The 288,358-nt window shown below is 36.5% G+C and overlaps 1 long non-coding RNA gene and 1 pseudogene across 1 annotated transcript; one reads left to right on the top strand and one right to left on the bottom strand.

Annotated features, from left to right (window-relative positions):
* Nucleotides 1–50,260: 50,260 nt before the first annotated feature.
* Nucleotides 50,261–240,766, bottom strand: LOC119247318 (60S ribosomal protein L7-like; annotated as a pseudogene).
* On the top strand, nt 83,984–129,384 carry LOC129145321 (uncharacterized). Its single transcript, XR_008550740.1, has 3 exons — nt 83,984–84,270; nt 92,341–92,404; nt 129,311–129,384. It is a non-coding gene; the product is annotated as an uncharacterized LOC129145321 (long non-coding RNA).
* Nucleotides 240,767–288,358: the final 47,592 nt, after the last annotated feature.

Here is a 288,358-nt window from a genome sequence, read left to right as displayed (position 1 = left end):
TCATAGTCTGGTAGGTGGACCCAGAGATTGCTGACTATAATTCAGTATGTGAAAATTTTTATTATAAATACCTAATAAGTATTTGAGTACAGTTATGAGAGCAGTTAATCTAGCTTGGATATAGGTATGAAGACATCTTTGTAGATGGAATGATGTATGATCCAAGCTTATAAATTTAGTGGACAATTTCAGGTAGAGCATAGGACTGGCAGGTGAGAGGAAGGACAAAGATAGAATCTAGGATTATCAGTTATGCACCCAAACCCCTCACTCCCAGTGATACAACAGAAGCTCTGGAGGCATGCTCATTCTGGTAAATGAGATAAAACTAGACCTGGGTTCTTCAACGTTAGAGTTACTAGGGTTTTGTTTTAAAGTAAAAATTCCTGAGTTTCAGATTTAGTGGACCTGGGGTAGCTTTTTTTTTTTAAGATTTATTTATTTATACATACAAGAACTGGGGTACAGGCCAGAGGTGTAGGGGGTGAGAGGATTCACCAGAGACAGAGTGGGGAACAGAACAGGTGGATCAACTGAAATACACTGCTGAGGGGAGCAGCAGGTGAGTCAGGAGAGGTTTGCTGTGCCACGTGGGTCTCCTCCCTGGCTGGGGATCAAACTCTTGCTGCAGTGGTTACAGTGAGCTTCATAGGTTGCATGTTAACCCCTTGCGCCACCAGGAAGACCCCTCCCATGTGATTCTGATACATGTGACCCACACTCACTTCACTTACCTGAGATGGAACTTATGAAGAACTATCTTGGGGGCTGAGACTAGACTTTGAAATTCTTTTGGGGCAAGATAAGGAATTCAGGGGGCAGGTAAACTTGGGGATCCACTTCTCTGCCTACCATGATATGAGCTGAAATTCACAGAATTGTAAATTAAAAAAAAATTCAATTTTACTGTATGCTAATTTAATTCATAAAATAAAAAGGCTCGGATGACTTAACATAAAGCAAGTTTTAGAAACTAAGCTTTTGGCTAAGGTGAGTCATCAGACTTTTTTTTTTTAAAGATTTATTTTTTTATTTATTTGTACAAGCACTGGGTACAGTCAGAAGCGTGGGAGGGTGAGAGAATTCACCAGAGCCAGAGCCGGGAGTAGAGCAGGCAGAAGGACCGAAGTACACTGCTGAGGGGAGCAGCGGGCGGCAGGAGAGGTCTGCGCTCCATGTGGGACCCTCCTCCGGTGGCCGGGGAGCAGCAGGGGATCGAAAAGGCGCTGCAGAGGCTGTGGGCAGCTTCGCAACCCAGCGCTCAACCGCTGCGCCACCGGGGAGGCCCAGTCATCAGACTATTAAACAGAGGTGTGAAGAGTGATATTTTTATTTAAAAAATGTTCATTTGTAGATTTGTGTAGGATAGTTTGGGGGCTATCAAGAGCCAAGACAAGCTGATCAATTAGGATGCAATTAGTGGAGTCAAGAGATGGATGAGGGCTCTAATTAGACCCCAGAGGCTCATTTTCTAAAACCTGTGAGTTTCTTTGGGAAGAGCCTAAGAGAAGGGCCCTTGGTTTTGCCCTTCCCTGCCCTCCACCCAGTATTACTATCTACTTTCTATGTTAACAGCACAGGAAATTGTACAGAATACAGTTATCTTCACATCTGTTCTCAAGGTTATTAAAATCTGACATTCTCAGTGCCTCCCTGGTGGTGGAAGGGGTTAAGTACTGCACTATGAAGCAGTCCTCAGCCAGCCAGGGAGCAACCCACATGGCGCAGCAGACCTCTCCTGACTCACCTGCTGCTCCCCTTAGCAGTGTATTTCAGTCTGCCTGTTCTGTACCCTGCTCTGTCTCTGGTGAATCCTCTCACTCCCTGCATCTCTGGCCTGTACCCCAGCTCTTGTATGCATAAATAAATAAAATCTTAAAAAAAAATTCAAAAATTTTTTTTAAAAATCTGACATTCTCAAATGACAAAAATAAAGAAACAAAGGGGCAAAAAAAAAGCTATGTGGGAAGGCTCTGAGAGCAGGCATCATCTTGGCAAGGACAGTGGGACAGTGTGCAGACAGTGCTCTGTCAGTGACACTGGGGCAGCCAGTCTACCCAGATATGAAAAAAATTGCATGGAGTGACTTAACTTTTACATGAAGAGGAGCTCAACAGCAACATCCTGATTCATTTAAAAATACAGAAGAGGGCCTCCTCGGTGGCGCAGCGATTGAGCGCTGGGTTGCGAAGCTACCTGCAACCTCTGCAGCGCCAGTTCGATGCCCGGCTGCTGGGTGAGGGTCCCACATGGCGCACAGACCTCTCCTGCCACCTGCTGCTCCCCTCAGCAGTGTACTTGGTCAATCTGCATGCTCTGCTCCCCTCTCTGGCTCTGGTGAATTCTCTCACCCTCCAGTGCTTCTGACTGTAACCAGTGCTTGTATAAATAAATAAATAAATCTTTTAGAAAAAAAATAAAAATACAGAAGATGGATATTCAAATAGCTAGTCAGTGCTGTGATTCATTGCATGGGCTTGAAGATGGGGGTTGGGGGGCACACCTTAATTCTTTGCCCATCATAATCTATCAAATACCTCTAATAAAAAAACCCACATTTGAGGATTTGTGGCTCCCAATTTTAAGAAAAGATGACCTCTTAATGCACCATGGAGCAAAGTGATTCTGAATGTTTGAAGATGGCCGCTTATACATTATTTTAAAGACTGTCTTTGAAAATATATAACATAAATATATTTTGAAATATACCTAAGTATCTAAATATATTTATATAAATATATTTATAGCTCTATCTATGCTAATGAATCCACCTGTTATCTATTACCACTGCTGTGGGATCCTCTGACCCTCTTTGTTCTCGGGCTATTGTCTCAGTGCCCAGAGTTCCTGCTGGTCAAGTTAGATGTATAGTCAGTCAGGGGGCCTCTCACCAAGACAAAAGTCCTGGTACATATTGGGAAACATATTGGAACATATTGGGAAATCAGTAATACTGGAAACAGCAGGCCAAATATTATGGCCAGATTAGCATAAAGAACAAAAGATTGAAAACAGTAAATCAAAGAAGAAAAAGAGTCCTATATCTTAGACCTCCATCACTTGGAGTCTGTTAGAATAACTAGCATTAAGAGATAGGCTATCTGAAAATTTCAATGCCAACAGAAACAGCTATGTGGCAGATTGTCATCTGGCGAAATTGCAGCATTAAAAGGATTGAATGGGGGCTGGACAAGGAGTGGAGTAGTCAAAGTAAAAGGAGGAGATGGCTAAGAGCGAGTAGAAACAGTAGAACAGGAAAGATCATAACAGGACCTGAAGTTTGAGTGAAGGCAGCATCAACACACCAAGGTGACTGGAAGGAACCTTCTTGACATGTACCAGATACTTCAGAATGGAAGGGGCATTTCTCCTCTGCACTGAGAGGGCATGTTATGATAAGAATATTTCTAGCATTACAGAAATTTGTGTTCTAGGGTGGCTTGTATAGGACCGAGAGACAAAACATTTTTTGTAAGACTTGGCTACTTTGAGTGAGAGGATTCCAGCTATTGCTTTAGCCTGTCTTTTTGATCACTCCCATCAGTGCCTGGGTAAATTATTCTTGCTTTAGTTGCAATCCATGACCTTTTTCTAATTTCACTTTATTCTCCCTGGATGGTCTCTTTGAAGTATATGGTCCCAACCAACCACTTATTCTGATGTATGCAGAAGGTTTGAATCTTTTTTTTTTTTTAAGGTTTATTTATTTATGCATACAAGAGCCAGGGTGTAGGCCTGAAGTGCTAGAGGGTGAGAGGATTCACCAGAGACAGAGTGGGGAGCAGAACAGGCAGAAGGACCGAAGTACACTGCTGAGGGGAGCAGTAGGCAAGGCAGGAGAGGTCTGCTGTGCCATGTGGGTTATCTCCCTGGCCAGGGATAGAACTCAAGTTGCAGATAGCTTCATAATGCTGAGACTTAACCCCTCGCACCACTAGGGAGGTCCTGAAAACTTAAATCTTAACTCTAGATCCTAGTTTCAAACTTACTGTTCAACATTTCAAATTGAATAGTCCAAATAAAATTCAACAACTGTCCTCTCACACACTCCTGGTTTCCCTGCACTGGTTCCCCACCTCATAATACAAATATTTAAATCTGGAAAATCTTCTACAACTTGACCTCTAGTTGTATCTCTTTGCCTATTCAATCTATATTCTGTATTTGTGTCTTGTAACTAACTGAAATAATAAGTTGTTTAAATTTAGTCATCTACAGGATGTATTTTAACAAAGTATTAAGAAAGCATTAAATAATCATGTTCCACTGCTAGGTTGATAAACACAGCAAGAGAATAATGGTGCACTGGAATTCCAAATATGTGTATATACAAGTTGAGGATCAGGGGTATAAATGAGCTGGCAAAATCATCTTACATTGTATTGATTGGTTATTCCAGATCTGACTTGCTCTTCTCCAGAGTCCATAATTTTTCTACTCTTTCTGCTTCAAGAAAATTCCATCATTTTGTTCTGGCATAAAATATGTCTCAACTTTGGCTTCAGGCTAGAGGAAATGAAAGGAAAAAGTGTGTTATATTTTTTTGTCTCACTATTATACTTTGGGTAGATAGCAAGAATACTCAAAAGAGCTCACAGGTAGTAATGGGCTAGAGGAAAGGCATCTAAACTGCACACAGTATTGAGAGTCTGAGGCCCACTGAGCTTGCCTAAGGTCCTGGTTTGAATCATTGGCTTAATTTACCCAGAAGCTGAATATGGGGTATCTCTGAATCTCATAATCAAACGGTCATGAGGGAGTTGTTGTTGTATAATTGATTGGTATTAATACATATACCACACTGTACCAAGACTGATTTTGGTCCATAAAACAGAAGTCTTCTGGATTTCACATATTTTGTCTGTGGTTTCCTTCAAGACCATTCCTAATTTTGCTTTTGTTTTTTCTCCTTATTGTCCCCAGAGTAAGATATCTAATCCCAATTTTTTTCCATTAATCTACTTCTAGTGATTCTGGAAGACCCAATTTATAACTTAATGACCTGAGAACCTTTATGTAATCTTAGTTAATATTGTGTATTATTATTTTTGAAAGTTATGAAAATAATTATATAGATGCTCTATAGTTTATTTTACTAGTTTTCCAGTTTGGACCTTTTTTTGCATTATTATAAATCAGAGGTAGTTTTTATCTTTTTATCTTTCAGGGTTTATTTTTATAAAATTCTTAAGTGTGAAAGTATAGGGTCAGAGGATATGCTGCTATGCCATTATTTTTACTTTATTTTGCTAAAGTTTACTTAACCAATAGGAAAATCATGTTAAGGTCAATTTAGAGAAAGTAACAAAGTCACAGGCCATACTGCTGAGTAAAAAGTAACTATGCAAAAACAAATCAATGAAATTTTTTCAGTTAAAGAAGTGACTATGGAAGTTCAGGGCAATTTATTAAATATTAGAGTAATTGACTTATTTTCAGCGACAGGGTAATATAAATATAGTCTGGGCTTTGGAGGAACATTGATGGAGACCTGGAATATTGTCTTTTTTCTACTTTTGCAGACAAAAAAAAATTTTTAGAGGAAAATTTTCTCATATCCTTAGAATATAGAATCTCAAAGTACATGCAGACCTAGGCATTACAGTTGGCACCAGAAGAGGATAAACACAGTGGTGAAGCTATATCTAGCATTAGAGAGGCAGGGACATCTATGATATATTTAAATCTCATAAAGGCAATGCAAGGATGACATAAGAGAAAAAAGTAGGCACGGGCACTAAGACAAAAGGGACAGGGAAGACAGCTAGTTTAGTGTGGTACACAGAGGTGCAGAGATTATAGGTTCAAAATGAGTATGAAAGAAAAGAGCAACCTAGATATCCAACATGGGGAAACTGGTTACATACCTTATAGAACATGCATGCATTGAGGTATCATTTAGATTCCCACTAGCTGCCCCAATACAGCAGCATTCTCCTCCCCATCAGTACAGGCCACAAACACAAACAAGCATCCGGCTGCTCTTTAGAGAGAGGCAGTCTCCTCCCTTTACCTGAACCAGCGAGGCAGACTTAGCTCCCCAGCCTCAGCACCAATCTCATGAGCACCAGATGGAGACACATGGCAAAGAGTTGGTGAATGGGTGCAAATTCTCTGGAGTTTGAGGCTCCCAGGAATTATTATCTGTCTCCAGAAGAAATCATTATCATTCTAGCTGTTCTCTTCTTGCTTGTATGACTGAAACCTCTTCTTGTGTTCTGCCCAAAATATATGTACTCTCTCTTAAAAGAGTTTTCCTCCCTTGAAATTTAATTCAGCTGGTTGCCTTTCAGTCTTAGTTCTCTGACGTGCTTACAAATGTTGCGGTTCCTTGGCTGTTTCTTTTTTTCTTTTTGATATGTTGGGAACATAGTTCTGGTGCAGGTTTTTCCATCATCAATGGAAGCAGAGTTATGGTTGATTCTGGAAAATATGTTACCTTGCTGGAGACCAGCTCCAGCTAGATGTCGTGTCAGGGATCTCAGAAAGGAGAGGACGGCATTGGTGAAGTTTTTCAGAGGGCTGAGAGGAAGTGGAGCGAGGTAGGAGTGAGGTAGACACAGACACCTTATTTCGTGGGCCATGTCAAGAGACAGCATGGGAGGCACAGCCTGCCACATTACCTAACTATAACTACTTAAAAATTAAAATCTGTAGGGACTCCCCTTGTGGCTCAGTGGTTGAGCGCTGGGCTGCAAAGCTGCCCTCAGCCTCTGCAGTGCCAGTTCAATCCCTGGCCACCGGCAAGGGTCCCACATGGCGCATAGACCTCTTCTGCTGCCTGCTGCTCCCCTCAGCAGTGTACTTCATCAGTCTGCCTGCTCTGCTCTCCCCTCTGGCTCTGGTGAATTCTCTCACCCTCCTGCGCTTCTGACTGTACCCAGTGTTTGTATAAATAAATAAATAAATCTTTAAAAAAATAAAATCTGTAAATATAATTTTAAAATGAAATAAAAGAGCTCGATGAACACATTAATAGTGTAACCAGAGGAAATGTGTCTCTAAAAATACAGTAATTCAACTGTACATCTCTATTGTGATATATCCTATAGTCAAAAGGCAATTTTAAAAATAGATTGAAATAAGTGTATTGATGATGACAGTGTTGCCTTTGTTACTTTGATAATATTAAGTGTGTAATGTCTGACATAGAAAATGTATAATTATGTGCATTTCATTGTCTCCAATATCCTTGAGGCTAAGGGTCTTAAAATATAAGATAGAAACATAATGAAGACAGAAGAGGCTAAGTCCAACCCCATAGTCTTCACCATGTGTATGTACTTAACCTTAAAAAAAAAAATCTAAACTTGGTTCATTAAAAATGCCTAAGGGCTAATCCCTAGTAACCATGAAGTGATTGTGGTCATTTCCATTGAAAAGACCTGGAGCTATTTGGAGATGTGTAGGAAATGTAAAATATGAACCTGGAACATCTTGTCATACAGATCTCAGGAATGTTTATTTAAAAAGTACACCAAGGGACTCAAGAACCAAGTTGAGATTCCGACTGCCAAGGTCGAGACAATTTGAGCATCAGAAATGATAACTGCAATGAATTGAATGCACATTAAATATATTTTAGTTCATGGTAGGTTCACTTAACTAGACAACTATATTTTTCACATAATGTAACACAATTCATTCACTTAAAGTATATAATTCAGTTACTTGAAGTATGTAATACAATGATATTTAATATAAAAAATATTATAATTGTTTCACCATCTTCAAAAGAAACCATGAACCCCTTCACATCTCTTCCCTCATATCCCCCTTCTACCTCTAGCCTTAAACAATCAGTAAGCTACTTTTGATCTCACTAGATTTCCCTGTTCTGGATGTTTCCTAAGAAAAGAGATGTACTCAGTGATCCTTTGTGACTACTTTTTTTCCCACTTTGAATAACATGTTCGTCGTTCATCCTTGTGGTTTGTATTGCACTAAATATAGCAAAATATCATTCCATTGTGCAGATATGTCACATCTTCCTTATTCATTCATCAGTTGATATGTGTAGTGCCAGGCAAGTCTTCGCTCTGGGCTTCTCTGGCCTTCTTTCTCCCCTTCTCTCTCCTGTCTCTTCTTGTGCTTCTGCTTCTCTTAGTGACTATCTCAATACTCCTCCCATGGCCCACAGAAGTACCCAAGACAGTTTGCAGCAATGTACAACTGCAGGTGCCCTATCAGGCAGGACAATCCTAATAGTGGGAGGACAGAAAAGCCTGAAAACCATTTACCCTCAATAGGAATTTAGGTTGTTATCATTTGACTGTTATAAATAATATTGCTATAAACATTTGTGTACAAGTTTTTGTGTGGCCATGTGTTTTCACTTTTCAGGGGTGTATATACTTAGGAGTAGACTTGATAGGTTTTACGGTAACTCGATGTTTAATCATTTGAGGAACTCAGACTAGTTTTTAAAATGAGAATCATTTTACAGTCCTACCAAAAATGTGTGAGGATTCTAATTTCTTCAGATTCTTGTTAACACTCTTATTATCTGACCTTTAAGTTCCAGTCAGTCTAGTGTTTGTAAAGTAGTATTATTGTGTAGATTTGCATTTTTCTGATGACTGATGCTGTTGAACATTTCTTCATATGAAACATTTTTGAAAACAAATTCCTCCCCTGTTGCATGGGATTTTAGTGAAATTGCTACAGGATTAGATACTTGACCATTTTCCTATCTTCAGTTTTTGATTCAGGGATAAGCATAAGGCCAAAGCTAGATCAATAGGAGTACTACCCAAATATTATTAACAAGTGCCACTAGCGATAACTGTCTCTTACCGTTGTAATTTGAAAGCTAGAATAATATAAAGTTAAGAGTCAGTTGGGTCCACAAAAAAGAAAGCAGGAACAGCTATACTTATATCAGATAAAACAGATTTCAAACTCAAAAAGATAAAAAGAGACCCAATGGTCACTACATTATGATCAAGGGGACAATACTTCAAGAAGAAATAACACTCATTAACATATACTCACCAAACGAAGGAGCACCAAAATATATCAGACAACTGTTGTCCTCTCTGAAAACAGACATCAGAGAAAACACATACGTAGTGGGAGACTTCAACACACCACTATCAACAATGGATAGATCAACAAGACAAAAAATAAGTAAAGAAACCAAAGCTCTAAATAAGGACCTAGAGCAATTGGGCTTAACAGACATCTATAGAACACTAAACCCCAAAAAAACGGAGTACACATTTTTCTCAAGCGCACAAGGATCATTCTCCAGGATCGATCACATACTGGGGCACAAGACAAACATCAACAGATACACCAAGATTGAAATCATATTAACCATCTTTTCTGACCATGAAGGCATCAAACTAGAAATAAACCATAAAAAGAAGGCAAGGAACTTTCCTACCTCATGGAGATTAAAAGCCACACTACTGGAAGACCACTGGACTAATGAGGAGATCAAAGAAGAAATTAAAAAAATTTTTGAATTGAACGACAAGGAGGACACCAATATCCTAAATGTATGGGATGCAGCAAAAGCAGTAATAAGAGGAAAATATATAGCAATAGAAGCTCACATCAAGAAACAAGAAAGAACTCAAAGAAACAACCTAATCTCGAAGCTCAAAGATCTAGAAAAAGAACAACAAAAAAACCCCAAAACCAGTAGAAGGAAAGAAATAATAAAAACCAAAGCAGAAATAAATGAAATTGAAACTAAAAAAAACAATCCAAAAGATCAATGAAACCAAACGCTGGTTCTTTGAAAAAAATCAATAAAATAGACAAACCCCTAGCCAGGCTCACAAAGGAAAAAGGGAGAAAGCACAAATAAACAGGATCATCAATGAAAGAGGAGAAATCACAACGGACACAGCAGAAATCAAAAGAATAATCAGTAACTACTATGAACAGTTATATGGAAACAAGTTTAACAATCTAGAGGAGATGGACAAATTCCTACAACTCTACAATCACCCAAAGCTAGATAAAGAATAAATAGAACACCTAAACAGACCAATTACAAGCAGCGAAATTGAAATGGTAATCAAAAACCTCCCCAAAAACAAAAGCCCAGGACCTGATGGATTTACAAATGAATTCTACCAAACATTCAGAGACGAATTAGTGCCTATCCTTCACAAACTCTTCCAAAAAATTGAGAAGGAAGGGACAATACCAAACACGTTCTATGAAGCCAACATTACACTAATACCAAAACCGAACAAGGACAACACAAAAAAGGAAAACTACAGGCCAATCTCCCTAATGAACACTGATGCAAAAATCCTCAATAAAATTTTAGCCATCAGAATCCAACAATGTATCCATAAGATAATTCACCACGACCAAGTAGGATTCATTCCAGGGGCACAAGGATGGTTTAACATCTGAAAATCAATCAACGTTATCCAACACATCAACAAAAAGAAATATAAAAACCATATGATAATATCAATAGATGCTGAGAAAGCTTTCGACAAAGTGCAACACCCATTCATGATAAAAGCCCTTGAAATTCTTGGGATACAAGGAACATACCTCAACATCATAAAGGCCATCTATGACAAGCCAACAGCCAGTATCATTCTCAATGGTGAAAAGCTGAAAGCAATTCCATTAAGATCTGGAACAAGACAAGGATGTCCACTCTCACCACTGCTTTTCAGTATAATACTGGAAGTCCTAGCCAGGGCAATAAGACAAGAGAAAGACATCCAAGGAATCCAAATAGGAAAAGAAGAAGTCAAACTATCACTATTTGCAGACGATATGATATTATACATAGAGAACCCCAAAAACTCCACAGAAAAGCTAATTCAACTCATCAATCAGTTCAGTAAAGTGGCAGGATACAAAATCAACACGCAAAAGTCAGTAGCCTTCCTATACACAAACAATAAATCTGAAGAAGAAGAAATCAAAAAACCATCCCTTTTGTTATTGAAACAAAAAAAATCAAATATTTGGGAATAAATCTAACAAAAGAGGTAAAGGACCTATACAAAGAGAACTATAAAACACTGTTAAAAGAAATAGAAGAAGACACAAAGAAATGGAGAGACATCCCCTGCTCGTGGATTGGAAGAATAAACATTATTAAAATGGCCATTCTTCCAAAAGCAATATACAGATTCAATGCTATTCCAATCAAAATTTCAATGTCATTCTTCAAAGAAATAGAACAATTATTGATGAAATTCATATGGAATCACAAAAAACCCCGAATAGCCAAAGCTCTCCTGAAAAAAAAAGAAGGGAATGGAGGCATTACACGCCCAGACTTCAAACTATACTACAAAGCCATAATCATCAAACTGCATGGTATTGGAACAAGAACAGACATACAGACCAATGGAATCGAATAGAAAATCCAGAAATAAACCCACAGATTTATGGTCAACTAATCTTTGACAAAGGAGCAAAGACTATGCATTGGAGCAAAGAAAGTTTGTTCAATAAATGGTGCTGGGAAAACTGGGTCGCTACATGCAAAAGAATGAAGCTTGACCACTACCTCACACCATACACAAAAATCAACTCAAAATGGATTAAAGAACTAGACATAAGACCTGAAACCATAAAATATATAGAAGGAAATATAGGCGAAACACTACGTGATTTGCACATCAAAGACATCTTTACAGGGCCTCCCCGGTGGTGCAGCGGTTGAGCACTGGGTTGCGAAGCTGCCCGCGGCCTCTGCGGCGCCGGTTCGATCCCCGGCTGCTCCCCGGCCACTGGAGGAGGGTCCCACATGGCGCGCAGACCTCTCCTGCGGCCAGCTGCTCCCCTCAGCAGTGTACTTCGGTCCTTCTGCCTGCTCTGCTCCCCGCTCTGGCTCTGGTGAATTCTCTCACCCTCCCGCGCTTCTGACTGTACCCAGTGCATGTATAAACAAACCATCAAATAAATAAATAAATAAAAAACATGCTTCTATTAAAAAAAAAAAAAAAAGACATCTTTACAGACACATCACCCAAAGCAGTGATAGTGAAGGCAAAGATAAACAGCTGGGACTACATCAAATTAAAGAGCTTCTGCACAGCAAAAGAGACAATAACAAAAACAAAGAGAAACCCCACCAACTGAGAGAACATTTTTGCACCCAACACTAATGATAAAGGACTGATCACAAAAATCTGCAAAGAGCTGATGAGACTCAACAACAACAAAGAAAATAATCCAGTCAAAAAATGGGCAGAAGAGCTAAAAAGAAACTTCTCTGAAGAGGAAATGCAAATGGCCAACAGGCATATGAAAAAATGTTCAACATCACTTGCCATCAGGGAAATGCAAATCAAAACTACCATGAGATACCATCTTACACCAGTGAGAATGGCACATATTAAAAAAACTAGCAACAACAAATGCTGGCGAGGGTGTGGAGAAAAAGGAACTCTTCTGCACTGTTGGTGGGAGTGCAAACTGGTCCAACCACTGTGGAGAGCTGTGTGGAGATTTCTGGACCTACTAAACATAGAGCTTCCATATGATCCAGCAATTCCACTCCTAGGTATTTACCCAAAGGACACAGAAACATCAATTCCAAAGAACACCTGCACCCTATGTTTATAGCAGCACTGTTTACAATAGCTAAGCTTTGGAAACAACCAAATGCCCAAAAATAGATGACTGGATCAAGAAGATGTGGTACATATATACCATGGAATATTACTCAGCATTCAAAAAGATAAACACATGCAATTTGCAGCAACATGGATGGCGCTGGAAGGGATCATGCTCAGCGAAATAAGCCAAAAAGAAAAAGAAAAATACCGGATGGTCTCACTCATAGCAGGAATCTAGAAAACTTAAATAAGGGACCAGGAAAATGAATAACTATAAGAAAGTGAAAATCAAAATCAACAAAAAACTATGAACCAGAGACACTTTTTTGGGGGGCGGGGGCGGGAGGGAGGGATTGGGTCAGAATGGGGGGGCTGCAATTGTATGGGGAATATAACAATAAAATTTATTATTAAAAAAAAAAAAAAAAAAAGAGTCAGTTGGGTCCAGAATACTAGGTTTCAAAAACATAGTTTGTTGTTTTCGAGTCTTTTTTTTTTTTTTTTTTGGTAACAGAAGATAATGAAAATAAACATGTGAAATTAAACAGAACTAAGTTAGGGAAAAAAGTCCATAAACTCTTTTTAACTCTGACTCCAAAGATGCCTGAAACCTGAAGATCCATTTTTAAATACATTATATATTTATGCATATATTGCATGTTAAAATATACATGTAACAACAAATATATATATATTAAAGCTGAAACATTTTTTCATATTGTCAGTGTCCATTTAGGTTTGCCTATAGTTTCCCAGATACATTACTCTTCCAAATATATTTCCTATATCTCTATGCTTTCCTCTTGTATCAATTTCATATGCTTGAAGAACTCCCTTTAGAATGTATTTAGTAAAACATATGGACAATGAGGGTGTCTGATCAGAGATGACTACAAGCCCTTTCCTGGAGATGCAGATCAGGGATAATTTATAGTTATGCCTAATTTATTCCAGTTGAAAAGTTGGCAGTGGTATCTAGGCGGCTGTTAGAACAACATTCTCATAGACCTCTCCTGGCTTTTGACTCTACAGTACTCTGCTGTCTTCTAATTTTGGTCTCAGTTCCCAACACTACCTGTCAAACTTCCAGATCTCTATTTTGGAAGCATGGACTGAGAACCACGTGGCTTTCTGTCTGACAATCTACTTGACTTCTCTATGGCCAAAACAGCCTCACACAGACAAGAATAAGCAGAGATTGAACTGGTTAAACTCAGTTTCATGAAGTTGAAAATTTCATTAAATCATACATATAAGTTGATCTAAGTAGACCAAAAATTACTCCTTAAATAATGTGTACTTCCAACACCTCTATGAAACAGCTCTACTTCTGTATTGTGTTCAATCAATACATATAATTTTCCATAAAGACACAGAGTAATGTTTTTAATTTGATAAAAATCAAGACCATTCAACATTTTTGACATTGATTTGAAACCTGTTAATATAGTTACATTTCAGCTATGTATGAAAAGTCACTGACAATAGTTTAATGGGTTTTGTCCATACCATTCAACTATAAAATTCCTTTGAGTGAAAAAACACTTCATGTTCTCAGCATAAAGTTCATTGTTACTGAGAGTATGCTTTGCCCCCATCTGAACAGTCTGAATTGAGTTTTATTTTGAGATTTTTACCTGCTTCAAAGATTGTTGGCACACAGTTAAAGCTTTTTGAAAATACACAGAGGTTATGAATGCTGCAAACATGACTTTTTCTATTCTTACAATATATATCTGTAATGAACAGAGGATTAGTGATTTGTTGGTAGAAAAATGCACAAAAGAACCAAGACCTTACTGACATCCGACTCATATATGCCATGTATTCAGAGGAAAAGTTACAAATATTATAACTTTTGAACTAGAGCTTTTAACAATGAATTTGCTAGAGTCACTGTCACATGCGTCTCTTCCTTTAGAGTCTTGAACTTGTTTTATAATAGGTCCCTCCCAACTCTGACTTCCTACCACATGCTTTGAACTGAAAACAGGGAAAATTATTACACTCTGGGGAAAAAAATTTCCTTTAAACAAGTACATCTCCTGAAGGAAACCAAATGCAACTTTAAGCAGAATACATCTTTATCTCTCTCAATCCATCAGAGAGATGAAAACCAGTTACCCTTTATACCTTTTACCTGATCAAGAGCTTAATCTGTTTATAGGCTTACAGCCCAGAGTTGTACTATTGCATATTGATTGTGCTGGAGGGCACCTCCTTGTGGAGAACAATTGATTTTTCTTTGTTAGTAAAGCGATTTTAATAGTCTTTCTACAGGCGGTCATGTTTCAAGGCCCCAGAAGCAAGAGGCACCTGTTACTAGAACTTAGTGATCAATCGCTCAACTCGCAGAAAATGTGCCTGTCTGCTGTGTTAAAACACCTCCATGGCAATTACTCAGAAGGTGACTTTAAGTTGTTTTGATAAATATGCTGCCTGTGAGTCTCAGCTGGGTTATCTTAAACACTTTTATCTGTAAGCCTGAAATTAGGTGTTTTATTAAATTGCCATTAGGAGAGAAGTTACAAGAACAGATTTTTGCTACTTGATGTTACTTTAGAAGCTTCATGCTAAACTTCCTTGCCAAGGAAACTAGCCCAAAGTAAAGGTCACTGCTTTGAAGAGTGAGTGATGATAATAATTCTATTTGTATTGCCCTTGATATTTGAAAACGGCTCTTCTGGCTAATTGTGTGGCATGATTAAAAGTCAAAGGTAGGATCTGTAGTTTATTTCGGTACAATTGCTGTCTGTTCTCCTTGACCATTAGTGACCACTGTTTCCTTAGTATCATACAAAATGTCCCTTAATTTTTTTTTCTTTTCATGGATCTGGCTCATTTTTTTGGTGTGTGTTAATGGGGTTCTCTCTGAGATACAGTTGTGCTAAATTCTTTAAGAACTTCTTGTGTCTAAAAATTGTGTCAGCATTTTAAGTTTATAGCCACCCTACAAAAGGATGTTATTGGCTACCTTCTTTTATGAGAGTGCAAGTATTATCTTCATCAACTCTCAGCAAACCCCTTCATGGTATGGATTGCAGGTCATGCTCTATAGGGTGAGAAAAATTTTCTGCAGGTTAACATGAGGAGGTTACATATGTGCATGGGTATGTATACACCTTTAACATAAAGATTTGTTTCCTAACTATATTTGAGTTCTAGTGTACCATCTGAGCCACCCTCTGATGCTGTCTGCAGTACTATGGGGTACATATTCGCTGCTGGAAGGCGTAGACTCTTGCTTGTATCTCACCCATGTGAAAATCCCTGTTTCCACTAGGGACTAGAAGCCTTTAAATTCAGCAAACATTTGGGCAGTCTACTACATGACAAACAGCATGACAGAATTTGGAAAGAAATTACTAGCTTAAGAAAAACCAATCCCTGGTTTCAAGAAATTTTTCATAAAGTGGACAGAAGGACTTGTCACTATGAGGCTCAGCAGAAAAACACACACACACACACACACACACACACACACACACCATGTCTCCCACCCCCACCTGGAAAATGATTAATGGAAGATCTTGCTTTTATGTAAGCACTAGACACATTACTGGGGATGGGTTTAATTGTACCCCCCCATTCAGATGCTGACATTCTCAACCCCCAGTACCTCAGAATGTGACCTCATTTGGAAATAGCCAAGTTGCAGACCCTAATTAATGTAGGCCCCAAACCAATAAGATTGATGTTCTAATAAAAAGAGGAAATTTGAACAAAGGGATGGGGGAGAACATCATGGGAGGGCTGGCCCTGGCTCTGTGCTGCCACAGCCAAGAGTGCTGAAGATTTTGAGCAAACCACCAGGAGCCGGTGGACATGGTGGGCTAAGTCTCTTTACAGCCCTCACAGACTTTTGGGAAATTCACTAATCTTCATTTCAACTTTTTAGCCTTCAGAACAGAGAGGCAACACATTTCTATTATTTAAGTCACCCAATCTGTGGTACTTTGTTATGGCAACCTTGGCAAACTAATAGAAACATTTTAATAAGAATAATGGTAGAGAAAGATAAAGAGGTTTATTATTTGGTTTTGATTTTAAGGAAGAAGAGAAAAAAGAAAAAATTGAAGATGAGCAAATGCTCATATGAGGAACAGTGAGGAAGCACTGAGTGATTTTGAGTTGGCTACAGAATGGTGTTTTCAGAGTTTTGCCCTCACAGAATGAATCTCCCAGCAGAGGTGGAAGGCTGACAAAGGTCACGTGGAGCTTACCCTGAAACTGTTTTGTTTTTTTTTTTAAATTTATTTATTCATGCATACAAAAACCGGGGTACAGGCCAGATGCGCGGGAGGGTGAGAGGACTCATCAGAGACGGAGTGGGGAACGGAACAGGCAGACTGACTGAAATACACTGCTGAGGGGAGCAGCGGGTGAGACAGGAGAGGTCTGCTGCACCATATGGGTGATTTGATGCTGGCCGGCATTGAACCTGCGCTACAGAGGCTGCGGACAGCTTCACAGCGCTGCGCTCAACTGCCTGCGCCACCAGGGGAGGCCCTACCCTGAAACCTTTTGCAGGTGAAATTAGAAAGAAAGAAAAGACTGCTTCAATTTCAGAAACTGAAATTTCTCTAAAGATCTAACTCTTACCCTTTTATATGTAGACAGGGAAGATGCCCCAGTCATTTTGCCTGAGGGATTTAAATCAGGAAGAAGAATGCAAGATGTTAGGTGAATAGAAGGAAAACATTTTAGAAATAGTCTCTTTCCACGTGTCCAGTTCTTACATGGCTAGAAAGAACTCTAGATGTGAATCAGCTGATGTAAAGGCAGGACCGGACACAGTGCAGGTTTTCTGATCCCATGCAGACCGGGTAAAGGAGGAGTCAGAGTCCTTAGTGGGTTTTTGCAGGTCTTTTATTGGGGTTCACCAGGCATATGGCAGGCAGGGGAGCTAGCTGGCCAGGGGTGCTGGAGGCCTGCCAGCCTCCCAGCCCCCAGCAAGTCTTCACTCTATCTGGACTCTCTGGCGTTCGTTCTGCTGCTTCTCGGCTTCTGCTTTGGCTTCTCCTGGCGTCCCCGTGACGCCGCCCTTAAAAGCACAGTCTTAGCTCAGCTGAATCCCATCTACCTATGCCCACACCCTATTCCAGGTGCCCGCCATCAGGCATGCATTCAGGACAAGGATCCATCATCTCTCCTGATGGCGGAAGGGCAGAAAAGCCTGATATTTTCTTTACCCTACAGCTGACTTGGATTTAAGAGTCAGCTTTATATCCAGTTTGGTAAATGTTTCAAAGATACCAGATTTTTTCTAAAGAAAGTGATGAATATCTTAGTAGTTACATTCCTTTCCATTCTAAAAAACGGATTCTTTAAGGAATGTGGGGAATTTACTTTGACTTTAGATGATATTCATTTTGTCTTTCTCAGTGTCTTCATGCTGTATTAACACAAAAATTTTTGAATAACAACTCTTGAGAGTTTACCCACCCATTGCTAATCCCTTATCGTGTGAAATGCTCATAGAATTTAGGTGGTATCCACAGAAACACAGATGCTATATTCTATATAAATGTACAAATAATATAAATAAATGTTATAATCATAACTGTCTAAGGGACATGGGGACAGGTCTGCAAGTGGAATAAAAATCACTGATCTAGAGAAAAAAAACTAAAGGTTCAGAAATCAAATAAAAGTTCCTAAAACAAGTAAAAGGGAGATAAGAAGTTAAAGGGAAAGACAGGGGCTAATACAGGTGTAGCAGAGATGAGGGTAAATGTCAGAAAACAGTGCACAGGTGAAGAACAGGTGTAGAGGTGAAATGATTTGTTATGGAAAATTCACATTAAGGATCTGTTTCTAGCTCTGTTAACAAAGGGGGGTCAGTCTAACCAAGAGACATGAGTCAGTGTTGATTAATACCATTTAGCAGTTAAACAGGGGTTAAGAGTAAAGGAAGAGGAAGAGGGAATTTGGACCTACATGTTGTTTTTGTGTGATCTGTTTTCATGATAACAAATAATTTGCTGCAGCAGCTTAAACAGGCAGAGATCAGCAAACTACACCGTGTGGACCAAATCTGGCTGACTACTGTTTTGGGAAATATGCTTTGATTGGAATACAGCCGTACCCATTAGTAAACATATTGACTAGAGCTGCTTTTGTACTACAGTAGCAAAGTTAAGTAGTTAACGACAAAGACTCTAAAGCTCCGAACATTGATAGTATTTACTATCTAGCCTTTAGAACAAAATATCCCTAACTTATGCTCTAGAGAGTTTTTTGTGGGCATTTTAGAAATTCCTAGTTCTGGATATCTGACTGCTTTCATTAAAATAGTCTTTCTCCTGCCTACTAACTCTGTGGTATTGTACCATTCTTGACCACTGCCCAACCTTCTGTTGTCTTTATTAATAAAAAATAGGAATAATAAAAATGCTAATCCTTTTCTACCAGGATTGTTGCTAAGGCCAATCAAATCCAAAAAACACTCTACACACCACTCTTCCCAACCTGCACTTCCATTTATGCTGCTGTGTTGGTCCCTGCTGCTGTCTTCCAGGGAAATCCTTATATTTCAGCAAATACTTTTGTGACCGCCTGGCATTGCAAGGATCCTCAAAGTTCCAAAGCTTCACAAGTATCTGTAAGCATCTTAGAATACTATGTTTTGCATCACCATTTGTTTTATTTTTTTAAAGATTTATTTATTTATGCTTACAAGAGCTACTGTGCAGGCCAGAGGTGTGGGGGGTGAGCTGATTGACCAGAGACAGAGTGGGGAACAGAACCAGCAGACTTACTGAAATTCACTGCTGAGAGGAGCAGCAGGATAGCCAGGAGAGGTCTGCTGCGCCATGTGGGTTGCTCCTTGGCAGGTCGGGGATAGAACTCGCATCACAGAGACTGTGACAGCTTGATAGGTTGCATCTTAACCCCTTGTGACACCAGGGAAGCCCACCACCATTTATTTTAAAAGTTGTTAGCGGCATTCCAAAGTAATACAGGTTGTGTTCCAAGGTTTGAAAGTTTTCGGTGAATGTATCCTTTGGGGAGTCTTTCATTATGGACTCAGATAGACTCCATGATGCTGGAGCAGTGACAGTCTTACTCACTTTTCCCTTCTGAAAATAAACACGTCCTATGGAATCTAGTTGGTCACTATTAGTTCTATCCTGTGGAATGAGTTTCTCCCCCTGCAGCTTTTCAGTTCTCCATACAGTCTTCCTAGTTCCTCTTTATCCTTTTTATACATTACCAGAACATTTGAACTCCAATAGACGATACAGCCTAAGCTAAACTTGTTGACACCTTTGCTGCCTCCTTACTGTTTCAACCTTCACAGAATTCAATATAAGGATTCCTGAATATATTTAGAAGTAGTTAATTGCTAAAATTTACTACATGCCATTTGCTATATGCCAAGTACTGAGCTATTCACCTTAATTATTTAAAATAAAGTTTGAGGTATTGTTATTATTCTTCTTTTATAAATGAAAAAACTGAGCTTATTAGAAAAATTTAAGTGTCTCGGCTGCTGCTTCCCTCAGCAGTGTATTTCAGTAGATCTGCCTGTACTGCTCCCCACTCTGCCTCTGATGAATCCTCTCACTCCCAGCACCTATGGCCTACATCCCAGTTCTTCTATGCATAAATAAATAAATAAATTAATAAATAAATATTTAAAAAGAGAGAGACTCAAACATGAAACTACTTTGTAAATAGAAAGAGATAAAAGTTGACTAAGTTTGTAAATTGTAATCTGATAACATGATTTTAATGAATTTTTGTGAAAAATCAAAGCAGGGATATAAAGCAAACAAGATAAATACAGATAACTCATCATTAACAAGGTTAAAACTTGATAGATTGTTGGTGGTGACTTGGGAAGAGGCACTCAGAGATAAATAAAGAACAAAACTAAGTAAATACAGATTGGATTTAATGTAATTTATGGAAGGTTAAAATGACATGCAAAGAAGAAAATAAAGCCAGAGCAATATTTTAGATCTATAGCCATAAATTGCCTGATTTAAAAAAAAAAGCACTAAAATTGATCTCTATTGCCTAACTCTCTCAGATGAACGCTTTTCAGTACTGGAATGCAGCAATAAGGGTGTTTCTATTCTGCAATAGACTCAAGCCATTAACTATTGATTTCCATATGCTTCCAAATAATAGCCATATTCTAATATCAGATACTTTGGAAGATCCATTGAAATGCTAATCAATTCAAAAACATGTTAAAACCCTCTTTAATATACAAATGGTCAGTCTACCTGTAGAAATCATATGTTGTGTAAGCCTAAAGCTTGCATATCTTATATCTAAAGCCATGGTCTTTTGTTTCTCTTTACCTTGTAGCTTCTTGGATTTCTCTTTGTCCAACTTTGTTTACCTGATTGATCCTATTCTTCCTTAAGATACAGTTTAAGAATCATATCCACTGTCAAGCCTTACCAGACTACCTATCTCACCCTTGTACTAACAGTACACTTAAAAATATTATTTGTTACAGACATATTTGTGAATTTACCTGTGGAATATGAGCTCCTAGAAGGTAGGACCATGCCGTTATTATATTGACATGCCTAACATCTAGTACAGTGTGTGACATAGAGTATTCATTCTAAAGAACCAATGAATGAACAAAATGTAATTTGAAAAAATATTAAGGAAAGTACAAAGGAATTCAACAGTCATTCAGATCTGGACATCAAAAAGGGGCTTAGGACTCAAAGAAAGATGGTATCAGTGAAAAAGTAGAAATGTTTAATGCCTGTTCTGCTTCTACCTCATGCTTAAAGGAGAATCCTTTTAAAAATTGAAGCCAAGATCATGGTTAAAAGGATTGGAAATAAAAAATCAATAAGGTGGTTATAAAAGGCACTAGCCTGCTTCCAGGAATACAAATCTCTAAAGATTAGCTGATGGACATTCTAAGGTTTAGAAAGAAAATCTTTCCAAATCACTGTTACGCTAATTCTTCCCTCACAATGTCAACCAAGAATATCATTTGGCTCTCTTGTTGCATTCCTGCAGTCATTGATTTTCATGCTCTTTAAATAATATGACATTCTGATTTTTACCTCATTTTCCTTTCTCAAATCTGTTTTCTCTTCCATCTATTTTGCTCACTGCCTTCTTCATGCCATTGCTGTGTTCAGAAAACTTAAATTGTTTCCTATATGCTTACAGATTGAAGTTTATTTTCTTTAACCTAGTTTGCAGTAGACGCTAAACTCCCCCAAACCATAGTTCTAACAGCATTTCCCATCCTTCCAGATAGTTGTTCTTTCATTTCACTTTACTCTTAGGATTAGAGTTAATTCATAAAAGTAGAATTAAATATAAACTGTTTTTGATAGTGAAGGCAAAGATAAACAGCTGGGACTACATCAAATTAAAGAGCTTCTGCACAGCAAAAGAGACAATAACCAAAACAAAGAGAAACCCCACTAACTGGAAGAACATTTTTGCACACAACACCAGTGATAAAGGGCTGATCACAAAAATCTACAAAGAGCTGATGAGACTCAACAAAAACAAAGAAAATAATCTGGTCAAAAAATGGGCAGAAGGGCTAAAAAGAAACTTCTCCGAAGAGGAAATGCAAATGGCCAACAGGCATATGAAAAAATGTGCAGCATCACTTGTAATCAGGGAAATGCAAATCAAAACTACAATGAGATACCATCTTACACCAGTGAGAATGGCACATATTAAAAAAAAAAACTAGCAACAACAAATGTTGGGGAAGTTGTGGAAAAAAAGAAACTCTCCTGCATTGCTGGTGGAGTGCAAATTAGTCCAACCACTGTGGATAGCCTGTGAAGATTTCTTGACCTGCTAAAGATAGAGCTTCCATATGATCCAGCAATTCCACTCCTAGGTATTTACCCAAACGACACAGAAACATTAATTCCAAAGGGCACCTACACGCCTATGTTTATAGCAGCACTATTTACAATAGCTAAGCTATGGAAACAAACCAAATGCCCAAAAATAGATGACTGGATCAAGAAGATGTGGTCCATATCCACAATAGAATATTACTCAGCAATCAAAAAAGATAAACACATGCAGTTTGTAGCAACATGGATGGAGCTAGAAGGGATCATGCTCAGCAAAATAAGTCAGAAAGAAAAAGAAAAATACCAGATGGTCTCACTCATAGCAGGAATTTAGAAAACCTAAATAAGGTACCAGGAAAAAGACTAATTAATACAACATAAAAATCAAAATCAACCAGACACACAATATGGGGGGAGGGAAGAGGCAGGGAGAGGAAGGACTAGGGTCAAAATAAGGGGGGGGGGTGCAATTATATGGGGAATATAACCAAAATGAAAATGCATACATTGTGCAAAAATGAAAAATGTTGTAAGAATTCTATAAAATATTTTAAAAAACCATGTACATTAAAAAAAACAAAAAAATATATAAACTCTTTTATTTTTGAAAGAACATTTTGATGATGCCCACAACTACCTGCCAAGGAAGGATCCAAATATCCTGCCAATTTCCATTTTCTTTCCTGACCCTTTGATATTTCTGGGTATCTTCTGGAAGATTCTCCCATCTCTGCAGTTCTATCAAAGTCTCTAGCTTTGCCAAGAATCTCTCTTTCTGGTGAAAGGGGTCTAATGTATAGTGTCAGTCACAATTTGAACTGGTCATATGCTTTAAGAGGTCACAGCTTAGCACATCTCTTGGTCAGGTTGGAAGTCCTTATCACCATGTATCTCCTTATCACCATGGGCCTCCTATCACTTAGCTCTTAAGATAGATGTGGCATCTATTATAATATGCTTGTTGGTTCAGTAATACATTTTGGTTGGATTATCGGTAATTTACTTGGCATCATAATCACTCCCTTTGTCACAGAGAACAGCTGAAACTGTATTTCTTCGAATTTCTTTCATTGCATGGCCTGGGTTAAAGTTTCTGCACATGAAAGCTTAGCATGAGATTTAGAATGTAAGCAGGAATAGCTGTTATTTTTCTCAAGGAGAAGCAGCCAGGCAATGGATGGACATGAATCACTGTGCAGATCTAGGTTGATTTCTTGCTCTTCTGGGAATGCCAGAATAAAGTATAGTCACATAGGTAGCTTAAACAATAGAAGTTAATTTCTTTTTATTTCCAAAATAAATGCTCTAGTGACAATTTAGTTGTTGAAAACAAAGGAAACCATGAAGATCTAAGCCCCCCCAAAACTTTTTTTTGGTCACCAAATCATACCCAATTGCAAATATATTCTAGCTGTGTCACCAGGAAAAAAAAATGTAATAGATGTTATGTAATGACTCTTTGTTTAGTTTCTTTATATTCTGCATATGAGTGAAATCATCCAATATATTTTTTTTCCTTCTAACTTATTTCACTTAACATAATCCCTTCCAGCTCCATCTGGAAATGGCATGAGTTAATCTTTTTGATGACTGACTAGTATTCCATTGTTTATATATACCACATCTTCTTGAACCACTCATCTATTTGAGGGCACTTACATTGTTCCCATAATTTAGCTATAGTAACTAGTGCTACAATAAACATGGGAATGCCAATTTCCTTTTGAATTAGTATTTTTGAATCTTTTGGGTAGATGCCTAGGAGTGAAATTACTGGACTTAGAGGACACCCATTTTTAATTTTTTGAGATACCTCCATACTGCTTTCCATAAAGGCTGGACCAGTCTGCTTTGCTACCAGCAGTGTAGGAGGGTTCCCATTTCTCTAAATCCTTGCCAGCACTTTTTTCTGATCTTTTCAATACCATAGAGCAGTGTTAACTATAGTCATCATGTTGTGTATTACATCCCTACTACTTACTTGTTTTATAACTGTAAATTTATACTTTTTGCCCACCTTCATCCTATTTCCTTGCCCTCCAATCCTGTGACTCTAGCAATCACAAAGCTCATCTCTTTTCTACAAGTTCTTTTTTTTTTTTTTAATTCTACATGCAAGTGAGAGCATATATTATTGGTTTTTGCTCACATATTTCTTTTAGTATAATTCCCTTAAGGTCCATCCATGTGTCTTAAATGGCAAGATTTCTTTCTTTTTATGGGTGAAAATACATTGTATATATAGATACCAAACTTCTTTATCCATTGATCCATCATGGAAACAGGTTGTTTCCATGTGTTGGTTATTTTAAATAATGCTGCAGTGAACATGAGGTACAGTTATCTGTTCAACATAATGTTTTAGTTTCTTTTTTATGTATTCCCAGAAGTGGAATTTCTAGATCATATGTTGTTTCTATTTTTAATTTTTTGAGGAATCTCCATACTATTTTCCAGAGTGGCTATACCAATTTACATTCCCACCAACAACAGTTCACCAGGTTTCCCTTTTCTCCACATCTTTGCTAGCATTTATCTCTTGTCTTTTTAATAATGGTTATGCTAACAGGTGTGAGATGATATCTCATTGTGGTTTCGATTTGAATTTCCTTGATTATTAGTGATGATGAGCATTTTTTCATGCATCTGTTGGTCATTTGGATGCTTTCTTTGGAAAAATGTCTGTTCAGTGTTCAGTTCCTCTATGCCAATGTATCTTTCTTTTTTTAAAGATTTATTTACTTATTTATACAAGCACTGGGTACAGTCAGAAGCGTGGGAGGGTGAGAGAAACCAGAGCCAGAGCGGGGAGCAGAACAGGCAGACTGACAAAGTACACTGCTGAGGGGAGCAGCGGGCGCGGCAGGAGAGGTCTGCGCGCCATGTGGGACCCTCGCCTTACGACCGGGGATCGAACCAGCACTGCAGAGGCTGCGGGCAGCTTCGCAGTCCAGTGCTCAGCCGCGGAGGCCCACCAATGTATCTTTTAATGGTATTATTATTTAATAAATTTATTAAATATTATAATTTTTATTTTGCTATTTTTTGGATGAATTCTTTCTATATTTCAGATATTAACCACTTACCAGCTAAATGGTTTGCAAATGTTTTCTCCCATTCATGGGTTGCCTTCTCTCATTGTTGTTTCTTTTACTATGCAGAAGATTTTTGTTTGATGTAGTCTCACTTGTTTATTTTGTTGCTAATGCTTTAGGGGTCATATCCAAAAAACATTGCTAAAACACATGTCAAGAAGTTTTTTTCCCTTTGATTTCTTCTAGGAATTTTATGTTTTTCAGGACTTGCTTTCAATTCTCTAATCCAGTTCAAGTTTTTTTTGGTTTTGGGGTTTTTTTTGGTTTTAAGTAGTTTAAGATAGGAATCCGTTTTTATTCTTTTAAATTTGAATGTCTGATTTTCCCTGCACCATCTATTAAGGAGACTATCTTTTTTTCATTGAATATTTTTAGCTCCCTTGTCCAATATTAGTTGATCATTTATATATGTGTTTTTCTGGTATTTTGCAAATAATTCAATTTTAAATGAAAAACAAGCAATCTATGTTCTTGGGATTGCTTTTCTCATATTAGGTATTTTACTTCAACAATGCTCAAGATTATTGCAATTTTCTTAAACATTCATTATCTGATGAAATCTGTGAGGAATAAAATTCATCTTACAAAATGTATGATTTTGTAATCATAAGATGATTAAGATGAATTCAAGGAACTATTGTTTTTCTTGCCTTCTTAAAGTAAATGTGTCATCACTATTAGCTAATATTTGCTGAGAACCTTGTATCTGGAATGACATAGATAAGCGTTTCTTCTCTATCCTCTGCGTTATCATCTCAAATGGAGGATTATTACCTTTATCTTTACAGTTAATTGCTTCTCATACCAACTGTGAAGGCTGTGAGTTTTCAGATTACTGACTTCCCCCGCGCCCAGATATCTAGAGACCTCCCATATTCAAACCCAAAAATTCAGCAATTAAATATCATTGGGAACTTCTGGTGTCCTCTCAAGACACTGCAACCTCATATATGGTTCCTAATTTGAGCTGTGGTTCCATAACTCTGCATTACAGAGTCTGGCACTTGGCCATGAAGTGAACAAGTGGGTAAGAATGAAGTGAAACGGGGCCTCCCTGGTGGTGCAAGGGGTTAAGCACAGCTTTGTGAAGCAATCCCCAGCCTCTGCAGCACTAGTTCAATCCCTGCATGGCCTGCGAGCTACCCACATGGCACAGCAGACCTCTCCTGTTTCGCCCGCTGCTCCCCTCAGCAGTATATTTCAGTCAGTCTGCCTGTTCTGCTCCCCACTCTGTCTCTGGTGAATCCTCTCACCACCACCACCCCTTACCTCTGGCCTGTACCCCAGTTCTTGTATGCATAAATAAATAAATCTTTAAAAAAAAAAGAATTAAGTGAAATGGGCCAAGGTGGTGGAGCTTAACAGCCTCTGAAGAGAGCTTAGCGCTTTGATTTTGGAATGGTAAAGTATATTTTGGTTTTAATTTTCTAATTTGTGGTCCAAAATGCCTCAAGATTTAGTCAAGGATTAAGCCTGTGGTTTAATTTCCTCTTTCCTGGGGGTATGAACTATTTGAGTCAAGCCACCAAACCATATCCCTGCAAATGAAAAGTATTTGCATTTCTCATGTGTGTAAGCCCAGTAAATGTTGATTACTTCCAGCTCACTGACACCACTGCATCAGTGTGCTTTCCATTTTGTTACCAATAATAAAACCTCAATAGAGGCACAGTCTCTGGCTTAACAGGAAGCATGACTCACACCTCTAACAGAGAGAAGGGAAACAGCAGTGATGCACTTAACTGGTTTAAAAAGCTTATTAGCTTCAACTTTGTAACATATATTAGAAACAGAGGTCTTCCCATCACAGTCATTCCCCTTGAGCACAGTTAAGGACTGAAGGGCAATCTTATTTCAATAAGGGAATGTGTGAAATAATACACACCATGTTCTACTGGCTCCAGCTGAACAATTCCAGCACAAGGTTTTATTAATTATACATTTACTTCTCAGCATCTCTGCTTATGTATCAGGATTCTTGGTTCTTGTTGAAATGGGGGGGGTAGTCAATTTACATTGACTCAAACAATAAAGGCAATATTTTGGTTCCCATCTATGTTAGTGGATTTCAGGCAATGTTTGATGATCAGGCTTAGACTTTATTTCTTTAGTTTTCTCAATTTGATTTTTGGTTTTTTTATTCATGGTAGTGAAGTACAGTAATGTCAGGATACATATGTCTAACCAAAAGATCAGAGACAATCGATTTTATCTTTATCAAGATATTGACTACAAATACTACCCTTTATTGGCTAGACAAAATTAGGTCACAGTCCTGCCTCATACTCAGTCATCAATCACTATAGACAACATTGGAGTTCAGGCCTGTGTCCCTGACTCTCCTGAACCTGTGCAAGTGTGACAGCACTTTACTGACTGGACCTGGCATTCTTTCCTCATGCAACATGGCCTTGCGCTGGTGCTCACAGAGGGGAAATCTACAAAGTCAACATAACCAAGTCATTTCCTGAGATTGAGAAGATTTATGTTAGATGCTCAGCTTTAACCAAATTATCTTTGTGTTTTTGCCAAATCTTCTGTTTTGATCTGTCAGTTATATGTTAATTCCTCTTATAGGGGATGTTTTAGACAAAACTACTCCTGGGTTTGTTGTTGTTTTTAAAACAATTCAAATCTAGTTCATGCAAACTCATTCCAACATCAAAAATAATTCAGTCACTTTAAATGCCATATGGAATAAGTAAATGTTTCAAAACAAATCAAACTTAATTCCCTGTAAAAATCATCAGCATTGGTTACTCTGATTAAATATGTAAGGCCAGCAAAGGCCAAGACTTTTGGCAGGCCTATAAAGGAGAAATGAAAGGAATTAGAAAGCAAGAGACTAAAGTCACTTTGTGAATTAGAAAGTGATGGCAGAATTGTTATTTTTGTAACTTCCCAGAATAAGAAAAAATATGGGCTTGTAGCTGAAAATTGGCTGGTGATCACAGCCTGGCAGGCTGAGCAAGGGCACATGTTCTGTGTATTTGAGGGAGTGGATCATTCAGACTCTAACTTACATTAGCACACATCAAAAATAACCACAACTGGAGGGAAATCTTACCACCCAGTTCAGTTCAATTCAAGGAACAAATATTGATTCAGCAAGCACTCTGTCTCAGGCTTGGCATTGAAAAGATAATAAAGAGGAGGAAGAGATCGAGTCTGTCATCAAGGAGCTTACTATTTAAAGAAATGAGGTAATCATCTAACATTAAATATTTTTTAAAAGGCAAGCCTCATTTTAGAAGAAGGGTGTGATTGTACCTCATGGATGTCAATGATATCTGCCATATAAAAGGAAACTAATCTATGCCAGATAGTGTGTCTAAGACTTTATGTTTTCAAATTAAATAAAAATAAAAGCAAGTCATGAATTAAAATTTATAATTTTTAACTGACTGATGAAATAATAGAAGGATAGAAAGGGCGACACATTGGCTGACGATCATGCTGCTTTCAAGTGGCAGAACCAATGCACAAACTGAGGCATTCCATGACTCTAACATGTATCTTTATTCTACCCCCACCCCAACTTTCCTAAGAACTTTCTCTGGGTTAGCATTTCGAGCAGCTTGGTCAAACATCAAAGTCAGGCAGAATTGAAGGAAAACTAAAATCTTCACTTCTGGGGATGGATTACGGAATCTATATCTGATGAGATTTTTTTTTTTAAGATTTATTTATTTATTTACTTATTTATACAAGCACTGGGTACAGTCAGAAGTGCGGGAGGGTGAGAGAATTCACCAGAGCCAGAGCGGGAAACAGAACAGGTAGACTGACGAAATACACTGCTGAGGGGAGCAGCGGGCGCGGCAGGAGTGATCTGCGCACCATGTGGGACCCTCACCGGTGGCTGGGGATCAAACCAGCGCTGCAGAAGCTGCAGGCACTGCGGGCAGCTTTGCAGCCCAGCGCTCAACCGCTGCGCCACCAGGGGAGGCCCTATATCTGATAAGATTTTAATAACCCAACAAAAAGACATCTGAATTATCTTTGTGTGCATCTCACACAACAACAAAAAACCTAAAGTACCTAAATATAATATGCATCTATTATATACAAATAGAATGGAAATACATAGAAACTTAAATATTTACTCCTTTCAGTTATTTTCTGTGTTTTGTTTCTCCTGTACCACTCAGAGGGAGAGGAATGGAGCCATAGATACATGAAGATAGAGGGGTGTGACTCAATGTTTATTTCAGAAACAGTTGTTGATTGCGAGTTTTGTGTTACCAGAGTTGAATTCCTTAGATACAGTTTCTGTCCTCAAGGGATGGGTGCATAATCAAATAGAAAATAACAAATTCATAATTGATTTTAATATAAGCTAAGAGCTATAGAGCAGATATAGAAGCAGTATGAAAAGATGAGTGGGAAGAAAAGGAGAAAGAGTATGCCGTCTTGGCTAAATTCAGGCACATTTTGGGTTAAGATGAGTTTGGTATTTATTATGGATGTCAGTGTTCTTCAAAACTTTGATTGTGGATTCATCAGTAAATATTTTTGAATATGAATGTCCAAGTCATGTGTATTTCTATTATCACTGCCATCCTATTCTGTAAGTATAGGTAAAGTTTCTTATATCTTATTAAAAAATCAATACCAACACCAACAATAATAGTTATAACAATAAGAGCTACCATTTATTGATTAAGAATCTTTCTTCCAAACTATTCTAAGTACTTTTTGTGAATTAACATATGTACTTTGCAGCAATCCTATGTAACCAGTGCTATTATTATTCCTTTCTTATTACCAGTGTGAAAATAGAGGTATAAATAAACATTTTATTTTTTCTACCAATACTCCATGGATCATCTTGCACGTAGAAACTCTAGATGATACTAAAGACCAAGTATGGTATGATACTCAGAGCCTTGGTTGAATATCCTGAGGAATAGTAGAGATGTTTAAAAATGCGTGTGTGGGGGTGTGTGTGTGTGTGTTTAGGACTAGCTAGGGTCAGTGCTAAATGTCATCAAATTTTCCTTCATTTCTTTGGTTTTTCACAAAATAATTTTTTAAAAGATTTATTTATGTATACAAGAACTGGGGTATAGGCCAGAGGTGTGGAGGGTGAGATAATTCACCAGAGACAGAGTGGGGAACAGAATAGGCAGATTGACTGAAATATGCTGATGAGGAGAGTAGCGGATGAGTCAGGAGAGGTCTGCTGCGCCACGTGGGACTCCTCCCTGGCCAGGGATCGAACTCATGCTGCAGTGGCTGCTGATAGCTTCATAGGTTGTATCTTAACCCCTTGCGCCACCAGAGATGCCCCCCTCCACAATATAATTTTTGTTTGAGGACCTGTACTTGGAGAAGTAAACTTTTCAGACCATTATTATTTCTTTATTAATCTTCATCTTGATTTACTATAATTGTGCAATTCTATGTTGTTTTCCCAAGGTATTGTAATTTTCAAAAGAACATTTTTTTCAATTTTAACTTTGTGACTTTGCACTGTAGAAAATTTGGAAAAGTAGAAAAATGTGATTAAAACAATCACACATGCATGTTCTACTAAGGTAAGCAAACAGTTAACATCTTGGCATATATTCCTTACCAGGTTCAGGATATCCATCACGGGTTCTAGAATGGTTTAATCCTTCAACTAAGGTCTCCCAGCACCTCCTCACTCCCTCTATATCAGCAATTTTTTTCTTTATGCATGGAAATTTAACTTACTTATTGCCAGATTTAGATATTTTAATTAAGCCATATTTTATTTAAGACTACTTACTAGTCTCTAGATAAGAGGAAATTTCCAGCCCCTTACAAGAAAATTTCTTATAACTTCCTTTGAAAGCCAAAATATTTATGAATGTCCTTTGCTATAAATCCATTTCTTTCATATCTACTAAGTTAAACCTTAATTTTGAAGTCTTCCAAATTAATTTTGAAGTCTTCCAAAGTTATAAGAATAATGATTATTTTATCCATTCTACAATACAAAGATGCTTGCCCACAAGAAAAGGAAATCAGTTATGTAAATATTTAAGAGGAATAAAATATACTATGTTCTTATGAAAGTATATACTACTTGAATAGGTTGGAGAGACCCCCCCCAATCTCTAATGGGGAGAACCCCATGTTCATAGGTCAAATACATTTTCTGATATATTTGTAAATGTCAAGTGACCAGGTTAGTAGGGGTCCCCTGAAGTTTGGCTATCCTGAGTAGACTAACACCTGGGGAGGGTAGAGAGGAAGAAAAGAGAAAAGAACCTGATTATGGGGAGTCCCAATGCTACATAGAAGATGAAGATTTCAAATGTAGGCACAAGTGAATAACCCTGGATTTGAATATTTATTAGCTTAATCATTTATGCTTTCTTTCTCTGGAATAATAAATACAGGTAACATGTAGCGTTACATAACTAATAGGCACCACAATCAGATTCACATCTTGGGATTCTGATTTCAGAGACCACATCCCTCTGTAGTAACTCCAAGTGGGGAGGATAGTGAGTGTGAAGTGAGGGGCATTAGCTCTGGAGTGCTTATTTTTTTTTTTAAAGATTCATTTTATTTGTATATGCATTCAAGAACTCAGGTGAAGGCCAGAGGTGTAGGGGGTGAGAGGATTTGCCAGAGACAGAGTGGGGAGCAGAGTGGGGAGCAGAAAAGGCGAATCTACTGAAATACACTGCTGAGGGGAGCAGTGGCAAGACAGGAGAGGTCTGCTGTGCTGTGTGGGTTAACTCCCTGGCAGGGGAATCGAACTAGCAGCAGTGGCTGCTGATAGCTTCATAGTGCTGAGACTTAACCTTTTGAGCCACCAGGGAGGCCCCGGAGTCCTTACTCTACAAAGCATAGGCAATGAAGTCTTTAGGGTGATGGGGAGGTGGCCTCTGAGATTCTTCCAGTAGTTTTAAAAATAGAAAATCTTTTAATAATCACAGTAGGAAGTTACTTGTTTTCATGGTTTTGACACTTGCATTCATGATGGATAAAATTTCTGGTACCTAACGCTATGAAAAGCCTCAGTAGCAAGGAGTCTAGCAGTCATTGCCTCTTTACCATCATTCAACATAAAGTGGGCAAAGACCTAAAAACGCTAATTTTACTAGGTCTCAATATTGTGTTCATGTGTATTTAGTATATTTAAACATGTGATTTAGAACATTTGTACATCTTTAAAATTTTTTTAAAGATTTATTTATTTATACAAGCACTGGGTACAGTCAGAAGTGCGGGAGGGTGAGAGAATTCACCAGGGCCAGAGTGGAAAACAGAACAGGCAGACTGATGAAGTACACTGCTGAGAGGAGCAATGGGCAGCAGGAGGGGTCTGCACGCCATGTGGGACCCTCACCCTGTGGCCAGGGATCGAACCGGTGCTGCAGAGGCTGTGGGCAGCTTAGCAACCCAGCGCTCAACTGCTACACCACCGGAGATGCCCCATCTTTAAATTTTAGTAAGGACTAAATAGTTTTGGTGTCTGTGTGTTATATTTAAAATATAACACACGATTTAATATTTTGCTATGATTAGTGAAAAATTTAATATTATTTAAAGTAAATGACTGATGAGATGAATGGTGATGTTGATTAATTGATTTTTTAAATGTTGTATAAAAAATTGGGTCAGTATGTAGACTATATGCATAATTCAATACATTATTTCCAAATGATCAATGCATGATGTTAAATGACAAAGATATATTTGTTATGACAAGGCAGTGGATTTTAATATGTTAATGTAACATATTACAGATATTTATTGATATTATTTCAAATAACACATTGCAACTAATTTTTTTTTCTTTTTTTTTTTATAGAGGCATGTTTTATTTATTTATTTGTTTGTTCGTTTGTTTCGTTTATACATGCACTGGGTACAGTCAGAAGCGCGGGAGGGTGAGAGAATTCACCAGAGCCAGAGCAGGGAGCAGAGCAGGCAGAAGGACCGAAGTACACTGCTGAGGGGAGCAGCGGGCGGCAGGAGAGGTCTGCGCACCATGTGGGACCCTCCTCTGGTGGCCGGGAAGCAGCCGGGAATCGAACCGGCCGGGAATCGAACCGGCCGGGAATCGAACCGGCCGGGAATCGAACCGGCGCTGCAGAGGCTGCGGGCAGCTTTGCAACCCAGCGCTCAACCGCTGCGCCACCGGGGAGGCCCATGCAACTAATTTTTAAGAAACTACTACTTACTGAGCTTTGCTATAATATGAAAGAAGAATATTTACAATTATTACAAAGGTTATTAAGTATCCCTCTAGCTTTCAGTTAGAGAATAGTATGAGGCAGGGTTTTTTTTCTTTTTAACCAACACCGTATTTTATATCAGGTTGAACTGAGAAACAAATATGAGAATCCAGTTGACTTTTACTAAGCGAAATATTAAAGAGATTCACAAATGATGCTAAAATGTACACGGCAGTTGCACTTTCCTTCCTAAATTGTGTTTGTGTAGGAAAATATAGTTGTATTTCATAAAACAAATTGCTTATGTATTTATTTTTAATTATAAAAATTCAATAAAAGTGATTTTAAGATTTTTAGGTTTTAAATCTAATATGGTAAATATTCATTGGTATAAAACACAGAAACCAAAACTTATTTAGAGTCCTAACTAAATTTTAAAGATGTGTAAGTGTCCTAAATCACATGTTTAAGAACTATTTACTTAAATTTAAAATGTAGTTATAGTGAAGATATATTTAACATATTTTTATCTCACAGATTTAGAGTTTTGAATCAGCTAATCTAATAAATGAAAACTATATACTTGTCCACTTTTTAGCTGAAAATCCACATAAGAAGAGATGCTTTTCTGAATTTGAATAAGTTTTTAGTACATGAGCATGTATTTCCTGCTAACTTCTAATAGAACTTAGATAGAAATACTTAAGTGTATTTTTCTATTGATCCAACCATTCATTTGTTCAACATGTATTTAGTTACTAAATGTCTTCTGAATTCAAGTGTGTTTAAAAAACAGACAGTTCTTCCCATACAGTTATTTCTCTACCACCATCCTCCTATGGTAGAAGCAAAAGTTATTTTTATGGTAAAGCATTAGCTTAATATTTTGTATCAAATGTTATTTAAGCTCTGTGGTTATTAGAAAATTTCTACTGGAGGGCCTCCCCTGGTGGTGCAGCTGTTGAGTGCTGGGTTGCCAGGCTGCCTGCAGCCTCTGCAGGGTCAGTTCAATCCCTGGACACTGGCGAGGGTCCCACCAAAAAAAAAAAAAAGAAAAAAAAAGAAAGAAAGAAAGAAAATTTCTACTGGAGATAAACATCAGTGAATTTTCTCCTATCCCCCTCACACTCCTTTACTCCCTCCTTCCATTTTTCTTTTCCCTTCTTATCTTTTTTGAAGACCACAATAGACATACAATAATGGGTTTAATTTGTGCGTATGCATGTGCGAGTATATGTGTATGTATGCACACGTGCTTCTTCTCTTTTTATAGACCTGCCAAGTATAGCAAATACTAAAATTACACTATAAACATGTTCCTGAATCAAACATTGGAGGAAAGTAAAGATAGATACTTTTCAAACAGGTAAAAAGAATTGATATTCAAATGTTGGTAACTGAAAATAATACTTATAAAAATTGTTTGCACAAGAAAATATATTGAACAAAAGTACAGTTTGAATTCACCGAACTCAAAACAACCAAAGGAACTAATTTGTTAAGCTGATTTTAATTTCTTTCATCAATTCTTACTTGAAGGATTAAAACATACTGGAAAATCAAACATTTTGGTAACTGGGTTTGATTTTATTGGGCAAAACTAGACCGTTCCCATGCTCAACATCTCTCAAAAAAAAATAGGCAGTTACCTATGCAAAGTGATTCTTCAATAAATGGATTTACAAGAAGTCACAATAAGGCTTGATAATACTGGTCATTTTTTAGATAATGTGTAATTTAGGATAAATGATGCCAAAATGTAGGTAGTCTCTGCTCCTATAATAAAATGATCATAGCAGTGCTTCCTTACCATCAATGCAGATGGCTCTAATGATTTTTCAAGGCATAGTTAATTCATTTGCAAACAGTAGAGATCATTTGGCAAATGTGTACTGAGAATGAGATGTTACTATTCATAAATGCTCCTAAAGTTTGTTTTTTCCTATCATTACTGGAAAATGGTGTTTACCTAAGTTAAGATATTTGTATGATCCATCCCTGTGACAGTGCTGCAGTTATAATAAATTACCTGTAAAGTGAAATGAACATGAACAGGTTAATGTGCCTGTGGTCGTGATTTTGACCTTGTGGAATAAGTGAGCACATTTGTGTTCTTTAAAATTTTATGAAGGAAACATTGTCTTTTCCTATTTTGAGAGAATATGGTTAGTTGAATATATTTAATGCTTCTTCCACAAGCTATAAAACTATATATATATATATAATTTTGATAAATTTTGAATTCTACATTTTATAATGTCATTGATCAAAATTATTTGGGATGTTTGAATACCAAATAAAGTTGTTAAAAACTTTGCATATGCCATTCAGGATAAAGTCAGTAAACCAATTCATCAGCTTTTGAAATACAGCAAAGTATTTGCATATCTTTACTGTACATTTTTTAAGTTCTTTGTGAACTCTGGTTTTAACAAGATAATAAATGATAAATAATATCTATTTTTACTTGTTTGGGAATATAAGTGATCTTCTGAACCCAAAGTTGCAATCCTGAAACTTTTATCTTCACAAAGCTTTGGATTGTTTTTTATCGATATCTTTATGGCCTCAAGTTAGAAGGTGATTGGAGATTTCAATATTGTCCATATTATGCACTACAGACAGATCTGAGGAAAAAAATTCTTTCTCAGAACAAGCATTTATCACTTATTGATGTGAGTAATGTTTCCAATTAGGCCACACAAGTCTTGTTTTCTTTTTTAACTGTTCTTACTTGAGTTAAAATATGTTTCATGATATGTGATTGATGGTTTGCCAGATAAACCATTTAAAAGGTAGCAAGGATAGACAAAGGTGTTGGGATGCCTATGACTATAATAAATAACATGATATACGTGTTAAGAAAACTGTGAAATTAGATATTGAAGAGCATCGATGCTCGGGGTAGTTGATGCTTAGATTCAAGCTGGAATTATAAGTAAAAGAAAGTTGTATTCTAAATTGCTTAAACCAAGGAAAGTTACAGGTGGGATTGGTGATGGCTTGTCATCTATATTTTTGCATGTTGCTTTAGTCTAATTATTGTTGAAATAACTTTCACCACCCTGAAAAAAGATTAACTACACTTTAATGATCACTTTCATTGAAACATGTCTCTAGTTCAAATGTAATAACTAAAAATATTCATCTTCAGTTTTAATTTTCTCTATTTACTTGAGTACACTTAAAATACATAAAATAATTTGTACTTCCCCAGCATATATACCATAGCTAAAGAAGTCAGAAGACCTTAACTACACAAATTAAGCCTTTTGACATTTCAGTATTGAAATCCATTTCTATAAATGTTTTATTTTCATCACAAGTATCTTTTCCCTTAAGAAGAAATTCTATAAGTAAAATATTACTTTACTGGTTAAATTTACATACTACTTTTCCTAACAACGTGGACTCCTTGAACAAAAATACCTGAATTTATTATAAGAGAAATCATGGAAATTTTGAGAAGCAGTATTGGTCATTAAATAGTAATTTGGAAGTAATGGTAGTCAAACAGAGAAATTAGTTGTTATTTCATCTATATCTATGTCTGATATCTATATTTTCTCCTTGGGTAAGATTCCCCATAAGTAATTCTAGGTAAATTTACAGGAGAATATAATTTCTCTGAGCTTGTTTTTCAACTTGCATGGTTAATTGATTCATTCAAAAATATTCTTCAAACCCCTTATACATGCCAGACATTGTTCTAGGTACTTGGAATAAAGCCCCTCAACAAGACAATGACAGTGTCCTGAAGCAATGTAGTTCAATCCTTTTTGGTACACAAAACTTTTATACCATCACTTAACTTGTAAAGTTATATAGGATCTTACAATTCATCATTTCCCTTTACGTGGCATAGGAAGTGAGGCATGACCTGCCATATTCAAATGCTACAAGTATTCCATACTGATTGTTTTAATGCCAAGACTGCCAGACAGAGTATGATGTATGGAAATTCTGTGATTTAGAAATGTGTTATCATACTTCATCTAAAGAGAAAACATTACCCTACAGAGAGAGAAAACTAGAAAAATGTTTAAAAGAGCGAGAAATTCAATATCAATTTAATACCATGTTGTGATACTGAACCAATATTTTAAAATCTTGACTTTAACACCCATAGTGAAAATTGTAGATAGTACCTAGGAGGGAACAGCTAGGTAATGTGGGCACTCAGAATTAAGGTTTCCCTCTGAGAATGAAATTAGACATCAACATCATGAAACAACTGAGATCAGTCAGCTGTAGAAATATCTGAACTAAAGTAATAATCTGTGACTGAATTGTCTAGAAATACCTAACAATACATTTCCATGACTAGGATATTGGGTGACTGCCTTAGCAAGGCTGAAGCTATCACACACTCAATTCTGTTTGACCTCTCTGTAGGCTATTATATCATATACATATGTTACAAGAGAAATTGAAAGAAATCAGTGACAGCAATATCTGTGGTAACTTTGAATTTCCTCATTTTTGACCTGAATACACACTCCTATTTCTTTTTCTTGCTTTTACCAAGGAGTGGCTGGATTATTACTTTAGCTTTTAAACCTTTGTTCAGACAGGATGACCATATCTTGGTCATAACTCTCCGAGGAACACTCTGATATCTGTAGAGTAGGATTAATAGTAGATTGTGAGTTGGACCTGTTCAAATAGGAAGTTACAGCCTTTGGTCAATCTGGAGGGAGGATCACCCATCCAGATAGGCATAAACAGGATCTATCTGTAGGCCACATTCAGTTCACAAGTTTTGATGAATACTCTTACAATGAAACAACCATTAATTTAGAGTTAGGATAGTTAAAAGAGACCTTAGGATTTCTCTCACATTTATTTATAAATGAAGGCAAAATTAATCTGATGATTAAAGTGTACCCATGTATACCTGCATATATCCATATATACATATCCATATATACTCACACTTACATATGTACTCACAATTAGATGTATCATATATACATGTATACATACATGTGGATATAAATATATGGAAATATATGTTTGTAATTGTGAGTTCATATATATTATCTATATTACATTTTACTTTACATAGTACCTAGAGATCAATATTTCTAAAAACCTAGGATCATAGTTTACTTTTATCCTAAAGATGATACTTTTATTTTATGCCTGAATTCTCATCAAATTAGTTGCTTAAGATATTTTCTCAAACAGGAAAATTTTTGAGTTTGTAACTTGTTCGAGAGATCTTGTACTTCAATGGCAATAAAGTATTTTCAGTTTTGATTCCCTTTCAAAATTACCCTGAAAGTGAAAGAGAAGCTTTTCATTTCCTTAGTTCTGGGAGGATTCACTGATAAAGCAGATCCCCCCAAAGCAGTCCTAGGCAAAGTTTCTAGGGAACAAGATATCCCTTTAATGATTGCTAGGAGTGTGGATCTGGTGATTGTCTCCTATCCCTGTCCTGTTGCTCCCCCTTGTATAGGATCAAAGAATTTGGTGGAGGGCAAATCCTGCCTCAGATGCTGCCCCATCTACAACGTGCCCTGAAGTTTGCAAATACAGTAATCGCAGCCCTCTTGTCTTGACTGTTCCTGAGTATCCAGCCTTAAGCTTAGCTTCTCAGGATATTCCTATGTTCTTGAAAGTGATCTGGGAATGGGCAATCTGGGCCACAGAAACACGGGTGAATGTTGTTGAGTCACTGGGGAAGGAGGGTTGTTCACCTGTCTAGGAGAGATTGCTACCCCCACAGTTTCTGTCCTCCTGAATGGTATGTGGATATGGATCTTGGTAATGAAGCATAAACTTAGTCTTAGAATGAAACTGACAAGAAGTGAAAGCAAAAATGGGAGGAAAGGAAGTGTTTTACTGATATTCTTATGCTGCTGAGTCAACCCAAAATCTGAAGTCTTCACCCCTGTGTCATTATGTATCTATTAGCCAGTGGATTATCTTTTTTTATTAAATTAGCTCCATTTTGACTTTCTCTTCCCTTTTTTAAAAAGATTTATTGATTTATGCATACAAGAACTGGGGTATAGGCCAGACATGCAGAGGATGAGAGGATTCACCAGAGACAGAGTGGGGAACAGGACAAACAGATTGAAACACACTGCTGAGGGGAGCAGTGGGTGAGACAGGAGAGGTTTGCCGTGCCATGTGGGTAGCTCCCTGGCTGGCAGGGATGGAACTCGTGCTGTGCTGCAGAGGCTGTGGATAGCTTCACTATGCTGTGCTTAACCCTTGAGCCATCAGGGGCGCCTGATTTTCTCTTTCTTAAAAGTGTGGAACACTTAGTGAGATGGGCTGGAATCCAGACATATTACGGTCCTTTTCTCCCCTTTTTGTACTCAGATGAACATAGATGACTTTGCAATCATTGACCCTATGCCCAAATACTCTCTCCTGTAGTCAACTTTGGCTAAGGATAGTACTCTTTGTCCTTTGTCATTACCTCAACATCACAGGGTGGTGAAGGGGATTATGTCTTAAAGGCTGGATGCAAAAGTAAATATTATTATATACATCCATTTGTGGTAAAAGGGTTATGAAATACACTCAAAATAATGCAGTTTACCTCATATACCAATAATTTACAGTGGTTGTAAATCACTCATAGAGCTATACAATTGTAGAGACAGATTCCCTACAACACAACGACTTTGGTCTCACCTTGAATAGAAACTATTAATTCCCTTTTCTTTGTGATTCTTTGAACTATATCATTCTCATTATGGTGAATGTCATGAAGAAAAAGCAGCAAGTCTCTGCATGAAGAGCTGTGAAATTCATTCGTGAGTAACAGCAATCAACTCGTTTATTTAACACAGTGCCCACAAGAAGGATGCAAATGTACAAATCCAGGGAAAACAAGGAAAAAATCTAAAACAGGCCAGGAGGAGATGTTCCTTCCAACTTGGTCTGGCGGAAGAGAGGTCAGAGTCTTGTGTCTGGCATAATGACACCAGCAATGGCTTCAGTGGGGGATAATTTAGCCTGAGTCTTCATGTCTGGTGCCAGAAAAGCAGCTGGCATCATGAAAGAAATCTACTCTAATGAAGTAGGAGAGGAGATATGGTGTCATTTAGCACAGAAAGGTCTTGGTTTGCACTTTCACTATGGAATGAATGCTATGTGGCACCAGCCTGCTGTCTGGCATCCAAATGTTGGCTTCCTATTTAAAACAGCTCTTTTGTCCCTATAAATAGGGGATTTCAGTGAGAAGAGCCAGACCGACTAGAGTGGGTTAGAACCTTCAGGAGGAAGCAAGTTGGTACAGCTGATGTTTCATTGACTAATATATGAAAAAACAATCGTGAAAACATATTACAAATATCATTCAGTTTTGGGGAAAGCCAGGAAGTGTCTCCTAGCTGACTGCAGTGTGGTGACTCTTTGGGGTCAGATGATTGTTCTAGCATTTCTATTTTGCATTCTCCCCACTGCATTCGCAGAAGCAATGGTTTCAGATACTGGAGAGGGCTGCAATACCTCACACACTGTATATGCCAAAAATGGAGTTTTAAAAGCTCATTTTAGAATGTTTACAAGTCCAGGACAGATACCAAAATAGTGAAGAAAAACAAAGGCCAGGGAAAGAAATGACAGGGTTTAGAAATGCAAGATAATCGCTTCAGGAATGCAGTCTACCTTTAAATAGAAAGAAGTACAAAGTAAGAATTCAACTTCTTTGCATATTATACTTTTACCTCTTTTTGTTCTTATTTTTTTTTTATTTTCTCTGGTAAAATTGTTGTTTTAGATCCCTTTTTGAAACAACTCACCAAGTAGAAAGGCAACATATGGAATGAAAGTTCTTATTTGCAGACCATCTTTCTGGAAAGGGATAAATATCTGAAATATATATATAAAGAACTCACACCAAAATTCAATACCATACTACCAATAATGATAATAACAATAATAATAATAATACAACTAAAAATGCTGGTAGAAAATGAATAGATATTTTCCCAAAGAGGACAGCCAAATGACAAAACAGACACATGAAAAGATACTCAGCATCACTAATCATGATGAAAATACAAATCAAAACCACATTGGGACATCACCTCACACCTTTAATCAGGCATCTGGGTCGTTTCCATATATTGGCAATTGTGAATAATTTTGCAATAAACATAGAAGTGCATATATCTTTTCAAATTATTGTTTTCATATTCTTTAGGTTAATACCCAGGAGTGGGGTTACTAGATCATAAGATATATGGTAGTTTTCTTTTTAATATTTTTGGCATCTCCATATTGTTTTCCATAATGACTGTACAAATTTACAGTCGTACCATCAATGCACAAGGGTTCTTTTTCCCCATGTACTCACCAACACTTATTATTTCTTGACATTTTATCATAGTCATTCTAACACATACTGTTTCTTTTGCTGTATAAATACTTCTTAACTTGATGTAGTTCCACTTATTTATTTTTAATTTTGTTGCTTGAGCTTTAGGTATCATATCCAAAAAATCATTGCCATGATGATATCAGGGAACTTTTTCTATGCTTTCTTCTAGGAGTTTTAAGACTCCAGGTCTTGTGTTTAAATATTTAATCCACTTTTAGCTAATTTCTACAAGCAGTACAAGATAGGGGTTCAATTTCATTCTTTTACATGTGAATATTCAGTTTCCCAATATCATTTATTGTAGAAAGTATCCTTCCTCCATAAATATTCTTGACTCCCTTGTCAAATATCTGTGGACTATGTATGTGTGGATTTGTGTCTGGGATGTCAATTCTTTATCTTTTCTCTATGTCTGTTTTATACTATGAAAATCCTGATTTGGATATCATATACATACATATCATACTGCTGTTGATGAATATAGCTTTGTAATATAGTTTGAATTCAGAAGTGTAATGTCTCCAGCTTTGTTGTTTCTCAGGATATCTTTGACTATCTTCTGTATTTTCATTTGAATTTTAGGATTTTTTTTCCTATTTCTGTGAAAAATGCCATTGGAATTTTGATAAAGACTGCATTGATTATATAGATGGTTTGGTTAGTATGGCCATTTTAGCACTATTGACTCTTCTAATCCACGATTGTAGGATTCTTTTATTTGTGTTTTCTCATTTCTTTTATCAATACTTTTTTAGTTTTCACTATGTATATCATTCGCTTCCTTGGTAAAATTTATTCCTAAGTATTTTATTGATTTTGATGCTATTGTAGTGGGATTGTTTTCCAGATAGTTCATTGAGAATATACGTAACTGAGTTTGTGTGTTGATATTGCATCCCGCAACTTGATTCAATTTGTTGAATCTAAGTTTCAGTAGAGTCTTTAAGATTTTCTATATCTAAGATAATGTTATAAGTAGAGACAATTTTACTTCTTCATTTCTGATTTGGATGTCTTCTAGTTCCTTTTCCTGGCCTAATTATCCTACTGGGACTCCCAGTACTATGTGAAACACGAGCGCTGAGAGTAGGCATTCTTGTCTTACTCCTCATTTTAGAAGAAAAACCTTTAAAATTTTAGATTAAGTATGATGTTATTTATGACTGGATTTATATGGCCTGTATTATGTTACAGTGGATTCCTTCCATACCAAACTTGTTGAGAGCTTTAGTTATTAAGGAATGTTAAATTTTGTCAATAGATTTTTCTTTACTTTTTGAGATTAGTAGTATATGATTTTTGTCTTTCATTCCATCAATGTGGTATAACGGATGTATTGATTTGCGTATATTAAACCATCCTTGCAGCCCAGGGATAAACTTCGCTTGCTCATAGCACATGATTGTTCTATTGAATTTGGCTAGTATTTCACTGAGAATTTTTCACTTGTCTTCATTAGGGGTGTTAACCTGTAGTTTCTTTTCTTGTAGTGTCCTTATTTCACTTTGGTGTCAGGGTAATGCTGGCCTCATCAAAGGAACTTAGGAGTGTTTCCTCCTCTTCATTATTTTAGAAGAGTTTGAAGGGAATTGGTGTTAATTTGTCTTCAAAATTTTGGTAGAAGTCCTTTGATTCTATATTTTGTTAGGAGATTTTTTGATTACTGAGTCAATGTCCTTATTCATTATTGATCTTTTTGGATTTTCTGTCTGTAGTGCATATGGTTTTAGGTATTTTCCATTCCTTCTAGGTTATCCATTTTGTTGCGTGGTTGAAGGGTTTATCCTGAGCTGCACATGGTATGCCTGTGTCTAGTTTGCTGTCTTAAACTTATGCAGCTGCAGTGGCCAAAGGAAACTGCTTTTGGGGATTCTGGGTCCTGGGAGGAGTTAGGAACTAGGAAGTAAGGAGGAGCCTGACATCGTGAATTCAAAAATCTGTAGGGTGAATTCTTAGGCAACTGTGCTAGCACTGAATTTTTTAGTTACAAAAGGAGCTCTGACCCACTGCAGAGTAAATTCCTTAACACCACAGTCACTGGTCTAGCTGGTACAGTAGCCCTTAGCCTTCTTCCTTTTGGCTAGTTATTTCTAAGTGTCTCACCTTTGCCAGTCCCTGGTAGATTAAAACCAAAGTGGGCCCTTCCTCTGGTGTCCTGAAAGCCTGGTCATTTCCCTTTCACACTGAAGGGAATTCTTTCTGTCTGGGGAGTTTCTTCTTGGTGTTGAGTATTGCAATTTGGGGGTGGGATGAAGTAGGCAAAATAACGCTGTTCTCTTTGCGTGACACTATTCTCAGGGGATTTTATTCTACTGTGTTGTTGAAGTTTCTTAAGTGAATTCCTGAGTTTTTTCAGGGCTGTTATTGTTCATAAATAATTGTCTAATTGTTGACCTTTTGGGGGGAATCAAGCTGGGGTTTCCTACACCTCCATTTGACCTTCAGTTTCTCATCCAAGAGTGGTATTTCATAAGCTAAATCATCACATGGCTACATGTAATTTTAAAGGAGAAAGGAATTATAGTTTTACCATGTGTTTGAAACAAGTCAGAATATATTTGAAAAAAGCCTAATTATCACCACAATCATTATTTTGAGACTACCAATGGTCAGAGGGGTTAGATGAGTCACAAAGATATTCTTACGGATTTCCTGACTATTCTCCACTGTTCTTATTACTACATGGTGTCTCATCCTCTAATTATATATATCAGAAGTATGGCTTGATTCATTTTGGGGTTTTAAAAAACAGTGCAACTAATTACCACATAGGATTTTTTGTTTATTTGTTTAATAACTGACTTATAATCAACAGCTTGAAAAAAACCATGAAAACAACACATAGGCATTTTAATCATATTATCCCTTTTGAGCTTTATCCAGAATGCGATTACTCTTAGATTTCCCCGTTTTTTTTCTATAAATTCTTACATTTACAGATTTAAAACATGAAAAATTTAACTCTAAAAATTTTTATGTCTCTGTCACCCTTAGTTGCAAAGATTAATACAAGCAAGTTAAAAAGTCACTGATAAGCTTACATATATAATACCTACAAGGAATTTTAAAAAAATCAGTTAAAGATTTAAGAAGTTAAATGAATTATATTACAATAGAAATCCTAAATTGGACAAGCACATCATGTTGTTTCTCTCTATTTCTTTTTAAAGATTTATTTATTTATTTATACAAGCACTGGGTACAGTCAGAAGCGTGGGAGGGTGAGAGAATTCACCAGAGCCAGAGCGGGGAACAAAACAGGCAGACTGATGAAATACACTGCTGAGGGAAGCAGCAGGCGGCAGGAGAGGTCTGCGCGCCATGTGGGACCCTCACCAGGAGGCCGGGGATCGAACCAGCGCTTCAGAGGCTGCGGGCAGCTTTGCAGCCCAGCGCTCAACCGCTGCGCCACCGGGGAGGCCCTGTTTCTCTATATTTAAAGCTAAGCTCGGGATATGTCACAACGGGATCAGGCTGGCTGCAGGGTTCAGACCCTCAAAAAGAAAATCTTCCAGTGTATAGCTCAAGAAGAATAAAGGTCAAGGGAGATTTTTACCATAGAAGATAATTTTGAAAACCTGGTTAACTGACTTCATGAAGCTTCGTGAGGGTAGAGTCATTGCTCGCCCCATTCCTGTTACATACAGCCTATGCTTTGGACTTGTCAGTATGATTTCCCTGTATTTCTTTCCCACATGAGTGTTATCAAGGATCTCTGTTTATACTCTCCCATTGTATATTGATTATGTTTAGGGTGGCTAAATTAATCATTTTCATGCTTTGTTTACTGGACAGCAGGATGCAACATTGAACAATTTTGAGTTGTTTCTGGATGGGATGGAGTGAGACTTTTTTAGTTGTGTATGGGATGGTTGTCTCCTATGAGGCCAGGAAGTTTTGCGTGCTTATTTTGGGAGAGTAGCATACATAAATGCTCACAAGCAAAGAGTAGAACATAATAAAAATATATTTGTATTTTGGTGTGCTTTCCAGAATCTCTGTGGGTAAACCCCTTCCCTCTTCTTAGCCCAGGTGCTTTTCCATAAACTAGCAAATCCTACTCCTATATTCCAATCCCAAGCATGAGCAAAAGACCTCATCTTGACTAGGAGAGTGGGTCATCCTCTGAAAGAGCAATTGATTCAAGGATTGTTATTGAAACAAAACAAAATTGATTGGAGTCATATTTGGGAAGTCAAAAGGAATTCCTGGGAAAACATGTTCATTTCTTTGAAATTGTGAGCAGTAAGGCATAAATTTTGGTGGCCATTGCCACTTTCACCCTAAATATTAAACTTCCTTGGTGGGGGGAGTTGTAATTTCTACTCTCTAAGAAGTATAGAAGTTGTAATTTCTACTCTATAATGAAGACTAAGTGAAGTGATATTTATGTAAATGTTAATGCATGGCTTCGTCAAGTGTAGAATTTTTCTATATTTAATATTAGGTAAAACTGAAGCAAAAACAATGCAAGTAATACAGGGATTTCAGATACCCAAAGAATTATATCTCTGCAAATACATTGCCCATTTTGTAGTCTTTTGGTCTGCTATTTCCATTTATAGCAATATTTGGATTACTCAGCATTTAAGTAACAAGAGAAGCACTAAAAAATTCCTCTTCATGACAAATAAAGGATATGACAAATACAATAAACTTTGTATGTCAGTAAGCTGGTATTTTATGTGCTCAGAATGACTCTGGACTTGCACAGTTTAGTAGTTCAACATAGCTTTAATGTTAAATGTATTTCATTTCATCCAGATACTTTGAAGTCACTTCATCATTAATAGAATATATGCCCTTGTGAATCTGGTATCCATATAACAAGTAAACACTTGTATAGTGGCAGTATTTTTATACATTTCAAAATTTTACTAATGAGGTTTCTTAGAAGAGTAACATGTTATATGAAAATGTCCATTTTGAAGTAATAATTCATCTCTATGTCTCCTATCTTAATCATTTTGGGCTCCCATTATAAAATACCATAAACTGAGTGGATTAAAAAATTGATTTTTTCACAACCTCGCCAACATTTGTTGTTGCTAGTTTTTTTAATATGTGCCATTCTCACTGGTGTAAGATGGTATCTCATTGTAGTTTTGATTTGCATTTCCCTGATTACAAGTGATGCTGAACATTTTTTCATATGCCTGTTGGCCATTTGCATTTCCTCTTTGGAGAAGTGACTTTTTAGCTCTTTTGCCCATTTTTTGACCAGATTATTTACTTTGTTTTTGTTGAATCTCATCAGCTCTTTGTAGATTTTTGTGATCAGTCCTTTATCATTAGTGGTGTGTGAAAAAATTTTCTCCCACTTGGTGAGGTTTCTCTTTGTTTTGGTTATTGTCTCTTTTTCTGTGCAGAAGCTCTTTAATTTGATGTAGTCCCAGCTGTTTATCTTTGCCTTCACTATCACTGCTTTGGGTGATGTGTCTATAAAGATGTCTTTGAGGTACATGTCATGTAGTGTTTCACAGAGAAAGGAACTCTCCTGCACTGTTGGTGGGAGTGCAAACTCGTCCAACCACTATGGCGAGCTGTGTGGAGATTTCTTGACCTACTAAAGATAGAGCTTCCATATGATCCAGCAATTCCACTCCTAGGTATTTACCCAAATGACACAGAAACATTAATTTCAAAGGGCACCTGCACGTCTATGTTTATAGCAGCACTGTTAACAATAGCTAAGCTATGGAAACAAACCAAATGCCCAAAAATAGATGACTGGATCAAGAAGATGTGGTACATATACACAATGGAATATTACTCAACAATCAAAAAAGATAAACACATGCAATTTGCAGCAACATGGGTGGAGCTAGAAGGGATCAGGCTCAGCAAAATAAGCCAGAAAGAAAAAGAAAAATAATGTATGTTCTCACTCATAGCAGGAATTTAGCAAACCTAAATAAAGGACCAGGAAAAAGACTAATCAATACAAAGTAAAAATCAAAATCAACAACCAGAGACACACTACAGGGGCAGAGGGGAGGGAGAGGCAGGGAGAGGAAGGACTAGAGTCAAAATATGGGGGGTGCAATTGTATGGGTAATATAACCATAATGAAAATGCATACATTGTGCAAAGATGAAAAATGATGTAAGAATTATATAAAATAAAATATTAAAAAAAAGTCGGTAGTTTTAAAAATCTAAAAAAAAAGAAAATGGATTTCTTTCCTCATAGTTCTAGAAGCTGGGAAGTTCACAGTCAGAGTTCCAGCATGGTTAGGTTCTAATGAGAGTCTTCTTCCTGCCATCTGCAAGATGTCTTCTTGTTTTGTTCACCCAAGACTGAGAGCTCTGAACTTTTCCTTTTCTTATCAGGCCAATAACCCCTCAGGTGGGTTCTATTTTCATGACCTCATCTTAAATCTGATTGTCTCCCAGTGATTTCACCTCCAGATACTATCAGATTTGGGCTTAGGACTTTAATTTATAAATATATGGGGGAACACAGACACTGCCTCTATTCAATTCTAGCAGTTTCTTGGAGCATCGTTACTATCCATTCACTAAAATAGATGGGCTGCAGATTATAGTTGTTGGTTATGGTTATCAAATCCAAAATACTGTTAAACCTAACTAATACCTCAACTACATGGAAAATATTTCTGATACATAGCTGCATTTCTTTGTCATTCTTCAGAAATTAAGAGAGCACATTTCCACTCAATTCCAAAAGTGACAGTTTCCCATGAGTCATGATTAAACTGTGATCTCAAGACAGAAGGGCTATCAGCATTAGAGGCACAATATTAGATAACTTCAATATTAGATATGTGATGAGGACATACTCATTGGTATTCTGTCATTTACACACAATGTCTGGAATCCAAAGAGCGAACATACTACTTAGGAGAATTCTCTTTTTTTCTTCTGTATACCCCATGAATTCCATACAAACATTCAAAGCCAGAAAACTTCACAGCACATAAACCATACACAACTTAAATTAGTTCTAGTGCTACTAAAGATAAGGACTCAGTTTCCTTTGGTCTCTGTGTTTTACAAAGTTAGGGAAAAAAAGTGCAAATATCTATTTATAGTGGGCAAGACTTGGAGACAACCCACATGCCCCAAAATAGATGACTGGATCAAGAAGATGTGGTATGTATACACAAGGGAATACTATTCAGCAGTCAAAAAAAGAAAAACTAATGCCATTCACAGTAAAATGCATGGAGCTAGAAGGGATTGTGTTCAGTGAAATAAGTCAGAAGGAAAAAGAAAAACATCAGATGGTTTCACTTATAGGCGGAATATAGGGGAACCAAATAAGGCATTAGGGAAAAAATAATAACAGTAGAAAACGTAACAAAACAAAACAAAAATAATCAGACAAATATAATTCAGAGACATTCTGCAGGGGAGGGGGAAGGAGAGAGATCAAAACAAAGGAGGAAGGAACACAAGGGACTGTGGCAATGGTTCACAGGTGAACTGGTGGTGGACATTCTGTGAGGACTGCACCTGAGAAAAGAAAGCAAACATAAAAAAAAATGAAAAATTATGTAAAATATATAAATAAATTTTAAAAAGAAAAAAAGTGCAAATAGACATCCTAAATACCAGATATCAGATCCTTAAATGTCTCAAATAGAAAGTCATATTATCTTCCAAATGTGAAAAAAGTTTCTATAAAAAATTTTGGATGACATCAATGTTTTCATGAGAGCTGATTTTGTGTTAGACTGTGTAAAACTGGATTACACAGCCCAGAAGAGAGGATGGTGAGAAGAGACGGGGGAAGAAAGTGGAAGACAGAGATTTTTACAGATAATTATTTTCTTTCCTTTCAGTTCTGTCATTGAGATTGATATTTAAATAATGACAGTAGAATTCCCTTGAGAATAGTTTACTTTGGTTAAAGCCACTGGGTTTTTAAACCTTAACTAGAAAAATCTCAAAGTTTAAATCAAGTAAGCATTACCTAAAACATTTTTTAAAAAATTTTCCAGTAGACTGTATAATTCCACATATAGAGCTTAATTTTGAGGATATAATACATATATCTTTGAATTAATTTGAATAATAATCATACAAAACCAAAAAATTTTATGCAATCTTAAGAAGAAAAATAATACATATAAGTATAAATTTCAATCTCTTAAAATGAAAGTTTTAAATTTAATCTTGATGGTGATAATCTGTTGAAATATAAATGTATTAATATATTAGTGCATCATATTTGATTTTACAAATATCTATTAAAATGTTTTAATTGTAATATGCATTCATGTATTTATTCAATTTGAAAGCAGCCACTTTTTTTAATTGAAGTAATATTGGTTTAGAGCATTGCTTGTTTATTAGAAGTAGAGGATCTCCACCCCTCACCCCTCGGATGTTGTCAGCACACCACACCTACCACCAAGACATCCATAGTCCACGACCATAATGCATTTTATTAACTGACCTGATTACAAAAACAATCATGTAAACACCTTAGTCCATCCTTCTAATAAACGTGTTGACCTGCTCTTCTCTGTTGCCAGCATTTCTACCTTCTACAATATGGGTGGTCTTTTTTTCATTTCACCTCCTGGAGAAGATAACATGAAGGGTCAAAAGAAGTTGTTTGCTTCTTTGAAACATTTAACAACAGTATAGATTTCATGTGTCAGATCCACTGTGCAAATGATCTCATATTTACCAAGAGAATGAACATCATTCATATTTACCAAGAGAATAAACATCATGTGTTATCTGTGAGGGCAAATTCACTTCTTATTGATTTCACCATAACCATGTTTGTAGATCAATTCATTTATTGACTTCAGATTTGGGTGCTCCCATGCAATATATGGTTGCACAATCCTCAGCATGTTAACTGAGCCTTGCTGATCTTAGCAAAGGAGCCATTGAAGATCTGGTGAAGGTGAAGAAACTTCAACACCTTTTGAACCTTTGTGCTCACAACATCAATACCTCTGATCCTGATGACAAATGACTTATGACCTGGGTTCTGCAAGTATGTAGAAGTTGCTAGCTTTTCTTGCTATCCTAGCCATTCAGTTCTCAATTTTTCACCTCTGCCTATATTCCTTGTGATAGTGCTGATCTGTTGTCTTAGATAGGTTTCCTTCTTGACTTTTGAAGTATCTCTTGGGCAAATTTCTTTCACAGCACTTGATCCTCAGCACCATGAAATTCCTTTCCTTTTTCTTAGGGGTTTCTGGCAACAGAAGAAATCTCCATTTTCTTCTTTTTTCTTCATTTTCACCTCCTGTTATCAGCTGTAAAGAGAGGAAGTTGGGTCATGAGCACTAGCCTCTTAAAGAAGCAAGCAACAATGTATTTGTAAAATGTGTTATGAGAAAAAAATATCAGATGACTGCAATCTGTGACCTTTATTTTATAAACAAACTGGCTGATTTATTTTTTTTCATTTTCACATTTTGTTTCTAATTGGGTAAGAGAGGAGGTTCAAATTATTTGCAAATCTGCAAATAGCATATTGCATGCAGTGTCATTTTTAAAATTTCCCATAAATCAGTCATATTTAATAATCACTACATTAGTTTATGCTTTACAAATTGATTTTTAAAGTACTAAACATACACAAGAATTCTGATCTGATGAAGAGAAAATTGAACAAAATTTGCAGAATTATATCATTATGCTCCTAGTTTCCTTATTGCATTTCAACATCAGTGTTCCTTGTGCTTCCTGCCCTTAACGAACAGTCAATTATGGATATAAATTAAACAATCTTTGAGAATTTGAAAAAGCAATGTGCTTGTAAAACCAACATACTAGTTAGGATTATGAGTGAGTCAGAAATTAAGTGACTGACCAACTCAACTAAACAACAAATGTATTTACTAAGGACACATGAAGGCCTCAAACTAGTCCTTTTTAAAGGAAACATTTCCTAAATTGTTCTTTATTTTTATTTCAAGTAACAGAAATTGTAACAGGGATGAATATTAAGAACTTTAGACCCATGAAATCATGAAAATGAAAACTGTTCTAATACAGACATTTCAGTTTCCCCATGAGGGGACTAAGACCCAAAATATTGATTTGTTTGCCATATTTAAAAGCAGTTAGATGTTCAGAACAAAAACTGAATCATACATATTTGTTTTATACTATCATTATTATAGGCATTAATAATTTTTAGTTATTATTGATATTAGTATTAAATTTTGTTTCCTATAATCTCTATATTGTTATTAAATTGGGATAATGAAATTCAGTTTCTTCCATTAGGATAATGAAATTATTATTAGTTGTAAAAAGTTATAGAAAGTTTTGAAATTAAAAGGGAATTACTAGCATTTTTTTTTCAAAAGATTTGTTAAAAATTCACATAGAAGCTGATATTAAAGAGTAAAAGAGAGTATAAAAGAAATGAGATAACTGTTAGTTAGTTTACTCTCTCTTTCTTTTTTTTTTTTTTTTTTGTGGGACCCTCGCTGGCGTCCGGGGAACTAACAGGCGCTGCAAAGGTTGCGGGAGCCCAGCGCTCAACAGCTGTGCCACCAGGGGAGGCCCAGTTTACCTTCTTATTACTCAATTCTTTGCACTTGGAAAGATCCTAGATTTGAGCAGAGAGGTTCACATTTTCCATTCTTAGTTTGGTTTGCATTATGTGTATTAGTCAAAGACCAACAGGAAAGTAGAAATCACAAAATATTTAAAACAGGGAGAATTAAATACACAATGGATTACAGAGTTGATGGATGAGCTAAGAAGCCAAACAGAGTAAGGCTATGAAACCAGAGTAAGGCAATTCAGAGATTAGTACCAATGTAGGCTGCTGCTACCACCAGGTATGGAGGGACAGGGGATCTGGAGTTTGTATAAATGGTAGGGCTGCTTGGTCCATGCAAAGCTTTGGAAGAAATATAGCTACTAAAGAAGACACTATCAAAATCAGTGAGAGAATGACAGGGATATGGTGGCTTCCTTATTCCTTCTTCCCTCCAATATCCCATGAGTACCTCACCTTGACTAGCTCAGACAGAATCACCAGTTAATTCCCACATCTTTTTCTCTCATCCACGCTTGTCAGTGTTGCTTGTGATACCATACAAAAATGATGAAAGTTCATGGATAACTGATTTATATTTTCTGCACAAGTGAGATGATACTGGTTTTTCCTTGTTGAGAGTTTGCATGCAAAACTGTGCAAAATGTTTTGACACATTCTGTCATAATTACTTATTTGAAGATATGTCTCTTCTCAAGGCTGAGATCTTCTTGAGGAAAGAAGTCATCATTTCCAAAGCTTGCAATATCCTCTTGTATATACCACACACCATGAATATGCAGAGGTATGGGAAATGAATCAACCAGCCCCAGTAATTAAATGACCCCTAATGACAAAAGCTAGAAATAGAAGAGTAAATGTTCATGGTAGCAATGTCTGTGCCCCACAGTGACAGATCCTCATATTCCCCACCTCCCTGGAGAGATTTTATTGCTAATACTATTGCCTTTGCATGTATGGAAACCCAGAGTATTCCTTAGTAAACTCAAACTTCCAGACTTGAATATTAGAACTAAATGGAAAAATTTTCATGATCCATGGTCAGGGTATGAAGTATAGTTCTTCACATGCACACATGTGACCATGCACACACAAATAAAAAATTTTCCATTCACTGCTAATTTCAATAGATTGGTTTGATTTTATTACATGGGCCAAGAGTCAGTAACTGCTGCTTAAATAGTGAGACTTAAGAAATGGATAATATTTTCCCACATCTCCAAATGATTTGTTAGAATCATGGCCTTTACTAAGCATCACAAAATAGAAGCCAAAGTATATTGAGTTTTCTTACTTGCCTCAGTCTCAGGAAATATTTGTAAAGCATTAGTAACAAAGGGAGCTTCTAAGGTGCTCTGTCCTTTCTGGCTTGCTGGGATTTGACAGGTAGAATTCTGACATTGAGGTCATTATTGAAATTTGTGTTCTGTTGACTCTGGCTCCTGATTTAGAAGAACTACATCACTTTCAAGTCACATATCTAACAAAGGTTTCCCAATAAGCTCTGTAAATGAACATTGGGCCATATAGTTCTCCTCCTATGCATTTGTTTATTCTGCAAATGTTTATTCAATGTCTGCCCCTGCCTTGTATTGTGTGCTGAGAAAACAAGACATAGGGCCAGGGGGGCGGGAGGGGGTGGTGGCCGAAGCCTTGTTTCTGGTCATTAAGAAGCAGAAAAGAGAGTCTCATGGAAAGCATTTAAATAGACAAGTTCTAAGGTAGGAGGACATAAAAGATGTACTAGAGAAACTGATGAAGACTTTAACACAGTAGTTTGTATTTGAGTTAATGGAGTGAGCAACTTATCCTAGGCAAAGAGATTTACAAAGACATGCAGGTATAGGGTAATGAGACTTTCAAAGAGTTATAATTATTGAATTGGTTGAATAAGGGGTAGGAGAGGAAGTTGAGGAGACAGGGCCGAAAGGATAAGGTGAAACAACCATGAAGTTCCTTGTGAGCCAGAAAAGGGATTTAGATTCATGTGTTGCAACTCATAAGAAGCCCTTAAAATTTTTTGAGCATGGTAAAATATTTCAAAGATCTTTCTGTTGTCAGTAATGTGAATAGTTTGAAGTGGAGGTTAAGTTTTAAAACAGGAAAAATCTCATTTGAAATAAATTTTAATAAATAAATTTTAATAAATAAATTTTAAGGAGTCTCTTAAAATTTATTAAATAGGTATTCAGAGCTAACCAACACAAGACTAATCATTGGGCATACATAGAGAAAAAAATGGTTATATTTCCTGTGACTGTGGAATCACAGTTGAATGACGATGCAATATGACTCTACAAGGGCAATAGCAGCGGATCTGGATAGAATAGCTTCAAAACAAGAAATATTTGAAGGTGGGTGACACTGGACTTTGAAATAGTAGTATGTGGGAAGATGGAACAACCTAGAATGTTGTTACCGGTTGAATATTGTTTCCTCCAAAATTAATATGTATATTGGAATGCGATTTTTATTTAGAAATAAGGTCATTGGATGTATTTAGCTTAGATGAGGTCATGCTGGAGTAGGTGGGCATCAAATCCAATATGACCGCTGTCTTCATTAAAACAATATGTAGAGAGAAACTCTTGGAACACTAGGACAGCTATTATGATATTATGTCTACAAGCCAAAGACTGCCCAACCCTTCAGAATCTAAGAGAGAGCCATGAAATAGATCCTCTGTCCTAGTTTTCAATAGGAGCCAACCCTGCTATAAGTCTTAGACTTCAGCTTCTAGAGCTGTGAGATAATAAATTTCTGTGTGGTTCTGACAATCCAGTTGTAGAACTTTGTTACAGCTACTTAGAAAACCAATGCTGATGCTTCTCAGGTTTACAGCTTGGGCAAATTATCTCACAGTAAGAAAGATAACATGAACTTATTTGATTTCTTCCCATTATCTATTATTATAGGGGAAACACTTTTTTTTGTTTGTTTCACAGGACTTCTGTGACTATAACTTTCATTAGTGAACTTGTAATATTCTTGTCAATTTGAAATTGAAAAACAACAGGATCATGAGTTGTGGTGCCAATATTGATTCTTGGTTCAGACATTGATATTGTCTGTTTATGTCAGTCCAGCACTAAATTACTTGATTTTAGGGCTTCACAACAAATATAGAAAAAAAATTAAGAAAATATCTTCAGGTTATGCTTTTGGCCACAGAGTTCTGGAGTTGGTGGAAATGAAGTATGTTCCCTGCTAATGAAGTTATATGAACTTTCTACTTGTCTGACCTGTCAGGCAACTTGGTAGTTTATGGATTTATAATATTTTAAATTCCACCTTTTAAAAAACCCATCAAATTCTGTAAGCACTTTTGCTTGATGTTAGCAGAATACTAGGAAAATAATAATAAAACTCTAGGTAGAATAAACAATCTGCCTCTGACAATTGCCCAAGTGCCTTTTGGCAAGTCTAGTCCTTTCTATTCTCTTTTAAGTTGCAAAGTGCAAATTGCTTTGCTCCAGTAATATATTCTGATCAGAGTGAGGGGAAGAATAAAAGTTTTGCTAAAAGTTGAGGTTGGTAATTGAATCATCTGAACTTTATCTGTGGCTTTGTGAAATTGCCTTTTTTTTAAGGAAGCAGTTTTTGTCTATGAATCAGATTTTGAACTATTATGGTCTACTACTCTCCAACAAAAAAATAGGGTGACTCATAATTTATGGTCACATTTTAGAGAATACATTTGCTCAGAATATAAGGTAGCTTGATAACTACTAGCCTTTCATTTAAATGTCACATGACCTGAAAGTAAGCAGTGTGCTGTCTTTTATATAAACATGAAGTACTTCTTACTACACTGAAGGACAGACAGAAATTGGACATTTGTGAGGTTGTTGTCTTGGAGACTAACCTTCAAAAAACTCAAAAGTTATAATGTGACCATTAATCACCCTGCCTATATATTTCACGTCTACCTTTTCATTGTCATTATTATTTGGGTCTTTTTCAATTAAATAGAATTTTTAAATTAATTTTTAACTGAGTAATATTGGGGTTCCCCCATCAGGTATTACCACGATAGACCTTTTTGCCTCTTTCCCTCCCTGTTTTCCTTCCACTCCACACCTCTCCCCTTGGTATCTCAGTTCAGTAGTCAACTTTGAAGGGTGAGTTTTTCATCTTGCCTTTATCTGCCCATTAATTTAGTTACTTTTCCACAGATTAGTGACACCATCTGGTATTTATCTTTCTCCTCACTTCACTTAGCATTTCAAGCTCTTTCTTTTTTTTTTTTTTATTTTTTTTAAACTGATTTTTTTTTTTTTTTTAAATAGAGGCATGTTTATTTATTTATTTATTTGTTTGTTTGTTTTGTTTACACATGCACTGGGTACAGCCAGAAGCACGGGAGGGTGAGAGAATTCACCAGAGCCAGAGTGGGAGCAGAGCAGGCAGAAGGACCGGAGTACACTGCTGAGGGGAGCAGCGGGCGGCAGGAGAGGTCTGCGCGCCATGTGGGACCCTCCTCTGGTGGCCAGGGAGCAGCCGGGGATCGAACCAGCACCGTAGAGGCCGCGGGCAGGTTCGCAACCCAGCGCTCAACCCCTGTGCCACCTGGGAGGCCCTCAAGCTCTTTCCATATCGCTATAAATTGGCATGAATTTATCATTTTAATCACAGAGTAGTATTCCAGTGTGTGTGTGTGTGTGTGTGTGTGTGTGTGTGTGTGTGTATACCACATTTCATAGGCCTCTAATGTTGGTATTTTTCCACCTTTCAAAATCCAGTTTCTTATCAAATATGTATTATGCACAAAGTTATAGGTCTGGAAAAATTGAACATAGTACCTGGCCTCTGATAAGATAACTAGAAATGATGTTGGGCTTTATTTTCTCCTTCCTGATATTTGAGAATCTGCCAAATTGTTTTGTCTGACCATAATATTTCATGTTACTTCTCATTTAGTCCTTGATCCACTATAACATAGTTTCTAGTTCTTCCTATCTGTCAACTGAGACCTTTCCATATTTTTTGGTCCTCTCTGCTATGTTTGCCATTATTGATCCTACTATTATCTATTCTCTTGGCTTTTGTGATCGGATATTCTTATTGGTATTCTACTCTTCTTTTTTTTCTTTGTTGTCTTAATCATCTTCTCTTCCACCTCTGTTCCTCATGCTCATTAGAATATCTCATCTACTCATATAGTTTGATCCTCCAAATGATCCTTAAATGGATAGGCATATGTATCTTAAAGCCTTATGGGTACCACCAAATAATAGCCATAGGAAATTTACCTATAATATATCAAAACCAAATTTATCTTCCCCTATCAAATTTCTCTCCTCATTCCATAATTTTTGTTTTGATCATGGTATCATGGCTAGGAAACTTGTATAGAAATTTGTAAGTAGTTTACTCTTCTCCCTTGCCACCATGCATTTATAACTAATTACAGAATACTGCTTCTTTTTAAATCCCCATTTATTCTCTCTAATCCACTCATATGGTCATCACCTCAGTTCATGTCCTCATTATCTTTGATTTGACTGCTTGTTCTTTATTTGTTTTTAATTGACCTCCTTTCTTCATTCTTATCCCAGACAAATCTAGCTTCACCCCAGGTGCTAGAATGAGCCTTTAGAAATGCAGATTTATACATTAACACTCTCAGTTAAAAATCTTTAGATTTCTTCTTGTGGAGCTACATCCCAACCTTCTTAACTTAGAGCAAAATCTCTCTTATCTGGCCTTTGCTACTTCTCAGTCATACCTCTGACTATCCAATGCCTTGTACTTTTTGCTTCAATAAGACAAATTGTACTTTTGTCAGATACTACTTAGTTCCTCTGACTGTGTCTTTGTTCTTACTATTCAGAAGACACCTCTTTCCCACCCAAGAACTAACTGATTCCTAAGAACTCAACTAAGTTGTCTCTTTCAGATGTCTTTCATAGCAAATAATCTCCTGTTCCCCATTGAATGTAGCAGAGTATTAAGAGTAAATGTTTGAGGGCCTCCCTGGTGGCACAAGGTGTTAAGAACCACGCTGTGAAGCAATCTGCAGCCTATGCAGCATGAGTTCAATCCCAGGCCAGTCAGAGAGAAACCCACATGGTGAAGTAAACCTCTCTCGTCTGCTGGCTGCTCCCCTCAGCAGTGTATTTCAGTCACTTTGCCTGTTCTGTTCCCCATTCTCTCTCTGGTATATCCTCTCACCCCCCACACCTCTGGCCTGTACCCCTGATCTTGTATGCATAAATAAATAAATCTTAAAGAAAAGTAAATGTTTGTTGAATGAATTAATTCCTTTATTTATTGAGCTAAGTTGTGGACAATCTGAAAACATACCAACATAAGATGAGAAATACTAATACTGATTTTCATGAGTATCCTGCCTTGTTTTATTCGATGTGGGGCTATGAAAGTGAAACTAAGTGATTTTTCCCTCGTGGATTAATTTTCCTCCCAACTTTTGTATAATTAGTCCCTCTTTATTATATTAGAAGTTATCTTTGCATGCTGTTATTGGGTAAATAGAAAATATTTGTGCAAAATTCTATAAAAGGCACAAATTAAACGTATGTGTGTTTAAATTTGAGGAATCAAAGATTAAATTCTATATGAAAGCCATAATCTATATTGTTTGTTCTTTACTTTTGCTAGGTAAATTAATAGCAGTTTAGTAGGCTCAAATTTGAGATTAAATTGTAATGTAATTGAGATTGTCATCTAAATTCATGGAGATTAATTAGTATAGTTCTTTTCATTTATCTCCAATGACATTAATAAGTTCAATAGTTATTTTCTTATAAAGGACAATATTGATGGACAAGTTGAATTGTAATTTATCTTATTTAGAAGTTTGCTATTGGATTATATCCTTGAAGGTCTTGGAAGACCTACCTGATAAGTACACAGACTGTGATTCTTCTGAGAAAGAAAGTAAAAATCTTTGAATATGCAATGCCCACTTCAGCAAGGATAGTGGAGCTGAAGCTATCTTACAGATTTGTTTCTGCATTGTAATTAGGTCAATGAATAAAAGAGTGCAATTATTAACTTTCAAAGGATATTTTAAAAATTTTACCTTTTCTTATATTTTTTCTTTTCCTTATTTTTAGTATGTAATATTTGACACAAAAAATTGACGGTAAAATATAAGTCATGGAGCATATTATTAAAGTGACCATTCATGACAGTGTGATTCTTATTGGCAACAAAACTCCCTTAATACCAGTCCTAATTCCATAGAAGCAGTACAGGAGTCACTTCGATTTTTATTAGATATGCTGAAAAGGTTTAAAAAAGTAATAAGGAAGTTAACCAGTTTTTTCAATGATATTTGATACTCTTATTACCTAACATGAGTGAATGCGGAACTCACAGAGGAAAATACATATACTACCCGTGATCCAATTAATTTTTTTTCACTTTTTCTTTGTTCTAATGTATAAAGGTTTTCTGTAGGATGAAACTGTCCTTAGAATTTCCAAGGACAGAAATCACCTATCTGTCTATCAAGATCTTGTTTTTCTGGGAGAACTGTCTTTTGGGTTGAGGGAAAGATTGGTTGTCAGCACAGAGGGAAGTATTCTCATTATCAATGCAATAATAGAGAAGGGCTGTAAGAAAAGGTATCCCTCTGTCTCGCGGATGTCCTTCTAGATGATGCTGATTTAAAACATAAAATAGGTAAAGCCCTGACCTGCTTCAGAATGATGCATGAAGTGGCAGATGGTGGAATTGTATTGGAACCAGATTGTTCATGCCCAATCTCATGCCCTTGTGCATTTCAGCTGCTATTTTTCATTTGTTATAAAAATGCCATTATCTTGACCAGTAATGCAGTTTCTCAGATATTTTGAAATCCTTAAAGGCTTATTTTTTGGAAAGTCTGTGCTGGAACACCACCGACTGTGCCTCGTGTGCATCGTATTAGGCTAATGTAGGGTGGAAATAGCAAATTGACTTTGATAACGGATTTTCAAGTGTGCTCTTTGTGGATGAAATGCTGTTTCACTTATTATGAATTTTTCAGGCAGTAATTTATTTGTAAATGTCTTGACTGCACTTTAATGCCACTCTGTCTCTGGGGGTGAGTCTGTGTTACAACCAGTTATAGAGATAACAAGGTTAGGAATACATCCTCACGTGGTTTTTGTCTAGGGCCTGAAACATTTTTTTTTTGTTGAGACAACCTGACAGAAACAAATGATTCAACTAGATTTAGCAGCATAAGGGTAGAAAGGCTACAAATTAGCATATAGTTGCCCAAAGATATTATATATATGTTGGTGTACATAAAGGAATTTGAAGTTGACATTCAGGCATGAAGAAGCCATAGTAATGTCTTTTCTGCTAATGTTCATTTGAACTTCCGATGGTGTGTGCTGGATGCAGAAGCCAGAGCAATAGTGTCATCTCCAGTGGACAAGGGACTTATACCCATGGGAACTGGTTTCTTTCTAGACAAGGAAAAGTGAATCAAATATGTAGGATGCTCTTATTATATGGGTCTTCACTGACTTCTTGGGTTGGGTGAAAGTTCATGTTGATATATAGATTATAAGCGCGAAATATGTTTTGTACCATAGATCAGCAAGCTTTCTCTGTATAGAGTCAACTGACAAATATTTCAGACCTTGTGGTCCACATGCACTCTATTATAACAATGCATTTCTGATAATGTCTTTTGAAAGTGGTCATAGATAGTAAACAAATGCATATGGCTGTGTTCCAATGAAATGTTATTTAAGAAACCGGCAAGAGGCCATATTTGATCTACAGATGACAGTTTTTCAATTCCTTTTCTGGGTTAAGTGGAGGATGGCTTTGAAGATTCTATTGCCCCTGCATTTGTTATCATTTTCAGACAACTATGAGAACACCTTATTCCATGTAATACAAGTTATTCTGTAGTAGGTCCCTTCTCCAAAGTTTTGGTAAAGTTAAATTTAATATACTTGTCACTATCATTCTCCACTATTGTGCCTTAAAGGTGATTTTAATTAAAGACATTTTTGAAGGATATGTGAGCAATCTTTTAGGGTTGACAATGAATGGATAACTAAAGTCCTTTGGACAGAAAGTCACTATTGTCTTGACTTCAACATTTAGGATGGAGTTTGATTATATTTTCAAATACACATTTTTAATGGCTGAAAGTTCTCTTTTCCAAGTAAACTGACTTCTCTCTCTCTCTCTCTCTCTCTCTCTCTCTCTTTCTCTCTCTCTCTCTCTGTTTTCTTTTTTGTTTCCTCTGAATTTCTTACTCTTGTCCCCTCTCCCTTTGCCTCTTGACTGTATCATACTGGGTTACTGGTTGCTGAGGTGCTGCGTCACCTTCTGTAATATTGCTTGATCTTTGATTTCCTGTGAAGCACAATGAATCTTACATTAGACTATTCTGAGTCAGGTGGTGCACCATCTGTTCCCAGGCCTGGAAAACAGGAGTAACAGCGAGCAACAGCTACCCTAGTTTTCAGCAGAATATTCATATTCACACTGTGAGGGAGAGGCAAACAATTCTGATTTTAGGCTGGGTAAAGTTTTATTTTCTTCACAATCACCTAATAAATTTGACATGAAACCTTTATTAAAACCATTTTACACATTAGTACATCATGGAATGGAAAAGTTTGAACCTATTTGCCTTTGTTATTCTAGGTAATGTTAGATTTTAGTGACCGGGAATGGTTATATAATTGTACATAATAGCTGCGTTGCATGAGCCTACCCAGAATACATGCAAGCAGCTGGCAAGCCTGGATATTGAAGCTGGTAGCAGGTAGCATCTAACAAATTGAAAGAATAGAGGAGGCCAACCAGAGATCTGCTGGCTGCCAACCTGTGATAGCATTTAAAAGTCTGAACTAACCTTCTGTTAAGAAAATGAGAAACTCATTTACCACATAGCTTTAAATCTCCAACCTAAATAATGTACTATAGGTAAAACTCTTTTAACTATACATTGCTCTAGTAGGAATGTATTCAAATTAAAAGCAAATCACTTTTAAAACATACCCATTAATTTATAGGTATGGTATATACTAACATTACTAAGGCATTTGTCTGTCATGCATTAAAGGTCCACCCCCACTGATACCCTCACAGTGTTATAATTACTTTGCTAAATATTATGTAGATCACAGAAAAAGTGACCACATTTTCAGAAGCTTTTTAAAAGAGTGCATTGATCTTCTTGAACTTTTTTTACTTTTTTGCCAGAAACTGGCATTCACTATGAATCTAAAACACTGTCAAAAAAATAATAAATGCTCGTAAAAATAATGACCCTCTAAAAATAAATGAGACAGGAAGCTACATTGGTGATTCTATCAACTGTAGGCTACTTGCTCAAACGATAAGGGAAACACTGTGGAGTAGAAAGTTCTGTTGTATTCAGTTGCTGGAGGTTCGTCCTTTCCATATCGATCCTGGCAACCTGACGTCATAGTTTAATACAAAACTCAACAGCTCAACAATCTCAGTTCCTGCTTGAATGGATACTGGGGAATGGTGGCGCATCCAGTTGCAGGAGATTATGATAAAGTGAACCCTGTTTTGGATTTAGATAAATAGAGGTATTGTCAGCAGAGTTTTGCCGCTTTTCTTGGCTACAAGAAGAGATATTTAAGGCAAAAATTTGGAAAGATTTGATGTTCTGTTTGGGAAAAGGGACATAAAGTGGTTAATGTAGCACTGCTACCTTTACAAAGAATATATAATAGTAGAACAGATCATAGTCTTACCATATTTTCCTACATTATATGTTCATAGCTAGAATTAATGCAGAGATAGTCCCAGACCAGAAAAAAAAATAGAAAATGCAGATAATGAGATAAGATCTGCTTCTGGAACCCCAAATATAATCTTGACATACTTGTAACCACCTTTAAGAACTGCAGAACAACAACTTAGTATTGCTTTAAACAGCATGTTGTTTCTTTTCCAAAGTAAAGATTTGGTATAGGAACTTTTAAAATCCATTCCACTTGCATTGAATGTATTTTTAGACTTACTAAATTAATATTGCAATTTTATATGATTTTTGAAAAAATCTGAGCGCATTCATTTCCACTGATTCACTAATAAGCAGTCCTTCAGAGGAACTTCTGAACTGAGGGCCTTTCACTTTTCTATGTCAAAATATATGTGGTTCTTGGATCAGGAAATTTTCACAACATTAAAACAAAAATAGGCATTCCCACCTTTGATCTACTCCATGGTCTACCCAGCTGCGTTTTTCCTGGATCCAAGATCCACAATGCCAGTTGGGGCCATCAATCAAGCAGTTCCAAGCCATTTCAGAGAACTCACTGCCATTTCTCTTCTTAGTATCACTCTTATATCCATTTACTTGACAGTGGTAGAATTCAAGAACTCCAAAATGTACACAAAACATACAAAGGTATGTGTGCACATTAAAAAATGAATAATTGCAGCAATTATCCAAGTGGCTCAAACACTTGGAGATCACCGTGACTCCAGAATTCATACCCTGGCACAACCCAACATTCCCTCTTGTGTGTCGCTACTGGTTTTCCAGTTTTTTCTTTGTTTTAGTGTTGAGATGTAGAATTCACTCCATAGTTCAAACAAGTGCTATAATGAACATGTTAAGTAAGACCTAACTATTGATAGTATACATGGCTTTTCTGTCCATTTCCTCACTGATGTGTTTGCTTTGAGTATTCACAATGCATTGTGGAATCACATCTCCCCTGGTGGTGGATAACCAGAAATTTTTTCTCCTTTGAAGAGTTAGCTTCATAAGTTTCTTCCAGAAACTTACTGCTATTAAATTTATTTAATTAGGGGCCTCCCCGGTGGTGCAGCGGTTGAGTGCTGGGTTGCGAAGCTGCCTGCAGCCTCTGCAGCGCCAGTTCGATCCACGGCTGCTCCCCGGCCACCGGAGGAGGGTCCCGCATGGCGCGCAGACCTCTCCTGCCGCCCGCTGCTCCCCTCAGCAGTGTGCTTCGGTCCTTCTGCCTGCTCTGCTCCCCGCTCTGGCTCTGGTGAATTCTCTCACCCTCCCGTGCTTCTGACTGTACCCAGTGCTTGTATAAATAAACAAATAAATAAATCTTTAAAAAAATTATTTAATTAGGATAGCTTCACAACTAATACAATGAAACTAATACTATATTGTAAGTAGGACAAGTCTCTATGCTCCCTGGCCAGCATTTCCATTCCATTGCTATCTCTAATCCTATCTCTTTTTCATGATATTTTGGTCCAATTTGGATTCTATGGCCTGCTGTTTCATTAACTCTCTCACCAGTGACTTCAACTTCCTTGCACTTTTACCTCTTTATTGCATCTGGCCCAATCATTAACTCTGATTGAGCCTAAATGTTCTCCTTATCCTTGCCAGTATCTGGGTAGTGCAGCATAACTAAAGAAAATAATACAAGATAGCTGACACATATGGTATTTTATACCTCAATATATACTTTATGGCATCCATCCATAAACATGTCCTGTCAGTTTAACCTGTTATTATCTCTTGATTCTAGTTATATTTATTCATGTGCACTAACACAGTTCCAGTTCAAACCACCACTCCATTCTAGATTCTTATAATTATCACTTGACTGATACTCCCAACTCCTTTTAACAATCTCTGATTGTTTTTCTCCAGTGATCTTTTAAATATGCATAATTGATTAAGTGCTTCCCCTGCCTTTAGGATGCTTGAAAAATGCCCTTTGCTCTTAGGATAAAAAGCAACACTTACAACGAGGCCTGCATGATTCTACACAATCTGTAAACTGTCTTTCTCTACTCTTCTGGCACTGTCTTCTCATGATACCTGGTGATCACTGAACTCTTTCACTTCCTTGAATATCTGGTTTCTTTGCTTTTTCAAGGTAAATACTATACAACTTTCTAGACTCAACTTGGCTATCATTCAAAAAAAAAAAAAATGCCCTTTCTGTCACCCACTGGTGCAGGTGGCCCTCACCTACTTACTCACCAAGATTACAATAAGTGTGCCTCCTCAACTCACTGTAGGGCCAACTCAGTGATGTAATTCATGGTCCACAGACCTCATAGGGCCAGGTTCAAGTCAGTCTCCAACTAAAGTCCCATTCTTGTTAGCCTTTTTTCTCTGCTTATCCTGATTCCCTTCCTCCAGTTTTCCTGAGAGCACTTCCTTAGTAAGTCACTTGAGTAAGAGTCCTGATCTCAGGTATTGTTTCTAAGTGACACAACATAACACAGAGCTCTATAGTTTCCCCTTACTAGACTATCAAAACCTTGAGAAAGGGGGATCACATGCATTTTGTCCTCCACTGTATACACAGTGCCCCCTCAGAGTAGCAAGCACATTGTCAATGGATAATAAGAAATTGTGGAATGAATATTAAATGAATCTAAGTGTTACTCTGCTATCTCTAGTCTTCTAACCAATTCCTGGCCTTGATGAATACAGTAGGCACAGGGAGGACTACTAGAATCAGAGGTCACTTCTTTATTATTTTGGTTGATGACTTCTCACTAAACTATAGCATTACATATGCCCAGTTCCTCTGTCTTAGCTAAACTTAACACATTTGCCCATTCTCTTTGTCAATCCACAAGTCAAACATCTCCAGATCTGGGAATTTATGGAAAATTTTATAAACCCCACGATGAAGAAAATGGAGGTTATATAGAAAAATGTTTATTTCTGTGTAAAATTAACTTTCTGGAGTTTCTCCCATCATTTTTCTGCTTCTGTTTATGCTTCTCTTTCAAATAAAATAATACAAGTGACCATATCTTTCTATTAAACTTTCATTCATAAAAATACTAAATAATTTTAGTATTAAATTTAGTATTTTGTAGTATTGTAAATTTAGTATTTAGTAGTAAATTTAGTATTTGGTGACTTAAGTTTACTCTATAATACTGATCATAAGGTTCTCAGATTTCACACTCAATGTTTGAATACAAATATTTGTTTGCCATAAACTGCATTCATTTACTATAATTATATTTACTTTTCTGTGTTTTTCTATATATAAAGGTGAGAAAACTAAAGTTAGTCCTTTGTTTATATCAAACAAATAAATTCCTTTTAGTATGAACTTTCATACTAAAGGCAGATCTCCTGAAATACACTGCTGAGGGGAACAGTGCACGAGTCAGGAGAGGTCTGCTGCATCATGTGGGTATCTCCCTGGCTGGGGATCGAAATTATGCTGCAGTGGCTGAAGATAGCTTCATAGATTGTGTCTTAACCCCTGCGCCACCTATATTTTATTTTTGGATTAGAGTTCCCATGCCCCCATTTAGAGTTCCAGTAAAGTTTCTTTTTAAGAGTATAATTACTCACTAGATTAATTATTAGCCTTTTCAGGGGAGAGGGAGGAAGAGGAATTAAAACAGGGGAACAGTACTGTGTACTGTGGTGACAGTTCATAGGTGCCACAGTGGTGGGAGATTTATGGGAATAGACCTGGGGGGAGAAATAAAATACTGTACAAAAGTGAACAATGATGTAAGAAAATTTAAAATTTAATTAAAAAATTATATATACCAAAAAAATAAGTTAACATCATTGTACTCTATTGTAGGATGCTATCCCTATTTTGTATGTCCTTATTATTAGAATTAAATAAAATAGTTTGTATAAAGGAAAAAATACTAATAAAAATAATAAAAATAAATCATTGGCCTTCGAGAGCAGGCATTAGAGGTCCAACTATGGTAGGTAATGAGAAAAATTTGGGAGAATATTTATAAAAATTGGGAAATATCTTTTTTTCACTGTGTCTCTGAAATTGCTTATGTGTTTGATTATACTATTGTGTTGGAAGATAACTAAAGTTTTCAAAGAACCAGGGAATTTAGTAAATGAAATGAAGCAAGTTTTAAATTCTGAAGACTATTAAACTCAACTAATGCCTCACCTCACTTAGGTCACTTTTTAAGTCTAATTATACATGGTCTGGGAAGGAAGATTTCATCCTCTGTCAGAAGGAAACTGACTGAATCTGCTTTTTAGAGGTTCTTAATTGCAGTCACCTGTATGTTATGGGTACCACTGTGTGATAATTGATCTTTACTCTGCCCTCGCTCATGTTGCAATCAATTAGCAGCTAAAGGTGGAAGTTGTTGCTTAGTTTCAGAAAAAAAAAAAAACAACTTTCGTGAATTCCTGGATTTAAAATACAGTATTAAAAGATAGTTAGGGCCAGCATAAATGTCTTCCAGTGTCATCTTGAAAAGTCTATGCAAAATGCACACCTTCTAAGGAAATGAATGATATTTATCTTAATTCTAAGAGCTCCATTTGATTCAACTTGATTAACAATTTATAGCTAAACTGTGATGGAGTGGTCATTAAGTGAATGAAAATCTTTAAAATATATTCAATAAGTGGTTGAAGGCAGACACTAAACAGTAGGACAGGCAGTCACTCTGTGTACTTAACTATAGGTGGAGTTGAACAACCTTCAGGTGGAAAAACATCATGGAAATTTAATATGTTGGAGAAAATTATGTTTTCTAGAATTTTTAAAAAGATTTATTTATTTATAAAAATATGGGGGTACATGCCAGAGGTGTGGGAGGGTGAGAGGATTCACCAGAGGATTCACCAGAGACAGAGCAGGGAGCAGAACAGGCAGATGGACCGAAGACACTGCCGAGGGGAGCAGTGGGTGAGACAGGAGAGGTCTGCCTCGCCAATGTGGGTATCTACCTGGCCGGCCGGGAATCAAACCTGGATTACAGAGGCTGCGGACAGCTTCAAAGCACTGCGCTCAACCCGCTGTGCCACCGGGGAGGCCCTGTTTTCTAGAATTTCTTTCAGAGAATGAGTATGTTCTTGCAGAATATATCACAAGGAGTAGAGTTACTCTTTAAAGTTAGTACTGTAGAGTGTAGACTAGGTAAAATCATAACTTTTTTGTAGGGGAAGGAGATTAATAAATCTGAGACAGAGCTAAATTGCTTGGAACAATAGAGTCTTCATCCTATCTTCTCTCAAATTGTGCTTGGTTTCTGCTTAAGTAAAAGTCAAAATCCATTATTTTAAGAGTATTGAACTACTAGCATAGTTGTAGCAACTGGAATATCTCTGCCTTTGCTATGCTCTCGATACTCTTCTGGATAGATTATTAACATCCAAGGTGGTTAAGAGCACACCCTAGGAAACTAATGACACTATTGTGTGTTTTTGTTTTTAACACTTTGATTTTTGCTCACCTGAACTTTCACAAATGAATATCCAAATATATTTATTCCCTCCCTTTATTTTTTCATGGAATCATTTGTTAAAATTTGTAGGACAAAGAAAAAATGCCAGGCTTTTCTGCCCTCCCACCACCAGGATAGATGATGGATCCTTGTGGTCCTGAATGCATGCCTGATGGCGGGCACCTGGAGTAGGGTGTGGGCATAGGTAGGTGGGATTCACCTGGGTTAAGACTGTGCTTTTAAGGGCGGTGTCATGGGGATGCCAGTAGAAGCCGAGCAGAAGCCGAGCGAGAAGCAAGAGAAGCAGAAGCCGAGAGAAGTCCGGAGAACCCCCAGAGTGAAGACTTGCTGGAGGCTGGGAGGCCTGCCAGCCTCCTGGCACCCCAACACCCCTGCCTGCCATATGCCTGGTGAACCCCAATAAAAGACCTGCAAAACCCCTGAGGGCTCCAAAACTCCTCCTTTACCCTGTCTGCATGGGATCCTAGAAAACCTGCACTGTGTCCCTTCCTGACACTACAAAATTCTTTTCACTTAATCAAACCCAATATATATTTACTTATTGATACCTGTAAATCTAGTAATTCTTTTAAATAACAAAGAAAAAACAACATATATCACACTAAAATAAGCCACCTTGGCATACTGATTATTTTGAATTAAAGGCACTTAAACTGCAGGTGCAAGAACACTCCAACCCTCCTTTCTGAAAGCAGATTAAACTCTCATGTGAAAGGTATCTTCCCTGTACCAACAGGAAGGAAGATGTTCTTATGACCGCAGATGGGGAACTTGGGGTAGAGAAATTGGTGCAAACAAACCTCGTTAAATTAGTCCTTACCTTCTTAGTTACTTCTTCACCATTTACTACCCATCATCCTAATTTCTGCCTTGTCAATTGTTCACAATTATGTTTTTTTCCCTAAAAGTTATAGAAGTTTCTTGCACTGGACTCTTCTTTGGGTCTTTATTTTCACGTGGAGACTGCCCTGGATATGTAAAACTTAAATGTAGAAGCTTTTCTTCTATTTTTTGTCAGTTTTTTTATATTTATTTTATTTATTTATGCATACAAGAACTGGGTTATACGTCAGGGGTATAGGGGAGGTGATGAGAGGATTCACCAAAGACAGAGTGGGGAACAGAATAGGCCAATTAACTGAAATACACTGCTGAAGAGAGCAGCAGGCAAGACAGAAGAGGTCTGCTATGCCATGTGGGTTAGCTCTCTGGCCGGAATCAAACTCATGCCGTAGTGGCTGGTGATGGCTTGAAAACACTGAGACTTTAACCCCTGCACCACCAGGTAAGCCCCTTTTTTGTCAGTTTTTTTAATTTTATATATATATTTACATCATTCTTGTACAATGTATGCTTTCTCCTCTCAGGTGTAGTCCCCGTGGAATTCCCACCACCAATTCACCCTTGTCCCGTCCCATAGTCCCTTGTGCTCCTCCCACCCCTGTTTTGATCATTCACCCTCCTCCTCCCCTGCAGAATGTCTCTGATTTATAGTTGCCTGTTGATTTTGACTTTTAATTTATGATTATTTTATCCTCCTGATCCCTTATGTTTCCTCTATATTCCTCCTATAAGTGAAAAACATCTGATATTTTTCTTTTTCTTTCTGTTTTATTTCACTGAACATAATCCCTTCCACCTCCATCCATGTTGCTGTCAATGGCATGAGTTTGTCTTTTTTGATTGCTGAGTTATATTCCATTGTGTCACATCTTGATCCAGTCATCTATTTTTGGGCATTTGGATTATTCCCATAGCTTACCTATTGTAAATAGTGCTGCAATAAACACAGGGGTGCAGGTGTCCTTTTGAATTAATGTTTTTGTGTCCTTTGGGTAGATTCCTAGGAGTGGAATTGCTGGACTATGTGGAAGCTCCATTTTTAGTGGTTTATGGAATCTCCATACAACTTTCCATAGTGGTTGGACCGGTTTGCATTCCCACCAGCAGTGTAGTACAGTTTCTTTTTCTCCACATCCTCGCCAACATTTGTTTTTACTAGTTTGTTTTTTTTTTAATATGTGCCATTCTCACTGGCATAAGGTGGTATCTCATTGTGATTTTGATTTGCATTTCCCTGATTACAAGAGATGTTGAGCATTTTTTCATATGCCTGTTGAACATTTGCATTTCCTCTTTGGAAAAGTGTCTTTTTAGCTCTTCTGCCCATTTTTTAACTGGATTGTTTACTTTGTTTTTGTTGAGTCTCATCAGCTTTTTGTAGATCTTTTTTGTCAGTTTTAATTCTTAGAGATTTTAAGAAATAGAGTTCCTAAGAGGACATCCTCTCCTACAATAGTTTTCTGATATTCTATGCAATAATTGTACCAGGATGTGACCATTTGATGTCTGTCTTGTTTACATTCCTACTTTTTTTTTAAACTGGTAAGGAAAATGGAATAAATAAAAATATAGCCTAAACATATGTATTAGTAGAAATACAATTAAAACTCATTTAAAACTAGTATAATTTTATCTGTGTGATAAATCCTTAAAAGGAGATTTGCTTGTTTAAATTGTGTCTTTTTAACTTAATAGACTATGGAAAAGTTATGGCAAATTATAATCTTACCCACAGAATGTCAGTGCCTATTTCCACACACAGCCTATTCAGTGTCTCCTTTTGTCTCTGCAAGTTTCATGTGTGCAAAATGGTATCTCACTGGATTTCCCTGACGACTAGCAACTCTGAGCATCCTCTCATGCTTATTGGCCACTTGCCATTCCTCTTTTGTGAAATGCCTGCTCATATCCTGTGTTTATTTTTCTGTGGGGTGATTTGTCTTTTCCTCATCATATTATGAATATTAATTGTTTTGTTTCCATTTGTGTTGCAACAGTTTTCTTTCAGGCGCCCCTTTGTCTTTGACTTTGTTGTCTATTTAGATATAATTTCAAAAAAATATTCAAATATATAATTCTTCTCTTTCAGTTTGGAGTTTCCAGTTTGGTAAAAGTTTGTTATTGTCTGAAGTTTATAGGATTATTTTCCTATATCTTCTTTATTTTTAAAATAACTTTTTTATTTTTAGAACTTAGAACTTTATTTTAACTAGAATATGTAAGTGCATTATGAGGAAATGATCTATATGTTTTCTTTTGTGGTGGATAGCTACTGTGTAAGAACTATACAGCAAATTAAAGATCTTTTTGTTACTCCATTAAAACGTCACATATATGATATATTAACCTACTAAATACACTTAAATCTATTTCTATACTCTCATTTTGTTTACTAATTTAGCCCTTTATCCTTAGGTCAATTTTACAGTTGTGAATAAAGATTTACAGTAAATTTTACCATCATTTGGAGTAATAGGCCCTGAAAATTTTTTTCAAAACTTTAAAAGTAATTTTTACAAATATATGTATTCACAAGAAACTTAAAATCAATTTTTAGAATCCTGTCTCCCGACCAAATACTCTAAGAATTTTGATTGGAATTACATTAAATTTTTATAATAATTTGAAAAAAACACATTTTAATTAAGTGCTCTTACCCAAGTCTCTCTCAGATCTTATTTTTTAAGGTTTTATATATATTGTCCCTATCTTGTTTATTTCAGTCTTAAGGATTTTATAATTTTGGTCATGACATACACAACCATTAAAAACCACAGAGTGTTAGAATTAGGAATAACACTCTGCTTCAAGGTGACTTTACTTTTTGATTTTTCACATTAACGAAAACATTATTCTAGGAAATTTTTCCAGGAGAATATCATTGGACAAATGGCATTGTTTCAGGAATTTTCAGAAGTTTCATTTATTCAAAGAAAAGACTTCTCTACTTGTTCTCATCAGGATAAACACCCTTCTTCCTAGAAAAATTAGTGTGTTCATTTGGGATTTATTCTTTCAGACTTGCTTTGAAATTCTTATTTTGCTATGTCCATCAACCTTAAACAATCCTGTAGTCAATTTTGTCCCACCCCACAATCCCAACCACCACCCTATAAGGAAAAATCTGTTAAATCAAAACTTCCAAATTTTATAAATCTCTCCTTGACTTTTTTTCTGCCACAATTTTACCTATAGTCAGTGGACATGGTGGTTTTCCTTAACACAGAACGATGCATTAGATTTTGCTTGATAAACAGTTTCATTTGATGGTCTCTTTAGCAGGTTGGTAGCCAGCATTATAATTGTGATTTTTCCTCTATATTTCTGTTTTTAGTTGCCAGTGAAATAATAAACTCTCTTGAATTTTGTGAATTTACTCAACTACAGTACAAATTACATTATTAAATTTAAAATTTTCAGAATAATTTAGATTTTCTTTTCTAAATGCAATCATATAATCAGAAAATAAAAGTGTTACTTTTTCTATTTTATGTATTTATGCTGCTCTTTATTTTTTTAAAGATTTATTTATTTATGCATCCAAGAACTGGGGTACAGGCCAGAGGTGTGGGGTGGTGAGAGGATTCACCAGAAACAGAGTGGGGAACAGAACAGGCAGATTGACTGAAATGCACTGCTGAGGGGAGCAGCGGGCAAATCAGGAGAGGTCCGCTGCGCCATGTGAGTAGCTCCCTTGCCAGGGATCCAACTTGTCTGTAGTGGCCACATATAGCTTCGTAAGTTGTGTCTTAACGCCTTGTGCCACCAGGGAGGCCCTGTGCTGCTCTTTAAAATATTTCCTCCACAATTTTATTAAAAGCAGGTTGAATAAATATGGTGACAGTTGTCATTCTCAGATATTTCTGATTTTCTTTGCATTGGCTTTATCATGTCTTAGTTTACCTTTACATCCATTTTTTAAATATTACTTTTTTCACTAATACTAGTTTCTTAGATGTTTTCTAGAAATGGTTGCTAGATTTCAGAAATTTTTTAACATTAATTAATATATGTTGTTAGTTTTTTTTCTGATGTTAGACATTTCCCAATGTTAAGTAATTTTTGCTGTGATAGAATTATAATGGGATAAAGCATCTGTTTTAGTTTTTGAAAAACTTTTAATATTTGTATGTATTGACACCCTTGAAATTGCCAGTATTTGACTTCTTGTGACATAAAAATGATACTTTAATGTGATTTGATATAAATAGCACATGTATAGGAGCCTTTATATATGTTTTGTTTTCCCCTGCCTGTGAGACTGAATTACCTTCTGTCTGATTTTAATATTGCCCCTCTACTATATTTCTGTTTGTAATTCTATGATTTGCTCATTCCTTTCTTTTCAACTTGTCTTTGGTATTGTGTTTAACATGTATCATTTGTAAATGGCAATTCACTGGAGGGCCTTATTTTATTCAATCAGATTGCATTTGCCTTTGAATAAATGAGTTCAATTCTTCATATTTATTGTGATGAATATTTGGAAATGTTTTCATCCTATTTTAAGTTAATTATTGAGTAACTTTCGCTTCCTTTTCCCCATGTCCAACTTGTTTTTCCTATGATGACTTGATTAAGTTTTCTTCTGTTACTCTTTTGTTCTCTACTTTAATTGGAAATACTATTGTATTTCTCATTCTATTACTGAAATGGTTGATAAATTTTAACAAATGTTACAGGCTATTATAAAAATCCTATTACATTCCTATTATAATAATCTATGTAAACATCTGCCATCAGAGTAACATTAAGTATTTACTCAACCTGCACAAAACATTTCACATGACCAATTTCCTAAAATCTCTGCTGAACAAAATGTTTGGAATGCGTTAATTTTCCAAACCCCCTGCTTTAAGTAGTTTGGACTTTTTATTTATCAACTACAGTAATGTCTAGATTTTGAGAATCGTTACCTAATTTTTATTACAATTCATAGCCACATAACTTTAAGTCACATAAATGTGTATATGGATAGATAGATAGACAGACAGATAGGCAGATATACATACAAAGTAAATCATTGAGTTCACCTCAAACTGGCATTAACGTAGTAAAGTCACAACAGGAAACTAAACAGAAGACACAGGGCAGAGAGAGGGCATTCATAGCAGTCCCATGTGCACTTCTAGATTCAGGTTTTACTGACCTGTACGACCTCCAAATGCATCCCTCCACCCCCCTGTTCCTCTGAAGAAGGAAATGGGGGGGGGGGGCAATGCTTGGTATTATAGATTCTGCTGTTTGCTGTTCTGTCCATGTGTGAATCTCTCTAGCCTCCTGATTTCATTTCAATTCAGTTCTGAATATGAATATTGACAATTGCACTGTCACTGAATTGTGTTTTCTCTGATTTTGTGAATTATAGTTTAGTTAAATTTTCATTTTCTAGGGCATGGCTAGTAGTTTCCTCAAGAAAATATGTAGATGATTACAGAAGGTCTTATGAAAAGATGACATCATTGGAGCCACTCTAAATAAGAACAAAGAGGGCGGGAGGGGAAGGATTGGGGTCAGAATGGGGCGTTTGCAATTGTATGGGGGAATATAAAAATAAAATTTAAGATTAAAAAAAAAAATTTGAAAAAAAAAATAAATAAATAAAAAAAATTAAAAAAAAAAAAATAAATAAGAACAAAGAAAGCCACGACATATACAGCCTCTTCACTGGGTCAAATACTTGGACTGATTCAACCTCCTTTTCTTCCAAGATCCAGCACATCCTTTTTAAAAGGCCTTTACTTGCTCTGACTTTGTGATGTCTCTACTTAATTTAGCCTTGTGAACTCTCCGTCTGACCACTATCTTATCCTTCTTTTTCTCTCTAAAAGACCCCCCCCACACACACACACCTGGTCCTTTCTGTTTTGAGTTTCTAACAGAACCTGTGCTCCAGAATTCCATCTCTTTGATGTTAAATGCATATACTTAGCCTTGTTAATAGCCCCCTGAATTTTTAGGTTAACAGTATATACATATTTATTGTTATCAGAAAATGTTTTCCTGTTGCTTTCATGATAACTGCACATGATGTACTGGAAAGGGAATTACCATAAATCCTCTAATTGCAACTGCTGGTAGAGGTGTGGGGGGAGGGGCAGCTGCATCCTACTCTAAATTGCCACTCACATTAGCCAGTCTGTTGCCTTTCAACTTAGACTTCACCAATGCTTCTTAGTTTTTTCCTCCCTCATTAGGTGGCACAAAAATGTAATTTTTGCTGAAAGTAGGAAATCACTATTTTCATTCTCCCATCTGTAAAGCTAAAGTATATAGGATAGTCCCTTCCCCTAACCAGTTAGGCTCTGCTTAATTGGTTTCCCCTGGGGGAAGGCCTTGTAGTGAAGAAGGAAGCATGCTGGCCTATTTCAAAATGGTTCTTTTTCCTCTCCGTCCTTGGATGCATGATGGGAAATTTCTACTTATTGTGGAAAGCTGTGGAGCGGATAGAGGTAAATCTCGCAGTGTTGTGGAGTCCTCCACATGCACACACACAAGTGGGGTCCCTTTGAGTTTTGGTCTCACATTTGTGGGTGCTGAGCCTCCAGAAATTCCTCAATTACAGTTCTAGTTCCCCTCTGGCTCAGGTTCCAGGGTTGATATTAATCTCTGCTCTGGTAAGCAGCAACTTTCTCTATTTGCCTGTCTGTCTCTCCAATCTTGGGGGGTAGCCATTTGCATTGTGACCTACCTTTTGTGGACCCAAGAACTGTTGACTTTTTAGTCTGTTCAGCTTTTTATTTGTTAAAGTAGAGTCTTGTGAGCTCCTTATCTGTGGAACAAGACACTGGAAGTCATTTTGCTTTCCTATGAGAATTAACATTTTTGCTAAAAGTAGGATTTAAAATCACAGTTCTTTCCTCACAACAGATTAAAAATATATGTTTTACTGTCTAGATTTGAGATTAGAAATCTGTTCCTAGTCTGTTTTAGTCTATTCTTTCTGTCTGAAAGCTTGTAAAATTTTGTCTTTATTCTTAGAGTTCAGTTATTTCATCAGTTGTGTCTAGATGTATCTTTTTTATTTATCTTAAGTGGGATTTGGTGATTTTCTTCCAAATTGGAAACCAGTTCTTTGGATGATATGAGATCTTTTATATCCTCCATGTGTTAAATAACATTTTAAGTATCAAAGTATAGAAATATTATTAGTATAATAAACATCTGTGGTTACATTACTGAGCTCATAATTTTATCCTATTTCCTCTCCCCCTTTTGGGGTGAATGCTTTAGAAATAAAACATTAGAGATTAAATAATGAATTTCTGAAGTCACTAACTTCTCTGGTCATAATTTCTTCTCTCCCTTTTCAGAAGTTAATCATAATTCTCAATTGTGGTTTGTTACTCTGTAGATTTAGAAATGTGTATATTCATTAATAGAGTATTTTATCATTTCTGAAGTATATATACTATCATAGTTATATATAATTCATGTACTTTTTACCACATTAAATTGTTAAGATTTATACATATTGACATGTTTCTATTTAATGCAATTTAAACAGTTTTCAGCCACATGAATAAGTATCCTAAAACATGGATTGTTCCCATTTTCTCTGCCATTCTTTTTCAATGCATATTTTTTAACCTGTTGCCTTGTATATATGTGCTGGAGTTTTTCTTAGGTGAGTGCTTCTATGTTGCTTTTTCATATTCTTTGGCCATGTTTTCATTTGGGTAATTTAATTTTGTTACTGATTCATAAATGCTCTATTTTTTCCCAATATTAGCCTTTTGTTACCTTTTGCAGTGTAAATATATTGTGGACAGTGTAATTATGGTATCTATGGTTTGTAATTTTTCTTTCCCTGTTCATAGATATCAGTAACCTAAACATAGGACAGACAGATTATGGGATCTCTCCAGCTGGAAAATCTCTCCAATCCTGAAGAATCTTCTGCTAGTGGATCAGGCAGGAAAAAATGTGAGTATTCTACTGAGAAATGGGAAGAATCTCTTTTTAGCTAGGCCTGTTTCGGACCAAACATAAGAGAAATGGCTGCTCTTTACCAGTAGATCACAAATGATTCAGTTGGTATATATACCTCCTTCCACAAACCACCCCCCAACACCCAGAAGAAAGCAAAAAGCAGAAACTCTTCCTTACCCCCAAAATAGTCCACCAGTGCCTGCTACCAAATCTCTTAGACTTAACCTGAAGCTCTCCAGGGCCAGTGATGCTCTCTCAGGTGTTACCAATAATGAAATGCCTAATTGTGCTTTTTCTCTGGAGTTTTTACCATCAAGGTAATTTATTTGCTAAGCCTCTTTAACAAGGAGCTGAGGGGATGACAAGGGCCAGTTCAGTAAGCTTAGGTGACCATTTTCCCAGAATCTTCTTTTCATTCCAGATACTGATTTTAACTTCTTAAGAAATGAATATGTATTAAAGATGCTTAGAAATATATTCTCTCATTATCTTCAAGCTCATTATCTGCCTTCCTCTGACTTCTTAGCTTTTCCAATTTGCAATGAGATGGAAATTAATCCCAAACTAGTCATCTTTGTTTTTTCTTCTTTTTCGCCATTAAAAGGTTTGAATTTTAATAAGATCACTACACTTGACCCAATAGTGTTTCTGATTTACCTGTGGATTATTGTTATTTACAAAGATGCTTTATCCCACTGCCCTAGAGATTGAAAATGATGCACTCTCAGGAGATGTTTCTTTTTTTTTTGGTATTTATTTATTATTTAATTTTATTTTTATATTCCCCATACAATTGCAACCCCCTTATTTTGACACCAATCCTTCCTCCCCCCGCCCCAGGTTGTCTCTCGTTCATAGCTGTGTGTTGATTTTGATTTTTTTCTTTCTTATAGTTCTTTTTCCTGGTCTCTTATTTAGGTTTTCTAGATTCCTGCTATGAGTGAGACCACCCAGTATTTTTCTTTTTCTTTCTGACTTATTTTGCTGAGCATGATCCCTTCCAGCTCCATCCATGTTGCTGCAAATTGCATGTTTATCTTTTTTGATTGCTGAGTAGTATTCCATTGTGTATATGTACCACATCTTCTTGATCCAGTCATAAACATTAATTCCAAAGAGCACCTGCACCCCTATGTTTATAGCAGCACTATTTACAATAGCTAAACTTTGGAAACAACCCAAATGCCCCAAATCAGGAGATGTTTCTTAAAGTTAGGGAATAAAAGGAGTTGTGATTGGGCTCAGTTCAACACCCACCAACTTTGTTGTGCATACAAATCACTTTAAAATGTGCACCTTGGGGCCTCCCTGGTGGCGCAAGGGGTTAAGCACCACACTATGAAGCAATCCACAGCCTCTGCAGCACAAGTTTGATCCCTGGCCAGGGAGGTAACCCACATGGCACAGCACACCTGTCTTGCCCACTGCTCCCCTCAGCAGTGTGTTTCAGTCAGTCTGCCTGTTCTATTCGCCACTCTGTCTCTGGTGAATCCTCTCACCACCCGCCCCCATCTCTGGCCTGTACTCCAGCTATTGTACGAATAAATAAACCTTTAAATAAATAAATAAAATGTGCACCTTGTTCAGTGTCCCTATCAGACTGTGAGTTTTTTAGTGAATGTTAATCAATTTATAATTTTTATTTAACATTCCAAAAGTTTTAGATAGGTGATCTGTAAGTGAACATTTGAGAAACACTGTTTTAGAGGCTATTATTGAGCTTTAGAGGAAATGCTCGAAAGGATTTTCGAAAAGGAAAAAAACATCTGAGTGATGAAAAACTAGACTATATATATGCAAAATTTCTGCATTCAGTTTGTCGATAAGCTCTTAAATTTGAGAGTCCATGTACATATGTATAGAATACGTGCTGAAACTACCCATTTTAGTATAAAAAATGCATTTCTATTTCTCCTGTAAAAACTATATATATTTATATATAGTTCCCTCAGTTGTGTGGTTTGCTTTATTCTTTGACACACCTACTCATAAGTTGCTTTGAAATTGTATTTGAATTACTGTGATGATGGATGGTAAAATAGGAAATAGTGTAATGCTCAAGAACATATTTCTCATGTCTACTGCTTTCTACCCAGATTGAAAATGTTGGGTTTTTTTCCTATAAAATCTTGCTTCTTTTAATGATCTCAAGGGGAAAAGGGGGATCCCTGGTCATGTAAGTTTGGCAAACATTGTGTAATCTAGTCTCCTTACAGAATTACAGTGCATGTTAGCTTATTCAAGTTTCAGATTAGTCCTGTATATAGTAAATTATCTGGTCCTTGGTGTTAATGTTGATACCAAACATCATTTTTTGGTTTTAACTTATTGATAAAACTTTAAAAAAATGAAATTAATGAGTCTTTCAATTAATTAAAATGAGTTTCAAGGATGCTAAGGAAAATGTAAACTCTGTAGGTTCAGATTTTGCCTTATTCATCCCCTCAGTAGTCAACTAAACATTTAGTACAAAGTTATCAAGTAAAAAATATTTTCCCAATAATCACTTGTTGAATGAATGTGTAAATTACATTTGTGTGGTGAATGTACCACGTATTTAAAATACCATGATTCCATAGGTGATAGAAAGTAGGAACACTTACCTCTGAAATAGAATCATCTAGAATTTTCTTGAACACTTCTGTGGATGGAAGTTCTATTTTACAAATGTCTTTTTCTACTAAGAAAAATAATGCTTCATTTTACAACATAGTGAAAAATTCACACAAAACATAACTTTCATGACTATTGACAACAGGGATTATAAACCCAATTGACAATTTGGTGTCAGTGTGAAATTTTGCAAATTATCAAAAAGTAGGATAATCATGAGCTATAGAATTGATGTGTGAGTATGACCTCACCCCCAAATTCTCAAATGGATTAGTAAATAGTCAGTTTGTGAATCCTAAGAAAAGAATGCAGTAATCATAGAATAAATTCTTGGAGGAATTAATGACAATCCAGAGACATTACCTTTTTAGGCAATGTTTACTCAAGTAGAAAATCTGGGAAATGCTCTACTATAGACATAGCTTGATTTTGGAAAGGAAAGGCATTTTGAGAGTTTCTCATCTTTAAATTCAAAGACCAGATGAATATAGAATTATGGAAGAGGGGCTTGATAGCATTTTTGCAGTGAATATATGAATCAGAAAGGGCATTAGAATATAATTTTTTTTAAATCTTTTCCATATCTGAGAGCTAGTAGCTAGTGGTTATTTACTATTTTCACAGTTAAGCAAACTATTTCTCCCTCCTTCTCCACCTCCCCTTTCATTTTCCTTGTACTGCTCTTTCTAATTTTTCAAGTCACACTTCCATATAAAGCTTTTTGGAATAGCTTTTCTTCAGATCTTCTCAATTAGCTCACATTTGTTAAATATGGAATGGGAAGAATAAGATTCACTCTGATACATTGGAAATTAGAGCCTTTCAAAGGCATTAAAAGACAAGTTCTGTAATTTTGAAAAAAAAAAAAACTTGAACAGTTCATTAAATTGCTATTCAATTAGCCCCCCAAAAGGGGAACATTGTAATATTTTGGGGATTATTCATGTTAGTTAACTATTAAATTATTTGAGCTAGAATAAACATATAAAAATGTATAAACATATCAATTTTCACAAATGTTTGCAAATAGAGTTCTTTTTCCTTGCCCTTTATGAGCAGAGTTAATTACACATATGTGAATTCTAGTTGAAAAAAGCCTAATTTACCAGAAAGTTGGAGATTGCTGTTCAGGGGATTCTATTCTTACACCACTAGTGTGTTTGAACTTTCATTTTTAATTGTTCATAATTTTTGCGTGCAAAATTTACAAGCATTTAAATTTTAAGAAATATTTTTATCATTCTATAAAGATCTGAGACTTACTGTAATTGAAATAAAAATGTATTCTGAATTCCTACTTGCTTTACTCCGTTACTTCTCGGGGAGCATTTGACCTTGGCCTCACCCTGTGGTCTGAATTAGGCAGCTTCCCTTGTAGTTGCATTGACATATTTCTTCCTACCACGTTTCAGCTAACCTTTGCTTTGGTTCTTAACAGTTCTTGCATATTTTGGCACAGCATAACACACCAGTTAGTACTCAATGTGGAGTCCAGCAAGTCTGGACAGCATCTATCCATCATAGATTCCATCTATGTCACTTTCTGTTTGATTTGAGGCAAGTAATTTACTCTCCATTCAGTTTTTGAATCAGTAAATAGCTAACACCATCCAGCATCCACCTGGTACTGTCTATACCCCAGGACTAGAGTGCTTATTTCCCAGCTGCTGGAGGTATTTCGACTGATGACCCTTCTGGAGCTTGTTCTGTGTCCTCACCTAGGATCATAACAAATCTTAGGGGTGACCATGTGTGCTGACTGGTCACTGAGGGATTATACCTGGTGTCTTTGCCCTATTCTCACACCCCTTTGCACAGCCCTCCAAGTTCCAGGCCCCCCTGGGGAATGGCTGAGACCTTATATCTGCCCACAATTCAAGTCCCCTCCTCTGCCCAATCTCACTTCTTTCTCTTCCCTACCAGATGGCAATTCTGAGATTGTCAGTCCACACTTCTCAATAAACTCCCTACATTCTCATTCCTATCTTGGCAATACCTACCTCTTTGGGATAATTGTGAGGTTTAAATGTAGTTTTTCTTAATGTTAGCTATTAATTTTTTTTTTTTTTTTTTTTAATTTTTTTTTATTTTTTTATTTTTTTTTTTATTTTTTATTTTTTTTATTATTTCTTTTTTTAGAGGCATGTTTATTTATTTATTTGTTTGTTTATACATGCACTGGGTACAGTCAGAAGCGCGGGAGGGTGAGAGAATTCACCAGAGCCAGAGCAGGGAGCAGAGCAGGCAGAAGGACCGAAGTACACTGCTGAGGGGAGCAGCGGGCGGCAGGAGAGGTCTGCGCGCCATGTGGGACCCTCCTCCGGTGGCCGGGGAGCAGCCGGGGATCGAACCGGCGTCGCAGAGGCCGCGGGCAGCTTCACAACCCAGCGCTCAACCGCTGCACCACCGGGGAGGCCTGTTAGCTATTAATTTCAATATTTTTAATAAGGCTGTACTGAAATCACTCTTTCTGCCCAAATGTTTTTATGGTCTTAGATGGATACCAAATTACCAAGACTTAGAATCAAACTAGTGAGGTTTGAGATCTACCTCCATTACTCATTTGCCATGTTACAAATTAACATAACCTGGATCTCAGTTTTGCAAATGGGTAAAGATGATTCCACATAAGTTTATTTTGTGGATTAAAGGAAGTAAATAGACATAAAGGGAAGACACCAGTATCCAGTTCATTGTAAACTCCATGAATGTTTATTATTATAAATCATCATCATTCTCCACCTAACCCCAGTCATGGCACCTCTTTATCATAGCACTTCCTTCAGGACACCTTGAGTTGGAGGCCAATATGGACACCAGAAATTATCCTAGGTTGATCATTTCCGATTCAAAGTGAAATTCCATGTGGACAGATTTAACTAAGCAGGAAAGAAGTGAGGGTTTGAGAAAAAGAAACTTATAGAAATATTCCTTAATACATAAACTTCTAAAATTTTTAAAAACAATTCACTGGCTAGTTCAAGAAATTGATATTGTTCAGAAGTTTGACTTTAACTGAAGTAATGGTATGAATAGGTCAGGAAAGTTCAGTCTGAGTGGATTATGAGATGGAGAACACAATATATTGTGGAAGAAACATAAAAAATAGAACTAGATGACATGGCTTCTAAAGTTAGCTGTTAGCATTTAGTTATAATAGTTATATATGATCACATATTATCTATTATATATTATGTACTATATATTAAAATTTGTCTTATGTAATTATATGTAATATAATTAATATATAATGCATATAATATGTGATTACTATTATTAGTAGTAATTAATGTGACATATGGTATATAGTATTATAAATGTAACATTCATTTTTATTTTATTTTTTCCAGAATCTCAGTCTTTAAAGGTTGCAGGTTTATCCTCATACCTGGCATGGGCATTCAGCTCTTACTGAAGGTAGCAGATCCATGCTCTGTACCTGCTCCTCAGTAGGTCAGGGCCCAGTTTGTCATCTACCATAGCCACCACTACAGGCTTAGAGACCCCCGCCCCCACCCTAGGTCAACCTGTCCAGCTACACTGAGCGTACACAAGTCTTCAGATGGGCCATGTTGGTCTCATCACCCCAGAGCTTGAAGTTCAAGAGGATGGAGGATTTTACCAGCAGTGCAGGCTCCGTGGCCTGCTCGGAGTACTGCAGCAGCCCCTCCTCCCATAGCTGAGCAGCCTCCTTGTCCTCATTGCTGTCAAACAGATCATCATCCTCTGTGACTTTGGCACCTTCTCAGTGGAGGCTCCAACTTGGCGCATGGGACACTCTGCCTGGTCTGCAGGGCTGAGGCCTTGTGGACAGGCAAGCTCTTCTCCAGCACATTCCGCTGGGCCTCCATATCAGAGACCGCCTGCTGCAGCACCTGCACCTGACTCGTCGGCCCTGACTCTCCACTTCCAGGCTGGCTGGTTGTCTGCATGACTAGCTCATTGTGGTCTCCACCTGAACCACTGGAGGCCCCAGGGCCTGTGCATTGGGCCAAGGATTTCTGCATGTTTCCTGTTGCTCTCACAGTATCCCTAAGGGGATCCGCTGGTGCCATTCTCCTGGTGTGAGGAGCCTTCACAGGCCCAATGATTTGCTGCTAGAATTTTCTTTCTGCATCATCATATTAGAACTTGGCAAACTAGGTCTTGTGCAGGAGGAAGTGTGTGGCTATTTTCCTGACACTGGTCAAGGACACAGTGACCAAAGAGGGCTTGGTGGTGCTGGAAAACTGAGGAAAGGTATGTAACATTTAATAAACTTCATTTTGGAATAATTTTTGGTTTCCAGAAATATTACAAGGTACAGTATTGCTGTCTTCCTTTCAACCTGCTTTTCCTAAAAATCTAATCATGGTACATTTGTCCACACTGAAAAATGTCTCCACAACGTTATCAACTAAATGAGATACTTTATTCATATTTCATTGTTTTTTGACTGATCTTTTTTTCTACCCCAAGATCTATACAACAACATATAATCGTCTTACTCTCCTCACTCTCCTCAGGTGTGTGGAAGCTGTTAGTCTCTCCTTGTTTTTCATGACCTAGAAAATGTCAAAGAGTATGCTAAGTATTTTCTAGTATTTCATTTGGGCTTATCTGCTGTTTTTTCATAATTAGATGGGGGTGTTGTTTTTTGGGAAGAATGCCATAGTGAAGAGGTGTCCTCATAACGTGTCAGGTGTGCATGGCATCAATATGAAATCATTGGTGGTGTGAAAACTGATGCTTGGTTATAGTGGTGTATTTCCTATTTCTTTTGTAATCAGCAAAAACAGAGTCTTAATACTAAATCATTATCTAATAGTTTTATAGGTTAGAAACCACTGGACTGAAATCAAGGTGCTGGCAGGGCTGAGTTCTTTCTGGAAACTTTAGAAAAGGCAAGGAACAGATTCTCTTCTAGTTGCTAGAAGTTGTTGCTCTGCTGGACTTATGTTCTTCCATCTCAGAAGCCAGCCTCTCAGCATCTTCCAATCTCTCTGATAGCATTTTCTGACTTATTCCCCCTTTTTAAAAAAAACATTTATTCATTTATGCATAAAAGAACTGGGTTATAGGCCAGAGGTGCCTATAACCTATTGGAAGATTCTTGCTGCCAACGACATTTATAATATAATATATAATGTGCATTGTAACATTATCTAAGTTTCAAGTGTGCATCAACAGGTGCATAATACTACATTACGTTCACCTTTAGAAATTACCTGGTATGTCTATACGGTGTGATTCATCGACTTTGTCACATTTCTCCACCCTTTTTTCTTCTGGTAACCACTAAAATGGTCTTATAATCTAAAACTTTATTTTTATTTTATTTAATTCACTTGTTTGTTTCATCTATATCGACATGAGTTTCTCCAAGACATGAATGTGTAAATTTATAAAAATTTACATCAATGTTATTAAGTATGAAATCTGTGATACTCCCAAGGGTACCAAGGAAGAACATACTTAGCAAAATGTATCTAAAATACAGCAAGTTCTATATCAGTAATTGTGATTTAGCCAAGGGGCTTAAATGTGTTCCTGAAAGTTTGCTCCAGGCAAGCTTTTTTAAAATGCTCTTTTGAATTAGTAAATTTGATAACTTGTTTGTAAATAGTTTTCATTCATATGCCTACTCAATGGGCATGCAAGATGGTTAGATTTAATAAAGATTTCTTGGTAAAGATGAAACTTGGGTAAACCAGTTGTGGAGTTTAACATGAGAAAGGGGTGTCCTTATCCAAGTACCAGGGGTTTTGATTTTTATATGATTTTACGACATTCTAAACAGTTATTTCCCTAAACATATTCCATATGAAAATTCATTGCTTGCTGCCGATGATGAAAGAGAAAAAATACAGTGTGCTTGTTAGCCCTGACCTTACAAACAAACACTATTGACTTGTTCTTGGTTTGCAAAAGGAATGGAACTCATTTACAATACTCAAAGTGCACTTTAGTGTGTGGACAATCCAATATAATGATGGCTTAATATTGGGGCTAAAGTTCCTATTGGATTACACGAAAAACAAACAGTATTAAAGGCTATGTATAGAGAATATTAGACTTGAGGACTGAATTAAGAATAAAAGGATGGCAGGGAATGGATTTTTGCTTATCTTACTAAACACATAGTCATTAGTAAGACTTCGAGCTTTATAAAATGCTCTCTCAGTCTTACTGTTATAACTTAGGTCGGTTTCCTCCTTACAGGGGAGAAGAAAGGCTAAGCAACTCATGGGCAGTCTTTCCCTGGAGCCCTGGCAGCAGTTAATGGATGCCATATTCTTTCAATACCCCTTTGATATTCTTCTCTGTCTTGTTGCTTATCTCCTCATCCCACTGTCCTAGACAGTCTGCCTTAATACCTTGGGTACTGCAGGAAAGAAACAGGAGTTCTCCAATAGTGTCCTGATATTGGGAAGCTGGGCTCTCATTCACTGTCTTGGTTTCCCCCTCTTTCCCCCAACCCCCAAACCCCCAAGAGGTCCTGGCTGGTTAAACACTGTGTGTTAGGCTCTCTTGGAGCAAGGGCTGGCACTGGCAAAATTTCTCTTATGGTCTCCAGTGCATCCAAAAATTTTTAAAAATTTTACCTCTTTATGCATACAAGAGCTGTGGCCAGAGGGTGTGTGTGTGTGTGTGTGTGTGTGTGTGTGTGACAGAGAGAGAGAGAGAGAGAGAGAGAGAGAGAGGAGACCCACCCGAGACAGAGTGGGGAAGCAGAACAGTTGGATGGACTGAAATACACTGCTGAGGGGAGCAGTGGGCAAGACAGGAGAGGTCTGCTGCGCCATGTGGGTCAGCTCCTTGGCGGGGATCCAGCTCGCACTGCAGTGAGCCTCGCAGTGCTGAGACTCAACTCTTGTGCCACCAGGGAGGCCCAAAACTTTTTTTTTTAATGGAATATTAGACTATATCCCTGGGAAGGTTACATTTTACACAGTCTCTGCTGTCTCTGGGTATCTGCCTAAGTCAGCTCTTCCTTGGTTTTCCCTTGTGAAGGCTGAGAGAAGCTGAGCCTGGCTAGCAAGCTCCTGCTGGTTCTATATTACTGAATGCACAGATGAGCAAAATACCTCCCAATTCTCTTGGTGTATGGTATTGGATTCCGCAACTCCCACAGAGGTACTTTTGTTCATGGATGGATGCCTAATTAGTTGTTAAAAAGAGGGGACGAAGTAGACATTTTATGCCACCACAGTGATGACCTCATACCCTGAATATGTTAATCATATCAAGTAGGTGTTATGTCTGATGTGTGTGTTAAGTGTAAATGGAACTGATTTTTATTTTACAACATATTGTTAAATTCTTAGTATCCAAAAATAATTCTTATATCCCTTTTGGAGAAAATCTTAGACATATAAACTTATGTACACATGCATATATACATGCACGCACAGAATACATATGAAATCATGTGTATGTATTATTAGTATAGGTATTAAATAATATATAATACAGTGATTATATAACTTACTAAATATGTCTATATATACATACCTTTCTAAGATTTTTCCTGAAAGTTGGTTCCATTTGTAAATGGAGAAACTTGCTCCATGGTCCACCTATTCCTGGAAAAAAACTACAATTAAAGCTGTATACATAACTAAATTAATAAAGTATATTTGTAAGGTTTCTTTCATATTCTTGATTTTTCATGCAATCACGCTTTGGATTTCCCTTCCCTTGCTGCAGGCTTGAGAACTCTTTATGTGACTTTCTTCACTCCCTTTGGGTTCCCAAATAGGAAAAAAAAAAAAAATGAAAGTATAATGTTGCTGTTTTGTTACAATTAAAACTGGATACAGAAAATTACCATATCTTATGATTTATCCAATTATCAATTCTACTTTTGGAAAGTCTGAATAAGGTGTTCCAAAAAAGATTCTTTACTTACGGAAAGAAATTCAAATGCTGAGGTCAAAAATCTTATTAATGGACCAAAATGCACAGGCTTGTTTGATAGCTTTAATTAGTGATCTTGTAATTGGGTATCATGTCAGTTGTCATGTAGCTGGCAGTGTTCACTGAGAACACATCTAAATCCCTTTTCTTTTACTCCCTCTCAAACATTGTCATTCATTTGGGTGACAATTCATGCATAATATAATAGCCCTGGGGTGCAATTAATTTTATCAGTTGCACAACTTAGTAAGAAAAAATAAAGCATCTCTGGTATCATGTGTGCCTTGAAGGTCAGATGATACCACAATTTGCACCTTTGTTGCGAGACATGAAAATTAGCAATTAACATAAATATATTGATTAACATATGGATAGTTTAGCCTGATGTACTAATGAAGCTAATCATATTTTACCAGCTGTAAGCATTCTTTCTTCTACAATGACACATTATAATTATTTAAAAAAATGAGAGTTGAGGTAAATTTTAGGTTAATAATAATAGTGTGAAGTATATACTAGAGAAAAATAAGATGTTCCCAGCTTTAGAACGTTTAAAAAAATGGTAACTTGATTTGTTTGATGCCACTTATGTTACATTGGTGTTACTTGTATAGTTTCTGTCCTTTTCATTTAACTCATGTCTCTTCCATTCTTTACATAATTTCTACTACTGCTTATGTTCACATCCTAAACATTTCTTTTTTTTTTAATAGAAATGTCTTGTGACTTTGTTAATGTGTACCAGGTTTTTTTTTTTTTTAGATTTTTTTTTTTTTTTTTTTATGAACTAGGGTGTAGACCAGAGGTATGGGGCAGAGGGGTATGTGTGTGTGTGTGTGTGTGTGTGTATGTGTGAAGACCTACCAGAGACAGGATAGGAGCAGAACTGGCAGATCTACTGAAATACACTGTTGAGGGGAACGGTGCACAAGGCAGGAGAGGTCTGCTGCCCCTTGTGGGTTAGCAGCAGATTGAACTCATGCTGCAGTGGCTGGCTATAACTTGGTAGAGCTGAGATTTTTAACCCCTGTGCCACCAGGGGTAAAAGTCTCTTTAACCTGTGAATCTCTTTCTTTTGAATATTGATAAAATCTAGCATCTGAACTTCTTTCAGTTTGTGTTCATATAGTACCAGGGGGATCTTTTTGAGTCATGTGTTTGATTCCTCACCCTCTGTTCCAACTTTAGGATACAGATCTAAAACCTAGTTCTTAATTACAGTGCTACTAAGACACTGAGTTCTCAATGTTGTTCAGTAGGTTCTTGGAAACTGCAGCTTTAAGCAAAAAGATGTAAAATGAAAAAAGTTCTTCAAATAATATAGTTTTGTTCAACACTGGCTGGAAATATTTTTTAATCAATGTAATAATGAAACAACATTGAGTAAAATAACATTCAAGGAACTGCTGTAATATAGTTGTTTTATAAACTGGTGATTTAATATTATTCTTACTCTCCAGGCTAGAGAAGTCTCTGGGGAGTAGAGTGCTATAAAGTTTTCCATGTGGTATTAGGAATGAATATCTACTGAATACATACTGTATCCCAATCATTGTTTAAATAATTTTGCATGTATTATCTTCTTTAATCCTCTCCACCAGTTCTCTCAGGAGGTTATTGCAAAAGTCATTTCCTTTTGATAGATGAAGAATCTAAGTCACAGAGAGATCTAATATTTTGCCAAAGACTAAAACATCATTAAGTAATGGCACTGGGATTTGTACTTCTACAATTTGAATCAACAGCTTATACAATTTACACTGAGTATAAGAGAAGGATGAGAAGTAATGGAAAAATCTAGAAGTCACTTTTTGGGGCCTACTTATCTGTAAACATTTGTAACACAGGATTAGTACCTGTGTTGATCTTTGACTAATTTGGAAAATTTAGATTTCCTTCGTAAACCAGAGTGCGTCATATTTCTCTGTTTTAGGTGCAAATTGAAGTGTGCTATCTGATATAAGTAATGTAAGAACAGGCCACTTTTCTGTCAAATTAAATGACAAATGTAATTTAAGAGCCACTACTATCAGTCTCTGTTGGACCCTGTGTAACAGATGTGTTAGATGCATCATTTTACCTTTCTAAGTTAACAGACACTATAACTTTGTTATTTTCTTTTTAAATTTACATATAAGAATACTAGCTTGAGCAATGAAATCTGGACGTTACAGTGAATAGAGCTGGAAAGATTTAAAATAAAGGATTTTCTAGTAGTATTCAGCAGTTATCCATTTTACTATAATTTTGCATTAGTTTTCCAATTGTTAACTTGCTAATTGAAATTTACATGGTGTTCTCTAGGCCTTCAGCCTGGATTGCACTTACTGGTTTCAGTTCTGCCCAGTGGTGACAACAAATAAAACATCTGAACAAGATTAAAGTTGCACATCTTGTCTTGATGAGGCACAACTGCCAGAGTTGGAGTGTTTCTGGGCAGAATAAGAATAAGCCTGTATATTTTTATTGTTCTGGAAAGGGAGAGAAAGGGAAGAGTTTGGGAGAGGGCAATGAAAAGAGAATAGTGGAAATGGAGTAGGATTGTTGATGTCAGTCTTGCTGAGCACAGTTCTATTGATCATTTCTTAGTAGTCCTCATGTCACACATCTAGTAAAAAATGGAGTGAGAATTTGGGTTCCATCAATGGAAAACAAAGTGATTTTCACTGTAATGTCTCATTTCCTTATTTCTGAGATGTGCTAGGAGTTTAACATGAGATGTCATCTAATTCTTAAACCTACACTTTTACTTTGTCATTATAAATAAGCATTTACAAAAAATATATAACTTATCCAACTCTTGGAACTGCCTATTTTAAATGACCTTATGATTCTAAAGCTTTATCAAAGCCAAGTTTTCATAATGTGTTCTGTGGTAGTCCTTATGCCAGAGACCAAGTAGGGGAATCATCTCAACTTTGGTATTCTAGTTACTTCAGTTCTGACTATCTTTGATTGTTAAATCCTTTACATTGCCTTTGGCATGATTCTAGATGTCTAGAAAATTTAAAAACCAAACAAAAATTTAAAAAAAAAAATGCCTCAAGCAAACAAAAACCAAAGAGCAAACACTTTTTTATCTAGGACTACATTATTCAGAAATTTGGGTTTATTAACTAACCAACAGAAATATTATAGATAAGATAATATCTTCTCTTCACATTATATTTAAACTATACTGATTTATCAATGGATAAAATAAAAAAATATTGGCTTTGCTCTTTTACTTGTAATTGGTTGATTCTATAGAATACACTGTAGGTCATAAGCATTTATTCATTCAATTAAACATGTTTTAAATAATAAACAGATTTTATTCTCACCTTATAGAATCTATCAATGGAAAATTCAAGACCACATACTGGACTGTAGTTATCTGAATAGAATGAACTGTCAATAAATCCCAGGTGTGTTTTAAATGGGCTTATATAGCATTTGATGCTTCTAAAGCAATATACCCATTTGAAGACACTAACTTACATGCAATATATTTTTTTAACTAGCTTCAGAAGTAACTCAAGCAATAAATGTGTCCCTATAAAAAACAGTAAAGGTGAAATATTAACAGGGGATATTGTAATTATAGAATCAAATGCTTAGGTAAGTATGAGGGTTATGAACCTATTCAAGCATTTCATAATGGTGCCTATAGTAGTTGCTTTGCAGGGATGCAAGATTAGCACCAATAGTTGGGTAAATGGAAGAAAAAAAAATTGGCCCTGAGTCAAGACTAGTTTCTACATTCTGTTAACTAATTAATTTTTTCTTATTTCTCACTATTTTATGAATGTGTATATTGTTTGGTTTTGCCTATGTTACTACTTCTATAAATTATTTCAGTCACAATTAGTGAAGGGATTTCTTTGTTATATATTGGGTAAAATGATAGTGATATTTTTTAAGTAAATGATTTCTGAAGTGAAGATGTTGGTGTGAATCCTGGTGCCACAAGGTAATAAATGTGTAATATTGGGGAACTTATTTTGTTCCAGTGACTCAATTTATGCACAATCTATAGAATGGGATAATAGTGGTAGTTATTTAAAAGGGTTATTGTGAATATATATTAGAATCTGTAAAACATCTATTGCTTAATGAGTATGAGATTTAATGATGATGATGACCATATAGCATGAAGAATGGTGTATTTTACTTTTCTGGACATTATAAAGCCATAATAATAATTATGCTTTGAACATTAGATATTATAAAAATATCATCAAGTTCTTAATGGTAAAAAATACATTAAACATGACTTAAAATTGTATGAAATTAGCAGAATAATAAGCAAAGCTATCCAAAAACCTGGTTAGTATTGCAAAAGTAAATAGCCAGACCAGGGAAAAAAAAAAAATCAGCAACAAGTGCCTTAATAATAGAAGCTCTTATTAAAGTTTCTCTTGTTTTCAGATCATGAGAGGATACTGTCAACCTTCAAATTGCTCGAAGTGGGGGACGATTATGCTAATCCTGGGTGAGTGATAAGATTATGCTTTTAAATACAGCAGCTTCTGAAACTGCATTAGAAATGAAAATTTACTAAAGGATACTCTGAAGCATAAATATTTTAAGAGTTTATTTTGCAAAAACTGGTTTGAATGGGGCAACATACAATCTAGCAAATAGAAAGGAGCTTCAAGGATTTTTACAGAATAAATATTATAGTCTAAAGGGACTAGAAATAAAGGGGGGAAATCTAGTTATTGTAAGGTTGCTTTTCTTTAGGGAATGACAAGGGCCTATCAAACAGATTATATAACTGAAAATGATCAGGTATTTCCTGATTGACTAGCTTAAATTTCTATTTCTAAAACTCAAAAGACTAATTCTTGCTTTGATGATGTGTGAGTTAGCATAAGTGACTGCACTTTGGACCTGTTATCTTATCTTTTAAAAAAAGAGTAGGGAAACATGCTCCAAAAAATGGGAAGTCCAAAGAGGAAAGAGCCCAAAAAAGACTAATTGATTTATGGCCAAATGGATAGGGTTTTAAGCATGTCTATCTTGAACATTTTCAAAATGGTGCAGAAGACACATTAAAACAAAAAGAAGGGGGCCTCCCCAGTGGTGCAGCAGCTGAGCACTGGGCTGCGAAGCTTCCCACAGCCTCGGCAGCACCAGTTCAATCCCTGGCCACCAGGCGAGGGTCCCACATGGTGCACAGACCTCTCCTGCTGCCTGCTTCTCCCCTCAGCAGTGTACTTCGGTCATTCTGCCTGCTCTTATCCCTGCTCTGGCTCTGGTGAATTCTCTCACCCTCCCGCCTTCGCCTTCTGAGTGTACCCAGTGCTTGTATAAATAAATAAATAAATCTTAAAAAAAAAAAAATAGCGCTATTAAAAAAAAATGGAAGGATTTCCATGCACTTGCAATGAGAAGATAAAGGGTTAACCAAATTGCCACTATATTGCTTGGGTACAAGCAGACTAAGCCATTTTTTGACTGGATTATTTTTATTTTTTGAGTAATATGATTTCTTTGTAGATCTTGGATTATCAGCCCATTGTCAGATGTATGACGTATATTTTTCTCCCATTTGGTAGGGTGTATTTTCCTTTAATCAGTTTTCATGCACTTTGCAGAAACATTTTAGTTTGGTATAATTTGATCTGTTTAATTTTGCTTTTGTTTCCCTTGCTGTTGGAGTCTAATCCCTAAATATGTCTCTAATCTCAATGTAGCAAAGTGTTTTACCTATGTTTTCTTCTGCATATTTTATGCTTGAGGTCTTACATCCAAATCTTTAATTCATTTTTTTTTAAAGATTTATTTATTTATTTTATTTTATACAAGCACTGGGTACAGTCAGAAGCGTGGGAAGGTGAGAGAATTCACCAGAGCCAGAGCAGGGAGCAGAGCAGGCAGAAGGACCAAAGTACACTGCTGAGGGGAGCAGGGGGCGGCAGGAGAGGTCTGCGCGCCATGTGGGACCCTCCTCTGGTGGCGGGGGAGCAGCCGGGGATCGAACCGGCGCTGCAGAGGCTGCGGGTAGCTTCGCAACCCAGCGCTCAAACACTGCACCACCGGGGAGGCCCAAATCTTTAATTCATTTTTGAGCTAATTTTTGTGTAAGGTGTGAGACAGTGGTCTAATTTCATTCTTTTTATATGGCTGTCTAGTTTTCTCAACACAGTTTTTTGAAGTCACTCTCCTTTTTCCATTGTATGCATTTTACCCCTTTGTCATAGAGTAACTGTCCATATAATTGTAGGCTTTTTTGTGGACTCTAATCCTCTTCCATTGGTTTTTGTGTCAGTATTTTTTCCAATGCCATGCTATTTTAATTACTGTAGCTTTCCTATATAATTTGAAATCTGGATAGTGTGATACCGCCATTCTTTTTTGTCAGGATGGTTTTAGCTATTATTAACACTTTTGTGATTCTAGACAAATTTCAGTTATGTGTGTTCTATTTCTTTGAAGAATGCCATTGAACCTTTGATAGGAATTGCATTGATCTGTATGTTGTTTTGGCTTAGATGGTCGTTTTGACAATGTTAAGTCTTCTAGTCCATGAGATTTCTGTGTGTTCTCTAGTTCTTTTAGCAATGTCATAATAGTTTTTATTGTACAGTTCCTTCACTTCCTTGTTCACTTTCCAAAGTATTTAATTTTTTTTGGATTTATTTATGCATACAAGAACTGGGGTGTAGGTCAGAGGTATGGGGGTGGTGAGAGGATTCACCAGAGACAGAGTGGGAAGCAGAACAGGCAGATCTACTGAACTACACAGCTGAGGGGAGCCCCAGGCGAGACAGAAGTCTCTGCACCAAGTGGGTCAGCTCCCTGGCTGGGGATCAAACTCCCGCAGCAGTGGCTGATGATAGCTTGATAGTACTGAGACTTTAATCCCTGTGCCACAAGGGAGGCCTAATTTTTTTTAAGTATTTATTTATAAGTGCGGGAGGGTGAGAGAATTCACCAGAGCGGCGAACAGAACAGGCAGATGGACCGAAATACACTGCTGAGGGGAGCAGCAGGCGGCAGGAGAGGTCTGCGCGCCATGTGGGACCCTTCCCGGTGGCCGGGGATCGAACTGGTGCAGCAGAGGCTGCGGGCAGCTTCGCAGCCCAGCACTCAACCGCTCCGCCACCAGGGGAGGCCCTCAAGTATTTACAATTTTTGATGTGACGTTAAAAGAAAATGTTGTCTTGATTTCTTTTTCTTCTATTTCATTGTTTTTGCACAGGAACGCAACTGATTATTTTGTATATTGATTTTAAAGCCTGCCTCTTTGCTATACTGATTTATTGTTTCAATTAGCTTTTCAGAGTAGTTTTTAGGTTTCTCTATGTATATTATGTCATCAGCAAACAATGACAGCTTTAGTTCATCTTTCCCAATTTGGATTCCTTTTATATCTTTCTCTTGCCTAATTGCTCCAGCTAGGAATTTTAACACCATTCTGAATACTAGTGATGAAAATAGACTTTGTTATCTTGTACCTAATGTTAGAGGAAAGCTCTTATTTTTCTCATCATTGAGTATGTTGCTGGCTGTGGGTTTGTCATATATGGCCTTTATTATATTAAGGTGTGTTCCTTATATCCCTATTTTTAAAGATTTTTAATGTGAATAGATGTTGAACTTGTCAGACTGTATAGCATCATGTGACACCTCCCCGTGACCCCCGGTTTAACAGGTCAAGAACTTTATTGCCTGACAAGCAATGAAGAAGGAAGGACTCATGTTCAAACAAAAATAAGCACACCTCCACGAGCTTTAGGGAGTGGTTCTCTTTTATTTGTGGTACATTACAAATTAAGTCTCCATCTGCATCAGAGAACACCTGTGCACCAGCACTTTGCTCATGTCCCTTTTTTGCACAAGTCACACAGTCACCAATTCAAGAATAACCATTTAGATCCTGTTCTGTGGCTACTGCTCTCATGGTCCTGAGAACATCTTGTTGCAAATATTCTACAGTTTCTCCTGTTTTTTTTTTCCCTTGTTGTTGAGGTGCAAAGGTCGGATGTCATTTGTTTAGATTATATTTTATATATGAGCCTGCACTTTTAGCTCCCCCGTGTTAGTTTTCCTTCCATTTCTATGGAAACAAAATTTAAAAAATTAAAGATAGAAGGAAAGTACAAGTCCTTTGGGAATTCTGGGGGAAGCCAGTTAAAATTTCTAGATGTTAGGGGTCAGAGCTTCTTCAGACAGAGGTCCTGTTCGCAGATTTCATTGTTTGCAGTTTGATGTCAACAAGTATTTAGAAAACAGCATCAATCACATTTAGGCACAGCCATCTTGATGATGTCTCTGTAATTGACAATGTTCTCCATCTTTTTTTTATGGTTTTCAGGAAAAAAAAAATTTCAGGCAATGCAAGACAAAGAGATTGGGAGGAGAAACAAAAAGTGTTGGTTTGGGAAGTCATAGTCAGATATTAAAAAAATTCAGGATCCTGTACAGTTGATAGGTAAAAATAAAAAACCTCAAAAGTAATTAATAGGAAAGTATCTGATATCCAAAATGATGCATTACTGAAACATTGTTTTTCTCCACCCTCATGGCTCCACTAAATACAGTAAAACTCATTTGCAAATTAAACCTACTTGTAATAAATTGGACGGTTTTTTTTGCATAACCACAGTAACAACAAAGTATAATCATGTGCTTTTAAGAATTTACTTTGCTGCATCTTTTATAAGGAATCTTACATTGAGAGTTTAACAGCTTTCTATGGGTTGGAGTTATGCCAAGACTTCACCTGTGATACCTGTAACTTTGGGTAAATTCCTCTCTTTAAGTCTAAAATAATCCTGGGGTTTCTGGGACTACCAAGGCAATAATCTTCCTTACCATTTTCTGATAGATCTGGAATCCTGAATGCAAGGCTTTTTTTTTGTTTTTTAAAGAGGTTTTTTTTTTTTTTAATTTAAAGATTTATTTATTTATTTATACATGCACTGGGTACAGTCAGAAGCGCGGGAGGGTGAGAGAATTCACCAGAGCCAGAGCAGGGAGCAGCGCAGGCAGAAGGACCGAAGTACACTGCTGAGGGGAGCAGCGGGCGGCAGGAGAGGTCTGCACGCCATGCGGGACCCTCCTCTAGTGGCCGGGGAGCAGCCAGGGATTGAACCGGCGCTGCAGAGGCTGCGGGCACCTTCGCAACCCAGGGCTCAACCGCTGCGCCACTGGGGAGGCCCTGAATGCAAGGCTTTTTGATAGTCTTTTCTTTGAAGACCCTAAAATCTGTGGATTCCTGAAACTCTGGTTGCAAATACAAAATTCTACTGATAACTTCAACAACACTATCATGTTTCCAACAGTCTATTATAAAAAGAATCTTATTGGATTTATGCAAATAAACACATTGCCAAAATATTTAGAATACTTACTAAGAGTTCACAGTTATGAGTATCAGAGAGAGAAAAGTGGATGTTTCAGTTCTGCTCACAAAAAGTTGTAATTTACTATTCTACAGATCATAACTCCAAAAAATGAGAAAAATGAAATAATATTTAAAACACATTATTAAAAACATTGGTTGTCCATAGTTCATTCAGTATCATGTAGAAAGTCTTAGATCTCTTGTTAGCAATTATTATTAGTCCAGTTTTTTTCATAAGCTATGTGATTTTTTTTTTCCTTCAGTTCCATGAGTATGTGTCAGACTCTTTTTTTCTGTGAATTTCTCACTTGGTTTCCATTAGATATGTGCAGAAATGAGGATCCTGAAATGGTAAAATCTTTACCACTCATGCTGGCATATTCAGAAATCCTAGACCTCCTCAACCTGAAGCCATTTTAGAGAAACAAATTGCTCCAGCCAGCTGACAGATCTCCTAGTTGGCTAACCAAAATTGTTGGGGCACAAAAAAAAAAATCTTCCTGTACCTCTCGGATTCTAGCATAGAACAGTATTGATTGTTACTAGATTGTAACTCCACCATGTGGCTTCAGACACCATCTTGAATAACCAGAACATATTGTTCTTACCTTTCCATTTTTCGTGTGAATTACATTGATTCATTTGAGGATGTTAACCTATTCTTGCATCCCTGGAGTAAATCCCATTTGGTCATGATGTATTATCCTTTAAACATATTGTTAAATAGTTATGCTAAGATCTATTGAGGATTTTTGCATCTGTGTTCCTCAGGGTTTTTTTTGGTCTGTGGACTTCTCCTTTTGTGATGTCTTTGCTTTTGGTATGAGAATAATGTTGGTTTCACAAAATGTGTTTGGAAGCATTCCCTCTTCCTCAATTTTTTGGAGAAGTCTGAGAAAGAGAGGTATTAGTTTGTCTTTGAAAGCTTGGTAGTACTCATACGTGAAACCTTCTCATCCTGGGTATTGTTTTTAGGGAGAACTTTGATTACTGTTTCAGCTACTTAGTTTGATAGCTTTGTAAATTGGTCTCATCAGGTTTTTATTCTTGAGTTGGTCTTCAAGATTGCAATCTTCTAAATATTTGTCCATTTCTTTTAGGTTTTCCAGTTTATTGGCATGGTAGTCCTTTATGAGCATCCCTATTGTAACTTCTCTTTTGGTTTTGATTCTATTTGTTAGTGTTTCTACCTTCTTTCCTTTGTAAGATTAGTCTAGAGGTTTATCTATTTATTTTTTCAAAGATTGAGCTTTTGGTGTCATTGTTACTTTGAACTGTCCTTTAAATTTTTATTTCATTTATTTCTGCTCAATTTCTGTTATTTCCTTATACTAGGTTTTGGTTTTGTTCTACTTTATCTTGTTCCTAAGTATAAGTTGTAAGGTTCTACTTGTTCTTATAGCCTTAAGGCTACTTAAAACCAGATTATTTATTTGAGATCTTTCTAGTTTCTTGATGTGTGTTTCTTAGTATTGCTTTTGCTTCATCCCATAAGTTCCAGGATTAGTGTCTTCATTGTTTGTTTGCATTCAGATAGTTTAATTTCTTCTTTGGTTTCCTGGTCAATCCAGTAGTCATTCAATACTGTGTTGTTCAGTCTCCACATAGTAGAGATTTTCCTGCCATTTTTTGTTTTTTGGTTGAATAACTAGTTTGATAGCTTTATGATCTGAGAAGATAATTCAAATGATGTCAATCCTTATTGACACTTGTTTTGTGAACCAGTGTTAGGTCCTCCTAGAGAATGTTCCATGTGCATGTAAGAAGAAAGTTTACTCAGAATTTTGGTAGCGCAGTGCCTTATAAAATGTCTTTTAGCCTGTGTTGTTTAATTCCTCATTTAAGGCTATTGTTTCCTTGTTGATATTTTGCCTCGATGATATATATCTTCACTTGGATGATTGTTGAAGGTAAAGGAGAAACTTTAAATAACTGAATTTATCCAGCGGATGTGAGTTAAGTCATTTTAAGTTAATTAAGACATTTGATTGTTTCCCCAAATTTTAGTGAAAAAAGTTGTTTTTCTTTTTGATTTTAAAAGTGACCTTTATTTTTTATAATAAATTTTATATTTATATTCCCCATACAATTGCAACCCCCTTATTTCGACCCCAATCCCTCCGCTCCCCGCCCCCTACCCCCCATAGAGTGTCTCTGGTTCAAAGTTTTTGTTGATTTTGATTTTCACTTTCTTATAGTTATTCATTTTCCTGGTCCCTTATTTAAGTTTTCTAGATTCCTGCTATGAGTGAGACCATCTGGTATTTTTCTTTTTCTTTCTGGCTTATTTCGCTGAGCATGATCCCTTCCAGCGCCATCCATGTTGCTGCAAATTGCATGTGTTTATCTTTTTTGAATGCTGAGTAATATTCCATGGTATATATGTACCACATCTTCTTGATCCAGTCATCTATTTTTGGGCATTGGGGTTGTTTCCAAAGCTTAGCTATTGTAAATAGTGCTGCTGTAAACATAGGGGTGCAGGTGCTCTTTGGAATTGATTCATCAAACAATTTTGCTGTGTGTTTTGTTTTAAGGATATATATATCTTTTTTGGTCAGTACCTTGATTTTTAGTCTTGGCTTTTTTAGTCATTTCCTTGTCAATCACAAATACTCTCCTCTTCCAATCTCATTAAAAAATGACTAATTTGGGAGCCTCCCTGGTGGTGCAAGGCATTAAGTATCAGCACTATGAAGCAGTCCGTAGCAACTGCACCACGAGTTCGATCCCAGGCCAGGGAGGTGACCCACGTGGCGCAGCAGACCTCTCCTTTCCCACTCACTACTCCCCTCAGCAGTGTATTTCAGTCAATCTGCCTGTTCTATTTCCTGCTCTGCCTCTGGTAAATCCTCTCACCGCCTGTCCCTCTGGCCTATAACCTAGTTCTTGTATGCATAAATAAATAAAAATAAACCTTTAAAAAAATACAACATGATTGGAAACACTTTTGTATGGCCAAATTTTTTCATAACTCTAAGGTTCCCAGTTGAAAATAATTCATTACTTAAAGAGGGACTATGCCTGGGCCTCCCCATCGGCTCAGCGGTTGAGCGCTGGGTTGCGAAGCTGCCTGCAGCCTCTGCAGCGCTGGCTCGATCCCCGGCCACTGGCAAGGGTCCCACATGGCGTGACAGACCTCTCCTGCCATGCCCGCTGCTCCCCTCAGCAGTGTACTTCATCAGTCTGCTTGCTCTGCTCTCCCCTCTGACTCTGATGACTTCTCTCATCCTCCCACGCTTCTCACTGTACCCAGTGCTTGTATAAATAAATAAATAAATCTTTAAAACAAATCAAGTTAAAAAAAAAAAAAAAGAGGGGCTATGCCTATGTCTGTTACAATGAAATTATTCTTGACTGAAAGAGACCCTGGAGTACTTGCATTGCAAAGACAGAATTTCTTTGGTCAATTTATACCACCAAATGACAGGCAAGACATCCTTAGAAATCCTTGTGCTAGGTCACTTCTTCCTTGCAGAGGTATTCTATTCTTAAAATTGGAATGATGTACATTGAATCCCTTTTTCCATACTTTGATAGATTCAGAAAATAGAAATCATTCCAGAAGCCTTTCTTAACCCTTTCAATGGAGAAAATCTTTGATCAGAAGTCAACATTTAAAGAGGGTGTGTGTGAAGGGATCCTTGGAAGATTTTCAACTTTTGATGAGATAGCTCCTTGGATGATTTTCAAGACCTGGAGGGGTCCATAATGAAGAATCATGCTGCTTCCATTAGTGTATTTTTCCTCTTCATGTTTGCAGACAAAGCTGAGAATCTGTCCAATTTCTTCTTTGGCTAAGGTAGTCTTTATTTTAATAGAAGGGCTAGTCAACTTGGCACATTTGCAAATGTGAAGAGCTTAAGGAAGCAAGTAACATTTAGATAATTCTTATAACCAATGGGCAATAACTTTGTCTTTGTGACAGCTGCACCCCTCCCCCCCCATACTTTATCAAAAAGGCTGATATATTTGGATAACGATTACAAAATAATGTCTTGTTTTCCGGTTGTTAATAACCAGGTTATTTTTTGACTGATTAAAAGCAATAGTCAGGTTATGTTTCTTTTTAAAAGGAACAGTTTGCTTTTATATACCTTACACAATTTAGTATGTAACTTTTTAAAGTTCTGCAATATTATTATTCAAGGAGTGGAAAGGAGAGATGTTAATTTGGGGAGTTTCACTAACATAGTTTTGCTCCTAATTTAAAAGTCTCCATGTATCTGCATGATTCCCTGGAATGTGTACGCTAACACCCATCTTATAGTCGAATATCTTAATTAAGATTTCCTTTTCCTTTGAACTTATAAAGGTAATATTACAGCATGTACCAAGTACATTTGGTCATCGCTGCTTCAATAGAGCACTGTATTACTTAATACAATCAGATGAATGTGTTTTACTTAATTTTTCTTGCTCTGTTTATAAAAAGGAACATTATTTCTCATTCACATTAACAGAAAGAAAAAACCTGTATTAAAAAAATCACAAGTGAGAGCCTCCCCTGGTGGCGCAGCGGTTGAGCACTGGGCTGTGAGGCTGCCCGCGGCCTCTGCAGCACCGGTTCGATCCATGGCTGCTGGGTGAGGGTCCCACATGGTGCGCAGACCTCTCCTGCCACCCGCTGCTCGCCACAGCAGTGTATTTTGTCGGTCTGCCTGTTCTGTTCCCCGCTCTGGCTCTGGTGAATTCTCTCACCCTCCCACGCTTCTGGCTGTACCCAACGCTTGTATAAATAAATAAATCTTTAAAAAAAAAAAATCACAAGTGAAAAAACTCACATTTGAGGCTATATAACTTAGTGTGATTAACGTAAAATTAAAATGTTCCTTAGGATTCTATGGCCTCATGTGTTTAAAAGCTTTTTAAAAAAATATAAATACCTAAATAAAGTGTTTTTCAATCTAAGCAATGATTTGGGAGATAAATATTAATGAACTTTTAAAGCAATTCATTAAAAATAGTTAACTTTTTATATCTAGTGAATTTTAATATGTAGTAACTAGCAGGGGAAGAAAATATAAATATGAGTAGTGTGAATTTTAAGGTAGAATTGTTTTCAGGCCTAATTAAAATTTTTTTTTTCTAATTGATATTAGTTTCCAGGCTTCCATTATCATGCAAAATGAAAACATTTCATTTCAACAGCGGGATCTGAATTAAACCTATTACACATGAATGACTTACTGGGATATCAAAGAAAGATTGCTTTTGTATGTTTTATAAAGTCATAAATTCAAGGGAGAGAAAGAATTCAAAGGCTCAAACATTCCATTCTGTCAGAGATCATCTAGTCAAAACCAGGGACTCTGGGGGAAAAAATACCCTATTTAATACTATAGTCGGTAGGCATCTTTTCACAAATGAGTGGATTCTATGTAGTATGTTCAGTTATGGCTGTTAATACAATTCTGCTGAGTACCATAGTTCTAGTGAAACTTTTCATTCCCAATTTAAGATAGATTTCCATAGGTTCAAAGAAGAGAAACATACTTCAGAATAATTAAGTCAGAAAGAGTCTCTGGAGTTCTATTCAAATAAAAGTATTTGGTGGCTTCCACAAAATGGTTTTCCTGTTTAGGTAATCCATTCAACTGAAAATTGAAATAGACCATAATAACATTTTTGCTGTTTAAAACCTCATTGGAATGGTTCTGTCCTATTTTTCGCAAGGGTATGTGAAACCTTATACTCAAAAGCAGGGGGAAAAAAGTTTAAAAAAATCCAACCCACAGAAAGGTGGATTTGTGGCTTTAGAAGTTACTGTTTTAAGTGATCTGTTTCTAAGGTGGAGTTGAAATGGAATATTCCTTTAGCCAGTGGCACAGAAGGACATTTCTGGATGAGATTCTGCCCCCTTGTAGTGGAACGTGATGTACATTTTGATTCCCTGGCATGCCTACACTAACATCCATCTGTTAAGATGGCGTGGTTCCTAAACAGAAAAAAAAAGGTGTTTGGCAGGTTCCAGAAGTCCAAGGTATCTGGCACATGTATATCTATATATACATAAAGGTATTTTCCAGAATTGAAAAAAAAAAACCAGAGTATTTACCTAGGGTGTTTTCTCCTAGAGAATAACTTTTTGGTGAGTTATCAGAGGTTCACCAATAAAATCCTACCACTAATACATTAAGTATAAATTTACTTATGTTTGGCATTGGAAAATCTTCGTGTGGAAAAAGAATTCATAGAGACTTAAATACTAACTCATTTTAAGTATGAAATCTTTATTCATTGCAGTGGCTCTCATGGATACTTGTATTTGACATTCATATTATTTTATCAGTTCTACCAAGTGTTGAGTAAGATGGCTTGTTAGAGAGTAGAATATCGAAGATGACTGTTCAGAGAAAGTTTGAGATGGAAATCCATATGCCCTAAACTTGATGAGATAGTGTTGAGTCCCTGTGGCTTTAAAAAAAATACAAATCCACAAACCCAGAAATGGCTTAAATAGAAGTCAAATGGTAACAAGCCTGTGGAATGCTGAGCCCAGAGTGGGTGATTAGATGATTTGGTTACTGAAGAGAAGACATCCTGTTGCTTAGCTGCAGGACTCTATGTGGCACCTCTTTTCCCTCTCACATTTCCTGGTGTTTTGTTTTTGTAAATGTAGGTTCTTGCAAATGAGAGTGTCTGCATGCAGATGTCCACATTACAGTCGTTTTGATTTGTAAAATGAACAGCATTAGAGGAAGAAAAAAATCTGGGAGATGTAAAATTGGGAGAGGAACTTCCTCCTTGTCCTCCACTGCTTAAATAGATTAAACTATCAAGTCATATAAAACCTTAAGGACACTTAAGACTTTGGTATGATTTTATAAGATTTAACATTTTAAGTTTTAGTGCTAGAATTGAAATCTTTTATCTCCTTAAGTATAACAACCTTATATTGGTAACAAACACCTGTTGCATAAACATGTCTTAAAAAGCATTAATATCCAATATGCCTGATAGATGGCTTCCAACAAAATTTGTTTTAAATATCTTATGTACACATTTTGTGTATAATTTTTCATATTTCATCTTTGACCAAATGTAAACTATATTTTTTTTAAATTGTATGCTAGTTCCTGTATTAAATTATGTAGAACTAAGAAGTGTAATAGAGGTTCCAAATAATATTCTATAATTTTACATCATGAAACATAATTAATGTGTCTTTTTAATAGAATTAAGTTTTGAATTACTGAGGATGAAATAACAAGTTATTTTTAAATACAGTTCCATGGTAAAGATATTTAATTATGCTTAGAAACTTATTGGTAAGAAAGTCATGAAATCAACTCAATGTTTTTAGAACTTCATTTTTTTAAGATTAGTGAGGAATTATCAAAAGAATAATTGGGTTTCCTTTAATTTTGGTACAGACTACAAACCTAATAGCTTTGTAAACTGTTTTTACTGCTGTTAATTGTGTGTGGCACTGGTAAGTGGATAAAGAACATTGAATTAACAGTGAGGAGACTTATTGGCCTAAGAAAGCCAGGGAGACATTTTGCATGATAGTTCTGAACTACGAAATCAAGTTGTGGTTACTTCTCTATAAAGCCACACAATGTGGACTTGATTTGTGAAGATTAGAAAGGGTGAAATTAATTGAAGACCTAGAAAAGAGATCTGAATTGGTATCCTGACATCATGAATGTCCCCATGGATGCAAGACGGTAAGAGTATGAGAACATCCCAGATTCAGAGGGATCTATCTAGGCTGTAAAAATAGATTTTAGGGCCTCCCCGGTGGCACAGTGGTTGAGCACCGGGTTGCGAAGCTGCCCACAGCCTCTGGAGGAGGGTCCCACATGGCGCGCAGACACCCCCTGCTGCCCGCTGCTCCCCCCAGCAGTGTACCTCGGTAGCTCTGCTCCCCACTCTGGCCCTGGTGAATTCTCTCACCCTCCTGCACTTCTGACTGTACCCAGTGCTTGTATAAATAAATAAATAAATAAATAAATAAATAAATCTTAAAAAAAAAAAATAGATTTTAAAAGAATATAAGACTGGCAGTGGGCCTTAATAGAATGCTAACATTCGTGAAGATGAACATTCCAGCAAGAAAGTAGTAAAAAATAATAATAAATAATAATAATTGAGAACTATTGAGTTGATGCCCTACAATTTCAGTGAGTTCTGAATCATTGAAATATGCATCAGTTTAATTAAGAAGAAAGTTATGGGGACCTCCACGGTGGTACAAGGGGCTAAGCACAGCACTCTGAAGCTATCCCCAGCCTCTGCAGCAAGAGTTCATCCCTGGGCGGCCAGGGAGCTACCCACATTGTGCAGCAGACCTCTCCTGTCTCACCCACTACTCCCCTCAGCAGTTCTGTTCTGTTCCCTATTCTGTCTCTGGTGAATCTTCTCACCCCTCCCACCACCACACCTCTGGCCTGTACTCCAGTTCTTCTATGCATAAATAAATAAATCTTAAAAAAAAAAAAAGAATGAAGTTATTGCACATGGTAGAGATCAGTTGTCAAGAAACTAACAACTTCTTTGGGACAGATTCAAAGTCAGGTAGATGTGTGGAGAAGCAATTATTGATTTATGTTCCATCAAGATCATATGATTTCTTTAAGAGAATTTGCAGAAAAGAAAAAAGATTAGATGACAATACAGTAAAATCTTAGTAATCATTATATATATATATATATATAAAATATTGGACATTACATCATTATGTAAGGCATTATTTCCTTTTGGTTAGTTATATTTTCTAGATGTGCAGTTATATACAGTGCTACTTTTGTAATGAGAAAAACTATTTAAATTAAAAGGTCAGAATCTTATATCATACATTTACTACTCCTCAATAATAAAAATGTCTACTCTGTATTTTTGCCTTTGGGGAAAATAACTCTTAAAAAAAAATGAGAAAACAATTAAGAAAAACAGTAATTGGGGCCTCCCTGGTGGTACAAGGGGTTAAGACGCAATCTATGAAGCTATTCTGCAGCCACTACAGCACAAGTTCAATCCCCAGCCAGGGAGATACCCATATGGTGCAGAAGACCTCTCCTGACTTGCCGGCTGCTCCCCTCAGCAATGTATTTCAGCCAGTGTGCCTGTTCTGTTCCCCACTCTATCTCTGGTGAATCCTCTCACCCCCCACACCTCTAGCCTGTACCCCAGTTCTTGTCTGCATAAATAAATAAATCTTAAAAAAAGAAAAACAGTAATCATAATTATATTTACTATGAGGGTTAAAAATAAAATCAAATGGGGACTACACCTGAGAGGGTGGGGGAAGCAAATGTTGTTTAAAAATGAACAACGATGTAAAAAATGAAAAAATATTTTAAAAAATTAAATTTTTAAAAAAAAATTTAAAAAAAATTTAAAAAACAAAAAAATGAAAATGAAAAAAAAAAATCAAGCACAATAGTAGTAGCCATAAATCAGTATAATTCTTGTCTAGAAACTCAAGAACCAGCGTTACAAAAGTTCAGAGAAAAGAAAACTTCTCAATAAAGCAATTTTTAATGAAATTGCAGAGAAAAAGGACTAGGGCTGAGAGACTAATTTGACACTGCTGGGCAATGGCTTAAATATATGATAAAGGCCCCCTTTCAAATGAAAAATTTGTAAGAAGTGATATATATGTATATTTATACATGTAAGTGTATACAGTATATTTTTCTGTGTATAGATACATACACATGTGTGCATTTGTGTTTATGTGTTATAGATAGCTATATAAGTATAAATAGGGAATTTGTAAAACACAGATAACTAAGAACAATACAAAAATTCCCAACTCTCCATCAGTAAATAACCACTATAACATATGCCTGTAGTCCAGTTGTTACCTTCTCTTTAATAAATAGTTTAAAAAATTCATGTAAAAATAACTTTGCTTCTCAAAATATATTTCAGATATAAACTTCCTCATCAGTTAATATTCTAATATAGTAAAAATAGTCTGAAAACTCTGAAGAATGTCCATTATTTCTACCTATTTCCCTTTGGAGTTAATAGTAATCTAAATGTCCTTAGTGTCTTGTATCTTTTTAATGTTTTCCATTTAATGATAGATTTGTCTCTATTCTCTAAAGGAAGTAACATCGATAGCTATATTTTACTATAGGATAGCTTCTTCTCAATTTTCTACTTGTGATTAAAAAGTACAGAAGCCTAAAAATGTACTACATCAAAGATATGGATTATATTTTCAAATGTTATAAACATTCTTATCTTTTTTTTTTCCATTTAATTTGACTTGGTAAATTTGCATAGCTAATGAAACACATACAGCCTACAACACAACTTGTATACTCTAGGTATTTCCACAAATATCTTTGGGCCTGTTTATGTTGAATATTATTTATAAATTATGAACCCTTTTTTTTCTTTCTCCCTCTCTCTAGCCCACACTGACACTGCAGGCACTGTTCAAATAGCCTGCATACCCAATAAGTGGCATTAGTATAACAACTTGTTAGGAAAAATACTAAGCCTGGTGGGGAGATGACAGATGTTTTTTCCAGTTGCTTCCTCCAAAGAGGAATATGAGATACAACATTTCTCCTGGGGTGTCTCTGTGGAAAATTGAGTTTTTATTTTATCTTTTGAATATCTTGATAGCACCAAAAATGTTGCAAGACAAAATTTGCAGTAAATACTATAAATTTAATACCATTTTCATCAATAGGCTAAAAAAAGTCTACTTTTACATTAAAAGATTATGAGTATATGGAAATATGAGTAATAATTCTGTAGAAGTTTAGTGTAGAGAGAAGTAATTGCCTTCAGCCTATAATCACCAAAAAAAACCCCTTTATTTAGGAATCATCCATTACATGAAATATTTGGAAAAGAATTCTGGAAATGTCAAATTTGTATTACACATATGAATGAGAATCTCAAGTTAATTCTTGCAACAAATACTTAGGAACTATATATTCAATATGTTTACTTAAAGACTATTTACTATGAGTTAACCTACTATGTAGAAAGAACTGTTAAAATAAGATGCAGTGTGACCTTTGAATTGGTACAAGAATATTTTTTAAGGAGTTTGGTAGACAAATAGTCTCCATCAGAGCCTTCTCCCCACCCTTGTCTTTTTAAAAAAATTGTGACATATATCTGTTGTAGTCCCTGGAATTTGTATGTTCTTTTAAAAAATCAAATATATGTTTTCATTAATATCCCCAGCTTTATAAAATAAAAATGTTCATTACAAAAACCTGTTTTCCCATATAGTTCTAAAGATTCTAAGATGGACTGAGGTAACCATATTTTCTCAGTATAGATCAGATAATTTTAGCAGGCAACAGCATTCTGATCTCAACTTATTTACACCCTGCTCTTTCACAGTAGCACAAAACAAATTAAGAGGCTTTAATCAACACAGAAAAGTTCTTTCCAAATTCAAACAGCTGGCCTGAATAATTTATTCACTTTTTATTTAAACAATCTGCTTTCATTTTTTTCTCGTGTATTGTTTCTAGTCTAAAAACTACAATGCTCCAGAATTGAGAAACATGAACCTGTATTACCCTGAACAGGAAGCATGACGTGAAATAAATATGTTTGTATGTAACAAATGAGAAGGCATTAAATGTTATTAAAAAAAGATAAAATTGTCTATGAAGAGTCCTGCTTCAAAGTACTATTCAGAACGCACAAACAGTAAATGAACTCTCCTCAGTTTTTTGCTCATGTTTCAGCTCCAGGCTCTATATTTTTACTTTTCAAGTGTTTTCTCAATAAGCAAGGTGTCAAGCAAAAAGTAGAAGACTTGGTGATGTGAAGAGATAAGCTTTGTTCTGAGATAATTGAGAAATTGTTTTTTATAATTATTTCCATGAAAAGTTGGGAAGGACCTTGAATCTGTTGAATATTGCTCCCTCGAGCATCTGTTGGTTTTAAGTCTCTTTTCAAGTGGCCCAAGAGTCTGCTGTTATGACAGACTATCTACTCAAGTGAATCACCCAGCCTCCCTCACTATTATTTCAAGTGGATAATTCATTCTTCATTTTCCATCTGAAAACATATTGATGTAGAATTGGACAAGCAAGGGATAGCTACAAGTCTGCTTTTAGTGAGCTGAGGGCTCTTTCTGTAGATGTGATAAGGGGCAAAATGCAATAAGATCTTTTCTCTTTGGACAGATAAACGATAAACCGATAGTCAGTTACCTTTCCACCACATTAGCATCCTTGTAAGGATAAGTATGTAGACTTTCATGAAGGTAACTTTGAAGGCTGTTACTCATGTGGCTGAAAATATTCTGAAATTTACCTTTAACCCCCCACCCCATTTTATAATCTCAAAGATGGAATAAATGGAGGATCATGATAAGAGAGAGCACAGATTTTGAATCAGACTACCTTGGTTTGAATCTAGGATCCAGTGCTTAATTAGCTGTGGAATCCTGGGCGAGTTAGCCTCCTAAATCTCAATTTCCTTTTCAACAAAATGGAGTAATAACAGTGACTAACACATAGAATAAGATGACATAGCAAATATTGTATATAAATAATTGACCTTGTTTCTGAAATAAAGAAGCATTTAATAAATATTATTTTACCAAGATCTTTTTTGAAAAAAATGCAACTTCATTTACAAACACTCTGATAGGACTCTGAGTTTTCCCCCAGTTTAAAATTCAAGTTTATGCTTTTCTAGGCTTTTTGTTTGTCTGTCTTCACATAATGGACACACACACACATATGCATATATGTTGACATAAACACTTTTTCTTGTGATTGCTACAATAAATTCCATGACTTCACAAACTTGAATATAGGATTGTTGTAGAAATCATAGGAAGGATAATGCAACAAGAGGGGAGAAAAATATTGGTAGAAAGTCAGCATAGCATATAATCAGAACAATGGAGTACAGTAATTGAATTTGAATATGAAACTTGTTATTCTAGCTTCTTCCTGGAAAGTTTTGCCTTTCCTGCAACAGCTTAATATCACCTAGAAAAATATTCTTTCTTAGTCTTCCATGTGAATGGATTCCCTCCCTGTACATATAGAGGTACAATAGTATAATAAAACAATGAGTGACTTGACATTGCCAGCATTGGGTTGTTTGTGTTCACCTGTGACATTTACAAGTGAAGACATACAGAGCCTTCTTTTGTTTCCTGGATAATTGCTCAGGTGTTACAGGAGTTGATTCCATTTTAAATGGCATGATTTTCTCAAGCCTCGGGAAAGTAATTGATGGATTTTCCTTTTTTTCCATAGCTCAAATATACACACTGCACAGTCATGTCTAACTGTTTAATTTTACAAGACTGAAAGTCTTGGATTTAAAGCTGAGGTTTTAGTTTAGGTTTATTCCTGCTGTTCAACTCTGTCTAAACTTTCACAGGCAAATCGGAAATGAAACACAATTGAAACTAAACCAAGCCTTTTCTGTCTGCAAAAGGATCTTAATATTTCATTTTTTGTTTTCAGACTGAATATAATGAAAACGTGATTTTATACAGATTCCTTGTGTCAGTTATACTCTGCATCCCTTCTAAACTGATCTGTGCATTCAACGTGAAGCTTCATTAAGGATCAAGCCAAGTAGTCTTTAAAAAGTACAGGGTTTTGGTGATAGACAGATGGTGGCTTTCATGATGTCAGGAAGTGTCAGATATTATGGTTGGCTGTGGAATGGTGGCTACTATCCAAACAGATTGGGAAACAGACAGAAAGAGCAAGAACACCATTTGTTTTATTTAGATACATTGTGAACAGAAGGAAGCAAGACAGAGCATACTTTTACACATCTTTTTTCTACTCCTTGTGAAAACAGTTTAGGATTTGTTATGTTATATTAGCCCTTTCATTATGCAAAAACATGTGAAAGCCAGAGAGGCTGGTTGAAGAATTTATCTCATTGTGATTTTTCTATGGAGTTTGTTTGTTTTTATTTTTACAAAATGTGATCATTAAAAAAATTCCCTCTTGTTGGAAATATTGAATGTTCAGAAGAGAACGAAGATGAGACCCTTTGGAAGTGCTATACAGTTAAGAGAGTATGAAGAAAACATTGACTTCATGACCCAGAAGAAGGACTCTTTGAGATACTGTCATAGAGAACTTAGTTTCTAAGCTGAAGGTGTTTCTTGGTAAAAAGAACTGTAGCTCTGTATCTGTAAAGATTTATTCAAATCGGCAGCCAGAGGGCAGTATCAGCTCCAGACAAAAATGTTGGGTTCACTTACAAAATTAAAGTTCAGTATTTATCCAACCCTAGACCTAGGAATCAAAGTGCCAGATGTTGAGGTGGGGGTGATCATAATCTAAAAGAACATTAAAATTTACTAGTATGTGCAGCAGAAAAATGCCTTCAAACTTGCTTTTCTACTGTTTATTTAAATTCCTCTATTGTTATGTTATACCATCCCATGTGAGATGATCAGAATTTTGACCTTTTTTTGGTAATTTAGAGATCCAGTGCTATAATCTTCTCCACGGCTGTGTCCCCAAACCAGGATGAATGCATTGGAAATTTGGTACCTAATATAACTTCTCACATATTTGAATATGAGAGACCATACTAAAACCTAAGTAATTCTAAGGAAGAGCATGTGTTACCCAAAGATACAGATAGCCCTGAGTTGTATAGAATCCAAAGATTTGGGTTCTGGAAAGATACTCAAAGATCATTCTAGAATAGCGGATTTTACACTGTAATTCATAAAACACCCAGGTTTCGCAGAAGTCCTTTAGGGACTGCTGTGGAGGCTGGGTTAAGACATTAGGACTCCAGTCTACTATCTGCTCATCTCATCAGCTGGGGAAATGAGAAGCATTTGCAGCCGAGGGACAGTGGCTGCTAACTTGTCTTACGAGACAAATAGTCCTTTAATAAAGTGTAAAACATTTGACTAGGGCTGAGAGTTCGACATGTGTGTATTTTAATGGCTCCCTAAGTTCAAATAGGCATCCAGGATGAATTATGGGAGAGCTATGATAAAGTGGAAGGACCTCACTTACCACCCATTTTCTCTCCTTGGCCACCACAATTTGAATCCTCGATGTTACCAAAATGCCTAGAGGCTTTAAGAGGCAGAAGGTGCTAAAAATAAGAAATCTCAGTCTCTGCAGGACCCCTTTCACACCCTCTCCCCCAAACACAAAACAAACACTGCCCTAGTCAGTACATCGGCCAGTAATATCTGAAGTGATAGAAGCATCTCTTTTGGAAATGAGCTATTTCCAGCAGTATAAAGATATTGTGAATTCTTTATTGGGGACTTTTGAAAGCACAATAAATGCACTGAACAGTAGTTAAGAGTCATCTGCTTGCTGAAAAGCAAAGCAGAACTCTCATATGCATTCTTTTGTTTGTTGAGGCAAGTATACACTTTAAGGAGAGACAATATTGACATACCTACCTGGTGGAAAAACATATCCAGGATTGTGGGTAGGAAGTGGTGTAGCCAAGGAAGGTAATATAGACCCTTTATCCTAAAGACAGCTTTGATTCAAGACTTAGAAAGTGAATCTCATATAAGTTCTACAACATTTTTGGTTTGTGTAGTAAATTTTATTGCCTTAAATAAAATTAATTCTTGTCTTATCTTGGAAAGGATCTGAACCACTTGACAGATTAAAATTATCTTTCCCCAGAGCATGATTTTAATATCAGGGAGTTATCAGTTGAGTTATCAACTGAGTAGGAGTTATCAACTGTTTGTTTGTTTGTTTGTTTGTTTGTTTATATACAAGCTCTGGGTATAGTCAGAAGCACGGGAGGGTAAGAGAATTCACCAGAGCCAGAGCGGGGAGCAGAACAGGCAGACTGACGAAGTACGTTGCTGAGGGGAGCAGCGGACGTGGCAGGAGAGGTCTGCGCGCCATGTGGGACCCTCGCCTGGCGGCCGGGGATGGAACCGGTGCTGCAGAGGCTGCGGACAGCTTCACAGCACTGCACTGAACCACCTGCGCTACCAGGGGAGGCCCTATTTATTTTTTTTAAAGATTTATTTATTTATGCATACAAGTACTGATGTACAAGCCAGAGGTGTGGTGGTTGGGGGCGGGGGTGAGAGGATTCGCCAGAGACAGTGGGCAACAGAACAGGCAGACTGACTGAAATACACTGTTGAGGGGAGCAGTGGGCAAGTCAGGGGAGGTCTGCTGCACCATGTGGGTGGCTCCCTGGTTGGGGATTGAACTTGTGCTGCATTGGCTGTGGATAGTTTCATAGGTTGCATCTTAACCCCTTGTGCCACCAGGGGGGCCCCCAAAACAGCATTTTTGAATACATGATCTAGGATTATATGTAAGCCTTGTTGGAGATTTAAAATCATACACATTTGCCTAACCATATAGCTAACTGTTCAGTTGTATACTTGATATGTAGTGTGTACTGGGTTTATTTTCACAACACCAGTCTCTTCTTGAAATCGTTTTACTTCAACCACAGTATTTGTGCATTTTCAGAGTGAAAGGCAGGATGACAATTGTTTCATTTTCAGATCACCCAATCTCTGGTAAATTGAAAAGGAAATTTAAAAAGCCCTGGAATTCTTTGACATTAAGGTGATGTGTAGAGTTAACACTTTCAAAAAAAGAAAATTGAGAACAGCCTAAGTTGACGTTTTACCACATTTACTTAATGTCTATTTCTTTTTTTGACAGAAGTACATTTCTTTAGTTATATACAATTTAAAATTCTTTTTCAACCTGGAATATTTAGTTAGTATCCTTGAATAGTTGGATTAGTGTTTATTTTTATGCTCTTCATTGTAATTTCTTCAATATTCATTTTTGAGAATGTTGGACTTCCATTTTAGTCAGAAGATATTTAAAATATTAAAAATGAAGTCATTATGACAGTAATTTCCAAGGTGGATTTGAGTGTGGGAAAGCAAGGAAACATGGGGACTATTTGGGACAGCTCCAAGGGAAAATAAGGAGAATAAACTTTTTTAAACTGTAACCTGCCTCTGATTAAGAGCTTATGTGATGTCTGTAAAATCCATCTTTGTTGTCTGTCTTTGGGTTGGCTCCCATCTCAAAATCTATGGAGTAAAATTACATGGTTTGTCTTAGAATCGTAATATACACTCAACAGAGGAATTTATTTCCCAAGTAATTCAGAATCCTATCATTGAATTGCGTCAATATTGATTGATTGACTTCATGTGTGAGATGTGTCACTCCTGAACCCGCCATTGCAGAGAGGAAGGGAGTAGCTTAACTGATTTTGTCTTTTTCATTTATTCAACTCCTGGACCCTAGGAGTGAAGTTTATTTCACCTAAGGAACATGACTAAGAATGCAATGAAGAGTTAAGATAGCTTCACCTTAAGAAGAGGGAGATGATGCTGAAAAAACAATAAATTCTGCTAGAGTTTTTATGACAACACGCTCCTTGATGTTTTTCTTTCTCATCTTTTTTGTGCACTTCTTCATATACTTTCTGTAACTTCCCTTTATCCTAATGATTTTAAGTACTTAGCTGACTTCCCAGCTTTCTTGTCTCCTCATTGCAGCTGTTAGTCAACTGGATCCACTTTGAATCCTTTTATCAGTATATATGTGTTGGTATTTACAATTTCAACTTTCCCAACTTTTCAAATCCCAATTTCTCTCCAACAAAAACTTTATGACTACAGTTAAGCAGACATTTCCATGTGGATTATACCCTAAAACTTTTCAAGTCTCATAGGGTAGTCATATTTACCCATAAGAGTTTGTGTTTTTCCTTTTCATCTTTTCTTAGATAATGTTACTTCTTTTCCCATTCTTTCATGCCCAGTAAATTTAAAGTCCTGCTACCTCATTATTCTTACATACTCTTCATATCCCTCTATCACCCCTGCCATTGTAATCTCCTGCCTGCCCAGAAATGACTGGTTTTCCAGCAAACTCAGTTCAGATGAAACTGAGTGAAACTTGGCCTCCCCAGTGGCGCAGCATATTAAGCACAGCACTGTGAAACTATCCACAAGCCTCTGCAGCGCGGGTTTGATTCCCGGCCGACCAGGGAGAAACCCACATGGCACGGCAGACCTCTCCTGTCATGCCTGCTGCACCCCTCAGCAGAGTATTTCAGTCCATGTGCCTGTTCTGCTCCCTGCTCTGTCTCTGATGAATCCTCTCACCCTCCTGTGCCTCTGGCCTGTATAAAAATAAATAAATCTTTTTTTAAAAAAGAAAGAAACTGAGGGAAACCTTATCCATCCTCTCTCTAACCAATATTAGCTTTCTAAAATCTTGTCAGTGCCTTATACAAAACCTACAAGTGATTTTTTCTGTTGTGTTCAGTATAGTTACTATCCTGAAATACTACACTGTCCTGAATACTATATTATTTCAGGGTGGTTACTATGGATAAGCTTTTCCTGTCACCTACCATGACAACCTCAAGAACTGGGTTATATATTTACCCCACCCATTGTAGAGCTTTGCATTCTGTTTTGAAATTCCTTTCTCTCTTGACTCTCTTCCCCCATGGGGTAAAAATCCCTTCTGGATAGGGGCAATAAGATAGCTATAATTGTATTCTCAGTCCCTAGTGTGGTCTTGAGCTTTAATTGTCTCCCTAAATAATGTTTATTGAATGAGTGAAGGAAATTGTTATCCCATATTACAAATTACCCTTATGCTCACAGAGAAGTAGTGGCTTCTTAAGTTCATACTGTCAGGGATTTAATATCAATGTAGCATTAGGAAAATTTTTGTTTTTATAGTCAGAGCTATTTCCCTGCAGTTTTTTTTTTGTACAAAGTCAATTGGGGTGGGCCTGCTGAAGACGATAGCTCTCCTTTATCTTCAGGAGTTTATTAGCATCAAATGTGACTTTTTTGTTTTTAAGTATCCATAACATAAGCTCAATAATGACAGATTGGTTAGGTCTCATATCTGAAGGGAGCTGAAGGTATAACATGCAGCAGGAATCATTACCTCCAATTGGTCATTAATCCCTATGAAATATCCTTCCTTGCAGTAATAATTGCATTTATAAATGGGATATAGACATATATTTACACAAGGCTGAAGATTTCTGTTTTCTGTCATTTCAGATTGCTTAATAAAGGTTCCCACATTCAGACTATGTAGTAGAAAAGCAACAATCAAAGCTCATTGCATGTGAATGCTATGAGAATACTTGTACTTTTCCAGGGGTTTTCTTATGAGGGGATGCTTCATATGGGGAAAAGCAATGTAGTAAGATAATCCCCATATCCCAAACTAAGCATTTACTTGCTAGTTTGAAGTGTATTTTGCTTTATTTGTTTGAAAACTATTGTTTGAATTATGTTAACTATTTATATGAACACATGTAGTGATATTGTGGCAATTATTTATATGAAAATATATATGAAATGAATAGCTATTTAAGGGATTATCCCATAGCTGTTGATTTAAATTATCAGGGTTTCTGTAGCTGTATTATCAGATTTCCTTTCATGCACAACGACAAACAATTGAAGGCCATTTTTTTAAAGTATGTTTGTGGCCACTGAGGCTCATATCTGATCCAACTTGTGGTCAATAGCACACATTAGTGACGCAGTTTACTATGTTATAAGCTATGAAAGAGGAAATTTACTCTGTGGCTGAATGAATAATTACATTAGTCACATTTGCAATATGTTTTGAGCAACTGAACCATCATTCTTAGATTATAGAACTTGAATAATGGGATGACCTGTAGATAAACCTAGTCTGTCTTTGGAAGTAACCCCCATTATGCAAGAAAGCACATTTCTTTCAGGTATCCTTCTCTTTAAAATTGAGAAGAAAAGTGAATAGAGGTGATGGATCTGGCACAGAGACAAATTTTGACACTTAGGAAATGGAGGTAAATGAAGAAAATCCATCTGTTTCACATTTGATAAGCTATTACACTTGGGAGCAATATAGAAATATCTAGGTTTTTCTAGTTTGAAAATGTTAACATAAGTTTGAATTCAAATTGTACAGATGTACAAATTGTGTATCTAGTGAATTCACCTGGCTCATGAACAGGATGAACTATTGCCCATCTTTCATCAAGTCAGCAATGATGACACTGTGACTCAATCACTCATTTCTTACTTTGCTCCAAAAAATAACCCTATGTGCTGTTTTCCTTTATGTTTTGTTTTTATATGGCTTTTTGTTTTATATTCAATTGGAATATCATATGTGCTAAATGGTTTTATTCATTCACTCATTCATTCAGTCACTCACTCACTCACTCACTCACTCATTCAGTTTGCCCAAGAAGGTCAACTATTTATTTATTGAAGTAACGCTTGTTTACAACATTGTTTGTGATTTAGAGATAGAGGATTTCCCCCTTCAGGTATTGTTACCACACCACCACACTATCAAAATGCCCTGTTGTCTTCCCTCTCCACATTTCTCTAACCCGGGGCTTCGAAGTCTAAGTTGAATAGTGGTGAATGTTGACATCATCGTCTTGTAAAGGATCTTAGTGGAAAAGCTTTTAGTTTTTCACTATTGAGGATGATGTTAGCTATGGGCTTGTCAAATAGTGCCTTCATTTTCATGAGGTATAGTTTATCCCCAGTTTTTAAGGGTTTTTATCATAAATTGATGTTTAATCTTAACGTAGTTCTCAGCATCTATTGCTATAATCATATGATTTTTATCTTTCACTTTGCTGATGTGGTAAATTACACTGATTGATTTTCTGTTGTTGACCAAACTTTTGTTCCTGAATAAATCCCAATTGGCGATGATGTATGATCCTTTTAATGCATTGTTGAACTCAGTTTGTTAAGATTTTGTTGAGAGTTGTTGTATCTGTATTCATTATGAATATTGGTCCATAGTTTTCTTTTTTGTTGATTTCTTTGTCTGGATTTCCTATCATAATGACTTTGACCTAATAGAATGAGTTTGGAAGCATTCCCTCTTTCTGTTTTGAAGGAGTTTGAGAATAGGTAATAGCTCTTCTTTGAAGGTATGGTAGAACTCATTAGTGAAACTACACTAGAATTTCGTTTTTTGGGGAGATCTTGATTATTGTTTCAATTTCCTTTTTAGGTTTTCTCTTTTCTTCCTGATTCAGTCTAAGAGGGTTGTAGTATTTGTTCATTTCATTTAGGTTATTCAATTTGCCATATAGATCTTTGTAGAAATCTATTATGATCACGTGTACAACTTTGAATCATGTAACTTCTTTAGTTTCTCAACCTATTTATCAGATTTTTATTTCTTTTTTTCTTAGTCTAGCTACAGGTTTATCCTCTTTTTTCAAATAACCATTCATCTTTGGACTATCTTTTTGATTCGCATTTTGCTTATTTCTAATCCAATTTTCATTATTTCCTTTCCTCTCCTGACTTTCGTTTCACTTGTTCTTTTTTTAATATCTTGAGGTGTGTGTTCGAGTTGTTTTTTGAGCTCTTTTTTTTTTGCCATGGGGTCCTGTATACACTTCCCTTTTATTACTGCTTCTCCTGGGCTCCATACTTTCTAGTAGGTCATGCCTTTTTTTTTTTTTTTCATATGTCACCAGGTATTTTGTTTAACTACTTCTGTGTTTTCCTCATTTATTCAGTGATTGTTTAGTATTGTGTTGTTCAATCTCCATGTTAGAGTTTTTTCCTGTTTTCTTATAGTGGTTGACTTTTGTTTTGACACCACTGTGATCAGAGTATATTTGGTATGATTTCAATCTCCCTGCATTAATTGACATTTATTTTTGACACAGCATGCGGTCTGTCCTGGAGAATGTTTCATATGCACATGAGAAGAATGTGTACTCAGCTTTTTTGAACTGCAGTGCCCTTTAAATGTCTAACAAGCCCATGAGGTCTAATTCCTCATTTGAACGATTGTTTCCTTATTGACTTTCTGTCTGATTGATAGGTCCATTGGTGAAGGTATGCTGTGTTGCTGCCAACATCTGAATTCAGTTTTGATAATAGTTGCCTTAAATATTTTGATGGTTTTTCATTTGGTGCAAATATATTGATGAATGTCATATCTTCCTACTGTAGATCCCTTAAGCATTATATGTGTCCATGTTTATCTCTTATTACCTTTTGTCCCTGAAAATCTATTATATCCAGTATAAGTGTTGCTATTCCTGCCTCCTTTGTGTTCCATTAGCTTGTAAGGGTGTTTCCAACCTTTAAGTCTATATTACTTTAAGTCTGTGTTTATGTTTGGAGCTTAGATGAGCCTTCTGTATAGTGCAGAAAGTTGGATTTTGTTTTCTAATCCAACTGGCACTCATGCTTTTTGAATGATGAATTCAGTCCATTTCCATTTAGGGTGATCATTGAGATACGAGGGCTTGTTAGTGTCATGTTGTCCTTTGTTTTTTTGCTACCGATTCCTTGTTCAGTATTTTGGCTTCTCTTCTTATTCATTTAGCCAGGAGAGCCCCTTCCAACTTGTCTTGTATGGCAAATATAGTGTTGGCAAACTTCCCTCAGCTTCCTTTTGTCCGGGATGACCTCTGCCTTATATTTGAAGGAGAGTCTTACAGGATATAGTACTCTATGATGGCAAGTTTTATTATAAGTGTTTTGAATACATCATTCCAGACAGCACATTCCCTTGATTATGGTGTTTATTCTTCTCTACCTGGGTCCTTTGTACATTGTGATCTTCAGAGCACTAATTTTTCTTTCATCTGATCTATTATGCTATGGTTTTCTGAAGAATTTTTATCTTCGCTGTTGCTCTTTTTCCATACTGCAATTCTCTCTCTTTTTTTTTTGTGTAAATCTTCAGTTTATTATTTCTGTTAGTTGATTCTATTTCTAATGACATTCATTTTCTTTTCTTTTATTTGAATTTCTTTATCATGGCAATTTGAACTCTGTCTAATAGGATAAGTTCTTCTATATATTTGTGATTTGGTTCTGGAGAATTGTTCTTTCTTTGTGGTGTTGTATTCCCTTTAGATATTGAGTTGCTGAGAGCATGATAGGGCAAGGTGTGTTACTTCTCTGGACTTCTCACACTGGCTCCCAGAATTCACATGGGTGGGGGGTTGATTATTTCCCTAACTTTCCAAAGTTTGTTCAGATGCCCCTTGCAGATAGGGCTATGAGCAACATGGCCAGAGGAACTACAGTCTCCCTCTATGCAATAAAGCAAGCTCCAGTGATCATGTAAGTTCCAGGCCTTTGCTTCTGCTGATTCCCAAAAGTGGACACAAAGATCCTGCTGGGTAAGCTGTATTCACTGTTGTTATTTGCAGTTTCTTTCTATTCATGCAATTTTGGCATGAATTAGGGGTCATGCAAAGAGGGATCGTGGGAAGGAACACACAGGCTTTCTGAAAGCCTGTGGTCTAGGCATCCCTATTGAAAAGGCTACCATAAATTTGACAGGAGGAACTGTATTCTCCCACTGTATAGGGAAGCAAACTCCAGAAATTACATCAGTTCTAGACCTGAACCCCTAAAGTGGAGACAAGAAAAAAAAGAAAAACAACTGAGAATGAGTTTATTGCGGCAACTCAGTTTCTTTTTATGTAATCTAGGCTTGGATCAGTGAATGAGTTGGGGAGATTAGGGGTGTTGGCTTTTCCTCCTCCCCTTGGCGAGCACAAACAATCCTGCAGCCTGGTATTGCACAGGGGATACATGAGTGGTTCTCCCCACTGATGAACCTAGTCTTTGGTTACCCTGGTGTTTTCTGTGAAACAGTTAAGCAGGCTATGCTCTCACTGAGTGTGCATTACTTTGAAAAAAACAAAAAAACCTACTATCCTTAAGAAGTAGAGAAAGGGGGGCCTCCCCAGTGGCGCGGTGGTTGAGCGCTGGGTTGCGAAGCTACCACAGCCTCTGCAGCGCCGGTTCGATCCCCGGCTGCTCCCCGGCCACCGGAGGAGGGTCCCGCATGGCGGCAGACCTCTCCTGCCGCCCACTGCTCCCCTCAGCAGTGTACTTCGGTCCTTCTGCCTGCTCTGCTCCCCGCTCTGGCTCTGGTGAATTCTCTCACCTTCCGCGCTTCTAACTGTACCCAGTGCTCATATAAAATAAAATAATAAATAAATCTTTAAAAAAAAAAAAAAAAAAAAGAAGTAGAGAAAGGGGACCAAAAGCAAATGCCCTTCTTGGTCCAGTGTTGGAAGGGCAGGTATCCCTTCTGGTGAACTGGCTTACTGTTTCTCAGTGTTTCCTACATTTTCTGTTATTTTTTGTCTTTTTGCTGTGACACTGGTTCTCATATCCCCAGCTCCATTCCAGTTGTGGCTGCTCCCTCCAGATGCCTACACTTTGTGTCCCTAACGAAATGATGACTCAGGGATCCTGTTTGACTACCAACTTCATGAAGTCCTCCCATAGTTGTTAGTTTAAAAGACCAAAGCAAAATAAATAAACATGTATTGACAATTGAACAACAATTAAGGTTAATGTAAATTAATCTGAAATACTGCGATTAAATTTCAAATTAACATCTCATTATACTGAATTCCAGAGGATTTATACTACCTCTCCTTTCAGCATAATGTTTGCCTTAATAAGTTTCTGTATCACATTAATGGAAGGATTCAAATTGTAAGTGCCCTTGATAATTTAGAAAAATAAACTGCCAGAAATGACTTAGCTAAGTTTGACAGAAACAATCTTCTTTGTACATAATATACGGAAGAGAGAAGATCTAAGTAAAAGTAAGATTTTAAAAATAGGACTCAGATTATAGTATTATTTCTAGAAATTAGCAATGTAATTATAATGGCTTCAAAATGTAATGAGGCATACTAAAGAAAGACATGAAGCAAAAAATCATTTAAATAATTATGTTTAATATTGTGTATATGCACCACATCTTCTTGATCCAGTCATCTTTTGGGGGACATTTGGACTATTGTCAGTAGTGCTGCTGTAAATATAGGGGTGCAGGTGCCCTTTTGAATTAATGTTTCTGTGTCCTTTGGGTAAATACCTAGCAGATTGAGGAATCTCTACACAGCTCTCCATAGTGGTTGGAACAGTTTGCACTCCCACCAGTAGTGCATATACACAACAGAATATTATTCAACAATCAGAAAAGATAAACTCATGCCATCTGCAGCAACATGGATGGAGCTGGAAGGGATCATGCTCAGTGAAATAAGCCAGAAAGAAAAAGAAAAATACCGGATGTTCTCACTCATAGCAGGAATTCAGAAAACCTAACTAAGGAAAACCTAACTAAGGACCAGGAAAAAGACATTATACTAAAATAACAAGAGGGGTGGGAATTGTATGAAAATGCATATGTTTTGCAAAAGTGAAAAATGATGTAAAAATATATAAAATTTAAAAATTTAAAAAAATAATTATGTTTAATAGATGTAATGTTGATTTACAAAACTATATGTTTTAGGGCTGTATGTTCACAACTGTCAAATATGTGTCCTCACACTGTGCCTACCACTAAGGCACCCATAATCTACTGCTATAGTGCACTGTGCCCTTCTCTTTGATCCCCCTCTCTATCCTTCCCTTCTAATAGCTTCAGTTCTGTTGTCAGATTTCAAGGGTTTGCTTTTATCTGTTATTTTGCTTTGTTTTTGTATTCCATATATAAGTGAAATCATTGGTTTTTGTCTTTTTCTTCTGACTTATTTCGTATAACATACTCTTTCAGTTCTATCCATTTTATCTCAAATGGCAAGATTTCATCTTTGTTATAGCTTCAAAGTGTACTGTCATGTGTATTTACCATATCTTCTTAATCGACTCTTCTATCATTGGGCACTAAGGCTACTCCCATCGTTGGTTATTGGCAAATGGTGTGGTGAACCCAAGAGTCTGTCTATCCCTTCAAATCAGTGTTTTGCGTACTTCTGGTAGATATCAAAGAATGGAATCGCTGGATCACATAGCAGATCTATTTTTAATATTTTGAGAAACCTCCAAAATGTTTTCCATAGGGGCTGGACTAGTGTACAGTGCCACCATCAGTGTATGTCTAAAGGTTCTTTTCACCCTACATCCTTGCCAATTCTTTGTTTCGGGTCTGTTTTATATGGGCCATTCTTACAGGTGTGAGATGTTCTCTCTCTGTGGTTTCAATTTGTATTACTCTGATGATAAGAGATGATGACCATTATTTTATGTGCCTGTTAGTCATCTGGTATCTTCTTTGAAGATGTGTCTATTTAGGTCTTCTGCCCATTTTTTTTTTATTGGGTCATTTTCTTTTTGTTGATTTATATGAGTCTTTTGTAGACTTTGGATATTAGCCACTTGTCAGATGTGTGATGTGTAAATATATTTGGTGTTCTCTCTTTTCTTTTAATGATAGTCTCTTTTCTTGTGTTGAAGCTTTTTAATTTGATATAGTCCCATTTGTTTCTTTTTTCACAAAAGAATTTAGGGGAATTCATATTATAAATCACCAGTGCTGCATTCTTTTAAGCATAAATTCACTTAGTGAGTATTGAAACCTACAATGTGTCAGACATTTGGTGAGGTAGGTTCTGGGACTACAAAAGCCTAGACAGAAACCACTACTTCTTTGAACTAACAGAACAAAGATTTAGGGAAAATATAGTAATTAAAATTTTTACAAAAGTAGTAAATTTTATGGAAGGGAAATAGGAAGTACTTCCAGTGTAAGTAAGATATACTATAAGCCTTTGATAACTTTTAGCCTCCTCTCCTTTATGGTTTCAAAAGTTTTCAGAGACTGATCTTGGAGAGTCTTTCAGACCTTCAAAAGTATTAAAGATATTTGTTAAGGCGAAACCGCTCAGGTATTTAAGCAAGGAAACAATAGTTAAAATTTTTTTTGTTAGCATCATTTTAAATTAAAATATTGTATATATTTTGTTAAAGTAATATCTTGTTTGTGACTATAAAAATAGCAAGTGGAAGCAGTACCCAGAGATTTACACAGTAGTATTGCAAATTATTTAACAAGTTAAGACTTTTTTTCTAAAGAAAATATTCATTGTGGGGTAAAGACCATAAAATGTAAGGCACTGTTATTGAACTATTTGTGAGGGAAGACTAGTATTTTTTCCAGATTGTCACAGGCAGACATGTCTAAGAAATGCAATAAAGATGAATTTCTTAGAAAATAAACTTTAAAAACATACACAATAAAAGCTTCAATTTTTTATTATTAGATTCGACAGACATAAAATTGCATTTCCATAAATATAATCAGAACAAAGATAATACAGGGAGAAAGGAACAAGTCACAAAATTTGTAGACATTGCTCATTGAAAGTATTTGTATGGGTGAGTAAAATTTCAGCAATTACCATTGCAAAAAAATTTTGGTCCTAAGTCATATATTGAGAATTTTGCTTTGGGAATTTTTTAAGAGTAAGAAAAACAGAATAAAAATAATTTTATAAAGTGATTTAAATGCTATGTAGAGGTGTGGAACTAAGAAAAAGGAAAAACACAAAATTCTAAACATTTTTCCAGTAGTGTCAAGAAAATAAAATCTCATTTTTTGAGGCTATGGAAAGACTTTGGTGTTATTTTGCTAGATACAAAAGTAATACTGAGAAGTAATACACTGACATATTCTTGCAAATAAGAATCAGAGATGGACTTTTATAATTTTCTAGAACATAATGTTCTAGAGGCCATGTTGAAAAGCCTAATATGACCCAGTTTACAGCTACATTCTACATTCTGAGAAACACCATATGGAAAAAGGATGATTGATTTTTTTTAATTGTTTTAAAATGAGTTCATTAAGGAATGTCCTTAGGAAGGCAACGATACTTGATCTGTCATAAAAACCAGTTCTATTGCTTCATGTTATATATTTAAGGTAATTTCAGAAGCTACAGAGTTCTAAGTTTCTTCCTATAAAAATTAGATGAATTATTTAATTAATACTTGTGTTTGTTTACTTAAAGTATTTTATTTTGGTTATATATATTATATATAATATTATATAATATGTGCCATCTAATCATTTTAAAGTCCACAATATATTGTTTGGATTACATTCACACTGTTGTGCCACTAATTTGGAAACAACTGTTTCCAAATTTTCCATCGCCCCAAACAGAAACTCTAACCAATAGCAAATAACTCCTTATTTCCTTCTTGTTCATCCTACCCCAAACAGCCAGTTCTGGTTTATCTCTAATTCACTTTTTTCTCTCTTTGAATTTGTCTTTCTAGAGAATTTTAAGTGGAATCATATATGTCTTTTTGCTACTGGTTTATTTCACTTAGCTAGCATGTTTTCAAAGTTCATCAATGTTGTAGCTTGTATCAGAACATCGTCCTACTATGACTGACTATTCCATTTTATTTATACATCACACTTTGTTTATTCACTTATCTGTTTTGGGACATGTGGAATTTCCATCTTTCGGCTCTTGTGTATAATGCTGCAGTGGGCATTGGTCTATAAATATCTGTTTGAACTTGTGTTTTCAGTTTTTCCATTATATACCTAGGAGTGGAAGTGATGGCGTGTATGATAATTCCACATGTAACTTTGTGAAGAACCACTAAACTGTCCTCCTCAGAGAATTAATAATTGTTTTCAGTATGTCAGATAACAGAACGCAGAAAAGAGATTTTCAAATGAGCATCTAAACGGATGTTAATTCAATGGAGATATGGGTGCCAGTGGGTTAAAATATTAACCAATAAACCAGCAATACAATTCATTATTTTGTAAATTTTCTATTTTTTCTTAAGTATTTATTCACTGTTATTTTATTTTTTTTAAGATTTATTTATTTATGTATATAAGAGCTGGGATACAGGGCAGAGGTGTGGAGGGTGAGAGGATTCACCAGAGACAGAGGAGGGAACAGAATAGACACATTGACTGAAGTACACTGCTGAAGGGAGCCCTGGGCAAGTCAGGAGAGGTCTGCTGTGCAATGTGGGTTGCTCCTTAGCTGTCTGGGGATTGAACTCATGCTGCAGAGGCTGTGGACAGCTTCATAGATTGTGTCTTAATCCCTTGCACCACCGGAGAGGCCCCACTGTTCATTTAAACCATCTTTATTAAACATCTATCATAAATTTGCGGGCCTCCGTAGTGGCGCAAGGGGTTAAGCACCGCACTGTGAAGCAATCTACAGCCTCCGCGGCACGAGTTCAAAGCCTGGCCAGCCGGGGAGAAACCCACATGGCACAGCAGACCTCTCCTGACTCGCCCACTGCCCCCTCAGCAGTATATATCAGTCAGTCTGCCTGTTCTGTTCCCTCCTCTGTCTCTGGTGAATCCTCTCATCCCCCGCATCTCTGGCCTGTACCCCAGCTCTTGTATGCATAAATAAATAAATCTTTAAAAAAATATATCATAAGCTTGTAACAATTTGGGAGCTAAATTATAGAAAATATGATACCTTGTGTGAAAAATCAGTCATAATCTAGGGAAAAGTAGACAAAAACACGTAATTGCAATCCGATGGATTAATCATTTATGAAGCAGTATCTGTAATAGAAGTTCAGTTTCAAGAAAGACTTTTGAACTCTTCCAAATTTTCTCCCAGAATTACACAGATATTGTGAGGAGTCTGAGGCATGCAGTATAAAATGATCAACTATGTAATTTAGGGCTCAGTGCAATTCTCCTATCTCATCTCACCTTTCCCATACTTACACTGACCTTCCCAATCATTGAAAAGTGAAACTTTTCTCCTTGGGATTATCTCCTATCTTTAGTGTCTATTGCTAATAACAGGTTTAATTAACCAATAGTGATTATAATGACATATTAACAAAGAACTTATTAATCCTTTTCTATGGACTAGCCACTTTACAATTTTTATGTAATCCATCCAACAATTGAGATATAGGTCCATTTTACAGATGATGAAATTAGGGTAATTTGCCTAAGATTATATGGCACTTGTGTGTGGCAATGTGAGAATTCAACCTAATCAGTTCTGCTGCAGCATTCATTATTAGTCCATTATTATCATTTTTCTGCGACTTCTTCCATGCAGCGCAAATCTTTTGTATGAGTGTCCACCTACATTTTAGCCCTTTACTATCGAAGAACACTATGCATCAAAGACTTTTCCTTCCTTTTTTGGTCTCTGTTTGATTCTCCACAAAGAATCAGTCTGTTATATAGCTGAACTGATGAGACAGTATTTTTTTAAACTGTAACCCATTTCAAATCTATTTTGGAAAAAAGCTTATCTAAATATTGAGTATATCAATTTTATTTTCTTAGAACATAATAAAATTGATGATTTTTGGTTGTTTGATAGCAAAGTATTGGATGGAAAGACTTAAAACTGTCAGTTAATCCCCGTTGTGCTTACTGTCATAAATTTGCAGGAATACTTGCATTCTCTACCTTGTGTTTGGCAGGCCTAGGGCATTTTAAATTAATGAATTTCTTAACCACTTAGAGAGAAGATTTAAAACAAAGTTTACTCTCAAGATGTAACTTGAGACTGAGTTATACCACTGTTTTATTATTCCTAATGGCACTGAGTCAATCCACAGATATTTCATCCTGCAATTTTCTACTGTTATGAAAATGCATAATGTTAATCATAGTAATACTTTATAATCTGACCATAAACCAATGTTTATAGTCAGTTAATCATTGTATTACTTTGCTTTAGGTAATTTAGTACATTACCATAATGTAGCAATCTACTTAATATAAATTTTAAAGTGAACACAATAAAAGTTATATAGCATTAATATATTATGCATTCTAACCTGAAATTTTAAAATACAACTGAAGTTTGGATAGAGTTCAGATGCTCTATGATTTGAATTCCTCTGTCTTTGCTGGGAAAAGAGTGAAGACTTAATGTAAAGCAAAAAACTAAACTATTATTCTCTCTCCAAGTATTTCTGTATTCCTTTTATAACCTGCCTTTGGCAAGGATAGCTTTGGATGTCCTCAGGTCAGCACTCAGGAATCTAGAGCTACTCCAATTTGAAGCACTGAACTCCAATTAAGGGAAACCTATCCCAAGTTAAAAAAAAAAAAATCAGGGCCTCCCCGGTGGTGCAGCAGCTGAGCACTGGGTTGCGAAGCTGCCCGCAGCCTCTGCAGCACTGGTTCAATCCCCGGCTGCTCCCTGGCCAATGGAGGAGGGTCCCACATGGCACGCAGACCTCTCCTGCCACCCGCTGCTCCCCTCAGCAGTGTACTTCTGTCCTTCTGCCTGCTCTGCTCCCCGCTCTGGCTCTGGTGAATTCTCTCACCCTCCCGTGCTTCTGATTGTACCCTGTGTTTGTGTAAATAAATTAAAAAAAATCTTAAAAAAAAAAAAAAGACAACACATTTTTTATTAAAAAAAAAATTAGCAAATATTGAACTTAGGTTGCACTAGTTTCAGAAAAGTAGACTAGTATCTTATAAGTGACTTCAAGAAATTTTGTTAATGTGCACTTAAAAAAATAACACTAATTTCAAGACCACAGAATTGGGCATTATCTTTATTTTGAGAAAAACATTCATTGAATGTTTTTGCTAGGAACAATGTTGTATAGTCTCTGTAATATTATCATCTTTAATCTGTACCTAAAATAGAGACTGGAACCGTGGGACATGAAACTTGGAAATCTCTCTGTGTCAAATGGTGATATTACTTGGGATTTTTAGAAAACATATAATAATCTATACATATGGACTCTTTTTTTCGACATTGAATATATTAGAGAAAGTGGATATCGTGGACTCTCATCCCTCAAAGTCTTATCATCAGCATTTGATGTGTCCACAAAGATGGGAGCAGATGATGATAGTTCAAGGAATGTAAAGAAGGAGCATTGTTAAGAATCGGGTATAGGCTGCATGCATACACTGTCTGATGACTTCTAATGTGTATGAAATTGAGTCAAACAATTTATGGATATCAGATGAAGAAAATATTTCCATTTTAACAAAGCTTCAATTTCAAAAATTTTTTGTGTTTGAGGAAAATTATTATAACTGCAGTTGTGTAGTTCACTTTCATTTAAGAAATACTTTAAAGTGATTGAAGCCTTTGAGTATTATTATTCCTGAAAATTTATTTAGAACTTTAGTATTTTTATTATGTATGGGTTCCATGTCTCATATAAACTACATGCTTTTTAAAAAGACAGACTATCTTGTACTGCTTTCCCCTCTTTAATTCCTAACATAGTGTACTGTATATTGAAGAATGATTAATTAATTTATTAAATTAATTCTTTGGATTTTTCCCCCCCAGGTTGTTACAAAATAAAAGTTTCTCTGATGAATGCTTGGACTTCAAGAAAAAGAAGTAAAACTGGCACTGTTTGATCAACGGTAAGAGATAGGATGGAGAAGCTCAGAGTTTCTCAAACTTGCTACAGGCTAGAATCACCAGAATAGAATTATAAAAATTTTGAAGACAAAGCCACCCCCAGACAATTAATGATGAATTATCAGGGGTTGAGGCGGCGGCGGTGGTGGTGGTGGTGTGGGCGTAAGACACAGATTTCAGTAATTTTTCTAGTTTCACTGAGCATACAAGTTGGGCAACCACTGAGCCATCTTACCATCATATAATGGGCACATCTTCTAGTTTTATTTTATTCTGTTTCAAATAAATCCTCCTCAGATTAGGTAGTTTTATCAAAATATATACATAATAAAGAGTGTGTTAAGATTTAATAAAATACTGCGTCTTGTGAATGTTGTAGTGCTGGTCTGTGAGACTCTAAAATTCCTCTCACCACATTTTGGAAAATGGAAGTCAAATGAATGAAATATTTGGTGAACATAGCTTCAATAATATTCACTGGGGATAAAATTGAGAGGATAGAATATTTAATGTTTGTAATAATGATAATACTATGTTAGACCTCAGTACTGCATTTTCCAACTATTTTTGATTTTAGTTCCTTTAGAAGTAAAATTGGTAAATCATTTTTTTTTCTTTGTCATGCTTTTTTCCCTGTGCCATAGTTAAAAGTGTGGGCACACTTAATATTGATATTAATAATAGCAACCATAGTAACACCCACTATTTATTTAGCATCGTTTTAGGTTTTTCTTGCAGATTACCTCCATTCTTGAAATTAACTTTGATATTCTGCTCTTATATTAAAAAGGACATTTAGAGAGATCAATCACAGGGAACTAACTTACCAAACTGATCAGTGACAAAGTTGGGACACTAAGTTTGAGTCGTCCAACTTGAAAGCACATGTTTTTTGATTTTATTTTCTTCTCTTTCCCTGATTGTAATAGCTATATTTGGTCTGACTTCATCCAAATTTATACTATTCCTTTCAATATGTCTACCACTTTCTTTTATCAATAGACGAAAGAAAACTCAGAGAGGAATTACTTTCTGACCTGAATATTTTCATGTCAAATGCAAGAGGGGTTGTGTATGTGTGTGGTTCCATAGTGTGCAAAATATTGAGGCCAGTTTATACATATAAGGGAGAGATGAAAACAAAAATTTCACGCTGGTAGGGATTAAAACTGTTGAGCTTTTGGAAATTGGCTCATTCCCGTGTTTGCCTCAACCAGTCTGGTGCTTTGTGTCACACTTCCCTGCCATATGCAGGCACATTGGCTCTTTTCCTAGGGAAGTTGTTTATTTTAAAACACACTCGGAAGACACTCTTGGCTAAACAGTGGTTATCTCTGTTTTCTGCAATTTGGAACCTAATATTTTGTGGTTGTTGCACCAGTCTACTGACTTCTTGTGTTCGAGTGACAAAATTCCAACTCACACTAGCTCAAGCCAAAGTAATGGCAACAACAAAACTTAGCAAACCACCACCACCACCACCATATTTTTAGGATTCTGGTGGTCTTAGACACCAAATGATGCCCTGTAATAATGACATTGCTTTGGGGCTTGAAACACGCAGATTGGATCTCCTGATTTTCTTTATTTTTCATCACCATGTAGGCCCTCCCTATCTCTTTCATTCCTCCAAGTACTGAGAATGTTTAAGTTTAGGGGATAAGCATAGTTTCATGCCTTTACCATCTCAACCTAGGAATCTGCGAGGAAAGAGATCCTCACCATCCTTATTTTCAGACCAAAGGTTAAAACATCCCAGGGAATGTCTCTGTCCTGGCTTGTATCCCCTGTTTTCTCTCAGACACATCACCGTGGGCAAGCCTGGGATCCATGCCCAATCCCCAGAGCATTAGGGTGGAACTTCTCCCCTGAACTCCAGAGTTGGCTCCAGAGTTGGGCCTGAATTGAAGGGGAGGGGACTTTTCAGAGAGGAGAAGGAAGGTGTGCCTGATAAACTAGAGTGAGAGATCACAATTAGGCATCATTTGATTTCCTCTTATTAACTTAGGTGTGTGGGGGGGAATAAAAGTACAGATTTGGCTTTTAAGATTGGCATCTTTCTACTAAAAAGCCTTTCAAGGATATAGGTGAGCTGTTGAAAACCTAGTATAACTATAAGTATTTAATGTGTCTCATGGTGATTTTGATTGTGAATTCTAGATAAAAGTATAGAATCTAGAGTTAGAATTAAGGTTAAATCAAGGGCACTCTTACTGATATTTTACAACTCCTCTGAGCCACACATGCCTCATTAGTTATATGGGAAAATAATAGTAACTGAGGTAGTATTTTATATGGATTTAATGAGTTAATTTATAAAAGCTTTCATCGAGAATCTGTCATATAGTAAAATTTCAATCATGCTAAATATAGCAAAACTCTGATATCAACAACAAAAAACTGTAGAGTTAAACGATGAGATAGAGATGAGTAAATTGTCCTGCACATTTATAACAGGCTTCATTTCATAACATACATGTGTGACTATATATTTATATATGAGTATGTGATATGTGTATATGTAGTAGATACATACAATATATTCAGTGTATAGTTTACATAGTACACAGTATATTTTAAATCTTTATGAAGAAGGCATGTAGAATTTCAGTAACTACTGTTAATGTCAGCTCTTCTGATGTTTTCCATATTAACTGGCCAGAAATTCAATCCTTTTTATCTTTGCATTCTAATATTCCTTCTAAAATTATCCCATATCCTCCACCTGTTCTGCTTCCCACTCTGTCTCTGGTGAATCTTCTCACCCCCCACACCTCTGGTCTGTCCCCCAGTTTTTGCATGCATAAATAAATATATCTTAAATAAAATTATCCCACATCTACGTATAGTTAGATCCTTATCCAGTTGCCAGTATTTTATAAATCACTCTATAAAAATTTTGTTCTGAAAGTATGATAACCCTCATATTTCAATGCTTTTAATGACATATTTGTTTTATCATGAATTCCTTGCATAACTTACTTCTTTGTGAATATATGAAATATACAGAAAGGATACTTCATCTGACACTTATACAAGTGTCAATGTAGGAAGAGTACTTGAAAAGTTAGTATCATGTTCAGAAGTCATTTAGTTATGACTATGGAAGTAGAGAATTAGTGCCTTTGTTAGCAATGCTTCTATTTAAAATTCCAACCTTTTTTTTTTATTTTTTTTTTTTTTTGTGGGACCCTCGCCGGTGGACGGGAATCGAACTGGCGCTGAAGAGGCTGCGGGCAGCCTCGCAACTCAGCGCTCCACCGCTGCGCCACCAGGCCCTAAAAATCCCAACTTTTAAAATAGAATGGCATTTTATTTTTTAAAATATTTATTTATACATTCATACATACATACATACATACATACATACAAGCACTGGGTACAGTCAGAAGCGAGGGAGGGTGAGAAGATTCACCAGAGCCAGAGCGGGGAGCAGAACAGGCAGACTGATGATATACACTGCTGAGGGGAGCAGCGGGCGGCAGGAGAGGTCTGCACGCCATGTGGGACCCTCGCCAGCGGCCGGGGATCGAACCGGCGCTGCAGAGGCTGCGGGCAGCTTCGCAACCCAGCGCTCAACCGCTGCGCCACCGGGGAGGCCCAGAATGGCATTTTCTTTTGCAGTAGACACAAAATTGTCTTTAAATTTAAGAAAAAAATGTAATTGTTGACCACCAGATGGCTCCCATATTTTTGAAAATTTAACAGAAAGAGTAGAAATTGTATTTAAAATACATAAACATAGACTTGAAAGAAATAAAGTAAAATAAAGAGATATAGCCTTTGAAAGTCTTAAGCACATGCAAAGACAATTGAAGCCACACAATTTGGGGAAATTTCTCTCTTTTAAAAAAAGAAGTATATATGAATAGCATAAAAATGTGCTTTTCAGATTTTTACAGCATTTTTTGAAAATACCATATAATTGACATTACAAGGTGGAAGAAAAAAAAATATGTAGGCCAAAAATCTGCTCAAAATATCATATATGATATAATAGCTAATATTTTCATATGGTTTAAGTAACGATGTCATGTCTGATAATTAATATAAGGACAAATCCATATGCTTTTCTGCTTAAAGATTTTGTCCTAGGACTAAATATTTGTTATTGATGGCAGCCTTCTTTAATGACGCTTCCTCTTTAAATAAGTATCATTTCACTGGACATTTGACAGTAACAATACATTACATGTCAGGCTTATACATGAAAGCAAAATAATTTTGACCTGTGTCGATGGAGCCCATTCATGATGTGGGATGTATTAAGCACTGCTGCTGGACGATAGACGTTGCTGGTATCACAATGTTTTGCAGGATGTTTTATACTACTTTTAATAGGTAAGCTATTAAGATAAAAGACCCTGCACTTGTCGCTCTGACAGCTTTTTTAAAGGCCAAGCTGCCCAATTTGTCTTTCATTAAAAGCTCTAGTGCAATTTTGTGATTTGTAGTCACTGAGCCGTTGAGCTTTCAGAGCGTACAATTCTATTTTGAGATTTTTTTTTTTTGTCAATAAAAAAGGCATATGCTTCAATGAGTCATCTTAACAGAGCAAATCACAAGAAGGAGTTGACCTGCCCTTCCACCCAGCTGCTGCATTTCCCTACCTTTTCTTGTTAGCACAAAGCTTGCCCCTGTGCCTCATACCACAGAGAATCCAGAAATGTGGAGACAAGGTCTCCTTAGCCCATATGGTTTTATTTGTGTTCCGCTGGCACAGTTATAGTCATACAGTAACCAACATAAATTTTTAGTTTTATTATCACCTCTAAAAAGAGACAGAAATGTGAAAATTGAAGCCAGAAGGTTTGTATCACAGGATTAATTAGGCAGGGCCAACTGGAGTCTCGCTCCTCCTGGCAGCGAGTGCCTCAAGAAGGTGCCTGCCTTCAATTATGGAGCGCACAAAGCAATTAAAAACCCTGTTTCTTTTTCCTGAGGTGTTACTTGTTACTTGATAAATCTCTTTTTTAAAATTCTCTGGGGATCTGAACTGGCTTGAGGTGCAATCTACCAGGGTAGATATTCATGAAAAATTGATTTAGCTCTAGCCTAAGTGCAATAGGTTTAAAATAAACCCGAAAGGAATGAACAGTGTGCTTCTTGGCTGACATTTTATTGGCCATTTTTTTTTAATGCACAAAAGACTAGATAATTACGAATTGAGACATTATGGATCTCCACCAGGAGATATGAATCGAATTGGTCAGCCGTCCCAGGCATTTGATTCTAAGTCATGCTACACATTTGATTAACCTTTTTCACAGGGCAATCTGTACAGTTCTATACACAACAATGTGGTGTACGGAAGTTAGAATTAAGTGCATGCCTCCCAGAACCCACTTCCCATTTCTAATAGAGCACTGGCTCCATGTGAAATCATATCATTCCACCTGATTTATGTCCTAGACAGTGGGATTTAAAACTTAGACCTCTTGTTCTGTTTCTCCAAAAGGGACTTTTCATGCCTTTTTGCTGTTGTGTTGATAATTAAATTGTTACCCTAACCCTGGAGCTACCTATACATATGAATAAGCTTCAGTTGTCTTCTGGACAGCTAGTTTTGTGGGCTGGGATTTTACCACTAGTACGTAAATCACCTAGCTAATCCTTTCCTCTGAAATATAAATAATTTAAAATATGCAGTAAGTACAGAGTGTAACTGGTACAAAGAATAGTGCTCTATCAAGACATATGGGCTTAAGCTTTATCAGTGATCTCATACTTCCTGTTGAAAAGAAAAGCAAAATATTTTTTAAATCAATAGACTAAAAACATGATTGCATATACAGGCTCTACTTTCATTTGAAAAGCATATTGTGTATAATTTAATAAAACAGCAAAGGGAGTACTAGACTTGGGTCTATGTTATTTTCTGTGATTTTTGTTTCTAGATTATCAATGTTAATTTATATGTAAAGCAAATCATAAAAATATTGTATCTCCTTATATATTTTTCCTATTTGCTTTTAGGTTTGAATATAAAATTAAGTATATTATTTTAAGAGGATTATATAACATGTTCAGACAGGAAAAAATATTCTCAAGGGTGATTATAACAACTTTACCACCTGTTATTGAAGCTAAATGGTGATAAAATGTGACCTTGGACATCTAGATTTTGATAAATTTTGAGCATTTTACTTATCATCTATCAATCATCTGTTTTTTGTTTTGTTTTTTTGTTACAGTTTCGACGTCACAAAATGTTTCTGCTCCTTTGTGTTGTGACTTAATGTTTGGTGGAAGAAAATGCCAGAATGACACTATTTTAGGTAATTATAAAATGTGGAGGAAATAGTTTCTATTGTATGTTCACTTCAGGTCAAGTCTGTGTTACAAGTTTTAGCAATGGATACCTCAGTAAGAAATATGGTTGATTTTGCCTTTGGTCTTAGTGAAAAATGACTACTTTGTCTTTTAAGTGAAGGAACCTGAAAAAAAATCAGTTAGTGACATAGTTAATTTTTTTGAGACATTGATAATGGGTGGACCTAAGGGGAAAAGGCTCATTATAAATGTGAGGTCCTTTCCTTTTATGATCTTCCATCTTCTCCTTCAGTTCTATGTTATCTTTATCCCTTTCATCAAAATTCTCCATTGTGGTAGATTGAATCCCTAGTGGGCCCAGTGATTCTTATCTCGTGTTTTTTATATAACCCTTTGCCCTTTAGTACCAGTTAGACCTCTGAATATCATGGATGCCACTCCAGAGATTAGATTGTAATATGGCAAAGGTAAAGGGATTTTGAACATACAGGTAAAGTCCTCAATCAGTTGATTTAAGTTAATAAAAAGTGCCATCCCATCACGGTTGGAGAAACAAGGTGAAGAATGGCTAGATACTTTTTCCCATTTTTTTGCTGCCTCTGAAAACTTGCATGTAAACCTGAGTAGTTGGAAAAATAGAATTAATGACAGTGCTGTAGAACAGTATTACCTCAATAAAATAAAATTGTATAAAGCACAATAAATGTTGATAAATAAGAACAAATACAGTTATTGGAATGAAGTTTGACCAAATTAATTTAACTAGAGCATCTTTATTTTCTTTAGAATTTTAAGCCATCACTATAATATCAGACTCATTTTAGAACTGTGCAGTCAGCTTGGTTCTGTGTACCTCAGTGTCCTGTTTGGCCTCTCATGAAACGAGTGAAGAATAAAAAAGTATTCTAGAAAGTTTATTGCAAACTCACAATACTGGAGAGGTTATCAATATTTTAAAGCATTCCTAAAGTTCAAATGTACCTAGAAGATCACGGTATACAAAGATTTCTGGGCCTAGGACATTTCCTTTTTTACATACTTTATTTTTTTAATTGAGGTAATACTGGTTTACATTAATGTTTGCTTGGTAGCTTAGCATTCTCCCCTTTCCGTGCTGTCCCTGTAGCACTCCCACCACTAAATTACCTTCGTGGTAGTGCTCCATCTTCTCCCTCTTTGTGTTTTCCCTTCCCCTTTTCACTTCCCCTCTGAATCATTCAGTTCTTTAGTGTGCTTTCAAGGACTAGTTTGTAAGTTTGACTTTAGCCGACCCTTTGTCGGTTTTCTCTATATTCTACATATAAGTGACACCATCCAGTAGTTGGCTGTGTATTTCTGACTTACTGCACCTAGCACAAGTCCTGTACAAGTTTATCATTTTTGATTGCTGCATATTATTCCATTGTGTATATATTCACATTTTTCAATCCACTCATCTGTCATTGGGTGCTTAGGTTGTTTTGATTGATTCCTGGGCTGTTGTGAAGAGTGCTACAATTAACATGGGAGTAAAAGTTTCCCTTCCAATTAGTATATTTTTGTTCTGTTGGATCCATTTTTAATCTTTGAGAAACATCCATATTGCTTTCCATAGGAACTGGACTAGTCTACGTTTCCATAGGTGATGAGGAAACATTTTTTCACATGCTTGTTTTGTGATCTGTATGTCTTCATTGCAGAACTGCCTACTTAGCTTTTCTGCCCACTTTTTTGATTTGGTTCTTTGTTTTCTTTTCGTTAAGATTTATGAATTTTTTTATATATTTTGATATCAGTTCCTTCTCATATGTATTGTGTGAGTACTAATTTTTCCGATTCAGTTGTTGGTTTTCTTTTCCCTCAGATAGGGTTTCCTTTACTGTGCAGAAGCTTTTCAATTTAATGTAGCGAGATAGTCCCAGTTGCTTATGTTCTCTTTTTTTGCCTTGCTGTTGGAGATGTGTCTGCAAAGACATCACTGTAGCTTATGTCATGCACTGTTATGCTGATGTTTTACTCTGTCATGCACTGTTATGCTGGTGTTTTACTCTATGTATCTTATGGTTTCAGGCAGGTTTACAACCAAGTCTTACCCATTTTTAGAAGATTTTTGTATATGGTATGAGATACTGAGGAAACGTCATTCTTTTGCATGTGTCAGTTCAGTCAGTATTCTCAACACCATTTATTGAAGAGGTTTTCTTTGCGCCAGTGTATGGTTTGGCTCCTTTGTCTTAGATGAACTATCCCTAATTCACTACAGGCTTATTTCTGGGGTTTGAATTCTATTCCATTTTTCTGGGTCTCTGGTTTTCTTCTAGTCCCATTCTTTTTTAATTTGTTCATAGCTTTATAGTATAATTTGAAGTTTAAACATGTGATACTGCCATTCTGCCTTTTTTTTTTCTCACGATTAATTTGGGTTCTTTTTTGGTTCCATACAAATTTAATTAATACTTATTATATTTAAAGAATATCATTTAGATTTTGATAAGATATTGCAGTTAATCTATGTAATGCTTTGGATTGGATGGTCATTTTGACTGTGTGATTCTCCCAGCCCACGAACAGGGAATATCTTTCCATTTGTTTTTGTTTTCCTCTATTACTCTTAATATTGCCTTATAATTTTCTTTGTACAAGTCATTCACCATCTTCGGTAGGTTTACTCCTAGGAATTAGAATTTGTGTGTGCGATTCAAATGGGATTGTTTTCTTAACATCTTCCTCTTCTAGATAATTACCTATAGGAAGTCAACTGATTTTTGTGCTTTGATTTTATAAGCTGCCACTTTGTTGTACTTATTGTTTCAGTTAGCTTTTCAGAGGAGGCTTTAGGTTTCTCTATGTGTATTAGGTTATCAGTAAATAATGGCACCTTTCCCAATTTGGATTATTTATATCCTTCTCTAGCCAAATTGCCTAGACCAGTCTTCCAATACTACATTGAAAAATAATGGTGAGAGGGTACAACCTTGTGTTGCACCAAATTTTAGGGGTAAAGCTTTCAGGTTTTCACTACTGTGAGCTTAAATAATGGAAAATCAAGGGTCAGGAAAGAAATAGAAATCAGGAAGTCTATCAAAATTGGTAGGACCCAAAGTGTGCTGGTAAATTGTATCACCCAAGATACGGCACATTGATTTCCTCATATATCAAGGAATTGGAAGGATCAGGGGAGGATGAATATCATTTCTAGGTTGGGGTGGCGGACTTCTCTAGAAAATCTTCCTTCATCCTAAGAACAACTTGCTGGTCTTTAGTATAACACATCTTTCAGTTCACATCCCTTCAGAACTTTCCACAGGCGCCTGCCTCTGCACAGCACCAGGGCGTCTCTTCAGGCCACATAGGGTAGCCCATGAGTGATCCCAAACAGCCCAGAATCACCCTCCCTTGTTTGCTCTTTCAGTGCCTTTTTTTCCTTGCTACTCCTTGATCTTAACTGAATATAACACCTTTCCACTAGGTATGACATGTATTTATATCTTTGAAATGCATAAAAAAAAACTTTATAGACATCATCTGCTCCCAGGGGGGTTTTCTGTGTGTGTGTGTGTGAGAGAGTAAATATATTTAGGAAGGCCATCATCTGCCTTCACACACAATCTTACACATGCAAATCTTCAAATATTTGTAGTGTAAATGCCTCTGCCTCTGCCTCTGCCTCTGCCTCTGCCTCTGCCTCTGCCTCTGCCTCTGCCTCTGCCTCTGCCTCTGCCTCTGCCTCTGCCTCTGCCTCTGCCTCTGCCTCTGCCTCTGCCTCTGCCTCTGCCTCTGCCTCTGCCTCTGCCTCTGCCTCTGCCTCTGCCTCTGCCTCTGCCTCTGCCTCTGCCTCTGCCTCTGCCTCTGCCTCTGCCTCTGCCTCTGCCTCTGCCTCTGCCTCTGCCTCTGCCTCTGCTCTGCCTCTGCCTCTGCCTCTGCCTCTGCTCTGCCTCTGCCTCTGCCTCTGCCTCTGCTCTGCCTCTGCCTCTGCCTCTGCCTCTGCCTCTGCCTCTGCCTCTGCCTCTGCCTCTGCCTCTGCCCTGCTCCTCTGCCTCTGCCTCTGCCTCTGCCTCTGCCTCTGCCTCTGCCTCTGCCTCTGCCTCTGCCTCTGCCTCTGCCTCTGCCTCTGCCTCTGCCTCTGCCTCTGCCTCTGCCTCTGCCTCTGCCTCTGCCTCTGCCTCTGCCTCTGCCTCTGCCTCTGCCTCTGCCTCTGCCTCTGCCTCTGCCTCTGCCTCTGCCTCTGCCTCTGCCTCTGCCTCTGCCTCTGCCTCTGCCTCTGCCTCTGCCTCTGCCTCTGCCTCTGCCTCTGCCTCTGCCTCTGCCTCTGCCTTCTGCCTCTGCCTCTGCCTCTGCCTCTGCCTCTGCCTCTGCCTCTCCTCTGCTCTGCCTCTGCCTCTGCCTCTGCCTCTGCCTCTGCAGGATGAAATTGTGTAAGCCTTTTTCTTTTGTGTCACATGCATGCCACAAAAGAAAAAGGCTTCATTATCTCCCCCACATAGAAATTCCTATTTCACTTATCATTGTATTAACAATCCACTCAAAAACTTATTGGCTTAAAACACCTGTTTTATTATTTCTCACTAGTCTTGGTGTTGACTGTCCTAAACTATTAGTTAAACTGTTACAGGGTCAGTCAGAGTCAAGAATGAAGAGAAATAAGTTCCACATGTTGATGGAAAGATAATTAAAAAATGTTTGGATTTCTTTAGTCCAGCTGCAAGTATTAAATTTATCTCACATGCAAAATATTCTTGCCACCCCTAAGAACCCAAGATCTCATATAGCTATTGCATCAGCTTCAAAATCCAGCATCTTATTACCTAAGTTGTACCCAAGTATGGCTGAATCTTTTCAGGTTTCTCTGGATAAGAAAAGCTGCAGACTATAAGTTATTCTTCGATTCTCCACAAACAAACTCAGTATGCCACACTGAAAAAAGAAAGCGTAATTGAATAGATATCCCACTGAAAATGTAAGGAGGTAAATAGCAGTCTCTGATTCATAGCCATGTGGGAACTTACCTGAACATACATCATTTCCTTGATTAGGTCTCCTCCTAGCTTTTTCTACCTCCTCTGTTCCTCTCATCTTTACCCTGTGGTCTCATTTGCCATAATGGGTTATCCTTTATCTAAGAGACATTCCATGTATGTCATTGAGTTTTCTTAGACTGTACCACTTGTTGGAAGTTGGGGGCCTTAAAAAAAGACCTCATTTAATTTTGAGTTATAATTTTTCCTTTTAATACAAACTGGTAGCCTTTAGAAATGTTGTAACCTCTCGTGTATAAAAAATAAAGCCCATGTTATTGTACAAAAGAAATTCCTTTATAAAAAAGATCTGTCTACCTTGAACTGACAGTTAGGAGATTTGTTGCTGTAAAGAAAATTTCTAAGAGGCATTCTTAAATATAAGTTCTTACATACATACATTTGGATGTTGATTCTCAGACTCTGGTTTTACTGGCAGTGCTTTGGAACAAAGCAAACCAATCTTGTGGAGCAAACCAATTGAGAAGATCACTTTAATAACAGTACTGACCAATCATTTCTTTTTTTTGGCTAATACAGAAATTTTAATAAAGCAACACATCTAATGAGCAATGATTTAATGACACTAGACCTCTTGATTAGAAAAAAGGAATACAATAATATATCTGTGTGTACATCTATAGTATAGTAAATGTAAATGCATATAGTAAATGTACAACCCCTACCCCCCAGTCTAGTAGCCTCTAGTCACAAATAAGGAATGAAGTATAGTCTTATTTCCTTAAGTGTGAAGCAATTTGAGATGAGGTTGTTGAAAGGATGTAAGTGAATAAATTGATTTGCTACATCTCCAATTGCTGAATCAGGTATTAATTTAAAGTAGAGCTACATTTATATAACAATCACCACAGACTCAGATCTGTAAACAAGATAACATTATCTATTACTTGAACAAGATTCAATATGCAAAATGTTAGCAAAATAACCCAAAGAAATAGATATTACTGATTACATTTCACAACACTGTACTCTAAATGCTTGTAATCAACTTAGCAACACCAGCGAAATGAAAGCAAATCAAATGAATAGAATGCATTTAATGTAAAGAACTTTTGTAGTTATAAAAGATGAGCCTAAGAGAAAGTGAAATTAGTTGCTGTGATGCCTCATTTTAGAAAACGTGAATTAATTCTAATTTGTTATATATGACATAAAAGTATCATATAATTAGTCAAATGTCTACTATTCTCTATTAAGAATCATTGATTAGAAGCTTATTTTCTGTGAAAACAGGTCCAGATCATCACTGGCCAGCAGTTAGCTGAGTAGCATAATATCTTGGAGCTGGTTCCTATTGGATCTGATAGTGAGCATCACTTCCCAATATTGTGTGTACAGTACAATATATATAGACCATGATGGGAGTATTTGAGCCGTAAAAATAATAAAATACTACACTTAAAGGTTTCCTAACTCATGAACGAGATGACAGTAATGCAATTACTAGTTTTAGTAATTGGGTACTACTATAATAAATGTATACTCCATCAAAATTCAAATATAATAATAGCCTTGTTATCCTTAGACTCCTTCAGTAATGTAAATTCAACTGGAGTCAAATATATAACAAAGTGGTACAATTTCTTCACTCAATGGCCAGAAACAAAAGACAAAGCCACTATTTAAATGGTGAAGAGAATGATTCTGTAAACTTAAAAAATTCCATTGGTATTGTGGCATCCTTCCCATAAAATTCTATCAAAGTTTGTAGAGTAAAAAATTATGTTCAGTATCAGCTCATGCTGCAGAATAGAAATTTAAGGCTGACTTACAGCATTAAGTATTTGATGTGTTAAATTAATGTAGAATTAGTTTTCAATGAAAAATGAATACATAATAGAAACAAAGCCTTAATATTAGAGATCTATAAAAAACCCTTTACTATTGGAACTGTATACTTTGTTGAGGGAAAAACCTTGGACGGTATTGTGCTCAGGAAAATAAGCAAGTTTAGTGTATTAATACCAATATAGATACACAGATATGTATATCTATTAATATATTGATAGTAATTATATATGTGTAGGTATAAAATATGTGTGGTTATATTTATAGTTATGCCTTTGTTGTCCATTAATATTTGTGCCTTGTATTCAAGTACTACATGAGCTCAATTATTTAGTCAAACCAGAAACACACAGGAAAGATTTTTCTGTAGGGTTTTAGAGAAAAACCAGTACACTGGAAAGATTTTCTCCTTATGTCTTCATTCATGTATTTACATAACATTGTTTTTAAAATAAAATGTATATATGTATGTATGTATGTAGAGTACAGAAATTAAGGAAGACTCATTCACAATTATAGGTAATTTATAAAAACAGGATGATAAAATATGTGGGCAAGCTAAATCTCCTAAATTGAAAATAGGGAGAACCTTTGACATACGCTGAAAAAGTAGGCAGAAGATAAAATACGTATAAATCAAAGCAGATGTCAGTGTTTTCATTAATGTAGAATCCCCTCCCCTGCAAAACTACAAAAGCATTGTGATATGTCTATTACTGGTCTTTTTACAAGTTGAACTTGAGATTATATGTTAATATTTTGCCTGCTGTACTCTTCAGGAAGTAATATTAGTGACTAGTCACAATAATAGGAACACATTTTTTTATAACAATGAATGTTCTTGTCTGGACACCATTTCTTATTCGATCATGTTTGGAATATATAAAATGTCAGACCCATTATTTTTTATTAACTGTATCTGGCATGGGTAAACAGCAAATTGAACCTTGAAGAGACCTTGAAGAGAAAAGGAGAATGCTGTGTAAAAGTGACCTAAAAATATTCACACTTAAAATACATTGAATAAATACTTATATATTGGTAAAATCTAAAATTTCAATCCTCCAGTTATTTTCCAGAAAAATTCAGAAAATTTTGCTAAAATATAAATAACCTGCATTGTGCATTGTCATAAAAAAAATTTGTATGTCTGGCTCATCACAATTTTAATTGTAAATCTCAGGAAATGCAGAATATGACAATTGAGTTAGGAAGTGCTCAGTGGATTGCAGAGAAGTAAATTTTATTAAATTTCTTCATAAAATAACATTGACAAATAATCTAATAAAGACCCGTTTCAGCATTACTAGGTATTGCTGAAGAAACTAACAGGCAGTTGCAAATTCACTCAGCAGATGAGTTTTACTAGTTTGTTCTCAGTGATTTACATATTCTGTAATAAAATTTTAAAAATGTTCTTGTCTACAAGGAAGCAATATGCTAAAGCACCATTTTTACTAGTTGAAAAACATTGTCTCAGTGCAGTATAGGATAGATTATAAATTTGAAAGGAATGACAGAATGGTAGAAGTATAAGGCAAAAAAAAAACAAAAAACCTCATTTTTTTCATAGAATGTGGAAGATATTGAGAAAAATAGTATATTTCTTGGGGGGTTTTATCCTTTTCCTTCATTTCATCTCAGGTTTGAATACCACCTTTTCCTATGTCATGCTGGGTGAGTATTCTCTTTGCTGAGTCTTTTTATGTGAGCCAATAGTATACCAGATTAGCAGTAACAGAAATCATGTAGTGTGTTAGATTGAGGCTCAGTAATTTTTTTTAATAGTAACCTTAGAAATGATTCTTTACGATTCTTTACTCTTTTCAAACTTACCTCTATGATTCTCATTAGAAAATCGTAGAAGGGGACCGACCCACTCAAAGACACTGATAATGCAGTCTTTATATCACCTACTTGCATGCTACTGTTATTATTACGTTGTTTAGAATAACGTGACACATACTTGCTATACAAGTTGGAAAGATCAAATAGAATTCTGTAACACAGTTGCATGTATACTCTTCAAATCCGACTCATTTCTGGTATTTTAATGGAGTACATGTCCTGTTTTTCTTTGCTTCTAAAATTGGGATCTCTACCCCAGTGATTCCAAACAAAAAAAATGGTCACTTCTTTTCATTTACCTTGACTTCACTTTAAAAATGTAAACCACAATTGTTCTGAGAGTTAGAGGGATGCGGCCTATTTGGGATTCTGTCCTGGTCCAGGGCATTTACTTACTACAATCACTCTTTGTAATTTGATGTTTAGATACCATCATGTCAATAATAAGCACTGTTAAAGACCAAATGTTTATCTCCCATCACATTAGTATGTTGGAGTCTTAATTACCACTGTAATGATGTTTGGAAATAGTATGAAGTGGTAGCAGAATATTCCAACCCCAACATACGACATTTTCTCAGGTTAATTATTTTAAGCTGTAGACAACTGGAAAACAGCAGGCACAAGAAGAAATTCTCTGTAAACTATTTATCTACCCAAACACAGACCTCCCAAAAGAAACTCCATTCTTATGAGCCCCCCATTAAACAGTTGTGAAGATTATTTAGTGTTTTCACTACGCTTCCCAACACAACCACCACTTTCTTCACCCACACCTCTGAATTTGCCTCCATTACTTCATCTCTTTCCTTCAGCCTTTTATTTCACAGAAACCTCTTGTTCCTACATAATGGAATACAGAGGGATTAGAGGTCTGCAGGTAAGAAAAACCAGTGTTTGTATAAGGATTTTCTACTGGTTTATTAGTATTTCTCTGCTATCTCACTTTGATCTGGATCAACTACTCTGTAATACCAGGACATGGTCCACCTGGACACATCCTCACCAGGTCTCACATCATCTAACAATTTCAAAGGGGCTAACAGTGGGATTTTAGTGTAATTATCAATCACCAAGACAAAACTTACTTAAATTAACTATAAATATATAAAATGATACATCTTATTCTATCGCACATAAAAATCTTGCAATTACTAGATAGCCAAATAGAACATGACAGGATAACAAGGACATATTTCTGTATGTTTTTTTAATAAGGTTGTTTTTAAAATTTCAACTTCATTGTTTGAAATTTGGACACAATTCCTATGAATAAAATGGCATAAGGATGGGACAGAATATAACACACAAACTCATTCAGATTAGGTTTGGCCTACCTTGGCAGTAAAGAAGTCATCTTTTTTGGAGCAGGGGCTCTGGCATCGGTTCTTCCAGGATTCTGGAAGAGTCGGGGGGTGGGAGTTCATGTAGAAGGCACAAGTGCTGTTACAGGTTAGAAATGGTGACTCTAGCAAGGGCTCTTGTAGGGCACATAGGGTGGCCACCAATTTTTCTGTCTTGTGTGCCAATGGATTAAAAAGGTCTTTGTTAAGTACAAGATTTGTTAACTGATTTTAAGTTTTATTTATGAACTAGCACAAAAACTTAGGACTTGGAGACACATTTTGGGTTTGTTTCAAAAAATGTCATTTATTAGCTATGTGGTCATAAGCAGGTCACTTAAACTCCAAGCTTCAGTAAACTTTAGATTATCAGTAAATTTGTCAAACTGTTACTACAGGTTAATCATACATATAATGTATATAACATTTATTGGGTGATCTTTATTCTCTAAAACATGTATTTTTGAAAGATTGGAAATTTTATGTGATTTCATAGAATTCACTGTCTCCAGAAATAGATAATGGGTTTAGCATTTACAATCCTTGAATTTCTTTAGATTCTCTTTACTCCTTTATGTTACTTTGAAAAATGGTGTTCACAGATTTAACATGAGGGGTTAAAAAGTTACAATTTTAAAGAGTTTTAAAAGTTACCTTTCCTACAGGCTGGAAGGTCATCTAGGGTGAAATTTTCACTTATTTTACTTCCAAAGAGGGAGAAAAAATCTGGAACTTAAGCAGAACACATCATTTTCTTGAAGGCCAATTCGTAAGTATGCCTTGACTCAGTTTTCGTAAGTCTAAAAGGGTATTTACCATCCTTTTCAGAAGGATATAAAGATTAATTAGTTAAGATTGCAAAGTGCTTTAAGCATGAAATGCTGTATGAGATAATAGGAAAAATATTAATAATGTCCTGTAAGAAGTATACAGAGAGCCACAGCAAGGTAACAGAGAAAAATGAATTGCAGTGCTTTGTGTGAGATTTAAAATCACTAATGGAATGACAGTTTGTTCATACTCGGAGCATTGTTGCATCATATATAATGTAATACCAGGTCGTTTTCAATTGTTTTAATTGCCATGAGCAACTGCTCTTTAGAGCTGTTCCTGACAAGCTCTTTCACGGCCTTAATGATTGTAAAATGGTGCCAAAGCCCGGAATTATCCCCTATTGAACATTAAATGGTATCGACCCCCTTTCACTGGGTCCATCATTCAACAGAATCCTTAAAGTAATTCATGACACAATTAACGTTAATTAACTTTACAAAAACCCATCCAAACCCTTCTCACTTTAGACATTGAGGAAAGTAAAGAGCCACTAACAAAAAAGTTAGGAATCCTCTTTTGAAAGCCATCAATTTAGGGTAAGCAAAAGATTTCAAAATTTTTTACAACCCTCATTTACAACTTTCCACTCCTGATAAGTTTATCCTGTGCGAAGATATCTCTAAAGCCATTCAGTACTCAAAGAATCATTCATCTCTGTACTTCACATCCACTTCAAAACTAAGAGTGGCAGCATCCAAATTCATGTCAGATTAAAGCAAGAATCCTAAGTGATTATGGGGCCCTACAGAAATGTTACCCAAATATCCTCTCAGGTATGCAAGAAGGAAACTTAGTCTTGTCTTCTCATCTCCATTTCTAGAGAACCTTTCTACAGGAATGGTGTTTCAGTCCTAAGATCCAAGAGTTACAAAAGCCTTCTCTAGACAATCAAAAGAACCTACTGTTCATCATGTGTGTGACTTGATTTGTGCTACATACATCCGTTTAACTATCATAGTAACTCTGATACCGTAATTTTATGTTTTCAGGTCTACACTACAGCCAGGAATGAATCCCAGGCTGTAGGGGCAGTGCTGAATCCCAGCCACTAGACCACCATGGGCTGTTGTCTCATGAAGCCGGAACTTCACTGATGCTCAGGCAAGCAATGAAAAGAGGCAGATTTGTTTAGAGAAACAAAAAGTTTATTAAGGAGAAAAGGAACAGAAATAAAGTGGTACTCCCAGTAAGGTGGAACCAGGCTAAGGAGGGGCAAGGCAGCCTAAGTGGAGTCATGCCTCAGGGAATATGCACCTTCTTCCCTAATTATTCTAAAGCTCCACCAGTCTCTTTGTGATTGATTAGGTATCACTCACCATTGCCTTAATGTTTCTGTGCCCACAACTAAGTCTCTGTGTCTCTGCCCTTATCTTAGCATACTTTTCTTTATCATCCTTATCCTGCAATGTCCAGTTGCCCTCATTTCATTTAGTCCCCTTTGGAATTTCTTGCCCTGTCTCTGGATCTTCCTTAACTCTCCTGAAGTCCCTGCACTGCCCTGAAACTGCCTAATTATTCCTAACTTGGCCTAGGACTCAACTCTATAAATTTGACTTTTCATAATTTTAGTTAAATTTGCTAACAATAATTGTTCATTTTCCAACTACAAAAAATTAATCCAAACTGTTATAGCTTATTCTCATGCCTTTTCAAATCTCAATCCATGCTCTTTTCATTTAAAAGGTGGAAATTTGAGTATTCATTCTATGCAAAACATGTAAATAACTACTTGTGAAGCAATGACTGCAGGCTTTATTGAATGCTTATTTGTCATTGAATGTTTCAATGAGAAAACAATCCAGTCTGGCTAAAACAAAAGGACATCATTTCAGGACCTGTTTTCTTCATTAAATTTTTTTCCAAGATCAATGGACAATATTCAGTTGAGCTTACTATAAAATCACAGACCACTGATGCTCAAAGACAAAATTAGCTATTTTTCAATTGTTAGTTTAAAGTGGAAGGTGAACAGGGCTAGAGAGAGCTGGTATATCAATCAAGTAACTTTAAATTTGCTGCCACTCACCAGCAGTGCAGAGCATCCGGGAAGAGGTCTTGTTCCTCTCAGAACTAAGAATTCTGGTTTCTCTCAAAATTGGAAAAAGGAAGCTCCTTTTCCTCTATTCCCAAAACTTACCTAAACTGTGATAATAGTGAAATCTTTTTGTGATGCTCACAATAACTCTATAGTGCCTTAGTCATATTATTTATGCTAGCTTTTAATATCTTTCAAAAAGATTATACATGGCCATTTTCTTCTCCCAAGCATACTCAAGACTTGGATCTACATATTTCTAGTTTCATTCATAGAAACTGTTTATTCTAAGATTCTTGTTCTCCAGAAATAATTTTAGCTCCTCTGTTATAACAAAGTTTCTCTAAAAAGTCCAAATATGACATAAATAGCTCCAAAAGTTATTCTACTTGTCACAGAACATAGAGGAAAAAAAAAAACTGAACTGTGAACCAAGTACTCAAAAACATAGTAAGCTATAAAAATATTTCTGACTTGGTGACTTTATTTCAACTTTTAAGATAGAATAGAGATTCTTACAGCATTTTTCTTGGGGAAGCTGTTTTCTCCCTCTGTCTTCTCTCTATATTTCTATTTTGAGTATTTGCATTCCTAACTAAATATCTTACCCCTGTTTAAAGACTTCCTTGTATGGCATGACAAAGAATCGGCTCAGGAAAAAATTTTATACTTAACTTTTAGAAAGTCTATTTATTTAGTATTTTTTTATCCTAGATATGGAAAATAGTTTTATTATGTTTTTTAAGAAAGCTATAAGCAGTTAGATTTTATAATCCTGGCTCTGTGATCTTAAGATTTATTATATTAATTGATTAATGTTTTTATCTAACACATAGTATTGATTGCTAATAATTGGCTGAGAGCTGCTTTAGGAGGTATGAATAAATTATTACTAGACCCAGCCTCTTTTGATAAATCCACATGTGTAGACAACAGTTTTAAGAAAATGCAGTGAGATCACTTACAGCAATGTGAATACCATAATGATGTGAGATCACGTGATATAGCCTAAATTAAGCAGAGAAAGCTTTCTGTTAGAGTTGTGTCACAATTTGGAAGTCAAATGGGCAAGGAAATACTGTCTGTTGGAGTCTCTTCTACAAGACAAAGGGGATTTTAAAAATACATAAATACTAGTTATACCCTTTAAATATTTTCCTGTACAAATATTATTGGTAATTATGAATAGCTCCAATAATTTACTATGGAATTAATTCTACTTGCAGAGATTTTTTTGGCTTGCTCCCTTCCAAACAAAATGATTCCTGCATGATACCAATTATTATCATTTTCTCATTTTTTTCCAGGTACAGTAAATGTCAATTACCTGTGTGTGACATAAGGCTTCTCCTACACAAATAATGGGTACACACTTATTCTCTATTCTTTCTCTTAATGTTGTTATAATGAAGTGAGAATCCAAGTTCCCTGTTATGCTTCAAAGTCCAAATTTAAAAAGTATGCATCATCCATACATTAAGCAAGTTTGAGAGATGATACCAAAAATATGAAAGCATAGTGACTCACTTCAACATTCATAGCCCAGTGGAATATAGACGCTTAAAAAGGGAATAATGCATTGGAAGAAACTTTCTTGGATTACAAACATCTGTTCTGAAGAAAGAATATTCCAATTGGGTCCTTAAAAATGGGAAGATATTTGCAATGAAAGGTGAGAAGAGAACTTTAGGCATGCAAAACAGCAAATGATAAAAACAAAGGTATTAAGTTGCCCAATTTTTTTGGAGACCTTGGAGAGCAGTGCACATAGAAGGTAGGGGCAGGATGCGCTAAATACCAACTGCAATTAAGTTTTGAGATTTATTTCATCATAAAAGATTGGAGTTTATTTGGAGGACAATGAAGACATTTTTAAAACACGAATGATATTGTGTCTTCAAATTTTTCATGGAAATACTATGGCAGTATAATGACAGGGCAGTGTGAAGTCAATTGCACTGAAACATTGGAAAATCCTAAATAATCTGCAAGCATTAATACTTCCATTTCAGGTTCCACATATACAGAGCCTGGAAGTTGACACTTCATTCTAACAACAGCTATATGCTTAATTGAAAAATCAAAACTCTTCATGGACTGTGGGACAAGTGAGGACCCATCTAACCTGCTGCCCACCCTCCCCCAACTGCCCCACACTGGGGACATAACAGGCAAATAATGTAAGCTGAAATTTATATAACAACTCTTACGGGAAACCTCCCTGGAAAACAGGCTAAATGTGTAAAACCTGAACTGGAGTTAACAATTTGCTGAAGCCTTACTCCATAGCCCTCAGTGGTAAAAACTCTGGTTGCACAATCACAGGGAGTCTCTCACAATAATTGTGAGATTTACATATATATAGATGAATTCCCTTGTGCCTCACACAGATGAGGAAAAAAGGAACTCTTTTGAAATATGTCAGGAAACTCTCTTAAGAATGCCAATCCCTGGAATGTGTGGAAAAAAAGCTGGAGTACGCAGATAAAGCCTACAAAGACTTGGGGACTATGTGCAAACTCCACCCAGAAGGCAGCCATAGTTGAAATTGATTTTCCTCATAAATGGTACAATGGACACTAATGAACACCACATTTTTCAAGAACTACTATATACCACTATTTTTTTTTTTTTTTGGTGGGACCCTCGCCCGCAGCCGGGGAACAAACTGGCGCTGCAGAGGCTGCGGGCAGCCTGGCAGCCAGGCGCTCAACCGCTGCGCCACCAGGGGAGGCCCCCTATATACCACTAATTTACACATACTTGTAGCCACCAATATACATACAGGTATCCTCATCAACAATTCGGTTAAAGAGTGCAAATAAGAGTTCTCAAATTCAGTTCCACATTCAAGTTATTAAATGTATTTTAGTATGCACATAAATATGCTTTGCTTCAGTTTCTGTGTAGTGCAGTTTTAATCTAAGATTTCTGACAAATAGATATTCATAATGGGAATAAACTCATAGGGACAGAATTGAGAAGTATCTGTGGAAAAAAAGCAGGGTGGGTGCTGAATAAAGCTAGTAGTGTTCTCAAACCACTCCTGTGTAAGTCTGACCAAATCATGTAGATAAGAGTAGGTGCACTATTGTGGTAATACCTGATAGGGGTACCCCAATATTACTTAAGTTAGAAATTAAAAAAATAAGACCAACTGAAAAAATATTAGAAACTTTAAAAGGAAAAAAGTATATTTTTGCACAGCTAAAATTGTGACTTAGGGAAATGACTACCCATGACACCAATTAAAGTATGTTTTCATAGAGCACACTTAAAGAAATATTTTGCAAGAGCTGCTATAGCAAATTTCCACAAACTGAGTGTGAGCACTCAGCTAAACAACAGAAATTTATTTTCTCTTAATAACAGAACACTAAAGTCCAAATTGAAAGCATTGGCCGGGTCATCGTCTCACTGAAGGCTTGAGGGGAGAATTCTTCCTTCCTAGCTTCCACTTGTTTCTGACAATTCTTGGCATTCTTTGCTTTATGGTTTCATATCTGATTTGTATTTTGGTTTTTAGTGGGGAAAATAACTGCTTGCCTTGGAGTAGATCAGCATCTAGTCTCAGAACTTGCAGAATTGCTTCTTGGAGCTGGTGAGTTGCGAGGCCTAAACACAATGAAGCAAAATGTCTTGCTCAGAGGCTGGGGTTTGCCCACCCTGAGAGTGTCACTTATTTGGATGTCCCTGAAGTGCAAGGATTCATAGGTATGTTTTTGTGGCCCTTCTCAAATTGACTATCATGTTGGAAAGTGGAGATAGTCTCAGCAGGTGACTGTAAACTTCTGTGTCTTTGTATTGCTTTGTGTTTATAGTTTTACTTTGTTTATTGAACTGTCTAGATTTGATTCATACCTTTTAATATCTTTAATATAGCTCACCTAACACTTTGAGCATGTATTTTGGTAAATAATAAAACTTGCCTAATTTTTATTGCAGTTTCTTTTGGTTATCATTTCATGGCTGCCACAAAGTGAGTACTCAAAATGCACATTTAAGAGGTGTGTGGCTTTAGAAGCTTGTAGTCCATCTGTTTATTTTGTCACTGTACATTCTGTCTGTCTTTCATCACTGATGTCTATCTCTCTTCACATGGTCTTTCTACTGTGAAGATGTTTCTCTTTATGAGGACCAGTCATTGGATTTAGACTCACCCTACATCTACTATGACCCCCTCTTATAATTCATTACATCTGCAGAGACCCTATTTTAAAAGCCTATCACATTTGACTTCAATATGTATTTTCCTCCAGTGGCAAAAACAAAATAAGTAAGGCAGAACTTTTGGGGTAGTTCTTGAGCCAAAGCTATCAGTTTAAGTCCTGAGTCACACAACCAAATTTGCTTTGGTATCCAGATTAAATTGAGTCACTGGTCAAGAACTGCCCATGGAAAGTCTGAATTGTGTCAACTTGATGTTGAATTTCAGAGCATGATAACTGGTCCCTTGGTGATTTACATAAAGTGTTTGTATTTAGAAGTATACAAGCTATATTCTCATATGCTGCCACATTGACTTTTCTGTAGAAATATGTACTTTTTAACATCTGCAGCAGATTGTTATCAAAAAATGTCAGAAACTTTATTTTCAAGAAGTTTCTTTTAAGGTATCTGCAAACTTAATTGGTGCATCAATTGGCAGGTGCAGGTTAATTATATGGGTACTTAATTGCTAATTTCCTATGCAAATCAATATTTGAACTTTTAATTCTCAATTGAGCATTGCATCAAAATGGGATTTTAACTGCTCAAAGTCACTGCAAAATTTCTAAGTGCAATTTTGTGCCTCCATATAAGCTTTTACTGATACTTTCAATTTAGTCCCTGGTTTGGAAGCAGAACCTTAGCAATGCAATTTGATAGATAAATATATTAAAAACACTGTCTTATATCTATAAACTTTTAGATAGTCAAAGTATGTTTACTTGAAAATTTTACCCATTATATAAAAATCTACAAACTGATAATTAGAAGGTGTGCATTAAAATCACATCTAAAATTATCACACATGTATGTATATATACAATTACCAATGTTGCAACTATCTTTATAGTATATGCACATATGTAGAATAAGCATTCCATCATTAATGTAAAGGTATGTACATTAATATATATGATGGGACTGTTAACATATAAAAGGGATATATAATACATTTTGGTTTGGATCTGTGGTACATAGAATTCTAGGGTAACTTCAAAATTTCTGTCATAGGTACACATTCCTGTGTGATTCAATCAAACACTGGGTATTGCTGTGAAAATTTTGTACAGATGTAACAAATCAGCTCATCTTAAGAGTTTATCCTAATCCTTGAGACCCTTAAAAGTGAATCTGGTGCAGCGGCTGAGCGCTGGGTTGCAAGGCTGCCCGCAGCCTCAATAGCACCAGTTTGATCCCCGGCCACCGGCGATGGTCCCACCAAAAAAAAAAAAAAAAGTGAATCTGAAGCTCACAGATGGGGGAAATCAGATTGAAGGCCTGAGAAGAGGTTGCTACACCATTACTGACTTGAGGCTGGAGGGGGGTATTTCTAGGATCTGAGAATGCCCCCTACTCCTCAGCTGACAGCCAACAAGGAAACCTGGAACTGCATTCTGCATGGACATGCAGTCCATCTGTTTATATTGTCACTGCACATTCCTTCTTAAATTCAAGTACTCTGTCTTGCAGCCCTCTGATATCTATCACTGATATCCAACAGATATCACATGGTCTTCTGTCTACTGTGTGTGTCTGGAAGTATTTCTCTATTAGGGTAACAGTTTTTGGATTTAAGACTCACTACATCCAATATGAATGAGCTTGGAAGTTATTTACCTAAAGCTTCCAGCAAACATTTTGATAGTAGACATGAACAGAATATCTAGTCATACCATGTCAGATTTCTGACATACAGAACTATGAGATAATGAATAGATATTATGTTGAGCTGCTTAAACTGTCTTTTTAAAATTGAAATATTGCTTTCCTATTTTTCCACATTAATACTTGTTACTAATAATGACTTCATATCACCCTTTATAAATAGTTCCAATACGTGTATTTTTTAGATCAGTTTCCCTAAGTATATGCACAACAATTTTAGATTTTCTCCAAAGTACGTAAAAACCTACTCTTGAAAAGTGACTAAGTTTGGTGGAACTTGCCACATGCCAGAGAGGAAGCCAATATCTGTGATAAATGAAAATCTTCAACAAAATCTTAGCAAATGGAATACAACAGTATGTTAAGAGAATCTTCCACCATAATCAAGTAGGTTTTACTTCAGGGATCCAAGGTTGATTCAATATATAGAAATCAGTGTCAATCACCATATAAACAAAAAGGAAGATTTTTTAAAAAGTCACACGAGTGGGCCTCCCTGGTGGCGCAAGGGGTTAAAATGCAACCTAGAAGCTGTCCGTGGCCTCTGCAGTACCAGTTCGATTCCCTGCCTGGGCCGGGGAGCAACCCACATGGTGCAGCACACCTCTCCTGGCTCACCTGCTATTCCTCTCAGCAGTGTACTTTGGTCAATCTGCCTGTTCTGTTCCCAACGGTCTCTGGTGAATCCTCTCACCCCCCCACACCTCTGGCCTGTGCCCCAGCTCTTGTATGCATAGATAAATCAGTCTTTTTTAAAAAATAAATATTTAATTTAAAAAAGTCACACGATCATTTTAGTAGACACCAAAGAGCTTTCAACAGTATTCAACACCTAAATTTAACTGCCAATGAAATGGGAACAGAATCTGTCTCTATACAATAAAGATTGTATGTGACAAACCCACAGAAAACATCATACTCAGTGATAAAAACTGAAAGCATTTCCCCTACAATCAAAACGCAGATTTCTCTTCTTACCAATACTGTTCAAAATTAAATAAATACTACTCAACTTCAATAAAAATTGAAGTCCTAGCTGGAACAAGAAAAAAACATCTAAGGAATCCAAATTAAAAAAGCCAAACTATTACTATTTGCAAGTGACTTGATAATATACATTTAAAATCTGAAAGATGCCACTAAAAATCTAGTACAAGTATTGTGCCAGTATACAAAATCAACATGCCAAAATCTGTTGCATTTCTGTATCAAACAATGAAACTGAAAAAATCATAAGACAATCCCACTTAAAATTGACCGAAAAGAATGAATTAACCTCTTTAGAAAATATAGGTATGGCCTAAAAAATAAAAATGGAAATACTGTATGATCAAGCGATACCACTACATGCATTTACCCAAAAATATGAAAACACAACTAAGAATGTTCCTATGTTCATGGCAACATTGTTCACAATATCGAGGACAACCAACCTAAATGCATATGAAAAGATGACTGGATAAAGAAATTTTGGAATATATACTTAATGGAATACTACTCAGCTATTAAAAAATGAAATCGTGACTTTTGGTGCAAAATAAATGCACCTTGAAGTGCCTGAAATAAGTCAGAAAGTGAAAGAAAGATACTAGATGGTTTCACATAATTGCTGACTATAAAGAATAAAAGATGTGGCTAGGACATTGTCATGGAAGCACTGGTGGGGAATGAATGAAACGTGCACATATAGAGATATGAAAATATGCCTCCAAAGTTATATAGCTATGTAAATGTAAAGACAAATACCATGATTAGTAGTAAAACTTTTGGAGTGATTTCCTCTGAAACTGGGAGCAAATTAAGGATGCCCTCTCCTGTCACTTCTACTCAGCATTACACTGGCAGTAGTAGCTACTACTAGGCAAGAAAATTAATGAAAAAAGTTGGGAAGAATAAATAAGAATGAGTATTTGCAGCTGAATGTGGCTGTGTAAATAGAGTCCAAAAGAATATATGTATGTTATTAAAAGTAAAAGCTAACTTAGCCCATCAGTGTAAGTCAATCTTTCATCTATATTGCAACTACAAACACGTAGGAAATAAGTTTGTAATTATAGCATTTCTAATAACACCAAGATATTAAATCCCCCCCCCCAATTGAGAGGCTTCATAGGTGCTCTATCAAACATTCTGGGACATTAAATATTATGAAAGTGTCAGAATATGCCATATTCATGGATAGTCCATATTGAATAAATGTCAATACTTTTCAGACTGATTTTTAGCCTCAGTACAATCCAGATAAAAATTCTAGAAGATATTCTTCTTGAAGTTACCAAGGTGATTCTAACATTAATATAAAAATGAAAAATCATGAAGATGAAATAAAATCAAAGTTATGTACTATTAGAGATAAAAGCATATTATTGAGGCTATCTACTATGATAAAATGTGATTTAGCACAAGGGTAAACAAATTTATCAGTGAAATGTAAGTAGAGCCATTCTTATATCAGCTTTTATTAGAATAAAGCTGGCACCATGGTAAAGTGAGAAAGTTTGATGTTTAATAAATGCTGCTAAACATTTCTACAAAAGAAATCCTAATGTATAGTTCACACCAAAGTCAAAATGTTATGATTATAAATGAAATATAAAATATATTTCATGTTTGAATATGGAAGGATTGTTGAACTCAAAACATGAGGAGCACTAAATCATTGAAAATCTAGACCATATTAAAACATGAATTTTTATCGAGATACTACTACAAAAGTGTTGATGTGCTACAAAGTGGGAGACATTATTTTTACTGTATATAGTTTCATACAAAGAAAACAGACTGCTATCAAAGAAAAGCAGAAAATTACTTCTAGTTTGCCTCTTTTACCCAAAAGATCTGAACTGGCATTCCATAAAACGCCAATAAACATGAAAAGTTTCTCAACATCATTTGTCATTAGGGAAATAAAAGTTTAATTCACAAAGTACATTTAATATGACAAATTAAAATGAGTTTTTATAGCTTCTCTATTATTGTTGAACCCATGGATAGAACTGTAGCTTTTCTAACTTGCAATGCTTTATAAGGGTTTTTTTTTTCCTAAATTGTTTAGATTTATATAAAGTTTTCCAATATCAAAGACATGTTGTAAGGATTGTAACTGAGGATCTAATTTAGCATCATGAGTAAATGTCTAGGATAATCTTGATTCATTGCTTCCTGTCCCTGTTTGAATAAGTTATATAGGCAACCTGTGTAGACTATTTGAATTTCAGTGTATGATATCAGATTCTTGGGTTTTGTAGGGTATGCACATATTTACAGTGCTGTTGTAGATGGATAAGACAATGTTTCATGAGAACAAAACAAACCCTACCACAATTTGATAAAACTAAAAAGGTACCAGAATGAATAAAATGTAAAAGCCAGAAAAATACCAATTATCATTGGTAAGGATAAGGAGTTATCTTTGCTAAGTGGAGACTAAACTAGTACAGCCACTTGAAAATTAGTTTGATAGTGTTTGTAAAACCAAGCATTCACAAACCATGTGACCCAGCAATTTTAAACCTAGGGATATAACCAATGTTATGTCATGTTTGCTACTGTCACTAGCTAAAGACAGTATTCAGCAATAGTAGAGTAAATTAAGGAATGTATATATTATGGAACACTGTAAAACAAGTCTCAAAATATTAAATGAAAAAAGTCATAGACAAGAGTATAGCCCACTCAGAAATAATTGGATAAGATTTTAGAATAAGTAAATTCTAATACTGTGAGGGAGGCAATATGACCCATTTAAGATACTGGATCTGGAAAGGTCTAGAAAAAGCTGTGAATTATATTAGATTTTTATATCAGTGAAATATTTTTTGTTTTAAAACTACCAAATTTAAAAAAGATATGCATATACTCTAACTCTTATAACATGATGGAGAGTAAGAACAGAAGCAAATTTGGTTTACTGGAAATAAATTGGATTATGAAAATTTGACCCTAGCCATAGTTATGTTAGAAGTTAGTACATCTTGACTACTTGATAAGTAAATAATTTCTAATTAGATGATATGTGGGCCTCTTCCAGGGCTAATGTACATGACTGACATGTACTATGTAACAAGGGTGATCAGTTTTAACGGACGCTTCCATTTAAGTGTTCACTCTGTGGGAGATAATGTCACATTAATTAATACTCATTTGATTATAATTTGATAATTATATAGGAAGAACTCTTTAACTGACATTGCTTTAAGATAAATAAATTGATTCCTAATACTCATTTTATTGATAGTGTTGAAGCCAAATTAAAGGTAGTAGATGCAATCTTTTTCTGGTTATATAATAAAATACCATAAGATAAAATTCCAATTGTGCATGCACACTTACTTATATTCAAAGGAGCAAACATTAAAAGGAATGAGGAATTGTATGAAGAAAAGAAGTATCATCCATGCTATTTCTTTAATACTGCCTTATTCCAAAGTGCTTTAAGAGATATGCACCTCCCCCATGTTCACTGTAGTGTTATTTATAATAGTAATAGTTGGAAAAAAACCCAAGTGTCCATGAACAAATGACTGGATAAAAATGTGGCCTCTATTCACAATGGAATACTACTACTCATTGTAAAAAGCAGGAAATTCTGTCATTTGCAAGGACATGAACTCAATCTAAGTAGCATTATGCTTAGTGAATGAAATAAGTCAATATGGAGAAAGATAGACACCATAGGATTTCACTCAAGTGGTACAAAGAAAAAACAAAGAAGGTTTAGACCATAAGACCAATCAGTGACTACCAGAAAGGATGGAGAAGGAAGGTGGTAAGTTCAATAAAAGGTGTCATTTGTGTGCTGGCTAGACTTGAATGTTTAGTGATGAACTGCACGTAATATATACAGGTGTTAGAATACACGTGAAAATTATACATTAAAATGCTGTATTACCTTTACAAGTGTGTGTGTGTGTGTGTGTGTGTATACAATTCTATAGGATAAACAAATGCTATGAGAACAATTGGTTCTCCATTAGAACACAAATGGCCATTTGTGTTTAGAAATGTTCCAGGGGGCAGACTATTTAAACTGGGAATTTGAATTGTTTTTATTTAATGTAGAAATTATTGAGCAGTTTTTAGTATTACTTTGGGCTCAGAATAACATTTTTCAAGCATAATATTTTAATAGCTTATTAAAAAACATTTTAAAGTGTATTTCAAAAGGTTGTGTTAGAACCTCAAGTAGTTCTTAAAATATTGTTTGATGAATAAAGTATGATTGACAATTAGTCACATTTGGACTAAATTTTCCTCATACTGCATAAAGATTAAAAATTCAGAGTTTAAAAAAGAAAAGCAAAATATGTCAATTTAATACTTTGTAGAATGTATGTCAATATTCGGACTATATACAAAGCATATATCCTATCCCAAAATTTGTACACTGATGAAATTGCTTTTTGGACTGGGTCATTGAAATGAGAACTCTGAAAGCAGTTGAGAAATCGTTAGAATTTTTGCCAAGAGCTCAACAAGTTCAATGACATCTTTCTATGACACATCAGCTTATCCATCTAAACTTTAAATTCCTGAGAAAGTCTTTTAGCCTTGAGAAAAAAATCTTGAACCCCAAGGGAGACTTCCATATCAAAAGGAGTAAATAAGTGGGAAAACATCATGACTTGGAAGTTGTAATGATTAGGAAAAAAAAGAAAAATGAAATTAGAGTCTTCCTTTATATTTCCTCTCTCTGCATCCTTTTTACCACACTGCTATTTTGGGTGACATTAGAATCAAGGATGCAATATTTATAGAAGGATGTTACTCTAGTGATAACATATTACAAAAAGTCTTGGCAACAATCTAAGACACAGCAGGAGAGCTGTAAGAGAGCTATTTTTGTAATGTTTAAAATTATACTAAATTAAAACAATTCCTCCCAGGCTTCAAGCTTTAAATAGCATGGTATGGTGTAACTGATCAGAGCATCAGATTCTGATAATTTATTTCATAGATTGGAGCACATGTTGACTAATAATATTTATGTATAAAGAATATTTTAGAACACTTTTATGTAATTCAACATCTAATGTCATTTTCCAATGGATACTGGTTTACAAATAGATGACTACAAAATAGAAACTGTTCAAAACAACAGCTTAAAATATTGGAATTTGGGGGGAAAAAAATCTATGACTTCATCAAATGCACACACATGCATAATCTCTAGTGCTGCATTTAATGTCCTGGGACATTCCTACAAATCAGACATGGATTAGACACTTATCAGGTAACTTTCTCTTTCTCTTTTGTAGCAGTTTTGTTGAGAAAGAATTCACGTGTGCACTTTACCCATATAGAGTATCCAATTCAATGATTTTTAATATATTCAAATACTACTGTGTCCATCCAATTTCAGAGTATTTCCATTACCTTACATCCTTTCAGCCATCACTCATTTCCTCTGGCCCCATTCAGTAACTCTACGCAACCACTAACCTACTTTCCATGTCTATTGATATACTTATTTTGAACTTTCAGATAATGGAATATTATACTGTGCTACATAACTAGCTTTTATCGCTTTGTATGCTTTCCAGATTCATCCATGTTAGAGTATGTATTGGTATTTAATCTGCTTTTCTGGTCAAACAAGCTTTCATTACATTGATCCAGCTATTGGATTAACGTTATTGATCCAGTCATCAGTTTGTGGACTTACGCTTTTTTAACCTACTTTTTGGTATTCATGATTAGCGCTACAGAACATTAGTGTATAAATACTTCTGTGAAGATATATTTTCACTTATCTTGCTTCTCATTCTTTTATTATTTTGCTTTATTTTTTAAAATTGATTTTATTTACCATTGATTTAAAATTCCGTATGCGTTAGGAGTACAGCTTCACATCTTAAAAATCATACAACTTACCACTATCACATTGACCTACTCCACCAGCTGTGGAGTCCACATTTCAATGTCCATCATTTTGATTTCGGAGTCTAAGTTGCTATTGTGTTTTGTTTGTCATTTGCTGTTTCTTGAATGTAAGTTGCTGCAGCTTCTAAGGAAAACAGTACAGTCTTCAAAAAAATAAAAATAAAACCTAACTATCATATAAACCATCCATTCCACATGTAGGGATTTATTAAAAGAATATGAAAAGATTTTGCAGTGCTTTGCAGCACTAACCACATAACTAAGACATGGAAACAATCTAAATGCCACTGATAGATGACTAGATAAAGGTGTGGTACCTATCTTCACCAGTATACTTTTCAACTATTAAAGAACAAAAACAGAATCTTGGGTCTCCCTGTTGGTGCAAGGGGTTAAGTCTCAGCACTACGAAGCTATCCACAGCCACTGCATCAAGAGTTCCATCCCCAGCCAGGGAGCTGACCCACATGGCACAGCAGACCTCTTCTGTCTCTCCCGCTGCTCCCCTCAGCAGTGTATATCAGTCTGCCTGTTCTGCTCCCCACTCTGTTCCTGGTGAATCCTCTCACCCACTGCGCCCCTATTTTTTTAAATAATCTCTTTTTAAAAAAGCTTGCTTTTTGAGATAACATAAATGCAACTTGAGGTGATTATTCAACATGAAGTCAAAAAGATAAAGGCAAATGACAGATGATATCATTCACATGTGGAGTATAAAGTGTCCATTCCTTTTTTGTAATCAAGAGAATCCTCATTCTATGGAAAAATCATTGTGTATGAAGACATAAAAACGCATCTCCCCATCAATAGCGAACTGGAAGATTATTGTCAACAGATGAATTCTCAAACCTTATTTGGAAGAGTTGCAAAATATTCGTTGTTACCATCATTTCCACAAAATGAAGATTCCTTCTATCTCCAAGAGGCCATGTTCACTTGGTGGAAGCTTTCTGTCTTTCGGTCTAAGGATTTATCTCTCACCCTTCTAAAGGAATCTCAAACATGAGGAAAAGGGATAAATATTCAAAAACAAGTACTGACACTTATGAAACTTAGGTCTGTATAAATAAATCCCATTAGCCTTTGAATTTTAGTTGCAAGATTCACAATATAAAATTAAAAACTGCTCTTAGAGTATTTTGGTGACAACTAATGCCAAGTTCAAATCATACTTAACTGTTTTATTTCCCTGGACTGCTACATCATTTTGTGTTATGAACCTCAACATTAAAGATTTTTGGTAATAAATCTGTTAGATGTTCAGTTTTACTTTCAGTAACTAAATTCTTTGTTAAAATTCAAGACGAGATTTTGACCCTTAATAGGTAATTAGTATTTACTTAACATACTCCTTTATAATTAGAATGCCTGCTGGAGTGAGATAATCTTAAATATAACAGTGTCTTTGACCACAGCAGAAGAAATTTTAAAAAGAAATCACAAAGCTTTAAACTGAAGTCTAATGGGGCCTGGAGGAGGAACGAATGGTGTGTGTGGTTCTACACAGTTTTCCTATGGGAGTTGGTATTTTTCAAGACATTTTGTATTATTTACTGGAAACAGCACTGAATGTTCTTTTTTCAGTGTTTTTAACCAATAAAATGGTAATCGTATAAAAAAATCATGTCTCATAAATAGATTTCTGACCTTGGAAAACTGAGTAAACAACTCTATTTTAAAGAATATTTTGTGCATTTAGATACTCTTTGTGCATGTAGATACTCTCCTAGCCATATTTAATTTTTCAAATAATGATTATATGTTATATTTGAAACAATGTGTGTAATAAGAGTATCAATATAGATAATAAAAAAGGACTACATGTAAGGATGTACATTAAACTTCACATGTAGATTTCCTGTTTTTTTTATTTTAATGTCTCATAATTTGACACATTAATATTAACTACAGAAGGGGTGCTACTGCCCTTAATATAAATTAAACAGTTTCAGGATATTCTCCAGTGGTAGTATCACAAACCAACTTCCGTGTGAAATACATTTTCTTTTGGAAAGAAATGTAGGTTATGCTGCCAGCCACCCATACATCCATACATCCAATACACACACACACACACACACACACACACACACACACACACACACACTTTTAGTATCTCTTGGAAAATATATGTAATTTTATGGAGACAGACAGCTAAATTCTTTTATCACTGAAAAGCTATAAATTATTTTACACATTCAGTTTATTTATGGCAGAATAGGTAAAGTTTAGTTTACTATTAAGTTCTATATAAGATATAGAAATATTACCTATTGAAATAACCATATGTACATAGAAATACACATATGTTGTATTGAATGTTGAATGTTGAATGTCAAATATTGGTGACAATTTGATATTTATATTTTATAGATATTTAATGTAAATCAAAAGTTTTCATGTGAGAGTGCTAAAATTGAATGGATTATGGTCATTCAGTAACATTACCATTTTATTGCATTAAGTAAAATTAATCACTCAATAAAATCACTGAAATCATTGGATCACACATTTGTAAAGGTAAATTTTATACATATAAAACATCCTCAGTAGAGTTGCTAATAAAGAAATAGAATAGCGGCGCGCAGACCTCTCCTGCCACCCGCTGCTCCCCTCAGCAGTGTATTGTCAGTCTGCCTGTTCTGTTTCCCGCTCTGGCTCTGGTGAATTCTCTAACCCTCCTGCACTTCTAACTGTGCCCAGTGCTTGTATAAATAAATTAATCTTAAAAAAAAAAAAGAAATAGAATAGCAATTCTAGTATTATTTTATATTCATATTCAATTTACCACTTGCCAGGACCTTCAGTGAAACACTCGTCATACTTTGTTATTAATTGCAATGATCTATAATGTGTGTACTATTCCTATTTACATATGAGGAAACTAATGGCCATCAAATTTATGTACATAGCCCAATATCACACAAATACTCAGCAACATAGCTAAGAATGCATGGAAATTATTCAAACAAAATTACAGCATTTCAATTCAAACCAACGCAAAATAATTTGCTGTTTATTAAAAATTTTAAGTAGTTGATTAATCACCAGATAAACCATTGGACATTCAGATATGTGATAACGAATTTCCCTTCATTTTAAAATGCAATTTGTGTTAGTGATACTGTGAGCTGCTATTAAAAGCACATTCTAACTGGAATCACTGTTTATATTACTGGTGAAAATGTCTCTGGTATTTGAATCAAGTGAAGAATAATTTTCTATTATTTTAGCAAAATTGTTTGTTTAACATTTAATTGATCAAATAAAAAATGGCTAATATTATTTATAGCAACCATTCATGAAATGTTTCTTAGAGTAACCTCAACATTTTTACATGATAGATTTTGTCACTCCTTTCTTCAAGAAAGGAAAAAATAAACAATATGAAGAGCAAAGCTTTGTTCTTTCTACTTTAGCACACAACCACCTCAATTTTCCATTATTGCTTTGAGTTGAGTTGTCATACTAGTTTTCTTATCAGAATAAAATCAAGGTTACACCTTAGATGATGTAATGGACTTTAGAAAAACAGGTGTACATTGTAATTTCCTTATATTTATCAGCCTTTGAGAAATAGAGTCTACATTTGTCTACATGACTGCAAATAATTATCTGTCAGATAATTTGTAAAGCTAAGCAAAAATAAAGAATTAGCAAGACCGGTGCTAGGATCATAGTAGGCACCCTATCATACCCTATCATATCAGTAGTAAGATAGGTCTATTATTTACACTTTTCATTTTGCATCCATAAGAGTATATAGTTGTGTATGTTTAAGTGAATGTACTGGCTATTGAATTTTAGATAATCCTTGGAAGATGGTTTTTAAAAATGTTTTCACAATTGTGCTAAGTAACCATGTTCTGTTTTTTTTCTTTTTTTTAAACAATGATGGGCCTCTCAAAGACTAATGTAAAAATTTTGTTTTCCGTTGATTCAAAAGGACACCTGCACCCCTATGTTTATAGCAGCACTGTTTACAATAGCTAAGCTATGGAAACAACCCAAATACCCAAAAATAGATGACTGGATCAAGAAGATGTGGTATATATACACAATGGAATATTACTCGGCATTCAAAAAAGATAAACTCATGCCATTTGCAGCAACATAGATGGAGCTGGAAGGGATCATGCTCGGTGAAATAAGCCAGAATGAAAAAGAACAATACCAGATGTTCTCACTCATAGCAGGAATTTAGAAAACCTAAATAAGGGACCAGGAAAAAGACTAATTATAATAAAGTAAAAATCAAAATCAACAAGCAACTATAAACCAGAGACACATGGCAAGGGGTGGGGTGGGGAGAACACAGTAGGATCAAAACAAGGGTGGTGGAAATTGAACGGGGACTATAACCAAGATGAAAATGCATACATTGTACAAAAATGAAAAATGATGTAAAAAAATACATTAAAAAATTTTGTTTTCACATTTGAACTTCTTTACACTCATGGAAGTATATGCTTGAAAATCAAAGTAAAAGCTTACTAAATGAATAATATAACAGAAGGGGGTAAGGTAAGAAAGGATTAACAAAGATATTCTTTTCAAGAGGGAGATCAGACACTGACTCTAGTTCATTGGAAATCAGGCACAAAAATTTGCTTTGTCTTTTTCCTTATGTGGGGAGGATTCATCTGCCAATTCCCATTCATTCACTTATTACACTTATGCACAGTGTTGGTAAAATGGTTATAACAGGGAGGAAGAACAAAGTGAAAGTCATTGACATCCTACTTGAATTGTCAGATATAATACGACATGACGTTATATGAAATGGTGAAATGTTGCAAGAAAGGAAGATTCTGAGTATCAATCTTCAGAAGAACATGTAATTGTTTCCTCCTTGTTAAGAATGGGAAATTATAGGAATAATGTGTTGCCAGAATGAAGCTGGATTCTGCACTTGATATGGTAGATGACTTTTGGCAAGTTATTTAACCTGTGTAAGCCTCACTCAGTTTCTTCATCTTTATAATGGGGAAACATCTACATTCACTCATTCATAAATTATTTTTCAAGTAGTAGACTGTGTTAAGCTCTGGGAATATTTTAGTGAAAAAGGAACAGCATCTGTGCTTATTATGGCTGTATGAATTTACTTAAATTTTATATGTATGTATGCCATATGAATTTAACTATGTCAACGTGGAAGATAAGTATGGAATGAGTTAAGTTCCATGAAAGAAATATGTGAAAGACAAGTGAACTGCAGTTACCATGACCAACATCAACCACCAAAGATGACTCATGACTGAAACAAAGGGTAGAGATAATGCATATGCACATCTTAGAATGAGTTCTGCAGACTCAAAGTCTACAATGAACTACCCTAATGGCTTGGAAAGTCTTCCTGTGTGAAATGAAAGAAAACAACCTTTGCAATACAGAAATCTGAAAACATGGTCTGTCTAGACGTCAGAATTGCTCGGGACCATTGGTTACCACATACTTCTTATTCCTTCCTCTTTTGAAAGGAGAATTGTTCATGTTATATTCTGTCTTTCACTGCATGTTGGGTATCCAGGAGATAGATGACTTGCTTTTTTCTACTAACAGGTCTTTAGATCAAGAGGAGCCATAGAGAAAACCTTTACCTAATGATTCCCTGATGCAGAATATAAGTCTAAATGTTGAGCGTAATTGTATAAAAACTGATTGGAGAGAGTGTATTGTAAGGACAAAGTATTTTGCAAGTGGGAAAGATCTAATGTGCTATGCCCAAAGCTGAGTGTAGTAGCTTCTTTTCAAGTATGCCCAATAATTTCAACAATGCCCCTTTGCAATAGGACTTTGCCATCCTTACTGAGATTTAGAGGCTATTTTAGCTCTTCTTGAATTAGGGATTATAAGGTGAGTTGCATGATGTATAGAATGTAAAGTAATGATAGAGACTGCCTTGAAACATCAATGAGGGACCATGTGGAAAAGAAATCCTGGAGGATGAAACTGAAAGCAAAAAGAAAACCTTCCTTCATCCTGTAATTTCAGAAGATCCACTTGTAACACCTTGCATGCGTTAAGAGATGGACATCAGCCTTAATAGTTATCAGATTACCACAGCTTCACTAAGGATAACAGAAAAGACTAGCAAAGAATTCCCCAGATTGGTGACCCATATAAATATGAGAAACAAATTCTTTTAATTCACTAAGTTTTCAGGTGTGTTAATGAGAGATAAATGAAATAGTTAACTATTACCCAAATAAAGTGTGAAGAATACTGATATTCAAGTTCCAGTGATGACTCGATATAAAAGTCCAACTCATAAAATTGCTGTTGGGATTAGTCAGAGACATCATTAAAATTTCCAATTTTTTCTTTCATAATTAAATGTCTAGAAATGCAGGTAAAATAATGATTTGTGGTGTGCCAATTGTAAGACTAAAAGCTGATTTATTCAAGGGTTGCATGACCAATGAGTTTTACAGCTATTTAATAGAAATTACAGTCAGAAGAAATTAACAATTTAGGGTAGAAATAACATTTTTTTTTGAGAATTTGGTTAAAATATAGCACTTACTATGCAACTGCTACTGTTTTAAGTTCTATATGAGGACTAATTGAATCTAATAAAACTCTATGAGGCCTCCCTGGTGGCACAGGGGTTAAAGGCAGCACTATAAAGCTATCACCATCCATTGAAGCACAAGTTCAATCCCCGGCCAGGGAGAAACGCACATGGCGCAGCAGACCACTCCTGACTCACCTGCTGCTCCCCTCAGCAGTGTATTTCAGTAGATCTGCCTGTTCTGTTCCCCATGCTGTCTCTGGTGAATCCTTTCACCGCTCACCCCTTGGCCTGTACCCCAGTTCTTGTATGCATAAATAAATAAATAAATAAATAAATAAATAAATAAATAAATAAATCTTTAAAAAAAAACTCTCTAAAGTATATAGTATAATCCTTATAAAGTAAATGACTGAGAGGATAAGAAATGTGTCCAAGTTTACAAAGCTAGTAAGTGAAGGACCCATACTTCTAACCCAGAAAACCCAATGCCAGAGTTTGGTTCATAACCCCCAGGCTGTGCTAATAGTATTGGATTTTATCACCTACAAACAGGGTTAATAAAAGCTCTCTCGATAAAAATGATGGCAGCTAGTATAGCAATCCTCACTAAATGGTTTCAAACTTTGCCTTAAGAATGAGGCATTAGGTGCATATGCTGTTATCATACATTGAGAATTTTGACAATGACATTGAAAATTACTTTGACAAGTTGATGGTAAAAGTTCACTTTGCTGATAGTCTACTTAAATATTTAAAATATTATCATGGCCTGAATTAGAATATGAACAAAGAATTTTGAGGAAGGAATTTTTTGGTATTTATAAAAGAGAAACATGAAGTTATAAGGAATGACTGCTTTGCTTTGCTCTTGCATTGTTGCTAGTTTTGTGTTTCTCTTGACAAGTTTACCAACATCCTTATTTCATCACTAGAATTTCATTGAGTTATCAATAGATCATTACTAGCATCTCTGATTCTTGAAACAGATTTTGCCTACATTCTTTTTTTTTTTTTTTTTAAGATTTATTTATTTATTTGTAGAAGCACTGGGTAGAGTCAGAAACGCGGGAGGGTGAGAGAATTCACCAGAGCCAGAGTGGGAAGCAGAGCAGGCAGAAGACCAAAGTACACTGCTGAGGGGAGCAGCGGGCGCAGCAGGAGAGGTCTGCGCGCCATGTGGGACTCTCCTCTGGTGGCCAGGGAGCAGCCGGGGATCAAACTGGCGCTGCAGAGGCTGTGGGCAGCTTCGCAACCCAGCGCTCAACCGCTGCGCCACCGGGGAGGCCCTTTGCCTACATTCTTAATTGTTAATCTTTAAGCAATCACTTATTTGGGAAGCAGAGAAACATGATTCAATAAAGTTCATTTCTTGAAAATGCCTTCATTAAAGTGACAGTATAGTTTCCTTTAATTGGAACTACAATACAAATCGTGCTGTGCTTCATAAAACATTTTCCTTATAATTAAGATTAAAATTAAATTTTCATATTTAATTGGGACAAATAATAAATCTATTTGAAATTGAGCAATCCAGGGTTAACAAATAACTTCCTAGTTCTTATTTACTATGACTAGGAAAATATGAATCGTAAAAACAGTGTTCTCGATAGATGGAAAAAAAAATAAAGCACTATGGTAACTTAGGTGACAAACAAAATGACCCACTCCTTCAAACCTCACCACTTTTGAATGTATCAACACAAACCAATCTGATTATTTATCTGCTAGATGAATATATTGAGCCTTCTGGAAAATTTTATAACATGATTATATATATATATAACATTATATATATATATAAATAAAACATTCAAATATTTTATACCATTTATACCTTTGGGTTTCCCCATGCATCTAAAGATCTTTGATCACCCCACTCAATGCCTTTTTAATGTTTTCCAATTTCTCAATACTTCTTACCTATAGTGATAATTTTACTAAGGTAAGACAATAAGCACACATGATAGTATTTATCTTTTTGTCTAAAAACTGATATTACCTCCTTGAAGTTTTGTGACTAAAGAAGTTAGGCACATACAGAACCAATGGGAACTACAGGTGGTAATCACAAAATCACCACAGACAATGATACTCAATGAGTATATGCTCATCACTTTATTAAAAGTTCAACAACCATTGCTTGAAAAAAATTGAGAGATTATTATGACAATGGGGCTACTGGGATATAGCTCTATCTTAGTCTATCAAAATATCCATCCCAGCCTACTATATAAAAAGGTGATGATTTTCCTTGTTTACTGATAATAAACCTTTCATTGTGGTAAGAATAAAAAGTCACTGTTGTATGAAAAATATGTGTCAGTTTAGTCCTAAACTACTTCAGACACTTCCAGTTTAAGATGGCGATACTTCCATTCTAAGCTGACAATAGTTCACCTTTAGGATAGAAATTTTAGTAGTCACATTCAATAGATTTCTATTTTTGTTAGAGTTGAGGATATTTGAAAAGTCATCTTACATAGGAGATTTTATTACATATAGTCAAGACTAATGGTTACCAACTCAAAACCAAAGAAAACACTAAGGGATGTAGAATGTTAAATTTTAATTTCACTGGCCAAGAAATTGATTAGTAAGTGGCCATAACTCTTCAATATTTATATTTAAAATGAAGACCATAAACATAACCCCTCTTGAAATCACCTGTCTACAAATTTATTGTTTCAAATATCAGAATCATATTACATCAGTAATTACTCCTTTATGCAGTTCCTGTTAAAATTAGAAAGCTATACTTGAAAAGACCTTACCATATATCCTTAAATACTATTGATAAGAGAAACAAAATCTGCAACTTCAGTACTCTAAAGAGGCTATCACATCTGGTAAAATACCACTGTATCATTTTCTGTTGGACAGTAGGAACAGTAGGGGAAGGGAAGAGAGGAACAGGCAGATGACAGACAGACAGTGAAAATATACTGTATAGTGATAGATGTTATTGCACCTATTGTCCAAGCCCTTACAATTACCAAGATTGAATCCTAATGGAAATTAGGATTTGGGATGATTGGAATGTATCCATGTAAGTCAGTGCTTGGTAAAAGGATGTACCATTTGGTGAATGATTGGATAATGGAGATGGTGCGCATGTGAAAGGGCAGGAGTAATATGGGAAATACCTGTATATTGTTCTTAACTTAGTTGTAAACCTAGAACTGCTCTAAAAATCACTTTCAAAAGTTCAAACCTGCTTGAATATTCAAAATATGGGTTTTATAAACCCATATAAAATATGGGTTTTTATAAAAATATGGTTTTATCATCCACATAATGATATATTAGTTAGGCATTAGGATGAAGATGTTTTACAGCTTAATTTTGTCAGATATTTGGGAAAATAAAATTTACTTTTACAAAAAAATTAAGATGAAAATGTTTGTAAATTCACTGGCCTAAAAATAAATTACTATAAAGAGCCAATTAAAAAAAAAAAACATGTAGTACAGAGAAGTTCAGTTTTTGTTTGTAATGCACCTGTGTCTGTCTAGGAAAATATATATGGTAGTTCTATATTGAATAGTTACAGGTTATAATTTTCATTAGTAAATTATTTTGTGCTTGCTGGATTTTTATAATTATACATTCATATTAGAAAATGTTGCATTTTCCTATTGTTGCTACATTGGAAATTAAGCATATTAAACAAATATATTTTAAAAATTACTAAATTATGAGGGGGGATGACTATACTAGGTATGGAACATTTGGAATTTTTTTTTTAATTCTTCCTGATTTTCAAGATAGAAATCAACTAACCAATACATACGGTAACTGGGGCACTAATGGCCAGGTTCATTTGCAACCATTACCACTGTCTGGAGAGAGTCTATCTTTTGTCTATTCTAATTAATGTCCTACAGAAGACTGCTGATTAACCCAGATCTGGTACCTCTGGTACCTCTGTACCCATCAGTTGTAGTTAGGGGAATTGTGCCACGTAAGATAAATTAACCATTTCAGAAAGGCAAGTGAGTGTTATCAGAGAAAGTTATAATCAATTAGATTTTGCCCACAACAGTTACCAGTTACCAGTTTTATTCTTGGTCCTATACTAGTTACACTGGGGCATAAAAAGTAGAACATAGTCTGTTTTACAGAAGTTTGTAATCCTTTTGGGAGAGAATAATTTTCATACAAGCAGAAATTAAGATGAAAATGTAAAAATTATAATTATTTTATACAAATAATTATATTTGTATAAAAATCTCTAAAAATAACTGTTTGTACAATGATATCATCCAACAGCTTCTTCCACATTGTCATTCTCCTGCCAACAGTGGTATTGCTGCCATGCTTACCACACAATGTTTAAGTCGTGGCATGGAGGTAGCCTGGCCATCATAGTGTCTTCCCAGTAATTACAATGTTCTGTTTTGTTGTTAATTATGTTGAGTATGCTGGAGATTCTGCTCTTTACTACCTGAGTGAGAGTTATTTCTCCTTTCCCAGCACTTTTTTTTTTTATAGAGGCATGTTTTTATTTATTTGTTTGTTTGTTTTGTTTATACATGCACTGGGTACAGTCAGAAGTGCGGGAGGGTGAGAGAATTCACCAGAGCCAGAGCAGGGAGCAGAGCAGGCAGAGGGACCGAAGTACACTGCTGAGGGGAGCAGTGGGCGGCAGGAGAGGTCTGCGCGCCATGTGGGACCCTCCTCCGGTGGCCGGGGAGCAGCCGGGGATTGAACCGGCGCCACAGAGGCCGCGGCCAGCTTCTCAACCCAGCGCTCAACCACTGCGCCACCGGGGAGGCCCCCTTTCCCAGCACTTTTCATTACTCTTTTCAAAACAGAAGACAGTTGGTGATGTTGTCATTTAGTAACTAACTTTACCTAGTGAAAACTATAGCCATTTGGTACAGAATTATATTCACTGACAAAATATGGCTCCAAGGACTTAAAAATTTTGTTTGTGAAAACTCAGTTCATGATTTTTTTTCAAGATGCTAAAGAAACTATGTGCTTATATATGTTGATAAAAGATAACATATATGTATATAAATGCTTTAAATTATGTCAGTTTTGCAGGATTAGATAACTACTTAGTTGTCATTTCCAGATAAGCTCTAGCATTTATCAAGCTTTATAAAGCTTCTTTCCTCAATTTTAAAAGTAACTAATTCTATGAAGTTTTTTGACAAATTTAAAACTTAAGTCATGTAAATTCTAATTCCTGTGCTAAACTGTCTATCTACAAAGAAGCCTAAGAACCTAAATCTTACTAGAAAGTTATGCTCTAGAGTAAGTGATATTATATCCTTTTATGAGAATATATTTTAGGAGGATAGAAAGGGTATAGAGAAACGATGAGGAAGTTGAGTGCCTAGACTGCAGGGAAAAATAAATCAAGTATGTAAGAATAAATTTAACTAAGAAATTGTACACTGTAAACGATAAGAGTGTTGAACAAAACTGATGAAGACACAAACTGAAAAAATATTCCTTGCTCATAGGTCAGAAGAATCAATATATTATCGAAATTGCCATTTCAAGTAATATACAGATTCAGTGCAATTTGCTTCAAAATCTTATGACATTGATCACAGAAATATAACAGAAAATCCTAAAATCTGTATGGGACCACAAAAGTCCTAGGACAGCCAAAATATTGAGGAAAAAAAACAAAAGTTGAGTATCAAACTTCCTAACTTCAACCTGCATTACAAAGCTACGATAATTAGAAAAGGATGGTATTGAGGGATAATAGGCAGAGATAAATGGAATAGAATCAAAAGCCCAGAGTGTATAATGGAATACTTCTCATCCATAAAAGAATGAATCTTGCCACTAGCAACATGGTTGGGCCTTGAGTGAATTATGGTAAGTGAAGTAAATCAGAAGGAGAAAGGGAAATACCATTGATTTTTTACTAGTGGCATGCAAAGAAAAAGCAATAAACCACACACACACAAAAAAAAATCAAACTCAGATACTGACAATAAATAGGTAGATACCATAGATAAAGCAGTGGGGAAGGGATATCTTGGTTGTGGGTGATGATTGGACATTTTAGTGGTAGGTGGGTTATAGAATGTTACATAGTCACAGAGGTGAGAAACTATACACCTGCAACCTATACAGTGTTGTAAACTAATGTTACCTCAAAAAAAAAAAAAAAAAAAAAGAAGGACCTTAAGAAAATACAAATTACTGTATTTTAACATGTCCTCAAACAGATACTGAGAAAAAGAATTCAAGGGCAAGTTCTCGAGTTGGAAGGCAATAAAGTGGGAGACACTGAAAGCCAAGTAGGGAGCGAGAAAAGGAAAAAAGTGTCTAAGACAGAATCTCATATTAAAAATGGTTTGAAGGAATTTTATTTAAGATGCAAATAAAGATAATAGGAGTGAAAGACAATGGAAGTGAAATGGCAAGGAGAAAAAAAAAAAACACATGAATTGGCTATTAAGGTGGACGGATGACTGTGGATCAATATCTAGGATGTGCTGAGCCTTCACAGATGCATCTCAAAATTGTTCCTCTCAGAAAATAAGGGAAGGTTTGATCCATTTACCTAACATACAACATGGTGTGGTACCTAACATACAACATAGTGTGGCAGGAAAATGAGTCCCAGTTTTATTGTCAAATGTCCCTGTGTTTACATGCTGATACTGCCTGCTTAGTAACAATGTGGAATGTACTTATAAAATCTCTAATTAATTTTGTCTTTCAAATCTAAGATAGGAGAAATATTATCTTTTTTCAGAAAACAACTTCCGATTTTTCAAAATCTTAGTCTTCTAAAATTTTATCTCAAATTATTATTATTAAATATAGCAAAATGAAAAATCTTACTTTGAGATTAAAGCTTTCCTCCTGGGACAAATAATTTCAATTCAATTATTGAACAATCATCACCTTATTACTAGCTTAGCTTGTCTCTTTCTGATCCAAGCAGGAAATAAAAGAACTGAAAATGTGACATTAAATTATCACAGCTTATTACTGTAACAGAAACTAGAATTAAAAACAATATTTTCTCTATGTATATTGATTGATAAATGTAAACAAAACTTTATTAATTCTTAAAACGTTTGAATGTTACCTTTAGAAAGAGCCAAATATAATATTAAATGCAGATTAATATAAAATTTCTCTACAGGAAGCATAGCTGAGTAACCAAAACCCTTTGAGACTGGTTCTACAACATTCTTTCCATCTACAGCATTATCATGAATAAAGCCATTTTCGTTTTCAACAGGCTCTCCAGAGCCCACGATTCATGGTGCATCACTTTCTATAAGGTTGTGAAATGTTTTTCGTAATTTTGGCCATGTTGGGAATGACAGTACATAATTCTGACCCAAACTATCACACGTGTACAGCCTTGCCATATACATAAATGAGAAATAAACTTAATCTTTACATAACATGGCTATCAATCATTAAACTCTGTTAAATCTAATGTTCAGCACTAGTTTTAAAAGTTTTTTATTCTCTTCGTTTCTCTTTTAAATATGAAGCATTTAAGTTGTGTGTCCACAGATGTAAAACCATTTTTACAAAATACTGGTAATAGATAAGAAAGTGAGAACAAAATTCTGGAACTATCAAGTCTTAGATGTCAGTAATTACTGCCTTTTCCTCAAGCCACACCAGGGAGGAAAAAGTCCACTCCCAATGGGTGCATCACTTTTACTGCACTGTCTCACTCTTTGGGGAGATTTTGTAGTATCACAAAGACCTTTGCTCCAGGGTAAAGCAGCTGTTCTGGGTGCTTGCCAACTGAAGTGATGGTCTAACAAAATCTGTCAACAGGGAAAACACATCACATCCTCATATTCATGTTGTGGCTGCTTTCTCTTTTCTCTTTCAGCATGCCCCTTGAGACTGTATTATACAGAAGGCCAAGAAGGGTGACATACGTGTGAACATATGGCGCTGCCCTCCCGGGGTAATGTACATGAAAGCATATGGCACTGCCCTCTTACTCGTCAGCAAACACAGGAAGGCCTTTGCCACAGTTATCTTGCTGATTTTCCTTATGTTTCTGAATTGTCCCCCAAGTGAATAATGTACATTTATCCCCCCCATTGTTTCTACATATAAAGAAATGTTTAAGCTATATAAAATTCTGACAATTTTCATCGAAAGAAAGCCAGATAACCAGTTATTAATACATACATCTGCACGTTTGAAGTAGTGTGAAAATATATCATACATGTGTGTATGTGTATGTGTCATATCTATCATCTATATGACATTTATGATATATTGCACCCCTACATCTCAAGCAGAAAAAGCATTTAAGTTTTATTCTTGTATTTGTTTTTAAGTGTTTATTTTGTGTATATATAAGACTATTTTCAATGTGTCCGTTTTTTGACATTATTATATCCAAATCTTTTCATTCCAATTTTTCTTACTGTATCATTTTGATTTTATTTTAAAATGAACTATAATGAATTAGGTTTCCAGAATTCTGATATCCTATGTTTTGTGTAGGTGACTCTTCTAAGGTCTTCTGTAAGACTATTCTAAGTCACAACTGTACTTACCAGCATGAACACTAGAGACTATTAACCATATACATTAACATCATGAGAAAGAGACCATGTCTCTATTTTTTATCATGGTGTTTCTCCCATGACTAAGTACTGTGTATTGGGGGAGTAAGTAAAAGAAAGACCAGGAGAAAGGTAATAGTAAAGTTAAAGAAATTTTACAGTAGAAAACTCTAGGAACTGACTGGATCACAGAATTAAAGAACAAAGCACAGTTGAGAAGGAAGAAGAATTTTCCAGCTTTTGATAAACAAATTACAGGTATTGAAAAGGGATTTTTGATAGAAGCCGAGAAAGAAGAGGGGCTATTTCCTTGGTCTGAAGTAAGAAGTGAGGTCTGGCATTTCATTGCTTTCCAGTGTTTGGAATTAGTAAATCAAATTATTACAAGAAAAATGAGTAGTTTGTGCCCCATGTCTCTATTATCTAATGGTCTGATAATCTCTGCTCCAGTTGGCTTGATCTAATCTCAAGGCTATACCTATCGATAATCTGATTGAGAAGTCAAATATAACAGAACCTTAAAGACCACGCAGTTCAGATTCTGATAGTCTGTGAACTAAGATAACATCAGGAGTTTCTCTGCTATACTCCCTAGAGGATTACCCAAGTTGGCTAGTGGGTTGCAACACAGAGAATAGCATGACTTGAGACATAACTGGAACATACTTTAGCGTCTTAATCAGGCAGCCAGCACCACAAGGGACAATGAGGAATTCCATGCTTCACCGAACAAGAAGTGGGTTAAGAAAGATGCCTGCACTGAAGAGCTAAATAGACATTTCTCCAAAGACAATACAGATGGCCAACGGGCACATGACAAAAATGTTCACCATTACTTATCAGAAAAATGCAAATTAAATCTACAGTGAACTAGCATTTCATACCTGTGAGAATGGCCTGTATCAAAAAGACCATAAAGAGCAACTGTTGGTGAGAATGTGGAGAAAAAGAAATCCTTCTGCACTGTTGGTAGAAAAGTGAATTCAGGGGCCTCCCTGGTGGGGCAAGGGGTTAAGAGTCAGCACTATGAAGCTATCTGCAGCCACCGCAGTGCAGGTTCGATCCCCGTGCCAGGGAGGTGACCCACATAGCGCAGCAGACCTCTCCTGTCTCACCTGCTGCTCCCCCCCTCTGCCTTTTCTGCTCCCCACTCTGTCTCTGGTGAATCCTCTCACCGCCGCCCGCCCCGCATCTCTCGTCTGTACCTCAGCTCTTGTATGCATAAATAAATAAATCTTTATAAAGAAAAGTGAATTCACCCAGACCCCATAGAAAACAAGTGGATGCTTCTCAAAATATTAAACATAGATCTATAGACTCCCTGGTCATGTAAAGGTTAAGTCTCAACGCTATCACTAAGAAGGCGTGAGTTCAATGCCCAGCCAGGGAGATAACCCACATATGGCACAGCAGACCTCCCTTATCTCACTCACTACTCCCCTTGTGTTTTTCAGTAAACCTGCCTGCTCTGCTTCTCACTGTATCTCTGCTGAATCCCCTCACCCCCTGCACCTCTGGCCTATACCCCAGTTCTTGCATACATATAAATAAATCTTTTTATAAAAAATGCACACATATATGTATTTATACATATATATCTGTCTATGTCTATATATAGATATATCTGTCACAGATATATATAGGTCTATATATCTATATATATGTATCTGTCACATGATCAGGCAAAGAATGCAAAAGCAATAATAAAAATTACATATGTACTTCTATGCTCAAGGCAGCATTGTTTATAATATCTGAGTTATGGAATCACTGCATTACATGGTGACAGATGAGTAGATTAGGGAGATGTGATATATATGGACAAGGGAATACTACTCATTTGTTTAAAAAAAATTAATAATGCCACTTGCAACAAAATCTATGGAACTGGAAGGGATTTTGTAAAATGAATTGAGGCAGGGACTCCCTGGTGGCGCAAGGGGTTAAGAAGCAACCTATGAAGCTATCCGAAGCCACTGAAGCATGAGTCCGATCCCCAGCCAGGGAGATACCCACACAGCGCACCAGAGCTCTCCTGACTCACCCACTGCTCCCCTCAGCAATGTGTTTCAGTCAGTCTGCTTGTTCTGTTCCCCATTCTGTCTCTGGTGAATCCTCTCACCCCCACGCCTCTGGCCTGTACCCCAGTTCTTGTGTGCATAAATAAATCTTTTAAAAAAATGAAATAAGGCAGAGGAGAAAGACAAATATATGATGATTCACTACTATGTAGAATATAAACAAAATAAAGATTCAGACAAGACCAAATCTCTAACAAACCTTAGAAACAGAAATGTAAAACTGAGGCTATCATAGTGGAAGGGATCGTGGAGAGCAAAGTAATGAGGGAGCCTATGAACTATGGTAGAGGATTATAGGTGCTTGGCAGTGACTGGTTTGGTAACACATTTGAAGAGGTTTGAACCTATACCTTCTATGAATCTTATATAGTAAACTAATGTTACCTCAATAAAAATCTTGAAAAAATAATCAGTACTGTCTGTACTGATTATGTGAATTATGAAAACAGTCCCACTTACAGTAACATAAAAAACAAACTACATAGGAATAAATTCAACCAAAGAGGTCAAAGACCTCTACTCTGGAAATCATAAGACATTAAGACACATATTAATGAAAATATATTCTGTGTTTATGCCTTGGAAAAATATTGTTAATATATCCTTATTACTCACAGAGATCTATTGAGTAAATGTTATCCTTATCAATATTCCAGTGATACTTTTCACAGAAATAAAAGTCCTAAAATTTGCATGCAAACACAGTAGATCCTAAGTAACCAAAGAGAATGTGAGAAGAGTGAAACTGTAGATTTCACAGTCCAGGTTTCAAACTAAATCACAAAACTATGCTAAAGAAAACAGTATACTACTATCATACTAATAGAAACATAGAACAATGGTATGTAACTGAAAGCCAACATGCATACTCATGCATGTATTGTCAACTAGTACTTGATCATAATTACCAAGAATTACCAATGAAGAAAAACTATCTCTTCTACACATGATGATGGAAAATGTGATAGTGTTATGCTAAAAAATGAAACCAGACCCCTATCTGACACCATTCATAAAAACAAACTCAAAATACATTTAAAAATTACATGTAAGACTTGAAAACAGTAAACTAAAAAAAATATATAGCATAAAAACTTCTTACCCCTGTGTTGGCCATGTTTTTTCTGGACGTAACTTCAGAAGAACAAACAACAAGTAAAATGTGAACTGCATCAAACTAAAAAGTTTCCACACAGCAAGAGAAAGTTCCCACACACCCAAAAATGAAAAGACAACCCACAGAATGGGAGAAATTATTTGTAAACCACACACCTGATAAAGGGCTGTTATGCAAAATATATTAGTAACTCACATGATTCAGTAGCAAAAAGACAATCTGATTTAAAAATGGCGAGAAATATTGACTTATCCCTTTGACATTTCTTCAAAATGGTGGTTCTGTTTTTTTCTTCTTAACACATTGTATTTTCTCACACTCCCTCCTCTCCTCTTGTATATTTCCTACCTTGGCCCTTCATCAGCTATTTCTCAAGTTTTTCTAAACAAGATATCCAAATGGCAACAGGTGCATGCTTTTTAGGTTGACTATAATCAAGAATACAAGAGATAACAAACTCTGATGAAACCGAGGATGAAAGGGAACCCATTCGCACTGTTCATGGGACATTAAGTTGGTACACCCCCATTGAAAACTAGGGGTTTTCTCAAAAATTAAAAACAAACAAACAAAACAGAACCACCATATGATCTAGCCATCCTACTTCCAAGTAAAGTCATATTTTGCCTAATGACAGTTTGGTAAATGAAAGACTGACTCATGAAATCCTATCAATCTAGTATACATTCTGACATTCACACAAAGTAGCCAAACACCACTTGTCTCACAATTTATCCCTATAGGTACAAAATATTCTTCTGCAAATATTTGTCAACTTTGCCCATATATTCAATATTTAGTATTTAGGCAGTGATTTATTTATATCCATAGAAACATGGGTGTTTATTTCATTCTTTGGGCTCCAATCAAATATTGCTTCATATTCTTGAGTTGTTTCACCTTTGAGCTATGAAACCAAATTTTAACATTTAATAACTGACACTTTTTTTAGTGTAACTGTTTAAAGGATGTTACTAAATGTTGCACTTTATTTTCACATCTATTTAACTTGAAGACACTGTGTAGTAGTACATCTCATTATATTAGCATTTCATAGGCCTACAATGGTTAATACTTGTCACAATATTCCATTGCATGGTGAGTCAAAGAATAGAGTTCCTCAAATTTGAGAGATGTGACTTCAAAAATTGGAAATTGGACCTCCCTGGTAGCACAGGAGTTAACATCTCAGTGCTATCAAACTTTTGACAGCCACTGTGGCCTGAGTTCAATCTGTGGCCAGGGAACTGAGCCACATAGTGCAGTAGACCTCTGTCTTGCTCACTGCTCTCCTCTATAGTGTATTTCAGTAGATCTGCCTGTTCTGCTCCCCACTCTATCTCTGGTGAATCCTCTTACTGCTCCCACCTCTGGCCTAGACCCCAATTCTTGTATGCATAAATAAATAAATCTCTAAAAATAAATCTTTAAAAAAATTGGAAATTATGGGGAAGCATAAGGGGGAGCTCAAAGGGGAGAGGAGGCACAATGGACTATGCTGGAGGGCTATGGGGGCCTTAGTGGTGCAGTAACATATCTGAAGTGCTATGCTCTCAAACTTAGAAATCATACAGCCGTTGGTTTGGTAGAAAAAATATTTGGAAGTTATTTTGAGGGTATTCACTAAAACCTCTAAAATTTTATGGCTATTACAGGAAAAATGTTAGTACTCAATTGTGCTTTTCTTCCCCATTATATACTTAATGTACCAAAGTTTCAAATTTCTGTATTTTTATTTCCCACTCTTCCATCTCCATTTTTCTAAGTTGAATCAGCAAATCCATTCATTTTTCAGAACTCTGTCTATCTCTCTGTAAGGTTGTAGTCTATTTTGAGTAAGCCTGCTGCATTGACTCTTCTCTCTATATCTGTTCTCTCTTGTGTTGAGCAATTGAGTCCATACAAATGCAGTCTTTCACTTGATGTATTCAAATATCAGGCAACATAAGTACTACTTAGATATACTTTTATGACAAAGATTTGACAGCTCACTATCTCTTTGGTGGCCTTTCCATACTATCAAATACAAGAGTTTGTGAAAATACCTTGTCTGCCCGAATATTGTCTCACATTTGCATTAATTTATTCTTGCCTCTAGATCTTGGTTCATTCAGAACTGTTTGGTACCTCTTTAACATAACTATATTCTTTTTTGTAGCCATTTCATTTCTAAATACTTAAGTGGTCTTTATCCTTGGCCTGCTGACTAGTATAACTGTGAAAGGCAAAAATCACAATTTTCTCTGGCAAGCTCTTTTAAAATAAGTCACAAGTGGCTGCATATCTAAAGCTCGCGTAGTGTTCTTTTGTTGTTCATGTTTGAATAGACATCTAACATCAGTCCAACATCTATTCATAAGGTCTTTAGAAACATGGCTCAAAAAATATATCATGTTTTTCTTACTGACTGTGTCCTTTAATTTGATTTTCACAATGAAATTTCTCTTTACTGTATTGTCCCTGCACTCAATTGCAAACCATGTTTAGTTTTTGTTGGACCTACCTGGCCTCACCTATTATCATTCTAGTTGTCCCACTGTGGTGTACAGTCTCCTCTCTTTCTTCCCCTTTCTCCCCCTTATTACTCATTTCCATCATAGTCTGCTCTCTGGAAAGTAAACCTTTTGACATTCATTTAAAAATAAAAAGGATGTCTAATCTGATGTATTCTACTGGGAGCTCTTGCATTCAATGCTTGAAGTCATAAAGGAGTGTTTTTTTTCCCCTATGCTATCAGTTATAGTACAAGCAGAACTGATGATAGAAAAAGTAGAGCAAAGATGAGCTTCTGAATACCTTGATATTTAGGATGTAACAATAATTGAGCAGTTCTTTGGCTGGATTCCAAGTAGCTGGTGATTTTTTTGCCAAAAATGCTACATAATCTTTTTTTTTCCATTGCACAGTTCTTTCTATTCATTGTGATAAAGCCAAAATTCCAGAAAATACTTTCTTAGGAGGAAGCATGCTTTAGTTAAGTACATAGTTTCTGAAAACAGCTGACCTCAGTTTCTGCTATGACTTTATTCTTTACTACAGGCATATTCTTGAGTGAGCTATTTAACTTTGTAAGCTGCATTTACGTCATCCAAAATGAAAATATGAGAACTCCATGAAGACCTTTTAGAATTTGAGACAATTCATTTACATCTTTTAACCTAATACTTCACAATAAATGTTCAACAGCCACAATGCCACAATATTCTCTCTCTCTCGCTAACAGTAAAAATTTCTTCTATTTTTTTTTTAAAAATGAATTCTAAGTCTTTTTCTAATACTGGGTAGACTTTAAAATATTCCCATGATTGGGAGAGATTAGAGCTAAATTTTTGTCCCATGTAGTTTCTCTTTCAACTATGATAGTGTTCGTTCCATACTTATAAGACCTCACTTTATACTCAGCCTTGTTGAGCAATGGACTAGTCACAAGAAGGATGTGATCTCTGGGCATTAGAAAATCTCAGATCAAAATTATTGTTTTCTCCCAACCAGAAAAATGACATTGGAAATACTCTAAGAGATGCATACATTTCTAAGTTTCGGGTTGAGAGATACTTCTAAATCATTTCTGAGAAAAGTCAACCCTGAAGGGAAACGGGATTTGGTTAATGATGTAGCTAGTTGGTATGTGATGTGTGACTAGAAAACAGATGTCATGAATCAAGTCCAGGGTTGCTTCTGACCTGGTGTACTTTTGCTTTATGCTTATCCAATGATTCTTTTTTTTTTTTTAATTTTGGTAAAAGCAAGTATTATTCTTTCTTTGTTGGAAGGAAGCCAGGAGCAAGTGAGGGATGACAACCAAATCATCAACATTTTAGAATACAATAACAAAGAGGGTCAATTTTATAATGTGCTTAAATCTTCTCCTATGAATGATCATTTCCTTTTTTCTTTTTCGTAATTATTAAGTGTCCAAAACCTAAAATATTTACCATCTTGATATTAGGGTAAATGTTTGCTGGTGGTTCATCTTTACTTTTTTCCCACTTTTCATCAGGAAAGTACAACACTCTCATTTCTTTTTACACACCTCATTATTAATATTGACTATGTGAAAAAATAAAGACAAAAACTACATCCAGTCAATCCTTGTTTTAGTTCTCCTAGTCCTCCATTCTGATCTAGAGTTTCTGATCAGACACTCCATTCCATATTCAAGTAGAGCCAATCAACTCCTTAAAGAGCTGCAGACACACACACACACACACACACACACACGACACTAAAATCTGAAATGAATATACAATATAATGATTCTCAAGTCATTAGATTTCAACCAGTGAAGGACAGTCAACCCTGTTATAAAACAATTATGCATCTACTACTTCATAATGTTTCTCAGATAATAGAAAAAACAAAGAACCAAAGAGATGCCCAGGAATCTCCCTGAGTTGCGGAAACAACTCTAAATCTGATCGACCATTATGACAAATATAAGACAAGACACCAGAGAGAACAAAGTTGCAAAGGTAAAACCCAGAAGAGCTGTAGAGGGTCCTCTTGGAAATATACCTGAAACTGACCAGTGCATGGCTTAGAGGAAACCACTCTCTGAGAGTAGACTGACTATAAAGGGTAAGAGGAGGCAGTATCTATCATCTCCTAAGACCAGAAATAGTGCCTGCCCCAATAGTCGAACCAAGCAAAATAAAGCAGGGGACACTATCAAACAAGATTTTGCCTCAGATGTGGGGGGAAATGCTGTTCCTGGTGCCTCAAAAATAGAGAACAGAACAAAAATAAGTAACAACCCTATCACATGAGAAAAATCAAGAATATTTACAATACAAAATTGGCAAGCAGCAGACAAGATAAAATCCAAAATATCTGTTAGCAAACAAGAAACATAATAAAAAAGGAAAATTGCCTATGAGGAAATAATATTATCAAAAAGGGCCTCCCTGGTGGGGCAGGTGTTAAAGTCTCAGTGCTATGTAGCTATTGCCAGCCACTCTGGCATGAGTTCAATCCCATCCAGGGAAATAATCCACATGGTGCAGCTGACCTCTCCTTCTACCCACTACAGTGTATTTCAGTAGATAAGCCTTTTCTAATCACCACTCTGTCTCTGGTGAATCCTCTTACGCCCCCCCTGCACCTCTGGCCTACACTCCAGGTCTTGTATGCATCAATAAACAAATCTTTAAAATATAGTATCAATAAAAAAGCAACCATTGAGGGCCTCCCTGGTGGCGCAAGGGGTTAAGCGCCACACTATGAAGCAATCCACAGCCTCTGCAGCACGAGTTCGATCCCCGGCTGGCCAGGGAGCAACCCACATGGCGCAGCAGACCTCTCCCAACTCGCCTGCTGCTCCCCTCAGCAGTGTAGTTCAGTCAATCTGCCTGTTCTATTCCCCACTGTCTCGGCTGAATCCTCACTCCCCCACCCTGCATCTCTGGCCTGTACCCCAGCTCTTGTATGCATAAATAAATAAATCTTTAAAAATAAAGCAATGATTGATAGATGAAACAGAAATATTGAATATATGCTGTCTGACCCTATTAATATGCAATTATTATACACGATATAAACTAATCTGGTGACAGAAAGTAAGTCAGTAATATTCTATGTCCTAAGCTCAAAGACAATGAATAAAAGTTTGAGTGATGTTCATTCACTTGTGTTGATGTTACATGGGTGTGTACACGAGAAAACATACCAAATTGTATATTTTATGTTGTTTTACTGTTGTTTTGCTATTATAACTCAATAAAACCTTTATTTTTTAATTGCCAACAATTAAGAAATGGTAACCAATTCAAATTATAATGAAAGATAAAGATAACTGTATTTTTCCTGAATTTTTGGGGTTTTTTTCTATATGCACAGTGGGTCATGGTATATTGCTTAGGGTTAGTTGGTAAAACTACTGGAACATTATTCATAATCTGTCAAGCCTAATTACTAGACAGCCTCACTCAACTAGAAAGACTTCTTGGTTAACTCCAACAGAGCAAAAATGGCCCTTTATGAATATTAGTAATTATACTATAACTTTAGCTTGTTAGTGACAGATAAGCCTTCTGAATACAAGTGCAAAGTTATAGAACTGTGTTATTAAGCTGTAATTTTGGTAACCAAAAATTGGCCAGATATTAGGAGGCTACAACCAGACTTTTACTATGCTTTCAGAATCTCTTCTTCACAGCACAGTGGCTAAGAGCACTGACTTGGAATAAAAATCCCAGTCTCTATATCTCTGGGTCTTCCTCTCCGCATATGTTCTCTAGGTATCATACTACATACAATTATTGTGGTTAACACTGATGATATAGACATGTTACTGTCTAACATATAATGAGTACTAACTGTATGGTAGTTATTTTACTATTATCCCAACACAAAGGAATATTTATGATGCTTTAGTAATCACATATTTATCAGATTCTTTGCCAACCATTGTTCACTATTTTCTTCTTGTCATTTTTATGGCAAATTAATGGAATTATTTTTGCATGACAACACATACAAGCTGTCTTGAACATTAAAGACCAGAAAGGATCATTTACAACAAAGAAATAAGAATTTCTGTGAAAAGGTTGACATTTTTTTTTTCATTGTTTTGCCACTGGACTTGCCATTTAAATATGTTGAACAGTTCCCCAATATAATGGATATTTTGAGGGAAGAAGAAAACTATATACAAATATGTGTGTTAGGCATTGTTTTTTTTTTTCTCTTTAACCCATTAGGTTCTTATTTTTTAAATATGTTCTTAGTGATTACAGTGATGACCTCAGTGGAAGCTGTGTGTGTTCTAAATTGTGTCTGCCTTTGGTTTACATTTTATACTTCAGTCTATTCATTACAACTAACCAGAAATTTCAACTGATTGTATGTTTTATCAAATGAATTAAGTTTAAAATATTAACTCTGCACAGTTTACCCTCGTATGATTCATATATTTTGAGGTTTCAGGAGTATTTTTGGATTTCCAATAGGATGTAACAAATGCTAAAATGTAAAAATAACATTCCCAAATATTACATTTAGATACAAAATTGTAAGTAAATGCAAAATATATTTAAATTTCATGATGGAATAATCTTCCTCCCCTCACTTTGGTCTTCCCAGGTTTTTCACTTTGTTTGCCATAACACCAGTATATAACACTTTGTTATATATTAACATATTTTAAAGTATTTAAAATTACAGCATTATTCATTGGAATGGGAAAAGGCATAGCCACCATGACCTCAGTGGTCTTCACATATGCTCTCACTTCCAGTTAGCAATAAGAATGGTGATTAAATGCAAATGCTATCGGGTTGCAATATGTAATCCTCAAATGTTATGTAAACTCAAGCAAATGTTTTTAAATCCAAAACATGAAGATATGATAAATATCTAAATAAACCAGAGTGCTATAGATTATAGATTACCTTTTATAAAGCATTTTTTCCCTTTAGCTGAGAAAAATAGAGGGTGACATACTGATATTTTTCAAAAATCAAGAAATGTTAACTTTTACTCTCTTGATATCTAATTATGGGGACCTCCCTGGTCGCTCAAGTTGTTCGCACAGCACTGTAAAGCTATCAGCAGGCTCTGCAGCAAGAGTCCAATCCCCGGCCAGGGAGCTACCCACATGATGCAGCAGACCTCTCCTGTCTCACCCGCTGCTCCCCTCAGCAGTGTATTTCAGACAGTCTGCCTGTTCTGCTCCCCACTCTGTCTCTGGTGAATCCTCTCACCACCTGCACTTCTGGCCTGTACCCCAGTTCTTGTATGCATAAATAAATCTTTAAAAAAAATACCTAATTATTGGTAAATGTACAGACATTGTGCACCTGAGCGTCCGAAAATCCAATGATAGTTTCTAAAACCCTAAAAAGCTTAAAATTAGAGTGTTTTAGTTGAAGTAATATTGCATTGCAACAGTATATAAATTTCAGGTGTGAATCATTAAAAATCAACCTGTGTAAACTACATTTAGTTTGGCACTAAAAGTCCAACTGCAGCTTTCATGATTGACCCCATTTAAATTAATTTCTAAAATTCACTTTTAATGTATTACATAAATATTTGTAAGCATAATCAAGCCAACTTCAAAATAGCTAAACTCTTTCTATTTACTTTGTTATATATTAATATATATTAAAGTATTTAAAATTACAGCATTATCAAAGTGTAATTTGATAGTTCAGAGTCAATCAAATGTATGAACTGCAACATATTTCATTCAAGAGGTCAGGGGAAGGGACTAAATATTAAGAACAATGGTACCAATATCTGTATCAAATAAACTTTCTGAAACTTGCATGTGCTTAACTGCACATAAAAGTTAGTTGTTTCTGTATCTTTGATAGTAACCAAGGTAATTATATACTGACGGATTTCAGCACTGAGGCAGATTACATTACAAAGGAATCTGTGCATTGAAAGGTTTAGGCTTCTACTGGATAGATGTTAACTTGTAAATTGACTAAAAATTCACTTTCATTTACATTTCATTTATATAAACTAGTTATATAATTCCCTTGTTTTGTTAAATGAGCAAAAGTGGAAATGAGCTGAATGAATATAAAAAAATGCAATTGACTCGAAATCTGCTGTCTTTCCTTATGACCAGTAATTACAAATGGACAGGTCCTAGTAGCATGATCAAGTGCAATGTCAGATACTACATCACCTAAACAAAATGTCTTGCCTAATACTACTATGATGGAATACGCTATTTTGTGCTTAGTTGTCATTATAGTCTAATTACATCTCTAACATTAAGAGTTTAATCACTAAAACTATATGGAAACAAACAGCTATTCTTTTTAGGTATGTAGCATTTTAGAACAGGAAACAATGATAGGAAATTGTAAACTTCTTTTGCATACCTTTGTATTTCAGTAGTTCAATATAACCACAGTTCTCCAAAGACTCATTCTGTTATTGAAAGGTAATGGTGGGAACCAACTTAAGAACATGTAAAATGCAAGATTTTTTAATCAATGAGAAGCTATTAATTTAACCAACCCTTCCTGTAATAATATTGAGACAGACTGTCTGCCTGTTTTTACATTATAGCTAGCTTTGCAATCTGTGTAGAATTTAATGAGGTGTGTAATTTTTGTGAACTTATTGATTCTGGGATTCAAAGATTTTAATGCTACTGAACTTTAGTATTTTTACTTTTAATTTACCTTATATAAAGACAGTAATATTTTTTTAGTGCCAGCTGTTGATCTCTTTATACTGCCCTTATGCATTAACTACATTTGTTTAAACATACATGGTACAATGTCTATTGAAGATTATACATTGTAGTCTGCTCCCTATTAAATTCTCCCTATCATAAATTTAACCCTCTTCCCATTATAACTTTTTCATATTCTGTCTCTAGGTGTAATTCTTTGTTTCAATTAATTTATTGAGTTGCATCCTTTAGGACTCCTAGATTTTGTACAGATCTATTATTTGTTTTATAAAATAACAGTATGCTATTTATTACTTCTTATAATCTAAGAGATCTGATATGATGGACTATTTTAATAAATTATATGAAAAAAATCTCATAATTTGAAAAAGTTTTATAGCACTGGATTTTATGATTAACCAGAGCACAGGATCAGTGGCAAACCAGAGAATGTTGGGAGTGCCTGCTTATTCTATAACAGATTATTTGAATTAAGCAAAGATGATATCTATGACATTTGTGTATTGATAACATTCAAATTTAATATATTCATAAAATTATTCAAATTCTAGTCCATGGGCTGCACAGAATTAAAATTTTGACTTTATGGCTTGTTTTCTCATCATGCTAACCCTAAAAATGCCTAGTGAGAAAAGATCTTACTGGTAATTAAAGGAAGAGCCCAGAATAATTCCTGTTTTAATGATTTAACGTACATATAGAACAATTCCAGGTAAATTTTTATTTTAAGAAAAAAAACAAAGGAAAGGTTCTTAAAAGTTTTAAAAACCTTTGGTTTAGTAAATATTGATAGCTCCTTTAATTCTTTGTGGACCATTTATTAAAACTAGAATAAGTAGTTCAGAATTGATATTTTGATAGAGATGACCAACAAACTAGAAAACCCACATTAACCTAATGGAGAGTTGATGGTTTTAATGTTTCCTACCTATAACCAAGCACCCATTCTATCTCTTATTGATTAATTATGATCAATAGATTTCAGTGCATAAACTTATCTAAGGCATTTTAAAACACAGTAAATTACATCTACTCTTCACTTTTTATGTGTCCAACTGTACATTTTTCCAATTACATAGGAGTCTTTTTCTTTACAGAAATTAGCTTGCCTTCTTAAAAAATACTGTTCAGTGTTCTTACCTATTGCTATATCCTCTACCTGGTGGCCAAGTTACGTCTGTTCCTCTTGGGAATGGATAGGCTAGGATTTATGATGTCTACTCAAAAGTACATGGATATTGAATCCAATTGTTCCCCAAAATTGTCCTTACATAAATGATGTAAAGTAAAGAGGTACATATAGAGACTCGAATTCTGGGGCAGGAAAGCTTCAATCCATTTTGGGAAATCAATAAATGCCCTGTGATGAGGTAACCTATCATTTTTTTTTACCCACAAAATAAAGAGGTTATACATATATAAAGCAGCAGTTCTCAATTAATAGCATGCATCAGAATCCCTAAGACTTGTTAAAGGACCAGTTTCTGGGCCATCCTCTCGGAATTTGTCCTTCATTAGATTTGGGGTGGAACCTGAAAAATCACTTTTCTATTCGGTTCTCAGATGATGTTGATGCTGCTTATGTAACTATACACTTTCAATACTATTAGTATAAAAGTAGATAATGACATCAACTGGACAAAGCTACCTTTATTTGTGAAGGAAATCTGAAGCTTAACATTCCCAATGATCCCCTAAATCATTTCCCTCTTTCTTATCATATTCAAATTACTGAATATTTACTTTGAATCCCCTTTAAATCTGGTATTAGTGCTTTCTTCACTATTTTTTCTTGTTTTTGAACTTATTCTAAAATTTTGTTACCCTTTTTCCAATTGCAGTTTGTATTATTTGTATCATGTGAATCTACTTATTAATTTTGTTCCTAACTACAGGGTCTCAGATGCTCAGCAAAGAAGAACATAAAATTTTCAGTTTATGGCATTAAATTACATGAAATACCTACATTAAAATAAATGTTTGCATGTTTAACAGCAATACATATTTATCTTTTAGCCTGATTCCCCCAGAATGCAGAGCATGAGGCAATATAGAATATAGTTTCCAAAACAGGAATAAGAGAGAAGAGTTTGGAAGGAGAGGGAGACACAAGAGGATGTGTTTTCAGTCTGGTCAGCACTTGGGTATCAAGCCCAAATCGCTTAGTCTCTTGGGACCATCTTGTCAGGTCTTATTAATGAGTGATTTTTTTTTAGCGCAGTCCATCATTCTCTAAAGAATCAATAAACATGAGTCCAAAAAGATTTAGCATTTCTAGGAGTTCTTATCTAACAGTCCTATCTCCCCCGACTCCAACTTGTCATGGTTCTTGTATTTATTTTGTTTGCTCATGTTGCACTGTGCCTTATGCTAAGCAAATTAGTTATGTAGAAAAGACACATACAAGATAATTTCACTTATATGCAGAATAGAAAAAAAAAGTAAAGAACAGATAAAACCAAACCAAAACCCTAGAATTTTGACTGTAGAATTGAGATGGGGCAGAGGAGGGTTAATGGGAGGGAACCCAGTGACTATTAGTGAATCTTATGGCTGCCTTAGTGGTGGGTGTGATGTGGTGAAGGGCAAGTTAAAATGTATGAATCTATACTTCTGAATCAGTGTGGTAAACCAATGGTATCTCAATAAAAAATACAATAGAAATAAATTTCAACCTGAAAAACAGGGCATACAGACAGGCCATCTGTATTCTAATCTACTATTTGCCTATATCTTATTTTCATTTTTTTAAATGTTCTATTTTTAAAGATTTTTTATTTATACAAGAACGGGGGTACAGGCCAGAGGTGTGGGAAGGTGAGAGAATTCACCTGAGACAGAGCGGGGAGCATGACAGACACAGGGATGAAAGAATTACTGAGGGGGGCAGTGGGCAAGATGAGAGAGGTCTGCCACACCATGTGGGTATCTCCCTGGTATCTCCCTGGCCAACCGGGAATTGAACCCACATTGCAGAGGGTATGGACAGCTTCACAGTGTCATGGTCAACCAACTGTACCACCGGGGAGGCCCTCTTATTTTCATTTAAATATGAATTAGAGAGCTTGAACTGCATGGAATAGATCCCTATGGATAATGGTGGCCAGACCATGTTTTGAAGTAAATAAATAATAAAATTAGTAAAAAGGTCATTTGCTATATACAATCTGAATTATCTCACATTATTCCATTTGGCATAATGAAGGAAATACAAACACCTAATGACAAAGACAAGATTCTACTTTAGGCACATCAGATACCAGAATATTTGTTTTCTACCACAGAGTTTGGATTTAAACTCTGTCTTTTATAAAGCAAGTTTCTTTTTTCCATCTCTTTTAAAATATATGAGTCAATCTGCCAAAAAAGGGAGGCTGGTACATATGAGGAATTTTTAGACAAAATAAGCAAATATATAAGCATAAACTTTATAATAAACGTGTGCAATCATTGTTGTTTTACTTAAATTTTAGTAGAGTTAGCGTGGGGAGTATACAATATAAATTTCTTCGCATATCATGAAAGGATTTAAAAATTCAAAGAATCAGGATATAATAGAGCAGGAGCTTTCTACTTTCCTAATAATATAGAAGATAAAAACAACTATAACATGAAATACTACATACAGAGATGTTTAGAATATATAGTAAATTACCGTGAAGAAACAGTAAGGTGGAGAATCCTCAAAGGCAACTGGTTATTTTGTTCTAACTTTATATCTATAGGTGAACTGACAGAAGACACAACTGTGTTACATTTACCTGAATTGAACACCAAAGTGAGGCCACTGAACAATACTGGACATCCAAGACCTGAAAAACCACCTAGGGGCAGCCTTGCACTTTTGGCAAAACTGTCAGTCTTTATCCTTAATGTATTTTTCTTAGGAGGACAGAAGAATAATACATCTTATGAGTGATTTTTAATAAATTCTTTTGAAGAATTGCAGATTAGATATATAAATATGCCTATATAGAATACATATGTAACATCCAACAATATATGATAAGTGAAACATATTTAAGTCTAATTTTCCTTCAAATTTAATAGGGCTCAATAAATGGAAACTGTGCAGTCAGAATAATGAAAAGAGGACATAATTTATCTCATTCTGTTTGTGTCCTTTCTATGTTCTTTTGTCCTTTGATTGCACTGGTGGATAATATTATTTTGTTCCCAAGGAAATATGTCCCTTTGATTAGGTTGTAGATATTCTCTCATTTGTCACTGTTCTATCAAGCTATGCCATGTAACAGCAGGAACTCTTGATTATTTAATTGCTTGTAAGAACTCATTAAATCCTACTATCAATCATGGGACATATGGTAAACATCACCCAATGGCGTGAGAGGTTGTAGCAATGATCTGTCACTAGGGCAATCCCTTTTTTTCAGCAATATAGACTTTTGTTTAGTTGTCTGATCATGATTATTTTTAATTGATATTGATTTACAAGTGAGGGATCATCTAGTAGCCTTAATCCACACTTTGAAGTTAATAATATAAGCAGTCATAATTTCATTAGAAACATACTCAAATGCATCTTTCTGCTTTGTACCTGATTTTCTTCTGTAATAATTGAATTTATTCTTTTTATGAATGGTGCATAATAAATTTTGAAACCTGTATTTTTTCTCATGACATTTCAAATAGTACTCCTTAATAAATACAGTTTATAAAGTCATTATCAATACTGGGTTATAATCGAGGGAAAGCAGCATCTGTAGATATTAAAGTGCTCTTTTTTAAATTATACAGAATCAAAATAGCTATTTTTGGTATAACTGATACTGCAAAGTTTAAAACTGTATCTTCCATTGTTTAATGAAAGGATGAACTTTGCCTATAAGAATTCAGTGTAAAAGCTAAATTTAAAATAAAATTCTATCTCATTAGATTGTTTCGAACACCATGTTGTTATCTACATCAGGTAAGGTTGGGGTGAGGAAAAAAAACAATCCCCTTCTTCAGTTGGATTAGTACCATAAAATTCATTAGAAGTCCATGATTCTTGCAGCCTTTAGAATGATGTACCCAAAACAAGGGGGGCATAAATCAAGCAGAACTATGCATTCTAGTTGCTAACCTCCCAACAACTCCTTCAACAACCCTCTCCAATTGCTGTGTAAATTGCAGTCAGTGTGATTCCCCAGCATGCGACCCCTCCCTGAAAAGGAGTGTAGAGATTAGAAATTTCACTCTTTCTCCCAAAAATAACTGACTAATTACCATGGAGGTTAATTTCAGATGTGAATGGGCACACTGATGGACTTTACAGTGTTTTTTTTAATCATGTAGCAAGCCAAGTTTGACAGTGGTTGTAGAGCTAGGAACCGTGGTAAACACTTAACCTGTATGTGCTCTCCTATCATTACTACTGTAGGCATATAAGGAGCATATATTATTAACTCACCATTACAAAAAAAGAAATTTGTTTGGTGAGCTTAAGCAATTTGCTTAAAAGATACAACTTTAAAATTGTATCCAGATTCATGTGCCTACTGTGCATGTTGTAACCTTAATTCCAGTTAGAATCCCAGGGTTTGCAATTGGTTTATTTGAGTCTATTAACATTGTTTTTGTATATTTCTCATGAAAGTGAAACCATTTAGTCACTTCTTGATCTGAGAATGTGTGATCCTAAGCCTTTAAATCAGTGTTGTAAACCATTGTTACAGAAAAACATGTTGAATACATTGGATTCCAAGTCGGCCTGACTGGTTAGTCTTCACTGTTTAATTCCATGTCTAGTCAGTAATACTAGTCTCTTGCTAACATGTTATGCCACATATTAGGGTCCTCCTTATATATTACTCCATAAGACTTAATTACTAATAAAGATACAACTACGTTTATAAATCATACTTATATAGAAGCAAAGCAATTACAAACTGAGTATAAGAAAGTACAAAGAGCAAATCAAGGTAACGTGCACGAATATGCATGGCTGGATTTCTTCCTCTCTATCATTAGAGATCCTGAATGCACTAACAGATGCTGATCAGTTCTCAGGTCACAGCAGATATGGCTGTGCCTCAAGAATTTCAAGACCGAAGGCCACGAGACTTAACACATGTGAGCAGCTCATTTCCTGCTCTGCCTCTGACTGCTGGAGGCCAATTAGGTTTCTTCTTCTAAAGGAAAATTCCTGGGTTATGTATTTTTTTTTTCCCTTTATATCTGTTCAGCTAAACCTTATCAATGGCACCAGCAGATGTACTATCACTTCTTTATGAATCTTGGCTGGCACTGATAAGGACTCCTGGCTTTGTGCTCCCAGAACAGTGATCTTCTCGCAGCAATATCACACTTGTCTTACAGTATAACTTTATATATGTCACGACTACTGGACTCTGATCTCCCTGAGGGTAAATTTATTTTTAAAAATACCATGTCTTGGGCCTCCCTGGTGATGCAAGGGGTTATGACAGTACTATGAAGCCATCTGCAGCCACTGCAGCACGAGTTCAAGCCCCAGCCAGGGAGCTAAACCACATGGCACAGCAGACTTCTCCTGTCTTGCCTGCTGCTCCCCTCAGCAGTGTCCTGCAGTCAGTCTGCCTGTTCTGTTTCCCACTGTCTCTGGTGAATCTTCTCACTGCAACCCCCACCCCAGCACCTCTGGCCTGTACCCCAGTTCTTGTATGCATAAATATATCTTTTAAAATAAAATTAAAATATGTCTTACTGATATCTACACTAGTTTCTTGTAAATTCTATTGCTCCTTAACTGAATCAACAGATTAATGATATAACCTGATGTATACCTGTATTTTAGGACATGAAAAAGTCTTAATTTCACTCCAATTGTTCATTCAAATGCTTGATCTTCTGCCCTATTTCCCAAAGCACATAAAGAGGCAACAGAAAAATTTAGTAAATTGAATAAAACTTATTTTCTTATCAAAACTCCTAATATGAAATCTGCCACTTTTAGTTGTTATTTATGCCAGTTATGCATGTTGCCCATGAGTCCCAGATATGAAGATTCCTGTTGAATCTTTAGAAATATTATGTAGATGAAATTAACAACACTACAAGTGTTAGGGTAAATAATATGCCTACCAGAACTAAACAGTACACCCTAATAAAAATATATGGGCTTTTGCTATTGGAAACAAATTTACAGTAGACAGTATCAAGAAACCAAGGCTGCCATATGGAACCAGTGAAAAGAACACAAAGTACAATGAGGTTCTGGTTTCATAGCACAGGCACTCGTGATGCACTTGTCTCTGTATGATTAATTTAGACATTTTCACTAATAGATTCAAAGATAATTGCCAGATAAACAGCTGTGCTATCCCTATAACAGGAGAGGAAATGAGTAAGGGATATTAAATAAGGAAAAATGTTGCTCAGGTGCATTAATCTGGAAAATGGAGCTCATTTTAAGATGTTCTGTCTTCCTTGGTATTTGGATTTGAAAATTGGAGTATTAAGGCATAAGGACATGATAGGGCACCATAAGAAGGAATTATTTTCCTATGAAACCAAGTGATTATGATGATATGATTATTCATGGATGAAAGAGTCTTCCCATTTTATTAATTCAATCTTTTACTAAAGCATATGGTTATATACATAACATTTAAGATACATTTTCCAAAAAAATGCACAAAATTCTGAGTGAAAACTACATGTTTCTGAGACTATTAGGTATATTAAAAACTCAAGAGGTGTTTTCTTTATTTTACCTCATTTTTTATTTACAGATGGACCCATTTGTGATTACACAAGTGTAAAGTACTAAAATCACCAACTTCAAAAGTTATTTTATAATGTAATTATTCATCTTTTGAAAAATCAAACTCCTAGAAAATAAATATTCCATTTATAAATCTGGAAGAGACAATCAGTATCATCGAATTTACTGAATTTGATTTAATGCCAAATGTAAACAGACAATTTAATTCAGCAGTTGCCTTAATCGGTTAATATCTTACATGCTTTGGTAATGTCTGTATAAAACTGTTTTCTGTTCTACTTGCTTGTTTCAGTTTTCTTGAGTACAGTGAGCCGTAGTATGTTTAAAAATCTTTGCACATGTAAACTATTAACTCAGACCTTTATAGACTTAGTATATTGATGGGAACTGCATTATACTAATTTATGACTTTCAGATAGGTTAGTGCCAGTGAGGTCAGTTCAAGAGTAATGAATGCCATTTTAAAATACCAAGAAACATGATTATTTTCATATTGCTGTGGAAAAATACCAAAGAGGCTGTGAGATTATGCCACAAAGTACAGAAACTGTTCCAGGAAGTAAGTGCATAAACTCTGCTGTACAAGTATACAAAACCCCATTAAAACCCATTTTAAAAAAAACTCAAACTGTAGACAGAAAATAAAAAAGAATTGATCAGCTGCATGCATGGAGGCAATGGATTGTCCATTTATTAATTAAAAGTACATTTTATATATTATGACGTGATAAATAGTTTCGCTATATAAGTTAATTCCCTCAGATCTAGATGGAGGGCTATTAGCATTGATAAATTATGCACTATGACATTTAACATTTCTGATGATGGTCAAAAGGAGTACTGTACCTGCAACTTTGCTTCTGATATTAACACAGAAATTTAGTTTTACTGTAGTTAATTGTGAGTATTCTTAATACAAGTGGAACTATACCTCAAGTAAGAATGTGCTCTTGTGGTTGTGTGATAATACTTCCAGAACCAGCATTCTCCTGGAGCACAGCTGTCTTGATCACCACAAAACACCAGAATACATTTGCCACAAATATTATTGTTTATCATTGGCATAATTTAATGCCTTCACATATGGATATATTCTATATATAAAATGGAAACATTTTTGTAAATTTTACAGTAATATGTGATGCTGTGAACTTATTTTTATAAATTGCCATGAGAACACTATTAAAAAACTCAAATATTTATCTTTAAGGGTTTTGCTTCAAAGACTTTGTATGCACAAACAATCCATTTGAGAAAAGTGGAACACACAGTCAAACTAAACAAAGTATCTACTAGGCAGTGACATTAAAAAAATAACATGTAAGAAATTTTCCTGAGAAAACTATCTTTCATATCTTGACTTGCCAACTATTTCTCAAGTCCTAAAGGCAAAGATTTCTGCCTTCATTGAAATTATTGGAACAAGACTTTCCCGAGCTGAAATGTTTGCTGGTAGGTGGATAACTATTAACTGGAAGCAAAGTTATTCAAGTTCTGTTTACGACACTTCCTATTTTACTTAAGTGTCTTTTATTCACATACACACTAAAGATAACTATTCACACTAAGTATATATCAGGCACAACTTTATATTTTTATCTGATCTCATAAAACCCGGGGGTCATTTCAGTGACTACATGAATTATCCCAACCCCATGTAAACTCAATAATGGATATCTAAAAAACAGTGACTATCATGGCTACACAAGATACCCATGGAATCTTTACCTACAAGTATATGACAACATATGCTTGAGGCCAATATAGAGTAACATGGAGTAGGTTTAGCCTCATCTAAAAGAACTTTAAGACAGAATATATTTATTTTTCCCTGAAACATTGGACCTTCAATAACTAAGGAAAATGAGACCAGAAAGAAACAATTCATTTGAGTCTTACAGTTGCCCCTGCTTAATGTCCTAATTGTTTCCTGGCAAGGAAAAAGAATCTAGGTAGAGTCTGGCGAATTCCTTGAGTTGAGGGATGTTTCTTGGAGTCCTAGATGGCTCAAATTCATAGAACAGAGTGCAACAGAGGAGGAGGACTACAAAGAGAATCCCAAAGATTTATAGAAAGCCTCCTTCATTATTCAGTGCAGTATTGATAAGAATATGCATGTGAAAAGTACCGAAGGATCAAGAAAGAATTACCTAAGTCAGGCCAGCTTGAGTTCGAGCCCCAGCCAGGGAGCAACCCACATGGCGCAGCAGGACTCTCTTGACTCGCCCACTGCTCCCCTCAGCAGTGTATTTAGTCAGTCTGCCTGTTCTGCGCCCCACTCTCTGGTGAATCCTCTCAGCCCCCCACCCCTCAGGCCTGTACCCCAGTTCTTGTATGCATAAATAAATCTTAAAAAAAAAGTATTACCTAAGTCATCTGAGGGAGCAATACTAGGAGGTTATCTAGGGGTGGGAATGAATAGTGCCTGTTCCCATTATCTAAACTAAAAAAAAAAAAATTCTAATTCATTGAATATTGGACAGATTCTCACCCAATATGTTAGTTCCTCAGTACCGGGTAAAAATTAGCCGTGAATGCTGTGCTCCTACCTTTAAAAAAATCTTAAAACCAAGGTATAAAAGTGTGAAAAAAATTCCAAATATTGATCTATATAAATTTTAAAGTATTGGGCCTCCCTGGTGGCGCAGAGTTTAAAGACAGCGCTATCAAGCTATTGCCAGCATGAGTTATATCCCTGGCTGGGCAGGGAGCAACCCACATGGAGCAGCAGACCTCTCCTATTTCACCTGCTGCTCCTCTCAGCAATTTCAGTAGATCTGACTGTTGTGCTCCCCACTGTCTCTGGTGAATCCTTTCACCCCCACACACACACATACCTCTGGCCTACACCCCATTTCTTGTATGCATAGATAAATAAATCTTTTAAATAAATAAATAAATTTTCAGGTATCCAGCAATAATCAAGGTGAAATTCTCTATTTCTGGTATCCAAAAAGAAATTCATAATCATATAAAGAAGCAATTATGGGGCCTCCCCTGGTGGCGCAGTGGTTGAGCGCTGGGCTGCAAAGCTGCCCGCAGCCTCTGCAGTGCCGGTTCAATCCCCAGCCGCCAGCAAGGGTCCTACATGGCACGCAGACCTCTCCTGCCACCAGCTGCTCCCCTCAGCAGTGCATTTCGTCAGTCTGCCTGTTCTGTTCCCTGCTCTGGCTCTGGTGAATTTTCTCACCTTCCTACGCTTCTAACTGTACCCAGTGCTTGTATAAATAAATAATAAAAAAAATCTTTAAAAAAAATTACTAAAAAAAAGAAGCAATTATGACTGCAAATAGAAAAAATTGTGATAAAGACTATCTAAAAAGTAACGAAAGAAACCCATTAGGCTAATCCATGAGCTATGGGACAGTTTTGAGTAGCCTAATATACATGTAAAGTACAAGGAAGACATAAATGATAATGGAAAACTTTGGGTAATGACCCAAATATTCCAGTTTTGTTGGAAATCTACAAACAGCGGCCTCCGTGGTGGTGCAAGGGTAACCCTTCATAGTTGCAGCACTACGAAGCTATCCTCAGCCACTGCAACACTGCACGAGTTTGATCACCTACCTACCAGGGAGCTAAAACACATGGCACAGCAGACTTCTCCTATCTTGCCCCCTGCTCCCCTCAGCAGTGTATTGCAGTCTTTTCCACCTGTTCTGTCTGTTGCCCACTCTGTCTCTGGTAAATCCTCTCACCACCCCTCCCCCCCACACCTCTGACATGTACCCCAGCTCTTGTATGCATAAATAAATCTTTAAAAAAAAAAATCTGGGCCTGCCTGGTGGCGCAGGCAGTTGAGCACCGCACTGTGAAGCTGTTTGCTGCCTCTGCAGTGTGGGTCTGATCCCAGCCGGCAGACGACAAGAATCCCACATGGCACGGCAGACCTCTCCTGTCTCGCCCACTGCTCCCCTCAGCAGTGTGTTTCGTCAGTCTGCCTGTTCTGTTCCCTGCTTTGTCTCTGGTGAATCATCTTACCCTCCTGTGTATCTGGCCTGTATACCAGCACTTGTATAAATAAATCTTATAAAAAAAAATGCTAAAAACAAATCAAAAACCTCAATCATTCCCAACTACAAGCAGCATAAGGAGAAATGCACCAAAACAAATCTTAGTTAAATTCCACAAAGCAAGTTTTAAAGAGAATAAAAGTAACTCTAGAAATAAGACACAAAGGGGCCTCCCTGGTGGCGTAGGGGTTAAAGACAGCCCTGTCAAGCTATCACCAGCCATTGCATCATGGAGTTCAATCCCCTGCTGGCCAGGGAGGTGACCCACATGGCTCAGCTGACCTCTCCCATCTCGCCCGCTGCTCCCCTCAGCAGTGTGGGAGATTAGAGGATTCACCAGAGACACAGTGGGCAACAGAATAGGCAGATCCACTGAAATACACTGCTGAGAGGAGCAGTGGGTGAGACAGAAGAGGTCTGCTGCACCATGTGGGTAGCTCTCTGGTTGGGGATCGAACTTGCAGTGCAGTGGCTGCAGACAGCCCCACAGTGCTGGGGCTTAACCCCTTGTGCCACCAGGGAGGCCCTGTATTGTTTATTGAGCAAACATTGGTTTACAACACTGTATGTAATTCGGAGGTACAAGTGCATAGCTCTTCACATGCAAGTTAGCAGACCACACCCACCACAAAGGCAACCCTTGTTCTCCACAATGGCCCACTGGACTCCTTCCCTTTTTGTTCCATCCCTACCCTCTTCCCCCACGTAGTCTCAATTCTATAGTCACAATTAGAATATATTTTTGGTTTGATTTTTACTGGCCCTTTCTCTATATTCCAAAAATGAGTGGAACCATTTGGTATATTTCTTTCTCCTTCTGACTTAGTTCTCTTAGTATAGTCACCTACAGTTCTACCCATGATTTCCATTATGAGTGTTTTCATCAGAATTGGTTTATAGCATACACCAAATTTATTCCTAAAATCTTGGTACAAAATTCTTTCTAAAATCCAAGTTTCTATGAGTAATGATGGCACTTGTATCAGACTATTTGGCATTAATGCATGTGGAAATGTGATTCAAATAGAGCTAGACAAACTTAAGAAAAAAAATAGAAAGAAAAAAGGAGAATGAATTAGCTTTAGTGTGAATATTTGGACAAAGACCCTGGTAAAAAGGTCACTAAGAGCTAACATTTTTCATATGCATTATGAGCAACTGAAATAAATATTAGAGTTTCCTTTGGCTCATACTTGGAATCATTTCTCTACATACTAACTCTAATGGGTACAGGGCATGGCCCTATTAGAATACCACAAGATGTTTTCATAGCTCAGGGATAGAACTCAAGTAGGTTTTGAGTGTGGGTGAGAAGGATATTGTCAGCCAAGAAACAAAATGAAGAATTTACTTTCTGTGAACTCATCAAGGAGTTAAAAATAGATCAAAATTTATCTTTAATTTACACTTGATTATTTTGGTTCAGATTTTTTTTTTTTTACAATGTCACTAAAGATGGTATTACTTTTGTTGATCATAATAGATAATCCAATACAAACTAGGTAAAAATCTGATATGCTATACTAATATGTTTTAAATTGTATTATTTTAATAGAGTTATATTTACTTCTGGTAATATGAAATAAATGAAGGTTTTCAACACTGTCTTTAACAAGCACTACTTGATTAACAGTTTTTGTTAGTCTGAACTGAGCAGCACTTAGGACTTTTATGTGCACAGTTTGTTATTGCTTATCAAGTACTACACACCATTTTATCAAGATTTTGACACTGAATGCTTGATTAGAAAAACACTGGGCTATTTTTATTTCTTTAGGGATATCCTCAGAATTGTAATGCTAAAGGACAATTTCACTAGAATTGATTTATTTACTTTAAGGTAGATAGTGATTTAAAAAGTAGTAACCAAAGCTAAAAGCTTCAATTTGTTACATAATCAGAAATTTTGAATGTCAGTTTCCACGAATTCTAACTCACATGCAATTGAATATTCTCTGCTTTAGTGCTGAAAGATTAAAAAAAAAAAAATGTCCTGGCAATAAAAGGCATCTATACATCAGAAAAAAAAAAAAAAAATCCAGTAGAATAATCCAGTACACAAATGGTCAATGAACATTTCAAAATGAAAAATTCACTGGTACAGTATTATAATTTGAATTTTCCCACTATAACTTTATATGGATAAATTATCTTGTACCATAATTTTTCTAATTAATAGGAGTAAATTTATGGTTATTACTAAATTATAAAGATGACTATTTTGCTTCCATCAGTTCTAACCTACACAACATCTTTCAGGTATGCAATCTGATTTTACTCTCCTTAAGCTTGTTTTATGTATGCTGGCAGATGACATGAGATTTCTGGCTAAGAGACTAAGATTTTTATTACTCATGGTACAGACATCAGTGTCAATATCAGCATCAGCATGTTTGTCTTTATTTCCTTGTTCCTAAGTCCCATGTGTGTGACATGTACTACATAATCAAAAGTCTTGAAGCAGTTGCAGAGATCAAAGAAGAAACATCTAACTTTTATCAGTTCATGAGAGTCGATTATGTACATCTTGTCCCAAACCCACACTCCGTGAGCCTACCTCAGTAGCCTTGTAATTAGCCATGTTTAAAGGATTTACACCAGGGGAATCAGCAAACATTATCTGGACCTTTTACCCCAGAGAATTAGCTGTTAAACATACTAGCACACATCTGTATCTCTTTTATTTGGTATTGATCTTTTTTAAGAGTATTTTGGGGAACATATGCTGGGGAGCGGGAAGGGGAGAAAGAATGAATAAAGAAGTGAAATCCAGTTGGACAGTTTAACAGCTGACACAAAACTTGTCATTTCAGAGGAACTCCAAAACAGTAAGACTCTGGTATCAGGTAAATTGTTCAATTTAAAGAGTTAACTATGATAGTTGAGAAAAATAAATGCTGTTTTTGAAATACACTTTATAGAACAACAGGGATAACAGAGATATTGACAACTATAGATTTTGTGGTTTAATATTTGGGGATAAACTCTTGGGGCTAAAACTTGCATAAAAACTCAGCTTTCATTTAACCTAGGACACATCTGGAAATGGCTCTAGCAATGGAAACTGGGTTTTAAAAGTCTTATTCTGTGAGCTAAAGGATACAGATTCAATAACATTAAGCAAAATGTCATCATAATCTCCTAAATTGTGTCTGGAGTATGTCATTAATCAATAAATATTTTGATTATCACTTCAGCCTTTTCTTTCCATTAGTCTCATCAATGTATCAACTGGGTAACTTCACCTCCTTACCAGCCTTTCGCACCTCTGCCTTATTGACTACATACGACATCACTACTTCCATGCTTCAGTGGATCCCATTGGATTAGTCTATGAAAATTATTCATTTTTCCTTCAGACTGCATCAGATTCTACTGAATCAAAATGGAATTTGCTTCATGTCTTGATTGGTCTACTATGCTAACACTTTCTAAGTCAAGACAGACTTAGAAATTTTGTTCAAAACCTGTCACTTGGGCCTCACTGGTGGCACAAGGGGTTAAGATGCAGCACTATGTAGCTATCCACAGCCACTGCAGCACGAGTTCAATCCCCGGTCAGGGAGGTGACCCAAAAGGCTCAGCAGACCTCTGTCTCCCCCGCTGCTCCCTTCAGCAGTGTATTTCAGTAGATCTGCCTGTTCTGCTCCCCACTCTGTCTCTGGTGAATCCTCTCACCCCTCCCAACAACACCTCTGGCCTATACCCCAATTCTTATATGCACAAATAAAATAAATCTTTACAAAGAAAAATATGGTTTTGCAGAGCACAGTGTTAGTTAACAGATTTGTACCAGGAACTCATTCCACAGCACAAACACCAGCCTCTTTTCTTTTCTTTCAATAAACTTCTTTGAAGATCAGCTTAATTTTCTGAAATCCTGGGGTGGTGAACATGTGGACAGCCGTTTGCTGGTTTCTACTTATAAAACTAATATTAACTTTATTAATAGTTTAAGGAAATAAATTTCCAAGTATGACCTGATTAACTTTCTTGAAAGAATTTGCATCCTTAAAAATTCTACAATGGGTGACTAAGGGTAAGAAAAGTAACAGCCATTGGTCTTAGCTGGGGTGGGGATTTCTAAGCAAATCCTAACTCTTTAGGCTGCATTAATAAATGTAAACAGGATGTTTCAACACAGAAAGCATAAAATTTCCTGATATATGCAAGGCATATCTTTAATGATGTTTAAAAAGGAGCTAAACATCTCCCTGGGAATTCTTAAAACATTTATCTTTTAGGCAGTTATTTAGCTTCACAAGTCTTTGTTGTTTAACAAGCTGGAGAAAATAGGTCAGCTAATGTTATATTAATCAGTAAATTAATATTTTAATTTGATTTTCATTCTAGTTAAAATGCTTGCAGCTTTTCCTTTTTCTCCCCCTCTACTTTGGCAGTGATGTTAAGTGGTATCATTATCATATTGTACCTTGGGGTGGTGAGATAACAGGGTCCAGTGATAGCTCTATTCTTAGAAGAGTGGGAGGTTTATCATGCCACTTACACATTTCAAATGACACTCCATGGCCCCTGTGCACAAAATGTCTTAAAGCTGAGTCACAGGATTTTCAAATTATGCCTTCAATTGATATTCTAAAATCGCATGTTTCAAATATGAGTAGAAAATAGCTTTTGCTTAGTAGAAATCCTATGTCTTTTAGAAAAAAAAAAAAAAAAACCTTTACGTGAACAATGTTTCAGACTCTAGTTTCTTTTATTAACTGAAAATTCAACAGTAAGTTCAAAGAGTTGGATGACTAGTTCTTTGTTAATCAAAAAAGCTCTACCAAAGTTTTAGAGTAAGCATTTAACAGCTACCATGAAATATGAGGTATTTCTGAGAATCAAAATTTGACTTGATTAATGCAGAGATTGACCATGCACATGTAGATAAAGTCACACATACTCTTCAAAGAAATACTCAAGTCTATAATCAAAAGACAAGTATACTCAGTTGTCCTACATACACATGTTCCACAGTGTCATAGTATTTTTAACACCGTCATTTTTGTTCATAGTTATTTTATTTTTTTTTAATTTTTTAAAGATTTATTTATTTATACAAGCACTGGGTACAGTCAGAAGCACGGGAGGGTGAGAGAATTCACCAGAGCCAGAGCAGGGAGCAGAGCAGGCAGAAGGACCAAAGTACACTGCTGAGGGGAGCAGCGGGCGGCAGGAGAGGTCTGCGCGCCATGCGGGACCCTCCCCTGGTGGCCGGGAAGCAGCCGGGGATCGAACCAGCGCTGCCGAGGCTGTGGGCAGCTTTGAAACCCAGCGCTCAACCGCTACGCCACCAGGGAGGCCCCATAGTTATTTTAGACAAAAGTCAGAAATTACATGCACACAACTTAGACTGTCCAGAACCCACTGACATGGAAAGGTCAGCTATTTTTTTTAGACAGGTGAGGTTTTACACTACATATTGCTTTTGATAAGTTAATTCTGAAAGAATAGACAGCAAATACAGGCATATGAAATCGAAGATTATTACTTTCAAAAAAGCATCCAAGTATAGATTTATAAACATTGACCAAAAGCAAGTCGAGCAGAGCACAGAGAAGGTAGTTTCTATTTATGAACTGTGGATTAGGGACCATCTTTTGCTAGATGCTTACACATACATAATATTTATTGATGCCTATGCTGATGCCTATGTTATGCTTTATGTATTAGCTCATTTAAATCTCAATCTTATGGATAAGGTACTATTTATTATTTGCATTATACAAAAGACTATACTAGAAGAGGGTATAAATACCTATCCAAAGTAAAAAAATGTATAACATAGTAAGATGAAACTAGGCCAAATTTCTTCTTCTACAAAATGATCACTCGACTTTCACTTACCTGTTTCTTGCGTTTTGTTTAATAATATATTCAGAAACAAATTTTTAAAATGACAGTTAATATTAAACTATTGAAACACTCTCACAAATTCCAGACTCTCTTCGCATTGAAATTTTCATTGTTTTTTTTAATAGAATTGAATTTTCTAAGCTTAAGTGCCCACCACTGAGTCATACATTGACTGATAAAAGGTATATATACAATGGAAAGCTACTCAGCTATAACAAAAAGATGAACTCTTACCATTTATTCCAATATTTAATGAACTGGAGGGGATTATGCTAGGTGAAATAAACCAGAAGATAACAATTACCATACATTTTCACCCATGTGTGGAACAGAGAAACAAAAAAATCCCTAGAAATAAGACTAAAAAACCGAGGCTACCAAAGGAGGAGGGCACAGGTTGAGGAAAAGTGGGAAGGGAGCACAATAGACTATGGTGGAGGACTATGGGTGCCTTGGTGGCGGGTGTGGTAGCATACACCCTAAGAGGTGGGAGTCTATAATCTGAATCCTATACAGTGTTGTAAACCAATGTTATCCTAATAAAGTCAGTTATTAAAAGTTTAATTGAAATATTAAAAAAGGTCACATATCTTGGACTTTCTTAAGGGGCTCTGATAACACAGTATCTTTAAAAATTGAATCTCAGTAGGGAAAAATCACTGAAGTGTTTTATAACCAAAGATTTAAATAAGTTTGGAGAAGTTCAAAATAATATGGGAAAAATGATATGGGTATGGGAGATGAAATAGAAATTTGTAAAACAGGTAAATAAAAGTATAGTGAGAGTTCCTAAACTCATAATTATGTTCAAATTGTAATGCATATAATTCAAGAACATTGCAAAGTAAGCAGGGAAATCCTATCTGCTTTTGAGCTTAGGAAAATCAGTCCTAAAGGAGTAGCAGAGGGACTCCCTGGTGGCACAGGGGTTAAGTCACTATATAGCTATTGGCAGCCACTGCAACCTGATTTCGATCCCAGGCTGGCCAGGGAGCTAACCCACATGGCGCTACAGATCTCTCCTGTCTCATCCGCTGCTCCCCTCAGCAGTGTATTTCAGTCAATCTGCCTATTCTATTCCCCACTCTGTCTCTGGTGAATCCTCTTACACCTCACACCACCTCTAGCCTATACCTCAGCTCTTGTATGTATTAATAAATAATTTTTTTCAAAAGTAGCACAGAACTTTTTTATTTATGGCAAACTAAAAATGTGAATGTAGTAAGTGAAAAACATTTTTAAATGTTATGTCTGACAAGGTTAAGAATTTAGGTATAGGGCCTCCTGGGTGGCTCAGTGGGTTGAACCCTGCGCTGTGAAGCTGTCTGCAGGCTCTGCAGCATGGGTTCAATTCCCAGCCAGCCAGGAAGAAACCCACATGGCATGGCAGACCTCTCCTGCCTGGCCCGCTGCTCCCCTCAGCAGTGTCTTTGGCCCTTTTGCCTGTTCTGCTCCCCCTCTCTGGTGAATCCTCACACTGCACCTGCACCTCTGACCTGTACTCCAGTTCTTATGTAAATATATCTTAAAAAAATTTAAAAAAAGAATTTAGGTATAACTTTTGAAGCCAGGTAGAATAACACATGATGACTGAGAAATAATTCTGTTTGGTGAAATCTGGGAAACCATTTTCCAAAGAGATAGTTGGCAATAGTGGCTTAGGCAAATTTTAGAACATAATAGAACCAAACAAAATGAAAGCTTTCCATGAGAATTCTATCCAATAGTTCTTACTTTAAGTGTAACCAGATTCCCAATAATTTGTAATGAAAATTTTAGTTTAATGTAGTTCTAGTTTGAGAATGGTCCTGGTTTCCACAGGAATGCACTTAAAACTCAGGCAAAGGGAAACTACAAATAAGACTCAAGTCAATTTTTTAAATCACAAAGCCTAAGGTCTCAAGCCATATAAGAGAATCAGCAAACTCTTCAAACTACAAATTCAAACCCATAAAAGATGCAGAAAGTTATGTACTGAATACAGACTATAAATGACTATCTTTTTAACATGTGCTAAGAGATGAAAGGCAGAATTAAATTTTTAGGGAAGATCACTGTAATCTGTAGAGGAATGACAGGTGGTACGCACGCATAGGGGCAGGGGTTTTGGGGAATCTAGCTTCCACTTAATTGTGCTGTATATGGAAAACTCCCCCAAACAGTCTCTTTTAAAACTCATAATGAAGATGTAATAGCTATACCCCCAATATTTCCTACATTGAAATTAAGAAAATGGAATGTCAAAAGTAACCGTCTGCAGAGTTAGAAGATGGAGTCACAAAATCAGAAACCAAGATGGCTGTATACAAAATGACCATGTAGATCTGAAGAGGAATGAATTCACATTTGTATGAAAAATTGTAATCTTTGTAGTCATTAGTAATTGAAAGGATGGGCTGAAATTCAGTTCTGTTAAAGCAAAAAATGGAAATCTTTTCATTTAGGTAGTAGCCATGACTTGGCTATTGTGAATACTTCTGCAGTGAATATGGGAGAGCAGATGTCTCTTGAATAGTTTGATTTTCTTTGCCCACCCCCCACTCAGATGTGGACTTCTAGACCATAGGACAGTTCAATGTTTAAATTTTTTGAATAACCTCAATACTGTTCTCCATAGTGGCTATCTCAGTATGTATTCCCACCTGCAATGCCCAAGCGTTCCCTTTACTTCATCAACAATCTTAATCTCTTGAGTCTTTTCTTCCAAGACAGTCATTCTAACACATTGCAGTTTCTACTGTGATTTTGACTTAACATTTTCCTGGTAATTAATGATGATGTTATCAGATTGTCATTTGTACGTCTTCTTTGGAAAATATACCCAGTTAGGTCCTTTGCTTATTTTTAAATTGTGTTGTATTGCTTACTGATGAGTTTTATGAGTTCCTTTTATATTTTGAATCTTAACCCCTTATCAGAATACTGGTTTGCATAGATTTTCTCTATTAATTAAGCTGTCTTTTCATTTTGTGGATGGTTCACTTTACTAAGCTGGAGCTTTTTATTGATGTCATTCCAGTTCATTTTTTGGTGTCAAATTTAAAAAAAAATCATTTCTAAGATGGATATCAAGGAGTTTACATTTTTAAATGTCTATTTTTAATTAAGGTGTATTTCACAATATAAACTGAAGAATTAGAGGATGAATAGGATTTGGTTAGATAATAGGAGAAAATTGTAAAGAAGTATTTACAATTAAAAAAATGGTGACATAATCCCTGGTTTCAAATTAAAAAAAAAGGTAGCATAATCCCTGGTTTCAAATTATACTAGCAAATATCATAATCAAAACAGAATAATGAAATAAAAATAGACACAGAGCTACTGAACAGAATTGAGAGCCCAGGAATACATCTTTGTATTTGGACCTTTGTGGACATACATCTTTGACAAAGGAGCCAAGAATGTACATTGGAGAAAGGAAAGACTCTTCAACAAATGTTTTTGGGAAAACTGGGAAGTCATATGCAAAAGAATGAAACTATTATCACTATCTCATGCCATATACAAATATTAACTCTAGATGGATTAAAGGACTGGATATAAGATCGGAAACCATAAAATAGAAAAAAGCAAGCAAAAAGTTCAATGATAATGTCTTTAGTGATGTATCTGGATTCATCTCCAATGGCAAGAGAAAGTAAGGAGAATATAAACAAATGACTACATCAAACTAAAAAACTTTTGCAAACTAATAAACTGTTATTAAGACAAAAAAAGTATTGCACAGAGCAGAAGTATTTGAATGCCATATATCTGACAAGGGACTAATATCCAAGATCTACAAAGAACTCATATCAACAACTGTAACAAAAATAACCCAAGCATAAAAATGAACAAAAGAGCTAAAAAGACATTTCTCCAAAGATGACACACAGATGGGACCCGGCATACGAAAAGCTGCTGATCATCACTCATCCTTAGGGAAAGGTAAATCCAAACCACAATGAGACACCATCTCGCACCATTGAGAATGGCCCATATCAAAAAGACCAGAAACAACAAGAGTTGAAGATGTGGGGAAAAAGAAGCCCTCACACATTATTGGTGAGAATATACTTTGGTCCAGTTCCTATAGAAAATGGAGGTTTCCCAAAACATTAACAATAAATCTATGAGGTCTCCCTGGTGGCACAGGCGGTTGAGTGCAGCTCTGTGAAGCTGTCCAGCCTCTGCAGCGTGGGTTTGATCCTGAACAGCCAGTGAGATACCCACATGGCACAGCAGACCTCTCCTGTCTCGCCTGCTGCTCCCCTCAGCAGTGTATTTCAGTCAGTCTACCTGTTCTGTTCCCCACTCTGTCTTTGGTGAATCATCTCCCTTTCCTGAACTTCTGGCCTGTACCCTGGTTCTTGTATGCATAAATAAATAAATCTGTAAAAAAAAGAAAACAAAACTGGTAAATCTGGTATAAAAAAAAAAACTGATTCAGCAACTCCATTCCTAGGTATCTATCTAAAGAACACAAAAACACTAGTTTGAAAGGATATATGCATTCCTATGTTCATTGCATCACTATTGACAATAGCCAATTTATGGAAGCAACCTAAGTGCCCCAACATAGATGAGTGGATTAACATGTAGTATACACAAAGGAGTACCACTCAGCTACAAAGACAAGATGAACTCTTGCCATTTTACAACAACATTGCAAAGCAAAATATGCTAAGTGAAATAGAAAGACAAGTACTGAATAGTTTTCACTCATTTGGAATATAGAGAAAGAAAACAAAGGGCCAGGCAAAATCGAATTAAAAATATAACCTAGAAATCTGATTGTAAAATCGAAAGGGATATACGAAAGACAAATGTACTATGGTGGAGGCCTTTGGGTGCCTTGCTGTGATTGGAGTGGCAACAGAGTCCCACATTCCATAGATCTGTATGCCATAGCTTTGTCAATATGCCATAACACTGACTCAATTCCTTTTATTTTCTGTTGTGCAAAGGTGTTAACAAGATAGGTAAAGAATCGGTTCAATATTATGTACTCTGAGCATCTAAAAATATTTGGAACTACATTTTGATATGATTTCTGATTCTTAAACGAAAGTGGTATTGTTTTGATTGCCTTTTTAAAAAATAGTATTTATTGAAATTGACACTAAAATTCCCCATTTCCTGACTTCTGAATCACTCTGAATGATATAACAAAAATAATATCCTTGTAGTTTCATCTGTGGTTTGAAAAAGTGTTTGACTCACCAAGGTTCAATGTCAGGTAATTTCATTTAATGCTCAGTTCTAAAAGAAAAGGGGGAGAAAGATTTAGATGAAAAGTAGTGTGTGTGACCTTAGGAATGTATTTATAAGGTCTGACTGCAGCAGCCAAAAATAATAACCATTGAACCTAGTGAATTATTTAAGACCAATGAGCTAACAGTGATCTTTGCAATGGGATATTAATACGTAAATATTTTAGTCAGCTTTTTCACACCCAGCATAAAAATGCCTTGTATTTTATCTACGATCTCACTCTAGGTGAAATTTCTGAGAGGTCTGTATTCTCACTGAAGTCTTTATATACACTTTCACACTTTATAATTAAATGATTTTACTACCCAAATACATTCAAGAAAGAAAAGAATTGTATTTTCTAAAATATGCAGTGATGATTCCCAAGGCCAAGTTTCATTTTACACATTGGGACAGTGCTAGGAGAGGATTTGGTTACTTTATCTGAATCTTTTATAATGACAGCATAATTTACTGAAATTAAAGCTTTTTTCTTAAACCAATACTTAGTTTTAACTATTCCTAAAGTTGATTGATACAAATGAGAGTCAAAAATGCATGTTATTCCTGTGTATAATATTTAAATCCATGCAAGTATATCATACATAAACGAATATGGATTGTGAATCCTTTGTTACTTTCATGGTAATAAAGTGCAGCTGGTTTCCAGGTAACTGCATTTACTTGCTTGTTAGTTTTCAGGTAGGAATGTTTGCTAGAAATTAAAGATTGATATTTACCATTTAACATAGAAGAGTGAGAAAAACTAGAAAGAACATTACCAGATTTTAATTCAGAGGCTTAGGGTCTGCCTCTCCTCAGGCACAAATTGAGTGTATCACTACATCTATCTCATTCATTTTTCTCACCTCAGTTACAATGGTATTTCAGGCTAATAAGTAAGCACCTCAAGCTGCAATCATGAAAGAATGTGACAGGGCCTCCCTGGTGTCCTAGGGGTTAAGTCTCAGCACTATCACCACCACCAGGCCAGGGAGCTAACCTACAATTGGCACTGCAGATCTCTCCTGTCCCAGATGTTCCCTTTAGCAGTGTATTTCAGCAAATCAACCTGTTCCACTCCCCACTGTCTCTGGTGAATCCTCTCACCCCACTCCCCCACGCCCACACCTTTGGCTTACAGCCTAGTTTTTCTACACAAAAATATGAAATTAAAAATAGAATGTGACAAAAATTGAATCCCCCAAAATATTTTACATGGAAAAATGCAATCATATTTTAATGGTTGTCCAACAGTGTGATCAATTTAAGAGTAATATTCTTATATTTCACTTTTTTTTTTTTTTTTTTTTTTTTCTTTTTTTTATTTTATTTCACTTCTGTGTTTCCTTTTGGCCGATGGATTTCCACAGACCCCTGAACTTGGGTGTATACGAAATTCAACACATTTAAATCCATACCAACTAATGTTAAGACTATCTCAGGCTCAAGTAGAGAAAAAATTTAATTGACTCAAGAGTATTCTCAATTGAACGTTCTTATCAGTGTAAATTCTTCTCAGCTAAAAATATTTTGAGTCCAGATCTAGAACATGGAGACATCTGCTGAGTTATTTTTATACTAAAGATCAAACCCAATTAGAACTGCTCAAGCTATTTGCACTCTCTGGTATTTAGTCACTATGTCCTAGAGGTTACTGCCTCTTTCAAATCTCACATCTACCAGCTCTCATCTGTTTCCTTTTGATTCTTCTCTCCATGCCACAGAAAATTTTTGGATATTCTATTAAGCTTTTGGTAGCTGTAGGAAAGAAGAGGACTATTTCATTCGACTGTGACAAGATATGTCATCACCTTGTCCGCTATAGCTGCTCCACTGCATCTGGGTCTATTCCAAACTCTAAGAGTTGTCATAGCCCTAACTGCTTTGAAAGTCAGAATATAAAACACAAGTTTCATTTTCTGATAACAAGAGCCTGGAGGGGAGAGCAAGTCAAAGACTCTCCATCAAGGTTCTGCCACTGTCTAAGTTTTATTCTTCCCTTCAAATAATCCCTTCTCTTTCAACATAGGAACATGTGTTTGGGTTAGTTCAGTTTTCCATCTAACTCTTTTTTCTACTTTTTTATGTCTTTCAGGTCTTAGCCTTTTGAAACTCAAAAAACTAGGCTCTTATAAATCAAAGCACTTCCTCTCAAAGCCACAGTATCCTTCTTGAATTTCAAAATTTACTTTTGAATCCAAAAATCAAATAATTTGACTTCTTACTTTTCTGGTGATTTCTGTGAGCCTTCCTTCTTTCTTTTGGCAATGCACTCTACTGAGTAACTTGAGCTGTCTGGGGTAACAGTGACCTCTATATCATTTGTGCAATTCAGTAAGATGTACCATCTCTGGAGGACTCAATAGAATCCCCACATTGTCTGAGTAGAAATGTGTTCTTCAGATACAGTGCTCCCCAATTAGACAGTATTTTTTATCAGAGGGCAGGTTTTCTTTCCTCCCAGTAAGTGCAACCCCCTGAGAGGACCTAGGTGAGTGGAGGATGAACTGGATACCGGCCTATTCACACTCCTTGATGGATGCCCTTTTATAAGCCAGATATACAGTACAGACATGTATCTTATTTTGAGGCATGAAATGCAAGGTGGAAAGTACTTCTAGAAATATTCAGTAACATCTACCACCTGTAACTACCACCTATAATTAGTAGTTAGTCAAAGCAAGGTAAACTTGGTACTGTAGTCCAAGTAGTAGCAGAAGGCTGTGATGTGGAAAGTAAGAAAAATGTGTCACACTGACAAAGAGTCACTAGAATTTTTTTCGATTTATGATAGCATAAAGGGGAACTTACACCAATCCTATATTGTCAGTTGCTCAAATCTATTAAAACAAGTGCGGGCAAATTTTTAAAGAGGAGAGATATTTTCCTGTCTTTTTTTTGTTGTTCTCATTAAGAATTCTTCTGATTTGATTTGTTCACCATGACCAATGATCACTTAATAACCAAAACACTTTTTGGCTGTCATTTTAGCACAGGTGACATTAATACTTGGGACATGTGCATCCTGAAAAATGTATCTCATATGGGGCCTCCCTGGCGGCACAAGGGGTAAAGTCTCGGCACTATGAAGCTATCAACAGCCACTGCAGCATGAATTCCATCCAAGGCCAGGGAACTGACCTACATGGCACAGCAGACCTCTCCTGTCTCACCCGCTGTTCCCCTCAGCAGTGTATTTCAGTAGATTCCCCTGTTCTGCTCCTTATTCTCTGGTGAATCCTCCCCTTGCTCCCACCTCTGGCCTGCACCCTGGCTCTTATATGTATTTTTAAAAAATGTATCTCATATGATTAAATAAGGAATCTCGAAACCACACGCCCCAATATTTTAACTCAGTATAAAGTTAGGCACTTCATAAATATATCACAAACTCTTACTTTCCTAATGTATAATTTTTAAAAAACCAGACACTGGCTTTACATGCACTCTTTGAGAATGTGCTATTAGGATAAATTCTAAAACCAATATATAGATCACAGTAATTCACATAGGATTTTATTTTATTGATTATCAATCCACTTGATTTGAACAGTCCTGACTAATCACTTTGCAAAAATGACTAAACCTGATATAGTAGCAGAGCATTACCCTACTTTGAATGTATATTTGAAAAGTGAAAGCAAATCAATGATAATTATACAAACCAAAATGTATTATTGTCTTTTCCTATTAATACTATAATTATAAAAAATGTAGATTAAAAACTGCTCTTTTGAGAAAATTCTAACTGAATTTGTTCAAAGTATGTCATTCTTTGAATTTTCAGACGTCAACTTCAATTTTTAATAAATGAGAGAAAGTTTGGAAAAATAAAGCAGAAGATACAGAAATTAAAATTATCTTGCAATTGTTCTTATTTCAGTATTACAGAAATAATGAGTATGTAGTTTAAGTAAGACATATATTTAGGGTACAAAGGTCCATCAGAAAGTGAATCTGTTGAAGACATTAAGTAACTTCAGATCATGTATTAATATCATTTGGCCTATTTGAAAATTTCTAAACCATCTATTTCTACATCCTTAGTAACATTGATTGCCATCAGTTGAATCAGTTGTTTATGTTCTTTTCCTTTCATTTGCTATTATTTTACACAGGGGAATATTTGCATCGTATTCCTGATATAAGTAAAACCCATTTTAAAAATCATACCTACTTAATGTGCTAGTAAATTTGTATCCTATGTGTTCCTCTGAAATCATCCTTCTTATAAGTTTGTCGACTGTAAGAGTCTGGCTAACAGCAATCCTATGATAGTTATTTTAAGAGATTAATAGTTAACAGAAATAAAAGTAAAATATGGCAGATAAAAGAATAGTACTGTTTCTCATTTAAATAATCTCTAGTTGGGCTGGAAAAAAATAAAGAAATTATAGATTAAGGAGTACATTAAGATATTCATTTAAAAGCATTTAGCGAAACAAACAGAATCCCAAACATAAAACCACTCAATTTTCATCTTACTTAGGTGAAGGGTGAACATGCAGTTGTCCTCAATAATGGAAACACATTTTCTAGATATGGCTCAGGGATATAGGCAAACCTATTTTTTTTTTTTAATAATAAATTTTATTGTTATATTCCCCAAACAATTGCAGCCCCCCCATTCTGACCCCAATCCCTCCCCTCCCGCCCCCGCCCCCAAAAAAGTGTCTCTGGTTCATAGTTTTTTGTTGATTTTGATTTTCACTTTCTTATAGTTATTCATTTTCCTGGTCCCTTATTTAAGTTTTCTAGATTCCTGCTATGAGTGAGACCATCCGGTATTTTTCTTTTTCTTTTTGGCTTATTTCGCTGAGCATGATCCCTTCCAGCGCCATTCATGTTGCTGCAAATTGCATGTGTTTATCTTTTTTGAATGCTGAGTAATATTCCATGGTATATATGTACCACATCTTCTTGATCCAGTCATCTATTTTTGGGCATTTGGGTTGTTTCCAAAGCTTAGCTATTGTAAACAGTGATGCTATAAACATAGGGGTGCAGGTGTTCTTTGGAATGGATGTTTCTGTGTCCTTTGGGTAAATACCTAGGAGTGGAATTGCTGGATCATATGGAAGCTCTATGTTTAGTAGGTCCAGAAATCTCCACACAGCTTTCCACAGTGGTTGGACCAGTTTTAGGCAAACCTATTTTTATAGCTTGGGTGCTTTTCTAGAAGTTCAAGGTGGCTTCTAGATTGGAGGACTAAACATGGCCTGGGATCCAGTGATAAGCCATAAATTGAATTAGCTTCCGTTTCAATCCTTCCTTCTTCCCCAGGAATCAGAAGTCACTTCTAGGCAAAATTAAAACTTTTACTAACTCCTTAAAATTCTTCAGGTTAGAGGGGAAAATTCTAACCTTTTTCCCCTATCTCATAAACAGTAAGGACTCCAGTGAAGTAATGTCCCAGAGGCCTTCCTTTTCCTGATTCAAGCAGTTTCTGAACCAACAATAGTAGCTTCACTCAAAAGAATATGGCAGATGATTAATTCTCTGCGCGCTGAAATTATATTTTTGCACTTTATGTCTTTACTAAAAATTAAGCCATGTAAATTTTTCTTATAAGAGCTAGTCAAGGGAGAGTTTCTGTATGTCTTGTGGGTAATACAGTCATAGAAGCTTGTTACAGTAGCATCAAGCCCTTTTCTAAGTATTTACACCAGCATCTAAAGTTTTCCTTCATATTGGTATTATGTTTTTCAACCACCATATTTTATAGGTGGAAATATTTGTTTTACACCTTGCATTGTAGAACAGTAAAAGTTAAGATTTATTAAGACATAATCTAGCAAATGAACTTGGGATGGTAAAAGCATTCAAATACAATTTCCCCCAGTTTGTGGCAGATTATCAAACTTTGAAAACCTTAACTTTCATTCTCTAATCACATTTCTTTACACTGTTCATTACACTGCTTTCTGCCAAAACAATTCTACAACTCTCTTCCCTCATTCCTTAACCCACTTGTTAAATTTGGTACTGCTGAACACTTAAAATCTTTTGTATTATCGTCCATTATACTACATCTTGTTTTTAATCCCTCCTTTTTGATTCTATTAGTGAAAAATGAAATATAGAAAACATGGTATTCATAAATATGTCATTTCAATAAACCATTTAGATGAGTAAATACATAATACAGATGTGCACATATCTGGACTAGAACAGACCAAAGAAAACTTTATAATATTTCAGAGATTTCTAAGTATAGGGTTCATTATCATCTTTAGAATTGGAAGATATTTACAACTTTTTCCTTTCACATAAAAATCAGTGAATAATATCTGTCATTTTTAACTTTACTTTCAATGAGATTTATAATTTGTCATAAATGCTATGAATTAATCAGCTATTATATGTGCCTACAGATAGGATAGAAATTTTTTGATGTTATGTACATGGCCCTTAAATAATTAAGACTAATGAAGTCTAAGATAACAATTGTACGTAAAAAACACAGCAACAACAATCAAAAAATGTATTTCCGGAGTTAGCAACTGCCTATAAAAGCCAGGTAAATAGTGTTAGCTCTGTGGGTCATACACTGCTTTGCAACTACTCAATTCTGCCTTTGTAGTGATAAAACAGCTATAAACATACTTAATGAAAGGATGTAGCTATGTTCTAATAAAGCTTTAGTAACAAAACCAGGAATTTGTTAGGTATGTCTTATGGGTCATAGTTTGGCAACCATGATGTTGCTGATTCATCAGAAAAATGTTTCAATACTTTCAGGACAACTTCATGGATACAGAATTTCATTGTGTTGAAATAGTTTTTTCTTGCCTTTTATAAAATTCAAACTGAGTGGTTAATGGTGGCATTTGATAAATAATCATATAGCTTAGATGTAAATTGTAGTATCACAACCACATTTGTTTGAAATGAAGTTTGAGCTGAAAATCATTTGAAACAGTTCTAATCATGCTCTCTTCTTTCCTAAAATAATCTTTTATTGTAAAGAATATAACGAAATTCAACATTTGTAACATTTGAAATTAGAATAAATATAGTACTCTTTCTCACCATACAATGCATGCTTCAAATGTTCTGAAATGTAATTAGTAGGAAAAAGCAAAAAACTGAAATATCTGAAAAATAATACCTACAGAATATAGTGGTAGGATTAAAAGCTGTGGGGTTGGGCCTCGCCTGGTGGCACAACAGTTGAGTGCTGGGCTGCGAAGCTGCCTACAGCTTCTGCAGTGCCAGTTCGATACCTGATCGCTGTTGAAGGTCCCACATGGTGCGCAGACCTCTCCTGCCGCACCCGCTGCTCCCCTCAGCAGTGTATTTCGTTGGTCTGCCTGTTCTGTTCCCAGCTCTGGCTCTGGGGAATTCTCTCACCCTCCTACGCTTCTGACTGTACCCAGTGCTTGTATAAATAAATAAATCTTAAAAAAAGGGGGGGGGATTTAAAAATAAAATAAAATGTTTTTATTAAGCTAGCAAATATGTTTTACCACTATGTGCAACCTAATGAATGAGATCATTCCTAAAAAAATATTTTGCATTATTCTATATGGAAATCTCATTTATTTATAAAAAGGTGAATGACTCAAAAGTTACAGCAATTCCCTCAAAATGTTTTATTTGTACAGTAATAAGGAACATTTTAAAAACTGCTCCATCTCATGACATATGATCACTGCCAGCTGCATCAAGAGGCAGGGACTGGGTAAAAATAAGCTATTTGACCAGAACAGCAGAACAAAGGTGAAAATCTCCTGACACCTGATCCCTTCAGCAGCTGTGGAGATCTATTGAAAGGGTTCTCCTTCTAATGCATTTGTCAGAATGCTAATTGGAAAAATGACTTCATGTCATGAGTCATGCAGTCACCTCTGTGGACCTCATTAGAGTTAAATGAGCACGCTCAAGTCCAGTACAATCATTCAGATATAGCCATATGTTGGTAAAGAAGATCTCTCAGTTCTCTGGCTTGTGGCCAGTTGTGAACACAGCCAACTGAAGAAATGGGGAGAAAATCAAGTAGAGATGTGTAATGGCAGATGTACAGAAATATGTAAAAGTCAGAACTATTAGAAGTTCAAAAGTTAAGTCAAACAAGTTAGGCCAAATTAAACAGCACAAAAAGCACTGCGGATAATATTTTTGTATAAATATGATTAAGTAGTTTACTCGGTATAGTTGTTTATTAATTTGGTGGGGACTATGAATTATTTATATAGATTTGTACATTTGAAGACTTTTCTGAACAGTCTGTGCTACCCAAATCCGTATCTACATACACAACTTTTATCCCAGAAAGTTCTCTCAGACCCTTCTAAATCAATCTCTATGCCCATTTAAGATAAAATTGCTGGCATTTCTATGGCTCTTTAGCAATTTCATATTAATACAACTGAAGTATTTAGTACTTCAGTTTTGTTTTGTTTTCAAATAAAACTGCTATTTTTCCTACAATTTTCTGTAGATATATTTCCTTTTTGTTCAGTAATACCTAGACTTAAATTTTTTTTTTTTTTTTAAGATTTATTTATTTATTTATACAAGCACTGGGTACAGTCAGAAGCACGGGAGGGTCAGAGAATTCGCCAGAGCGGGGAACAGAACAGACAGAGTGACAAAATACACTGCTGAGGGGAGCAGCGGGTACGGCAGGAGAGGTCTACTGCGCCATGTGGGACCCTTGCCGGCGGCCAGGGATTGAACTGGCGCTGCAGAGGCTGCGGGCAGCTTCGCAGCCCACCGCTCAACTGCTGCACCACCAGGGGAGGCCCAAGTTATATTTTTGTTTTATAAGAAAAAATTTTCTGAAGAATTGCATTAGTTAAAATTCCTACCAACAATGTATAGTGATTCCAGTTACTCCAGATCATCACCAGTATTTGCTGTCATTTTTAAAGATTTATTTATTTATGCATACAAGAACTGGGGTGCAGGCCATAGGTGCGGGAGGGTAATAGGATTGACCAGAGACAGAATCAGGAGAAGAGGTGGAGTGAATGAAATACACTGCTGAGGGAAGCAGCAGGTGAGACAGGAGAGGTCTGCTATGCCAACTGGGATGCTTTCCTGGCCAGGATTGAACTCATGCTGCAGTGGCTGTGGATGGCTTTATAGTGCTGAAACTTAACCCCTTGTGCCATTAGGGAGGCCTCTGCTGTCATTTTTTTATTTATTCTCTTGCACATGATGTGGTAACTATTGTGGTTCTAATTTGCATTTGCCTGATAATGCTGAACATGCCTACATGTTCTAATTAGCAATATGAATGAATTTTTTAATTGAGGGAAATGACATTGTAAAAAAAATGGTAAGCCTTGTCTTTGAGTTTTTGATAGTTTTACTTTCTTACCAGTTCTTGGTCACAGCCTAGTTAATATTTATTGTGAGAAAATATTTTAAAAATACTTTGCAAAAATACCAATGTCTATGATGATGTCATCTCATTAGAGATTCAGTTCTGTTTGCTTCTTTCTAGTGTCTTGGGATCTATCAATCTGGAGTCAGCATAATTAATCTCTATGAACTGAGACATTTCTAAGGTGAGTTGTTCCTGTATTTGTTATTTCTGCATCTGATTTTAGGTTGTAGCATATGTCATGGTATAGTATCAATCCAAAGTGAAAGAAGTTATATCACCAATACTGACTTGGATTCAGATTTATCTTCTTTACCATGATTTCTGCCCTCCCCATTTTCCTAACTATTAAGGAATGTCTCATCTCAACTTTCCTTATGTGCTGTTTTGTGAAAGGCCAACCTTAGAAGCAAGGTGGTTTAAGAGAGAGTAAGCCTGAAGGTTGAAGAGGAACTTGCTTGTTCATATTCATTTTTGTAGCATCTTATGGGTTTCTATCTGCTTGTGATCCCTATGCCACTCCAGAAATATTTCCAGTTTCTTTGACATGCTGTGAAAAGTGATCCTGTATATGGATGCACATAAGTGGTTGAAAGTTCTTGTGGCTATCTTTGCAAAGAATTACCATATATCCATGCTAGGAGTGGAAACACTATAGGAGACTTCACTATTCACTTTTTTTCCTCTATTGTTTCTCCATTCCTCACTTCCTTTCTTAGGCTTTTATTCCTTAACTCCTTATGAAAATCATGCCCTGTCATCCATGTTCTTTGCAAATATCTGCTTGACCTATGCTTTCCCAACAAAATCCGCATTAATATTTAACAAGCTCTTGTCCTATAGTTGACCTGCATCAGAAATATTCGTGAAAATATTTAACAGACCATCAACATACCATGACTATATAGAAAGTATTTTGGTCTACAGTGTTGCAGTATCATCCTTGACTTCATCTGAGAATTTCAAGTTGCAAAATTCACACACTCACACTCACTCACACACACTCACACTCACACACACTCACACACACTCACACACACTCACACACACTCACACTCACACACACTCACACTCACACACACTCACACACACTCACACACACTCACACACACTCACACACACTCACACACACTCACACACACTCACACACACTCACACACACTCACACAACCAGCACTGATTACATCCTCCTTACTGCAGAAGAAAGTATACCATCTTGCCCTGAAAGGCATCAATTTAACACATAAAAAAAGGAAGTAGGTGTTCACAAACTAAGATCAACCCCAAAAACTTTCCTGCTGAATGACATTATTGCTGAAGAGAACACAGGCCCCTCGTAAAACCCACACAACCAGGCATCAGGGAGCCTGGGATAAGCAGAATCAGAGATAAAGCTGACAACAGTAAACTCCAGCAGACCCTTCCAGCAGAAGAGACCCCTCATATACACCAAAAATTTCAGCTGTCGCCTAACCCTATGAAGACCTGTGGTTCCATTTTGGGGTGTGACTCTTGGCCTACAGAGTGTCATCACATCACAGACTTCCAATAAAGCCCACTTTTGTCTGATACTCTTGGCCTCCTTTCTTTTCTAATATTCTGGTGATGAAAACCGGCACTGACCTCCTAACTTTTCTAACAATTGCCAAGTACTAAACAGAGCCAGGAAACACATTTCTGCATTACATCCTGCTTTTTGACCAATAAGAGTTCATGCTATAGTATGGTCCTCCAATATGATTGTTTGTAGATCATACACTGCCATAAAAAAAGCACAGACAACTGTTATCAGAGTTTATAATTACAACACTCAAGCGGATCCTATAGTTCAAATATGTGAACAATGATGTAAACCAAATTTACCTCAGTTAAAAAAAAGCAATTTGTCAAATTAGAGTTTCTTTAAAAAATAATTACACTTAGCATAGTCTTAAAATGTCATTTGATCAAACTAGGATATGTAGTTTTCCTACACCCAGTGGAATGACCAAAGACAATACTCTTTATTAAATTACTGGAAGGTTGCACAGTGTATAATATATGCAAAAAAAAAGAAAAAAGAAAAATCCCATGAAAGCAACAACTTTTTCTGAACTCAAAAGATTGATTTGCAGGGACGGTATTGACTCAGTGTTATGGCAAAATGCAATTCAAGGAACAGAAATGAAAGGGATTTTGCTTCAAAAATACTCAGGTGACAATGCTGTATTTTGTCTCTTCCCCTCCCATCTCTTGGCTTTTCACACTATTTTCTGTTACTTGAACCAGAAATTTCTTCAAGAAATTTCTTAAGAATTATCTTAAAGCTAAGCTTTGGAAACAACCCAAATGCCCAAAAATAGATGAATGGATCAAGAAGATGTGGTACATATATACCATGGAATATTACTCAGCATTCAAAAAAGATAAACACATGCAATTTGCAGCAACATGGATGGCACTGGAAGGGATCATGCTCAGCGAAATAAGCCAAAAAGAAAAAGAAAAATACCGGATGGTCTCACTCATAGCAGGAATCTAGAAAACTTAAATAAGGGACCAGGAAAATGAATATAAGAAAGTGAAAATCAAAATCAACAAAGAACTATGAACCAGAGACACTTTTTGGGGGGTGGGGGGCGGGAGGGGAAGGATTGGGGTCAGAATGGGGCGTTTGCAATTGTATGGGGAATATAAAAATAAAATTTATTATTTAAAAAAAAAAAAAAAAAAAAACATACAACTGTCATGTGACCTAGCATTCAAATCCAAGGTGTTCCCCAAGAGAAATGAAAGCATACATCCCTCTTTGTAAATTTTCATAGTAACTTTATATTTAACAGCCAAAACTGGAACAACGAAAATACTTTTTAATAGATAAATGGATTAAAAATATTGTGGTTTGTTTATAAAGTGAAATTCTACTATATGTTTTAAAGCAATAAATTATTGATATACACAAAAAAAAAAAAAAAAAAAAAAAGAATTATCTTAAGAACTAGGTAATTTCTTTTTATTTATATGTGCCTTTTTTGTTTGTAGATATTTACAAAGTGTAATAAAGTTGCCCCAATCTCTTATGATTTATTTATTCATGTATAAATGATTTACATGATTTACATGATTTATTTATTCATGTATACAAGAACAGGGGTACAGGCCAGAGGCATGGGTGGGGGGAAGGGTGAGAGGATTCACCAGAGAGAGTGGAGAGAACAGGCAGATCGACTGAAATACACTGCCAAGGGGAGCAGCGAGTGAGTCAGGAGATGTCTGCTGCGCCATGTGGGTGGCTCCCGGGGTGGGGATCGAACTCATGCTGCAGTGTGTGAGTGTGTGTTTCTCAAACTTTTGAGCCACCAGGGAGGCCCCCCAGTGTCTCATTAACACAACTCTATTAAAAACTTCACACCACATAATAACTGCACTTATTTTGTCAGTTTTCCAAGTTCAGAACTTTACAAAATTGCCACAGTTCTACGTTGATGTGGGAAATCCTTTTTGAGTACACTGAACTATTAAACAAAAATTTCAGCGCTATGCACTGAATTAAAGACGTGTGATAAATCAATGAGACAAAGAACTTTTAGTTGAACCCATGCGTATGCCATTCTGAGTAAGATGACAAATCATTCAAACCAAACCTGAAATAACTTTAGGGCAAAGAAAAAAGTTGAGGGCAAATACAGGTAGAAACTGATAGCATATGCAAACTAGCCAACAAAAATTCGAATTGCAAGATACAGCAGTAATGTTGGTAATGATCAAGATTTTGCAAACCCCATTTTAAATGTGATGATTGTGAACATTCATAGTGCAGTCCTAGGATCACAGCTTGCACAGCAGCCAAGTGAATCTGAATACTTTTCATTGGAATGAGAGAAAAATTATGCAACAGTCTGAATTTAAATGATGGAAAAAGTTTGATTTCCCTCACTAGCTATACTTTAACAACCAAAATACCAATCATTAGATTCATTCACTGTCTCAAGAATGGGAAAATGTCAAAATTCTAATGAGCTACATCGGAGAAACAACATTGTCAACATTAATGATATTATCTTCCACCTATTGGGAAATCTGAAGAGATGAAGTATGATGAAATGAGAGGCTTATATAGATATTTATGTAAGAAGAGCCTTTGAGGTAGGCTCCCTGCCTACAGTTATTCTGTAAGTCCATTACCTTTATAAAATCCAACGGTCTAAGTGCCGACACACTCTTTCCCTTTTCAAATTCTGCTTTCCTTTAAATTGTACTTCTTTTCAATCACAAAAGTCATTATCAGGGCCTCCCTGGTGGTGTAAGGGATTGAGATGCAACCTATGAAGCTATCTGCAGCCACTGCAGCACAAGTTCGATCCCGGGCCAGGGAGATACCCACATGACACATCAGACCTCTGTCTTGCCCCACTGCTCTCCTCAGTAGTCTATTTCAGTCAATCCACCTGTTCTGTCCCCCACTCTGCTCTGGTGAATCCTTACCCCCACACACACACACACACACCTCTAGCCTGTACCCCAGCTCTTATATGTAGAAATAAATATATCTTTAAAAAGTCATTATCAAATGGCAGTGGAATTTTGGCTTTCATGAGAATTGTGTGCAAACAAGTGGGAGGGAAGGAAGAAAATGAAAGGGAAGATTAGCAAAAGAGGTAGAAGAACCTGGAAGAAGGGATCCCAACTGAGCAACTGAGAAAACAAATATAGGACTAAACTTAGCTCAAAGAAAAGCATTTTGGATGTGAGAATATGCACAAGTGTAGGTGTTTGCAGCTTTTTCATTTCACCTTCCTCCTGCTTCTCCAATTTCTCTCATTCCTTTGGAAATTTTGCTTGTTACGCAATATAATTTTCTGACCTCCAGTTCAGAAGACTTCAGTTGATGTTCTTTATCAAGGGAACTGGTTTGAGATTCCTTTTGATGTGTGCCTCATGGAGATAAGCCTTTGACAGATGCAGCAATTAGATATGAGCTACTTATACAACCCCTGGACTAAATTAATAAAAAGTTATAGAACTGCAAAAATAGAAAAGAATCTTAAGTACTAAAGTAGGATTCTTTAATAAAAGACATGAAGGAAGAATGGAGGCGATGGTTTATCTTTCACAAGAGCACCTGAATTATAGAAATTGGAAAGACAGTATTGCAAGTCAAACAAATATCTACCATAGGCAAAAACAAAGTTATGCTACAATTGTAATAAATGTTGCTCATATTCAATCTCAGTTCTTCGAGTCTGAACCATTAGGTTTTGTCATTTAAAATATTACCTCCCAATAAATTATAATAATGCTAACAGTCCACCAAGTGTTCTAGCATTTTTTGGATTGTTTTGTTTGTGTACTTTGTTGGGATCTTCAGGGTACTTGCTAGTAGTACAGGACTGCTGAAGGTTTGTTTGGAGATGAAAACAAAAATTTACTTTGTGGTTTTATGTCTTCTATGGTGACTCTAAATGTTATTTTTTAACCATAGGTTTCATGTAAAATGAATTGACAAATAGTGTCTAGGACTCCTGTCTCCCTTTTGTAGAACTGGTATCACACCTTAGTGATAAAGACTTTCCAACATTTTTTGATATTTATTCATATGTATATACTTAAGTATATACTATGTGCATTTATGTCTGCTTATTATAGAATATGTCTGATTGATATTATACAGTATGTGTATATAATGTAGATGCATATATAAAATTGCATATAGCTTGTAATTCCCTATTTAAATTTCACCTGAAAAGGCTTGAGCATTTGTTTAAATCTTCACAATAATTCGGTCTTCCACATGTAGAAAGAAAGCAAACATTACGTTATATAACATCATACTAGGAAATTTTAACTCTACCGTATTTCTGTGAAAAGGAATCTTACCCAAATAAGTCTGTTTTTAGAAATATAAAATGCTTTCAGTGTCATATACATAGTGTAATGAATCTGGGGGGAAAAGCTAGGAAACTAGGAAAAACTTTCCTACCTAAAGTCATTGGTTTCAAAATTTAATTCTCAGAGTACTTGTTTGGAACATCAGCAGAACTTTCAATCTACTGCCCATAGTACTTCTGTTTATACAGCAAATTATAGCTGTCTCCCCCACTGCATCATCTACCACACAAAATTGATCGATGAAAGTGGTTTGACTGCTTTAAATATCAATAAAACTTGTTTGGTTTAGACATTCTAGAACTGTGAACTTTGATGCAATTTTATTTTTTTTTTTGGGTCAATTAAACCATTTGCCTATATTCCCTCATGTGATATTAACCACCGGTGTGCATCATTCCAAGTGCATTTTCATATGGCTATTATTCTAGTTAATTTATCTTATCCCCTAGACAAGAATTAAATATTTATCTACTTAATATTTCTGTTAACTTGCATTCTCAGAAAGGATATGTAAGGTTCTATCAATGCCTACCTGTTTCTCAGAAATCTCTCATAAACTCTTTCCTGTAGTATGCAACAAATAAACAGGATTTTGCCCAGTGGATGTTAAAAAAATCTAGTTATTTGCTCACTTCTTTATAGTGTTTTTGAGTAAGTTTATTAATAGGAGTTTAGGGTATAAGTATATATTACTATTTATGTTATATTATAATTGTATAGTATATTTGTTGAATGTATTCTCATTTTATGCCATTCAAGTAATATTTTATATAATTAAATGTACAACTACCTTTTAAGAAGGAATTCAACCTGCATGTATTGGAAAGATATTTATATCCATTATCAAGAATGGTATCTATCACCTATTTTTTTTAAAGTAATTTATTTTTTATTTTTTATTTTTATTTATACAAGAGTTTATTTATACAGGCCAGAGGAATGGGAGGGTGAGAGGATTCACAATAGACAGAGCGGGGAGCAGAACAGGCAGACCTACTGAAATACACTGCTGAAGGGAGCAGCGGGCGAGATAGGAGAGGTCTGCTGCACCATGTGGTTATCTCCCCTGCCAGCCAGAAATTGAACCCGCGCTGCAGAAGCTGCAGACAGCTTCACAGCGCTGCACTCAACCTGCTGCACCACTGGGAAGGCCTACCTATCTTCTTAAAAGTTTAAGATTAACCAAAATAGCTCTTTATTGTCTTATGATTGAATGAATAGGCAACTTAAATGCAACAAGTGTAATGACTAACTGGATTCACAGAGCACCAAGTTCTGAGTCACTGTCTAGATGTTAGCTTTGATTTTAAAACTGTAACCTCCAGAGGTCCTCAGGTATTTGGGGAGTCCATTATTAAGAGCCTACATCAACTTCACCTTGAAATTCAAGCAAATCTGAGTGTATGCTGAAGGTCCATATTACATCGTGTCTAAAAGTCTCTCCCAAGAGAACTGGTCTCTCAATGGGCACTTCCATTTCCAAGGATAGATATCCATCATTGGTGGGGAGGAATAATGTTCGTATTACAATGTGCTGACTATTCAGATAGACACAGAAATGCCTGCTACTACAGGAGTCTCTAACAATGAGAACAATTAGTGAGCTCTCCCACTAAGATTCAAGAAAGGTTAAGTTTCTCTAACTGGTCTTAAGTTCATGCAAGGATATTCAAGTGTATGGTTGGTGGTATTGAAAAGGTACAGGAGATCTGTAAGATATCTTTCTGGAGTAAAAAATAATACCCCACCTGATATAAAGCAACTTAATGCATTAGTTTTGTCTTACAAAATGTGTTTTAAAAAAATAAAATAGTTTTACTTATTTATGCATGCAAGAACTGGGGTACAGGCCAGAGGTGTGGGGGTGAGAGGATTCACCAGGACTTAGTGGGGAACAGAATAGGCAGACTGACTGAAACACACTGCTGAGGGGAGCAGCTGGCAAGACAAGAGAGGTCTGCCACACCGTGTGGGATTCTCACCGGCTGGCCGGGATCGAACCTATGCTGCAGAGGCTGTGGACAGCCTCACAGAGCTGCGCTCAACCACCTGTGCCATAAGGTGAGGCTGTTTTCATTTGAGAATAGACTAAACATTTGCATGGATTTTCAAGGTAAACAGAAGTCTAGAGAAATCATCAGTGTTGTGGCTTCCCTGGTGGCGCAAGGGGTTATGTTCAACACTATGAAGCAATCCGCAGCTACTGCAGCAAGAGTTCGATCCCCAGCCAGGGAGGTGACCCATCAACACTAGCAAGCAATCCGCAGCTACTGTAGCAAGATTTTGATCCCCAGTCAAGGAGGTGACCCACATGGCACAGCAGACCTCTCCTGTCTCACCCGCTGCTCCCCTCAGCAGTGTATTTCAGGCAACCTGCCTGTTCTGCTTCCCACACTGTCTCTGATGAATCATCTCATCCCTCCCACCTCTGGCCTCTACTCCAGTTCTTGTATGCGTAAGTAACAAAAAAAAAAAAAAGAAAGAAATCTTCAGTGTTACTACTTGCCTCTTCTTGCAGGGATGTGCTAATGGAAAAACTTGAGGAGCAATGGTCAAGATTAGGAACATCAGGCCTCCCTGGTGGTGCAGGGCGTTAAGACGCAGCACTATGAAGCAATCAGCAGCCACTGCTGCACGAGTTCCATCTCAGCAGCGCATTTCAGTACATCTGCCTGTTCTGCTCTCTACTCTGTCTTTGGCGAATCCTCTCACCACCCGCACTCTGGACTGTAGCCCAGTTTTTGCGTGCATAAATAAATCTTAAAAAAAAAAGATTAGAAATATCAAACAGTAAGTGCTGCCATGGGGAGAAAAAGTTGCTCATTGGGGTCAGCAGCAAATTCTATTAGGATAATGAATACATTGAGATGGAGCTGCTCTTAGGATTCTATCATAAATTATACTATATGTAGATTTTATCCATATGTTATCACAAGATATGTACAGCATTTTAATGAAAAGCATTAATTTCTTTATAGATTTAATTCTGTGAAACAGACCGACACTGACTTTCCCATTTACTTGACACCAATGTTGGGCATCTAGAATGTGCCAGATGCTGTGGCAAACATCAAAGACAAAAAAAAAAAAAAAAAACCCTTGAATTCAACAAGTGTTACTACAAACCAGCAAAGTAACACTATTACAATTGTTTCACAAAGTTATGTCAATAACTAAGCAAAGTCTCCAGGTGTACCTAAGTTTCACATATCCCAGTTGACTGCTATGACCAACATTTCTTAGAAAAGCCTGATAATAGTTATGAGAGATAATCTAAGATTATTATTACTAGACAGACAAGTTACCCTGCACAATTAAAATACCACCAACTTAGAATGTTAGTATATTTGTCTTTCTGCAATTATGGTTCACATATAGAGATGAGTATGGTGGCCTCTTTGGCCACCATTTTGTTATCTATGGTTCTGTATTCCTAAGCAAGGTCAGAACTGCCCATTCAATTAGTTATAGGAGCCCAACCCTGCAAGGTGCCTTTCAAGTCAATCAGGAGCAGTAAGCTTGATCACTATGGGAAGCCTATGCATCACAAGATATGAGGGGGGAGGTTCAGGAAGGACTGATGTAAGACAAGGGGCCCCAGGCCCCAGGAGCTAATCAGTGGAACACCTTGTTGATAACATTGAAACCCTGGCTAGGGATCTAGGTCTTGATCTCAATTACAATATCTAGTCATCCAGGAGATGAGAACTGCCTGGAGGGCAGACTCACAATCCCTGACACTACAGATGAAAATACATTTTCTAATTTCACCCTGCTGCTTTTCCTTTTTTCCTCCTTCCCCTTACAACTGATCTGTATGTTTATTCTATCAATAAAAAGGCCAGGATCTTGCTCTTCAGCAGCATCCTGCATCATGCAGCCTGCTCCATGACTCCCATTTCTCTAACAGTGTGGTGTTGCCAACTAACAGAGTGTGATATATACTATATGTATCTCTTTGATTTTAACTATATATATATATATACACACACACACAATAATTTAAATTGCAACACTTAGGGTCCAATACTGTAAATAAACCTTAAGTTGATGTTTACAGTTAACTAAAATAGTTTTTTAATGTAAAGTTCATAAGTTATACTTGTCTGATAGTTACTGTTATAACATGCCATTTTTTGGGCTAAGAAAAACCAATTCTCATTTTTCATGCTTATGATAGAATCTATCTATAACTGACCACCGGAAAATATTCAAATAGAGATCATGAACTTTGAACATTAGTTTTGTTTTTGATGTAGAAAATTTTTACATAAATATCATCACCTCCAAGTACTCTAAAGGTAACATTGAAGTAAGTTATTTGTCAAAGTGAATTTATGGATAATTGTTCCCTTAATGACCTGTTAACAGTAGATTTTTTTTTAATTTAGTAAATGCCCAATGTTATCTATTTTGTAATTTCTCCAGAGCCCTAATTATAGCAAACTCATATTTGAGATCTGTATTTATGTTTATAAATCTCATATATATATAAACTCCATATATCTCCATGCATTTACATAATTATACAAGGAAATGAAAAAAAAGGAAACATTTGAAAATCTATCCAAGAAGTTTGTTTATATTGTAATATAAGACAATTTATCAGAAGTACTTCCTACCTTCATATTCTTATGTTTGTAAGTTTGTCTTATTTTTCCTATCAGCAGCTCTGATTTATCCATTTAAAATTATGTTATTTCATTTTTTGTTGCTTGTTTATTATCAGCATGTATTTTTGGAAAATTTTACTCAGTTTTTTTTTTAATTGACAAGATTTCATCTTGGTTTGTTAGAGAGAACCAGCTGTTTTCTTGAAAGATAATTTTCTGAAGCTGTTGTGTGCCATAATTACACTGCAATTACACAGCAATATCCATAAAAGCAGATGAGAAGTCTATGTGTCCTTTTACCTCATTAGAAGTCGCAAAAATGATAGATGCTGCCTATCTTAGTTTGACTATTGCCCTCTATTGGCAAATTCACACTCTGGCATCATCCAAAAGATAGCAGCAATAAAATGAGATAAATTTTTGTATTTTAAAAAATAGTGACATTGTGGGTCAGAAGGTAACACTAATAAAAGTTTCAAAAGAAACTTCATTACAATTAGAATTTAAAACCTAACTTTAAAATCTAGCTATTAAAAAAAGTCACTTAAGATGTGTGAATTGGGGCTTTTCTCTAGCACCATGTTACAGAGCACTAATCTTTTCTCCCTCACTTGAAATCTACTTGAATCATACACCTTTTTCAGTACAAAAACTAGTTGGATCTTTTCCTTGTTCTCAGCGTGTGTCCTCCTGTTTGAAGCAATCCTCTCTAAGAAAATTAAGATTTTTAAGTCTCCCACCACTTCCAAAAAAAAGCAATTAAATGTTACCTTTAATATCACAGTGATTAAAAAAAGCTTGATTAGTCATAGAAAAGAGAAAAATTCCTGTCTAATATATCACTCAGAAGGATTTTCATTGTAGGAGTCAATAAATATTACATATTATGAGTGAGAATGCAAGTGTGAGAAAGCAAGCTTCACAGAACTTAGCTCAAGTGTGCAACATATAATTTGAGCTTATGATGGGAAAAGTGCACGTGTACAAATAAACACCATCTCTCACGTACCTTTGGTTCTCAATGGCAGCTGGAGAATATAGTGTTTTAATAATATTTATTTTGGAAGAGGTGGCAGGAAGTAATTTAGATTTGTAGCCAGTTAGGCAATTGGAGAAAACAGATTTTTTATGAGTCCTTTTATGACCTTCTAAGAATCTTAACATCTGACAGATTTCAAGATAGTATTCTAAATTTCAGTTTCACCATTTACACCAAGTAGACTGCTGTATTTCCATGTAATATTCTTAATATAATTGTTGGCTGTGCAGCAAACTTAGATAAGTTTAGTTACAAAGTTTCTGGATTGATGTCAGATTTAGGAGCTGAGAATTAAAATTAGTTCATTTCTTTGCCAACACTAACACAACTCTTGGCGCACATTTCCTCAGATGCACTAAAATGGTGACAGCTTAGATAACCACTGGGGAAGTTTTCTCTATAAGAGCTAAGATTCATTTAACAACTTCAGCTTAGCATGATCCCACCTCGATTGCCTCTTCCTTTGTTTAATTAATAACACCATTGCCTTTTTGAGAAGATTTGTCTCACAAAACAAACAAATTTCAGGCAGAACCCATAGTTCTACAGAAAAGAAAAAAATTACATGCCTGTAATAGCTCATCTTGTTTTTGTTCCTCTTTTGCCAAATGTCTGTTTGCACCTATATAGCATTTTTTGAAGTGAAACATAACTGCATAATTGACAGGCTCTTTTCCTTTCTAGCAATTTCAGTCACTGACTGTGACCCAGTGTTGATTAGTCTTTAGCAGTTGACAAAACTATACAGGCTGCACATTCAGATAATAACCTTTCCAGTTGTCGTGACAAGCACCTAGTAATATACAAAGTTGGACCCCTCATTATTTAACTTGTTAGTAGATAGGTAAAAAAGGCCATTTCTTTTGGCTTTCACTTCTTGATTGACTTGTTTTACTAATGTTAATCTATCTAAGCCATAATTCAAGTATTGTTCTAATACTGAAATATAATACTCTTCATATACCGATATTCTGAATGACCAATAAAATCACATGCAATACTTATGTATTAGTCATTCGTTCTTTAAACGAATGTGGGTCAGGCACAATTACACATGTAGGAGATATAGTCATGAATAAAATAACAAACAAAAGTCCCTGCCCCTATGTGACTTATTTTCTACTGGAGGTGTACAGAAAATAAATAATCAAGCATTCACCATGTCAAGTGGTGCTATCTTAAAAAAAAAATTATATCCTAGAGCTCGAGTAGAGAAACAGAACTACACAAATGGTGTAGAATCAAGGGGCTTTTATAGAGACTGAATCTATCAACAATATGTCAAGAACATTTTGACTTTGCACTGATGGTTGGCCTTAAGTTTTCAGTGCTAGTGGTTGGGGAGAAAATATGGATGGAGGCAGGGGAGACAAGAATGAAACAGATTCCAGAGGCCTCCATGGTGGAGCAAGGGGTTGAGATGCAGCACTATGAAGCTATCTGCAGCCACTGCAGCACAACTTCGATCCCTGGCCAGGGAGGTGACCCCCCATGGTGCAGATCTCTCCTATCTTGCCCACTGCTCCCCTCAGCAGTGTATTTTAGTAGATCTGCTTGTTCTGCTCCCCACCTGTCTCTGGTGAATTCTCTTACTCCCTCATCTCTGGCCTGCACCCCAGCTTTTTTTTAAAGATTTATTTACTTATGCATACAAGAGGTGGGGTACAAGTGTGAGAGGATTCACCAGAGACAGAGTGGGGAACAGGCAGATTGACCGAAGTACACTGCTGAGGGGAGCAGCTGGCCAGACAGGAGGGGTCTGCGGCTCCATGTGGGAATCTCCCTGGCTGGCCGGGAATCAAACTCATGCTGCAGAGGCTGCAGATTGCTTAACCTGCAGTGTTTAACCACTTGTGCCACCAGGGAGGCCTAAATAAACATATAATAAATTAAAAAAAAGATCCCTGGGAAGAATGAGATAGATTCCTTAAGTTACATTGGTCCAGTATCCATGAGAACATACTGGAACCCAACTTAGTCTCTCAATACACTCAACAAAGACCACTTGCAGAGGGAGGTGGTTATCTTCCCTGTTGAACTGCACATATGCATAGACCAGGATTCTAAGAAACTAAAGGTGCCAGTTACTGGGAACAGGCAAAGAAACTGGCATCAGTGGGGCTGGTCTGCTGCCTGAAAACAATCTGAGTTACAGCCCTATGGACAAGGTGCAACTGTATTGGCACCACACACAGACTACGAGTGTAAAGGTTACAGATTCATGTTCCCTTTCAAATCTCTGAAAAACTTCTCCTGTGGCCAAACCTAACCTGGAATCACAGAGGTAAGGGACTGTGAGAAGCATAGTAAGTGTAGCAGAATTGAGAAAGCACGAAACTCTATATACTGGTGGTGATATCAAGTAGGCAGTTGGATTTATGAATATCATTTTTCAGAACTGTCTAACTAGACATTATAAACATGGTAGTCTGTAGCACAGGGATAGTTAAAGCTATAAAATGGTCAAGGTCATCTTGAGGGAGATCAAGAATAAAGTAGATCCTGGTAACATTTCAGTGTTTTGAAGTCTGGGGGATCTAAGGAATTGGTTAAGATTCAGAATAACTGAATGAGAGAGAGAATCGTAGTTTCCAAAAAAGAGTAAAATGTGTTTCAAGCAGGAAAGACAAAGCACAACTCTTTCCACAGCTAATGACAATTGCTGAGTACATGAGGCTGGACCACAGCATAATTGTGCAATGTGGGGACCTTGCAGAGCTTTTTCTACATATATAATTTTATGGCCTAACTGGGTTCAAGAGAGATGGGAGAAAATCTAATGGAAATGGTGCACAGTCTGGTACTTTAAGAAATTTTGCAGTAAAAATAGAATTGAGAAATAGGCAGCAGAAAGGGCACGAGATATTGTCTGTATGCCTTTTAATATTAAATAAATTGTACTATGTTACACATGTTTACATGCTGAGGGGAATGTACCATTAGAGCAAAACATTTATGAAGACCCAAAGATAATTTTTTTTTTTAATAGAGGCATGTTTTATTTATTTATTTGTTTGTTTGTTTGTTTATACATGCACTGGGTACAGTCAGAAGCGCGGGAGGGTGAGAGAATTCACCAGAGTCAGAGCAGGGAGCAGAGGGTGGCAGCAGAGATCTGCGGGCCATGTGGGACCCTCCTCCGGTGTCCGGGGAGCAGCCGGGGATCGAACCGGCGCCGCAGAGGCCGCGGGCAGCTTCGCAACCCAGCGCTCAACCACTGCGCCACCGGGGAGGACCGATAAATATAATTTTAATGGCAAAAATATTCTGAAAGTGGGCCTCCCCGGTGGCGCAGTAGTTGAGCGCTGGGTTGCGAAGCTGCCCGCGGCCTCTGAGGTGCCAGTTCGATCCCCGGCTGCTCCCCGGCCACCGGAGGAGGGTCCCGCATGGCGCGCAGACCTCTCCAGCCGCCTGCTGCTCCCCTCAGCAGTGTACTTCGGACCTTTTGGCTGCTCTGCTTCCTGCTCTGGCTCTGGTGAATTCTCTCACCCTCCCGCGCTTTTGACTGTACCCAGTGCATGTATAAACAAAACAAACAAACAAATAAATAAAACATGCCTCTATTAAAAAAAAAAAAATTCTGAAAGTGGGGCCTCCCTGATGGCACAGGGGTTAAGATGCAGCACTGTGAAGCTGTCCATAGTCACTGCAGCACAAGTTCGATCCCCGGCCAGGAAGTTGACCCACATGGCACAGCAGACCTCTCCTGACTCACCTACTGCTCCCCTCAGCAGTGTATTTCAGTACATCTGCCTGTTCTGTTCCCTGCTCTGTCTCTGGTGAATCCTCTTACCCCCCACACCTCTGGCCTGTACCCCACTTCTTGTATGCATAAAATCTTTAAAATAGCTAAGCTATGGAAACAACCCAAATGCCCAAAAATAGATGACTGGATCAAGAAGATGTGGTATATATGCAAATAGAATATTACTCAGCAATCAAAAAAAAAAAAATTCATGCAATTTGCATCAACATGGATGGAACTGGAAGGGATCATACCCAGCAAAATAAGCCAGAAAGAAAAAGATAAATACCGGATGGTCTCACTCGTAGCAGGAATTTAGAAAACCCAAATAAGGGACCAGGAAAAAGACTAATTATAATAAAGAAAAAAATTCACAATCAACAAGCAACTATAAACCAGAGACACACTATGGGGGGGGGGAGGAAGAAAAAGGATAGGGTCAAAATAAGGGGGGGGTGCAATTGTATGGGGAATATAACCAAAATGAAAATGCATACATTGTGCAAAAATTAAAAATGATGTAAGAAGTATTTAAAATAAACATTTTAAAAAATAAAATTACATTTTGGAAATAAAAAAAATATATATTCTGAAAGTGTTTTTTTCTGTCCAATCTGTAATTTTGAAAACAGAATTTGGTGTGACAGTTTAAGCTATGTTGGCATTATTCCCAAGGCTGGCCCTGACAGAATTCAGGAAAAACAGAATGTAAGATTAAAGTATCAATGATGAGGTACTAGGAAATTCTGTCAGAAAAGGAGTATTTGGGGGAATAAGACTGTTTTAGGGAAGAAGAGTCAAGTAAACTTAGGGGGGTGAACTAATTACCTAGGAGAACTGCTACAAGACAGAATATGAGACCAAGCATACAAAAGTACGAGGTAACTGAAAAGGAGGAATCTGAAAGGTGATGTTTTAAGGGGGAAAAAACATCAGCTGGAGCTCGCTTGTAAGTTACCTCAATTTAGTGAGCTCCCATTTGGAATTACTTATTTCAAGGGTAGAACTGAATGACCATTTCAGACCTGAAAATCTATCAAGTAATTTCTTGTTTCAGTAATTTTTTTCAGTTTCTCTTACTTTTCCCCTGAATCATTTTACTAGCACCCTAAGTTGTTTTTACCTTCAATATTCAACTGATTTCTCGCGTTTGCTGTTTGAAGCACAATTCTTATTTTACTGCCATTCTGCTGAAAACAATTCAGAAATATTTCTAACAAGATTGACAAACTTTTGCTTCAAGGTTTCCTAAAGGTTTTAGGCTTATGATCTGTCACGACTCAACTTGCATGTTGTAGTACACAGGCTTAGATGACACACTTTAAAATGGGGTGTCTCTTTACAATAAAAATCTAACTGAAAAAGCCAAAGGGCAAACAACAGACCATAGTTTTCAATTCCTAACCCTGACCTACAAGATAAAAATCCAAATGACATAGTTGCTTTTTAAGGTGCTGTATTATTACCCAATTCACCTCTTCAACTCTAGCATCCCTGTTATAAAATAACCCACTGATGAAGAGGTCATTTCAATGACTTGATGCAATCTATCCCAAACTTCCAACAGCCTCAAAAAATACGTTTACTGCTCTTAGAGAACTCTAGCATCTTTCATTCCCACCCCCACCCCCCCACCCCAACACACACACATGTATGAATGTACTAAAATCAAAGGATGGTAGTGGTAGTAATAGCTTGCAAGTTGTTTCAACCAATTAATACTTACTCCTCATGAGAAATATCCTGATGTAATTAGTTTATTCTCAAGTAACAATTACAATACCTTTTATGTGCGCTCACACATACTGTGGTTACAAAACGACCTAGCTCCTTAGAGAAAATTAGATTTTGTAAATAGAGACTCAAGTTAGACTCACAGGTTTATCACTCCAGTTGTTTGTTATCCTGGGTAACTTTTAACACCATTTTACTTCCGTATTCTTTGTGAAAGAATGTGGTTCTGAACCCTTTTAAGTAGTAATTAATGTCATTTTACTTATATATTTTGTTAAACATTTTATTGTGAAAAAAATTTTACATTCTTAGTTATACTATATATAGGCTTGAATGTAAAGCATACAATTTTTTTTCTATACATCCCAAAGGGCAAGTTTATTATAAAAGGGAGAGAATAAAGGGCAGTGGCATAGACAAATGGGCAGAAAAAGCTGCCCCTGAAAGGAAGAGTTTTGCTAAAAGAGGCTGCATAGGCACAGGTGGGCAGAAGGGCTGCTACCTAAAGCATAGTTTTCTCTCGACAAAAATCCTGATTTTTGACAACTATCATTCCTCTGTTCTTATGATGCCATATATCACTAAGTATGATTAATAATGTCACAGTCCTTCAAATATCTTTTGGATGTCAAATGACAAATCTCTTTGAAACTTCTCAATCAACTGGTGTCTTGTTAGTCTGTTAAGAGCAATTAACACAAGCTGCCAAAACACACAAATGCCATAATGTCAGTAACTCCAAACAACTAGCTTTCCAACTTTGCCCTAAACTAGCGTCCGGAAATACAGATCTCATTTTTATGCCAACCACCTCAGGATCCGTCACTTTCAGTCACATGAAAGTCAGAGAATGTAAGAAAAACAGTTACTATGCTGGAATTTATGCAACACAAAACCAACCACCTCACATTTCCCAACTCAGTCACACAGCACCAAAATTATTGCTAGGGAGGCTGGGAAATGTAGTCCTCCGGTGTCCAGGAGGAGGAAATAGCGCAAAACACTTTTCAAAATGTTATTTAAGATTAGTGTATAGTTAAAATCAGGGGAAAAAGTTTATAATATCATCATTGGTAACATTGTGTAGACTATACTCATGTGAGTTATTTGTTTCAAACATCCATGATATATTTCCCACTGATCATGAACCACCAATTTCCCAGCACCATAGATTTTGAGTTTATTACCCCCTTAGCATGAAATAGCAAGCTTGTCACAGGTCAGTTTTGTGTTTTATCAGAATATGACCTTTGATCTAACCTTATTTTCAACATTTACTCAAGGAATCTCTAAGTCTAGCAATTCAACTATACAGGATCCAAGTTAAACAGGACATACCAATAACCAATCTTCAATGAAAGATTGGGTTTACTTACTTATCTGTAATTGATGGATGCAGCTTTCCTACAGAATGGGGACTTGATTAGGGAGAAATAAATGCTGAAAAGCCAAGTCTCCCTCAGCTGAGGTGGTCTACACCCATTTGGGAATCTCACTCCTGACCTTTCAAATGCTGAGTGTGACCGGATGGCTCACAGGGAATTGAGCCTGAAGGTTAAAAGACCTTTGATATGCTATTACTCCACCCGTGGTTGCCTAGGCTATATTCTTCCCGAAATGTAAATGAGTTTGGTGGTAGGAAAATTTGCTGGTACTGGGACTTTATTTTATCCATGCCTCTGGTTGACAGGACAGATAGGAATAACAAAAAGGCAGAAAGAAAAAAGAAATGGTATGCTAGGTAGCAACAAGCGCTTAAAAGAACAAATAAGGCCAAGAAAGGGGCCATGTAAAATGACGACAGGACGCTGCAAATTTTTAGATAAGGTCTACAGCCAAGGTCAAATAAAAACAACCTGAAAAAACAATGAGGGACAAAAACATGGAAGAATCTGGAGGAATTTCATTTCTGAAACCCACAACATGCAATGCAAAGGCCCTAGGAATAAAGCATGTCTCAACCATTTTGCTTTTGGTCTTTGGCTCTTGCTGTTTTTCCCGTCCCACCAATTGGGTCAACAGATCAAAGCACTGAAATGAAAAGACTTAACTTTTTTTTTCTTTTTAGTCTGGCACAATTCAGTAAACTTCAGGGAAAACCAATAACTAACTCCTTTGTAGATTTTTAATTTGATGTTGTAACATGTCTTAGATAACTCAATTCTGAGGAGCTAATGCATGGTATATTACCTAAACACTGACTGCTTTTGCATTACTTCTAAAACATCTAATATTCACAATTCATTAATCTATAAAACAATTTATTTATTTTCAAAAATAGCGTAGTCATCCATACTACTGAGTAAATTTAAACCTGTTAGTCCACCTGTTATTTGTCAATGAAATTACAATTTCGGATATACAAGAAAAGTACTGACTCAATACTTTTTTACCTTTGCTTGCTCTCTGTGTTTTCCCCCTTTTCTTTGCTCCCCACTCTGCTGAGAGATTTATTGATTCAAACTAAAGTAAAGTAAAAGGAAAAAAAGACGGCCCATTGTTCTAGTATCATTTTGCTGTTAAACACTCTATTAGTTCACTTTTGCTGCTTTAACAAATTGCCAAACACTTTTAAAACAAAAAAAAAATTATCTTACTGTTCTGAAGGTCAGAAGTTGAAGGTGGGTTTTGCAAGACTCAAATCCAGGTGCCGCCAGAGCTGCGTTGCTTTGTGAAGGATCCTGAAGCAAATTTGTTTCCTTGCTTTTTTGTCCTGTTAGAGGCTGCATTCCTTGACTCCTTACCCCATTCCTGTTTTCAAATCTACGGAGCTCAGACTGAGTCTTCCTCAAGCCGCCATTTCTCTGGTTCTCTCTCGTTTGCCTCCCTCTTGCATTTAAAAAGACCCCTGTGATTGCATTGAATTCATCTGGGTAATCCTTGATACTCTCTTCATCTCAAGGTCTGTTGATTAGCAACCTTATTTCCAACTGTAACTTTAATTCCCTTCACCCTGCGAGCTAATGTAAGTCAGAGGTTTTAGGATTCAAAATGTGGGCATCTTTTGGGGGCCATGCTGCTGTTTGCCACAAACACCTTGATTCAATTACTGCTTGATTAAATAATGTGAAAAGCTTGCATTTGCAATTTCATCAGTATATGGGTTTGCTGTGAGGGACTGAAGTCTGGTATTTCAAATTTTTTTCTAATTATAGATTTTTTTGTAATTAACCTACTTGGGTGTTACTTAACTAATATTTTTATTCTTCTTAACACAGTTATGACCTTCATGTAGGGATGCCTCAAAAACATATTTAAGTATTTCAGTACACTTTCTTCCTTGAAAGAGAGTGCATGCTTTTCTGTCGCAAAAGAGATTCTGATTTGTTGGATCTAATTTGCCTTATTTAATAAGGTTAAAAACTAAGCCCCCCACCCCTTCCCCAACTGGAAGGTTTTGGAGGCTTGAATAGCTAAAGGCAATTGATAAGGTTGCTAAGGAAACCAGGCAATAATACTGAACACTCTGACCATGGATGTGGAAGCAGGGCCAGGACACATTCTGCGTCAAAAGTCAATGTCCAAGACCAGACATCTCAGCAATAAGTGGCCCAAACCAGCTCCCCAGTCATGAAAAGTCCACGAAAACAGGTTATAAGAGGGAGCCCCAAATTCTTCTTTAGGTGCAGACTTTTCTCCCTTCTTGCCCGCTGTTCCCCTTAGCAGTGTATTTTAATAAATCCGCCTTTTGTGTTCTCCACTCTGTCTCTGGTGATTTCTTTCACTCCCACCACACCTCTACCTTACACCCCGATTCTCCCCACAAGACATAATTGAACTGCTTGATCATGACACCTGGGTGCTGAGTCCATCATTTTTGGTTCCGACTTCATCAACACATCAAATCTTATTGTGTATTATTTCAAATTAAAATGTTTCTTAAAAGAAATGCTTTGTGCCTAATTTTTCCTACTCCCCACTTCCGATAATATTTTTCTCTAGAATCCTGGGAAATTATGACTCTTTTAATTGACTTTAGGAATATTTTTCCTACCCCAAATGAAGTTTAAGAACAAACAAAAATTATAATGGACCTAAAGAAAGCATAAAATACGAAATTATGTAGACTTCTTAGAAATTTAAAACTATGTTGCACATGAATCTGGATTTTGTAGTTTCTTTGTTTAGTAACAGATGCACTCCAGAAAAGTATGGATGCTTTGAAGATGCTCTTGTTTTATTTTCTTAAACACAAGTCATTTGGTTTCTTTGTCTCATCCTTGTTCTGACCTTATGCCTATCACACTTGACTGAAAATAGAGCATTATTTACAGGGTAAATGGGAAGAGAAAAATCAATATTGTCTTAAACATAAATCATCAAAAAGATGCCATGCAAATGATAAGAAAGGAGAAGGTGAAGGACTTAGTTATTTTTAATCAAGTTTGTTTTAAATAAACAGTGATTTGTATGGCAAAGTGAAAACTTGATTTTCAATACTTTGGGAAAACATCAGATGACAGCATGGCATTAGGGTAAATGCTATTGATTTAACTGTTTCAACTGTTATTGTTTCAACTGTTTCAACTGTTATTGTTTCAACTGTTAATAATTTTAATCTGAGTCCTTTAAACAAAACTGTTTAATTTTAAGCAATTCTTTTCCTTAACACAATCATACATTACAGTGTTGCTCCAGACTTACTTTCAAATACTCAGCAGATAATACTCTGCGTGAATTTCTCAAAGAACTCCATCAGTTGACAGTAGAGATGATTTCTATGGATTCTTAAAAAAGTACTAGAACTCTGCTCTTAAAGACAAGGTGTCATGTTGAATTGCTGCCCCATCAGGGATCCATTCAACATACATTAATACCAAGTTCTATGGGGGTGCTAAAAAAAATAGGAGTTCTCGCTTTTTTTTTTTTTAAAAGATTCTTTTTTTTTTTGCACAGAAGAACTGGGGTGTAGGCCAGAGGTGCAGGGAGTGAGAGGATTCACCAGAGGCAGAGTGGGGGACAGAACAGGTAGACTGACTGAAATACGCTGCTGAGGAGAGCAGCGGAATAGACAGGAGAGGTCTGTTATGCTTATGTGGGTTAGCTGCCAGGCCTGGGATCAAACTCAGGCCCAAATGGTAATGGCTGAAATTTAGCCCTTAGGCCACCAGCGAGGCCCAGGAGTTTCCACTTTTAAAATTTCAGAATTCAGTGGGGAAAAGAAGATAAAAAACATAAAATTATATAAGAATCTTATATAATGCAAGGGGAAACACAACTATTAGGGAACTCAGAGGAACAAATGTTCATGTACATATTTTAGGTTTACACAGCTCATGTTAAAATACACAACATTTTACATTTCTAAATTAGACCAGACTATCCACATGTGGTGTAAAGGTAATGATGGTGAGCATAATTTGATCAGATAAATTTCAGCAGATCCCATTGTTGAATTTGTATGGTATAAAATAATTCTAATTTTTTTATACTATGATCAGGTCAAAAATCATGCATAGGTAGTCTTTTATAATTCTGTATAAGTAAACTATCCATGGGAAAGTGAAACTGTGTGCTTCTCAGGCTCAAAACAAAAAGAGGAAGAAAACAAGCAGCAACATTTAGGCTCCTTTTGGCCTCCCAGTGGCGCAGGGGTTGAGCGCTGGGTTACGAAGCTGCCCGCAGCCTCTGCGGCGCCGGTTCGATCCCGGCTGCTCCCCGGCCACCGGAGGAGGGTCCCACATGGCGCGCAGACCTCTCCTGCCGCCCGCTGCTCCCCTCAGCAGTGTGCTTCGGTCCTTCTGCCTGCTCTGCTCCCCGCTCTGGCTCTGGTGAATTCTCTCACCCTCCCGCGCTTCTGACTTTACCCAGTGCATGTATAAACAAACAAACAAACAAATAAATAAAAACATGCCTCTATTAAAGTAAGAAAAATAAAAGATACTGATAAATTGTTTAAAAAAAAAAAAAACATTTAGGCTCCTTTTACTAGACTCTAGGGCTGGGGTATTTGTGAAGAAAATAACATGGCATCAAGCAACAGCTGAAAGGCTTGTGTTTTCAGTGAGAGCGAAGTATGGTACTCAAGGGAGGAAGGGACTGTTTGTTAAGGATAAGAATAAAAACTGAAAATAACAGATTTGAAAAATAAGGTTGTTTTTTATTTGTGCTTGAGCTTCCTACATCTGATGAGACTAAAGGCATGACCTTTGGGAGAAAACCATGCATACTTTAAAATGATTTTCATTCTCTCCAGAGCCACTGGGCTGAGTGTAGTTCACCGCACAACCCTTGTGGCCTCATTCACATGGGCTGATTCACTTCATAGAGTAATTTTCCAGAAGCTAGCAGACAAGTTTCACATTCCAGTATATCACCGTATTTCAACAGATGGAAGTAGTGTCTTGAGGAAGGGATGACTCTTTCTATTTTGTACACAGGCCCTCAGGTTACTCTTCAAAGGAATCTCAAAGTATTCAATTAAAGACTGAAGGAAAATTTTCCTTTTATTATTTTTTCTTTGATGTCAAAAGATAAAAACTTGAAATATAGATTGGAAAATAAAGTGGACAAGTTCAGCGTTGACAAGCACACACATATCAGAAGAGTTTGTCTTGGGGCCTCCCTAGTGGTCTAGGGGGTAAGACTCAGTGCTATCACCACTAAGGGCTGAGTTCGATCCCCACCCATGAAGACAACACACCTGGTGCTGCAGACCTCTCCTGTCTCACCAGCTGCCCCCACTCTGTCTCTGGTGAATCCTCTCACCCCTCTCCTCCCCTCCCCCACACCTCTGGCTTACACCCCAGTTCTTCATTGCACGAAAAATAAATTTAAAAAAAGGTAAAAATAAAAGTCTATCTTAGCACCAAGGGAAATGTGGAATTTGAAATTTCTCCTATTTCAGTGTGAAGGTAGCATTCCTAGAAGATAATTGGTTGCTAAGGTTGGATTTTTATTAAAGGGTGAAAAAATAGAATTAAAACATATTGGACAAAATGTTGCATAATGTTTTTGTAGAAGGCCAATTCAGTTTTAAGTTCCATAAAATTCCATTACAGGAAATGCTCAATACACACACACACATGTGATTTTGTACAAATAGTACCATGGTTATACATATTTACTTATTTGTATGTGTATATCATATACATGTGAAGTACTATATTATGAATCCATCACAGCAATTTAAATTATTACACTTTATACAGTATGTGTGTGTGTGTGTGTGTGTGTGTGTGTGTATTTTAGGCTTGGTAAAGTCCTGCCACAAGGAAATCTTTAGTAAATCCACTATTACTCATATTATTTTGCTCTACAACAGTTTTCTCCTTCCAACATACATCTATTCCCATCCTATGGAAGGGATGGTGAATAGAATTTGTTCTGGAAAGCGCTGCTTGCCAATGTATGATTTTCCATATGTAAGTAGATTAATAGTCTCTTCCTACCAATTATTTTTTCCCCCGATTTCAAAAACAGTTTTTTAAGAGGTAAGACTGAAAATATAAGGAGTATAATTAAGAAAAAGAAATTTGACAAGAGATGGAAAAAAGAAGTTTGTATTTTATTTTACCATTCCGGACTCTTAGCCATGGTTGCCTTTAGAGCCTGTGTTAAAGAACTTCCACTTAATTAACTGACACTGCTGATCAGAATTAATGACAAGATCCCTAGCACCTGTTTCCAGCTTTCTCCAGGGAGTCCGCTGAATGGAGAAAGCAGATTGAGAGAGTCTCAGTGGGGCAACCGAATCCAGGAGACAGTGTACAGGCTAATTTCTACTGTAAGACCTTCATTAGTCATCTGTTGAACATCGGTTACTGAGTTGGAGATACCGCTCTAGTCAAAGGTGAAAATACCTTCCCTTAAATACATCATTCAAATGTGCATGATTTAACATTGGCTTTGACAAGAACACTTAAGATTTTTGATACTTCAGTCATGTCAAATAGCAATGAAATACATGTGAAAGCGAAAAGATTTTGCCCTCAAGTCTCCCATTGTGCAAAAATTAACTAAGAGGAAACCAGTATTGCTTAACTCTCTTTTCCAGACTATTAATATGACAGAGGCCAAACTCTGACACTGCTTTCCTTTTTATCCCTTATAATTAATTCCATGGATGGCAAGGACACACACTTTCCTTTCATAACCCTCTAAGTCTTTCATAGCCAAAAGACTAATTCTTCCCTCACTTGGCAGTACTGAAAATAACTACAGGTCCCCCCATAAAAACCTAAATTGCTTTCCATAAGTAAAAAAAAATCTGGACGATAGAGATCTCAATTTCAATGGTGAAACAATGAGACAGAAATGGTTTGAGTGCTTAGAAGAGTCCATAGTAATAGCTTATCACATTTGCTTCATAATTCATGGCATTTTCTGTTCCTGAAAAGCAGTACTTTCTGCCATACATAGAGCTGCTAGTAAAAACAAATAATTAAGAGCAGATTTTTTCAGGAGCCAATATAGGATTAGTTGTTTAAAGAGCATAAGGGCTTTACTATGCATGATTTTTTTTTCATTTCCACAACTGTAAGTTGTTCATGAATAACTCTTCCCATTTATAATTCTAAAAGGGAGAAGAGAGTGTTAAAAAATTAACAAAATACCAAAAACAAATAAACTTTAATAGGATAAGATAATTTACAGCAACTTTTAAAAAAAGATTGATTTATTTATTCATACACAAACTGGAATACAAGCCAGAGGTGCAGGGGTTGGAGGGGAGGGGGGCGGTGAGAAGATTCACCAGAGACAGAGTGGGGAATAGAACGGGCAGATCTACTGAAATACACTGCTGAAGGGAGCAGCGGGCAAGACAGGAGAGGTCTGCTGCACCATGTGGGTAGCATCCTGGCCGGCCTGGGGAACCGAACTCCTGCTGCAGAGGCTGCAGATAGCTTCACAGTGCTGTGCTTAACCCCTTGTGCCACCAGGGAGGCCCAATTTACAGCAACTTTAGATCTTAGGAGAAATAAAATTATGCTAAACTTCTTTGATATTGCAATATACAAATAACTTTTTACCAAAATATTAATTTAGTTTTGGCCACTGAGAATATGATAGAGTACGAAACCATTTCATACTCTAATAACTAGCGCCTACAAATAATTAAGTTTACATTGTGTTCTTGAGCTGGAAGAGTAATTTAAAAGAGTTATTGGTTCTTGTAAAATAAGTCAGAAAGTCACCAGCTTAAAATAGAGCAATCACTCAAGGAGTTTTGTGAATGTCCGTCTTTCCTGGGGGCTATGCTGATGATTGTGAAGGAGGAACAGAGCTAAACTAGACATTCCAAAATTAAGCAAGTTGTGGATCCTGAGAAGTCCAAAGTTTAAACACAGTTCACTGATACTCTGTGGGGTCAGGCAAAAGGAAATGTAAATATGTTCTGTGAAAAAAAGTACCTTCAAATCAGGCTCTTAGGACTCTTAGTGATGAGGATAATCCCCTCACAATCAAGTAAAAATCAACCTTAGTGAGACTAAGAAAAACAAATATAAAAAATCCTTCACTCCCTAAAAGGAAGATTGAAATATCAAAACTGAATACAAAATAATTATATATAAGTTCTAAAAGAAATTTAAAAAAAATCACAAATAAGACTAAATGGTATAATCACTTGTAATCAGGGAAATGCAAATCAAAACTACCATGAGATACCATCTTACACCAGTGAAAATGGCACATATTAAAAAAACTAGCAACAACAAATGTTGGCGAGGTTGTGGAGAAAAAGGAACTCTCCTGCACTGTTGGTGGGAGTACAAACTGGTCCAACCACTATGGAGAGCTGTGTGGAGATTTCTGGACCTACTAAACATAGAGCTTCCATATGATCCAGCAATTCCACTCCTAGGTATTTACCCAAAGGACACAGAAACATCAATTCCAAAGAGCACCTGCACCCCTATGTTTATAGCATCACTGTTTACAATAGCTAAGATTTGGAAACAACCCAAATTCCCAAAAATAGATGACTGGATCAAGAAGATGTGGTACATATACACCATGGAATATTACTCAGCATTCAAAAAAGATAAACACATGCAATTTGCAGCAACATGGATGGCGCTGGAAGGGATCATGCTCAACGAAATAAGCCAGAAAGAAAAAGAAAAATACCGGATGGTCTCACTCATAGCAGGAATCTAGAAAACTTAAATAAGGGACCAGGAAAATGAATAACTATAAGAAAGTGAAAATCAAAATCAACAAAAAACTATGAACCAGAGACACTTTTTGGGGGTGGGGGGTGGGAGGGGAGGAATTGGAGTCAGAATGGGGATTTGCAATTGCATGGGGAATATAAAAATAAAATTTATTATTTGAAAAAAAAAGAAAAGTGTAAAATGCCATATAATGGTATTGTAAATGAGAAGTCATTATGGTGACTTCTCTGTTGGAGGCAGAGGTCACTGATGATTTCCATGTCACTAACTCCAGGGACACCTTTCAGTACTCCTCTGACTTGATTTCCCACTTGACCACACCATTCCCTTGGGCATGCCACACTTCTAAGTTTCCTTCTAGTAAAAAAAAAAAAAAAAAAAAAAAGACTAAATGGTATAATTCAAAGTATATGACACATTTGAAAAAAGAGCTAACTGCAAAATCAGAAATTAAAGACCTAAATTTTCATGAAAAAGTTAGGTGTGTATGCTTCTCTTTGTTTTTTAAGATTTATTTATGCATACATGAACTGGGGTATAGGCCAGAGGTGTGAGGAGTGAGAGGAGTCACCCGAGACAGAGTGGGGAACAGAACAGATGAACTGACTGAAATACACTGCTGAGGGGAGCAGTGGGCAAGTCAGGAGAGGTCTGCTGTGCCATGTGGGTCACCTCCCTGGCTGGAGATCAAATTCAAGCTGCAGTGGCTGCGGACAGCTTCATAAGTTGCTTCTTAACCCCTTGCGCCATGAGGGAGGCCCTATATATATATTTATATATTTTTTTAAAAGATTGATTTATTTATGAATATAAGAGCTGGGGTGCAGGCCAGAGTGGGGGGGGGTGTGTGAGAGGATTCACCAGAGACAAAGTGGGCAGCAGAACCAAATAGACTGAAATACACTGCTGAGGGGAGCAGTGGGTAAGACAGGAGAGGTCTGCTACCATGTGGGTTATCTCCCTGGCTGGGGATCGAACTCATGGGAATAGCTTCGTACTGCTGTGACTTAATCCCTTATGTCATTAGCGAGGCCCACAATTCAATATATTAAGTAAGCTCTGAGTGCTATATTATAAACAAAGTATGATCACTATGACTGTATTTAATTTTATTTAGTATATAGTCTTCTAATAGTATGGCAAATTATAAAAATAATTATGGTCTATAATCAAAAGTTACATTATTCAACCATCTAATATTACATTTTAATCCAATTATGAGGTCTCCCTGCGTTTCTCCATTGAAAGATTCTACTAAGGAGGAAAAGTCCTTGTATAGAGGAGAAGGCAGACATGCACAGACATATGGAATATGCCATAACAATAGTAAATAATTAGTTGCTTAATAAGCACATAAAAAGTAGAAATTAATTTAATACAGAGAATTAGAATATTTTCAGGAGAAAGGGATTTGCATAAAAATGTTTTGTATAAATCAGTTTTACATATAGACACAAAAAATAGAGGAGATGAATATTTGGGATTTTTTTTTCCTAGTGAATAGAACCAGGAGTTATTTAAGTCAAATGTGCTTATTTCTTTTTTTTTTTTTTTTAGAGGCATGTTTTTATTTATTTGTTTGTTTGTTTCTTTGTTTATACATGCACTGGGTACAGTCAGAAGTGCGGGAGGGTGAGAGAATTCACCAGAGCCAGAGCGGGGAGCAGAGCAGGCAGAAGGACCGAAGTACACTGCTGAGGGGAGCAGTGGGCGGCAGGAGAGGTCTGCGCGCCATGTGGGACCCTCCTCCGTTGGCCGGGGAGCGGCAGGGGATCGAACCGGCGCCGCAGAGGCCGCGGGCAGCTTCGCAACCCAGCGCTCAACCGCTGCACCACCGGGAAGGCCCTCAAATGTGCTTATTTCTAATTTTTAAACAGCACCAAACTTTTCTCAGTTTCACTCATAAATCATTTTAATGAAGGTAAAGGCTTTATATAGTCAAATCTCAAAGGAATCATTTCTACTACACGTTCTGCTCTTTACCTTCAACTTAGTTAATGATAAGGTCTTGCAGTCAGAGTGATTTCCTAAAATTCACTAGCACAATTGTGAAAGGTAAACTTTTAAAAATCCACACTATCAGGAACACTCATTAGAATTTAACACCGGGGTCTCCCTGGTGGCTCAAGGGGTTGAGTCTCAGTACTATGAAGCTATCTGCAGCCAAGGTGCTGACCCATATGGTGCAGCAGAGCTTTCTTGACTCCACCACTGCTCCCCTCAGCAGTGTATTTCAGTCAATCTGCCTGTTCTGTTTCCCGCTCTGTCTCTGGTGAATCCTCTCACACCACCCTCACCTCTGCACCTCTGGCCTGTACCCCAGTATGCATAAATAAATAAATCTTTAAAAAAAATTTAAAACCCTGAAAATGGAATAGAGACATTTAATGTTCCTCAATAAAAGGTATGGTATAGGCTTGCTTATTATAGTTTACATAGCATATGGTTTACATGGCATATAGTTTACATGGCATATAGTTTACATGCTTATTATAGTTTACACACACACATTATAGCACTTTTCCATTTGCAATATCTGCCTATCATTTATCAGATCTTTCTACCTACCTACCAATCTATCTTTACTTTTACAACCTGACACTTGTAATAGAATAAAATTGGCACCACAAATGTGTCATACAAATAGAAACTATATGCCTTTATGTTTCGCAAATTCAGTGGAGGGAAGTTTTGCAGTGATTTTGTTACTAGAGCCCTGTAGCTACACTGTGGACTAAGACTGGCATTTTACAAAACTTTGGAAAATGGTGTTTGTTTATGCCATTTGTTGCTGCATAGGGGCGTTCCTGGCCTGAGGGCACCAGAGAGGTTGAAGGGACCAAGATAATAGGCAGGAAGTATTAGTTGGGGGCTGGGAGACTGAAAAGAAAGGATGAGAAACACAGGAGCAAGCCCACAGGTTTGCATTCTGCTGTAGCTCCAAAGCTGCCAATAGTGCACACTCGAGGATGTGGGGAGGCCCGGCCTCAGACACCTGTTCTTGGCATCAGAAGAAAGAAGAAGCTTCTAGCAGCCAGCCTCCAAAGAGAAGCCGAGGAGATTTACAGGTGACCAGGAGGCTTAAACTGCCTTTGTGCTTCTTGTTGTTGTCTTTTGGAGAATGAGAGTAAAGGGCCCAGGCCTAGTATTTTACTTAGCTATTACAGTTGGTGTGGACCAAAGGGTCAGAAAGAGCTTTTTTTTTTTTTTAAAGATTTATTTATTGGGCCTCCCTGGTGGCGCAAGGGGTTATGCACCGCACTATGAAGCAACCTGCAGCAGCCTCTGCAGCACGAGTTCGATCCCCTGCTGGCCAGGAAGCAACCCACATGGTGCAGCAGATCTCTCCTGTCTCACCCGCTGCTCAGTGTATTTCGTTAGTCTGCTTGTTCTGTTCCTCGCTCTGTATCTGGTGAATCCTCTCACCCCTGTGCCTCTGGCCTGTACCCTAGCAAAAGTAATATACCTTTTTTTACTGGTTTATTTTGATAGCTCAAATATCAATATAAATCCATTACTTATCCTAAAAATGCAAAGAATAAAAATATGTATATAGCATAAACTTTCTTTTCCTTTGAATAGTTCTCTCCCCGTTCAAGTCAACCACACTCAGTTCTTGTATGCATAAATAAATAAATCTTTAAAAAAAAAAAGTTAATTTGTTTCTGACCAAGATAGGGAAACAACCTAAATGTCCCAAAACAGATGAGTAGATCAAGATGTGGTCTATATACACAATGGAATACTACTCAGCAATCAAAAAAGGATAAACTCATGCCATTTGCAGCAACATCGATGGAGCTTGAAAGGATAATGTTAAGCTAACTAAGTCAGAAGGAAAAAGATAAACATCAGATGGTGATAGTAATATGTGGAGTATAAAGTAACTAAGTTAATGGCCATATAAAGACAGATTGAAAAACTAACCCTTGATAGCTGACTACAGAACTGAGACACCAGAGAGAGAGAGTGGGGAGGGGAAAGAACTGAGAGGGAGGCAGGGAGGGAGGCATAATGGTCTATGGTAGTAGATGTCATGGTGGATGCGCTATCCTGGTAATATCTGATGGGGATAACCCAATGTCACTTCAGGTAAAAATAAATTAATAAAAAAATAAAATAGGGCCTCCCTGGTGGTGCAGCGGTTGAGCACTGGGTTACGAAGCTGCCCGCATCCTCTGCAGCGCCATTTCGATCCCCGGCTGCTCCCCGGCCACCAGAGGAGGGTCCCACATGGCGCGCAGACCTCTCCTGCCGCCCGCTGCTCCCTTCAGCAGTGTACTTCGGTCCTTCTGCCTGCTCTGCTCCCCGCTCTGGCTCTGGTGAATTCTCTCACCCTCCCGCGCTTCTGACTGTACCCAGTGCTTGTATGTATAAATAAATAAATAAAATCTTTTAAAAATAAATAAATAAATAAATAAACATTAAGATTCCAATGGAAAACAAGTCCATCTAAATGATCTTCAGTATAAGAGTTACAAAATGTATTATTATATGCATACATTTTAGGAATATATGTATTAATTAAAAGGATAGCATGATTTTTTTTTAAAGATTTATTATTTATTTATACAAGCACTGGGTACAGTCAGAAGCGCGGGAAGGCGAGAGAATTCACCAGAGACAGCAGGGAACAGAACAGGCAGACTGACTGAAGTACACTGCTGAGGGGAGAGCGGGTCAGACAGGAGAGGTCTGCTTTACCATGTGGGTTGCTTCGTGGCCGGCCAGGGATCAAAGTCGTGCTACAGAGGCTGCAGTTTGCTTCATAGTGCGATGTTTAACTAACCCTTGCGTCACCAGGGAGGCCCCAAAATAAATAAACCTTTAGGAAAAAAAAGGAGGGCCTCCCTGGTGATGCAAGGAGTTAAGACACAACCTGTGAAGCTATCTGCAGATGCTGTAGCATGAGTTTGAGCTCTGGCCAGCGAGCTATTCACGTGGCACCACAGATCTCTCCTGGCTCACCGGCTACTCCCCTCAGCAGTATATTTCATCAGTCTGCCTATTCTGTTACCCACTCTGTCTCTGGTGAATCCTCTCACCCTCCACACTTCCGACCTGCCCCTCAAGTTCTTGTATGCATAAAATAAATAAATCTTTTTTTTTTTTTAAATATTAAATTTTATTTTTATATTCCCCCATACAATTGCAAACGCCCCATTCTGACCCCAATCCTTCCCCTCCCGCCCCCCACCCCAAAAAGTGTCTCTGGTTCATAGTTTTTTGTTGATTTTGATTTTCACTTTCTTATATTCATTTTCCTGGTCCCTTATTTAAGTTTTCTAGATTCCTGCTATGAGTGAGACCATCCGGTATTTTTCTTTTTCTTTTTGGCTTATTTCGCTGAGCATGATCCCTTCCAGTGCCATCCATGTTGCTGCAAATTGCATGTGTTTATCTTTTTGAATGCTGAGTAATATTCCATGGTATATATGTACCACATCTTCTTGATCCAGTCATCCATTTTTGGGCATTTGGGTTGTTTCCAAAGCTTAGCTATTGTAAACAGTGCTGCTATAAACATAGGAGTGCAGGTGCTCTTTGGAATTGATGTTTCTGTGTCCTTTGGGTAAATACCTAGGAGTGGAATTGCTGGATCATATGGAAGCTCTATGTTTAGTAGGTCCAGAAATCTCCACACAGCTCTCCATAGTGGTTGGACCAGTTTGCACTCCCACCAACAGTGCACAAGAGTTCCTTTTTCTCCACATCCTCGCCAACATTTGTTGTTGCTAGTTTTTTTAATATGTGCCATTCTCACTGGTGTGAGATGGTATCTCATGGTAGTTTTGATTTGCATTTCCCTGATTACAAGTGATGTTGAACATTTTTCATATGTCTGTTGGCCATTTGCATTTCCTCTTCAGAGAAGTTTCTTTTTAGCTCTTCTGCCCATTTTTTGACTGGATTATTTTCTTTGTTGTTGCTGAGTCTCATCAGCTCTTTGCAGATTTTTGTGATCAGTCCTTTATCATTAGTGTTGGGTGCAAAAATGTTCTCCCAGTTGGTGGGTTTCTCTTTGTTTTTGTTATTGTCTCTTTTGCTGTGCAGAAGCTCTTTAATTTGATGTAGTCCCAGCTGTTTATCTTTCTCTTCACTATCACTGCTTTGGGTGATGTGTCTGTAAAGATGTCTTTGATGTGCAAATCCCGTAGTGTTTCGCCTATATTTCCTTCTATGTATTTTATGGTTTCAGGTCTTATGTCTAGTTCTTTAATCCATTTTGAGTTGATTTTTGTGTATGGTGTGAGGTAGTGGTCAAGCTTCATTCTTTTGCATGTAGCGACCCAGTTTTCCCAGCACCATTTATTGAACAAACTTTCTTTGCTCCAATGCATAGTCTTCGCTCCTTTGTCAAAGATTAGTTGACCATAAATCTGTGGGTTTATTTCTGGATTTTCTATTCGATTCCATTGGTCTGTATGTCTGTTCTTGTTCCAATACCATGCAGTTTTGATGATTATGGCTTTGTAGTAGAGTTTGAAGTCTGGGAGTGTGATGCCTCCATTTCCTTCTTTTTTTTTCAGTAGAGCTTTGGCTATTCGGGGTTTTTGGTGATTCCATATGAATTTCATCAATAATTGTTCTATTTCTTTGAAGAATGCCATTGAGATTTTGATTGGAATAGCATTGAATCTGTATATTGCTTTTGGTAGGATGGCCATTTTAATAATGTTTATTCTTCCAATCCATGAGCAGGGGATGTCTTTCCATTTCTTTGTGTCTTCTTCTATTTCTTTTAACAGTGTTTTATAGTTTTCTTTGTATAGGTCCTTTACCTCTTTTGTTAGATTTATTCCCAAATATTTGATTTTTTTTGTTTCGATAATAAAGGGGTGGTTTTTTTGATTTCTTCTTCTTCAGATTTATTGTTTGTGTATAGGAAGGCTACTGACTTTTGCGTGTTGATTTTGTATCCTGCCACTTTACTGAATTGATTGATGAGTTGAATTAGTTTTTCTGTGGAGATTTTGGGGTTCTCTATGTATATTATCATATCATCTGCAAATAGTGATAGTTTGACTTCTTCTTTTCCTATTTGGATTCCTTGGATGTCTTTCTCTTGTCTTATTGCTCTGGCTAGGACTTCCAGTATTATATTGAAAAGCAGTGGTGAGAGTGGACATCCTTGTCTTGTTCCAGATCTTAATGGAATTGCTTTCAGCTTTTCACCATTGAGAATGATACTGGCTGTTGGCTTGTCATAGATGGCCTTTATGATGTTGAGGTATGTTCCTTGTATCCCCAGAATTTCAAGGGCTTTTATCATGAATGGGTGTTGCACTTTGTCGAAAGCTTTCTCAGCATCTATTGATATTATCATATGGTTTTTATATTTCTTTTTGTTGCTGTGTTGGATAACGTTGATTGATTTTCGGATGTTAAACCATCCTTGTGCCCCTGGAATGAATCCAACTTGGTCGTGGTGAATTATCTTATGGATACATTGTTGGATTCTGATAGCTAAATTTTATTGAGGATTTTTGCATCAGTGTTCATTAGGGAGATTGGCCTATAGTTTTCCTTTTTTGTGTTGTCCTTATTCGGTTTTGGTATTAGTGTAATATTGGCTTCATAGAACGTGTTTGGTATTGTCCCTTCCTTCTCAATTTTTTGGAAGAGTTTGTGAAGGATAGGCACTAATTCGTCTCTGAATCTTTGGTAGAATTCATTTGTAAATCCATCAGGTCCTGGGCTTTTGTTTTTGGGGAGGTTTTTAATTACCATTTCAATTTCGCTGCTTGTAATTGGTCTGTTTAGGTGTTCTATTTCTTCTTTATCTAGCGTTGGGTGATTGTAGAGTTGTAGGAATTTGTCCATCTCCTCTAGATTGTTGAACTTGTTTCCATATAACTGTTCATAGTAGTTACTGATTATTCTTTTGATTTCTGCTGTGTCCGTTGTGATTTCTCCTCTTTCATTTATGATTCTGTGTATTTGTGCTTTCTCCCTTTTTTCCTTTGTGAGCCTGGCTAGGGGTTTGTCTATTTTATTTATTTTTTCAAAGAACCAGCTCTTGGTTTCATTGATCTTTTGGATTGTTTTTTTAGTTTCAATTTCATTTATTTCTGCTTTGGTTTTTATTATTTCTTTTCTTCTACTGGTTCTGGGGTTTTTTTGTTGTTCTTTTTCTAGATCTTTGAGCTTCGAGATTAGGTTGTTTCTTTGAGTTCTTTCTTGTTTTTTGATGTGAGCTTCTATTGCTATATATTTTCCTCTTATTACTGCTTTTGCTGCATCCCATACATTTAGGATATTGGTGTCCTCCTTGTCATTCAATTCAAAGAATTTTTTAATTTCTTCTTTGATCTCCTCGTTAGTCCAGTGGTCTTCCAGTAGTGTGGCTTTTAATCTCCATGAGGTAGGATAGTTCCTTGCCTTCTTTTTATGATTTATTTCTAGTTTGATGCCTTCATGGTCAGAAAAGATGGTTGGTATGATTTCAATCTTGGTGTATCTGTTGATGTTTGTCTTGTGCCCCAGTATGTGATCGATCCTGGAGAATGATCCGTGTGCGCTTGAGAAAAATGTGTACTCCGTTTTTTTTGGGTTTAGTGTTCTATAGATGTCTGTTAAGCCCAAATGCTCTAGGTCCTTATTTAGAGCTTTAGTTTCTTTACTTATTTTTTGTCTTGTTGATCTATCCATTGTTGATAGTGGTGTGTTGAAGTCTCCCACTACATATGTGTTTTCTCTGATGTCTGTTTTCAGAGAGGACAACAGTTGTCTGATATATTTTGGTGCTCTTTCGTTTGGTGAGTATATGTTAATGAGTGTTATTTCTTCTTGAAGTATTGTCCCCTTAATCATAATGTAGTGACCATTGGGGTCTCTTTTATTTTTTTGAGTTTGAAGTCTGTTTTATCTGATATAAGTATAGCTGTTCCTGCTTTCTTTTTTGGCCCATTTGCTTGTAGGATTGTTTTCCATCCTTTGACTTTGAGCCTATTTTTATCTTTTGTAGCTAAATGTGTTTCCTGGAGATAGCAAAAGGTTGGTTTTGTTTCTTAATCCAGGCTGCAACTCTGTGTCTTTTTATTGAAGAGTTTAGTCCATTTACATTTAGAGTTAATATTGATATGTTAGCATCTGTATTTGCCATTATGTTTGTCTTTCCTTTGATTTTATTTATTTATTCTTTTAATAACTTTTTTTTTTTTTGGTCTTCTTTCGTTGTTATTCGTCCCTCTGAGGTTCTGGCTTTAGGATTCCTTGTAGTATTTTTTGGAGTGGGGGTTTAGTCGCAATGAAATTCCGGAGTTTCTCTTTGTCTGGGAAGGTCCATATTCTTTCTTCATGGAGGAAAGAGAGCTTTGCGGGATAGAGTATTCTTGGTTGGCATCTGTTTTCTTGGAGTCTGTTGACTATGTCCCTCCACTCTCTCCTTGCCCGTAGTGTTTCTTCAGAGAAGTCTGATGTCAGCCTGATTGGTTTTCCTTTGAATGTTATCTGTTTCTTCCCTCTTGTCAGCTTCATTATTTTTTCCTTGTCCTGGATTCTTGGGAGCTTTACTATTATGTGTCTTGCTGTGTTTTTCCTTTCGTCGTGGAAGTTTGGTGTTCTTCTTGCTTCTTGTATATCAATTTTCAGCTCCTTCTTCTCATTTGGGAAGTTCTCTTCAATTATATCCATGAATATTTTCTCTGTTCCTACATCTCTCTCCTCTCCTTCTGGAATTCCTATAACTCTTATATTTCCTTTCCTCATGGAGTCAGATAGTTCCCGAAATCTTTCTTCATTCTTTTTCCTTCGTACTTCTCTTTCCTTTGCTGTTTTGGTTCTTTTTATTTCTGTGTCTTCAAGATTACTTATTCGTTCTTCCATTTCATCTATTCTGCTTTCATTGCTTTTCCCAGAGTTCTTTAGTTCCTCCATTAATTCTTTGATCTCCTGCATTTCTCTTACTTCCCTCTTTAGGGACTCAATTTCCTTCTTCTGATCTATCACTTTTTTAATCATGGCAATTTTAAATTCTCTTTCTGGAAGGCTCAGAAGTTCTTCCAAGTCGCTGTCGTTGCAATCTGGGGAGTGGTTTTCTTTTTGTGGTGTGCTTCTTTCCTGAGGAGTTTTTAGGTTGCGTGTGGTTCTTCTACTCCCTACTGTCTGTTTTCTAATTTGTCGTATGCGTTGGGACACTGTGTTGCTCGGACTGACTGACATCTTGGGTGAACTTCTCCGCTCCCCTCTGGCTCTTCCAGGAGCCATCTCTGTCTTCTGGGGGAGCTTTCTGCTGGTTTTAGGCAGTTTTTACTGAAGAAATGTCCCTGTTCTCAAATGGCGAAGCGGGATGCAGTCCCTGCGCCTCCGGTTTCAGGCACACTCTTCTGCGCACCCGGTCTGCCCCGGACGTGGGTGCCTGCTCCCTCTGTGGGCTCAGACTGCTGGTCGGAAGGGGCCTGGCGTGGAATAACTTCCCGGCTGGCCACTGGGTCCTCCAGAAACCTTCTGCCCTTTTCAAGCAGTCTTAAGAAATGTCCTGTTTTATAGGGTGTTAGTGACTTTTTTTTTTCCTGGTCGCTAGGTGGCGCCAGAGATCTCTCCTATTGTCCTTGGGGGGCTGTTTTTCGCCTCCCCCCACCCCGTGGGACAGAGAACAGAGCGGGAATGGTAGGGTACACCTCAACAGCTTTGGGGTGCTGTGTCTGCCTTGTGCCCCACCGTCGTGGAGAACCCACGCCCCGAATTTTCGTGCCCTGGGTCTCAGTTCAAAGCCCTCAGTTCCAGGACGCGGGCTGTAGCCCAGTTCAGTGGCGCGGGAATGGCGCCTTTTGCACAGCTCCCGTGCCTGGGCGCCTGGTTCCTGCTCACTCAGGGAGGGACCTTCACCTCAGTGAGGACCTCCGTGCGTCTCCCCGCAAGCCTAGGTCGTCTCCCCGCAAGCCTAGGTCGCAGGCGCGGGGACCGGGGCAGCCGCGATCCAGGTCTGCACTTGCTTTTCAAGCGTGCTGAGCGCGCCGCTTTCCCGCGCCAGCTTACCGGCAGCCCGGGCTGTGTGCGCGTCTCCCGGGGTCTTTGTTCTTCTCTAATGGCGCCCGGAGCCGTTCGCTCACCGCCGCGGCGAATCCTGCAGGGTTCGCCTCAGCTCCCGTTCACGGGGTGTGGTGGGTGCAATAGTTCCTTTCCACTCACAGTCCCGCTTGCTGCGTCGTTTGTTCTTGTTGGCCGTTTTGGTTTGTTGTTTTCCTCCTCTCTGCCGGTCGGAGAGTGCCGCCTCTGTGGGCGGGGGAGGGGAGCAGGGTTCTGCGCTTCCCTCCCTTCTAGTCCTCCTTTATGGCCAGTTTCTTCTTCGGGCAGTTCGCTGGCGTCACCCGTTTATCTTCCGTGTCCCAGTTCTCACTGGGACCTGCCGCTTTTCCTCCCTATTCACTTTTTTTAATGGGAGATCTTACTCGCAGCGTCTCCTCGCCGCCATGTTCAAAATAAATAAATATTAAAAAAGAAAAAAAGTAGTGGAAGAGACTTAAAATCTGAGGTAGTGGATTGAAACCATGATTCACAGACCTCTTAAGGGGGTCCTGTGCTAAAACTGGACATATTAACCTGATGCAAAGATGATAATAAAACATTTCTGCTGAAAAACTGTATATAACTAGATCTCTTAAAATATGTGCAGTGTATATTGGAGTTTGCAGCTATTTTGAAACGTCTTTCAAACTGACATCATCAGGTAATCGTATAGAATTTGAATACTTGCAGAGAGAAACTGAAGATTTACTGTGCTTCTTTTGGTGGACAAAATACCTTCTTCATTTGTGATGTAGATCTTGTGATCTGATATAGAAACATTAAAAACAATAATTTCTTCACTAAAATATCTTTTTTTAAAGATTTATTTATTTATGCATAAAAGAACTGGGGTACAGGCCACAGTTTCGGGGGTGAGAGGATTCACCAAAGGAGTGGGGAGCAGAACAGGCAGACTGACTGAAATACACTGCTGAGGGGAGCAGCGGGCTAGACAGGAGAGGTCTGCTGTGCTATGTGGGTTGCTCCCTGGCTGGGGATCGAACTCATTCTACAGAGGCTGTGGACAGCTTCACAGTGCTGTGCTTAACCCCTTGCACAACCAGCGAGGCCCTAAAAAATCTTTTTAAATAAGCAGTGATGGTATTGCAATGATCTTATTATAATAAAGTGACAGTCAGTATCATGATTGAGAACTGCACAGAGAAATATTTAGTCATTCATCTAGGCAACAAAAAAAAAGAAAAAAATCTATATCTATATCCACATATGAAGCATAATACTTAATGATAAAGAGAAGAGTAAAGCTGAGTTCAACACTGAAACTCTACTTAGTAAAAATATTCAAAGAACTTTGTATGCTTATATTTGGGGAATGCTTCATAGCTATAAAGTGCTTTCACACACTTAATCTTGTTTGATCTGAATAACATTTTAAGGAAGGCAGGGCTTATTGGCCCAGAGTAACAACACGGAAACCGGATCAGAAATGTCAAACAACCTGTCCACAGTCACAGTGCTAAGAAGTGTGAAACTGGAGACTCACCCATGCCTCCTGACACTCCATCTTGTGTTTCCCAGCTGTTTGTGTTGTGAAGCTTGAATTCCAGTGGGCATTTGGGAAAGGCCTGTCATCAGGACAAAATGTGGAACAGACAGGATAAGGAGAGATTCACCTTTACCTCTCTCCTCCATCATCTGTGCATACATCAGGCATACAGGCCTGCTGGTCTGCTAGGTGTAACAGAACAGTACAACAGGACTCTTTCAGATTTGTCTTAATGAACAGTCAAGAAAAGAGGTAACAACCAACTCCTTCACGGCAAAGCAACAGCCCAGATAATCACGTGGTATAAGAAAATAGGTATTAAAAAATAGTTTTATTTCTCTCCCTAGCTCACTCTCATAAAGGAATCAAAAAGAGTGATGTTGAAAGAGGCCAGGAGGTTTTCTTGGCTTTGGTTAGCCCTTTGCAAGATTACCCTAAATAGAGTTGTTGGGTGCTAGAACAGCTCTGTGATCCGAAATATGTCAAAAGCCACCACCAGTCCAGGATGGAGATGAGTGAGTGATGGAAAGAGAGAAGGCAACCACACATTCATTTTCCCACTGCTGTGCTGATTTTTGGGAGCAAGGATTTGTAAGATTGAAGGAAGGTTAGGGGTTTGATTATTGCTCTGAAATGGGGTGAGTGTGTGTGTGTAAAATGATCTGAGGATTAGTTGTTAACTCTGAGAATGACCAGCAAAGACTTAAAAACCTTTACTAGTTTTTATCCAAATAATAGGTTAAAGGAAACCTTCGGAGTTTGTTTGAACAGAGGCTTGTTAGAGGTGGTTATGGAAAAATACAGTCTCAGTCTGACCATAGTTCATGAACCCTACACTTAGCATGCCTATAACAGAGCTCTTGAACCCCCCTTCCCACATCTCCAAATCATTTCTTCCTTTAACCTCTCCCATCATCATTACTGATCCAATTTCTCATTCCAGAAGCTTAAGTGAGCACCTTTACTTCTTATTTTCAATATCCCCTAAATCCAGTCAATCAGGAAGTCATTTGGTATCTATCTCCAACCGATACAATAGGGATCTTATTCCTCTTATGACTTAAGTCACCACTGCCTTATTCTGAGGTCCCTCCTCACTGTCCAGCTACTGGGTTACTTTTTTTGCAGGAATCCTGCTTTCAAATCTTGCCCTGCAAGAACCCATTTTCTCTAGATTGGCCAAAGATCCCTTTTAAAGCATAAATCTTATCACAACACTGCCTCACTTAAAATTCTCCAACTGTTTTTTACTTCACTTAAGTAAACTGAACTTTCCGCCATAACTTACAACCTCCTCCATGATATTTGATCCTCTCTCTGATGTCATTTCTAATTCTGCCCCTTATTCCCACTCTGTAGCCACACTGACCTCCTTGCTGTTCCTATGACAGATCAAACCCAGTCCTTTCTAAGGGCCTTTCTATTTGATCTTTTTCTCTGCCTGGATTGTTTTTCCCCAGATATTCTAATTGTTGGACACTATCAAAGATTCATTCACATCTCTGCTCAAATGTCATCTCCTTTCAAGGACCTGCTGTGATGACTCTCAATCCTAGTATAGCCATCTAAACAGAGTTCTCTTCACAGTACATGTCATTATCATCACAAGCATAATTTTTTTAAGATTTATTTACTTATGCATACAAGATCTGGGGTATAAGCCAGAGATGCGTGGGGTGAGAGGATTCACCAGAGACAGAGTGGGGAACAGAACAGGCAGACTGGCTGAAATACACTGCTGAGGGGAGCAGCAAGCAAGACAGGAGAGGTCTGCATCACCATGTGGGGTGTTCTCTGACTGGCAAGGGATCGAACTCATGCTGCTGAGGCTGTGGATTGTTTCCTAGTGTGGTGCTTAGCCCCTTGCACCACCAGGGAGGCCCCACAAGCATAATTTTTAAAAATGTTATATACTTCCTATAATCTCTCTTTCACACTGGACTGCAAGTTATATGAGGTCAAGAACTTAGCCTCTGTTGTGTTCTCAGAGTCCAGAGAAAGTCCTGGCATACGTAGATCACCAAAAAAAATTGTTAAAAAAGAATGACTGGGAGTCCCTGGTGGAGCAAGGGGTTAAGACGCAACCTATGAAGCTCTCCGTAGCCACTGCAACATGAGTTTGATCCCCCGCCGGGGATGTACCCACATGGTGCAGCAGATCTCTCCTTGCTGGTTGTTCCCCTCAACAGTGTATTTCAGTCAATCTTCCTATTCTGTTACCTGCTCTGTCTCTGGTGAATACTCTCACCCCCCACACCTCTGGCCTGTACCCCAGTTCTTGTATGCATAAATAAATAAATCTTAAAAAAAAAAGAATGACTAATGATAAGTCATAATTTTTGAAATTATTTATTGGATCAAGTTAGAAATTTAAATATCCTTGGAAATCCTAACATGGCACTAAAATATAAATATACAAAGTAACAATTGATATTCATATTATCTGTGTTTCTTTTTCTTTTTTTGTATTTAACTCTTTTTATTTATTTATTTTTTAAAATATTTTATTTTATATAATTCTTACATCATTTTTAATTTTTGCACAATGTATGCATTTTCATTTCGGTTATATTCCCCATACAATTTCATCCTCCCTTATTTTGACGCTTCTCCTTCCTCTCCCCTCACCTCCCCCACCTATTTTGTGTTTCATTTTCTACCAAAAAATCAGAGCTACATTGTTTTGGTTACTCAATGATAGAGAAAGGAATAGCTAGCCCTCCACTTGGCTGTAAAATATCATAAAGTTCTCAATAAATTTATTCTCTGCCTAAGGCAAAAGAGAGATTCACCAGTAATTATAATCCTACATTTCTCAGATGTCATTAAGATTTGCCAAACATATGACATCAAAGCTTCATATCCCTGGGCAAAACAATGATATTGAGACACACAGAGGCCCACTGTTTCCTTTAAAACTGTGTCCTTGAAAACCAGAAAAACAGTTGGCAATCCTGCCATGAAGGTGCCCTAGAACACCTTGGCAAGTCACTTGAAGCTGAGAACACGGTAAAAACGGACTGATTCAGCGCAATACCGTGCTTTTAGGAAAGCACAAGTGTAGCCACAGTAAGCGCCATTGCAAACTTGCAGAGGACACATTTTGGGTCCTGAAGGTCTCTTATCTTCTCTTGAGTCCAAGAAGGAAGATGCAGAAGAAATTAAATATCCCAGTTAGAGAAAAATGGTTTAATCACATTTAGAAAACTTACTATCATATTGCAGGTTCCTAGTTTAGGATTCTAGAAAGTAAAAACATCTGCTCAAAGTAATAATTTCAAATTCTGACACACCAAGCACACTTTGTAGATTAAATTCTCCATGGTATTTGTCACATGCTAGAGAACCTAGCCATTATTGTGTAAACCAAACTCGGCTTTGGTTATGTACACTAATTTAATCAGCCAACTATGGATTAAGTGTCCTCTTTATGGGGTTAAAGACAACAGGATAAATAATGGGGGTTTTTCACAAGGGATAATTTAGCTACAGTGCAGTAAGAAATGAGCAATGTCTTTGAATACTCCAAGGGACAATTCATCTATAGTGGAGAACTCATAAAAAAATCCTGAATAAAATGGACACAAGAGAAAACATACAAAAATGGAGTTACAGTTAATGTCCAAGAACAAAACACTAGCTTTGAGTCATAGGACAATAAGGAAGGAAAAGGGTATTCCAAGAAGTAGGGGTAGCATTATTTGAGCTGGCCCTGCTGTGTCAAATGTCTAATATCCAGGAATTAAAAGTCTTTATTTTGCTGGGTTATAAATTTCAAGTAGAGTTTAGTGGAAGATGAGAACTTACCTGGTAATCTCAGGTCAGGTCAAAAATTGGCTATTTTTTTTACTGAAAGCCTTAACTTTGGAAAGCTACTGTCCACTGGTACAATTGTGCCTTAGCCAATTGTTATTATCCACATAGCTACATAGAAGTAGAGGTTTCTAATCTGAGAACATAAAGACAGAAAGAAGACCCCATCATTATTGGTAAAACATAAGGGCCTCCCTGGTGGCGCAAGGGGTTAAGCACCGTGCTATGAAGAAATCTGCAGTCTCTGCAAAACGAGTTCAATCCCTGGCTGGCCAGGGAGCAACCCACATGGCACAGCAGACTTCTTCTGTCTCACCTGCTGCTCCCCTCAGCAGTGTATTTCAGCCAGTCTGCCTGTTCTGTTCCCCACTCTGTCTTTGGTGAATCCTCTCACCCACTGCATCTCTGGCCTTACCCCAGTTCTTGTATGCATAAATAAATAAATCTTTAAAAAAAAATGAGAAAACTTGGCGGGACGAAGATCCAAGGCATGATTACCAACTGCTATCCTGTTGGTTACTAGCAACTTGAGTTCTCTACCAATGAAGCTCATTCTCAGCTCACATTTAACGAGAGCATTTTTAAAAAACTGACAAGTATGAACATTACTACATGCCTTACCAGATAGAAAACCTCAGATTGAGGCTATGGACAATTTGACCATCATGGCATCACCAAAGCTAAAACAATAAGTTACATTTGATAGATACTCAGAATATCTATTTATTGAATTTATTTTTTATTGAAGTATTGAAGTAGTTATTGATTAAATACTTTCTAAATTAAATTAGTTTGAAGCTAAAGAACAAATAGGAGATAGCATATTTTGTGATAAAAGATAATCCATGAGTAAATTCCTGTAGGTGAAAGACAAACATTTATTGAAGGACATTATAGTTCTAGTGGCTTTGAGAATTTTAACGAGAGAACTAGGTCTAAAATATACCCTATGGGGCCTCCCTGGTGGCGCAGGGGTTAAAGTCTAAGTTTTATCAAGCTATTGCCAGACACTGTGGCAAGAGCTCAATCCCCAGCCAGAGAGCTAACCCACATAGCACATCAGACCTCTCCTGTCTCACCTGCTGCTCCCTTCAGCAGTGTCTTTCAGTAGATCCACATGTTCTACTCCTCACTCTGTCTCTGGTGAATCCTCTCACCCCACACACCTCATGCCTACATGCCAGCTCTTATATGCATAAATAAATTTTAAAAAATTCTAAAAGTGAATATCAGAAGCATTTTTTTGAAAGATTTATCTATTTATGCATATAAGAACTGGGGTACAGGCCAGAAGCACAAGTTGGGGTGAAAGGATTCACCAGAGACAGAGTGGGGAGCAGAACAGGCAGATCTACTGAAATACAGTGGGCAAGTCAGAAGAGGTCTGCTGTGCCATGTGGGTCACCTCCCTGGCCGGGGATCAAACTCATGCTGCAGCAGCTGCGGTGGCTGCAGATTGTTTCACAGTGCTAACGCTTAACCCCTTGTGCCACCAGGGAGGCCCCAATATCAGAAACATTAAAACTTGGAAATATAATGTGTTTTTGATTGATCAAGTTGTAAAATAACTCAGTGCAAGGAGCAAAATGTTTATTATTTATGATTTATATAAAATACATTTTTCAGACATATTAAGTTTAGTATTAGAGAACTTAGATATTTCCTTACTCTTTTATTCTACTTATTTACTTTTAATGAGTGACTATATCCCTTGGAATAAAAGGTTTCTACTTCCTTGACATTATTGGAATACTGTTGTATATGACAGGTATATTGAATGTCTCCTTGGATATAATTATCCAAGTGTAACACTTTAGACCTTAAAAATACTTATTCTGTATGTCATGAAAATATAAATGATAATAGGAAAGATGGATATGAGACTTTTCTATCTTTTTATGAAATTGTGCTTTGGTAGTTTTTAAAATTATAATGTGGCTTACTTCTATCATAAGATTTAACAGTGAATTAATCATTTGTCCACCATTGGAGGATGACTTAATCAATATCAGAAATAGTCTCGACTAGGGCAATAATTTGATAAATACATTTTGAAAAAAACCTCTTTTATGAACTGAGTCATATTTCTTAAAACATTAAACCAATAAGCATTAGATTTGGTTTGGAATAAGAGTGATCTCAGAAGTACATCTGCCCAGCCTAACCCAAAGTATGTTCATCTATACATCTATATCTACGCGATAAGCCCATCTAATACATTATTCATACAGACTGAAAATAATAATGGACAAATAATTAATTTTTTATGTGCAATATGAATCCTTGATCTTGTACCTCCCAAGAAGCAAATTAATTTATCACAGTCAGCAAAGAGTTTGAAGGCAAAAGGATATAAAAAAAAAGTGATCCGATTTTGAACAATTTATTAGCAACCTCAAATTATCAAAATGGTTCAAACAATAATGAATTTTACAAATTTATAATAAATGGACTATAAGCACAAAAGAATCATATTAATGCTGGTTTGCTTCTTGAATGGTTTACTACATTGTGCTTTGTTGAACCAGATCTTTCTAAAACAGTATCTATTTCCCAACTCATTAAAGGAAGACAATAAAAGTGTTGGAAGGAAGCTCAAATATTTTCTTTTTTTCTTCAATATTGATTTTTTTAAAAGATTTATTTACTTATGTATACAAGAACTGGGGTTCAGGCCAGAGATGCAGGGGGTGAGAGGATTCGCCAGAGACAGAGTGGGGAACAGAACAGGCAGACTGACTGAAATACACTGCTGAGGGGAGCAGCGGGCGAGACAGGAGAGGTCTGCTTTGCCATGTGGGTTTCTCTCTGGCAGGCCGGGGATCGAACTCATGCTGCAGAGGCTGCGGGTTGCTTCATAGTGTGGTGCTTAACCCCTTGCACCACCAGGGAGGCCCTATTTTCAACTAGGTAGTTGTTTCTCATTTTAAAATCACATTTTTATCAAACTAACATTGGGTTATTAGAATACTTTACAAACCTAGCCATAAGGAGAACATGACATACCTAAAATCACCACTGTGGGAAGATTCTTGAACCACAGGTAGTTATTGCTTTGTATATAGAACTGAAGAAATTTCTCCATTTTTCAAACAAGAAAAATGCGCACACCCAAGCATATACATGGAAAATAAAATCCCCATGTACATATACCCATGTGTTAATTTTTACAGAGTACACAGCTGTTTCTAAGCACATATATAATCCCAAATCCTCTTTTGGAGGAGTTCAGTCACCTTAGAAGGGCTTTCTAAGACACAGAATTCTATACTAGTGATTATGAAAGTCACTTTGGAACACTGTGTACTGCTAAGTGTGTGTGTTATTTTGGAGACTGTCTGAATACGTCAATTGCTCTGCTACTTGTTAGCTGTGTAATCTTAGGAAGCTACCATTTAACCTTTTAGAACTTCAATTCCCTCATTTGGAAAATGTGGAAATTACCTCATTTTAATAGAACTGTTGTAAGAATGAAGTAATACACGCCATATACGTCATATGAATTTCCATAAAAGTTAACATTTCTTTTACGGTTTTATCACAAAGATACTTTTTCCCCTATAGTTGTTTTCTTTGCTGATTCTGGTCAGATTTTCATAAAACCACACAGTGAGTTTTACATTAATTAAATATGACATCTATTTGTTCTAATTGGCATTTCTTGATTATGACTAAGGATGCTCTTACAAACTTATTTGCTTGTGTTTATAATGTATTTATTTTCAATTTAATTTTGTATTTCCATTAGTTGTTTCAACAGTAAATTTACAATACATATCCATGTGTTAATGATTTTGAAAAGTTTCCTTCAATTATGATTTTAGTATTTTTTTTCTGATTCTCTGTATTTTACCCATATACAAAAAAAAAAATATTGAAATGTGGAAACATGAATATATTTCATGTAGCCAAATTTGATTCTGTTTTCTTTGACATGGCCCCCTAAACTGTCATACTTGGAATGGCACTCTCTAACACAACCCAAGATATTCAAGTTCTAGAGATGAGAGATTATTTTCTTCTAGTGAGCTTATTATTTCTTTAATTCTCAAATACTTCTTCACTTAAAACTTTTTTATATTTATTATGTGAATAAGATAAAAATTATATTTCAGTACATATATGATTCTAAGTTTGTTTCAAATTTATCAGTCATTATTCTAATATAACATTAAAAACCATAAGTTCCCTTGTATTTGAAAGATCACGCTTCTTATATTAAAATCTTTAAATTAACTTCCATCTGTTTTTATACTTGTTAACTATATATTTTTGGCTGTATCTATACCTATATCAGGTATTTGCTGTTTTCATTCTTGCAACTGTTAGGGTATGTCCCTTCCTAATTCTCCTTTTCAAAATTCACATCATGCTTTTTTGGGACATTTTTTCCCTCCAGATAAATTTCAAGGTTGTTTTACTACATTTCAGTAAAAATACTTGGAAGCTTTTAAATAGCATTCTAATATATTCACAGACTTACTTGAAATAAATTGATATTTTTGTAATGTGTGTTCTCAGAGAAGAAAGTTGATCATGCTTCTCTGTAAACACATTTTATAAATAAAATATTAATCCTTAATTGTTAAATAAGTTTGGAATACTTTTCTTTAAAGGAGGATACTTTCTTGGGGCCTACTTACTATTACAGATGTTCATTATGACACTTAATATTGGATTTAGCAAATTTTATTCCCAGACTGGAGTCTGTTACAACAAAAGATTGTACTATATTTTGAAGAATAGAATTTTTTCTTTAACAAAATCAAATTATAAAACAAAGAATTTTTAAAAGAGATTATTAAGGAAAGAGTGGATCAATTTGTAAATATTATTTAAATATTATAAATTCTTCATAAGTTTCTTCTAATATTAAAAGTTTGAACTCTTCGGCCTCCCTGGTGGTGTATGGGGTTAAGAAGCCACCTATGAAGCTATTCGCAGCCACTGCAGCATGAGTTCTATTCCCAGCCAGGGAATTACCCATATGGCACAGCAGACCTCTTCTGTCTCATCCCCTGTTCCCCTCAGCAGTATATTTCAGTCATTCCTCCTGTCTGCTGCCCACTCTGTCTCTGGTGTCTCCTCTAACCACTCCCCGCCACACCTCTGGCCTGAACCCCAGTTCTTGTATGCATAAATAAATAAAGCTTTAAAAAAATAAATAAAATAAAATTTGAACTCTTATTCTAGGAAAAAGTATGCTAAGAGTTATAAATGTGTGCCAGAGAAGGTGTGTTCTCCAGACTACTTTCTGACCATTGATTAGGGAATGATTCTCGGTCTAGCTTTTTTAGTCTGATTGATATAATGATCTGCCAGGTCAATGATATCTGTATTAATGAAAACTTCTTGCTATTTGCTATTCATGAGACTGTCGAAGCTGATATAGGATGAACATTTATTCAGTGGAAAGCTTGAACACAGAAATTCATTACTGACTATCATAGAACATTTAAATGTGGCACTTCATTCATTACCATCTTTACTGTATGGAAGCTTAAAATGGGCGTGATCTGTCCCATATGTAGAATTTGCAACTTCTGAACTATGCATACTTTTTGTTTATGAGAATGATTGATGACTTTGTATTTCCAAAGGAAATAATTTAGTACATACAGGAAACTATATGCTCATCATGACTGCAGTGGAATGCTTGATCATTAATTTTTCCAGACATGCTTTCTCATTCTCCTTTATTCTCACTGAAGTTAATTCTCTAAAAAAAGATATTAAATAAAAATAAAGACTGGGGACACACATGATGTTCTGCCACAAAATATTTTTTAAAAAGCTTGTCTTTGGAGATGAATTCCCAAGTAGATATAAAAACATAATCTGATGTCTCTTTGCCAATTCTAAGTCTCCGATTTTATAGCTGGTTTAAAGGGTTAGATAAAGCCATTTCGTTACTATAGAGTTTGAATTCACAAACCACTAAGTTCCACTATAGTGAACATGTATTATCACTTCATAAAACTCATTCAACTTCATCATTCCAGTAAAGATATGACAAGGCTGTTTATCAGTAGGTAATAAGACAGATAATTTAACTGTACAAGCTCTAATTGGTCTAATTCACTAACTGACCTCTCACCACTTGATTCACTAGTACAATTGAGCTCTGATAAAGCCTTTAATTGTAAATTGCACACAGCTGTGAGCTGCTTCTCACGCTGGCACAAAAACACTATCATCGACTGTTTCATCTCTGCGACCTGCTAATTTGGAGCATATGTAACTGTTTTTAATGCTGAAGGCTTGACATACCACAAACAGCAGATGTTGCAGCTGCCCCTGAGACGCTTTATTTAATTCAATTACGTCTTTTGGAGATATGTAAAAAAGCGAGGCAAGATGAGAGAGGGCAGGAGAATGTTAAAAATGGAGCCCCTGGTTGAGGCCCAGGTGGCTCGATAGGCAAATGATTGGGTGAATGTCTAAATGATCTTTTTAATTGAGTAGACTGACGGCTAATCAGGGTCATGAAGTGTTATCACACTGATGAGCTGAGTGGAGCCCTGGGCTGCTCTGCAATTAATGCCGCTTTTGTGAAAGGAGAAAAAAGAAAGATAATGTATACCATCTGGCAATTGTTTATGATAAAAGCAGCAGTTTGCTGCAAATTCAAGTTAAATGCTATTCATAACATTATTTTTGCTGCTGCTGAGGGCAAGGACACGAAGCCCAGGCCTTTGTCTGACTTCTCATTCGCCTTCTCAACCAAAACATTCATTTTCTTCCACGTGTGTTATTATTAATTACTTGGCTGCTTGCTAATGTATGGCCTGAATGAGTCTCTGTTTGATATGCCAATAAAAAGCCCAGCATATACTTCTTGGAATCCACTTCAACTTTCATGCCAGTGTATCAGATTACAATAAAACAAAGACATGGCTAAAGTCACAGCCAAAAACCAGATAAAACAAATCAGTTTTTCTTTTTGTCCCAAAAAGCTTGTCTCTGATATCTCAGATGAAAAAGAGGGAGTGGAGTTCTTAACAACAGTGACAAAACATGTGTGAGGTGATTATTTTTCCTGCCGCAAGGAGATTAGCATTTACAAACTTTAAAGAAGACAGGGATTATTAAAAAAATGTCCAATATATTCACTTTTTATCATTTATAAAAATGTCTGTGGGAATATCATCAAAACTGATCTGAGGGTAAACTTCAAATGTTGATTCAATTGTTAACATGAGGGCTGTATATGGGTTTTCTGGACACAAACATAAAAAAAAATAGGTGCCATTTTTCATCATGAGTCTTTGAAAAGACCAATAAATAAGCAAAAAAAAAAAAAAAGAAATTAAACAAATTCAACTACGATGTAGGAAAGGAAGAAAAGTACTATTTCAAGCATATAGAGACAAGAGCTCTGTGTCACTCTCAGTTAAAATGATAAAAACATATAAGGGAATACATAGGAATATAGTAAGAAAATAAAATAGCCTACATCAGGAAATTAACTTTATGCTAGCAGAGTGGATTAGATCTCAAGGCTGTAAATATGAATCATATCGCCAGTTTTCATCAAGTTGAGCTTCTTAATGACCTTAGATGCAGCAGAGATGAATGCTGGCTTAAACTATTACTTACCAGCAGAAAAACAACACATCAGTGAATATACATTATCAAACATTTTTGGAAGCAACATCCTGGACCCTGTACTAGGCACTGGTAATATAATAATCATAAAGAGCAGAAACTCCCCCTCAAGAAGTTACAATCTAAAGGTACATAAGGAACATTCTCCATTTAGCATCACTAGGTAAGTTGTTATGAGAACTTAAAGGTGGAATCCAACCTAGACCTTCAACATGGTGGAGGTGGCTGCTAGAGACATCTTTCTAGAGAAGGGAACAACAAAGTTGAGTGATAGAACATTGTTAGATTCTTTTTTTTTTAATTTAAAATATTTATTTATTTATTTATTTATTTATACAAGCAGTGGGTAGAGTCAGAAGTGTGGGATGGTGAGAGAAGTCACCAGAGCCAGAGCGGGGACCAGAACAGGCAGAAGGACCGAGGTACACTGCTGAGGGGAGCAGTGGGTGGCAGGAGAGCTCTGCGTGCCATGTGGGACCCTCCTCCTGTGGCCGGGGAGCAGCCGGGGATCGAACCAGCGCTGCAAAGGCTGCAGGCAGCGCTCAACTGCAGCGCCACCAGGGAGGCCCAAACATTGTTAGATTCTAAAGGAAGCTTCACTTTTCTTCAGGAGCAAGAGGTTGAAAAAAGTTATACAAAGAAATGTAATGTGATGTGGCAGAAAGGGCCTCCTGGGGCAGCCCTAAAAAGGTTTAATAAATACTTGCTAAATCAACACATGAATATATTTTACAAGTGCAATGGACATGTAACTGATCAGAGCAGTATGTCTATCCACAGTCCTCATTTTGGGGTGCAAAGCCAGCTGTCCCAAAATAAAAATAAAGTATGTGAACATAATTGCAACGCAGAATTATAACAGTCACCTCCAGTCAATTGTAACCTCCTTGAAAGAATGATATTTCCATATCTTCCATTGCTTCTAAAATGGCTTTATAATATTAAGATTGTAACATACTTGTATAATGTTCACAGAGCACTGAGTTGATGGAGGAAGAGACTACTGTGTGACTATGTGAAATGTCTGTTTGCTTCAAAGGAAGATTTTCTATTTGATAATGCTGATGGAAAAGGAAAGTGTAAAAAGAAAAAAAGGACATATGCTACCCCTTAGTTAATTAAGAAAAATCAGGTACACCATTGTAATAGAACATTTTTATAAGTTCTGCACAGCTGAAATTAAATATAGCAATAACAACCACATACACACACAAGCCCACACAAATATACGTACACTAGGAAAATGAAAATGTCATTTTAGTTTGAAGGTAGCATTTAACCTACCCTTTTATAAAGAGAGACAAATGAAAGTTAGATATGGTTTTCTTCCTGGAAAAGCAGGCTGAACAGGCCCTGATTAACAACAGGGTCCGCTAGTAGACCTTGAACATTTTTTATACAACAGGGACAGAAAGTAAAAGAACTTAGATGAAGGGTGTCAAGATCAGAAGTCAACATCCTGTGCCTGGACTTAAAAAAAGGCTAGTTTAGTCCGAATTTTCTGAACATACTAATTCTAACAATAATTTCAAATAATTGATCCTTATTATTTGTTATGGATTTTGCTAAATGCTTTACATACATTATATGCTTTGATCTTTATAAAGTCCTTCAGGTAGGTGTTATTGTTCCTATTTTCTTTTTTTTTTCTTTAAAGATTTATTTATTTATACAAGAACCGGGGTACAGGTCAGATGCGCAGGAGGGTGAGAGGATTCACCAGAGACAGAGTGGGGAACAGAACAGGTAAAATGACCGAAATACACTGCTGAAGGGAGCAGCGGGCGAGAGAGGAGAGGTCTGCCCCACCATGTGGGCTTCTCCTCGGCCAGCCGGGATTGAACCTGTGCTACAGAGGTTGCAAACAGCTTCACGGGGAGGCCCTGTTCCTATATTTCTTATGTAGGAATAGCGACACAGATAATGTCCTCTAACTCAATGAAATTTGTAATTAATAAGGGAAGGAGCTAGGATTTAGACTAATTTCTATATCCTAAAACCCAAGCTCTTTAGTATTATCTTTTACCACCTGCCTTGGGAAGACTTCAGAGACACAAGTTATCATTCTTGAACTGAAAGCTGTTTTTATTCAATCCATAATAGTGTAACGAGTATTTTGTAAATTATTTTGATGAGTATTTTGTAATGTCCTTTAATTACAACTTTTGGTAATGCTCCTGGACTAACCATAAAATATTTATTTAATATAGAAAAGAGACTCATACTCCTAAACTTCCAACAAAAGGAAACTCAAATTGTATGATCAAAGATTCCAAGTCTAAAAAAATGTTTTAAAAAGTAATGATTTTTCTTTAAAGCTCCTGTGGAGCAGTGGAACAATTGTTTTTATACTGATAAAGGCAAATAAATTTTAGTCTATGAGTTTTCATACTATATTTAGTAAATACTTAATATGTACTAGGTATGAGGAGTCCAGTTAAATAAATGAAGAATTTTATTTCTCAGAGGCTTCTATTTTTGTTTAGGAGACAGACACTTGAGTAATAATAATTGGAAAGTTGACCACTACCTCCTGCCTAATGTCTTTTGAAAATTTATTGGCGATTTGATTGTCACATGTGCTTATCTCTCCTCCAGCATTACTTGAGGAAATGTCAGTTGTGTTAAAAGTGAACATCTAGCAAGAACGGACCGTGTAGGAAGCAGGAGAAGCCAGAGAAAACCTTCAAAACAGCATTGAAAACCAAATCAAGCGATCAATCCAAGGAAAGTTACATAACGCAGATTTCATAAATCTCAAGGTCAGTCAACAAGGTGATAGAAAGAGAGAGGAAAAGGAAAGATAGAATTTACACAACATTTTAACGTTATAGTTCACTGCAGAGAACTGACGGGTGAGCACAATGCTAAATGTTACAATGGTTTGTCACAATAACAGTGGAGAGTCTATGATAAAATCATCTAAAGTGAAACCCAAAGACAGGAAGACTCTTCTACCCCTATCCTTACACTCTCTTGACATTACTAATCTTGACCGAAACTACTCAGGTAATTTGTGTCCAAAACAACTACTACCGCAGGGTTTCCCCTCCCCCCTTCTTTCTACCGCTTTCTTCCTCCCCTCCCCTTGTCAACCTTCACACAGATTTTAGATAATTCTCAAAGACTCGCCCGCTGCTCCCCTCAGCAGTGTACTTCGTCAGTCTGCCTGTTCTGTTCCCTGCTCTGGCTCTGGTGAATTCTCTCACCCTCCCGTGCTTCTAACTATACCCAGTGCTTGTATAAATAAATAAATAAATCTTTAAAAAAAAAGTTCGAATTTGTGTTCAAAATAAACACTGTGGGAACTGAGGTGCAACTCTGGGAATTGTACTCATAGTTCAGGCAGTAGGTGATTATTTTTAGGCTATGAAATCTAGCCGATTTTCAGATTATCTGAACCCCCTGACACTGGGGGAAAAAGATGAAAAGGAAGTCACAGTATTTTAGACTAAATTTCAAAGGGAATGTGGAATTTAGGTTGATCTTTGAAAACCAGTAACATAGAAGGAAGAGTAAATGGCTTCAATATACTCGAATGTTTATACTTTAGCTCTGCTGCATTCATGTTGAGTAATCTTGAACTAACAATTATCAAAATCTTTTTTCTCAAGGTCCTGATCAATAAAGCAGAAAAAACAAAAGGTCTATCTCATAAAGTTGTTTCAAGGATTAGTGGCACTGACACATTAAGTCTTTCAGCATAGTACCTGGCAAATGGGACTCGCTAAGGTTAGCGATTGTTTCTATCCCTATAGGACTAATAGAATGAAAGGGGGAAAAAAGAGATTATTACAGGTGACACAAACTGTATGTCTGAAATTGTTGGTGCTGAATAAGAATATAATCTATAAAGTCAGAGAGGAGATTAGTAGGACAATGTTGAGATTGGTAAGAAAAGTAAGCCTATTGGGATTGTATCCTAGAGTGAATTTAAAGGCATAGGAGTCATGTCCATCTCTGGAGTGGGTCAGCAACATGGAGAGTAATAGAACTTTGTTGAGTGTGTATTATGTCTTAACTCTTTGAAGCCCAGTAGTTCACTGAACAGGGAAGAAAATTAGGTGTTTGGGGAGTTTATGGCCATAGGAACAGTTGACTAAGTAGGGGTTGATATTAAAAACTTTTAAATTTCTTAACTATCTCCTAAGTGTGTTTCTTCTAAAGAAACATGTGTGCAAGAGTTGTTCCAGAGGTGCTCAGATCCAGGGTGTTATGATGCTTGCCCCATGCAAGATGATAGGAACTGTGATTATGTATTGCAGGATGTCAATAATTCCAATAATAAGCTATAATATATTATGAGATATAAGTAAAGATAAAGGAAAAAAGCATAAAGATTAAATGTGGATACACTTAGGAGACACAGGGAACAAGAAAAGTAACAGAGTATTGGTAAAAACCAAAGTACAGTCTCACAGAAGCAAATGAAAAAAATATTATTTTAAAGATGAATAGGAAAATTAACATTCAGATGCAACAATCAAATTAAAGGAAATGAAAAGTGAAAAATCATTGCATTTGGAAAAAAAGGCAGGAACTATTATGTTTTCAGAGAACAGTTTTAATAAATAAATAAAGATATGAAAACTGCTAACAAAGTGTAATACTACTGATTTTCGCATTGTTTAATGATCATCTCTTTCAATTACTCTCTCTTCCTGGCACACTTCATAGCAAGACCTTGGTATCATTCTTTCCTATTTTGTCCCGATCTCTTAATTCACCTCCCAGTTAAGCCAAGAAACTATACACAAGATCCTGTCACTAGAGTGTTTGTATTCATTACACCTAGTGCAGAAACTCAACCTGTTTGATGAATTGAGCAGGGCCTCCCCTGGTGGTGCAGGCGGCTGAGCACTGCCCTGTGAAGCTGTCCGCCCCCGCAGCTCTCCTGTCTCGCCCGCTGCTCCCTTCAGCAGTGTATTTTGTCAGTCTGCCTGTTCTGTTCCCTGTCTGTCTCTGGTGAATCCTCTCACCCTCCCGTGAATCTAGCCTGTACCCCGGTTCTTGTATAAATAAATTAATAAATCTTTAAAAAAATGAATTGAGCAAAAGGAAATCTTGACAAAATACTTCCAAAATCTTCAATATTCCATTTATCATTATGAAGAAAACTACTTGATTTATTCAGTAGAAGCTTGTCAAACTGCCACAATGTGATTTTTTTTTTTTAAGATTTATTTATTCATGCATACAAGAATGGGGGCATAGGCCAGAGGTGCGGGGGCAGGGGTATGAGAGGATTCACCAGAGACAGAGGGGAACAGAACAGGCAGATTGACTGAAACACACTGCTGAGGGGAGCAGTGGGTGAGTCAGGAGAGGTCTGCTGTTCCATGTGGGTAGCTCCCTGGCCAGGGATTGAACTCATGCTGCAGCAGCTGCGGTCAGCCTCACAGGTTGCGTCTCAACCCCTTGCACCACCAGGTTGGCCCCACAACATGATTTTTTTCTCAATTTCTAGCACATAATTGTGCTAATATACTTGTATGGAAAATAAATGTGGGTAATAGATTTCCAGGTGTTGGAACCTAGAGTAGGGATTTCATCGAACACTAGACCATCAAATCTGCTCTTCTTTTTATTCCTTTATTCCTGACTTTCAGAGGTCAGGAATTTTACCATTGGTAGACTTCCTTCATTAACTAGGAAAGCCTAACATTTTTAATGATCCACTTAAATGAATGTAAATGAATTGTATACATTTCCAGAAAAGTAAATAAAAAGAGAATTAAAAAGGCAGTAGTTTCAATGGTCTACGGTGGTGGTGAGTTGGTGGTGGGTACACTATGGTAGTAATACCTGACAGGGCTAGTTCTATATTACCTAAATTACCTAAGTTAAACATTTTTTTTAAAAGATTTCTTTTATGCATAAAAGAACTGGGGTGTAGACCAGAGGTGCGGGGGGTTGGGTGAAAGGATTCACAGAGACAAGTGGGGAGCAGAACAGGTGGATCTACTGATATTCACTGCTGAAGGGAGCTGTGGGCAAGCCTGCACCATATGGTTTAGCTCCCTGGCCAGGGATTGAACTCATGCTGCAGTGGCTGGCGATAGCTTGATAGCACTAAGACTTTAACTCCTGTGCCACCAGGGAGGACCGACAGGCGACAGTTTTTCCTGCCATGTGCAATCACACTTCCCAAGAGCCATTTCCTTATGGATACTGGGCTTGGTCCATTACTTGATTTGCTTGGCCAATGAGATTACTATCTCACATCTCATTGTGTGATGTGATGTAGCAAATATTCTGTAAGCTGTAGCAAATATTCTGTAAGCTGAGGATTACATATTTAGGCTTGCTCTGTGAAATACTGCCAGCTACCACATGAAGAGATCTGGCTAGTCTCCCTGAAAACGAAAGTCCTTATTTGCATTCATATATCATGTGCATCATGCTACCATTCATTAGAGCCCTGTCAACCCTCAGAATTGTGAAAACTAATACATTTTGCTGTTTAAAATCACTACATTTTGGGAAGACTTCCTAGCAAGCAATAGAGCATTAATCAGACATGTGACTACTTCACTTTTGATGATATTTGCATCTCTAGATATTTAACCCATTTTCAATGGGTAAATGTGTTCATCTTTTCAATAAATTCATGGCCTTCAATAAATTCTCCAATAGTTTTCCAAATGGAATATTTCATGAAGAAAGACTGTGAGGAAGTTCTTTAAGGTTTCAAGGATGTCTCTATTGAGATATCCCATTCATCTGAGAAATTTTTAACAATATTTTATTTTATGCCCTATGTTCATCTAGACATTCTTCTAGACATTATGAATACAACAATGGATGAGACTTTACATTTTAGTGGGAGAGGCAGATATTCTTAACAGTGAACAAATATCTGAAGGAGGTTAATTTCAAGTTGTGGCAATTGCTATAAAGAAAATAAAAGTGATTGAACATAGGGTATCTAGAGAATAACCAAGAACTAGGTGAGGTAGAATGATCAGGAGAGAAATTTTTGAAAATTTAGTCTTTGACTTCAGACCTCAATAAAGAGAAAGGAACCAGCCATGGGGTCATCTGGTGGGTAAACATTCAGGAAGAATTTGAAACAATGAAAGGAAAGATATGGAGGTGAAAAGGAAGTTGGTATGTGAATAAACAGATCATTATGGTGGCTGAAGGAAATGTATGATTGAGACTGTTGAATGAAATGATAAAAAAAAAGGTAGGCAGGTGATCAAATTTTATGAGATTATACATACATATATACACACATACACACATACCTATAATACTACGCTTAACATAATAATATATGCTAAGACAGATACAGAAAGAAACAAGACAGAGAGAGACAATAAGGTAGGGTAAGACACAGAGGAAGCCAGAGAAATAGACAGACACATACATACATACATACATGCAAGGCAGAATATTAAGCAATTTAAAAACCAGGATGAGAAGGAACACATATATATTCCATTTGCTGAGCTGTCATCTCTCAACCAATTTAAAAGTGACTCACATGAGTAATTTCACATATATATGTATCCATGTATGCATGTATCCAAACACCAAGAGATATTATTATTATTATTTTATTTTTCATATGAGAAAACTCTGAGTGTAAGCAAATTTTCTAAAGTCACATGCGCAACTCCAAATCTATTTCTCCATATCAGGCTCATCTCATTCAGCTCATCTGCAAATAGTAGCACATCTTTTTCCATTAGTTGCAAATGTTTTTTGCAAACTCTCCCTTCTGGAAGAGTTCCCATGTAACATAAGTCACCAAATGTTGATGTGATTGTGATATGACTTTAGGAAACAAACTGACATCGCAGACATGTTTTATGTCAATTACAACAAAGGTGCAAGGAACAACATATCAATCTCAGAGGTGTAGGACTGAGCATGCAGGCCTATTGATATGCTAAACTTTCTAGTTACCTAACATATTTGGCTGACCTGATGGAACAATGGTTCCCAAATATTTATGACTCCTTTTCATCAACAGGGAGTGAAGAAAGCCTAAATTAACCCAATCTACGTTAATTTGTTTTTGGCCACAGGACAGAAAGTTGGTAATAAATATATTTTGAGTTCCCTGAATAACAAGTAGCACAAGTAGGTTTTAAAAGTCCTTGAGAAACTAACCAGAATACTAGATCTCTCATCTTACATTTATAAACACAATATAAATATCATTATGAGTCACTTAGGAAAGGGAATATTATGTATCAGGGATTAGACATGGACATTATAATTATTTAACTTAATCTCCCCACAAACTATGAAGAAATTGTTATCCATTACATAATGATTTATAGTTTACAGAGTTTAACTGATCTAAAAATCAAAGATTCTGCAAATAGTAGTTAAAAAAGGAACCATTCCCCTGAACCTACATTATATAGGATTTACTTTTTTAATCATTTTACTGAATAACATATCAGGACTAACAAAATTATTGCCATGTTTTTTTTCCCCAGAAAATTGGGGTCTTCCTGATGGCCGAGGGGTTAAGTCTCAGTACTATCACCGCTAGGGTGGCTTGAGTTCAATCCCTGGCCAGGAAGTTAACCCACATATGGAGCAGCAGACCTCTCCCATCTCGCCTGCTGCTCCCCTTAACAGCGTATTTCAGTTAATTGACTTGTTCTACTCCCTACTCTGTCTCTGGTGGATCCTCTCACCCCCTGAACCTCTGTCCTACCCCCCAGTTCTTCTAGGCAAAAAAATAAATAAATAAAAACCATTTTTTAAAAAAGAACAGAAAACCATCATTTAATTTTATTATTATAGCAAATTATTATAACAAATAATTTTGTTATTATGATAATATAAAATAATATCACCAAGATAATACTAATTATCAATTCAATTTTTCTAAACTCCAAATTCACCCTTTTTGCCTGTTTTGTGAAATGGATTTGGGCCCTTTCAATGCTTTTCCGACTGTCAGTTGACACAAAGTCTCCATCTTCTGTGGGTCTGCTAGACTTAAGCAGCCTGTTCAGCCATCATTGTGGTTACCTGCAGTTATGCATTCTTATACAAATATCAGAACCGTCCAGTCACAGCCATATGAGCCAAACCTTTAAGGTGCCTTTCATATCAATCAAGAGCAGAAAGCTTGATCACTCTGGGAAGGGTATGCATCAAGAGGTATGCATTAATAGGTAATGCCCAGGGGGCTGAGGACGGATGCATAAACTTACTCCCAACTCATACTTCACGAGGTATGACCGGGAATGCCCCGGGGGGCCGAGGACCGATGTATGACAAGGGACCCCAGAAGCTGATCAGTGGCATGCCTTGTTGATAAGACTAGGACCATGGCTAGGGGTCTGGGGTCTAGTTTTGATGACAACACTTGGTCAACAAGCTGATAACATGGTCAGCAGACTCATTTCCCCGGAGCCCAAGATAACACTCCTGAGTTTCACCCATCCTTTTCTCTTTATCCTCCTAACGCATGTAGCTGATGCTCTATGATTATTCTATCAATAAAAACGGCCAGGATCTTGCTCTCAGGAGCATGCTGCCTTGTGCAGCCTTCTCCATGACCCCCGTGTCTTTGTCAGTGTGGTGCTGCATGAGGCAACAGTCATCCGTGAGCCACATTGAGCTTTTTCCACAATGGGCTTGATCTCACCCCTGGCATGGTGGGGAGGGTCCTCTTGTTAGGAATAGGTCTGCTCCTATATCCTTTTTTTTTTTTTTTAAGATTTATTTATTTATACATACCAGAACTGGGGTGTAGGCCAGAGGTGTGGGGGTGAGAGGACTCACCAGAGACAGATTGGGGAGCAGAACAGGCAGACTGACTGAAATACACTGCTGAGGGGAGGAGCAGGAGAGTCAGGAGAAGTCTGCTGCACCATGTGGGTTGCTCCCTAGCCAGCCAGGGATCGAACTCATGCCACAGAGGCTGCAAACAGCTTTGCATCACCAAGAAGGCCCAGCTCCTTATATCTATTCTTCCTATAGCTCTTAGATTTCCCTTACTTTTTTTTAAAAAAGATTTTATTTATTTATTTATTTTGCATTGAACTGAGGTATAGGCCAGAGGTGGTGGAGGGAGGGGGTGAGAGGATTCACCAGAAACAGAGTGGGGAGCAAAATAGGCGGATCTACTGAAACACACTGCTGAGGGGAGCAGCAGGTGAGACAGGAGAGGTCTGCTGTGCCATGTGGGTTAGCTCCCAGACTACATGTGGATTAGCTTCCTGGCCGGTAGTGAACTCAGATCATAGAGGTGGGCCTTCATGGTGGTAGCACTGAAACAACCCCTAGGTCACTAGGGAGGCCCTTCCCCTACTTCTTATGAACCAATCCTCATTACCTGAATCTTCTACTATAGTCAATAATTCTTTATATTAAAATTTCCTTTTTAAATTAGGTGATTTGTCTGTCCTGAATTGACTCAAACTAATACAGAGGCCAATATATTCCCTTTTTCATAAATGAATTTTAACATGTTTTTTAAATCCATCCTACAGTATTTTGTTAAATACAGTAGATTGTTATTAACTGCTGTTTTATATGTCTCACACTCAACCTTTCATTTCCTCATCAAATATTTATTGCATACATTCTAACTGATACTGAAGAAAACTATAGTAAGCTCCTAAACTCAAGGACATACGTTTACTCCAAAGGACACAGGTTTATCCCCAGATAGCAATTATTAACCATAAAAAGTATGACAGAAAAGGCATATAAATTGTTTTGCAGTTAAGTGATAGAAGTTTTCTAACAGGCTTATTTAAGCAAATCACCGACAGGCTACAGACAGGAGTCAGGGGAAGTAGAAAAGTTGATGGCAGATTATCTGGGTTTGTTCCTTACTGTGTGAACTCAGGTAAGTCTCAATGTTCTGTTCGCTCTTTATTAGTAAAGTGGGTGATAACATACTGAGAAAACTAAATTCAGTGTGCATTGCACTACATAGAAATAGTGTCTGGCTGCACATAACATAAATAAGTTAAAAAAACTTACCATGCTCTTTAACATTACAAACTGAGATTCAAACTATGAACAATGATAATAAAATATCTGAAAGCACTTTGTGCAATATAAAGTACTAATAACGGAAGGGAAAGTATAGCTAGTGCATATTTAATATTAAATAAAATGCAGTTGATATTGGACGTGGGCAGGACGAGGGTAAGGGACAGATGACAGCAAGATAACCTAGAAAATGATACATGATGAGTTGAAGGGTCATGATGGAAAGGAGGTTACAGAGAGAATTGGTTCAGAGACACATTGAAGTAGGACTTCAAAGACAGGGCAGAGATGTGAGGGGCTAGGAAAAACAGCAGCCGCAGACAGCTTAACCTGGCATTTGGCAATCAGTGATGGGTGACTGTTTGAGAACAAGGGCTCTGAAGAGAACACAAGGCGAAGGCATAAATAACAGCTCTGCAAATAACAGCTGCAGCTGCAAACCCATGTGCACTGTGTGGAAAAGACTATACGTCACATGCCAATCTCCCAAATGCACGTGCATTGGCTATTACCATCGCCAGTTCTATCCTTAACATGCACACTTCTTATTGAGAACCAATGACATTATTTTCAATGATTGATAAAAATGAGTTATTTAAAATTGAACATTTTAGATAAAAATTGAACGATGATTTAACTTCTGTTAATATTTGGGGAATCAGGAAATGTGTTGCTGATTTAAATAAAATTTGTGATTTAACCCTATATTTGTAAGGCATATGAACATTAATATGTAGATGATCTAGTTACATATATAATGTATGTTTAGGTATATAACATATGTGTTTGTTGAGTGTCATCAACAAGAGCTCTTAATTTGTGTATCTATTCATGTTTTTAAATAAGTGGAAGTTACCTTGGAGAGAAAACATAAATACAAAGACAATTAATGATTTATAATTTCTCAAGTTTCACTTTCCTCAATTAATATGCATTCTACTATGTCAGATAAAAACAATAGGATATAGATGAATTTCTTGAATAATAAAAGGTCAGTTTTAAAAATATTTTTAATTTATTTTTTAAAGATTTATTGCATTTATTTATGCATACAAGAGCTGGGGTGTAGGCCAGAGGTGCTGGGGTGGGGGAGGCGGGTGAGAGGATTCACCAGAGACAGAGTCGGGAGCAGAATAGGCAGATTCACTGAAATACACTGCTGAGGGGAGCAGTGGGCCAGGCAGGAGAGGTCTGCTGCGCCATGTGAGTTAGCTCCCTAGCTGGGGATCAAACTTGTGCTTTAGTGGCTGCTGATAGCTTCATAGTGCTGAGACTATAATCCCCTGCGCCACTAGGGAGGCCCTTAGTTTTTTTTAAAAAAAAAATCAGCAATATTAGGTTCTTTAATACTGAATTCCCTTTCCTTTGATATCTGGTGCACTAAAGTAGCTTTCTCAAATGCCACTAAAGAATTCCTAATCCAGTTATTAAATTTCCTGTTGCCACTCATCCCTGTAAGACTTTCTGCTTCATGTCACATTCTCCACTTGTACAAACCTAAACTCTACTCCCTCCTCCAATTCTTTGGAATATGATCTTTTATGATAACTTCTGAATTTCTGGATAGTTTCACTGAATCTAAAACTAAAGTATTTTTTTCTTTTTTTTTTTTTATTTTTAGCTTTTTATTTTGACATAATTTTATACTTATAGAAAACTTACAAAGTAGTACAGGTTATTCCTATACATCCTTCAGATAGTTTTCACCAATGTTTATGTTGTACAGGCAGTTATCAAAACTAAGAATTGGTAAACACTGATTGGTATAGTTAGAGAATTGGTGCAGTTATTATTTTTTTTTTTTTTTTTTTTTTGCAGAAAGTCATATTTTATTTTATTTATTTATTTATTTTTTTTAATAAATTTTATTTTAATATTCCCCCATACAATTGCAAACGCCCCATTCTGACCCCAATCCTTCCCCTCCCCCCCCACCCCCAAAAAGTGTCTCTGGTTCATAGTTTTTTGTTGATTTTGATTTTCACTTTCTTATATTCATTTTCCTGGTCTCTTATTTAAGTTTTCTAGATTCCTGCTATGAGTGAGACCATCCGGTATTTTTCTTTTTCTTTTTGGCTTATTTCGCTGAGCATGATCCCTTCCAGTGCCATCCATGTTGCTGCAAATTGCATGTGTTTATCTTTTTTGAATGCTGAGTAATATTCCATGGTATATATGTACCACATCTTCTTGATCCAGTCATCTATTTTTGGGCATTTGGGTTGTTTCCAAAGCTTAGCTATTGTAAACAGTGCTGCTATAAACATAGGGGTGCAGGTGCTCTTTGGAATTGATGTTTCTGTGTCCTTTGGGTAAATACCTAGGAGTGGAATTGCTGGATCATATGGAAGCTCTATGTTTAGTAGGTCCAGAAATCTCCACACAGCTCTCCATAGTGGTTGGACCAGTTTGCACTCCCACCAACAGTGCAGAAGAGTTCCTTTTTCTCCACATCCTCGCCAACATTTGTTGTTGCTAGTTTTTTTAATATGTGCCATTCTCACTGGTGTGAGATGGTATCTCATGGTAGTTTTGATTTGCATTTCCCTGATTACAAGTGATGTTGAACATTTTTTCATATGTCTGTTGGCCATTTGCATTTCCTCTTCAGAGAAGTTTCTTTTTAGCTCTTCTGCCCATTTTTTGACTGGATTATTTTCTTTGTTGTTGCTGAGTCTCATCAGCTCTTTGCAGATTTTTGTGATCAGTCCTTTATCATTAGTGTTGGGTGCAAAAATGTTCTCCCAGTTGGTGGGGTTTCTCTTTGTTTTTGTTATTGTCTCTTTTGCTGTGCAGAAGCTCTTTAATTTGATGTAGTCCCAGCTGTTTATCTTTCTCTTCACTATCACTGCTTTGGGTGATGTGTCTGTAAAGATGTCTTTGATGTGCAAATCCCGTAGTGTTTCGCCTATATTTCCTTCTATGTATTTTATGGTTTCAGGTCTTATGTCTAGTTCTTTAATCCATTTTGAGTTGATTTTTGTGTATGGTGTGAGGTAGTGGTCAAGCTTCGTTCTTTTGCATGTAGCGACCCAGTTTTCCCAGCACCATTTATTGAACAAACTTTCTTTGCTCCAATGCATAGTCTTCGCTCCTTTGTCAAAGATTAGTTGACCATAAATCTGTGGGTTTATTTCTGGATTTTCTATTCGATTCCATTGGTCTGTATGTCTGTTCTTGTTCCAATACCATGCAGTTTTGATGATTATGGCTTTGTAGTATAGTTTGAAGTCTGGGAGTGTGATGCCTCCATTTCCTTCTTTTTTTTTCAGTAGAGCTTTGGCTATTCGGGGTTTTTGGTGATTCCATATGAATTTCATCAATAATTGTTCTATTTCTTTGAAGAATGACATTGAGATTTTGATTGGAATAGCATTGAATCTGTATATTGCTTTTGGTAGGATGGCCATTTTAATAATGTTTATTCTTCCAATCCATGAGCAGGGGATGTCTTTCCATTTCTTTGTGTCTTCTTCTATTTCTTTTAACAGTGTTTTATAGTTTTCTTTGTATAGGTCCTTTACCTCTTTTGTTAGATTTATTCCCAAATATTTGATTTTTTTTGTTTCGATAATAAAAGGGATGGTTTTTTTGATTTCTTCTTCTTCAGATTTATTGTTTGTGTATAGGAAGGCTACTGACTTTTGCGTGTTGATTTTGTATCCTGCCACTTTACTGAATTGATTGATGAGTTGAATTAGTTTTTCTGTGGAGATTTTGGGGTTCTCTATGTATATTATCATATCATCTGCAAATAGTGATAGTTTGACTTCTTCTTTTCCTATTTGGATTCCTTGGATGTCTTTCTCTTGTCTTATTTTTTTCTTATATATTGGTGAGTATAGTTCTAGGGTAAAAAAGAGTAAAGGGAAAGGAAAGAGCAGAGAATTAAAGAAAGTAAAACCAGGGGATGTTTTGCCAACTGACCTCAGCTTCACATATTCACACAGCCAGTTACTGAAACAACTGGAAGTCTCTCTTCACACCTTGCATCACAAATCAGTCTACCAGCAAAGAGGAAAAGACATATAGGTATGCCATCCTGTTTCCTGTCTCCTATTGGTAAAAAACTGTTCCACAGGCATTTCTGGATTATGACTTATTTCTGGATTATGCTATTTTGGATTATGCTGTTATGCTCTTGCAGGAGATGCTGGGAAAGCCAGATTCCTCCCCTCCCTGGTGCTGGGATTCACCTGGTCCAAAAGTGTAGAGAAAATGGCCACAAATTCAGTTAAGCTGGACCTGCATGCTGGTCTGTTGCAGTTCCCTCCATGAGGACCAAGGAAGATTGTAGCACAGGTCAGCCCTTAACTTGGGGGAGACTGAAACAGCAGGTGATCGGAACATATGAGGCAGTGATTGCCAGGCCAATAGCCAGGGACCTAGAGGTAAATCAATCTGGCAATTAGGATGAGGGGAGAAGTTATTTAAATTTAATCCAATTCAGATTTCTACTCTACATATATATTGTTTCTGAAACTCATCAGTTTGTAAGGTTTTAACTATCATGTCTTTTCAAAAGCAAAATAAGTGACAATAACTACCACGAAACCAGTATCTTTAATTTTAAAACTCCTATTTCATTAATCTCTTAAATTCTATAAATTACTCACTATACCAGTCTGGAGAATAGAAACAATAACATCCACAAAAGTGCTTTCAGCATTAAATGAATTTTGATATTAAATAAAGTTGTAAAGTTTAAATGAAATATATGCAGAACAATAATATTACAGGGTAAGAAAACAGTATTAGTCAATACATACTTTATTTCCTGCACTCCCATTTTCCCTCCCCTTTTGGAAAATGTTTTTAAAAATATGAAAGTCTTCCCAGCTCATATGAAGAAAATTATAGCTTAAGCTCATGTTTTCAACAAATCATACTACTAACTGCATAAAACTGAAAACAGTCCCTAGCATTTTAAAAAATATTTTATTTACTTACTTCTGCATAGAAGAACTGGGTGTAGGCCAGAGGTGCAGGAGGTGAGAGGATTCACCAGAGACAGTGGGGAATAGAATAGGCAAATTTACTGAAATACACAGCTAAGGGGAGCAGCAGGAGAGACAGGAGAGGTCTGCTGCGCCATCTATAGATTAGCTCCCTGGACTGGGTTAGAACTCAGGCTGCTGAGTTAGGCCATTACACTAAGACTTAAACCCTAGGCCACCAACAAGGCCCAGTCCCTGGCTTTCTTAATTTAGAATTTGAACCCTTTTGACAAATGACTCTGTTATTGTAGTGCCATAGGTAGGAGATACAGCACTTGTACTTTGATTTTCATAGAAAACACTTTTTAGAAACTGTTTTTATTGGTAGATTTGTCAGCAAAATCTTTACATAGTCATTTCATAAGTACCAAGGGAGGTCTTAAAGAAAGGAAATAAAAAAATCTCCAGTTATATGTACTCTGTTTTCTAGTCAACTCTCAGAGGTAGAGTTTGTGAAGTTTCTTTGCAAAGAAATAGGGAAT

Source organism: Talpa occidentalis, unplaced genomic scaffold (genome assembly GCF_014898055.3).
Source record: "Talpa occidentalis isolate TD23 unplaced genomic scaffold, MPIMG_talOcc4v2.1, whole genome shotgun sequence".
Taxonomy (NCBI): Eukaryota; Metazoa; Chordata; class Mammalia; order Eulipotyphla; family Talpidae; genus Talpa; species Talpa occidentalis.
This window is presented reverse-complemented; position numbering and strand designations above follow the sequence as displayed.